The 288358-nt window shown below is 37.2% G+C and overlaps 2 long non-coding RNA genes across 6 annotated transcripts in view; both read left to right on the top strand.

Moving 5' to 3' along the window:
- Positions 1 to 52120: 52120 nt before the first annotated feature.
- LOC133645338 (uncharacterized) lies at positions 52121 to 275001 on the top strand. Of its 4 annotated transcripts, XR_009825017.1 has the most exons (6): positions 52121 to 52869; positions 52944 to 53014; positions 57228 to 57352; positions 60079 to 60159; positions 60247 to 60370; positions 274549 to 275001. It is a non-coding gene; the product is annotated as an uncharacterized LOC133645338 (long non-coding RNA). The 4 variants fall into 4 exon arrangements; XR_009825016.1 differs by lacking the exon at positions 60079 to 60159 and having other exon boundaries at positions 52127 to 52869; XR_009825014.1 differs by having other exon boundaries at positions 52133 to 52869; positions 57228 to 60159.
- An 8142-nt stretch (positions 275002 to 283143) lies between these two features.
- LOC133645337 (uncharacterized) overlaps positions 283144 to 288358 on the top strand; it is an 8280-nt gene continuing 3065 nt past the window's right edge. The window contains exons 1-3 of one of the 2 annotated variants that reach the window (XR_009825012.1): positions 283144 to 283356; positions 283431 to 283501; positions 287782 to 288358. The exon at positions 287782 to 288358 is cut by the window's right edge and continues 3065 nt beyond it. This is a non-coding gene — a long non-coding RNA (uncharacterized LOC133645337). Of the gene's footprint in view, positions 283357 to 283430; positions 283506 to 287781 lie in introns of both variants that reach the window. The other variant, XR_009825013.1, reaches the window with a different exon arrangement.

Genomic DNA, 288358 nt, shown 5'->3' with positions numbered 1-288358 from the left:
CCGACTAAACCCGTAAATGTAAGAAAATGTAAGAAAATGCATTTTTTAAGAAAAACATTTTTTGCTAAAATGTCGTAAGGGGGGACCCTGTCGTAAAAATGCCAAAAAACGGACTTGCTTCAGCAGTAAATTCTGGTGCTGTAGTTGTAGGAGATGTCTCAAAACGTCATCAGGAGTCCCTACAAAACCTAAAAATGGCATAAAATGCTTTTTTTGGGCAAACTTTTTTTTTACAAAAAAAAATTCAAAAAACAGACTTGTTTGAGCAGCACAATTCTGGTGCTGTAGTTGTAGGAGATGTCTCAAAACGTCATCAGGAGTCCCGACTAAACCCGTAAATGTAAGAAAATGCATTTTTTACGAAAAACATTTTTTACTAAAATGTCGTAAGGGCCTGTCGTGAAAATGCCAAAAAACGGACTTGCTTCAGCAGCACAATTCTGGTGCTGTAGTTGTAGGAGATGTCTCAAAACGTCATCAGGAGTCCCGACTAAACCCGTAAATGTAAGAAAATGCATTTTTTAAGAAAAAAATTTTTTGCTAAAATGTTGTAAAATGCCAAAAAACGCACTTGCTTCAGCAGTACAATTATGGTGCTGTAGTTGCAGGAGATGTCTCAAAACATCATCAGGAGTCCCTACAAAACCTAAAAATGGCATAAAATGCTTTTTTTGGGCAAACTTTTTTTTTACAAAAAAAAATTCAAAAAACAGACTTGCTTCAGCAGCACAATTCTGGTGCTGTAGTTGTAGGAGATGTCTCAAAACGTCATCAGGAGTCCCGACTAAACCCGTAAATGTAAGAAAATGTAAGAAAATGCATTTTTTACGAAAAACATTTTTTGCTAAAATGTCGTAAGGGGGGACTCTGTCGTAAAAATTCTAAAAAACGGACTTGCTTCAGCAGCACAATTCTGGTGCTGTAGTTGTAGGAGATGTCTCAAAACGTCATCAGGAGTCCCGACTAAACCCGTAAATGTAAGAAAATGTAAGAAAATGCATTTTTTAAGAAAAACATTTTTTGCTAAAATGTCGTAAGGGGGGACCCTGTCGTAAAAATGCCAAAAAACGGACTTGCTTCAGCAGCACAATTCTGGTGCTGTAGTTGTAGGAGATGTCTCAAAACGTCATCAGGAGTCCCGACTAAACCCGAAAATGGAAGAAATTAGAAGAAAATGCATATTTTACGGAAAAAAAATATTTTGCAAAATGTCGTAAAAAAAAAACAAAAAAACGGACTTGCTTCAGCAGCACAATTCTGGTGCTGTAGTTGTAGGAGATGTCTCAAAACGTCATCAGGAGTCCCGACTAAACCCGTAAATGTAAGAAAATGTAAGAAAATGCATTTTTTAAGAAAAACATTTTTTGCTAAAATGTCGTAAGGGGGGACCCTGTCGTAAAAATGCCAAAAAACGGACTTGCTTCAGCAGTAAATTCTGGTGCTGTAGTTGTAGGAGATGTCTCAAAACGTCATCAGGAGTCCCTACAAAACCTAAAAATGGCATAAAATGCTTTTTTTGGGCAAACTTTTTTTTTACAAAAAAAAATTCAAAAAACAGACTTGCTTCAGCAGCACAATTCTGGTGCTGTAGTTGTAGGAGATGTCTCAAAACGTCATCAGGAGTCCCTACAAAACCTAAAAATGGCATAAAATGCTTTTTTTGGGAAAACTTTTTTTTTACAAAAAAAAATTCAAAAAACGGACTTGTTTGAGCAGCACAATTCTGGTGCTGTAGTTGTAGGAGATGTCTCAAAACGTCATCAGGAGTCCCGACTAAACCCGTAAATGTAAGAAAATGCATTTTTTACGAAAAACATTTTTTGCTAAAATGTCGTAAGGGCCTGTCGTGAAAATGCCAAAAAACGGACTTGCTTCAGCAGCACAATTCTGGTGCTGTAGTTGTAGGAGATGTCTCAAAACGTCATCAGGAGTCCCGACTAAACCCGTAAATGTAAGAAAATGCATTTTTTAAGAAAAAATTTTTTTGCTAAAATGTTGTAAAATGCCAAAAAACGCACTTGCTTCAGCAGTACAATTATGGTGCTGTAGTTGCAGGAGATGTCTCAAAACATCATCAGGAGTCCCTACAAAACCTAAAAATGGCATAAAATGCTTTTTTTGGGCAAACTTTTTTTTTACAAAAAAAAATTCAAAAAACAGACTTGCTTCAGCAGCACAATTCTGGTGCTGTAGTTGTAGGAGATGTCTCAAAACGTCATCAGGAGTCCCGACTAAACCCGTAAATGTAAGAAAATGTAAGAAAATGCATTTTTTACGAAAAACATTTTTTGCTAAAATGTCGTAAGGGGGGACCCCTTCGTAAAAATTCCAAAAAACGGACTTGCTTCAGCAGCACAATTCTGGTGCTGTAGTTGTAGGAGATGTCTCAAAACGTCATCAGGAGTCCCGACTAAACCCGTAAATGTAAGAAAATGTAAGAAAATGCATTTTTTAAGAAAAACTTTTTTTGCTAAAATGTCGTAAAAATGCCAAAAAACGGACTTGCTTCAGCAGCACAATTCTGGTGCTGTAGTTGTAGGAGATGTCTCAAAACGTCATCAGGAGTCCCGACTAAACCCGAAAATGGAAGAAATTAGAAGAAAATGCATATTTTACGGAAAAAAAATATTTTGCAAAATGTCGTAAAAAAAAATCAAAAAAACGGACTTGCTTCAGCAGCACAATTCTGGTGCTGTAGTTGTAGGAGATGTCTCAAAACGTCATCAGGAGTCCCGACTAAACCCGTAAATGTAAGAAAATGTAAGAAAATGCATTTTTTAAGAAAAAAATGTTTTGCTAAAATGTCGTAAGGGGGGACCCTGTCGTAAAAATGCCAAAAAACGGACTTGCTTCAGCAGTACAATTCTGGTGCTGTAGTTGTAGGAGATGTCTCAAAACGTCATCAGGAGTCCCTACAAAACCTAAAAATGGCATAAAATGCTTTTTTTGGGAAATCTTTTTTTTTACAAAATTTTTTTCCAAAAAACGGACTTGCTTCAGCAGCACAATTCTGGTGCTGTAGTTGTAGGAGATGTCTCAAAACGTCATCAGGAGTCCCTACAAAACCTAAAAATGGCATAAAATGCTTTTTTTGGGAAAACTTTTTTTTTACAAAAAAAAATTCAAAAAACGGACTTGTTTGAGCAGCACAATTCTGGTGCTGTAGTTGTAGGAGATATCTCAAAACGTCATCAGGAGTCCTTACTAAACCCGTAAATGTAAGAAAATGTAAGAAAATGCATTTTTTACGAAAAACATTTTTTGCTAAAATGTCGTAAAGGGGGACCCTGTCGTAAAAATTCCAAAAAACGGACTTGCTTCAGCAGCACAATTTTGGTGCTGTAGTTGTAGGAGATGTCTCAAAACGTCATCAGGAGTCCCGACTAAACCCGAAAATGGAAGAAATTAGAAGAAAATGCATATTTTAAGAAAAATCATTTTTTGCTAAAATGTCGTAAAGGGGGACCCTGTCGTAAAAATTCCAAAAAACGGACTTGCTTCAGCAGCACAATTTTGGTGCTGTAGTTGTAGGAGATGTCTCAAAACGTCATCAGGAGTCCCGACTAAACCCGAAAATGGAAGAAATTAGAAGAAAATGCATATTTTACGGAAAAAAAATATTTTGCAAAATGTCGTAAAAAAAATTCAAAAAAACGGACTTGCTTCAGCAGCACAATTCTGGTGCTGTAGTTGTAGGAGATGTCTCAAAACGTCATCAGGAGTCCCGACTAAACCCGTAAATGTAAGAAAATGTAAGAAAATGCATTTTTTAAGAAAAACATTTTTTGCTAAAATGTCGTAAGGGGGGACCCTGTCGTAAAAATTCCAAAAAACGGACTTGCTTCAGCAGCACAATTCTGGTGCTGTAGTTGTAGGAGATGTCTCAAAACGTCATCAGGAGTCCCGACTAAACCCGAAAATGGAAGAAATTAGAAGAAAATGCATATTTTACGGGAAAAAAATATTTTGCAAAATGTCGTAAAAAAAATTTAAAAAAAACGGACTTGCTTCAGCAGCACAATTCTGGTGCTGTAGTTGTAGGAGATGTCTCAAAACGTCATCAGGAGTCCCGACTAAACCCGTAAATGTAAGAAAATGTAAGAAAATGCATTTTTTAAGAAAAACATTTTTTGCTAAAATGTCGTAAGGGGGGACCCTGTCGTAAAAATGCCAAAAAACGGACTTGCTTCAGCAGTACAATTCTGGTGCTGTAGTTGTAGGAGATGTCTCAAAACGTCATCAGGAGTCCCTACAAAACCTAAAAATGGCATAAAATGCTTTTTTTGGGAAAACTTTTTTTTTACAAAAAAAAATTCCAAAAAACGGACTTGCTTCAGCAGCACAATTCTGGTGCTGTAGTTGTAGGAGATGTCTCAAAACGTCATCAGGAGTCCCGACTAAACCCGTAAATGTAAGAAAATGTAAGAAAATGCATTTTTTAAGAAAAACATTTTTTGCTAAAATGTCGTAAGGGGGGACCCTGTCGTAAAAATGCCAAAAAACGGACTTGCTTCAGCAGCACAATTCTGGTGCTGTAGTTGTAGGAGATGTCTCAAAACGTCATCAGGAGTCCCGACTAAACCCGTAAATGTAAGAAAATGTAAGAAAATGCATTTTTTAAGAAAAAATTTTTTTTGCTAAAATGTCGTAAGGGGGGACCCTGTCGTAAAAATGCCAAAAAACGGACTTGCTTCAGCAGTACAATTCTGGTGCTGTAGTTGTAGGAGATGTCTCAAAACGTCATCAGGAGTCCCGACTAAACCCGAAAATGGAAGAAATTAGAAGAAAATGCATATTTTACGGAAAAAAAATATTTTGCAAAATGTCGTAAAAAAAATTCAAAAAAACGGACTTGCTTCAGCAGCACAATTCTGGTGCTGTAGTTGTAGGAGATGTCTCAAAACGTCATCAGGAGTCCCGACTAAACCCGTAAATGTAAGAAAATGCATTTTTTAAGAAAACATTTTTTTGCTAAAATGTCGTAAGGGGGGACCCTGTCGTAAAAATGCCAAAAAACGGACTTGCTTCAGCAGTACAATTCTGGTGCTGTAGTTGTAGGAGATGTCTCAAAACGTCATCAGGAGTCCCTACAAAACCGAAAAATGGCATAAAATGCTTTTTTTGGGCAAACTTTTTTTTTACAAAAAAAAATTCAAAAAACAGACTTGCTTCAGCAGCACAATTCTGGTGCTGTAGTTGTAGGAGATGTCTCAAAACGTCATCAGGAGTCCCGACTAAACCCGTAAATGTAAGAAAATGTAAGAAAATGCATTTTTTACGATAAACATTTTTTGCTAAAATGTCGTAAGGGGGGACTCTGTCGTAAAAATTCCAAAAAACGGACTTGCTTCAGCAGCACAATTCTGGTGCTGTAGTTGTAGGAGATGTCTCAAAACGTCATCAGGAGTCCCGACTAAACCCATAAATGTAAGAAAATGTAAGAAAATGCATTTTTTAAGAAAAATTTTTTTTTCTAAAATGTAAGGGGGGCCCTGTCGTAAAAATGCCAAAAAACGGACTTGCTTCAGCAGCACAATTCTGGTGCTGTAGTTGTAGGAGATGTCTCAAAACGTCATCAGGAGTCCCGACTAAACCCGAAAATGGAAGAAATTAGAAGAAAATGCATATTTTACGGAAAAAAAATATTTTGCAAAATGTCGAAAAAAAAATTCAAAAAAACGGACTTGCTTCAGCAGCACAATTCTGGTGCTGTAGTTGTAGGAGATGTCTCAAAACGTCATCAGGAGTCCCGACTAAACCCGTAAATGTAAGAAAATGTAAGAAAATGCATTTTTTAAGAAAAACATTTTTTGCTAAAATGTCGTAAAGGGGGGACCCTGTCGTAAAAATGCCAAAAAACGGACTTGCTTCAGCAGCACAATTCTGGTGCTGTAGTTGTAGGAGATGTCTCAAAACGTCATCAGGAGTCCCTACAAAACCTAAAAATTGCATAAAATGCTTTTTTTGGGAAAACTTTTTTTTTACAAAAAAAAATTCAAAAAACGGACTTGTTTGAGCAGCACAATTCTGGTGCTGTAGTTGTAGGAGATGTCTCAAAACGTCATCAGGAGTCCCGACTAAACCCGTAAATGTAAGAAAATGCATTTTTTAAGAACATTTTTTTTTTCTAAAATGTAAGGGGGGCCCTGTCGTAAAAATGCCAAAAAACGGACTTGCTTCAGCAGCACAATTCTGGTGCTGTAGTTGTAGGAGATGTCTCAAAACGTCATCAGGAGTCCCGACTAAACCCGAAAATGGAAGAAATTAGAAGAAAATGCATATTTTACGGAAAAAAAATATTTTGCAAAATGTCGAAAAAAAAATTCAAAAAAACGAACTTGCTTCAGCAGCACAATTCTGGTGCTGTAGTTGTAGGAGATGTCTCAAAACGTCATCAGGAGTCCCGACTAAACCCGTAAATGTAAGAAAATGTAAGAAAATGCATTTTTTAAGAAAAACATTTTTTGCTAAAATGTCGTAAAGGGGGGACCCTGTCGTAAAAATGCCAAACAACGGACTTGCTTCAGCAGCACCATTCTGGTGCTGTAGTTGTAGGAGATGTCTCAAAACGTCATCAGGAGTCCCTACAAAACCTAAAAATTGCATAAAATGCTTTTTTTGGGAAAACTTTTTTTTTACAAAAAAAAATTAGAAAAACGGACTTGTTTGAGCAGCACAATTCTGGTGCTGTAGTTGTAGGAGATGTCTCAAAACGTCATCAGGAGTCCCGACTAAACCCGTAAATGTAAGAAAATGCATTTTTTTAGAAAAACATTTTTTGCTAAAATGTCGTAAGGGGGGACCCTGTCGTAAAAATGCCAAAAAACGGACTTGCTTCAGCAGTACAATTCTGGTGCTGTAGTTGTAGGAGATGTCTCAAAACGTCATCAGGAGTCCCTACAAAACCTAAAAATGACATAAAATGCTTTTTTTGGGAAAACTTTTTTTTTTACAAAAAAAAAATTCCAAAAAACGGACTTGCTTCAGCAGCACAATTCTGGTGCTGTAGTTGTAGGAGATGTCTCAAAACGTCATCAGGAGTCCCGACTAAACCCGTAAATGTAAGAAAATGTAAGAAAATGCATTTTTTAAGAAAAACATTTTTTGCTAAAATGTCGTAAGGGGGGACCCTGTCGTAAAAATGCCAAAAAACGGACTTGCTTCAGCAGCACAATTCTGGTGCTGTAGTTGTAGGAGATGTCTCAAAACGTCATCAGGAGTCCCTACAAAACCTAAAAATTGCATAAAATGCTTTTTTTGGGAAAACTTTTATTTAACAAAAAAAAATTCAAAAAACGGACTTGTTTGAGCAGCACAATTCTGGTGCTGTAGTTGTAGGAGATGTCTCAAAACGTCATCAGGAGTCCCGACTAAACCCGTAAATGTAAGAAAATGTAAGAAAATGCATTTTTTACGAAAAACATTTTTTGCTAAAATGTCGTAAGGGGGGACCCTGTCGTAAAAATTCCAAAAAACGGACTTGCTTCAGCAGCACAATTCTGGTGCTGTAGTTGTAGGAGATGTCTCAAAACGTCATCAGGAGTCCCGACTAAACCCGTAAATGTAAGAAAATGCATTTTTTTAGAAAAACATTTTTTGCTAAAATGTCGTAAGGGGGGACCCTGTCGTAAAAATTCCAAAAAACGGACTTGCTTCAGCAGCACAATTCTGGTGCTGTAGTTGTAGGAGATGTCTCAAAACGTCATCAGGAGTCCCGACTAAACCCGTAAATGTAAGAAAATGTAAGAAAATGCTTTTTTTAAGAAAAAAAATGTTTGCTAAAATGTCGTAAGGGGGGACCCTGTCGTAAAAATGCCAAAAAACGGACTTGCTTCAGCAGTGCAATTCTGGTGCTGTAGTTGTAGGAGATGTCTCAAAACGTCATCAGGAGTCCCTACAAAACCTAAAAATGGCATAAAATGCTTTTTTTGGGCAAACTTTTTTTTTACAAAAAAAAATTCAAAAAACAGACTTGCTTCAGCAGCACAATTCTGGTGCTGTAGTTGTAGGAGATGTCTCAAAACGTCATCAGGAGTCCCGACTAAACCCGTAAATGTAAGAAAATGTAAGAAAATGCATTTTTTAAGAAAAACATTTTTTGCTAAAATGATGTAAGGGGGGACCCTGTCGTAAAAATGCCAAAAAACGGACTTGCTTCAGCAGTACAATTCTGGTGCTGTAGTTGTAGGAGATGTCTCAAAACGTCATCAGGAGTCCCGACTAAACCCGTAAATGTAAGAAAATGTAAGAAAATGCATTTTTTAAGAAAAACATTTTTTGCTAAAATGTCGTAAGGGGGGACCCTCTCGTAAAAATGCCAAAAAACGGACTTGCTTCAGCAGCACAATTCTGGTGCTGTAGTTGTAGGAGATGTCTCAAAACGTCATCAGGAGTCCCGACTAAACCCGTAAATGTAAGAAAATGTAAGAAAATGCATTTTTTAAGAAAAAAATGTTTTGCTAAAATGTCGTAAGGGGGGACCCTGTCGTAAAAATGCCAAAAAACGGACTTACTTCAGCAGTACAATTCTGGTGCTGTAGTTGTAGGAGATGTCTCAAAACGTCATCAGGAGTCCCTAAAAAAAACTAAAAATGGCATAAAATGCTTTTTTTGGGAAAACTTTTTTTTTACAAAAAAAATTTCCAAAAAACGGACTTGCTTCAGCAGCACAATTCTGGTGCTGTAGTTGTAGGAGATGTCTCAAAACGTCATCAGGAGTCCCTACAAAACCTAAAAATGGCATAAAATGCTTTTTTTGGGAAAACTTTTTTTTTACAAAAAAAAATTCCAAAAAACGGACTTGCTTCAGCAGCACAATTCTGGTGCTGTAGTTGTAGGAGATGTCTCAAAACGTCATCAGGAGTCCTGACTAAACCCGTAAATGTAAGAAAATGTAAGAAAATGCATTTTTTAAGAAAAACATTTTTTGCTAAAATGTCGTAAGGGGGGACCCTGTCGTAAAAATGGCAAAAAACGGACTTGCTTCAGCAGCACAATTCTGGTGCTGTAGTTGTAGGAGATGTCTCAAAACGTCATCAGGAGTCCCTACAAAACCTAAAAATTGCATAAAATGCTTTTTTTGGGAAAACTTTTTTTTTACAAAAAAAAATTCAAAAAACGGACTTGTTTGAGCAGCACAATTCTGGTGCTGTAGTTGTAGGAGATGTCTCAAAACGTCATCAGGAGTCCCGACTAAACCCGTAAATGTAAGAAAATGTAAGAAAATGCATTTTTTACGAAAAACATTTTTTGCTAAAATGTCGTAAGGGGGGACCCTGTCGTAAAAATTCCAAAAAACGGACTTGCTTCAGCAGCACAATTCTGGTGCTGTAGTTGTAGGAAATGTCTCAAAACGTCATCAGGAGTCCCGACTAAACCCGTAAATGTAAGAAAATGCATTTTATTAGAAAAACATTTTTTGCTAAAATGTCGTAAGGGGGGACCCTGTCGTAAAAATTCCAAAAAACGGACTTGCTTCAGCAGCACAATTCTGGTGCTGTAGTTGTAGGAGATGTCTCAAAACGTCATCAGGAGTCCCGACTAAACCCGTAAATGTAAGAAAATGTAAGAAAATGCATTTTTTAAGAAAAACATTTTTTGCTAAAATGTCGTAAGGGGGGACCCTGTCGTAAAAATTCCAAAAAACGGACTTGCTTCAGCAGCACAATTCTGGTGCTGTAGTTGTAGGAGATGTCTCAAAACGTCATCAGGAGTCCCGACTAAACCCGAAAATGGAAGAAATTAGAAGAAAATGCATATTTTACGGAAAAAAAATATTTTGCAAAATGTCGTAAAAAAAAATCAAAAAAACGGACTTGCTTCAGCAGCACAATTCTGGTGCTGTAGTTGTAGGAGATGTCCCAAAACGTCATCAGGAGTCCCGACTAAACCCGTAAATGTAAGAAAATGTAAGAAAATGCATTTTTTAAGAAAAAAATGTTTTGCTAAAATGTCGTAAGGGGGGACCCTGTCGTAAAAATGCCAAAAAACGGACTTACTTCAGCAGTACAATTCTGGTGCTGTAGTTGTAGGAGATGTCTCAAAAAGTCATCAAGAGTCCCTAAAAAACCTAAAAATGGCATAAAATGCTTTTTTTGGGAAACTTTTTTTTTACAAAAAAAAATTCCAAAAAACGGACTTGCTTCAGCAGCACAATTCTGGTGCTGTAGTTGTAGGAGATGTCTCAAAACGTCATCAGGAGTCCCTACAAAACCTAAAAATGGCATAAAATGCTTTTTTTGGGAAAACTTTTTTTTTACAAAAAAAAATTCCAAAAAACGGACTTGCTTCAGCAGCACAATTCTGGTGCTGTAGTTGTAGGAGATGTCTCAAAACGTCATCAGGAGTCCTGACTAAACCCGTAAATGTAAGAAAATGTAAGAAAATGCATTTTTTACCAAAAACATTTTTTGCTAAAATGTCGTAAGGGGGGACCCTGTCGTAAAAATTCAAAAAAACGGACTTGCTTCAGCAGCACAATTCTGGTGCTGTAGTTGTAGGAGATGTCTCAAAACGTCATCAGGAGTCCCTACAAAACCTAAAAATGGCATAAAATGCTTTTTTTGGGAAAACTTTTTTTTACAAAAAAAAATTCAAAAAACGGACTTGCTTCAGCAGCACAATTCTGGTGCTGTAGTTGTAGGAGATGTCTCAAAACGTCATCAGGAGTCCCGACTAAACCCGTAAATGTAAGAAAATGTAAGAAAATGCATTTTTTAAGAAAAACATTTTTTGCTAAAATGTCGTAAGGGGGGACCCTGTCGTAAAAATTCCAAAAAACGGACTTGCTTCAGCAGCACAATTCTGGTGCTGTAGTTGTAGGAGATGTCTCAAAACGTCATCAGGAGTCCCGACTAAACCCGTAAATGTAAGAAAATGCATTTTTTACGAAAAACATTTTTTGCTAAAATGTCGTAAGGGGGGACACTGTCGTGAAAATGCCAAAAAACGGACTTGCTTCAGCAGCACAATTCTGGTGCTGTAGTTGTAGGAGATGTCTCAAAACGTCATCAGGAGTCCCGACTAAACCCGTAAATGTAAGAAAATGCATTTTTTAAGAAAAAAATTTTTTGCTAAAATGTTGTAAGGGGGGACCCTGTCGTAAAAATGCCAAAAAACGCACTTGCTTCAGCAGTACAATTATGGTGCTGTAGTTGCAGGAGATGTCTCAAAACATCATCAGGAGTCCCTACAAAACCTAAAAATGGCATAAAATGCTTTTTTTGGGCAAACTTTTTTTTTACAAAAAAAAATTCAAAAAACAGACTTGCTTCAGCAGCACAATTCTGGTGCTGTAGTTGTAGGAGATGTCTCAAAACGTCATCAGGAGTCCCGACTAAACCCGTAAATGTAAGAAAATGTAAGAAAATGCATTTTTTACGAAAAACATTTTTTGCTAAAATGTCGTAAGGGGGGACTCTGTCGTAAAAATTCCAAAAAACAGACTTGCTTCAGCAGCACAATTCTGGTGCTGTAGTTGTAGGAGATGTCTCAAAACGTCATCAGGAGTCCCGACTAAACCCGAAAATGGAAGAAATTAGAAGAAAATGCATATTTTACGGAAAAAAAATATTTTGCAAAATGTCGTAAAAAAAAATCAAAAAAACGGACTTGCTTCAGCAGCACAATTCTGGTGCTGTAGTTGTAGGAGATGTCTCAAAACGTCATCAGGAGTCCCGACTAAACCCGTAAATGTAAGAAAATGTAAGAAAATGCATTTTTTAAGAAAAAAAATTTTTGCTAAAATGTCGTAAGGGGGGACCCTGTCGTAAAAATGCCAAAAAACGGACTTGCTTCAGCAGTACAATTCTGGTGCTGTAGTTGTAGGAGATGTCTCAAAACGTCATCAGGAGTCCCTACAAAACCTAAAAATGGCATAAAATGCTTTTTTTGGGAAAACTTTTTTTTTACAAAATTTTTTTCCAAAAAACGGACTTGCTTCAGCAGCACAATTCTGGTGCTGTAGTTGTAGGAGATGTCTCAAAACGTCATCAGGAGTCCCTACAAAACCTAAAAATGGCATAAAATGCTTTTTTTGGGAAAACTTTTTTTTTACAAAAAAAAATTCAAAAAACGGACTTGTTTGAGCAGCACAATTCTGGTGCTGTAGTTGTAGGAGATGTCTCAAAACGTCATCAGGAGTCCTTACTAAACCCGTAAATGTAAGAAAATGTAAGAAAATGCATTTTTTACGAAAAACATTTTTTGCTAAAATGATGTAAGGGGGGACCCTGTCGTAAAAATGCCAAAAAACGGACTTGCTTCAGCAGCACAATTCTGGTGCTGTAGTTGTAGGAGATGTCTCAAAACGTCATCAGGAGTCCCGACTAAACCCGTAAATGTAAGAAAATGTAAGAAAATGCATTTTTTAAGAAAAACATTTTTTGCTAAAATGTCGTAAGGGGGGCAGCACGGTGGCAGAGGGGTTAGTGCGTCTGCCTCACAATACGAAGGTGCTGAGTAGTCTGGGGTTCAATTCCGGGCTCTGGATCTTTCGGTGTGGAGTTTGCATGTTCTCCCCGTGACTGCGTGGGTTCTCTCCGGGTACTCCGGCTTCCTCCCACCTCCAAAGACATGCACCTGGGGATAAGTTGATTGGCAACACTAAAATTGGCCCTAGTGTGTGACTGTGAGTGTGAATGTTGTCTGTCTATCTGTGTTGGCCTTGCGATGAGGTGGCGACTTGTCCAGGGTGTACCCCGCCTTCCGCCCGATTGTAGCTGAGATAGGCTCCAGCGCCCCCCGCGACCCCGAAGGGAATAAGCGGTAGAAAATGGATGGATGGATGTCGTAAGGGGGGACCCTGTCGTAAAAATTCCAAAAAACGGACTTGCTTCAGCAGCACAATTCTGGTGCTGTAGTTGTAGGAGATGTCTCAAAACGTCATCAGGAGTCCCGACTAAACCCGAAAATGGAAGAAATTAGAAGAAAATGCATATTTTACGGGAAAAAAATATTTTGCAAAATGTCGTAAAAAAAATTAAAAAAAAACGGACTTGCTTCAGCAGCACAATTCTGGTGCTGTAGTTGTAGGAGATGTCTCAAAACGTCATCAGGAGTCCCGACTAAACCCGTAAATGTAAGAAAATGTAAGAAAATGCATTTTTTAAGAAAAACAATTTTTGCTAAAATGTCGTAAGGGGGGACCCTGTCGTAAAAATGCCAAAAAACGGACTTGCTTCAGCAGTACAATTCTGGTGCTGTAGTTGTAGGAGATGTCTCAAAACGTCATCAGGAGTCCCTACAAAACCTAAAAATGGCATAAAATGCTTTTTTTGGGAAAACTTTTTTTTTACAAAAAAAAATTCCAAAAAACGGACTTGCTTCAGCAGCACAATTCTGGTGCTGTAGTTGTAGGAGATGTCTCAAAACGTCATCAGGAGTCCCGACTAAACCCGTAAATGTAAGAAAATGCATTTTTTACGAAAAACATTTTTTGCTAAAATGTCGTAAGGGGGGACCCTGTCGTAAAAATTCCAAAAAACGGACTTGCTTCAGCAGCACAATTCTGGTGCTGTAGTTGTAGGAAATGTCTCAAAACGTCATCAGGAGTCCCGACTAAACCCGTAAATGTAAGAAAATGCATTTTATTAGAAAAACATTTTTTGCTAAAATGTCGTAAGGGGGGACCCTGTCGTAAAAATTCCAAAAAACGGACTTGCTTCAGCAGCACAATTCTGGTGCTGTAGTTGTAGGAGATGTCTCAAAACGTCATCAGGAGTCCCGACTAAACCCGTAAATGTAAGAAAATGTAAGAAAATGCATTTTTTAAGAAAAACATTTTTTGCTAAAATGTCGTAAGGGGGGACCCTGTCGTAAAAATGCCAAAAAACGGACTTGCTTCAGCAGTACAATTCTGGTGCTGTAGTTGTAGGAGATGTCTCAAAACGTCATCAGGAGTCCCGACTAAACCCGTAAATGTAAGAAAATGTAAGAAAATGCATTTTTTAAGAAAAACATTTTTTGCTAAAATGTCGTAAGGGGGGACCCTCTCGTAAAAATGCCAAAAAACGGACTTGCTTCAGCAGCACAATTCTGGTGCTGTAGTTGTAGGAGATGTCTCAAAACGTCATCAGGAGTCCCGACTAAACCCGAAAATGGAAGAAATTAGAAGAAAATGCATATTTTACGGAAAAAAAATATTTTGCAAAATGTCGTAAAAAAAAATCAAAAAAACGGACTTGCTTCAGCAGCACAATTCTGGTGCTGTAGTTGTAGGAGATGTCCCAAAGCGTCATCAGGAGTCCCGACTAAACCCGTAAATGTAAGAAAATGTAAGAAAATGCATTTTTTAAGAAAAAAATGTTTTGCTAAAATGTCGTAAGGGGGGACCCTGTCGTAAAAATGCCAAAAAACGGACTTACTTCAGCAGTACAATTCTGGTGCTGTAGTTGTAGGAGATGTCTCAAAAAGTCATCAAGAGTCCCTAAAAAACCTAAAAATGGCATAAAATGCTTTTTTTGGGAAACTTTTTTTTTACAAAAAAAAATTCCAAAAAACGGACTTGCTTCAGCAGCACAATTCTGGTGCTGTAGTTGTAGGAGATGTCTCAAAACGTCACCAGGAGTCCCTACAAAACCTAAAAATGGCATAAAATGCTTTTTTTGGGAAAACTTTTTTTTTACAAAAAAAAATTCCAAAAAACGGACTTGCTTCAGCAGCACAATTCTGGTGCTGTAGTTGTAGGAGATGTCTCAAAACGTCATCAGGAGTCCTGACTAAACCCGTAAATGTAAGAAAATGTAAGAAAATGCATTTTTTACCAAAAACATTTTTTGCTAAAATGTCGTAAGGGGGGACCCTGTCGTAAAAATTCAAAAAAACGGACTTGCTTCAGCAGCACAATTCTGGTGCTGTAGTTGTAGGAGATGTCTCAAAACGTCATCAGGAGTCCCGACTAAACCCGTAAATGTAAGAAAATGTAAGAAAATGCATTTTTTAAGAAAAACATTTTTTTCTAAAATGTCGTAAGGGGGGACCCTGTCGTAAAAATGCCAAAAAACGCACTTGCTTCAGCAGTACAATTCTGGTGCTGTAGTTGTAGGAGATGTCTCAAAACGTCATCAGGAGTCCCTACAAAACCTAAAAATGGCATAAAATGCTTTTTTTGGGAAAACTTTTTTTTTACAAAAAAAAATTCAAAAAACGGACTTGCTTCAGCAGCACAATTCTGGTGCTGTAGTTGTAGGAGATGTCTCAAAACGTCATCAGGAGTCCCGACTAAACCCGTAAATGTAAGAAAATGTAAGAAAATGCATTTTTTAAGAAAAACATTTTTTGCTAAAATGTCGTAAGGGGGGACCCTGTCGTAAAAATTCCAAAAAACGGACTTGCTTCAGCAGCACAATTCTGGTGCTGTAGTTGTAGGAGATGTCTCAAAACGTCATCAGGAGTCCCGACTAAACCCGTAAATGTAAGAAAATGCATTTTTTACGAAAAACATTTTTTGCTAAAATGTCGTAAGGGGGGACACTGTCGTGAAAATGCCAAAAAACGGACTTGCTTCAGCAGCACAATTCTGGTGCTGTAGTTGTAGGAGATGTCTCAAAACGTCATCAGGAGTCCCGACTAAACCCGTAAATGTAAGAAAATGCATTTTTTAAGAAAAAAATTTTTTGCTAAAATGTTGTAAGGGGGGACCCTGTCGTAAAAATGCCAAAAAACGCACTTGCTTCAGCAGTACAATTATGGTGCTGTAGTTGCAGGAGATGTCTCAAAACATCATCAGGAGTCCCTACAAAACCTAAAAATGGCATAAAATGCTTTTTTTGGGCAAACTTTTTTTTTACAAAAAAAAATTCAAAAAACAGACTTGCTTCAGCAGCACAATTCTGGTGCTGTAGTTGTAGGAGATGTCTCAAAACGTCATCAGGAGTCCCGACTAAACCCGAAAATGGAAGAAATTAGAAGAAAATGCATATTTTACGGAAAAAAAATATTTTGCAAAATGTCGTAAAAAAAAATCAAAAAAACGGACTTGCTTCAGCAGCACAATTCTGGTGCTGTAGTTGTAGGAGATGTCTCAAAACGTCATCAGGAGTCCCGACTAAACCCGTAAATGTAAGAAAATGTAAGAAAATGCATTTTTTAAGAAAAAAATTTTTTGCTAAAATGTCGTAAGGGGGGACCCTGTCGTAAAAATGCCAAAAAACGGACTTGCTTCAGCAGTACAATTCTGGTGCTGTAGTTGTAGGAGATGTCTCAAAACGTCATCAGGAGTCCCTACAAAACCTAAAAATGGCATAAAATGCTTTTTTTGGGAAAACTTTTTTTTTACAAATTTTTTTTCCAAAAAACGGACTTGCTTCAGCAGCACAATTCTGGTGCTGTAGTTGTAGGAGATGTCTCAAAACGTCATCAGGAGTCCCTACAAAACCTAAAAATGGCATAAAATGCTTTTTTTGGGAAAACTTTTTTTTTACAAAAAAAAATTCAAAAAACGGACTTGTTTGAGCAGCACAATTCTGGTGCTGTAGTTGTAGGAGATGTCTCAAAACGTCATCAGGAGTCCTTACTAAACCCGTAAATGTAATAAAATGTAAGAAAATGCATTTTTTACGAAAAACATTTTTTGCTAAAATGATGTAAGGGGGGACCCTGTCGTAAAAATGCCAAAAAACTGACTTGCTTCAGCAGCACAATTCTGGTGCTGTAGTTGTAGGAGATGTCTCAAAACGTCATCAGGAGTCCCGACTAAACCCGTAAATGTAAGAAAATGTAAGAAAATGCATTTTTTAAGAAAAACATTTTTTGCTAAAATGTCGTAAGGGGGGACCCTGTCGTAAAAATTCCAAAAAACGGACTTGCTTCAGCAGCACAATTCTGGTGCTGTAGTTGTAGGAGATGTCTCAAAACGTCATCAGGAGTCCCGACTAAACCCGAAAATGGAAGAAATTAGAAGAAAATGCATATTTTACGGGAAAAAAATATTTTGCAAAATGTCGTAAAAAAAATTAAAAAAAAACGGACTTGCTTCAGCAGCACAATTCTGGTGCTGTAGTTGTAGGAGATGTCTCAAAACGTCATCAGGAGTCCCGACTAAACCCGTAAATGTAAGAAAATGTAAGAAAATGCATTTTTTAAGAAAAACAATTTTTGCTAAAATGTCGTAAGGGGGGACCCTGTCGTAAAAATGCCAAAAAACGGACTTGCTTCAGCAGTACAATTCTGGTGCTGTAGTTGTAGGAGATGTCTCAAAACGTCATCAGGAGTCCCTACAAAACCTAAAAATGGCATAAAATGCTTTTTTTGGGAAAACTTTTTTTTTACAAAAAAAAATTCCAAAAAACGGACTTCCTTCAGCAGCACAATTCTGGTGCTGTAGTTGTAGGAGATGTCTCAAAACGTCATCAGGAGTCCCGACTAAACCCGTAAATGTAAGAAAATGTAAGAAAATGCATTTTTTAAGAAAAACATTTTTTGCTAAAATGTCGTAAGGGGGGACCCTGTCGTAAAAATGCCAAAAAACGGACTTGCTTCAGCAGCACAATTCTGGTGCTGTAGTTGTAGGAGATGTCTCAAAACGTCATCAGGAGTCCCGACTAAACCCGAAAATGGAAGAAATTAGAAGAAAATGCATATTTTACGGAAAAAAAATATTTTGCAAAATGTCGAAAAAAAAATTCAAAAAAACGGACTTGCTTCAGCAGCACAATTCTGGTGCTGTAGTTGTAGGAGATGTCTCAAAACGTCATCAGGAGTCCCGACTAAACCCGTAAATGTAAGAAAATGTAAGAAAATGCATTTTTTAAGAAAAACATTTTTTGCTAAAATGTCGTAAAGGGGGGACCCTGTCGTAAAAATGCCAAAAAACGGACTTGCTTCAGCAGCACAATTCTGGTGCTGTAGTTGTAGGAGATGTCTCAAAACGTCATCAGGAGTCCCTACAAAACCTAAAAATTGCATAAAATGCTTTTTTTGGGAAAACTTTTTTTTTACAAAAAAAAATTCAAAAAACGGACTTGTTTGAGCAGCACAATTCTGGTGCTGTAGTTGTAGGAGATGTCTCAAAACGTCATCAGGAGTCCCGACTAAACCCGTAAATGTAAGAAAATGCATTTTTTAAGAAAAAAATTTTTTGCTAAAATGTTGTAAGGGGGGACCCTGTCGTAAAAATGCCAAAAAACGCACTTGCTTCAGCAGTACAATTATGGTGCTGTAGTTGCAGGAGATGTCTCAAAACATCATCAGGAGTCCCTACAAAACCTAAAAATGGCATAAAATGCTTTTTTTGGGCAAACTTTTTTTTTACAAAAAAAAATTCAAAAAACAGACTTGCTTCAGCAGCACAATTCTGGTGCTGTAGTTGTAGGAGATGTCTCAAAACGTCATCAGGAGTCCCGACTAAACCCGTAAATGTAAGAAAATGTAAGAAAATGCATTTTTTACGAAAAACATTTTTTGCTAAAATGTCGTAAGGGGGGACTCTGTCGTAAAAATTCCAAAAAACGGACTTGCTTCAGCAGCACAATTCTGGTGCTGTAGTTGTAGGAGATGTCTCAAAACGTCATCAGGAGTCCCGACTAAACCCGTAAATGTAAGAAAATGTAAGAAAATGCATTTTTTAAGAAAAACATTTTTTGCTAAAATGTCGTAAGGGGGGACCCTGTTGTAAAAATGCCAAAAAACGGACTTGCTTCAGCAGCACAATTCTGGTGCTGTAGTTGTAGGAGATGTCTCAAAACGTCATCAGGAGTCCCGACTAAACCCGAAAATGGAAGAAATTAGAAGAAAATGCATATTTTACGGAAAAAAAATATTTTGCAAAATGTCGTAAAAAAAATCAAAAAAACGGACTTGCTTCAGCAGCACAATTCTGGTGCTGTAGTTGTAGGAGATGTCTCAAAACGTCATCAGGAGTCCCGACTAAACCCGTAAATGTAAGAAAATGTAAGAAAATGCATTTTTTAAGAAAAAAATTTTTTGCTAAAATGTCGTAAGGGGGGACCCTGTCGTAAAAATGCCAAAAAACGGACTTGCTTCAGCAGTACAATTCTGGTGCTGTAGTTGTAGGAGATGTCTCAAAACGTCATCAGGAGTCCCTACAAAACCTAAAAATGGCATAAAATGCTTTTTTTGGGAAAACTTTTTTTTTACAAAAAATTTTTCCAAAAAACGGACTTGCTTCAGCAGCACAATTCTGGTGCTGTAGTTGTAGGAGATGTCTCAAAACGTCATCAGGAGTCCCGACTAAACCCGAAAATGGAAGAAATTAGAAGAAAATGCATATTTTACGGGAAAAAAATATTTTGCAAAATGTCGTAAAAAAAATTCAAAAAAAACGGACTTGCTTCAGCAGCACAATTCTGGTGCTGTAGTTGTAGGAGATGTCTCAAAACGTCATCAGGAGTCCCGACTAAACCCGTAAATGTAAGAAAATGTAAGAAAATGCATTTTTTAAGAAAAACAATTTTTGCTAAAATGTCGTAAGGGGGGACCCTGTCGTAAAAATGCCAAAAAACGGACTTGCTTCAGCAGTACAATTCTGGTGCTGTAGTTGTAGGAGATGTCTCAAAACGTCATCAGGAGTCCCTACAAAACCTAAAAATGGCATAAAATGCTTTTTTTGGGAAAACTTTTTTTTTACAAAAAAAAATTCCAAAAAACGGACTTCCTTCAGCAGCACAATTCTGGTGCTGTAGTTGTAGGAGATGTCTCAAAACGTCATCAGGAGTCCCGACTAAACCCGTAAATGTAAGAAAATGTAAGAAAATGCATTTTTTAAGAAAAACATTTTTTGCTAAAATGTCGTAAGGGGGGACCCTGTCGTAAAAATGCCAAAAAACGGACTTGCTTCAGCAGCACAATTCTGGTGCTGTAGTTGTAGGAGATGTCTCAAAACGTCATCAGGAGTCCCGACTAAACCCGTAAATGTAAGAAAATGTAAGAAAATGCATTTTTTAAGAAAAACATTTTTTGCTAAAATTTTTTCCTGATGTCGTAAAAATGCCAAAAAACTGACTTGCTTCAGCAGTACAATTCTGGTGCTGTAGTTGTAGGAGATGTCTCAAAACGTCATCAGGAGTCCCGACTAAACCCGAAAATGGAAGAAATTAGAAGAAAATGCATATTTTACGGAAAAAAAATATTTTGCAAAATGTCGTAAAAAAAATTCAAAAAAACGGACTTGCTTCAGCAGCACAATTCTGGTGCTGTAGTTGTAGGAGATGTCTCAAAACGTCATCAGGAGTCCCGACTAAACCCGTAAATGTAAGAAAATGCATTTTTTAAGAAAACATTTTTTTGCTAAAATGTCGTAAGGGGGGACCCTGTCGTAAAAATGCCAAAAAACGGACTTGCTTCAGCAGTACAATTCTGGTGCTGTAGTTGTAGGAGATGTCTCAAAACGTCATCAGGAGTCCCTACAAAACCGAAAAATGGCATAAAATGCTTTTTTTGGGCAAACTTTTTTTTTACAAAAAAAAATTCAAAAAACAGACTTGCTTCAGCAGCACAATTCTGGTGCTGTAGTTGTAGGAGATGTCTCAAAACGTCATCAGGAGTCCCGACTAAACCCGTAAATGTAAGAAAATGTAAGAAAATGCATTTTTTACGATAAACATTTTTTGCTAAAATGTCGTAAGGGGGGACTCTGTCGTAAAAATTCCAAAAAACGGACTTGCTTCAGCAGCACAATTCTGGTGCTGTAGTTGTAGGAGATGTCTCAAAACGTCATCAGGAGTCCCGACTAAACCCGTAAATGTAAGAAAATGTAAGAAAATGCATTTTTTAAGAAAATTTTTTTTTTCTAAAATGTAAGGGGGGCCCTGTCGTAAAAATGCCAAAAAACGGACTTGCTTCAGCAGCACAATTCTGGTGCTGTAGTTGTAGGAGATGTCTCAAAACGTCATCAGGAGTCCCGACTAAACCCGAAAATGGAAGAAATTAGAAGAAAATGCATATTTTACGGAAAAAAAATATTTTGCAAAATGTCGAAAAAAAAATTCAAAAAAACGGACTTGCTTCAGCAGCACAATTCTGGTGCTGTAGTTGTAGGAGATGTCTCAAAACGTCATCAGGAGTCCCGACTAAACCCGTAAATGTAAGAAAATGTAAGAAAATGCATTTTTTAAGAAAAACATTTTTTGCTAAAATGTCGTAAAGGGGGGACCCTGTCGTAAAAATGCCAAAAAACGGACTTGCTTCAGCAGCACAATTCTGGTGCTGTAGTTGTAGGAGATGTCTCAAAACGTCATCAGGAGTCCCTACAAAACCTAAAAATTGCATAAAATGCTTTTTTTGGGAAAACTTTTTTTTTACAAAAAAAAATTCAAAAAACGGACTTGTTTGAGCAGCACAATTCTGGTGCTGTAGTTGTAGGAGATGTCTCAAAACGTCATCAGGAGTCCCGACTAAACCCGTAAATGTAAGAAAATGCATTTTTTAAGAAAAAAATTTTTTGCTAAAATGTTGTAAGGGGGGACCCTGTCGTAAAAATGCCAAAAAACGCACTTGCTTCAGCAGTACAATTATGGTGCTGTAGTTGCAGGAGATGTCTCAAAACATCATCAGGAGTCCCTACAAAACCTAAAAATGGCATAAAATGCTTTTTTTGGGCAAACTTTTTTTTTACAAAAAAAAATTCAAAAAACAGACTTGCTTCAGCAGCACAATTCTGGTGCTGTAGTTGTAGGAGATGTCTCAAAACGTCATCAGGAGTCCCGACTAAACCCGTAAATGTAAGAAAATGTAAGAAAATGCATTTTTTACGAAAAACATTTTTTGCTAAAATGTCGTAAGGGGGGACTCTGTCGTAAAAATTCCAAAAAACGGACTTGCTTCAGCAGCACAATTCTGGTGCTGTAGTTGTAGGAGATGTCTCAAAACGTCATCAGGAGTCCCGACTAAACCCGTAAATGTAAGAAAATGTAAGAAAATGCATTTTTTAAGAAAAACATTTTTTGCTAAAATGTCGTAAGGGGGGACCCTGTTGTAAAAATGCCAAAAAACGGACTTGCTTCAGCAGCACAATTCTGGTGCTGTAGTTGTAGGAGATGTCTCAAAACGTCATCAGGAGTCCCGACTAAACCCGAAAATGGAAGAAATTAGAAGAAAATGCATATTTTACGGAAAAAAAATATTTTGCAAAATGTCGTAAAAAAAATCAAAAAAACGGACTTGCTTCAGCAGCACAATTCTGGTGCTGTAGTTGTAGGAGATGTCTCAAAACGTCATCAGGAGTCCCGACTAAACCCGTAAATGTAAGAAAATGTAAGAAAATGCATTTTTTAAGAAAAAAATTTTTTGCTAAAATGTCGTAACGGGGGACCCTGTCGTAAAAATGCCAAAAAACGGACTTGCTTCAGCAGTACAATTCTGGTGCTGTAGTTGTAGGAGATGTCTCAAAACGTCATCAGGAGTCCCTACAAAACCTAAAAATGGCATAAAATGCTTTTTTTGGGAAAACTTTTTTTTTACAAAAAATTTTTCCAAAAAACGGACTTGCTTCAGCAGCACAATTCTGGTGCTGTAGTTGTAGGAGATGTCTCAAAACGTCATCAGGAGTCCCTACAAAACCTAAAAATGGCATAAAATGCTTTTTTTGGGAAAACTTTTTTTTTACAAAAAAAAATTCAAAAAACGGACTTGTTTGAGCAGCACAATTCTGGTGCTGTAGTTGTAGGAGATGTCTCAAAACGTCATCAGGAGTCCTTACTAAACCCGTAAATGTAAGAAAATGTAAGAAAATGCATTTTTTACGAAAAACATTTTTTGCTAAAATGATGTAAGGGGGGACCCTGTCGTAAAAATGCCAAAAAACGGACTTGCTTCAGCAGCACAATTCTGGTGCTGTAGTTGTAGGAGATGTCTCAAAACGTCATCAGGAGTCCCGACTAAACCCGTAAATGTAAGAAAATGTAAGAAAATGCATTTTTTAAGAAAAATCATTTTTTGCTAAAATGTCGTAAAAATTCCAAAAAACGGACTTGCTTCAGCAGCACAATTTTGGTGCTGTAGTTGTAGGAGATGTCTCAAAACGTCATCAGGAGTCCCGACTAAACCCGAAAATGGAAGAAATTAGAAGAAAATTCATATTTTACGGAAAAAAAATATTTTGCAAAATGTCGTAAAAAAAATTCAAAAAAACGGACTTGCTTCAGCAGCACAATTCTGGTGCTGTAGTTGTAGGAGATGTCTCAAAACGTCATCAGGAGTCCCGACTAAACCCGTAAATGTAAGAAAATGTAAGAAAATGCATTTTTTACGAAAAACATTTTTTGCTAAAATGTCATAAGGGGGGACCCTGTCGTAAAAATTCCAAAAAACGGACTTGCTTCAGCAGCACAATTCTGGTGCTGTAGTTGTAGGAGATGTCTCAAAACGTCATCAGGAGTCCCGACTAAACCCGAAAATGGAAGAAATTAGAAGAAAATGCATATTTTACGGGAAAAAAATATTTTGCAAAATGTCGTAAAAAAAATTCAAAAAAAACGGACTTGCTTCAGCAGCACAATTCTGGTGCTGTAGTTGTAGGAGATGTCTCAAAACGTCATCAGGAGTCCCGACTAAACCCGTAAATGTAAGAAAATGCATTTTTTAAGAAAAACAATTTTTGCTAAAATGTCGTAAGGGGGGACCCTGTCGTAAAAATGCCAAAAAACGGACTTGCTTCAGCAGCACAATTCTGGTGCTGTAGTTGTAGGAGATGTCTCAAAACGTCATCAGGAGTCCCTACAAAACCTAAAAATGGCATAAAATGCTTTTTTTGGGAAAACTTTTTTTTTACAAAAAAAAATTCCAAAAAACGGACTTGCTTCAGCAGCACAATTCTGGTGCTGTAGTTGTAGGAGATGTCTCAAAACGTCATCAGGAGTCCCGACTAAACCCGTAAATGTAAGAAAATGCATTTTTTAAGAAAACATTTTTTTGCTAAAATGTCGTAAGGGGGGACCCTGTCGTAAAAATGCCAAAAAACGGACTTGCTTCAGCAGTACAATTCTGGTGCTGTAGTTGTAGGAGATGTCTCAAAACGTCATCAGGAGTCCCTACAAAACCGAAAAATGGCATAAAATGCTTTTTTTGGGCAAACTTTTTTTTTACAAAAAAAAATTCAAAAAACAGACTTGCTTCAGCAGCACAATTCTGGTGCTGTAGTTGTAGGAGATGTCTCAAAACGTCATCAGGAGTCCCGACTAAACCCGTAAATGTAAGAAAATGTAAGAAAATGCATTTTTTACGATAAACATTTTTTGCTAAAATGTCGTAAGGGGGGACTCTGTCGTAAAAATTCCAAAAAACGGACTTGCTTCAGCAGCACAATTCTGGTGCTGTAGTTGTAGGAGATGTCTCAAAACGTCATCAGGAGTCCCGACTAAACCCGTAAATGTAAGAAAATGTAAGAAAATGCATTTTTTAAGAAAATTTTTTTTTTCTAAAATGTAAGGGGGGCCCTGTCGTAAAAATGCCAAAAAACGGACTTGCTTCAGCAGCACAATTCTGGTGCTGTAGTTGTAGGAGATGTCTCAAAACGTCATCAGGAGTCCCGACTAAACCCGAAAATGGAAGAAATTAGAAGAAAATGCATATTTTACGGAAAAAAAATATTTTGCAAAATGTCGAAAAAAAAATTCAAAAAAACGGACTTGCTTCAGCAGCACAATTCTGGTGCTGTAGTTGTAGGAGATGTCTCAAAACGTCATCAGGAGTCCCGACTAAACCCGTAAATGTAAGAAAATGTAAGAAAATGCATTTTTTAAGAAAAACATTTTTTGCTAAAATGTCGTAAAGGGGGGACCCTGTCGTAAAAATGCCAAAAAACGGACTTGCTTCAGCAGCACAATTCTGGTGCTGTAGTTGTAGGAGATGTCTCAAAACGTCATCAGGAGTCCCTACAAAACCTAAAAATTGCATAAAATGCTTTTTTTGGGAAAACTTTTTTTTTACAAAAAAAAATTCGAAAAACGGACTTGTTTGAGCAGCACAATTCTGGTGCTGTAGTTGTAGGAGATGTCTCAAAACGTCATCAGGAGTCCCGACTAAACCCGTAAATGTAAGAAAATGCATTTTTTAAGAAAAAATTTTTTTGCTAAAATGTTGTAAGGGGGGACCCTGTCGTAAAAATGCCAAAAAACGCACTTGCTTCAGCAGTACAATTATGGTGCTGTAGTTGCAGGAGATGTCTCAAAACATCATCAGGAGTCCCTACAAAACCTAAAAATGGCATAAAATGCTTTTTTTGGGCAAACTTTTTTTTTACAAAAAAAAATTCAAAAAACAGACTTGCTTCAGCAGCACAATTCTGGTGCTGTAGTTGTAGGAGATGTCTCAAAACGTCATCAGGAGTCCCGACTAAACCCGTAAATGTAAGAAAATGTAAGAAAATGCATTTTTTACGAAAAACATTTTTTGCTAAAATGTCGTAAGGGGGGACTCTGTCGTAAAAATTCCAAAAAACGGACTTGCTTCAGCAGCACAATTCTGGTGCTGTAGTTGTAGGAGATGTCTCAAAACGTCATCAGGAGTCCCGACTAAACCCGTAAATGTAAGAAAATGTAAGAAAATGCATTTTTTAAGAAAAACATTTTTTGCTAAAATGTCGTAAGGGGGGACCCTGTTGTAAAAATGCCAAAAAACGGACTTGCTTCAGCAGCACAATTCTGGTGCTGTAGTTGTAGGAGATGTCTCAAAACGTCATCAGGAGTCCCGACTAAACCCGAAAATGGAAGAAATTAGAAGAAAATGCATATTTTACGGAAAAAAAATATTTTGCAAAATGTCGTAAAAAAAAATCAAAAAAACGGACTTGCTTCAGCAGCACAATTCTGGTGCTGTAGTTGTAGGAGATGTCTCAAAACGTCATCAGGAGTCCCGACTAAACCCGTAAATGTAAGAAAATGTAAGAAGATGCATTTTTTAAGAAAAAAATTTTTTGCTAAAATGTCGTAAGGGGGGACCCTGTCGTAAAAATGCCAAAAAACGGACTTGCTTCAGCAGTACAATTCTGGTGCTGTAGTTGTAGGAGATGTCTCAAAACGTCATCAGGAGTCCCTACAAAACCTAAAAATGGCATAAAATGCTTTTTTTGGGAAAACTTTTTTTTTACAAAAATGTTTTCCAAAAAACGGACTTGCTTCAGCAGCACAATTCTGGTGCTGTAGTTGTAGGAGATGTCTCAAAACGTCATCAGGAGTCCCTACAAAACCTAAAAATGGCATAAAATGCTTTTTTTGGGAAAACTTTTTTTTTACAAAAAAAAATTCAAAAAACGGACTTGTTTGAGCAGCACAATTCTGGTGCTGTAGTTGTAGGAGATGTCTCAAAACGTCATCAGGAGTCCTTACTAAACCCGTAAATGTAAGAAAATGTAAGAAAATGCATTTTTTACGAAAAACATTTTTTGCTAAAATGATGTAAGGGGGGACCCTGTCGTAAAAATGCCAAAAAACGGACTTGCTTCAGCAGCACAATTCTGGTGCTGTAGTTGTAGGAGATGTCTCAAAACGTCATCAGGAGTCCCGACTAAACCCGTAAATGTAAGAAAATGTAAGAAAATGCATTTTTTAAGAAAAATCATTTTTTGCTAAAATGTCGTAAAAATTCCAAAAAACGGACTTGCTTCAGCAGCACAATTTTGGTGCTGTAGTTGTAGGAGATGTCTCAAAACGTCATCAGGAGTCCCGACTAAACCCGAAAATGGAAGAAATTAGAAGAAAATTCATATTTTACGGAAAAAAAATATTTTGCAAAATGTCGTAAAAAAAATTCAAAAAAACGGACTTGCTTCAGCAGCACAATTCTGGTGCTGTAGTTGTAGGAGATGTCTCAAAACGTCATCAGGAGTCCCGACTAAACCCGTAAATGTAAGAAAATGTAAGAAAATGCATTTTTTACGAAAAACATTTTTTGCTAAAATGTCATAAGGGGGGACCCTGTCGTAAAAATTCCAAAAAACGGACTTGCTTCAGCAGCACAATTCTGGTGCTGTAGTTGTAGGAGATGTCTCAAAACGTCATCAGGAGTCCCGACTAAACCCGAAAATGTAAGAAAATGTAAGAAAATGCATTTTTTAAGAAAAACATTTTTTGCTAAAATGTCGTAAGGGGGGACCCTGTCGTAAAAATGCCAAAAAACGGACTTGCTTCAGCAGTACAATTCTGGTGCTGTAGTTGTAGGAGATGTCTCAAAACGTCATCAGGAGTCCCGACTAAACCCGTAAATGTAAGAAAATGTAAGAAAATGCATTTTTTAAGAAAAACATTTTTTGCTAAAATGTCGTAAGGGGGGACCCTCTCGTAAAAATGCCAAAAAACGGACTTGCTTCAGCAGCACAATTCTGGTGCTGTAGTTGTAGGAGATGTCTCAAAACGTCATCAGGAGTCCCGACTAAACCCGAAAATGGAAGAAATTAGAAGAAAATGCATATTTTACGGAAAAAAAATATTTTGCAAAATGTCGTAAAAAAAAATCAAAAAAACGGACTTGCTTCAGCAGCACAATTCTGGTGCTGTAGTTGTAGGAGATGTCCCAAAGCGTCATCAGGAGTCCCGACTAAACCCGTAAATGTAAGAAAATGTAAGAAAATGCATTTTTTAAGAAAAAAATGTTTTGCTAAAATGTCGTAAGGGGGGACCCTGTCGTAAAAATGCCAAAAAACGGACTTACTTCAGCAGTACAATTCTGGTGCTGTAGTTGTAGGAGATGTCTCAAAAAGTCATCAAGAGTCCCTAAAAAACCTAAAAATGGCATAAAATGCTTTTTTTGGGAAACTTTTTTTTTACAAAAAAAAATTCCAAAAAACGGACTTGCTTCAGCAGCACAATTCTGGTGCTGTAGTTGTAGGAGATGTCTCAAAACGTCATCAGGAGTCCCTACAAAACCTAAAAATGGCATAAAATGCTTTTTTTGGGAAAACTTTTTTTTTACAAAAAAAAATTCCAAAAAACGGACTTGCTTCAGCAGCACAATTCTGGTGCTGTAGTTGTAGGAGATGTCTCAAAACGTCATCAGGAGTCCTGACTAAACCCGTAAATGTAAGAAAATGTAAGAAAATGCATTTTTTACCAAAAACATTTTTTGCTAAAATGTCGTAAGGGGGGACCCTGTCGTAAAAATTCAAAAAAACGGACTTGCTTCAGCAGCACAATTCTGGTGCTGTAGTTGTAGGAGATGTCTCAAAACGTCATCAGGAGTCCCGACTAAACCCGTAAATGTAAGAAAATGTAAGAAAATGCATTTTTTAAGAAAAACATTTTTTTCTAAAATGTCGTAAGGGGGGACCCTGTCGTAAAAATGCCAAAAAACGCACTTGCTTCAGCAGTACAATTCTGGTGCTGTAGTTGTAGGAGATGTCTCAAAACGTCATCAGGAGTCCCTACAAAACCTAAAAATGGCATAAAATGCTTTTTTTGGGAAAACTTTTTTTTTACAAAAAAAAATTCAAAAAACGGACTTGCTTCAGCAGCACAATTCTGGTGCTGTAGTTGTAGGAGATGTCTCAAAACGTCATCAGGAGTCCCGACTAAACCCGTAAATGTAAGAAAATGTAAGAAAATGCATTTTTTAAGAAAAACATTTTTTGCTAAAATGTCGTAAGGGGGGACCCTGTCGTAAAAATTCCAAAAAACGGACTTGCTTCAGCAGCACAATTCTGGTGCTGTAGTTGTAGGAGATGTCTCAAAACGTCATCAGGAGTCCCGACTAAACCCGTAAATGTAAGAAAATGCATTTTTTACGAAAAACATTTTTTGCTAAAATGTCGTAAGGGGGGACACTGTCGTGAAAATGCCAAAAAACGGACTTGCTTCAGCAGCACAATTCTGGTGCTGTAGTTGTAGGAGATGTCTCAAAACGTCATCAGGAGTCCCGACTAAACCCGTAAATGTAAGAAAATGCATTTTTTAAGAAAAAAATTTTTTGCTAAAATGTTGTAAGGGGGGACCCTGTCGTAAAAATGCCAAAAAACGCACTTGCTTCAGCAGTACAATTATGGTGCTGTAGTTGCAGGAGATGTCTCAAAACATCATCAGGAGTCCCTACAAAACCTAAAAATGGCATAAAATGCTTTTTTTGGGCAAACTTTTTTTTTACAAAAAAAAATTCAAAAAACAGACTTGCTTCAGCAGCACAATTCTGGTGCTGTAGTTGTAGGAGATGTCTCAAAACGTCATCAGGAGTCCCGACTAAACCCGAAAATGGAAGAAATTAGAAGAAAATGCATATTTTACGGAAAAAAAATATTTTGCAAAATGTCGTAAAAAAAAATCAAAAAAACGGACTTGCTTCAGCAGCACAATTCTGGTGCTGTAGTTGTAGGAGATGTCTCAAAACGTCATCAGGAGTCCCGACTAAACCCGTAAATGTAAGAAAATGTAAGAAAATGCATTTTTTAAGAAAAAAATTTTTTGCTAAAATGTCGTAAGGGGGGACCCTGTCGTAAAAATGCCAAAAAACGGACTTGCTTCAGCAGTACAATTCTGGTGCTGTAGTTGTAGGAGATGTCTCAAAACGTCATCAGGAGTCCCTACAAAACCTAAAAATGGCATAAAATGCTTTTTTTGGGAAAACTTTTTTTTTACAAAAAAAAATTCAAAAAACGGACTTGTTTGAGCAGCACAATTCTGGTGCTGTAGTTGTAGGAGATGTCTCAAAACGTCATCAGGAGTCCTTACTAAACCCGTAAATGTAATAAAATGTAAGAAAATGCATTTTTTACGAAAAACATTTTTTGCTAAAATGATGTAAGGGGGGACCCTGTCGTAAAAATGCCAAAAAACTGACTTGCTTCAGCAGCACAATTCTGGTGCTGTAGTTGTAGGAGATGTCTCAAAACGTCATCAGGAGTCCCGACTAAACCCGTAAATGTAAGAAAATGTAAGAAAATGCATTTTTTAAGAAAAACATTTTTTGCTAAAATGTCGTAAGGGGGGACCCTGTCGTAAAAATTCCAAAAAACGGACTTGCTTCAGCAGCACAATTCTGGTGCTGTAGTTGTAGGAGATGTCTCAAAACGTCATCAGGAGTCCCGACTAAACCCGAAAATGGAAGAAATTAGAAGAAAATGCATATTTTACGGGAAAAAAATATTTTGCAAAATGTCGTAAAAAAAATTTAAAAAAAACGGACTTGCTTCAGCAGCACAATTCTGGTGCTGTAGTTGTAGGAGATGTCTCAAAACGTCATCAGGAGTCCCGACTAAACCCGTAAATGTAAGAAAATGTAAGAAAATGCATTTTTTAAGAAAAACAATTTTTGCTAAAATGTCGTAAGGGGGGACCCTGTCGTAAAAATGCCAAAAAACGGACTTGCTTCAGCAGTACAATTCTGGTGCTGTAGTTGTAGGAGATGTCTCAAAACGTCATCAGGAGTCCCTACAAAACCTAAAAATGGCATAAAATGCTTTTTTTGGGAAAACTTTTTTTTTACAAAAAAAAATTCCAAAAAACGGACTTCCTTCAGCAGCACAATTCTGGTGCTGTAGTTGTAGGAGATGTCTCAAAACGTCATCAGGAGTCCCGACTAAACCCGTAAATGTAAGAAAATGTAAGAAAATGCATTTTTTAAGAAAAACATTTTTTGCTAAAATGTCGTAAGGGGGGACCCTGTCGTAAAAATGCCAAAAAACGGACTTGCTTCAGCAGCACAATTCTGGTGCTGTAGTTGTAGGAGATGTCTCAAAACGTCATCAGGAGTCCCGACTAAACCCGAAAATGGAAGAAATTAGAAGAAAATGCATATTTTACGGAAAAAAAATATTTTGCAAAATGTCGAAAAAAAAATTCAAAAAAACGGACTTGCTTCAGCAGCACAATTCTGGTGCTGTAGTTGTAGGAGATGTCTCAAAACGTCATCAGGAGTCCCGACTAAACCCGTAAATGTAAGAAAATGTAAGAAAATGCATTTTTTAAGAAAAACATTTTTTGCTAAAATGTCGTAAAGGGGGGACCCTGTCGTAAAAATGCCAAAAAACGGACTTGCTTCAGCAGCACAATTCTGGTGCTGTAGTTGTAGGAGATGTCTCAAAACGTCATCAGGAGTCCCTACAAAACCTAAAAATTGCATAAAATGCTTTTTTTGGGAAAACTTTTTTTTTACAAAAAAAAATTCAAAAAACGGACTTGTTTGAGCAGCACAATTCTGGTGCTGTAGTTGTAGGAGATGTCTCAAAACGTCATCAGGAGTCCCGACTAAACCCGTAAATGTAAGAAAATGCATTTTTTAAGAAAAAAATTTTTTGCTAAAATGTTGTAAGGGGGGACCCTGTCGTAAAAATGCCAAAAAACGCACTTGCTTCAGCAGTACAATTATGGTGCTGTAGTTGCAGGAGATGTCTCAAAACATCATCAGGAGTCCCTACAAAACCTAAAAATGGCATAAAATGCTTTTTTTGGGCAAACTTTTTTTTTACAAAAAAAAATTCAAAAAACAGACTTGCTTCAGCAGCACAATTCTGGTGCTGTAGTTGTAGGAGATGTCTCAAAACGTCATCAGGAGTCCCGACTAAACCCGTAAATGTAAGAAAATGTAAGAAAATGCATTTTTTACGAAAAACATTTTTTGCTAAAATGTCGTAAGGGGGGACTCTGTCGTAAAAATTCCAAAAAACGGACTTGCTTCAGCAGCACAATTCTGGTGCTGTAGTTGTAGGAGATGTCTCAAAACGTCATCAGGAGTCCCGACTAAACCCGTAAATGTAAGAAAATGTAAGAAAATGCATTTTTTAAGAAAAACATTTTTTGCTAAAATGTCGTAAGGGGGGACCCTGTTGTAAAAATGCCAAAAAACGGACTTGCTTCAGCAGCACAATTCTGGTGCTGTAGTTGTAGGAGATGTCTCAAAACGTCATCAGGAGTCCCGACTAAACCCGAAAATGGAAGAAATTAGAAGAAAATGCATATTTTACGGAAAAAAAATATTTTGCAAAATGTCGTAAAAAAAATCAAAAAAACGGACTTGCTTCAGCAGCACAATTCTGGTGCTGTAGTTGTAGGAGATGTCTCAAAACGTCATCAGGAGTCCCGACTAAACCCGTAAATGTAAGAAAATGTAAGAAAATGCATTTTTTAAGAAAAAAATTTTTTGCTAAAATGTCGTAAGGGGGGACCCTGTCGTAAAAATGCCAAAAAACGGACTTGCTTCAGCAGTACAATTCTGGTGCTGTAGTTGTAGGAGATGTCTCAAAACGTCATCAGGAGTCCCTACAAAACCTAAAAATGGCATAAAATGCTTTTTTTGGGAAAACTTTTTTTTTACAAAAAATTTTTCCAAAAAACGGACTTGCTTCAGCAGCACAATTCTGGTGCTGTAGTTGTAGGAGATGTCTCAAAACGTCATCAGGAGTCCCGACTAAACCCGAAAATGGAAGAAATTAGAAGAAAATGCATATTTTACGGGAAAAAAATATTTTGCAAAATGTCGTAAAAAAAATTCAAAAAAAACGGACTTGCTTCAGCAGCACAATTCTGGTGCTGTAGTTGTAGGAGATGTCTCAAAACGTCATCAGGAGTCCCGACTAAACCCGTAAATGTAAGAAAATGTAAGAAAATGCATTTTTTAAGAAAAACAATTTTTGCTAAAATGTCGTAAGGGGGGACCCTGTCGTAAAAATGCCAAAAAACGGACTTGCTTCAGCAGTACAATTCTGGTGCTGTAGTTGTAGGAGATGTCTCAAAACGTCATCAGGAGTCCCTACAAAACCTAAAAATGGCATAAAATGCTTTTTTTGGGAAAACTTTTTTTTTACAAAAAAAAATTCCAAAAAACGGACTTCCTTCAGCAGCACAATTCTGGTGCTGTAGTTGTAGGAGATGTCTCAAAACGTCATCAGGAGTCCCGACTAAACCCGTAAATGTAAGAAAATGTAAGAAAATGCATTTTTTAAGAAAAACATTTTTTGCTAAAATGTCGTAAGGGGGGACCCTGTCGTAAAAATGCCAAAAAACGGACTTGCTTCAGCAGCACAATTCTGGTGCTGTAGTTGTAGGAGATGTCTCAAAACGTCATCAGGAGTCCCGACTAAACCCGTAAATGTAAGAAAATGTAAGAAAATGCATTTTTTAAGAAAAACATTTTTTGCTAAAATTTTTTCCTGATGTCGTAAAAATGCCAAAAAACTGACTTGCTTCAGCAGTACAATTCTGGTGCTGTAGTTGTAGGAGATGTCTCAAAACGTCATCAGGAGTCCCGACTAAACCCGAAAATGGAAGAAATTAGAAGAAAATGCATATTTTACGGAAAAAAAATATTTTGCAAAATGTCGTAAAAAAAATTCAAAAAAACGGACTTGCTTCAGCAGCACAATTCTGGTGCTGTAGTTGTAGGAGATGTCTCAAAACGTCATCAGGAGTCCCGACTAAACCCGTAAATGTAAGAAAATGCATTTTTTAAGAAAACATTTTTTTGCTAAAATGTCGTAAGGGGGGACCCTGTCGTAAAAATGCCAAAAAACGGACTTGCTTCAGCAGTACAATTCTGGTGCTGTAGTTGTAGGAGATGTCTCAAAACGTCATCAGGAGTCCCTACAAAACCGAAAAATGGCATAAAATGCTTTTTTTGGGCAAACTTTTTTTTTACAAAAAAAAATTCAAAAAACAGACTTGCTTCAGCAGCACAATTCTGGTGCTGTAGTTGTAGGAGATGTCTCAAAACGTCATCAGGAGTCCCGACTAAACCCGTAAATGTAAGAAAATGTAAGAAAATGCATTTTTTACGATAAACATTTTTTGCTAAAATGTCGTAAGGGGGGACTCTGTCGTAAAAATTCCAAAAAACGGACTTGCTTCAGCAGCACAATTCTGGTGCTGTAGTTGTAGGAGATGTCTCAAAACGTCATCAGGAGTCCCGACTAAACCCGTAAATGTAAGAAAATGTAAGAAAATGCATTTTTTAAGAAAATTTTTTTTTTCTAAAATGTAAGGGGGGCCCTGTCGTAAAAATGCCAAAAAACGGACTTGCTTCAGCAGCACAATTCTGGTGCTGTAGTTGTAGGAGATGTCTCAAAACGTCATCAGGAGTCCCGACTAAACCCGAAAATGGAAGAAATTAGAAGAAAATGCATATTTTACGGAAAAAAAATATTTTGCAAAATGTCGAAAAAAAAATTCAAAAAAACGGACTTGCTTCAGCAGCACAATTCTGGTGCTGTAGTTGTAGGAGATGTCTCAAAACGTCATCAGGAGTCCCGACTAAACCCGTAAATGTAAGAAAATGTAAGAAAATGCATTTTTTAAGAAAAACATTTTTTGCTAAAATGTCGTAAAGGGGGGACCCTGTCGTAAAAATGCCAAAAAACGGACTTGCTTCAGCAGCACAATTCTGGTGCTGTAGTTGTAGGAGATGTCTCAAAACGTCATCAGGAGTCCCTACAAAACCTAAAAATTGCATAAAATGCTTTTTTTGGGAAAACTTTTTTTTTACAAAAAAAAATTCAAAAAACGGACTTGTTTGAGCAGCACAATTCTGGTGCTGTAGTTGTAGGAGATGTCTCAAAACGTCATCAGGAGTCCCGACTAAACCCGTAAATGTAAGAAAATGCATTTTTTAAGAAAAAATTTTTTTGCTAAAATGTTGTAAGGGGGGACCCTGTCGTAAAAATGCCAAAAAACGCACTTGCTTCAGCAGTACAATTATGGTGCTGTAGTTGCAGGAGATGTCTCAAAACATCATCAGGAGTCCCTACAAAACCTAAAAATGGCATAAAATGCTTTTTTTGGGCAAACTTTTTTTTTACAAAAAAAAATTCAAAAAACAGACTTGCTTCAGCAGCACAATTCTGGTGCTGTAGTTGTAGGAGATGTCTCAAAACGTCATCAGGAGTCCCGACTAAACCCGTAAATGTAAGAAAATGTAAGAAAATGCATTTTTTACGAAAAACATTTTTTGCTAAAATGTCGTAAGGGGGGACTCTGTCGTAAAAATTCCAAAAAACGGACTTGCTTCAGCAGCACAATTCTGGTGCTGTAGTTGTAGGAGATGTCTCAAAACGTCATCAGGAGTCCCGACTAAACCCGTAAATGTAAGAAAATGTAAGAAAATGCATTTTTTAAGAAAAACATTTTTTGCTAAAATGTCGTAAGGGGGGACCCTGTTGTAAAAATGCCAAAAAACGGACTTGCTTCAGCAGCACAATTCTGGTGCTGTAGTTGTAGGAGATGTCTCAAAACGTCATCAGGAGTCCCGACTAAACCCGAAAATGGAAGAAATTAGAAGAAAATGCATATTTTACGGAAAAAAAATATTTTGCAAAATGTCGTAAAAAAAATCAAAAAAACGGACTTGCTTCAGCAGCACAATTCTGGTGCTGTAGTTGTAGGAGATGTCTCAAAACGTCATCAGGAGTCCCGACTAAACCCGTAAATGTAAGAAAATGTAAGAAAATGCATTTTTTAAGAAAAAAATTTTTTGCTAAAATGTCGTAACGGGGGACCCTGTCGTAAAAATGCCAAAAAACGGACTTGCTTCAGCAGTACAATTCTGGTGCTGTAGTTGTAGGAGATGTCTCAAAACGTCATCAGGAGTCCCTACAAAACCTAAAAATGGCATAAAATGCTTTTTTTGGGAAAACTTTTTTTTTACAAAAATTTTTTCCAAAAAACGGACTTGCTTCAGCAGCACAATTCTGGTGCTGTAGTTGTAGGAGATGTCTCAAAACGTCATCAGGAGTCCCTACAAAACCTAAAAATGGCATAAAATGCTTTTTTTGGGAAAACTTTTTTTTTACAAAAAAAAATTCAAAAAACGGACTTGTTTGAGCAGCACAATTCTGGTGCTGTAGTTGTAGGAGATGTCTCAAAACGTCATCAGGAGTCCTTACTAAACCCGTAAATGTAAGAAAATGTAAGAAAATGCATTTTTTACGAAAAACATTTTTTGCTAAAATGATGTAAGGGGGGACCCTGTCGTAAAAATGCCAAAAAACGGACTTGCTTCAGCAGCACAATTCTGGTGCTGTAGTTGTAGGAGATGTCTCAAAACGTCATCAGGAGTCCCGACTAAACCCGTAAATGTAAGAAAATGTAAGAAAATGCATTTTTTAAGAAAAATCATTTTTTGCTAAAATGTCGTAAAAATTCCAAAAAACGGACTTGCTTCAGCAGCACAATTTTGGTGCTGTAGTTGTAGGAGATGTCTCAAAACGTCATCAGGAGTCCCGACTAAACCCGAAAATGGAAGAAATTAGAAGAAAATTCATATTTTACGGAAAAAAAATATTTTGCAAAATGTCGTAAAAAAAATTCAAAAAAACGGACTTGCTTCAGCAGCACAATTCTGGTGCTGTAGTTGTAGGAGATGTCTCAAAACGTCATCAGGAGTCCCGACTAAACCCGTAAATGTAAGAAAATGTAAGAAAATGCATTTTTTACGAAAAACATTTTTTGCTAAAATGTCATAAGGGGGGACCCTGTCGTAAAAATTCCAAAAAACGGACTTGCTTCAGCAGCACAATTCTGGTGCTGTAGTTGTAGGAGATGTCTCAAAACGTCATCAGGAGTCCCGACTAAACCCGAAAATGGAAGAAATTAGAAGAAAATGCATATTTTACGGGAAAAAAATATTTTGCAAAATGTCGTAAAAAAAATTCAAAAAAAACGGACTTGCTTCAGCAGCACAATTCTGGTGCTGTAGTTGTAGGAGATGTCTCAAAACGTCATCAGGAGTCCCGACTAAACCCGTAAATGTAAGAAAATGCATTTTTTAAGAAAAACAATTTTTGCTAAAATGTCGTAAGGGGGGACCCTGTCGTAAAAATGCCAAAAAACGGACTTGCTTCAGCAGCACAATTCTGGTGCTGTAGTTGTAGGAGATGTCTCAAAACGTCATCAGGAGTCCCTACAAAACCTAAAAATGGCATAAAATGCTTTTTTTGGGAAAACTTTTTTTTTACAAAAAAAAATTCCAAAAAACGGACTTGCTTCAGCAGCACAATTCTGGTGCTGTAGTTGTAGGAGATGTCTCAAAACGTCATCAGGAGTCCCGACTAAACCCGTAAATGTAAGAAAATGCATTTTTTAAGAAAACATTTTTTTGCTAAAATGTCGTAAGGGGGGACCCTGTCGTAAAAATGCCAAAAAACGGACTTGCTTCAGCAGTACAATTCTGGTGCTGTAGTTGTAGGAGATGTCTCAAAACGTCATCAGGAGTCCCTACAAAACCGAAAAATGGCATAAAATGCTTTTTTTGGGCAAACTTTTTTTTTACAAAAAAAAATTCAAAAAACAGACTTGCTTCAGCAGCACAATTCTGGTGCTGTAGTTGTAGGAGATGTCTCAAAACGTCATCAGGAGTCCCGACTAAACCCGTAAATGTAAGAAAATGTAAGAAAATGCATTTTTTACGATAAACATTTTTTGCTAAAATGTCGTAAGGGGGGACTCTGTCGTAAAAATTCCAAAAAACGGACTTGCTTCAGCAGCACAATTCTGGTGCTGTAGTTGTAGGAGATGTCTCAAAACGTCATCAGGAGTCCCGACTAAACCCGTAAATGTAAGAAAATGTAAGAAAATGCATTTTTTTAAGAAAATTTTTTTTTTCTAAAATGTAAGGGGGGCCCTGTCGTAAAAATGCCAAAAAACGGACTTGCTTCAGCAGCACAATTCTGGTGCTGTAGTTGTAGGAGATGTCTCAAAACGTCATCAGGAGTCCCGACTAAACCCGAAAATGGAAGAAATTAGAAGAAAATGCATATTTTACGGAAAAAAAATATTTTGCAAAATGTCGAAAAAAAAATTCAAAAAAACGGACTTGCTTCAGCAGCACAATTCTGGTGCTGTAGTTGTAGGAGATGTCTCAAAACGTCATCAGGAGTCCCGACTAAACCCGTAAATGTAAGAAAATGTAAGAAAATGCATTTTTTAAGAAAAACATTTTTTGCTAAAATGTCGTAAAGGGGGGACCCTGTCGTAAAAATGCCAAAAAACGGACTTGCTTCAGCAGCACAATTCTGGTGCTGTAGTTGTAGGAGATGTCTCAAAACGTCATCAGGAGTCCCTACAAAACCTAAAAATTGCATAAAATGCTTTTTTTGGGAAAACTTTTTTTTTACAAAAAAAAATTCGAAAAACGGACTTGTTTGAGCAGCACAATTCTGGTGCTGTAGTTGTAGGAGATGTCTCAAAACGTCATCAGGAGTCCCGACTAAACCCGTAAATGTAAGAAAATGCATTTTTTAAGAAAAAATTTTTTTGCTAAAATGTTGTAAGGGGGGACCCTGTCGTAAAAATGCCAAAAAACGCACTTGCTTCAGCAGTACAATTATGGTGCTGTAGTTGCAGGAGATGTCTCAAAACATCATCAGGAGTCCCTACAAAACCTAAAAATGGCATAAAATGCTTTTTTTGGGCAAACTTTTTTTTTACAAAAAAAAATTCAAAAAACAGACTTGCTTCAGCAGCACAATTCTGGTGCTGTAGTTGTAGGAGATGTCTCAAAACGTCATCAGGAGTCCCGACTAAACCCGTAAATGTAAGAAAATGTAAGAAAATGCATTTTTTACGAAAAACATTTTTTGCTAAAATGTCGTAAGGGGGGACTCTGTCGTAAAAATTCCAAAAAACGGACTTGCTTCAGCAGCACAATTCTGGTGCTGTAGTTGTAGGAGATGTCTCAAAACGTCATCAGGAGTCCCGACTAAACCCGTAAATGTAAGAAAATGTAAGAAAATGCATTTTTTAAGAAAAACATTTTTTGCTAAAATGTCGTAAGGGGGGACCCTGTTGTAAAAATGCCAAAAAACGGACTTGCTTCAGCAGCACAATTCTGGTGCTGTAGTTGTAGGAGATGTCTCAAAACGTCATCAGGAGTCCCGACTAAACCCGAAAATGGAAGAAATTAGAAGAAAATGCATATTTTACGGAAAAAAAATATTTTGCAAAATGTCGTAAAAAAAAATCAAAAAAACGGACTTGCTTCAGCAGCACAATTCTGGTGCTGTAGTTGTAGGAGATGTCTCAAAACGTCATCAGGAGTCCCGACTAAACCCGTAAATGTAAGAAAATGTAAGAAAATGCATTTTTTAAGAAAAAAATTTTTTGCTAAAATGTCGTAAGGGGGGACCCTGTCGTAAAAATGCCAAAAAACGGACTTGCTTCAGCAGTACAATTCTGGTGCTGTAGTTGTAGGAGATGTCTCAAAACGTCATCAGGAGTCCCTACAAAACCTAAAAATGGCATAAAATGCTTTTTTTGGGAAAACTTTTTTTTTACAAAAATGTTTTCCAAAAAACGGACTTGCTTCAGCAGCACAATTCTGGTGCTGTAGTTGTAGGAGATGTCTCAAAACGTCATCAGGAGTCCCTACAAAACCTAAAAATGGCATAAAATGCTTTTTTTGGGAAAACTTTTTTTTTACAAAAAAAAATTCAAAAAACGGACTTGTTTGAGCAGCACAATTCTGGTGCTGTAGTTGTAGGAGATGTCTCAAAACGTCATCAGGAGTCCTTACTAAACCCGTAAATGTAAGAAAATGTAAGAAAATGCATTTTTTACGAAAAACATTTTTTGCTAAAATGATGTAAGGGGGGACCCTGTCGTAAAAATGCCAAAAAACGGACTTGCTTCAGCAGCACAATTCTGGTGCTGTAGTTGTAGGAGATGTCTCAAAACGTCATCAGGAGTCCCGACTAAACCCGTAAATGTAAGAAAATGTAAGAAAATGCATTTTTTAAGAAAAATCATTTTTTGCTAAAATGTCGTAAAAATTCCAAAAAACGGACTTGCTTCAGCAGCACAATTTTGGTGCTGTAGTTGTAGGAGATGTCTCAAAACGTCATCAGGAGTCCCGACTAAACCCGAAAATGGAAGAAATTAGAAGAAAATTCATATTTTACGGAAAAAAAATATTTTGCAAAATGTCGTAAAAAAAATTCAAAAAAACGGACTTGCTTCAGCAGCACAATTCTGGTGCTGTAGTTGTAGGAGATGTCTCAAAACGTCATCAGGAGTCCCGACTAAACCCGTAAATGTAAGAAAATGTAAGAAAATGCATTTTTTACGAAAAACATTTTTTGCTAAAATGTCATAAGGGGGGACCCTGTCGTAAAAATTCCAAAAAACGGACTTGCTTCAGCAGCACAATTCTGGTGCTGTAGTTGTAGGAGATGTCTCAAAACGTCATCAGGAGTCCCGACTAAACCCGAAAATGGAAGAAATTAGAAGAAAATGCATATTTTACGGGAAAAAAATATTTTGCAAAATGTCGTAAAAAAAATTCAAAAAAAACGGACTTGCTTCAGCAGCACAATTCTGGTGCTGTAGTTGTAGGAGATGTCTCAAAACGTCATCAGGAGTCCCGACTAAACCCGTAAATGTAAGAAAATGTAAGAAAATGCATTTTTTAAGAAAAACAATTTTTGCTAAAATGTCGTAAGGGGGGGACCTGTCGTAAAAATGCCAAAAAACGGACTTGCTTCAGCAGTACAATTCTGGTGCTGTAGTTGTAGGAGATGTCTCAAAACGTCATCAGGAGTCCCTACAAAACCTAAAAATGGCATAAAATTCTTTTTTTGGGAAAACTTTTTTTTTACAAAAAAAAATTCCAAAAAACGGACTTGCTTCAGCAGCACAATTCTGGTGCTGTAGTTGTAGGAGATGTCTCAAAACGTCATCAGGAGTCCCGACTAAACCCGTAAATGTAAGAAAATGTAAGAAAATGCATTTTTTAAGAAAAACATTTTTTGCTAAAATGTCGTAAGGGGGGACCCTGTCGTAAAAATGCCAAAAAACGGACTTGCTTCAGCAGTACAATTCTGGTGCTGTAGTTGTAGGAGATGTCTCAAAACGTCATCAGGAGTCCCGACTAAACCCGAAAATGGAAGAAATTAGAAGAAAATGCATATTTTACGGAAAAAAAATATTTTGCAAAATGTCGTAAAAAAAATTCAAAAAAACGGACTTGCTTCAGCAGCACAATTCTGGTGCTGTAGTTGTAGGAGATGTCTCAAAACGTCATCAGGAGTCCCTACAAAACCTAAAAATGGCATAAAATTCTTTTTTTGGGAAAACTTTTTTTTTACAAAAAAAAATTCCAAAAAACGGACTTGCTTCAGCAGCACAATTCTGGTGCTGTAGTTGTAGGAGATGTCTCAAAACGTCATCAGGAGTCCCGACTAAACCCGTAAATGTAAGAAAACGTAAGAAAATGCATTTTTTAAGAAAAACATTTTTTGCTAAAATGTCGTAAGGGGGGACCCTGTCGTAAAAATGCCAAAAAACGGACTTGCTTCAGCAGTACAATTCTGGTGCTGTAGTTGTAGGAGATGTCTCAAAACGTCATCAGGAGTCCCGACTAAACCCGAAAATGGAAGAAATTAGAAGAAAATGCATATTTTACGGAAAAAAAATATTTTGCAAAATGTCGTAAAAAAAATTCAAAAAAACGGACTTGCTTCAGCAGCACAATTCTGGTGCTGTAGTTGTAGGAGATGTCTCAAAACGTCATCAGGAGTCCCGACTAAACACGTAAATGTAAGAAAATGCATTTTTTAAGAAAACATTTTTTTGCTAAAATGTCGTAAAAATGCCAAAAAACGGACTTGCTTCAGCAGTACAATTCTGGTGCTGTAGTTGTAGGAGATGTCTCAAAACGTCATCAGGAGTCCCTACAAAACCGAAAAATGGCATAAAATGCTTTTTTGGGCAAACTTTTTTTTTACAAAAAAAAATTCAAAAAACAGACTTGCTTCAGCAGCACAATTCTGGTGCTGTAGTTGTAGGAGATGTCTCAAAACGTCATCAGGAGTCCCGACTAAACCCGTAAATGTAAGAAAATGTAAGAAAATGCATTTTTTACGATAAACATTTTTTGCTAAAATGTCGTAAGGGGGGACTCTGTCGTAAAAATTCCAAAAAACGGACTTGCTTCAGCAGCACAATTCTGGTGCTGTAGTTGTAGGAGATGTCTCAAAACGTCATCAGGAGTCCCGACTAAACCCGTAAATGTAAGAAAATGTAAGAAAATGCATTTTTTAAGAAAAACTTTTTTTTCTAAAATGTAAGGGGGGCCCTGTCGTAAAAATGCCAAAAAACGGACTTGCTTCAGCAGCACAATTCTGGTGCTGTAGTTGTAGGAGATGTCTCAAAACGTCATCAGGAGTCCCGACTAAACCCGAAAATGGAAGAAATTAGAAGAAAATGCATATTTTACGAAAAAAAAATATTTTGCAAAATGTCGAAAAAAAAAATCAAAAAAACGGACTTGCTTCAGCAGCACAATTCTGGTGCTGTAGTTGTAGGAGATGTCTCAAAACGTCATCAGGAGTCCCGACTAAACCCGTAAATGTAAGAAAATGTAAGAAAATGCATTTTTTAAGAAAAACATTTTTTGCTAAAATGTCGTAAAGGGGGGACCCTGTCGTAAAAATGCAAAAAAACGGACTTGCTTCAGCAGCACAATTCTGGTGCTGTAGTTGTAGGAGATGTCTCAAAACGTCATCAGGAGTCCCTACAAAACCTAAAAATTGCATAAAATGCTTTTTTTGGGAAAACTTTTTTTTTACAAAAAAAAATTCAAAAAACGGACTTGTTTGAGCAGCACAATTCTGGTGCTGTAGTTGTAGGAGATGTCTCAAAACGTCATCAGGAGTCCCGACTAAACCCGTAAATGTAAGAAAATGCATTTTTTTAGAAAAACATTTTTTGCTAAAATGTCGTAAGGGGGGACCCTGTCGTAAAAATGCCAAAAAACGGACTTGCTTCAGCAGTACAATTCTGGTGCTGTAGTTGTAGGAGATGTCTCAAAACGTCATCAGGAGTCCCTACAAAACCTAAAAATGACATAAAATGCTTTTTTTGGGAAAACTTTTTTTTTTACAAAAAAAAAATTCCAAAAAACGGACTTGCTTCAGCAGCACAATTCTGGTGCTGTAGTTGTAGGAGATGTCTCAAAACGTCATCAGGAGTCCCGACTAAACCCGTAAATGTAAGAAAATGTAAGAAAATGCATTTTTTAAGAAAAACATTTTTTGCTAAAATGTCGTAAGGGGGGACCCTGTCGTAAAAATGCCAAAAAACGGACTTGCTTCAGCAGCACAATTCTGGTGCTGTAGTTGTAGGAGATGTCTCAAAACGTCATCAGGAGTCCCTACAAAACCTAAAAATTGCATAAAATGCTTTTTTTGGGAAAACTTTTTTTTTACAAAAAAAAATTCAAAAAACGGACTTGTTTGAGCAGCACAATTCTGGTGCTGTAGTTGTAGGAGATGTCTCAAAACGTCATCAGGAGTCCCGACTAAACCCGTAAATGTAAGAAAATGTAAGAAAATGCATTTTTTACGAAAAACATTTTTTGCTAAAATGTCGTAAGGGGGGACCCTGTCGTAAAAATTCCAAAAAACGGACTTGCTTCAGCAGCACAATTCTGGTGCTGTAGTTGTAGGAGATGTCTCAAAACGTCATCAGGAGTCCCGACTAAACCCGTAAATGTAAGAAAATGCATTTTTTTAGAAAAACATTTTTTGCTAAAATGTCGTAAGGGGGGACCCTGTCGTAAAAATTCCAAAAAACGGACTTGCTTCAGCAGCACAATTCTGGTGCTGTAGTTGTAGGAGATGTCTCAAAACGTCATCAGGAGTCCCGACTAAACCCGTAAATGTAAGAAAATGTAAGAAAATGCTTTTTTTAAGAAAAAAAATGTTTGCTAAAATGTCGTAAGGGGGGACCCTGTCGTAAAAATGCCAAAAAACGGACTTGCTTCAGCAGTACAATTCTGGTGCTGTAGTTGTAGGAGATGTCTCAAAACGTCATCAGGAGTCCCTACAAAACCTAAAAATGGCATAAAATGCTTTTTTTGGGCAAACTTTTTTTTTACAAAAAAAAATTCAAAAAACAGACTTGCTTCAGCAGCACAATTCTGGTGCTGTAGTTGTAGGAGATGTCTCAAAACGTCATCAGGAGTCCCGACTAAACCCGTAAATGTAAGAAAATGTAAGAAAATGCATTTTTTAAGAAAAACATTTTTTGCTAAAATGTCGTAAGGGGGGACCCTGTCGTAAAAATGCCAAAAAACGGACTTGCTTCAGCAGTACAATTCTGGTGCTGTAGTTGTAGGAGATGTCTCAAAACGTCATCAGGAGTCCCGACTAAACCCGTAAATGTAAGAAAATGTAAGAAAATGCATTTTTTAAGAAAAACATTTTTTGCTAAAATGTCGTAAGGGGGGACCCTCTCGTAAAAATGCCAAAAAACGGACTTGCTTCAGCAGCACAATTCTGGTGCTGTAGTTGTAGGAGATGTCTCAAAACGTCATCAGGAGTCCCGACTAAACCCGTAAATGTAAGAAAATGTAAGAAAATGCATTTTTTAAGAAAAAAATGTTTTGCTAAAATGTCGTAAGGGGGGACCCTGTCGTAAAAATGCCAAAAAACGGACTTACTTCAGCAGTACAATTCTGGTGCTGTAGTTGTAGGAGATGTCTCAAAACGTCATCAGGAGTCCCTAAAAAACCTAAAAATGGCATAAAATGCTTTTTTTGGGAAAACTTTTTTTTTACAAAAAAAATTTCCAAAAAACGGACTTGCTTCAGCAGCACAATTCTGGTGCTGTAGTTGTAGGAGATGTCTCAAAACGTCATCAGGAGTCCCTACAAAACCTAAAAATGGCATAAAATGCTTTTTTTGGGAAAACTTTTTTTTTACAAAAAAAAATTCCAAAAAACGGACTTGCTTCAGCAGCACAATTCTGGTGCTGTAGTTGTAGGAGATGTCTCAAAACGTCATCAGGAGTCCTGACTAAACCCGTATATGTAAGAAAATGTAAGAAAATGCATTTTTTAAGAAATTTTTTTTTTCCTAAAATGTAAGGGGGGCCCTGTCGTAAAAATGCCAAAAAACGGACTTGCTTCAGCAGCACAATTCTGGTGCTGTAGTTGTAGGAGATGTCTCAAAACGTCATCAGGAGTCCCGACTAAACCCGTAAATGTAAGAAAATGTAAGAAAATGCATTTTTTAAGAAAAACATTTTTTGCTAAAATGTCGTAAGGGGGGACCCTGTCGTAAAAATGCCAAAAAACGGACTTGCTTCAGCAGTACAATTCTGGTGCTGTAGTTGTAGGAGATGTCTCAAAACGTCATCAGGAGTCCCTACAAAACCTAAAAATGGCATAAAATGCTTTTTTTGGGAAAACTTTTTTTTTACAAAAAAAAATTCCAAAAAACGGACTTGCTTCAGCAGCACAATTCTGGTGCTGTAGTTGTAGGAGATGTCTCAAAACGTCATCAGGAGTCCCGACTAAACCCGTAAATGTAAGAAAATGTAAGAAAATGCATTTTTTAAGAAAAACATTTTTTGCTAAAATGTCGTAAGGGGGGACCCTGTCGTAAAAATTCCAAAAAACGGACTTGCTTCAGCAGTACAATTCTGGTGCTGTAGTTGTAGGAGATGTCTCAAAACGTCATCAGGAGTCCCGACTAAACCCGAAAATGGAAGAAATTAGAAGAAAATGCATATTTTACGGGAAAAAAATATTTAGCAAAATGTCGTAAAAAAAATCCAAAAAAACGGACTTACTTCAGCAGCACAATTCTGGTGCTGTAGTTGTAGGAGATGTCTCAAAACGTCATCAGGAGTCCCGACTAAACCCGTAAATGTAAGAAAATGTAAGAAAATGCATTTTTTAAGAAAAAAAATTTTTGCTAAAATGTCGTAAGGGGGGACCCTGTCGTAAAAATGCCAAAAAACGGACTTGCTTCAGCAGTACAATTCTGGTGCTGTAGTTGTAGGAGATGTCTCAAAACGTCATCAGGAGTCCCTACAAAACCTAAAAATGGCATAAAATGCTTTTTTTGGGAAAACTTTTTTTTTACAAAAAAAATTTCCAAAAAACGGACTTGCTTCAGCAGCACAATTCTGGTGCTGTAGTTGTAGGAGATGTCTCAAAACGTCATCAGGAGTCCCGACTAAACCCGTAAATGTAAGAAAATGTAAGAAAATGCATTTTTTAAGAAAAACATTTTTTGCTAAAATGTCGTAAGGGGGGACCCTGTCGTAAAAATGCCAAAAAACGGACTTGCTTCAGCAGCACAATTCTGGTGCTGTAGTTGTAGGAGATGTCTCAAAACGTCATCAGGAGTCCCGACTAAACCCGTAAATGTAAGAAAATGTAAGAAAATGCATTTTTTACGAAAAACATTTTTTGCTAAAATGTCGTAAGGGGGGACCCTGTCGTAAAAATGCCAAAAAACGGACTTGCTTCAGCAGTAAATTCTGGTGCTGTAGTTGTAGGAGATGTCTCAAAACGTCATCAGGAGTCCCTACAAAACCTAAAAATGGCATAAAATGCTTTTTTTGGGCAAACTTTTTTTTTACAAAAAAAAATTCAAAAAACAGACTTGCTTCAGCAGCACAATTCTGGTGCTGTAGTTGTAGGAGATGTCTCAAAACGTCATCAGGAGTCCCGACTAAACCCGTAAATGTAAGAAAATGCATTTTTTAAGAAAAACATTTTTTGCTAAAATGTCGTAAGGGGGGACCCTGTCGTAAAAATTCCAAAAAACGGACTTGCTTCAGCGGCACAATTCTGGTGCTGTAGTTGTAGGAGATGTCTCAAAACGTCACCAGGAGTCCCGACTAAACCCAAAAATGGAAGAAATTAGAAGAAAATGCATATTTTACGGAAAAAAAATATTTTGCAAAATGTCGTAAAAAAAATTCAAAAAAACGGACTTGCTTCAGCAGCACAATTCTGGTGCTGTAGTTGTAGGAGATGTCTCAAAACGTCATCAGGAGTCCCGACTAAACCCGTAAATGTAAGAAAATGCATTTTTTAAGAAAAAATTTTTTTGCTAAAATGTCGTAAGGGGGGACCCTGTCGTAAAAATGCCAAAAAACGCACTTGCTTCAGCAGTACAATTCTGGTGCTGTAGTTGTAGGAGATGTCTCAAAACATCATCAGGAGTCCCTACAAAACCTACAAATGGCATAAAATGCTTTTTTGGGAAAACTTTTTTTTTACAAAAAAAAATTCAAAAAACGGACTTGCTTCAGCAGCACAATTCTGGTGCTGTAGTTGTAGGAGATGTCTCAAAACGTCATCAGGAGTCCCGACTAAACCCGTAAATGTAAGAAAATGCATTTTTTAAGAAAAAAATTTTTTGCTAAAATGTCGTAAGGGGGGACCCTGTCGTAAAAATGCCAAAAAACGGACTTGCTTCAGCAGCACAATTCTGGTGCTGTAGTTGTAGGAGATGTCTCAAAACGTCATCAGGAGTCCCGACTAAACCTGTAAATGTAAGAAAATGTAAGAAAATGCATTTTTTACGAAAAACATTTTTTGCTAAAATGTCGTAAGGGGGGACCCTGTCGTAAAAATGCCAAAAAACGGACTTGCTTCAGCAGTACAATTCTGGTGCTGTAGTTGTAGGAGATGTCTCAAAACGTCATCAGGAGTCCCTACAAAACCTAAAAATGGCATCTCCTCCCACAGTACCTCCGTGTCTCCGCAGTGAGCCGTGCGCCTCACCTGCCGATCTTCCCCCTGGACTCTGACTGCCTTCCTCGACCCCCGCACTCGGACCTGGACTTCTGGACGCCTCTCTCCTGCCCCCACGGACCTCGCTCGGATCACGAACCTCTTTTGCTTCGCCCCTCTGGACTTCTTTGCTGCCACAACCAACACACACTTACAATAACCTCTGGTAACTTATATTTGGTTAACTTCTACACATAGCCCTGCATCCACACACATAGTAGCATACACACCCGACGTAATCATCAAGCTCAAATAAAACCCGTTGAGCTAGACCTCCTGCTGTCGTACCGTCTCCTTCCCCCTTCGTCTTACGTAACAGTACCGGTACCAAAATGTATTTTGATACTTTTCTAAAAAAAGGGTACCACAAAAAATTGCATTATTAGCTTTATTTGAACAAAACATCTTAGTGTACATGAAACATATGTTTATTATTGTCATTTAGTCCTCAAATAAAATAGTGAACATACTAGACAACTTGTCTTTTAGTAATAAGTAAACAAACAAAGACTCCTATTTAGTCTGCTGACGTATGCATTAACATATTGTCATTTATCTACCTATTATTTTATACACATTATGAGGGACAAACTGCAAAAATTTATTATTAATCTACTTGTTCATTTGCTGTTAAAATCTGCTTATTTTCCGTTTCAACATTTCCTATCTACACTTTTGTTCAAATGTAATAATCACTTATTCTTCTCTTCTTTGATACTTTACATTAGTTTTGGATGATACCACACATTTAGGTATCGATCTGATACCAAGTAGTTACAGGATCATACATTGGTCATTTTCAAAGTCCTCATGTGTCCAGGGACGTATTTACTGACTTTATAAACATAATATACATTTACAAAAAAAAGGAAAAAAGATTTTGTGACGATAAAAAATATCGATGTAATCATAGTAGTATCGACTAGATACGCTCTTGTACTTGGTGTCATTACAGTAGATGTCAGGTGTAGATCCACCCATGTCATTTGTTTACATTGTGACGGCGGTGAGATATTGTATCCTCCTACGGTGTGTAGTGAAGCATGTTTAGGTATTCCTCATCCTCCAGTGATAATGCTACTTGTAAAAAACGTACTTTATTTGTCGCCATGGAGGCCAGGATTAGTGATTTAGAAGTAGCTGAAACACTGTGGATGTGTGTTAGCTGCGAGCTAGTTAGCCATGTCTTAAAGCAGCTCTTCCTGAGGGTGTTTCAGTGTTATAACTTCACCTTTATCTTTACTTTTTACACCAAAATGCGTCCATTCTCCCTTTTCTGTCCACACACTGTGTCTGCTTGTAAGTACTCTGTGTGTGTGTGCTGCCCAACAGCAGTAAAACCAGCAATGTCATGATTGACTATTTGCTTGATCAGTAACTTAACAAAGCTCCAAAGTTTTGGTTCACCTCCATCGTAGTTCACTAAGACGGGTCCTCGATTATATTTGTCATTAGGGCCTGGAATCTAGCTCTGCAAGACCTGGGACAGCTGAGTGGTTAACACTGTCGGCCACCAAGCAAGGGGTACTGGGTTCAAATCCCAGTAGGGAGTTAGTGTTTTGTTTCACTATCATTGTGGTTTAGTGAGACAGGTTCTCAATTAAATATGTCATTGGGGCCCGAAATCTAGCTTCAAGAAGACCAAGAATAGCTTAGTGGTCAAAGCAGCTAGTACCCAATCAAATGGGACTGGGTTCAAATCCCAGTCAGATTGTTTGGTGACTAGGAAAGATCCAGTCAGAGAAATTACTCTTTTATATCATAGTTTACTGAGACAGGTTCTCAACTAAATATGTCATTGGGGACGGAAATCTCCTTTCAAGAATACCACAGATAGCTGAATGGTTAAAGCAGCTAGCTCCCAATCAAAGGGTTCTGGGTTCAAATCCCAGTCAGGTCACTCTGAAGGTAGTAAAGATCTAGTCAGAGGAATAAATCTTTTGTATGATAGTTTAAAGGGTTGAACGAGAGTTCCCACCAGAATCCTCAAGGTGCTTTTGTTGACCAGAGAGGAGATTCTATAGAGAAATCTCTCTTTCTTAAGGTTGATGTGGGACCCAAACAGGATGGATTCCGTTTTACCCAAGTGTATGGATAGCTTGTTGTCAGCGAGCCAGGTGCAAGTTCTACAGAGTTCAGCACTGAGGATTTTCTCCACCTGTGACTTGTCCTTGCCGGATACCAGCAAGGCAGAGTCATCCGCAAACAAAAACAATTCACAGTCGCATGCCGATGACATGTCGTTTATGTATACCAGGAACAGTAAAGGCCCTAATATACTGCCTTGGGGGACTCCACAGCTCACTGAGAGGGGGGGGGGGGACACGGTGCCGTTCACCTCTACCACCTGTTTCCTCCCCTCCAAGTAGGATTGCATCCAGCTCCATGAGGTTTTGTTAAATCCGATTGCTCTGAGCTTATCCAACAGTATCTGTTAGTCTGTCTCTACCCCCCTCGGTGAAGCGACATCCGGTGGTCCATGTATCCCAGAGTAAGCCTGTCTCCAGTTCTCCACTCTCTTCCCCTGACCCTACCCCTCTGGATAACGGTGACCCAGTTTGGACCGTCAAGGAGATCCTTGGGGTCCGTCGGCAAGGTAGGGGCCTGGTATTTTTGGTACATTGGGAGGGTTATGGTCCAGAGGATAGATCCTGGGTGTCGGCCTCCTACCTTGCTGACCCCACCCTTCTGGAGGACTTCTATCAGGTCAACCCTGGAGCTCTCCGGCGCTCGTTGAGAGCCTCGCATAAGAGGGGGGGCACTGTTACGGCGCTCGCGCAGTCTGCTTCTCCCTCCTCGGCAGGAGCTCCTCGAAGCTACGCTGCAAGCACCGCAGGACACGCCCCCGCACGCGCCACGCAGACCACGGCCACGCGCCTCCACAGCCGGCGGCAATCATCAATCAACGCACCTGGTCTTGACGAGAAGCAGCAGCATAAAGGCTCACTCCACTGACTACTCCACGCCGGAACAAAGCCCTGATTCAGTAAGCTTCACGTCTCTGGCTCCTCACCTGTGTCTCTCTCTTTTGCTCGCTTTGTCTCCCTCGTGTCTAGTCCTTATTTGTCCTTGTCATCTCCTGTTCCCACAGTACATCCGTGTCTCCGCAGTGAGCCGTGCGCCTCACCTGCCGATCTTCCCCCTGGACTCTGACTGCCTTCCTCGACCTCCGCAGTGGATGGAAAGAGTGGATGACTAAGAGTGTATGAATAAGAGTGGATGACTAAGAGTGTATGAATAACAGTGTATGAATAAGAGTATATGAATAAGAGTATATGAATAAGAGTGTATGAATAAGAATGTATGAATAAGAGTATATGAATAACAGTGTATGAATAAGAGTATATGAATAAGAGTATATGAATAAGAGTGTATGAATAAGAGTATATGAATAAGATTATATGAATAACAGTGTATGAATAAGAATGCATGAATAAGAGTGTATGAATAAGAGTGGATGACTAAGAGTGGATGACTAAGAGTGTATGAATAAGAGTGTATGAATAAGAGTATATGAATAAGAGTGGATGACTAAGAGTGTATGAATAAGAGTATATGAATAAGAGTGTATGAATAAGAGTGTATGAATAAGAGTATATGAATAAGAGTGGATGACTAAGAGTGTATGAATAAGAGTATATGAATAAGATTATATGAATAACAGTGTATGAATAAGAATGCATGAATAAGAGTGTATGAATAAGAGTGGATGACTAAGAGTGTATGAATAAGAGTGTATGAATAAGAGTGTATGAATAAGAGTATATGAATAAGAGTGGATGACTAAGAGTGTATGAATAAGAGTATATGAATAAGATTATATGAATAACAGTGTATGAATAAGAATGCATGAATAAGAGTGTATGAATAAGAGTGTATGAATAAGAGTGTATGAATAAGAGTATATGAATAAGATTATATGAATAACAGTGTATGAATAAGAATGCATGAATAAGAGTGTATGAATAAGAGTGTATGAATAAGAGTGTATGAATAAGAGTATATGAATAAGATTATATGAATAACAGTGTATGAATAAGAATGCATGAATAAGAGTGTATGAATAAGAGTGTATGAATAACAGTGGATGACTAAGAGTGTATGAATAAGAGTGTATGAATAAGAGTATATGAATAAGAGTATATGAATAAGAGTGGATGACTAAGAGTGGATGAATAAGGGTATATGAATAAGATTATATGAATAACAGTGTATGAATAAGAATGCATGAATAAGAGTGTATGAATAAGAGTGTATGAATAAGAGTGTATGAATAAGAGTGGATGACTAAGAGTGTATGAATAAGAGTGTATGAATAAGAGTGTATGAATAACAGTATATGAATAAGAGTGTATGAATAACAGTGTATGAATAAGAGTGTATGAATAAGAGTGTATGAATAAGAGTGGATGACTAAGAGTGTATGAATAAGAGTGGATGACTAAGAGTGTATGAATAAGAGTGGATGACTAAGAGTATATGAATAAGAGTGGATGACTAAGAGTGTATGAATAAGAGTATATGAATAAGAGTGTATGAATAACAGTGTATGAATAAGAGTGTATGAATAAGAGTGTATGAATAAGAGTGGATGACTAAGAGTGTATGAATAAGAGTGGATGACTAAGAGTGTATGAATAAGAGTGGATGACTAAGAGTATATGAATAAGAGTGGATGACTAAGAGTGTATGAATAAGAGTATATGAATAAGAGTGGATGAATAAGAGTGTATGAATAAGAGTGTATGAATAAGAGTGGATGACTAAGAGTGTATGAATAAGATTTATTCATGTATTTTATTATATAAAAATGGGAGCCATTACCTCCCTGCTTGGCACTCAGCATCAAGGGTTGGAATTGGGGGTTGAATCACCAAAATGATTCCCGGGCGCGGCCACCGCTGCTGCTCACTGCTCCCCTCACCTCCCTGGGGGTGATCAAGGGTGATGGTTCAAATGCAGAGAATAATTTCGCCACACCTAGTGTGTGTGTGTGTGTGACAATCATTGGCACTTTAACTGAACTTTTAATGATGTTATTCATATTATTCAGATTGAAAAGCTTAAGGGGCCGCATGTGGCCCCCGGACGTTCATTTGCCCAGGTCTGTGCTAAGGTGATCTCTAGAAGTGGTCCACACTCCATGTCAGTAGGTGGCGGTAATGCACACCAGAAGGTTGCTTGCCAACCTGCTATAAAAACAAAAGAAGAAGAAGAAGAAGATCCACACTTCCGGGTGGTGATGACGTCGCGTCGTGACGTCATATTTCAAAATGGCAGAGCCCGCGGAAAGACCCCCTGGAGTCGACTCCATTTCCCAAGAAAAGATGTCAACAGCGCGACTTGTAACAATTATAAGGCCGAGGAGGGTTATTTGAACACACACCATTCAATTATTATAAATGAAAGTCACGTTTTTTAACCGCTCCGGTCTCGTCCCAGCGGAAGTGACGCTAGCACGTCATCAGAATACAACAGGTTGCTAACTAACACGCCTCCTATCATGTCAGCGCTGTTATTTGTTCCAATGTCATTCATTCCTTCTCATTTAGATCAACACGACGAGAGAGACATTCTGCCGCTGGACAAAGGTCACCGAGCAGCGACGAAGTTTGCATTTTCGGTAGGTGAGTGTTCAATTGTCCTCCGAGAAAAGTTGCATGAAGTCATTCTATTACACAGGTGAAAGTCATACACACATAATATGCTGGAAAAGTCCATTCATGTCAGCAATTAACTTCAAATGTCAAACTCATTTGTGATGTTAAAGGGAAAACAATACTTAACTGTGCTTAAATGTATTTATATTAATCAAATGTGAATTATGCTGTATAATAGACTGTATTTATGTTATTGACATGTGAATAATGCTGTATAATCAGTGTTGGGACTAACGCGTTACAAAGTAACTAGTAGTCTAACGCGTTATTTTTTATATTCAGTAACTCAGTTACCGTTACTACATGATGCGTTACTGCGTTATTTTATGTCATTTCTTATGTAGTATCGGCTAAAAACAGAAGATCTGAGTGTGTTTTATTGGAGAGTTGCAGTGTCGTCCTTCTGAATGATTCCCGGGCGCGGCGCCGCTGCTGCCCACTGCTCCCCAAGGGGATGGGTCAAATAAAGAGGACAAATTTCACCACGCCTAGTGTGTGTGTGTGACAATCATTGGTACTTTAACTTTAACTTAACTTAATTCTTCCTGTGTCACAACGGGGACAAGAGAAGAGGCGCTGTGTGTGTGTGTGTGTGTGTGTGTGTGTGTGTGTGTGTGTGTGGGTGTGTGTGTGACAATCATTGGTACTTTAACTTTAACTTAACTTAATTCTTCCTGTGTCACAACGGGGACAAGAGAAGAGGCGCTGTGTGTGTGTGTGTGTGTGTGTGTGTGTGTGTGTGTGTGTGTGTGTGTGTGTGTGTGTGTGTGTGTGTGTGTGTGTGTGTGTGTGTGTGTGTGTGGGTGTGGAGAGGGGTTGGGGGGGGGCGTGTCTGTGTTTACTTACAAGACATCATGGTGGAGCTGAAGCCGAGTTTCTTAACATGGAGATATTCTAGACTGACCATGTGTCTTCTTTTGCGGGGCTGTCCGGGCGGAGTTTCTTAAATGCCTCAAATGTCCGGCAGGGTTGCGTATATTTTCAATGTACGTTCAGGGTTAAGATGGGGTTAAAAACAAAACTAATTGTGCACACGCAGCAGCATTCGTGAGGGAGGGACAGAGAGAGCGAGGGAGTGGATTGATTGATTGAGACTTTTATTAATAGATTGCACAGTACAGTACATATTCCGTACAATTGACCACTAAATGGTAACACCCGAATAAGTTTTTCAACTTGTTTAAATCGGGGTCCACATTAATCAATTTATTTCAAACTGTCATTGCTCAAAACATAATATTGAATCAAAATCAATGTTATTATGAATTATTGACCTATCCAAGGTTCCCATTACTTCACATCAAATATTCCACTTTGAAAAATATTTTTGGTGGAAGATTTTGCATATTTTGTGTGTTTGCCATTAAAAACATAGTTTTGTTTGACAAAAAAGGCGGAAAACAAACAGACAAAAAAACAACATAACTAAAACATTTTGAAATGAGGGATAGATCTGAAGTTGATGTAGACTCCAGAGATTTAAGCGTTAAATATAAAATGTTTGTATGCCCTGGCACACCATTATCATAATTTCATGACCCAAGCAAAACACTTTTATACTGAAATAAATACACCTACAACTTATTCAATAAAAACATAGAAAAAACTACCAGCAGCGGTAAAGTTTAGATCCATGAAGGAAAGAAGAAAGTGAATGAATGTTTATAACTGAATACATTTACATATGTATACAAATTTGTTTTCTTTCTTTATTATTTTTTTTTATGAATTAAGTAACGTTTATGACAACCTTTTTCCAAAACACAATATATAATGTGAGATATAACAGGATAATGCATACGTTTATCTTTTTTGTTGTCAAAATGCTTACCAAAAAGTGGGACCCCAAAAATTTACTGTAGGACCCCATTTTTATGACTTGATGGGGTCCCTGGGACCCCATTTTGAAAATTCCTAGCGCTGATCAACAGATTGTATTATTCTCCAGTGCAATAACAGTACTTAAATGAAGGCTTAAAGGGCATTAATGGTAGCTTTAAAAAAAGAAGAAGAAAAAAACAAGTAACTAAATAGTTACTTTTCACAATAACGCATTACTTTTTGGTGTAAGTAACTGAGTTAGTAACTGAGTTGCTTTTGAAATAAAGTAACTAGTAACTGTAACTAGTTACTGGTTTTCAGTAACTAACCCAACACTGTGTATAATAGACTGTATTTATATTATTCACAAGTGAATAATGCTGTATAATAGACTGTATTTATATTATTCACATGTAAAAAATACCTTAGTGTTTATTTTTATTGTGAGCGAACTGTGGTGCTGAATTTCCCCGAGGGATCAATAAAGTACTTTCTATTCTATTCTATTCTAAAAACATCCAAATCCATTGCTATTCTTTATATAAGTAAGACACATGCTGAATAAGAAATATCTGCACATGATTCCTTGAGTAATTCGATTACAAAATACATTCGAGGAATTGTTGCTGCCTCGAGGTGTCGTACATATTTTTTTTTACTGGTTCACTAAACAGTAGTCAAAGCTCACGTTTCGCACAGACTGTTTAGGTGTTGCACAGCGTGTTTACGTCACAGATCATCCCCCCCTTGCACTGCACGACACCGCTCTTTTAAGTACGCTCGAGTTTAGAAAACGTTTAAACGGCACCGTATGATAATCATCAAAAACGCACGAGAGACAAGAACTTTGTTTATGCGGTCACACCACACAGCACATAGGGCTGTGAGCGCACCTGTTTTTATTAGCACATACACATTTTTAGCTGTGCGTGTCAGCCTTCAATAATGAAAACAGGCGTTTAGGAAATAAGACGATTAGGCCAACCACAATAATTGAGGGCACATCTTAACGTGTATAATTAAACAAAATTATGATTTATTCGATTAATCGATCGGGATATTCGATAGAATACTCGATTACTAAAATATTCGATAGCTGCAGCTGTAGTTATATTATTCTTTTATTTTTCCATATCTAACATACTGTGTTGAACTTTGGGGAAATGTTTATAGAACAAACACAGGCTCAATAATTCAACTTGAAAAAAGGGTCATTAGAATAATACACAAGGCTGGCTACGATGAACCTACCAATCCATTATTCGTAAGTTCTAATGTAGAGGTGTCAAACTCATTTGTCCACATGGACAAAAATCTACTCCCAAGTGGGCCGGACTGGTAAAATCAAGGCACGATAACTTAAAAATAAAGACAACTTCAGATTGTTAGTTTTTTTCTTTGTTAAAAATAGAGCAAGCACATTCTGAAAATGTACAAATCATAATGTTGTTGTTTTTTTTTTTACACTTACATGTTGCGGTTAATAGTATTCTACCTTTATTTGTCGATATGTATACTTTCTGATTAAATGATGTGATAATGTTCATCAGTCAACTCATTGGTGTTCATTTTTAATCTATTAAGATCAAATAATATGTTATTTAAATGGAGGCTTCTCACATGATGAGATAACTTCTGGAAATGACTGGCCCATAAGGGTCAAAGGTATAAATGTGTGTGTCCAAGTTAAAGGAAAAGGCAGGCTGTCTTCTTCTAATGGATTTATTACAATCTTTACAAGCTGGGTAACGTTTGCTGTGGTCTGGAACAACATGGCGCACAAACAACTATCAGAAATGCAGCCAATATTACGTACAGATAATGTGTCATGAGACATGCAAATATAAATGAAATGCACAGAGGACATAAGTAAAGGAAATTAAATGAGCTCAAATATTCCTACAAACGAGTCATAATGATGCAATATGTACATACAGCTAGCTTAAATAGCATGTTAGCATTGATTAGCTTGCAGTCATGCTCTGACCAAATATGCCTGATTAGCACTCCAACAAGTCAATAACATCAACAAAGCTCACCTTTTGTGCATTCGCGCACAGCGTAGAACGTTTGGTGGACAAAATGAGACAAAGAAGAAGTGGCATAAAACACGTCTTTCTGTGGCAGCGTCGGAGAAAGTTGTACATGTAAACAAACAACAATGAGTTCAAGGATCGCTGAAATTAGTAGGACAAAACAGTGCTTGCTAAATCCTCTCATCAGTGAAGCATGTTTAACATAAACAGTGGGACTTCTAACAATTAGGAAGGTTTGTGTCATGTTTGTTCTCCTACAGAAAATATATTCAAATAAAAATGTTCTTCATCTTTTTCCATTTTCACACATCTCTGAAAGAGGTCCAGGGAGCCACGAGGGCGGTGCTAAAGAGACGCGGGTTGCTGACCCCCGGCCTACACCCTAGACTGGCCGCCAGTTCATCGCAGGACACATGAAAAAGCCTTCGCCCTCAAATCAGAGAAGTATTCATTTACTCTAACATGATTTTTATTCAGTTCAATGCATTTATTGTCATTGTCATAGTGAATAACACACACACTGCATAGTAACCATGTATCAAAAATGCATTAGGTGGTGCAATCCTGACCCATGAAACGCGTAAACACAAAGGGTGCCACGAACGATGCACAAAATTCACAGTCTGGTATGGATCGGTACTTGAGCGGCGCCGTTCGATACATTTTTTCAATACCCAAAAGAGGGAAATGTTCATGCCTTTTTTTTAACTTGTAGTTTATTGAAATTGTCGTTGTCCACGACAGAAAACGGTCGGCAAGGCGAGTTTATTTACAGAGCACAGTTCGTACTACAGGCAGGCCAGTCTAGTACCCGCACTCTTTTACTACGAAGCCACGCTGTTGTAACACGTGCAGAATGTGGCTCGGCGATATCTTACTGAAATAAGCAGGGGCGGCCATGAAAAAGACGTCGCTTGGATGGCAACTTTTGTTGCTCCAAAACCTGTATGTACCTTTCAGCATTAATGGTGCCTTCACAAACGTGTAAGTTACCCACTAATACACCCCCATATCATCAATCTTTATTGCAGACCTTAAGATCCATTTAAACATATAAAAACAGAATATAATACATTAAAAAACAAAACAATAAAAACATACATTAAAAACAAAACAAAACAAGTTTTCCATACAATTACAGACGCTGGGTTTTCAACTTTGCGCCTAGAACAATCCGGATGGTTCTTTTCCTCTTTGGTCCGGAGAACACGACGTCCACAGTTTCCAAAAACAATTTGAAATGTGGACTTGTCAGACCACAGAACACTTTTCCAGTTTGCATCAGTACATCTTAGATGAGCTCGGGCCGAGCGAAGCCGGCGGCGTTTCTGGGTGTTGTTGATAAATGGCATTCGCTTTGCATTGTAGAGTTTTAACTTGCACTTACAGATGTAGCGACCAACTGTAGTTACTGACAGTGGTTTTCTGAAGTGTTCCTGAGTCCATGTGGTGATATCCTTTACACGCTGATGTCGCTTTTTGATGCAGTACCAACACAAATACAACTTTGAAACTACGTGCTTTCTGAGAAGATTACCGTAGTAACTAGTATATCATGCAAAAGCGCAGATTCCAACCAATCAGTCCATCTTAGATGAGCTCAGGCCGAGCGAAGCCAGCGGCGTTTCTGGGTGTTGTTGCATTTATCAACAACACCCAGAAACGCAGAGTTTTGAGGACGAAAATGAATTGATACCATTTTAGAATAAGGCTGTAACATAGCAAAATGTGGCAAAAAATGAAGCGCTGTGAATACTTTCCGGATGCAGTGTACAGTATAAAGGGCAGATCAATAGAAGTGATAATTAGACGTTGCAGTTCATGGGTGGGATGTGAGAGAGGGTCACTGCCTGAGGATACAGACGAGCTGTTGGCAAGTTGTCCTGGCACGTATAGACCTGTTCCTTCTACCTGAGGGCCGCAGGTGAGGAGCAGGGTGTTGTTGGTCACGCAGGATGCTGTGCACTTGCCTCAGACAGCAGGTAGTGTAGACTGTGCCCATCTCTGGAAGACTTGATTTTTTTTCAGCTGTTTTAATCACCGATTAGAGAGTCTGCTGTCATGGCACACTTATAAAAGCTCACTCTTACACTAGGAAGTGGAGTCATTCATTGCGCTTTACCTGACACATGAAACGTGACAAATACGATCGCTGAGATGAAACGGATCAGGCCCGTGAACAGGTTCTATCCGGATGAATTTGCTAAGTATACAAATGAGCTGAAATTTTTCTATGAAAGAAACTGCTGTTTTAAATGTGTCCACTAGATGTGGCAATGGCAATTCTTTGTATCTTTGTAGATGATACTACATACAGTATGTACAAAAAAAATAAAACACATGATGTTAGTGCAACAGTCGAAGAAAATTAGCAAACTACATAAATAACATCCTGTAATTTGATTTTGATTTTTTTTTTTTATCTTGTTAGATTGAAAATGAACACCAATGAGTTGACTGATGAACATTATCACGTCATTTATTCAGAAAGTATAAATAACGACAATTAAAGGTAGAACACTATTAACTGCAACATGTAAGTGTAAAAAAACAACATGATTTGTTTATTTTTGAGAAATTCTATTTTTAAACAAAGAAAACAATCTGAAGTTGTCTTTATTTTTAAGTTATCGTGCCGTGATTTTACCAGTCCGGCCCACTTGGGAGTAGATTTTTCTCAATGTGGCCCCCGATCTAAAATGAGTTTGACACCTCTGGCCTAGATAAATTGGTAAACATCCTCACAAATATTGATATAAAGCATTACCGTATTTTCCGGACTAGAGGGCACACCGGATTATAAGGAGCACTGCCGATGAATGGTCTATTTTTGATCTTTTTTTCATATATAAGGCGCACCGGATTATAAGGCGCATTAAAGGAGTCATAATATATATATTTTTTTCTAAATGTAAAAGACTTCCTTGGGGTCTACATAACATGTAATGGTGGTTCTTTGCTCAAAATGTTGCATAGATGATGTTTTACACATCATCTTCAAGCCGCTTCCGGGTGCGCCGTTTTGTGGGCGGTCTTATTTACGTGGCTCACCTTCGGCAGCGTCTTCTCCCCGTCATCTTTGTTGTGAAGTGTCAAAAGATGGAGCTAACTGTTTTAATGACATTCAGACTTTACTTCAATCAATAACGGAGCAGCATCTCCTCATCCAGAAACAACAACACCAGAAATGTGTCCCGTGAAAAATCGTCCGACCAGAACTCTAGTAACTAAAGTTCCTTGGGTGAATAATGGTAACTCACTACACCGGTATGTTTTAGGGCTTTCATGGCGAGTTTACTGACTGAAATAAGTAATAACTTTACACTGCTTTTTATTAGAAATGGCAACAGCAGAAGATGGATGTCCCATAACAAGAAGGTGGAGAAAAAGAAGAAGCTTATCGACTACGGTGTCGGCACGGACTACAAAGGCGGACCTGCACAAATTTTCAGGTACCAGAAGGTAAGAAAAGTTTCTTTTGCATAATATTGCGAAACAAAACACCAGAAAATATGTCTTACCTTATACACACACCATAATAATACTCCTATGTTGAAGCACAGTACAATCCATCAAGCGGTGCAGTTTCATAGCTGACCAAAGTCCTACTAAAACATTTTGATAGATTTTTGAGCGCCGTGTGTAATGTTCTATATTTTCAAGGGAGCATATACAATGTTGGTGTTGTTTACTTGAGTCATATTGCGGTCTACACGAAATCAAATCAAATCAATAATGGAGCAGCATCTCCTCATCCGGAAACAACCACACCGGAAATGTGTCCCGTGAAAAACGGACTTGCTTCAGCAGCACAATTCTGGTGCTGTAGTTGTAGGAGATGTCTCAAAACGTCATCAGGAGTCCCGACTAAACCCGTAAATGTAAGAAAATGCATTTTTTAAGAAAAACATTTTTTGCTAAAATGTCGTAAGGGGGGACCCTGTCGTAAAAATTCCAAAAAACGGACTTGCTTCAGCAGCACAATTCTGGTGCTGTAGTTGTAGGAGATGTCTCAAAACGTCATCAGGAGTCCCGACTAAACCCGAAAATGGAAGAAATTAGAAGAAAATGCATATTTTACGTAAAAAAAATATTTTGCAAAATGTCGTAAAAAAAATTCAAAAAAACGGACTTGCTTCAGCAGCACAATTCTGGTGCTGTAGTTGTAGGAGATGTCTCAAAACGTCATCAGGAGTCCCGACTAAACCCGTAAATGTAAGAAAATGTAAGAAAATGCATTTTTTACGAAAAACATTTTTTCCTAAAATGTCGTAAAGGGGGGACCCTGTCGTAAAAATGCCAAAAAACGGACTTGCTTCAGCAGTACAATTCTGGTGCTATAGTTGTAGGAGATGTCTCAAAACGTCATCAGGAGTCCCTACAAAACCTAAAAATGGCATGAAATGCTTTTTTTGGGAAAACTTTTTTTTTACAAAAAAAAATTCAAAAAACAGACGTGCTGTAGTTGTAGGAGATGTCTCAAAACCTCATCAGGAGTCCCGACTAAACCCGTAAATGTAAGAAAATGCATTTTTTACGAAAAACATTTTTTGCTAAAATGTCGTAAGGGGGGACCCTGTCGTAAAAATTCCAAAAAACGGACTTGCTTCAGCGGCACAATTCTGGTGCTGTAGTTGTAGGAGATGTCTCAAAACGTCATCAGGAGTCCCGACTAAACCCGTAAATGTAAGAAAATGTAAGAAAATGCATTTTTTAAGAACATTTTTTTTTGCTAAAATGTCGTAAGAGGGGACCCTGTCGTAAAAATTCCAAAAAACGGACTTGCTTCAGCAGCACAATTCTGGTGCTGTAGTTGTAGGAGATGTCTCAAAACGTCATCAGGAGTCCCGACTAAACCCGAAAATGGAAGAAATTAGAAGAAAATGCATATTTTACGGAAAAAATTTTTTTTGCAAAATGTCGTAAAAAAAATTCAAAAAAACGGACTTGCTTCAGCAGCACAATTCTGCTGCTGTAGTTGTAGGAGATGTCTCAAAACGTCATCAGGAGTCCCGACTAAACCCGTAAATGTAAGAAAATGTAAGAAAATGCATTTTTTACGAAAAACATTTTTTGCTAAAATGTCGTAAGGGGGGACCCTGTCGTAAAAATTCCAAAAAACTGACTTGCTTCAGCAGTACAATTCTGGTGCTGTAGTTGTAGGAGATGTCTCAAAACGTCATCAGGAGTCCCTACAAAACCTAAAAATGGCATAAAATGCTTTTTTTGGGAAAACTTTTTTTTTACAAAAAAAAATTCAAAAAACAGACTTGCTTCAGCAGCACAATTCTGGTGCTGTAGTTGTAGGAGATGTCTCAAAACGTCATCAGGAGTCCCGACTAAACCCGTAAATGTAAGAAAATGTAAGAAAATGCATTTTTTACGAAAAACATTTTTTACTAAAATGTCGTAAGGGGGACCCTGTCGTAAAAATGCCAAAAAACGGACTTGCTTCAGCAGTACAATTCTGGTGCTGTAGTTGTAGGAGATGTCTCAAAACGTCATCAGGAGTCCCTACAAAACCTAAAAATGGCATAAAATGCTTTTTTTGGGAAAACTTTTTTTTTACAAAAAAAAATTCAAAAAACAGACTTGCTTCAGCAGCACAATTCTGGTGCTGTAGTTGTAGGAGATGTCTCAAAACGTCATCAGGAGTCCCGGCTAAACCCGTAAATGTAAGAAAATGTAAGAAAATGCATTTTTTACGAAAAACATTTTTTACTAAAATGTCGTAAGGGGGGACCCTGTCGTAAAAATGCCAAAAAACGGACTTGCTTCAGCAGTACAATTCTGGTGCTGTAGTTGTAGGAGATGTCTCAAAACGTCATCAGGAGTCCCTACAAAACCTAAAAATGGCATAAAATGCTTTTTTTGGGAAAACTTTTTTTTTACAAAATTTTTTTCCAAAAAACGGACTTGCTTCAGGAGCACAATTCTGGTGCTGTAGTTGTAGGAGATGTCTCAAAACGTCATCAGGAGTCCCTACAAAACCTAAAAATGGCATAAAATGCTTTTTTTGGGCAAACTTTTTTTTTACAAAAAAAAATTCAAAAAACAGACTTGCTTCAGCAGCCCAATTCTGGTGCTGTAGTTGTAGGAGATGTCTCAAAACGTCATCAGGAGTCCCGACTAAACCCGTGAATGTAAGAAAATGTAAGAAAATGCATTTTTTACGAAAAACATTTTTTGCTAAAATGTCGTAAGGGGGGACCCTGTCGTAAAAATGCCAAAAAACCGACTTGCTTCAGCAGCACAATTCTGGTGCTGTAGTTGTAGGAGATGTTTCAAAACGTCATCAGGAGTCCCGACTAAACCCGTAAATGTAAGAAAATGCATTTTTTACGAAAAACATTTTTTGCTAAAATGTCGTAAGGGGGGACCCTGTCGTAAAAATGCCAAAAAACCGACTTGCTTCAGCAGTACAATTCTGGTGCTGTAGTTGTAGGAGATGTCTCAAAACGTCATCAGGAGTCCCTACAAAACCTAAAAATGGCATAAAATGCTTTTTTTGGGAAAACTTTTTTTTTATAAAAAAAAATTCAAAAAACAGACTTGCTTCAGCAGCACAATTCTGGTGCTGTAGTTGTAGGAGATGTCTCAAAACGTCATCAGGAGTCCCGACTAAACCCGTAAATGTAAGAAAATGCATTTTTGAAGAAAAATTTTTTTTGCTAAAATGTCGTAAGAGGGGACCCTGTCGTAAAAATTCCAAAAAACGGACTTGCTTCAGCAGCACAATTCTGGTGCTGTAGTTGTAGGAGATGTCTCAAAACGTCATCAGGAGTCCCGACTAAACCCGAAAATGGAAGAAATTAGAAGAAAATGCATATTTTACGGGAAAAAAATATTTTGCAAAATGTCGTAAAAAAAATTCAAAAAAACGGACTTGCTTCAGCAGCACAATTCTGCTGCTGTAGTTGTAGGAGATGTCTCAAAACGTCATCAGGAGTCCCGACTAAACCCGTAAATGTAAGAAAATGTAAGAAAATGCATTTTTTACGAAAAACATTTTTTGCTAAAATGTCGTAAGGGGGGACCCTGTCGTAAAAATTCCAAAAAACTGACTTGCTTCAGCAGCACAATTCTGGTGCTGTAGTTGTAGGAGATGTCTCAAAACGTCATCAGGAGTCCCTACAAAACCTAAAAATGGCATAAAATGCTTTTTTTGGGAAAACTTTTTTTTTACAAAAAAAAATTCCAAAAAACGGACATGCTTCAGCAGCACAATTCTGGTGCTGTAGTTGTAGGAGATGTCTCAAAACGTCATCAGGAGTCCCGACTAAACCTGTAAATGTAAGAAAATGTAAGGAAATGCATTTTTTACGAAAAACATTTTTTGCTAAAATGTCGTAAGGGGGGACCCTGTCGTAAAAATGCCAAAAAACGGACTTGCTTCAGCAGCACAATTCTGGTGCTGTAGTTGTAGGAGATGTCTCAAAACGTCATCCGGAGTCCCTACAAAACCTAAAAATGGCACAAAATGCTTTTTTTGGGAAAACTTTTTTTTTACAAAAAAAATTTCAAAAAACAGACTTACTTCAGCAGCACAATTCTGGTGCTGTAGTTGTAGGAGATGTCTCAAAACGTCATCAGGAGTCCCGACTAAACCCGTAAATGTAAGAAAAGGTAAGAAAATGCATTTTTTACGAAAAACATTTTTTGCTAAAATGTCGTAAGGGGGGACCCTGTCGTAAAAATGCCAAAAAACGGACTTGCTTCAGCAGTACAATTCTGGTGCTGTAGTTGTAGGAGATGTCTCAAAACGTCATCAGGAGTCCCTACAAAACCTAAAAATGGCATAAAATGCTTTTTTTGGGAAAAAAAAATTTTTACAAAAAAAATTTCCAAAAAACTGACTTGCTTCAGCAGCACAATTCTGGTGCTGTAGTTGTAGGAGATGTCTTAAAACGTCATCAGGAGTCCCTACAAAACCTAAAAATGGTATAAAATGCTTTTTTTGGGAAAACTTTTTTTTTACAAAAAAAATTTCAAAAAACAGACTTGCTTCAGCAGCACAATTCTGGTGCTGTAGTTGTAGGAGATGTCTCAAAACGTCATCAGGAGTCCCGACTAAACCCGTAAATGTAAGAAAATGTAAGAAAATGCATTTTTTACGAAAAACATTTTTTGCTAAAATGTCGTAAAAATGCCAAAAAACCGACTTGCTTCAGCAGTACAATTCTGGTGCTGTAGTTGTAGGAGATGTCTCAAAACGTCATCAGGAGTCCCTACAAAACCTAAAAATGGCATAAAATGCTTTTTTTGGGAAAACTTTTTTTTTATAAAAATTTTTTCAAAAAACAGACTTGCTTCAGCAGCACAATTCTGGTGCTGTAGTTGTAGGAGATGTCTCAAAACGTCATCAGGAGTCCCGACTAAACCCGTAACTGTAAGAAAATGCATTTTTTAAGAAAAACATTTTTTGCTAAAATGTCGTAAGGGGGGACCCTGTCGTAAAAATGCCAAAAAACGGACTTGCTTCAGCAGTACAATTCTGGTGCTGTAGTTGTAGGAGATGTCTCAAAACGTCATCAGGAGTCCCTACAAAACCTAAAAATGGCATAAAATGCTTTTTTTGGGGAAAAAAAATTTTTACAAAAAAAAATTCCAAAAAACGGACTTGCTTCAGCAGCACAATTCTGGTGCTGTAGTTGTAGGAGATGTCTCAAAACGTCATCAGGAGTCCCGACTAAACCCGTAAATGTAAGAAAATGTAAGAAAATGCATTTTTTATGAAAAACATTTTTTGCTAAAATGTCGTAAGGGGGGACCCTGTCGTAAAAATGCCAAAAAACGGACTTGCTTCAGCAGTACAATTCTGGTGCTGTAGTTGTAGGAGATGTCTCAAAACGTCATCAGGAGTCCCTACAAAACCTAAAAATGGCATAAAATGCTTTTTTTGGGAAAAAAAAATTTTTACAAAAAAAATTTCCAAAAAACTGACTTGCTTCAGCAGCACAATTCTGGTGCTGTAGTTGTAGGAGATGTCTTAAAACGTCATCAGGAGTCCCTACAAAACCTAAAAATGGTATAAAATGCTTTTTTTGGGAAAACTTTTTTTTTACAAAAAATTTTTCAAAAAACAGACTTGCTTCAGCAGCACAATTCTGGTGCTGTAGTTGTAGGAGATGTCTTAAAACGTCATCAGGAGTCCCTACAAAACCTAAAAATGGTATAAAATGCTTTTTTTGGGAAAACTTTTTTTTTACAAAAAAAATTTCAAAAAACAGACTTGCTTCAGCAGCACAATTCTGGTGCTGTAGTTGTAGGAGATGTCTCAAAACGTCATCAGGAGTCCCGACTAAACCCGTAAATGTAAGAAAATGTAAGAAAATGCATTTTTTACGAAAAACATTTTTTGCTAAAATGTCGTAAAAATGCCAAAAAACCGACTTGCTTCAGCAGTACAATTCTGGTGCTGTAGTTGTAGGAGATGTCTCAAAACGTCATCAGGAGTCCCTACAAAACCTAAAAATGGCATAAAATGCTTTTTTTGGGAAAACTTTTTTTTTATAAAAATTTTTTCAAAAAACAGACTTGCTTCAGCAGCACAATTCTGGTGCTGTAGTTGTAGGAGATGTCTCAAAACGTCATCAGGAGTCCCGACTAAACCCGTAACTGTAAGAAAATGCATTTTTTAAGAAAAAATTTTTTTGCTAAAATGTCGTAAGGGGGGACCCTGTCGTAAAAATGCCAAAAAACGGACTTGCTTCAGCAGTACAATTCTGGTGCTGTAGTTGTAGGAGATGTCTCAAAACGTCATCAGGAGTCCCTACAAAACCTAAAAATGGCATAAAATGCTTTTTTTGGGAAAAAAAAATTTTTACAAAAAAAAATTCCAAAAAACGGACTTGCTTCAGCAGCACAATTCTGGTGCTGTAGTTGTAGGAGATGTCTCAAAACGTCATCAGGAGTCCCGACCAAACCCGTAAATGTAAGAAAATGTAAGAAAATGCATTTTTTATGAAAAACATTTTTTGCTAAAATGTCGTAAGGGGGGACCCTGTCGTAAAAATGCCAAAAAACGGACTTGCTTCAGCAGTACAATTCTGGTGCTGTAGTTGTAGGAGATGTCTCAAAACGTCATCAGGAGTCCCTACAAAACCTAAAAATGGCATAAAATGCTTTTTTTGGGAAAAAAAATTTTTTACAAAAAAATTTTCCAAAAAACTGACTTGCTTCAGCAGCACAATTCTGGTGCTGTAGTTGTAGGAGATGTCTTAAAACGTCATCAGGAGTCCCTACAAAACCTAAAAATGGTATAAAATGCTTTTTTTGGGAAAACTTTTTTTTTACAAAAAAAATTTCAAAAAACAGACTTGCTTCAGCAGCACAATTCTGGTGCTGTAGTTGTAGGAGATGTCTCAAAACGTCATCAGGAGTCCCGACTAAACCCGTAAATGTAAGAAAATGTAAGAAAATGCATTTTTTACGAAAAACATTTTTTGCTAAAATGTCGTAAAAATGCCAAAAAACCGACTTGCTTCAGCAGTACAATTCTGGTGCTGTAGTTGTAGGAGATGTCTCAAAACGTCATCAGGAGTCCCTACAAAACCTAAAAATGGCATAAAATGCTTTTTTTGGGAAAACTTTTTTTTCATAAAAATTTTTTCAAAAAACAGACTTGCTTCAGCAGCACAATTCTGGTGCTGTAGTTGTAGGAGATGTCTCAAAACGTCATCAGGAGTCCCGACTAAACCCGTAACTGTAAGAAAATGCATTTTTTAAGAAAAACATTTTTTGCTAAAATGTCGTAAAAATGCCAAAAAACGGACTTGCTTCAGCAGTACAATTCTGGTGCTGTAGTTGTAGGAGATGTCTCAAAACATCATCAGGAGTCCCTACAAAACCTAAAAATGGCATAAAATGCTTTTTTGGGGAAAACTTTTTTTTTACAAAAAAAATTTCAAAAAACAGACTTGCTTCAGCAGCACAATTCTGGTGCTGTAGTTGTAGGAGATGTCTCAAAACGTCATCAGGAGTCCCGACTAAACCCGTAAATGTAAGAAAATGTAAGAAAATGCATTTTTTAAGAAAAACATTTTTTGCTAAAATGTCGTAAGGGACCCTGTCGTAAAAATTCCAAAAAACTGACTTGCTTCAGCAGCACAATTCTGGTGCTGTAGTTGTAGGAGATGTCTTAAAACGTCATCAGGAGTCCCTACAAAACCTAAAAATGGCATAAAATGCTTTTTTTGGGAAAACTTTTTTTTTACAAAAAAAAATTCAAAAAACAGACTGGCTTCAGCAGCACAATTCTGGTGCTGTAGTTGTAGGAGATGTCTCAAAACGTCATCAGGAGTCCCGACTAAACCCGTAAATGTAAGAAAATGTAAGAAAATGCATTTTTTATGAAAAACATTTTTTGCTAAAATGTCGTAAGGGGGGACCCTGTCGTAAAAATGCCAAAAAACGGACTTGCTTCAGCAGTACAATTCTGGTGCTGTAGTTGTAGGAGATGTCTCAAAACGTCATCAGGAGTCCCTACAAAACCTAAAAATGGCATAAAATGCTTTTTTTGGGAAAAAAAAATTTTTACAAAAAATTTTTCCAAAAAACTGACTTGCTTCAGCAGCACAATTCTGGTGCTGTAGTTGTAGGAGATGTCTTAAAACGTCATCAGGAGTCCCTACAAAACCTAAAAATGGTATAAAATGCTTTTTTTGGGAAAACTTTTTTTTTACAAAAAAAATTTCAAAAAACAGACTTGCTTCAGCAGCACAATTCTGGTGCTGTAGTTGTAGGAGATGTCTCAAAACGTCATCAGGAGTCCCGACTAAACCCGTAAATGTAAGAAAATGTAAGAAAATGCATTTTTTACGAAAAACATTTTTTGCTAAAATGTCGTAAAAATGCCAAAAAACCGACTTGCTTCAGCAGTACAATTCTGGTGCTGTAGTTGTAGGAGATGTCTCAAAACGTCATCAGGAGTCCCTACAAAACCTAAAAATGGCATAAAATGCTTTTTTTGGGAAAACTTTTTTTTTATATAAATTTTTTCAAAAAACAGACTTGCTTCAGCAGCACAATTCTGGTGCTGTAGTTGTAGGAGATGTCTCAAAACGTCATCAGGAGTCCCGACTAAACCCGTAACTGTAAGAAAATGCATTTTTTAAGAAAAACATTTTTTGCTAAAATGTCGTAAGGGGGGACCCTGTCGTAAAAATGCCAAAAAACGGACTTGCTTCAGCAGTACAATTCTGGTGCTGTAGTTGTAGGAGATGTCTCAAAACGTCATCAGGAGTCCCTACAAAACCTAAAAATGGCATAAAATGCTTTTTTTGGGAAAAAAAAATTTTTACAAAAAAAAATTCCAAAAAACGGACTTGCTTCAGCAGCACAATTCTGGTGCTGTAGTTGTAGGAGATGTCTCAAAACGTCATCAGGAGTCCCGACTAAACCCGTAAATGTAAGAAAATGTAAGAAAATGCATTTTTTATGAAAAACATTTTTTGCTAAAATGTCGTAAGGGGGGACCCTGTCGTAAAAATGCCAAAAAACGGACTTGCTTCAGCAGTACAATTCTGGTGCTGTAGTTGTAGGAGATGTCTCAAAACGTCATCAGGAGTCCCTACAAAACCTAAAAATGGCATAAAATGCTTTTTTTGGGAAAAAAAATTTTTTACAAAAGAAATTTCCAAAAAACTGACTTGCTTCAGCAGCACAATTCTGGTGCTGTAGTTGTAGGAGATGTCTTAAAACGTCATCAGGAGTCCCTACAAAACCTAAAAATGGTATAAAATGCTTTTTTTGGGAAAACTTTTTTTTTACAAAAATTTTTTCAAAAAACAGACTTGCTTCAGCAGCACAATTCTGGTGCTGTAGTTGTAGGAGATGTCTCAAAACGTCATCAGGAGTCCCGACTAAACCCGTAAATGTAAGAAAATGTAAGAAAATGCATTTTTTACGAAAAACATTTTTTGCTAAAATGTCGTAAAAATGCCAAAAAACCGACTTGCTTCAGCAGTACAATTCTGGTGCTGTAGTTGTAGGAGATGTCTCAAAACGTCATCAGGAGTCCCTACAAAACCTAAAAATGGCATAAAATGCTTTTTTTGGGAAAACTTTTTTTTTATAAAATTTTTTTCAAAAAACAGACTTGCTTCAGCAGCACAATTCTGGTGCTGTAGTTGTAGGAGATGTCTCAAAACGTCATCAGGAGTCCCGACTAAACCCGTAACTGTAAGAAAATGCATTTTTTAAGAAAAACATTTTTTGCTAAAATGTCGTAAGGGGGGACCCTGTCGTAAAAATGCCAAAAAACGGACTTGCTTCAGCAGTACAATTCTGGTGCTGTAGTTGTAGGAGATGTCTCAAAACATCATCAGGAGTCCCTACAAAACCTAAAAATGGCATAAAATGCTTTTTTGGGGAAAACTTTTTTTTTACAAAAAAAATTTCAAAAAACAGACTTGCTTCAGCAGCACAATTCTGGTGCTGTAGTTGTAGGAGATGTCTCAAAACGTCATCAGGAGTCCCGACTAAACCCGTAAATGTAAGAAAATGTAAGAAAATGCATTTTTTAAGAAAAACATTTTTTGCTAAAATGTCGTAAGGGGGGACCCTGTCGTAAAAATTCCAAAAAACTGACTTGCTTCAGCAGCACAATTCTGGTGCTGTAGTTGTAGGAGATGTCTTAAAACGTCATCAGGAGTCCCTACAAAACCTAAAAATGGCATAAAATGCTTTTTTTGGGAAAACTTTTTTTTTACAAAAAAAAATTCAAAAAACAGACTGGCTTCAGCAGCACAATTCTGGTGCTGTAGTTGTAGGAGATGTCTCAAAACGTCATCAGGAGTCCCGGCTAAACCCGTAAATGTAAGAAAATGTAAGAAAATCCATTTTTTACGAAAAACATTTTTTGCTAAAATGTCGTAAGGGGGGACCCTGTCGTAAAAATTCCAAAAAACTGACTTGCTTCAGCAGCACAATTCTGGTGCTGTAGTTGTAGGAGATGTCTTAAAACGTCATCAGGAGACCCTACAAAACCTAAAAATGGCATAAAATGCTTTTTTTGGGAAAACTTTTTTTTTACAAAATTTTTTTCAAAAAACAGACTTGCTTCAGCAGCACAATTCTGGTGCTGTAGTTGTAGGAGATGTCTCAAAACGTCATCAGGAGTCCCGACTAAACCCGTAAATGTAAGAAAATGCATTTTTTACGAAAAACATTTTTTGCTAAAATGTCGTAAGGGGGGACCCTGTCGTAAAAATGCCAAAAAACGGACTTGCTTCAGCAGTACAATTCTGGTGCTGTAGTTGTAGGAGATGTCTCAAAACGTCATCAGGAGTCCCGACTAAACCCCTAAATGTAAGAAAATGTAAGAAAATGCATTTTTTACGAAAAACATTTTTTGCTAAAATGTCGTAAGGGGGGATCTCCCCTGTCGTAAAAATGCCAAAAAACGGACTTGCTTCAGCAGTACAATTCTGGTGCTGTAGTTGTAGGAGATGTCTCAAAACATCATCAGGAGTCCCTACAAAACCTAAAAATGGCATAAAATGCTTTTTTTGGGAAAACTTTTTTTTTACAAAATTTTTTTCAAAAAACAGACTTGCTTCAGCAGCACAATTCTGGTGCTGTAGTTGTAGGAGATGTCTCAAAACGTCATCAGGAGTCCCGACTAAACCCGTAAATGTAAGAAAATGTAAGAAAATGCATTTTTTACGAAAAACATTTTTTGCTAAAATGTCGTAAGGGGGGACCCTGTCGTAAAAATGCCAAAAAACGGACTTGCTTCAGCAGTACAATTCTGGGGCTGTAGTTGTAGGAGATGTCTCAAAACGTCATCAGGAGTCCCTACAAAACCTAAAAATGGCATAAAATGCTTTTTTTGGGAAAACTTTTTTTTTACAAAAAAAAATTCAAAAATCAGACTTGCTTCAGCAGCACAATTCTGGTGCTGTAGTTGTAGGAGATGTCTCAAAACGTCATCAGGAGTCCCGACTAAACCCGTAAATGTAAGAAAATGTAAGAAAATGCATTTTTTACGAAAAACATTTTTGGCTAAAATGTCGTAAAAATGCCAAAAAACGGACTTGCTTCAGCAGCACAATTCTGGTGCTGTAGTTGTAGGAGATGTCTCAAAACGTCATCAGGAGTCCCGACTAAACACGTAAATGTAAGAAAATGCATTTTTTACGAAAAACATTTTTTGCTAAAATGTCGTAAGGGGGGACCCTGTCGTAAAAATTCCAAAAAACTGACTTGCTTCAGCAGCACAATTCTGGTGCTGTAGTTGTAGGAGATGTCTCAAAACGTCATCAGGAGTCCCGACTAAACCCGTAAATGTAAGAAAATGTAAGAAAATGCATTTTTTACGAAAAACATTTTTTGCTAAAATGTCGTAAAAATGCCAAAAAAACGACTTGCTTCAGCAGTACAATTCTGGTGCTGTAGTTGTAGGAGATGTCTCAAAACGTCATCAGGAGTCCCTACAAAACCTAAAAATGGCATAAAATGCTTTTTTTGGGAAAACTTTTTTTTTACAAAAAAAAATTCAAAAAACAGACTTGCTTCAGCAGCACATTTCTGGTGCTGTAGTTGTAGGAGATGTCTCAAAACGTCATCAGGAGTCCCGACTAAACCCGTAAATGTAAGAAAATGTAAGAAAATGCATTTTTTACGAAAAACATTTTTTGCTAAAATGTCGTAAGGGGGGACCTTGTCGTAAAAATGCCAAAAAACGGACTTGCTTCAGCAGTACAATTCTGGTGCTGTAGTTGTAGGAGATGTCTCAAAACGTCATCAGGAGTCCCTACAAAACCTAAAAATGGCATAAAATGCTTTTTTTGGGAAAACTTTTTTTTTACAAAAAAAAATTCAAAAATCAGACTTGCTTCAGCAGCACAATTCTGGTGCTGTAGTTGTAGGATATGTCTCAAAACGTCATCAGGAGTCCCGACTAAACCCGTAAATGTAAGAAAATGTAAGAAAATGCATTTTTTACGAAAAACATTTTTTGCTAAAATGTCGTAAGGGGGGACCCTGTCGTAAAAATGCCAAAAAACGGACTTGCTTCAGCAGTACAATTCTGGTGCTGTAGTTGTAGGAGATGTCTCCAAACGTCATCAGGAGTCCCTACAAAACATAAAAATGGCATAAAATGCTTTTTTTGGGAAAACTTTTTTTTTACAAAAAAAATTGCCAAAAAACGGACTTGCTTCAGCAGCACAATTCTGGTGCTGTAGATGTAGGAGATGTCTCAAAACGTCATCAGGAGTCCCGACTAAACCCGTAAATGTAAGAAAATGTAAGAAAATGCATTTTTTACGAAAAACATTTTTTGCTAAAATGTCGTAAGGGGGGACCCTGTCGTAAAAATTCCAAAAAACTGACTTGCTTCAGCAGCACAATTCTGGTGCTGTAGTTGTAGGAGATGTCTTAAAACGTCATCAGCTGACCCTACAAAACCTAAAAATGGCATAAAATGCTTTTTTTGGGAAAACTTTTTTTTTACAAAATTTTTTTCAAAAAACAGACTTGCTTCAGCAGCACAATTCTGGTGCTGTAGTTGTAGGAGATGTCTCAAAACGTCATCAGGAGTCCCGACTAAACCCGTAAATGTAAGAAAATGTAAGAAAATGCATTTTTTATGAAAAACATTTTTTGCTAAAATGTCGTAAGGGGGGACCCTGTCGTAAAAATGCCAAAAAACGGACTTGCTTCAGCAGTACAATTCTGGTGCTGTAGTTGTAGGAGATGTCTCAAAACGTCATCAGGAGTCCCTACAAAACCTAAAAATGGCATAAAATGCTTTTTTTGGGGAAACTTTTTTTTTACAAAAAAAATTCAAAAATCAGACTTGCTTCAGCAGCACAATTCTGGTGCTGTAGTTGTAGGAGATGTCTCAAAACGTCATCAGGAGTCCCGACTAAACCCGTAAATGTAAGAAAATGTAAGAAAATCCATTTTTTACGAAAAACATTTTTTGCTAAAATGTCGTAAGGGGGGACCCTGTCGTAAAAATGCCAAAAAAACGACTTGCTTCAGCAGTACAATTCTGGTGCTGTAGTTGTAGGAGATGTCTCAAAACGTCATCAGGAGTCCCTACAAAACCTAAAATTGGCATAAAATGTTTTTTTTGGGAAAACTTTTTTTTTACAAAAAAAAATTCCAAAAAACGGACTTGCTTCAGCAGCACAATTCTGGTGCTGTAGTTGTAGGAGATGTCTCAAAACGTCATCAGGAGTCCCAAATAAACCCGTAAATGTAAGAAAATGTAAGAAAATGCATTTTTTACGAAAAACATATTTTGCTAAAATGTCGTAAGGGGGGACCCTGTCGTAAAAATGCCAAAAAACTGACTTGCTTCAGCAGTACAATTCTGGTGCTGTAGTTGTAGGAGATGTCTCAAAACGTCATCAGGAGTCCCTACAAAACCTAAAAATGGCATGAAATGCTTTTTTTGGGAAAACTTATTTTTTACAAAAAAAAATTCAAAAAACAGACTTGCTTCAGCAGCACAATTCTGGTGCTGTAGTTGTAGGAGATGTCTCAAAACGTCATCAGGAGTCCCGACTAAACCCGTAAATGTAAGAAAATGTAAGAAAATGCATTTTTTACGAAAAACATTTTTTGCTAAAATTGTCGTAAAAATGCCAAAAAACCGACTTGCTTCAGCAGTACAATTCTGGTGCTGTAGTTGTAGGAGATGTCTCAAAACGTCATCAGGAGTCCCTACAAAACCTAAAAATGGCATAAAATGCTTTTTTTGGGAAAACTTTTTTTTTCAAAATTTTTTTTCCAAAAAACGGACATGCTTCAGCAGCACAATTCTGGTGCTGTAGTTGTAGGAGATGTCTCAAAACGTCATCAGGAGTCCCGACTAAACCCGTAAATGTAAGAAAATGTAAGAAAATGCATTTTTTACGAAAAACATTTTTTGCTAAAATGTCGTAAGGGGGGACCCTGTCGTAAAAATGCCAAAAAACGGACTTGCTTCAGCAGTACAATTCTGGTGCTGTAGTTGTAGGAGATGTCTCAAAACGTCATCAGGAGTCCCTACAAAACCTAAAAATGGCATAAAATGCTTTTTTTGGGAAAACTTTTTTTTTACAAATTTTTTTTCCAAAAAACGGACTTGCTTCAGCAGCACAATTCTGGTGCTGTAGTTGTAGGAGATGTCTCAAAACGTCATCAGGAGTCCCGACTAAACCCGTAAATGTAAGAAAATGTAAGAAAATGCATTTTTTACGAAAAACATATTTTGCTAAAATGTCGTAAGGGGGGACCCTGTCGTAAAAATGCCAAAAAACTGACTTGCTTCAGCAGTACAATTCTGGTGCTGTAGTTGTAGGAGATGTCTCAAAACGTCATCAGGAGTCCCTACAAAACCTAAAAATGGCATGAAATGCTTTTTTTGGGAAAACTTATTTTTTACAAAAAAAAATTCAAAAAACAGACTTGCTTCAGCAGCACAATTCTGGTGCTGTAGTTGTAGGAGATGTCTCAAAACGTCATCAGGAGTCCCGACTAAACCCGTAAATGTAAGAAAATGTAAGAAAATGCATTTTTTACGAAAAACATTTTTTGCTAAAATGTCGTAAGGGGACCCTCTCGTAAAAATGCCAAAAAACCGACTTGCTTCAGCAGTACAATTCTGGTGCTGTAGTTGTAGGAGATGTCTCAAAACGTCATCAGGAGTCCCTACAAAACCTAAAAATGGCATAAAATGCTTTTTTTGGGAAAACTTTTTTTTTACAAAAAAAAATTCCAAAAAACGGACTTACTTCAGCAGCACAATTCTGGTGCTGTAGTTGTAGGAGATGTCTCAAAACGTCATCAGGAGTCCCGACTAAACCCGTAAATGTAAGAAAATGTAAGAAAATGCATTTTTTACGAAAAACATTTTTTGCTAAAATGTCGTAAGGGGACCCTCTCGTAAAAATGCCAAAAAACCGACTTGCTTCAGCAGTACAATTCTGGTGCTGTAGTTGTAGGAGATGTCTCAAAACGTCATCAGGAGTCCCTACAAAACCTAAAAATGGCATAAAATGTTTTTTTTGGAAAACTTTTTTTTTACAAAAAAAATTTCCAAAAAACGGATTTGCTTCAGCAGCACAATTCTGGTGCTGTAGTTGTAGGAGATGTCTCAAAACGTCATCAGGAGTCCCGACTAAACCCGTAAATGTAAGAAAATGTAAGAAAATGTAAGAAAATGCATTTTTTACGAAAAACATTTTTTGCTAAAATGTCGTAAGGGGGGACCCTGTCGTAAAAATGCCAAAAAACGGACTTGCTTCAGCAGTACAATTCTGGTGCTGTAGTTGTAGGAGATGTCTCAAAACGTCATCAGGAGTCCCTACAAAACCTAAAAATGGCATAAAATGCTTTTTTTGGGAAAACTTTTTTTTTCCAAAAAAAATTTCAAAAATCAGACTTGCTTCAGCAGCACAATTCTGGTGCTGTAGTTGTAGGAGATGTCTCAAAACGTCATCAGGAGTCCCGACTAAACCCCTAAATGTAAGAAAATGTAAGAAAATGCATTTTTTACGAAAGAGATTTTTTGCTAAAATGTCGTAAGGGGGGACCCTGTCGTAAAAAATCCAAAAAACTGACTTGCTTCAGCAGCACAATTCTGGTGCTGTAGTTGTAGGAGATGTCTTAAAACGTCATCAGGAGTCCCTACAAAACCTAAAAATGGCATAAAATGCTTTTTTTGGGAAAACTTTTTTTTTCAAAATTTTTTTTCCAAAAAACGGACATGCTTCAGCAGCACAATTCTGGTGCTGTAGTTGTAGGAGATGTCTCAAAACGTCATCAGGAGTCCCTACAAAACCTAAAAATGGCATAAAATGCTTTTTTTGGGAAAACTTTTTTTTTACAAATTTTTTTTCCAAAAAACGGACTTGCTTCAGCAGCACAATTCTGGTGCTGTAGTTGTAGGAGATGTCTCAAAACGTCATCAGGAGTCCCGACTAAACCCGTAAATGTAAGAAAATGTAAGAAAATGCATTTTTTACGAAAAACATATTTTGCTAAAATGTCGTAAGGGGGGACCCTGTCGTAAAAATGCCAAAAAACTGACTTGCTTCAGCAGTACAATTCTGGTGCTGTAGTTGTAGGAGATGTCTCAAAACGTCATCAGGAGTCCCTACAAAACCTAAAAATGGCATGAAATGCTTTTTTTGGGAAAACTTATTTTTTACAAAAAAAAATTCAAAAAACAGACTTGCTTCAGCAGCACAATTCTGGTGCTGTAGTTGTAGGAGATGTCTCAAAACGTCATCAGGAGTCCCGACTAAACCCGTAAATGTAAGAAAATGTAAGAAAATGCATTTTTTACGAAAAACATTTTTTGCTAAAATGTCGTAAGGGGACCCTCTCGTAAAAATGCCAAAAAACCGACTTGCTTCAGCAGTACAATTCTGGTGCTGTAGTTGTAGGAGATGTCTCAAAACGTCATCAGGAGTCCCTACAAAACCTAAAAATGGCATAAAATGCTTTTTTTGGGAAAACTTTTTTTTTACAAAAAAAATTTCCAAAAAACGGACTTACTTCAGCAGCACAATTCTGGTGCTGTAGTTGTAGGAGATGTCTCAAAACGTCATCAGGAGTCCCGACTAAACCCGTAAATGTAAGAAAATGTAAGAAAATGCATTTTTTACGAAAAACATTTTTTGCTAAAATGTCGTAAGGGGACCCTCTCGTAAAAATGCCAAAAAACCGACTTGCTTCAGCAGTACAATTCTGGTGCTGTAGTTGTAGGAGATGTCTCAAAACGTCATCAGGAGTCCCTACAAAACCTAAAAATGGCATAAAATGTTTTTTTTGGAAAACTTTTTTTTTACAAAAAAAATTTCCAAAAAACGGACTTGCTTCAGCAGCACAATTCTGGTGCTGTAGTTGTAGGAGATGTCTCAAAACGTCATCAGGAGTCCCGACTAAACCCGTAAATGTAAGAAAATGTAAGAAAATGTAAGAAAATGCATTTTTTACGAAAAACATTTTTTGCTAAAATGTCGTAAGGGGGGACCCTGTCGTAAAAATGCCAAAAAACGGACTTGCTTCAGCAGTACAATTCTGGTGCTGTAGTTGTAGGAGATGTCTCAAAACGTCATCAGGAGTCCCTACAAAACCTAAAAATGGCATAAAATGCTTTTTTTGGGAAAACTTTTTTTTTCCAAAAAAAATTTCAAAAATCAGACTTGCTTCAGCAGCACAATTCTGGTGCTGTAGTTGTAGGAGATGTCTCAAAACGTCATCAGGAGTCCCGACTAAACCCCTAAATGTAAGAAAATGTAAGAAAATGCATTTTTTACGAAAGAGATTTTTTGCTAAAATGTCGTAAGGGGGGACCCTGTCGTAAAAAATCCAAAAAACTGACTTGCTTCAGCAGCACAATTCTGGTGCTGTAGTTGTAGGAGATGTCTTAAAACGTCATCAGGAGTCCCTACAAAACCTAAAAATGGCATAAAATGCTTTTTTTGGGAAAACTTTTTTTTTACAAAAAAAAATTCAAAAAACAGACTTGCTTCAGCAGCACAATTCTGGTGCTGTAGTTGTAGGAGATGTCTCAAAACGTCATCAGGAGTCCCGACTAAACCCGTAAATGTAAGAAAATGTAAGAAAATGCATTTTTTAAGAAAAACATTTTTTGCTAAAATGTCGTAAAAATGCCAAAAAACGGACTTGCTTCAGCAGTACAATTCTGGTGCTCTAGTTGTAGGAAATGTCTCAAAACGTCATCAGGAGTCCCTACAAAACCTAAAAATGGCATAAAATGCTTTTTTTGGGAAAACTTTTTTTTTACAAAAAAAAATTCCAAAAAACGGACTTGCTTCAGCAGCACAATTCTGGTGCTGTAGTTGTAGGAGATGTCTCAAAACGTCATCAGGAGTCCCGACTAAACCCGTAAATGTAAGAAAATGTAAGAAAATGCATTTTTTAAGAAAAACATGTTTTGCTAAAATGTCGTAAGGGGGGACCCTGTCGTAAAAATGCCAAAAAACTGACTTGCTTCAGCAGTACAATTCTGGTGCTGTAGTTGTAGGAGATGTCTCAAAACGTCATCAGGAGTCCCTACAAAACCTAAAAATGGCATGAAATGCTTTTTTTGGGAAAACTTTTTTTTTACAAAAAAAATTTCAAAAAACAGACTTGCTTCAGCAGCACAATTCTGGTGCCGTAGTTGTAGGAGATGTCTCAAAACGTCATCAGGAGTCCCGACTAAACCCGTAAATGTAAGAAAATGTAAGAAAATGCATTTTTTACGAAAAACATTTTTTGCTAAAATGTCGTAAGGGGGGACCCTGTCGTAAAAATGCCAAAAAAACGACTTGCTTCAGCAGTACAATTCTGGTGCTGTAGTTGTAGGAGATGTCTCAAAACGTCATCAGGAGTCCCTACAAAACCTAAAAATGGCATAAAATGTTTTTTTTGGGAAAACTTTTTTTTTACAAAAAAAAATTCCAAAAAACGGACTTGCTTCAGCAGCACAATTCTGGTGCTGTAGTTGTAGGAGATGTCTCAAAACGTCATCAGGAGTCCCAAATAAACCCGTAAATGTAAGAAAATGCATTTTTTACGAAAAACATATTTTGCTAAAATGTCGTAAGGGGGGACCCTGTCGTAAAAATGCCAAAAAACTGACTTGCTTCAGCAGTACAATTCTGGTGCTGTAGTTGTAGGAGATGTCTCAAAACGTCATCAGGAGTCCCTACAAAACCTAAAAATGGCATGAAATGCTTTTTTTGGGAAAACTTATTTTTTACAAAAAAAAATTCAAAAAACAGACTTGCTTCAGCAGCACAATTCTGGTGCTGTAGTTGTAGGAGATGTCTCAAAACGTCATCAGGAGTCCCGACTAAACCCGTAAATGTAAGAAAATGTAAGAAAATGCATTTTTTACGAAAAACATTTTTTGCTAAAATTGTCGTAAAAATGCCAAAAAACCGACTTGCTTCAGCAGTACAATTCTGGTGCTGTAGTTGTAGGAGATGTCTCAAAACGTCATCAGGAGTCCCTACAAAACCTAAAAATGGCATAAAATGCTTTTTTTGGGAAAACTTTTTTTTTCAAAATTTTTTTTCCAAAAAACGGACATGCTTCAGCAGCACAATTCTGGTGCTGTAGTTGTAGGAGATGTCTCAAAACGTCATCAGGAGTCCCGACTAAACCCGTAAATGTAAGAAAATGTAAGAAAATGCATTTTTTACGAAAAACATTTTTTGCTAAAATGTCGTAAGGGGGGACCCTGTCGTAAAAATGCCAAAAAACGGACTTGCTTCAGCAGTACAATTCTGGTGCTGTAGTTGTAGGAGATGTCTCAAAACGTCATCAGGAGTCCCTACAAAACCTAAAAATGGCATAAAATGCTTTTTTTGGGAAAACTTTTTTTTTACAAATTTTTTTTCCAAAAAACGGACTTGCTTCAGCAGCACAATTCTGGTGCTGTAGTTGTAGGAGATGTCTCAAAACGTCATCAGGAGTCCCGACTAAACCCGTAAATGTAAGAAAATGTAAGAAAATGCATTTTTTACGAAAAACATATTTTGCTAAAATGTCGTAAGGGGGGACCCTGTCGTAAAAATGCCAAAAAACTGACTTGCTTCAGCAGTACAATTCTGGTGCTGTAGTTGTAGGAGATGTCTCAAAACGTCATCAGGAGTCCCTACAAAACCTAAAAATGGCATGAAATGCTTTTTTTGGGAAAACTTATTTTTTACAAAAAAAAATTCAAAAAACAGACTTGCTTCAGCAGCACAATTCTGGTGCTGTAGTTGTAGGAGATGTCTCAAAACGTCATCAGGAGTCCCGACTAAACCCGTAAATGTAAGAAAATGTAAGAAAATGCATTTTTTACGAAAAACATTTTTTGCTAAAATGTCGTAAGGGGACCCTCTCGTAAAAATGCCAAAAAACCGACTTGCTTCAGCAGTACAATTCTGGTGCTGTAGTTGTAGGAGATGTCTCAAAACGTCATCAGGAGTCCCTACAAAACCTAAAAATGGCATAAAATGCTTTTTTTGGGAAAACTTTTTTTTTACAAAAAAAAATTCCAAAAAACGGACTTACTTCAGCAGCACAATTCTGGTGCTGTAGTTGTAGGAGATGTCTCAAAACGTCATCAGGAGTCCCGACTAAACCCGTAAATGTAAGAAAATGTAAGAAAATGCATTTTTTACGAAAAACATTTTTTGCTAAAATGTCGTAAGGGGACCCTCTCGTAAAAATGCCAAAAAACCGACTTGCTTCAGCAGTACAATTCTGGTGCTGTAGTTGTAGGAGATGTCTCAAAACGTCATCAGGAGTCCCTACAAAACCTAAAAATGGCATAAAATGTTTTTTTTGGAAAACTTTTTTTTTACAAAAAAAATTTCCAAAAAACGGACTTGCTTCAGCAGCACAATTCTGGTGCTGTAGTTGTAGGAGATGTCTCAAAACGTCATCAGGAGTCCCGACTAAACCCGTAAATGTAAGAAAATGTAAGAAAATGTAAGAAAATGCATTTTTTACGAAAAACATTTTTTGCTAAAATGTCGTAAGGGGGGACCCTGTCGTAAAAATGCCAAAAAACGGACTTGCTTCAGCAGTACAATTCTGGTGCTGTAGTTGTAGGAGATGTCTCAAAACGTCATCAGGAGTCCCTACAAAACCTAAAAATGGCATAAAATGCTTTTTTTGGGAAAACTTTTTTTTTCCAAAAAAAATTTCAAAAATCAGACTTGCTTCAGCAGCACAATTCTGGTGCTGTAGTTGTAGGAGATGTCTCAAAACGTCATCAGGAGTCCCGACTAAACCCCTAAATGTAAGAAAATGTAAGAAAATGCATTTTTTACGAAAGAGATTTTTTGCTAAAATGTCGTAAGGGGGGACCCTGTCGTAAAAAATCCAAAAAACTGACTTGCTTCAGCAGCACAATTCTGGTGCTGTAGTTGTAGGAGATGTCTTAAAACGTCATCAGGAGTCCCTACAAAACCTAAAAATGGCATAAAATGCTTTTTTTGGGAAAACTTTTTTTTTACAAAAAAAAATTCAAAAAACAGACTTGCTTCAGCAGCACAATTCTGGTGCTGTAGTTGTAGGAGATGTCTCAAAACGTCATCAGGAGTCCCGACTAAACCCGTAAATGTAAGAAAATGTAAGAAAATGCATTTTTTAAGAAAAACATTTTTTGCTAAAATGTCGTAAAAATGCCAAAAAACGGACTTGCTTCAGCAGTACAATTCTGGTGCTGTAGTTGTAGGAAATGTCTCAAAACGTCATCAGGAGTCCCTACAAAACCTAAAAATGGCATAAAATGCTTTTTTGGGAAAACTTTTTTTTTACAAAAAAAAATTCCAAAAAACGGACTTGCTTCAGCAGCACAATTCTGGTGCTGTAGTTGTAGGAGATGTCTCAAAACGTCATCAGGAGTCCCGACTAAACCCGTAAATGTAAGAAAATGTAAGAAAATGCATTTTTTAAGAAAAACATGTTTTGCTAAAATGTCGTAAGGGGGGACCCTGTCGTAAAAATGCCAAAAAACTGACTTGCTTCAGCAGTACAATTCTGGTGCTGTAGTTGTAGGAGATGTCTCAAAACGTCATCAGGAGTCCCTACAAAACCTAAAAATGGCATGAAATGCTTTTTTTGGGAAAACTTTTTTTTTACAAGAAAAAATTCAAAAAACAGACTGGCTTCAGCAGCACAATTCTGGTGCTGTAGTTGTAGGAGATGTCTCAAAACGTCATCAGGAGTCCCGACTAAACCCGTAAATGTAAGAAAATGTAAGAAAATGCATTTTTTACGAAAAACATGTTTTGCTAAAATGTCGTAAGGGGGGAACCCTGTCGTAAAAATGCCAAAAAACTGACTTGCTTCAGCAGTACAATTCTGGTGCTGTAGTTGTAGGAGATGTCTCAAAACGTCATCAGGAGTCCCTACAAAACCTAAAAATGGCATGAAATGCTTTTTTTGGGAAAACTTTTTTTTTACAAGAAAAAATTCAAAAAACAGACTGGCTTCAGCAGCACAATTCTGGTGCTGTAGTTGTAGGAGATGTCTCAAAACGTCATCAGGAGTCCCGACTAAACCCGTAAATGTAAGAAAATGTAAGAAAATGCATTTTTTACGAAAAACATTTTTTGCTAAAATGTCGTAAGGGGGGACCCTGTCGTAAAAATGCCAAAAAACCGACTTGCTTCAGCAGTACAATTCTGGTGCTGTAGTTGTAGGAGATGTCTCAAAACGTCATCAGGAGTCCCTACAAAACCTAAAAATGGCATAAAATGCTTTTTTTGGGAAAACTTTTTTTTTACAAATTTTTTTTCCAAAAAACGGACATGCTTCAGCAGCACAATTCTGGTGCTGTAGTTGTAGGAGATGTCTCAAAACGTCATCAGGAGTCCCGACTAAACCCGTAAATGTAAGAAAATGCATTTTTTACGAAAAACATTTTTTGCTAAAATGTCGTAAGGGGGGACCCTGTCGTAAAAATGCCAAAAAACGGACTTGCTTCAGCAGTACAATTCTGGTGCTGTAGTTGTAGGAGATGTCTCAAAACGTCATCAGGAGTCCCTACAAAACCTAAAAATGGCATAAAATGCTTTTTTTGGGAAAACTTTTTTTTTACAAATTTTTTTTCCAAAAAACGGACTTGCTTCAGCAGCACAATTCTGGTGCTGTAGTTGTAGGAGATGTCTCAAAACGTCATCAGGAGTCCCGACTAAACCCGTAAATGTAAGAAAATGTAAGAAAATGCATTTTTTACGAAAAACATATTTTGCTAAAATGTCGTAAGGGGGGACCCTGTCGTAAAAATGCCAAAAAACTGACTTGCTTCAGCAGTACAATTCTGGTGCTGTAGTTGTAGGAGATGTCTCAAAACGTCATCAGGAGTCCCTACAAAACCTAAAAATGGCATGAAATGCTTTTTTTGGGAAAACTTATTTTTTACAAAAAAAAATTCAAAAAACAGACTTGCTTCAGCAGCACAATTCTGGTGCTGTAGTTGTAGGAGATGTCTCAAAACGTCATCAGGAGTCCCGACTAAACCCGTAAATGTAAGAAAATGTAAGAAAATGCATTTTTTACGAAAAACATTTTTTGCTAAAATGTCGTAAGGGGACCCTCTCGTAAAAATGCCAAAAAACCGACTTGCTTCAGCAGTACAATTCTGGTGCTGTAGTTGTAGGAGATGTCTCAAAACGTCATCAGGAGTCCCTACAAAACCTAAAAATGGCATAAAATGCTTTTTTTGGGAAAACTTTTTTTTTACAAAAAAAAATTCCAAAAAACGGACTTACTTCAGCAGCACAATTCTGGTGCTGTAGTTGTAGGAGATGTCTCAAAACGTCATCAGGAGTCCCGACTAAACCCGTAAATGTAAGAAAATGTAAGAAAATGCATTTTTTACGAAAAACATTTTTTGCTAAAATGTCGTAAGGGGACCCTCTCGTAAAAATGCCAAAAAACCGACTTGCTTCAGCAGTACAATTCTGGTGCTGTAGTTGTAGGAGATGTCTCAAAACGTCATCAGGAGTCCCTACAAAACCTAAAAATGGCATAAAATGTTTTTTTTGGAAAACTTTTTTTTTACAAAAAAAATTTCCAAAAAACGGACTTGCTTCAGCAGCACAATTCTGGTGCTGTAGTTGTAGGAGATGTCTCAAAACGTCATCAGGAGTCCCGACTAAACCCGTAAATGTAAGAAAATGTAAGAAAATGTAAGAAAATGCATTTTTTACGAAAAACATTTTTTGCTAAAATGTCGTAAGGGGGGACCCTGTCGTAAAAATGCCAAAAAACGGACTTGCTTCAGCAGTACAATTCTGGTGCTGTAGTTGTAGGAGATGTCTCAAAACGTCATCAGGAGTCCCTACAAAACCTAAAAATGGCATAAAATGCTTTTTTTGGGAAAACTTTTTTTTTCCAAAAAAAATTTCAAAAATCAGACTTGCTTCAGCAGCACAATTCTGGTGCTGTAGTTGTAGGAGATGTCTCAAAACGTCATCAGGAGTCCCGACTAAACCCCTAAATGTAAGAAAATGTAAGAAAATGCATTTTTTACGAAAGAGATTTTTTGCTAAAATGTCGTAAGGGGGGACCCTGTCGTAAAAAATCCAAAAAACTGACTTGCTTCAGCAGCACAATTCTGGTGCTGTAGTTGTAGGAGATGTCTTAAAACGTCATCAGGAGTCCCTACAAAACCTAAAAATGGCATAAAATGCTTTTTTTGGGAAAACTTTTTTTTTACAAAAAAAAATTCAAAAAACAGACTTGCTTCAGCAGCACAATTCTGGTGCTGTAGTTGTAGGAGATGTCTCAAAACGTCATCAGGAGTCCCGACTAAACCCGTAAATGTAAGAAAATGTAAGAAAATGCATTTTTTAAGAAAAACATTTTTTGCTAAAATGTCGTAAAAATGCCAAAAAACGGACTTGCTTCAGCAGTACAATTCTGGTGCTGTAGTTGTAGGAAATGTCTCAAAACGTCATCAGGAGTCCCTACAAAACCTAAAAATGGCATAAAATGCTTTTTTTGGGAAAACTTTTTTTTTACAAAAAAAAATTCCAAAAAACGGACTTGCTTCAGCAGCACAATTCTGGTGCTGTAGTTGTAGGAGATGTCTCAAAACGTCATCAGGAGTCCCGACTAAACCCGTAAATGTAAGAAAATGTAAGAAAATGCATTTTTTAAGAAAAACATGTTTTGCTAAAATGTCGTAAGGGGGGACCCTGTCGTAAAAATGCCAAAAAACTGACTTGCTTCAGCAGTACAATTCTGGTGCTGTAGTTGTAGGAGATGTCTCAAAACGTCATCAGGAGTCCCTACAAAACCTAAAAATGGCATGAAATGCTTTTTTTGGGAAAACTTTTTTTTTACAAGAAAAAATTCAAAAAACAGACTGGCTTCAGCAGCACAATTCTGGTGCTGTAGTTGTAGGAGATGTCTCAAAACGTCATCAGGAGTCCCGACTAAACCCGTAAATGTAAGAAAATGTAAGAAAATGCATTTTTTACGAAAAACATGTTTTGCTAAAATGTCGTAAGGGGGGAACCCTGTCGTAAAAATGCCAAAAAACTGACTTGCTTCAGCAGTACAATTCTGGTGCTGTAGTTGTAGGAGATGTCTCAAAACGTCATCAGGAGTCCCTACAAAACCTAAAAATGGCATGAAATGCTTTTTTTGGGAAAACTTTTTTTTTACAAGAAAAAATTCAAAAAACAGACTGGCTTCAGCAGCACAATTCTGGTGCTGTAGTTGTAGGAGATGTCTCAAAACGTCATCAGGAGTCCCGACTAAACCCGTAAATGTAAGAAAATGTAAGAAAATGCATTTTTTACGAAAAACATTTTTTGCTAAAATGTCGTAAGGGGGGACCCTGTCGTAAAAATGCCAAAAAACCGACTTGCTTCAGCAGTACAATTCTGGTGCTGTAGTTGTAGGAGATGTCTCAAAACGTCATCAGGAGTCCCTACAAAACCTAAAAATGGCATAAAATGCTTTTTTTGGGAAAACTTTTTTTTTACAAATTTTTTTTCCAAAAAACGGACATGCTTCAGCAGCACAATTCTGGTGCTGTAGTTGTAGGAGATGTCTCAAAACGTCATCAGGAGTCCCGACTAAACCCGTAAATGTAAGAAAATGCATTTTTTACGAAAAACATTTTTTGCTAAAATGTCGTAAGGGGGGACCCTGTCGTAAAAATGCCAAAAAACGGACTTGCTTCAGCAGTACAATTCTGACGCTGTAGTTGTAGGAGATGTCTCAAAACGTCATCAGGAGTCCCTACAAAACCTAAAAATGGCATAAAATGCTTTTTTTGGGAAAACTTTTTTTTTACAAAAAAAAATTCAAAAATCAGACTTGCTTCAGCAGCACAATTCTGGTGCTGTAGTTGTAGGAGATGTCTTAAAACGTCATCAGGAGTCCCTACAAAACCTAAAAATGGCATAAAATGCTTTTTTTGGGAAAACTTTTTTTTACAAAAAAAAATTCAAAAAACAGACTTGATTCAGCAGCACAATTCTGGTGCTGTAGTTGTAGGAGATGTCTCAAAACGTCATCAGGAGTCCCGACTAAACCCGTAAATGTAAGAAAATGTAAGAAAATGCATTTTTTACGAAAAACATTTTTTGCTAAAATGTCGTAAGGGCCCTGTCGTAAAAATGCCAAAAAACGGACTTGCTTCAGCAGTACAATTCTGGTGCTGTAGTTGTAGGAGATGTCTCAAAACGTCATCAGGAGTCCCTACAAAACCTAAAAATGGCATAAAATGCTTTTTTTGGGAAAACTTTTTTTTTACAAATTTTTTTTCCAAAAAACGGACATGCTTCAGCAGCACAATTCTGGTGCTGTAGTTGTAGGAGATGTCTCAAAACGTCATCAGGAGTCCCGACTAAACCCGTAAATGTAAGAAAATGTAAGAAAATGCATTTTTTACGAAAAACATTTTTTGCTAAAATGTCGTAAGGGGGGACCCTGTCGTAAAAATGCCAAAAAACGGACTTGCTTCAGCAGTACAATTCTGGTGCTGTAGTTGTAGGAGATGTCTCAAAACGTCATCAGGAGTCCCTACAAAACCTAAAAATGGCATGAAATGCTTTTTTTGGGAAAACTTATTTTTTACAAAAAAAAATTCAAAAAACAGACTTGCTTCAGCAGCACAATTCTGGTGCTGTAGTTGTAGGAGATGTCTCAAAACGTCATCAGGAGTCCCGACTAAACCCGTAAATGTAAGAAAATGTAAGAAAATGCATTTTTTACGAAAAACATTTTTTGCTAAAATGTCGTAAGGGGACCCTGTCGTAAAAATGCCAAAAAACCGACTTGCTTCAGCAGTACAATTCTGGTGCTGTAGTTGTAGGAGATGTCTCAAAACGTCATCAGGAGTCCCTACAAAACCTAAAAATGGCATAAAATGCTTTTTTTGGGAAAAGTTTTTTTTTCAAAATTTTTTTTCCAAAAAACGGACATGCTTCAGCAGCACAATTCTGGTGCTGTAGTTGTAGGAGATGTCTCAAAACGTCATCAGGAGTCCCGACTAAACCCGTAAATGTAAGAAAATGTAAGAAAATGCATTTTTTACGAAAAACATTTTTTGCTAAAATGTCGTAAGGGGGGACCCTGTCGTAAAAATGCCAAAAAACGGACTTGCTTCAGCAGTACAATTCTGGTGCTGTAGTTGTAGGAGATGTCTCAAAACGTCATCAGGAGTCCCTACAAAACCTAAAAATGGCATAAAATGCTTTTTTTGGGAAAACTTTTTTTTTACAAAATTTTTTTCCAAAAAACGGACTTGCTTCAGCAGCACAATTCTGGTGCTGTAGTTGTAGGAGATGTCTCAAAACGTCATCAGGAGTCCCGACTAAACCCGTAAATGTAAGAAAATGTAAGAAAATGCATTTTTTACGAAAAACATATTTTGCTAAAATGTCGTAAGGGGGGACCCTGTCGTAAAAATGCCAAAAAACTGACTTGCTTCAGCAGTACAATTCTGGTGCTGTAGTTGTAGGAGATGTCTCAAAACGTCATCAGGAGTCCCTACAAAACCTAAAAATGGCATGAAATGCTTTTTTTGGGAAAACTTATTTTTTACAAAAAAAAATTCAAAAAACAGACTTGCTTCAGCAGCACAATTCTGGTGCTGTAGTTGTAGGAGATGTCTCAAAACGTCATCAGGAGTCCCGACTAAACCCGTAAATGTAAGAAAATGTAAGAAAATGCATTTTTTACGAAAAACATTTTTTGCTAAAATGTCGTAAGGGGACCCTCTCGTAAAAATGCCAAAAAACCGACTTGCTTCAGCAGTACAATTCTGGTGCTGTAGTTGTAGGAGATGTCTCAAAACGTCATCAGGAGTCCCTACAAAACCTAAAAATTGCATAAAATGCTTTTTTTGGGAAAACTTTTTTTTTACAAAAAAAAATTCCAAAAAACGGACTTACTTCAGCAGCACAATTCTGGTGCTGTAGTTGTAGGAGATGTCTCAAAACGTCATCAGGAGTCCCGACTAAACCCGTAAATGTAAGAAAATGTAAGAAAATGCATTTTTTACGAAAAACTTATTTTGCTAAAATGTCGTAAGGGGGGACCCTGTCGTAAAAATGCCAAAAAACTGACTTGCTTCAGCAGTACAATTCTGGTGCTGTAGTTGTAGGAGATGTCTCAAAACGTCATCAGGAGTCCCTACAAAACCTAAAAATGGCATAAAATGTTTTTTTTGGAAAACTTTTTTTTTACAAAAAAAATTTCCAAAAAACGGACTTGCTTCAGCAGCACAATTCTGGTGCTGTAGTTGTAGGAGATGTCTCAAAACGTCATCAGGAGTCCCGACTAAACCCGTAAATGTAAGAAAATGTAAGAAAATGTAAGAAAATGCATTTTTTACGAAAAACATTTTTTGCTAAAATGTCGTAAGGGGGGACCCTGTCGTAAAAATGCCAAAAAACGGACTTGCTTCAGCAGTACAATTTTGGTGCTGTAGTTGTAGGAGATGTCTCATAACGTCATCAGGAGTCCCTACAAAACCTAAAAATGGCATAAAATGCTTTTTTTGGGAAAACTTTTTTTTTACAAAAAAAATTTCAAAAATCAGACTTGCTTCAGCAGCACAATTCTGGTGCTGTAGTTGTAGGAGATGTCTCAAAACGTCATCAGGAGTCCCGACTAAACCCCTAAATGTAAGAAAATGTAAGAAAATGCATTTTTTACGAAAAAGATTTTTTGCTAAAATGTCGTAAGGGGGGACCCTGTCGTAAAAAATCCAAAAAACTGACTTGCTTCAGCAGCACAATTCTGGTGCTGTAGTTGTAGGAGATGTCTTAAAACGTCATCAGGAGTCCCTACAAAACCTAAAAATGGCATAAAATGCTTTTTTTGGGAAAACTTTTTTTTTACAAAAAAAAATTCAAAAAACAGACTTGCTTCAGCAGCACAATTCTGGTGCTGTAGTTGTAGGAGATGTCTCAAAACGTCATCAGGAGTCCCGACTAAACCCGTAAATGTAAGAAAATGTAAGAAAATGCATTTTTTAAGAAAAACATTTTTTGCTAAAATGTCGTAAAAATGCCAAAAAACGGACTTGCTTCAGCAGTACAATTCTGGTGCTGTAGTTGTAGGAAATGTCTCAAAACGTCATCAGGAGTCCCTACAAAACCTAAAAATGGCATAAAATGCTTTTTTTGGGAAAACTTTTTTTTTACAAAAAAAAAATTCCAAAAAACGGACTTGCTTCAGCAGCACAATTCTGGTGCTGTAGTTGTAGGAGATGTCTCAAAACGTCATCAGGAGTCCCGACTAAACCCGTAAATGTAAGAAAATGTAAGAAAATGCATTTTTTAAGAAAAACATGTTTTGCTAAAATGTCGTAAGGGGGGACCCTGTCGTAAAAATGCCAGAAAACTGACTTGCTTCAGCAGTACAATTCTGGTGCTGTAGTTGTAGGAGATGTCTCAAAACGTCATCAGGAGTCCCTACAAAACCTAAAAATGGCATGAAATGCTTTTTTTGGGAAAACTTTTTTTTTACAAAAAAAAATTCAAAAAACAGACTTGCTTCAGCAGCACAATTCTGGTGCCGTAGTTGTAGGAGATGTCTCAAAACGTCATCAGGAGTCCCGACTAAACCCGTAAATGTAAGAAAATGTAAGAAAATGCATTTTTTACGAAAAACATTTTTTGCTAAAATGTCGTAAGGGGGGACCCTGTCGTAAAAATGCCAAAAAACTGACTTGCTTCAGCAGTACAATTCTGGTGCTGTAGTTGTAGGAGATGTCTCAAAACGTCATCAGGAGTCCCTACAAAACCTAAAAATGGCATGAAATGCTTTTTTTGGGAAAACTTTTTTTTTACAAGAAAAAATTCAAAAAACAGACTGGCTTCAGCAGCACAATTCTGGTGCTGTAGTTGTAGGAGATGTCTCAAAACGTCATCAGGAGTCCCGACTAAACCCGTAAATGTAAGAAAATGTAAGAAAATGCATTTTTTACGAAAAACATTTTTTGCTAAAATGTCGTAAGGGGGGACCCTGTCGTAAAAATTCCAAAAAACTGACTTGCTTCAGCAGCACAATTCTGGTGCTGTAGTTGTAGGAGATGTCTTAAAACGTCATCAGGAGTCCCTACAAAACCTAAAAATGGCATAAAATGCTTTTTTTGGGAAAACTTTTTTTTTACAAAAAAAAATTCAAAAAACAGACTTGCTTCAGCAGCACAATTCTGGTGCTGTAGTTGTAGGAGATGTCTCAAAACGTCATCAGGAGTCCCGACTAAACCCGTAAATGTAAGAAAATGTAAGAAAATGCATTTTTTAAGAAAAACATGTTTTGCTAAAATGTCGTAAGGGGGGACCCTGTCGTAAAAATGCCAAAAAACTGACTTGCTTCAGCAGTACAATTCTGGTGCTGTAGTTGTAGGAGATGTCTCAAAACGTCATCAGGAGTCCCTACAAAACCTAAAAATGGCATGAAATGCTTTTTTTGGGAAAACTTTTTTTTTACAAAAAAAAAATTCAAAAAACAGACTTGCTTCAGCAGCACAATTCTGGTGCTGTAGTTGTAGGAGATGTCTTAAAACGTCATCAGGAGTCCCTACAAAACCTAAAAATGGCATAAAATGCTTTTTTTGGGAAAACTTTTTTTTTACAAAAAAAAATTCAAAAAACAGACTTGCTTCAGCAGCACAATTCTGGTGCTGTAGTTATAGGAGATGTCTCAAAACGTCATCAGGAGTCCCGACTAAACCCGTAAATGTAAGAAAATGTAAGAAAATGCATTTTTTAAGAAAAACATGTTTTGCTAAAACGTCGTAAGGGGGGACCCTGTCGTAAAAATGCCAAAAAACTGACTTTCTTCAGCAGTACAATTCTGGTGCTGTAGTTGTAGGAGATGTCTCAAAACGTCATCAGGAGTCCCTACAAAACCTAAAAATGGCATGAAATGCTTTTTTTGGGAAAACTTTTTTTTTACAAAAAAAATTTCAAAAAACAGACTTGCTTCAGCAGCACAATTCTGGTGCTGTAGTTGTAGGAGATGTCTCAAAACGTCATCAGGAGTCCCGACTAAACCCCTAAATGTAAGAAAATGTAAGAAAATGCATTTTTTACGAAAAACATTTTTTGCTAAAATGTCGTAAGGGGGGACCCTGTCGTAAAAATTCCAAAAAACTGACTTGCTTCAGCAGTACAATTCTGGTGCTGTAGTTGTAGGAGATGTCTCAAAACGTCATCAGGAGTCCCTACAAAACCTAAAAATGGCATAAAATGCTTTTTTTGGGAAAACTTTTTTTTTATAAAAAAAATTTCAAAAAACAGACTTACTTCAGCAGCACAATTCTGGTGCTGTAGTTGTAGGAGATGTCTCAAGACGTCATCAGGAGTCCCGACTAAACCCGTAAATGTAAGAAAATGTAAGAAAATGCATTTTTTACGAAAAACATTTTTTGCTAAAATGTCGTAAAAATGCCAAAAAACGGACTTGCTTCAGCAGTACAATTCTGGTGCTGTAGTTGTAGGAGATGTCTCAAAACGTCATCAGGAGTCCCTACAAAACCTAAAAATGGCATAAAATGTTTTTTTTGGAAAACTTTTTTTTTACAAAAAAAAATTCCAAAAAACGGACTTGCTTCAGCAGCACAATTCTGGTGCTGTAGTTGTAGGAGATGTCTCAAAACGTCATCAGGAGTCCCGACTAAACCCGTAAATGTAAGAAAATGTAAGAAAATGCATTTTTTAAGAAAAACATGTTTTGCTAAAATGTCGTAAGGGGGGACCCTGTCGTAAAAATGCCAAAAAACTGACTTGCTTCAGCAGTACAATTCTGGTGCTGTAGTTGTAGGAGATGTCTCAAAACGTCATCAGGAGTCCCTACAAAACCTAAAAATGGCATGAAATGCTTTTTTTGGGAAAACTTTTTTTTTACAAAAAAAAAATTCAAAAAACAGACTTGCTTCAGCAGCACAATTCTGGTGCTGTAGTTGTAGGAGATGTCTTAAAACGTCATCAGGAGTCCCTACAAAACCTAAAAATGGCATAAAATGCTTTTTTTGGGAAAACTTTTTTTTTACAAAAAAAAATTCAAAAAACAGACTTGCTTCAGCAGCACAATTCTGGTGCTGTAGTTATAGGAGATGTCTCAAAACGTCATCAGGAGTCCCGACTAAACCCGTAAATGTAAGAAAATGTAAGAAAATGCATTTTTTAAGAAAAACATGTTTTGCTAAAACGTCGTAAGGGGGGACCCTGTCGTAAAAATGCCAAAAAACTGACTTTCTTCAGCAGTACAATTCTGGTGCTGTAGTTGTAGGAGATGTCTCAAAACGTCATCAGGAGTCCCTACAAAACCTAAAAATGGCATAAAATGTTTTTTTTGGAAAACTTTTTTTTTACAAAAAAAAATTCCAAAAAACGGACTTGCTTCAGCAGCACAATTCTGGTGCTGTAGTTGTAGGAGATGTCTCAAAACGTCATCAGGAGTCCCTACAAAACCTAAAAATGGCATGAAATGCTTTTTTTGGGAAAACTTTTTTTTTACAAAAAATTTTTCAAAAAACAGACTTGCTTCAGCAGCACAATTCTGGTGCTGTAGTTGTAGGAGATGTCTCAAAACGTCATCAGGAGTCCCGACTAAACCCCTAAATGTAAGAAAATGTAAGAAAATGCATTTTTTACGAAAAACGTTTTTTGCTAAAACATCGTAAGGGGGGACCCTGTCGTAAAAATGCCAAAAAACCGACTTGCTTCAGCAGTACAATTCTGGTGCTGTAGTTGTAGGAGATGTCTTAAAACGTCATCAGGAGTCCCTACAAAACCTAAAAATGGCATAAAATGCTTTTTTTGGGAAAACTTTTTTTTTACAAAAAAAAATTCAAATCAGACTTGCTTCAGCAGCACAATTCTGCTGCTGTAGTTGTAGGAGATGTCTCAAAACGTCATCAGGAGTCCCGACTAAACCCGTAAATGTAAGAAAATGTAAGAAAATGCATTTTTTACGAAAAACATTTTTTGCTAAAATGTCGTAAGGGGGGACCCTGTCGTAAAAATGCCAAAAAACCGACTTGCTTCAGCAGTACAATTCTGGTGCTGTAGTTGTAGGAGATGTCTCAAAACGTCATCAGGAGTCCCTACAAAACTTAAAAATGGCATAAAATGCTTTTTTTGGGAAAACTTTTTTTTTACAAAAAAAAATTCCAAAAAACGGACTTGCTTCAGCAGCACAATTCTGGTGCTGTAGTTGTAGGAGATGTCTCAAAACGTCATCAGGAGTCCCGACTAAACCCGTAAATGTAAGAAAATGTAAGAAAATGCATTTTTTACGAAAAACATTTTTTGCTAAAACGTCGTAAGGGGGGACCCTGTCGTAAAAATGCCAAAAAACCGACTTGCTTCAGCAGTACAATTCTGGTGCTGTAGTTGTAGGAGATGTCTCAAAACGTCATCAGGAGTCCCTACAAAACCTAAAAATGGCATAAAGTGCTTTTTTTGGGAAAACTTTTTTTTATAAAAAAAAATTCAAAAAACAGACTTACTTCAGCAGCACAATTCTGGTGCTGTAGTTGTAGGAGATGTCTCAAAACGTCATCAGGAGTCCCGACTAAACCCGTAAATGTAAGAAAATGTAAGAAAATGCATTTTTTACGAAAAACATTTTTTGCTAAAATGTCGTAAGGGGGGACCCTGTCGTAAAAATGCCAAAAAACTGACTTGCTTCAGCAGTACAATTCTGGTGCTGTAGTTGTAGGAGATGTCTCAAAACGTCATCAGGAGTCCCTACAAAACCTAAAAATGGCATGAAATGCTTTTTTTGGGAAAACTTTTTTTTTACAAAAAAAATTTCAAAAAACAGACTTGCTTCAGCAGCACAATTCTGGTGCTGTAGTTGTAGGAGATGTCTCAAAACGTCATCAGGAGTCCCGACTAAACCCGTAAATGTAAGAAAATGTAAGAAAATGCATTTTTTAAGAAAAACATTTTTTGCTAAAATGTCGTAAGGGGGGACCCTGTCGTAAAAATGCCAAAAAACGGACTTGCTTCAGCAGTACAATTCTGGTGCTGTAGTTGTAGGAAATGTCTCAAAACGTCATCAGGAGTCCCTACAAAACCTAAAAATGGCATAAAATGCTTTTTTTGGGAAACCTTTTTTTTTACAAAAAAAAATTCCAAAAAACGGACTTGCTTCAGCAGCACAATTCTGGTGCTGTAGTTGTAGGAGATGTCTCAAAACGTCATCAGGAGTCCCGACTAAACCCGTAAATGTAAGAAAATGCATTTTTTAAGAAAAACATTTTTTGCTAAAATGTCGTAAGGGGGGACCCTGTCGTAAAAATTCCAAAAAACTGACTTGCTTCAGCAGCACAATTCTGGTGCTGTAGTTGTAGGAGATGTCTCAAAACGTCATCAGGAGTCCCTACAAAACCTAAAAATGGCATAAAATGCTTTTTTTGGGAAAACTTTTTTTTTACAAAAAAAATTTCAAAAAACAGACTTGCTTCAGCAGCACAATTCTGGTGCTGTAGTTGTAGGAGATGTCTCAAAACGTCATCAGGAGTCCCGACTAAACCCGTAAATGTAAGAAAATGTAAGAAAATGCATTTTTTACGAAAAACATTTTTTGCTAAAATGTCGTAAGGGGGGACCCTGTCGTAAAAATTCCAAAAAACTGACTTGCTTCAGCAGCACAATTCTGGTGCTGTAGTTGTAGGAGATGTCTTAAAACGTCATCAGGAGTCCCTACAAAACCTAAAAATGGCATAAAATGCTTTTTTTGGGAAAACTTTTTTTTTACAAAAAAAAATTCAAAAAACAGACTTGCTTCAGCAGCACAATTCTGGTGCTGTAGTTGTAGGAGATGTCTCAAAACGTCATCAGGAGTCCCGACTAAACCCGTAAATGTAAGAAAATGCATTTTTTACGGAAAACATTTTTTGCTAAAATGTCGTAAGGGGGGACCCTGTCGTAAAAATTACAAAAAACTGACTTGCTTCAGCAGCACAATTCTGGTGCTGTAGTTGTAGGAGATGTCTTAAAACGTCATCAGGAGTCCCTACAAAACCTAAAAATGGCATAAAATGCTTTTTTTGGGAAAACTTTTTTTTTACAAAAAAAATTTCAAAAAACAGACTTGCTTCAGCAGCACAATTCTGGTGCTGTAGTTGTAGGAGATGTCTCAAAACGTCATCAGGAGTCCCGACTAAACCCGTAAATGTAAGAAAATGTAAGAAAATGCATTTTTTAAGAAAAACATGTTTTGCTAAAATGTCGTAAGGGGGGACCCTGTCGTAAAAATGCCAAAAAACTGACTTGCTTCAGCAGTACAATTCTGGTGCTGTAGTTGTAGGAGATGTCTCAAAACGTCATCAGGAGTCCCTACAAAACCTAAAAATGGCATGAAATGCTTTTTTTGGGAAAACTTTTTTTTTACAAAAAAAAAATTCAAAAAACAGACTTGCTTCAGCAGCACAATTCTGGTGCTGTAGTTGTAGGAGATGTCTTAAAACGTCATCAGGAGTCCCTACAAAACCTAAAAATGGCATAAAATGCTTTTTTTGGGAAAACTTTTTTTTTACAAAAAAAAATTCAAAAAACAGACTTGCTTCAGCAGCACAATTCTGGTGCTGTAGTTATAGGAGATGTCTCAAAACGTCATCAGGAGTCCCGACTAAACCCGTAAATGTAAGAAAATGTAAGAAAATGCATTTTTTAAGAAAAACATGTTTTGCTAAAACGTCGTAAGGGGGGACCCTGTCGTAAAAATGCCAAAAAACTGACTTTCTTCAGCAGTACAATTCTGGTGCTGTAGTTGTAGGAGATGTCTCAAAACGTCATCAGGAGTCCCTACAAAACCTAAAAATGGCATAAAATGCTTTTTTTGGGAAAACTTTTTTTTTACAAAAAAAATTCCAAAAAACGGACTTGCTTCAGCAGCACAATTCTGGTGCTGTAGTTGTAGGAGATGTCTCAAAACATCATCAGGAGTCCCGACTAAACCCGTAAATGTAAGAAAATGTAAGAAAATGCATTTTTTACGAAAAACATTTTTTGCTAAAACGTCGTAAGGGGGGACCCTGTCGTAAAAATGCCAAAAAACCGACTTGCTTCAGCAGTACAATTCTGGTGCTGTAGTTGTAGGAGATGTCTCAAAACGTCATCAGGAGTCCCTACAAAACCTAAAAATGGCATAAAATGCTTTTTTTGGGAAAACTTTTTTTTTATAAAAAAAATTTCAAAAAACAGACTTACTTCAGCAGCACAATTCTGGTGCTGTAGTTGTAGGAGATGTCTCAAAACGTCATCAAGAGTCCCGACTAAACCCGTAAATGTAAGAAAATGTAAGAAAATGCATTTTTTACGAAAAACATTTTTTGCTAAAATGTCGTAAGGGGGGACCCTGTCGTAAAAATGCCAAAAAACGGACTTGCTTCAGCAGTACAATTCTGGTGCTGTAGTTGTAGGAGATGTCTCAAAACGTCATCAGGAGTCCCTACAAAACCTAAAAATGGCATAAAATGTTTTTTTTGGAAAACTTTTTTTTTACAAAAAAAAATTCCAAAAAACGGACTTGCTTCAGCAGCACAATTCTGGTGCTGTAGTTGTAGGAGATGTCTCAAAACGTCATCAGGAGTCCCGACTAAACCCGTAAATGTAAGAAAATGTAAGAAAATGCATTTTTTAAGAAAAACATGTTTTGCTAAAATGTCGTAAGGGGGGACCCTGTCGTAAAAATGCCAAAAAACTGACTTGCTTCAGCAGTACAATTCTGGTGCTGTAGTTGTAGGAGATGTCTCAAAACGTCATCAGGAGTCCCTACAAAACCTAAAAATGGCATGAAATGCTTTTTTTGGGAAAACTTTTTTTTTACAAAAAAAAAATTCAAAAAACAGACTTGCTTCAGCAGCACAATTCTGGTGCTGTAGTTGTAGGAGATGTCTTAAAACGTCATCAGGAGTCCCTACAAAACCTAAAAATGGCATAAAATGCTTTTTTTGGGAAAACTTTTTTTTTACAAAAAAAAATTCAAAAAACAGACTTGCTTCAGCAGCACAATTCTGGTGCTGTAGTTATAGGAGATGTCTCAAAACGTCATCAGGAGTCCCGACTAAACCCGTAAATGTAAGAAAATGTAAGAAAATGCATTTTTTAAGAAAAACATGTTTTGCTAAAACGTCGTAAGGGGGGACCCTGTCGTAAAAATGCCAAAAAACTGACTTTCTTCAGCAGTACAATTCTGGTGCTGTAGTTGTAGGAGATGTCTCAAAACGTCATCAGGAGTCCCTACAAAACCTAAAAATGGCATGAAATGCTTTTTTTGGGAAAACTTTTTTTTTACAAAAAAAATTTCAAAAAACAGACTTGCTTCAGCAGCACAATTCTGGTGCTGTAGTTGTAGGAGATGTCTCAAAACGTCATCAGGAGTCCCGACTAAACCCGTAAATGTAAGAAAATGTAAGAAAATGCATTTTTTACGAAAAACATTTTTTGCTAAAATGTCGTAAGGGGGGACCCTGTCGTAAAAATTCCAAAAAACTGACTTGCTTCAGCAGCACAATTCTGGTGCTGTAGTTGTAGGAGATGTCTTAAAACGTCATCAGGAGTCCCTACAAAACCTAAAAATGGCATAAAATGCTTTTTTTGGGAAAACTCTTTTTTTACAAAAAAAAATTCAAAAAACAGACTTGCTTCAGCAGCACAATTCTGGTGCTGTAGTTGTAGGAGATGTCTCAAAACGTCATCAGGAGTCCCGACTAAACCCGTAAATGTAAGAAAATGCATTTTTTACGGAAAACATTTTTTGCTAAAATGTCGTAAGGGGGGACCCTGTCGTAAAAATTACAAAAAACTGACTTGCTTCAGCAGCACAATTCTGGTGCTGTAGTTGTAGGAGATGTCTTAAAACGTCATCAGGAGTCCCTACAAAACCTAAAAATGGCATAAAATGCTTTTTTTGGGAAAACTTTTTTTTTACAAAAAAAAATTCAAAAAACAGACTTGCTTCAGCAGCACAATTCTGGTGCTGTAGTTGTAGGAGATGTCTCAAAACGTCATCAGGAGTCCCGACTAAACCCGTAAATGTAAGAAAATGTAAGAAAATGCATTTTTTAAGAAAAACATGTTTTGCTAAAATGTCGTAAGGGGGGACCCTGTCGTAAAAATGCCAAAAAACTGACTTGCTTCAGCAGTACAATTCTGGTGCTGTAGTTGTAGGAGATGTCTCAAAACGTCATCAGGAGTCCCTACAAAACCTAAAAATGGCATGAAATGCTTTTTTTGGGAAAACTTTTTTTTTACAAAAAAAAAATTCAAAAAACAGACTTGCTTCAGCAGCACAATTCTGGTGCTGTAGTTGTAGGAGATGTCTTAAAACGTCATCAGGAGTCCCTACAAAACCTAAAAATGGCATAAAATGCTTTTTTTGGGAAAACTTTTTTTTAACAAAAAAAAATTCAAAAAACAGACTTGCTTCAGCAGCACAATTCTGGTGCTGTAGTTATAGGAGATGTCTCAAAACGTCATCAGGAGTCCCGACTAAACCCGTAAATGTAAGAAAATGTAAGAAAATGCATTTTTTACGAAAAACATTTTTTGCTAAAATGTCGTAAAAATGCCAAAAAACGGACTTGCTTCAGCAGTACAATTCTGGTGCTGTAGTTGTAGGAGATGTCTCAAAACGTCATCAGGAGTCCCTACAAAACCTAAAAATGGCATAAAATGTTTTTTTTGGAAAACTTTTTTTTTACAAAAAAAAATTCCAAAAAACGGACTTGCTTCAGCAGCACAATTCTGGTGCTGTAGTTGTAGGAGATGTCTCAAAACGTCATCAGGAGTCCCGACTAAACCCGTAAATGTAAGAAAATGCATTTTTTAAGAAAAACATGTTTTGCTAAAATGTCGTAAGGGGGGACCCTGTCGTAAAAATGCCAAAAAACTGACTTGCTTCAGCAGTACAATTCTGGTGCTGTAGTTGTAGGAGATGTCTCAAAACGTCATCAGGAGTCCCTACAAAACCTAAAAATGGCATGAAATGCTTTTTTTGGGAAAACTTTTTTTTTACAAAAAAAAAATTCAAAAAACAGACTTGCTTCAGCAGCACAATTCTGGTGCTGTAGTTGTAGGAGATGTCTTAAAACGTCATCAGGAGTCCCTACAAAACCTAAAAATGGCATAAAATGCTTTTTTTGGGAAAACTTTTTTTTTACAAAAAAAAATTCAAAAAACAGACTTGCTTCAGCAGCACAATTCTGGTGCTGTAGTTATAGGAGATGTCTCAAAACGTCATCAGGAGTCCCGACTAAACCCGTAAATGTAAGAAAATGTAAGAAAATGCATTTTTTAAGAAAAACATGTTTTGCTAAAACGTCGTAAGGGGGGACCCTGTCGTAAAAATGCCAAAAAACTGACTTTCTTCAGCAGTACAATTCTGGTGCTGTAGTTGTAGGAGATGTCTCAAAACGTCATCAGGAGTCCCTACAAAACCTAAAAATGGCATGAAATGCTTTTTTTGGGAAAACTTTTTTTTTACAAAAATTTTTTCAAAAAACAGACTTGCTTCAGCAGCACAATTCTGGTGCTGTAGTTGTAGGAGATGTCTCAAAACGTCATCAGGAGTCCCGACTAAACCCCTAAATGTAAGAAAATGTAAGAAAATGCATTTTTTACGAAAAACGTTTTTTGCTAAAACATCGTAAGGGGGGACCCTGTCGTAAAAATGCCAAAAAACCGACTTGCTTCAGCAGTACAATTCTGGTGCTGTAGTTGTAGGAGATGTCTTAAAACGTCATCAGGAGTCCCTACAAAACCTAAAAATGGCATAAAATGCTTTTTTTGGGAAAACTTTTTTTTTACAAAAAAAAATTCAAATCAGACTTGCTTCAGCAGCACAATTCTGCTGCTGTAGTTGTAGGAGATGTCTCAAAACGTCATCAGGAGTCCCGACTAAACCCGTATATGTAAGAAAATGTAAGAAAATGCATTTTTTACGAAAAACATTTTTTGCTAAAATGTCGTAAGGGGGGACCCTGTCGTAAAAATGCCAAAAAACCGACTTGCTTCAGCAGTACAATTCTGGTGCTGTAGTTGTAGGAGATGTCTCAAAACGTCATCAGGAGTCCCTACAAAACCTAAAAATGGCATAAAATGCTTTTTTTGGGAAAACTTTTTTTTTACAAAAAAAAATTCCAAAAAACGGACTTGCTTCAGCAGCACAATTCTGGTGCTGTAGTTGTAGGAGATGTCTCAAAACGTCATCAGGAGTCCCGACTAAACCCGTAAATGTAAGAAAATGTAAGAAAATGCATTTTTTACGAAAAACATTTTTTGCTAAAACGTCGTAAGGGGGGACCCTGTCGTAAAAATGCCAAAAAACCGACTTGCTTCAGCAGTACAATTCTGGTGCTGTAGTTGTAGGAGATGTCTCAAAACGTCATCAGGAGTCCCTACAAAACCTAAAAATGGCATAAAATGCTTTTTTTGGGAAAACTTTTTTTTATAAAAAAAAATTCAAAAAACAGACTTACTTCAGCAGCACAATTCTGGTGCTGTAGTTGTAGGAGATGTCTCAAAACGTCATCAGGAGTCCCGACTAAACCCGTAAATGTAAGAAAATGTAAGAAAATGCATTTTTTACGAAAAACATTTTTTGCTAAAATGTCGTAAGGGGGTACCCTGTCGTAAAAATGCCAAAAAACGGACTTGCTTCAGCAGTACAATTCTGGTGCTGTAGTTGTAGGAGATGTCTCAAAACGTCATCAGGAGTCCCTACAAAACCTAAAAATGGCATAAAATGTTTTTTTTGGAAAACTTTTTTTTTTACAAAAAAAAATTCCAAAAAACGGACTTGCTTCAGCAGCACAATTCTGGTGCTGTAGTTGTAGGAGATGTCTCAAAACGTCATCAGGAGTCCCGACTAAACCCGTAAATGTAAGAAAATGTAAGAAAATGCATTTTTTAAGAAAAACATTTTTTGCTAAAATGTCGTAAGGGGGGACCCTGTCGTAAAAATGCCAAAAAACGGACTTGCTTTAGCAGTACAATTCTGGTGCTGTAGTTGTAGGAGATGTCTCAAAACGTCATCAGGAGTCCCTACAAAACCTAAAAATGGCATAAAATGCTTTTTTTGGGAAACCTTTTTTTTTACAAAAAAAAATTCCAAAAAACGGACTTGCTTCAGCAGCACAATTCTGGTGCTGTAGTTGTAGGAGATGTCTCAAAACGTCATCAGGAGTCCCGACTAAACCCGTAAATGTAAGAAAATGTAAGAAAATGCATTTTTTACGAAAAAGATTTTTTGCTAAAATGTCGTAAGGGGGGACCCTGTCGTAAAAATTCCAAAAAACTGACTTGCTTCAGCAGCACAATTCTGGTGCTGTAGTTGTAGGAGATGTCTTAAAACGTCATCAGGAGTCCCTACAAAACTTAAAAATGGCATAAAATGCTTTTTTTGGGAAAACTCTTTTTTTACAAAAAAAAATTCAAAAAACAGACTTGCTTCAGCAGCACAATTCTGGTGCTGTAGTTGTAGGAGATGTCTTAAAACGTCATCAGGAGTCCCTACAAAACCTAAAAATGGCATAAAATGCTTTTTTTGGGAAAACTCTTTTTTTACAAAAAAAAATTCAAAAAACAGACTTGCTTCAGCAGCACAATTCTGGTGCTGTAGTTATAGGAGATGTCTCAAAACGTCATCAGGAGTCCCGACTAAACCCGTAAATGTAAGAAAATGCATTTTTTACGAAAAACATTTTTTGCTAAAATGTCGTAAGGGGGGACCCTGTCGTAAAAATGCCAAAAAAACGACTTGCTTCAGCAGTACAATTCTGGTGCTGTAGTTGTAGGAGATGTCTCAAAACGTCATCAGGAGTCCCTACAAAACCTAAAAATGGCATAAAATGCTTTTTTTGGGAAAACTTTTTTTTTACAAAATTTTTTTCCAAAAAACGGACATGCTTCAGCAGCACAATTCTGGTGCTGTAGTTGTAGGAGATGTCTCAAAACGTCATCAGGAGTCCCGACTAAACCCGTAAATGTAAGAAAATGTAAGAAAATGCATTTTTTACGAAAAACATTTTTTGCTAAAATGTCGTAAGGGGGGACCCTGTCGTAAAAATGCCAAAAAACGGACTTGCTTCAGCAGTACAATTCTGGCGCTGTAGTTGTAGGAGATGTCTCAAAACGTCATCAGGAGTCCCTACAAAACCTAAAAATGGCATAAAATGCTTTTTTTGGGAAAACTTTTTTTTTACAAAAAAAAATTCAAAAATCAGACTTGCTTCAGCAGCACAATTCTGGTGCTGTAGTTGTAGGAGATGTCTCAAAACGTCATCAGGAGTCCCGACTAAACCCCTAAATGTAAGAAAATTTAAGAAAATGCATTTTTTACGAAAAACATTTTTTGCTAAAACGTCGTAAGGGGGGACCCTGTCGTAAAAATGCCAAAAAACCGACTTGCTTCAGCAGTACAATTCTGGTGCTGTAGTTGTAGGAGATGTCTCAAAACGTCATCAGGAGTCCCTACAAAACCTAAAAATGGCATAAAATGCTTTTTTTGGGAAAACTTTTTTTTTACAAAAAAAAATTCAAAAATCAGACTTGCTTCAGCAGCACAATTCTGGTGCTGTAGTTGTAGGAGATGTCTCAAAACGTCATCAGGAGTCCCGACTAAACCCGTAAATGTAAGAAAATGCATTTTTTACGAAAAAGATTTTTTCCTAAAATGTCGTAAGGGGGGACCCTGTCGTAAAAATGCCAAAAAACGGACTTGCTTCAGCAGCACAATTCTGGTGCTGTAGTTGTAGGAGATGTCTTAAAACGTCATCAGGAGTCCCTACAAAACCTAAAAATGGCATAAAATGCTTTTTTTGGGAAAACTTTTTTTTTACAAAAAAAAATTCAAAAAACAGACTTGCTTCAGCAGCACAATTCTGGTGCTGTAGTTGTAGGAGATGTCTCAAAACGTCATCAGGAGTCCAGACTAAACCCGTAAATGTAAGAAAATGTAAGAAAATGCATTTTATACGAAAAACATTTTTTGCTAAAATGTCGTAAGGGGGGACCCTGTCGTAAAAATGCCAAAAAACGGACTTGCTTCAGCAGTACAATTCTGGTGCTGTAGTTGTAGGAGATGTCTCAAAACGTCATCAGGAGTCCCTACAAAACCTAAAAATGGCATAAAATGCTTTTTTTGGGAAAACTTTTTTTTTACAAAAAAAAATTCAAAAATCAGACTTGCTTCAGCAGCACAATTCTGGTGCTGTAGTTGTAGGAGATGTCTCAAAACGTCATCAGGAGTCCCAACTAAACCCGTAAATGTAAGAAAATGCATTTTTTACGAAAAACATTTTTTGCTAAAATGTCGTAAGGGGGGACCCTGTCGTAAAAATGCCAAAAAACCGACTTGCTTCAGCAGTACAATTCTGGTGCTGTAGTTGTAGGAGATGTCTCAAAACGTCATCAGGAGTCCCTACAAAACCTAAAAATGGCATAAAATGCTTTTTTGGGAAAACTTTTTTTTTACAAAAAAAAATTCCAAAAAACGGACTTGCTTCAGCAGCACAATTCTGGTGCTGTAGTTGTAGGAGATGTCTCAAAACGTCATCAGGAGTCCCGACTAAACCCGTAAATGTAAGAAAATGTAAGAAAATGCATTTTTTACGAAAAACATTTTTTGCTAAAACGTCGTAAGGGGGGACCCTGTCGTAAAAATGCCAAAAAACCGACTTGCTTCAGCAGTACAATTCTGGTGCTGTAGTTGTAGGAGATGTCTCAAAACGTCATCAGGAGTCCCGACTAAACCCGTAAATGTAAGAAAATGCATTTTTTACGAAAAAGATTTTTTGCTAAAATGTCGTAAGGGGGGACCCTGTCGTAAAAATGCCAAAAAACGGACTTGCTTCAGCAGTACAATTCTGGTGCTGTAGTTGTAGGAAATGTCTCAAAACGTCATCAGGAGTCCCTACAAAACCTAAAAATGGCATAAAATGCTTTTTTTGGGAAAACTTTTTTTTTACAAAAAAAAATTCCAAAAAACGGATTTGCTTCAGCAGCACAATTCTGGTGCTGTAGTTGTAGGAGATGTCTCAAAACGTCATCAGGAGTCCCGACTAAACCCGTAAATGTAAGAAAATGCATTTTTTAAGAAAAACATTTTTTGCTAAAATGTCGTAAGGGGGGACCCTGTCGTAAAAATTCCAAAAAACTGACTTGCTTCAGCAGCACAATTCTGGTGCTGTAGTTGTAGGAGATGTCTCAAAACGTCATCAGGAGTCCCTACAAAACCTAAAAATGGCATAAAATGCTTTTTTTGGGAAAACTTTTTTTTTACAAAAAAAAATTCAAAAAACAGACTTGCTTCAGCAGCACAATTCTGGTGCTGTAGTTGTAGGAGATGTCTCAAAACGTCATCAGGAGTCCCGACTAAACCCGTAAATGTAAGAAAATGTAAGAAAATGCATTTTTTACGAAAAACATTTTTTGCTAAAATGTCGTAAGGGGGGACCCTGTCGTAAAAATTCCAAAAAACTGACTTGCTTCAGCAGCACAATTCTGGTGCTGTAGTTGTAGGAGATGTCTTAAAACGTCATCAGGAGTCCCTACAAAACCTAAAAATGGCATAAAATGCTTTTTTTGGGAAAACTTTTTTTTTACAAAAAAAAATTCAAAAAACAGACTTGCTTCAGCAGCACAATTCTGGTGCTGTAGTTGTAGGAGATGTCTCAAAACGTCATCAGGAGTCCCGACTAAACCCGTAAATGTAAGAAAATGCATTTTTTACGAAAAACATTTTTTGCTAAAATGTCGTAAGGGGGGACCCTGTCGTAAAAATGCCAAAAAACGGACTTGCTTCAGCAGTACAATTCTGGTGCTGTAGTTGTAGGAGATGTCTCAAAACATCATCAGGAGTCCCTACAAAACCTAAAAATGGCATAAAATGCTTTTTTTGGGAAAACTTTTTTTTTACAAAAAATTTTTCCAAAAAACGGACTTGCTTCAGCAGCACAATTCTGGTGCTGTAGTTGTAGGAGATGTCTCAAAACGTCATCAGGAGTCCCGACTAAACCCGTAAATGTAAGAAAATGTAAGAAAATGCATTTTTTACGAAAAACATTTTTTGCTAAAATGTCGTAAGGGGGGACCCTGTCGTAAAAATTCCAAAAAACTGACTTGCTTCAGCAGCACAATTCTGGTGCTGTAGTTGTAGGAGATGTCTTAAAACGTCATCAGGAGTCCCTACAAAACCTAAAAATGGCATAAAATGCTTTTTTTGGGAAAACTCTTTTTTTACAAAAAAAAATTCAAAAAACAGACTTGCTTCAGCAGCACAATTCTGGTGCTGTAGTTATAGGAGATGTCTCAAAACGTCATCAGGAGTCCCGACTAAACCCGTAAATGTAAGAAAATGTAAGAAAATGCATTTTTTACGAAAAAGATTTTTTGCTAAAATGTCGTAAGGGGGGACCCTGTCGTAAAAATTCCAAAAAACTGACTTGCTTCAGCAGCACAATTCTGGTGCTGTAGTTGTAGGAGATGTCTTAAAACGTCATCAGGAGTCCCTACAAAACCTAAAAATGGCATAAAATGCTTTTTTTGGGAAAACTCTTTTTTTACAAAAAAAAATTCAAAAAACAGACTTGCTTCAGCAGCACAATTCTGGTGCTGTAGTTGTAGGAGATGTCTTAAAACGTCATCAGGAGTCCCTACAAAACCTAAAAATGGCATAAAATGCTTTTTTTGGGAAAACTCTTTTTTTACAAAAAAAAATTCAAAAAACAGACTTGCTTCAGCAGCACAATTCTGGTGCTGTAGTTGTAGGAGATGTCTCAAAACGTCATCAGGAGTCCAGACTAAACCCGTAAATGTAAGAAAATGTAAGAAAATGCATTTTTTACGAAAAACATTTTTTGCTAAAATGTCGTAAGGGGGGACCCTGTCGTAAAAATGCCAAAAAACGGACTTGCTTCAGCAGTACAATTCTGGTGCTGTAGTTGTAGGAGATGTCTCAAAACGTCATCAGGAGTCCCTACAAAACCTAAAAATGGCATAAAATGCTTTTTTTGGGAAAACTTTTTTTTTACAAAAAAAAATTCAAAAATCAGACTTGCTTCAGCAGCACAATTCTGGTGCTGTAGTTGTAGGAGATGTCTCAAAACGTCATCAGGAGTCCCGACTAAACCCGTAAATGTAAGAAAATGTAAGAAAATGCATTTTTTACGAAAAACATTTTTTGCTAAAATGTCGTAAGGGGGGACCCTGTCGTAAAAATGCCAAAAAACCGACTTGCTTCAGCAGTACAATTCTGGTGCTGTAGTTGTAGGAGATGTCTCAAAACGTCATCAGGAGTCCCTACAAAACCTAAAAATGGCATAAAATGCTTTTTTGGGAAAACTTTTTTTTTACAAAAAAAAATTCCAAAAAACGGACTTGCTTCAGCAGCACAATTCTGGTGCTGTAGTTGTAGGAGATGTCTCAAAACGTCATCAGGAGTCCCGACTAAACCCGTAAATGTAAGAAAATGTAAGAAAATGCATTTTTTACGAAAAACATTTTTTGCTAAAACGTCGTAAGGGGGGACCCTGTCGTAAAAATTCCAAAAAACTGACTTGCTTCAGCAGCACAATTCTGGTGCTGTAGTTGTAGGAGATGTCTTAAAACGTCATCAGGAGTCCCTACAAAACCTAAAAATGGCATAAAATGCTTTTTTTGGGAAAACTTTTTTTTTACAAAAAAAAATTCAAAAAACAGACTTGCTTCAGCAGCACAATTCTGGTGCTGTAGTTGTAGGAGATGTCTCAAAACGTCATCAGGAGTCCCGACTAAACCCGTAAATGTAAGAAAATGCATTTTTTACGAAAAACATTTTTTGCTAAAATGTTGTAAGGGGGGACCCTGTCGTAAAAATGCCAAAAAACCGACTTGCTTCAGCAGTACAATTCTGGTGCTGTAGTTGTAGGAGATGTCTCAAAACGTCATCAGGAGTCCCTACAAAACCTAAAAATGGCATGAAATGCTTTTTTTGGGAAAACTTTTTTTTTACAAAAAATTTTTCAAAAAACAGACTTGCTTCAGCAGCACAATTCTGGTGCTGTAGTTGTAGGAGATGTCTCAAAACGTCATCAGGAGTCCCGACTAAACCCGTAAATGTAAGAAAATGTAAGAAAATGCATTTTTTACGAAAAAGATTTTTTGCTAAAATGTCGTAAGGGGGGACCCTGTCGTAAAAATGCCAAAAAACGGACTTGCTTCAGCAGTACAATTCTGGTGCTGTAGTTGTAGGAAATGTCTCAAAACGTCATCAGGAGTCCCTACAAAACCTAAAAATGGCATAAAATGCTTTTTTTGGGAAAACTTTTTTTTTACAAAAATTTTTCCAAAAAACGGATTTGCTTCAGCAGCACAATTCTGGTGCTGTAGTTGTAGGAGATGTCTCAAAACGTCATCAGGAGTCCCGACTAAACCCGTAAATGTAAGAAAATGTAAGAAAATGCATTTTTTACGAAAAACATTTTTTGCTAAAATGTCGTAAGGGGGGACCCTGTCGTAAAAATTCCAAAAAACTGACTTGCTTCAGCAGCACAATTCTGGTGCTGTAGTTGTAGGAGATGTCTTAAAACGTCATCAGGAGTCCCTACAAAACCTAAAAATGGCATAAAATGCTTTTTTTGGGAAAACTCTTTTTTTACAAAAAAAAATTCAAAAAACAGACTTGCTTCAGCAGCACAATTCTGGTGCTGTAGTTATAGGAGATGTCTCAAAACGTCATCAGGAGTCCCGACTAAACCCGTAAATGTAAGAAAATGTAAGAAAATGCATTTTTTACGAAAAAGATTTTTTGCTAAAATGTCGTAAGGGGGGACCCTGTCGTAAAAATTCCAAAAAACTGACTTGCTTCAGCAGCACAATTCTGGTGCTGTAGTTGTAGGAGATGTCTTAAAACGTCATCAGGAGTCCCTACAAAACCTAAAAATGGCATAAAATGCTTTTTTTGGGAAAACTCTTTTTTTACAAAAAAAAATTCAAAAAACAGACTTGCTTCAGCAGCACAATTCTGGTGCTGTAGTTGTAGGAGATGTCTTAAAACGTCATCAGGAGTCCCTACAAAACCTAAAAATGGCATAAAATGCTTTTTTTGGGAAAACTCTTTTTTTACAAAAAAAAATTCAAAAAACAGACTTGCTTCAGCAGCACAATTCTGGTGCTGTAGTTGTAGGAGATGTCTCAAAACGTCATCAGGAGTCCAGACTAAACCCGTAAATGTAAGAAAATGTAAGAAAATGCATTTTTTACGAAAAACATTTTTTGCTAAAATGTCGTAAGGGGGGACCCTGTCGTAAAAATGCCAAAAAACGGACTTGCTTCAGCAGTACAATTCTGGTGCTGTAGTTGTAGGAGATGTCTCAAAACGTCATCAGGAGTCCCTACAAAACCTAAAAATGGCATAAAATGCTTTTTTTGGGAAAACTTTTTTTTTACAAAAAAAAATTCAAAAATCAGACTTGCTTCAGCAGCACAATTCTGGTGCTGTAGTTGTAGGAGATGTCTCAAAACGTCATCAGGAGTCCCGACTAAACCCGTAAATGTAAGAAAATGTAAGAAAATGCATTTTTTACGAAAAACATTTTTTGCTAAAATGTCGTAAGGGGGGACCCTGTCGTAAAAATGCCAAAAAACCGACTTGCTTCAGCAGTACAATTCTGGTGCTGTAGTTGTAGGAGATGTCTCAAAACGTCATCAGGAGTCCCTACAAAACCTAAAAATGGCATAAAATGCTTTTTTGGGAAAACTTTTTTTTTACAAAAAAAAATTCCAAAAAACGGACTTGCTTCAGCAGCACAATTCTGGTGCTGTAGTTGTAGGAGATGTCTCAAAACGTCATCAGGAGTCCCGACTAAACCCGTAAATGTAAGAAAATGTAAGAAAATGCATTTTTTACGAAAAACATTTTTTGCTAAAACGTCGTAAGGGGGGACCCTGTCGTAAAAATTCCAAAAAACTGACTTGCTTCAGCAGCACAATTCTGGTGCTGTAGTTGTAGGAGATGTCTTAAAACGTCATCAGGAGTCCCTACAAAACCTAAAAATGGCATAAAATGCTTTTTTTGGGAAAACTTTTTTTTTACAAAAAAAAATTCAAAAAACAGACTTGCTTCAGCAGCACAATTCTGGTGCTGTAGTTGTAGGAGATGTCTCAAAACGTCATCAGGAGTCCCGACTAAACCCGTAAATGTAAGAAAATGCATTTTTTACGAAAAACATTTTTTGCTAAAATGTTGTAAGGGGGGACCCTGTCGTAAAAATGCCAAAAAACCGACTTGCTTCAGCAGTACAATTCTGGTGCTGTAGTTGTAGGAGATGTCTCAAAACGTCATCAGGAGTCCCTACAAAACCTAAAAATGGCATGAAATGCTTTTTTTGGGAAAACTTTTTTTTTACAAAAATTTTTTCAAAAAACAGACTTGCTTCAGCAGCACAATTCTGGTGCTGTAGTTGTAGGAGATGTCTCAAAACGTCATCAGGAGTCCCGACTAAACCCGTAAATGTAAGAAAATGTAAGAAAATGCATTTTTTACGAAAAAGATTTTTTGCTAAAATGTCGTAAGGGGGGACCCTGTCGTAAAAATGCCAAAAAACGGACTTGCTTCAGCAGTACAATTCTGGTGCTGTAGTTGTAGGAAATGTCTCAAAACGTCATCAGGAGTCCCTACAAAACCTAAAAATGGCATAAAATGCTTTTTTTGGGAAAACTTTTTTTTTACAAAAATTTTTCCAAAAAACGGATTTGCTTCAGCAGCACAATTCTGGTGCTGTAGTTGTAGGAGATGTCTCAAAACGTCATCAGGAGTCCCGACTAAACCCGTAAATGTAAGAAAATGCATTTTTTAAGAAAAACATTTTTTGCTAAAATGTCGTAAGGGGGGACCCTGTCGTAAAAATTCCAAAAAACTGACTTGCTTCAGCAGCACAATTCTGGTGCTGTAGTTGTAGGAGATGTCTCAAAACGTCATCAGGAGTCCCTACAAAACCTAAAAATGGCATAAAATGCTTTTTTTGGGAAAACTTTTTTTTTACAAAAAAAAATTCAAAAAACAGACTTGCTTCAGCAGCACAATTCTGGTGCTGTAGTTGTAGGAGATGTCTCAAAACGTCATCAGGAGTCCCGACTAAACCCGTAAATGTAAGAAAATGTAAGAAAATGCATTTTTTACGAAAAACATTTTTTGCTAAAATGTCGTAAGGGGGGACCCTGTCGTAAAAATTCCAAAAAACTGACTTGCTTCAGCAGCACAATTCTGGTGCTGTAGTTGTAGGAGATGTCTTAAAACGTCATCAGGAGTCCCTACAAAACCTAAAAATGGCATAAAATGCTTTTTTTGGGAAAACTTTTTTTTTACAAAAAAAAATTCAAAAAACAGACTTGCTTCAGCAGCACAATTCTGGTGCTGTAGTTGTAGGAGATGTCTCAAAACGTCATCAGGAGTCCCGACTAAACCCGTAAATGTAAGAAAATGCATTTTTTACGAAAAACATTTTTTGCTAAAATGTCGTAAGGGGGGACCCTGTCGTAAAAATGCCAAAAAACGGACTTGCTTCAGCAGTACAATTCTGGTGCTGTAGTTGTAGGAGATGTCTCAAAACATCATCAGGAGTCCCTACAAAACCTAAAAATGGCATAAAATGCTTTTTTTGGGAAAACTTTTTTTTTACAAAAAAATTTTCCAAAAAACGGACTTGCTTCAGCAGCACAATTCTGGTGCTGTAGTTGTAGGAGATGTCTCAAAACGTCATCAGGAGTCCCGACTAAACCCGTAAATGTAAGAAAATGCATTTTTTACGAAAAACATTTTTTGCTAAAATGTCGTAAGGGGGGACCCTGTCGTAAAAATTCCAAAAAACTGACTTGCTTCAGCAGCACAATTCTGGTGCTGTAGTTGTAGGAGATGTCTTAAAACGTCATCAGGAGTCCCTACAAAACCTAAAAATGGCATAAAATGCTTTTTTTGGGAAAACTCTTTTTTTACAAAAAAAAATTCAAAAAACAGACTTGCTTCAGCAGCACAATTCTGGTGCTGTAGTTATAGGAGATGTCTCAAAACGTCATCAGGAGTCCCGACTAAACCCGTAAATGTAAGAAAATGTAAGAAAATGCATTTTTTAAGGAAAACATGTTTTGCTAAAATGTCGTAAGGGGGGACCCTGTCGTAAAAATGCCAAAAAACTGACTGTCTTCAGCAGTACAACTCTGGTGCTGTAGTTGTAGGAGATGTCTCAAAACGTCATCAGGAGTCCCTACAAAACCTAAAAATGGCATGAAATGCTTTTTTTGGGAAAACTTTTTTTTTACAAAAATGTTTTCAAAAAACAGACTTGCTTCAGCAGCACAATTCTGGTGCTGTAGTTGTAGGAGATGTCTTAAAACGTCATCAGGAGTCCCTACAAAACCTAAAAATGGCATAAAATGCTTTTTTTGGGAAAACTTTTTTTTTACAAAAAAAAATTCAAAAAACAGACTTGCTTCAGCAGCACAATTCTGGTGCTGTAGTTGTAGGAGATGTCTCAAAACGTCATCAGGAGTCCCTACAAAACCTAAAAATGGCATGAAATGCTTTTTTTGGGAAAACTTTTTTTTTACAAAAAAAAATTCAAAAAACAGACTTGCTTCAGCAGCACAATTCTGGTGCTGTAGTTGTAGGAGATGTCTTAAAACGTCATCAGGAGTCCCTACAAAACCTAAAAATGGCATAAAATGCTTTTTTTGGGAAAACTCTTTTTTTACAAAAAAAAATTCAAAAAACAGACTTGCTTCAGCAGCACAATTCTGGTGCTGTAGTTATAGGAGATGTCTCAAAACGTCATCAGGAGTCCCGACTAAACCCGTAAATGTAAGAAAATGCATTTTTTAAGGAAAACATGTTTTGCTAAAATGTCGTAAGGGGGGACCCTGTCGTAAAAATGCCAAAAAACTGACTTGCTTCAGCAGTACAATTCTGGTGCTGTAGTTGTAGGAGATGTCTCAAAACGTCATCAGGAGTCCCGACTAAACCCGTAAATGTAAGAAAATGTAAGAAAATGCATTTTTTACGAAAAACATTTTTTGCTAAAATGTCGTAAGGGGGGACCCTGTCGTAAAAATGCCAAAAAACGGACTTGCTTCAGCAGTACAATTCTGGTGCTGTAGTTGTAGGAGATGTCTCAAAACGTCATCAGGAGTCCCTACAAAACCTAAAAATGGCATAAAATGTTTTTTTTGGAAAACTTTTTTTTTTACAAAAAAAAATTCCAAAAAACGGACTTGCTTCAGCAGCACAATTCTGGTGCTGTAGTTGTAGGAGATGTCTCAAAACGTCATCAGGAGTCCCGACTAAACCCGTAAATGTAAGAAAATGCATTTTTTAAGAAAAACATTTTTTGCTAAAATGTCGTAAGGGGGGACCCTGTCGTAAAAATGCCAAAAAACGGACTTGCTTCAGCAGTACAATTCTGGTGCTGTAGTTGTAGGAAATGTCTCAAAACGTCATCAGGAGTCCCTACAAAACCTAAAAATGGCATAAAATGCTTTTTTTGGGAAAACTTTTTTTTTACAAAAATTTTTCCAAAAAACGGATTTGCTTCAGCAGCACAATTCTGGTGCTGTAGTTGTAGGAGATGTCTCAAAACGTCATCAGGAGTCCCGACTAAACCCGTAAATGTAAGAAAATGCATTTTTTAAGAAAAACATTTTTTGCTAAAATGTCGTAAGGGGGGACCCTGTCGTAAAAATTCCAAAAAACTGACTTGCTTCAGCAGCACAATTCTGGTGCTGTAGTTGTAGGAGATGTCTCAAAACGTCATCAGGAGTCCCTACAAAACCTAAAAATGGCATAAAATGCTTTTTTTGGGAAAACTTTTTTTTTACAAAAAAAAATTCAAAAAACAGACTTGCTTCAGCAGCACAATTCTGGTGCTGTAGTTGTAGGAGATGTCTCAAAACGTCATCAGGAGTCCCGACTAAACCCGTAAATGTAAGAAAATGTAAGAAAATGCATTTTTTACGAAAAACATTTTTTGCTAAAATGTCGTAAGGGGGGACCCTGTCGTAAAAATTCCAAAAAACTGACTTGCTTCAGCAGCACAATTCTGGTGCTGTAGTTGTAGGAGATGTCTTAAAACGTCATCAGGAGTCCCTACAAAACCTAAAAATGGCATAAAATGCTTTTTTTGGGAAAACTTTTTTTTTACAAAAAAAAATTCAAAAAACAGACTTGCTTCAGCAGCACAATTCTGGTGCTGTAGTTGTAGGAGATGTCTCAAAACGTCATCAGGAGTCCCGACTAAACCCGTAAATGTAAGAAAATGCATTTTTTACGAAAAACATTTTTTGCTAAAATGTCGTAAGGGGGGACCCTGTCGTAAAAATGCCAAAAAACGGACTTGCTTCAGCAGTACAATTCTGGTGCTGTAGTTGTAGGAGATGTCTCAAAACATCATCAGGAGTCCCTACAAAACCTAAAAATGGCATAAAATGCTTTTTTTGGGAAAACTTTTTTTTTACAAAATTTTTTCCAAAAAACGGACTTGCTTCAGCAGCACAATTCTGGTGCTGTAGTTGTAGGAGATGTCTCAAAACGTCATCAGGAGTCCCGACTAAACCCGTAAATGTAAGAAAATGTAAGAAAATGCATTTTTTACGAAAAACATTTTTTGCTAAAATGTCGTAAGGGGGGACCCTGTCGTAAAAATTCCAAAAAATTGACTTGCTTCAGCAGCACAATTCTGGTGCTGTAGTTGTAGGAGATGTCTTAAAACGTCATCAGGAGTCCCTACAAAACCTAAAAATGGCATAAAATGCTTTTTTTGGGAAAACTCTTTTTTTACAAAAAAAAATTCAAAAAACAGACTTGCTTCAGCAGCACAATTCTGGTGCTGTAGTTATAGGAGATGTCTCAAAACGTCATCAGGAGTCCCGACTAAACCCGTAAATGTAAGAAAATGTAAGAAAATGCATTTTTTAAGGAAAACATGTTTTGCTAAAATGTCGTAAGGGGGGACCCTGTCGTAAAAATGCCAAAAAACTGACTGTCTTCAGCAGTACAATTCTGGTGCTGTAGTTGTAGGAGATGTCTCAAAACGTCATCAGGAGTCCCTACAAAACCTAAAAATGGCATGAAATGCTTTTTTTGGGAAAACTTTTTTTTTACAAAAATGTTTTCAAAAAACAGACTTGCTTCAGCAGCACAATTCTGGTGCTGTAGTTGTAGGAGATGTCTTAAAACGTCATCAGGAGTCCCTACAAAACCTAAAAATGGCATAAAATGCTTTTTTTGGGAAAACTTTTTTTTTACAAAAAAAAATTCAAAAAACAGACTTGCTTCAGCAGCACAATTCTGGTGCTGTAGTTGTAGGAGATGTCTCAAAACGTCATCAGGAGTCCCTACAAAACCTAAAAATGGCATGAAATGCTTTTTTTGGGAAAACTTTTTTTTTACAAAAAAAAATTCAAAAAACAGACTTGCTTCAGCAGCACAATTCTGGTGCTGTAGTTGTAGGAGATGTCTTAAAACGTCATCAGGAGTCCCTACAAAACCTAAAAATGGCATAAAATGCTTTTTTTGGGAAAACTCTTTTTTTACAAAAAAAAATTCAAAAAACAGACTTGCTTCAGCAGCACAATTCTGGTGCTGTAGTTATAGGAGATGTCTCAAAACGTCATCAGGAGTCCCGACTAAACCCGTAAATGTAAGAAAATGCATTTTTTAAGGAAAACATGTTTTGCTAAAATGTCGTAAGGGGGGACCCTGTCGTAAAAATGCCAAAAAACTGACTTTCTTCAGCAGTACAATTCTGGTGCTGTAGTTGTAGGAGATGTCTCAAAACGTCATCAGGAGTCCCTACAAAACCTAAAAATGGCATGAAATGCTTTTTTTGGGAAAACTTTTTTTTTACAAAAAAAATTTCAAAAAACAGACTTGCTTCAGCAGCACAATTCTGGTGCTGTAGTTGTAGGAGATGTCTCAAAACGTCATCAGGAGTCCCGACTAAACCCGTAAATGTAAGAAAATGCATTTTTTAAGAAAAACATTTTTTGCTAAAATGTCGTAAGGGGGGACCCTGTCGTAAAAATGCCAAAAAACGGACTTGCTTCAGCAGTACAATTCTGGTGCTGTAGTTGTAGGAGATGTCTCAAAACGTCATCAGGAGTCCCTACAAAACCTAAAAATGGCATAAAATGCTTTTTTTGGGAAACCTTTTTTTTTACAAAAAAAAATTCCAAAAAACGGACTTGCTTCAGCAGCACAATTCTGGTGCTGTAGTTGTAGGAGATGTCTCAAAACGTCATCAGGAGTCCCGACTAAACCCGTAAATGTAAGAAAATGTAAGAAAATGCATTTTTTACGAAAAAGATTTTTTGCTAAAATGTCGTAAGGGGGGACCCTGTCGTAAAAATGCCAAAAAACGGACTTGCTTCAGCAGTACAATTCTGGTGCTGTAGTTGTAGGAAATGTCTCAAAACGTCATCAGGAGTCCCTACAAAACCTAAAAATGGCATAAAATGCTTTTTTTGGGAAAACTTTTTTTTTACAAAAAATTTTCCAAAAAACGGACTTTGCTTCAGCAGCACAATTCTGGTGCTGTAGTTGTAGGAGATGTCTCAAAACGTCATCAGGAGTCCCGACTAAACCCGTAAATGTAAGAAAATGCATTTTTTAAGAAAAACATTTTTTGCTAAAATGTCGTAAGGGGGGACCCTGTCGTAAAAATTCCAAAAAACTGACTTGCTTCAGCAGCACAATTCTGGTGCTGTAGTTGTAGGAGATGTCTCAAAACGTCATCAGGAGTCCCTACAAAACCTAAAAATGGCATAAAATGCTTTTTTTGGGAAAACTTTTTTTTTACAAAAAAAAATTCAAAAAACAGACTTGCTTCAGCAGCACAATTCTGGTGCTGTAGTTGTAGGAGATGTCTCAAAACGTCATCAGGAGTCCCGACTAAACCCGTAAATGTAAGAAAATGTAAGAAAATGCATTTTTTACGAAAAACATTTTTTGCTAAAATGTCGTAAGGGGGGACCCTGTCGTAAAAATTCCAAAAAACTGACTTGCTTCAGCAGCACAATTCTGGTGCTGTAGTTGTAGGAGATGTCTTAAAACGTCATCAGGAGTCCCTACAAAACCTAAAAATGGCATAAAATGCTTTTTTTGGGAAAACTTTTTTTTTACAAAAAAAAATTCAAAAAACAGACTTGCTTCAGCAGCACAATTCTGGTGCTGTAGTTGTAGGAGATGTCTCAAAACGTCATCAGGAGTCCCGACTAAACCCGTAAATGTAAGAAAATGCATTTTTTACGAAAAACATTTTTTGCTAAAATGTCGTAAGGGGGGACCCTGTCGTAAAAATGCCAAAAAACGGACTTGCTTCAGCAGTACAATTCTGGTGCTGTAGTTGTAGGAGATGTCTCAAAACATCATCAGGAGTCCCTACAAAACCTAAAAATGGCATAAAATGCTTTTTTTGGGAAAACTTTTTTTTTACAAAAAAATTTTCCAAAAAACGGACTTGCTTCAGCAGCACAATTCTGGTGCTGTAGTTGTAGGAGATGTCTCAAAACGTCATCAGGAGTCCCGACTAAACCCGTAAATGTAAGAAAATGTAAGAAAATGCATTTTTTACGAAAAACATTTTTTGCTAAAATGTCGTAAGGGGGGACCCTGTCGTAAAAATTCCAAAAAACTGACTTGCTTCAGCAGCACAATTCTGGTGCTGTAGTTGTAGGAGATGTCTTAAAACGTCATCAGGAGTCCCTACAAAACCTAAAAATGGCATAAAATGCTTTTTTTGGGAAAACTCTTTTTTTACAAAAAAAAATTCAAAAAACAGACTTGCTTCAGCAGCACAATTCTGGTGCTGTAGTTATAGGAGATGTCTCAAAACGTCATCAGGAGTCCCGACTAAACCCGTAAATGTAAGAAAATGTAAGAAAATGCATTTTTTAAGGAAAACATGTTTTGCTAAAATGTCGTAAGGGGGGACCCTGTCGTAAAAATGCCAAAAAACTGACTGTCTTCAGCAGTACAATTCTGGTGCTGTAGTTGTAGGAGATGTCTCAAAACGTCATCAGGAGTCCCTACAAAACCTAAAAATGGCATGAAATGCTTTTTTTGGGAAAACTTTTTTTTTACAAAAAAAAATTCAAAAAACAGACTTGCTTCAGCAGCACAATTCTGGTGCTGTAGTTGTAGGAGATGTCTCAAAACGTCATCAGGAGTCCCTACAAAACCTAAAAATGGCATGAAATGCTTTTTTTGGGAAAACTTTTTTTTTACAAAAAAAAATTCAAAAAACAGACTTGCTTCAGCAGCACAATTCTGGTGCTGTAGTTGTAGGAGATGTCTTAAAACGTCATCAGGAGTCCCTACAAAACCTAAAAATGGCATAAAATGCTTTTTTTGGGAAAACTCTTTTTTTACAAAAAAAAATTCAAAAAACAGACTTGCTTCAGCAGCACAATTCTGGTGCTGTAGTTATAGGAGATGTCTCAAAACGTCATCAGGAGTCCCGACTAAACCCGTAAATGTAAGAAAATGCATTTTTTAAGGAAAACATGTTTTGCTAAAATGTCGTAAGGGGGGACCCTGTCGTAAAAATGCCAAAAAACTGACTTTCTTCAGCAGTACAATTCTGGTGCTGTAGTTGTAGGAGATGTCTCAAAACGTCATCAGGAGTCCCTACAAAACCTAAAAATGGCATGAAATGCTTTTTTTGGGAAAACTTTTTTTTTACAAAAAAAATTTCAAAAAACAGACTTGCTTCAGCAGCACAATTCTGGTGCTGTAGTTGTAGGAGATGTCTCAAAACGTCATCAGGAGTCCCGACTAAACCCGTAAATGTAAGAAAATGTAAGAAAATGCATTTTTTACGAAAAACATTTTTTGCTAAAATGTCGTAAGGGGGGACCCTGTCGTAAAAATGCCAAAAAACGGACTTGCTTCAGCAGTACAATTCTGGTGCTGTAGTTGTAGGAGATGTCTCAAAACGTCATCAGGAGTCCCTACAAAACCTAAAAATGGCATAAAATGTTTTTTTTGGAAAACTTTTTTTTTTACAAAAAAAAATTCCAAAAAACGGACTTGCTTCAGCAGCACAATTCTGGTGCTGTAGTTGTAGGAGATGTCTCAAAACGTCATCAGGAGTCCCGACTAAACCCGTAAATGTAAGAAAATGCATTTTTTAAGAAAAAGATTTTTTGCTAAAATGTCGTAAGGGGGGACCCTGTCGTAAAAATGCCAAAAAACGGACTTGCTTCAGCAGTACAATTCTGGTGCTGTAGTTGTAGGAGATGTCTCAAAACGTCATCAGGAGTCCCTACAAAACCTAAAAATGGCATAAAATGCTTTTTTTGGGAAACCTTTTTTTTTACAAAAAAAAATTCCAAAAAACGGACTTGCTTCAGCAGCACAATTCTGGTGCTGTAGTTGTAGGAGATGTCTCAAAACGTCATCAGGAGTCCCGACTAAACCCGTAAATGTAAGAAAATGTAAGAAAATGCATTTTTTACGAAAAAGATTTTTTGCTAAAATGTCGTAAGGGGGGACCCTGTCGTAAAAATTCCAAAAAACTGACTTGCTTCAGCAGCACAATTCTGGTGCTGTAGTTGTAGGAGATGTCTTAAAACGTCATCAGGAGTCCCTACAAAACCTAAAAATGGCATAAAATGCTTTTTTTGGGAAAACTCTTTTTTTACAAAAAAAAATTCAAAAAACAGACTTGCTTCAGCAGCACAATTCTGGTGCTGTAGTTGTAGGAGATGTCTCAAAACGTCATCAGGAGTCCCTACAAAACCTAAAAATGGCATAAAATGCTTTTTTTGGGAAAACTTTTTTTTTACAAAAATTTTTTCCAAAAAACGGACATGCTTCAGCAGCACAATTCTGGTGCTGTAGTTGTAGGAGATGTCTCAAAACGTCATCAGGAGTCCCGACTAAACCCGTAAATGTAAGAAAATGCATTTTTTACGAAAAAGATTTTTTCCTAAAATGTCGTAAGGGGGGACCCTGTCGTAAAAATGCCAAAAAACGGACTTGCTTCAGCAGCACAATTCTGGTGCTGTAGTTGTAGGAGATGTCTTAAAACGTCATCAGGAGTCCCTACAAAACCTAAAAATGGCATAAAATGCTTTTTTTGGGAAAACTTTTTTTTTACAAAAAAAAATTCAAAAAACAGACTTGCTTCAGCAGCACAATTCTGGTGCTGTAGTTGTAGGAGATGTCTCAAAACGTCATCAGGAGTCCCGACTAAACCCGTAAATGTAAGAAAATGTAAGAAAATGCATTTTTTACGAAAAACATTTTTTGCTAAAATGTCGTAAGGGGGGACCCTGTCGTAAAAATGCCAAAAAACGGACTTGCTTCAGCAGTACAATTCTGGTGCTGTAGTTGTAGGATATGTCTCAAAACGTCATCAGGAGTCCCTACAAAACCTAAAAATGGCATAAAATGCTTTTTTTGGGAAAACTTTTTTTTTACAAAAAAAAATTCAAAAATCAGACTTGCTTCAGCAGCACAATTCTGCTGCTGTAGTTGTAGGAGATGTCTCAAAACGTCATCAGGAGTCCCGACTAAACCCGTAAATGTAAGAAAATGTAAGAAAATGCATTTTTTACGAAAAACATTTTTTGCTAAAATGTCGTAAGGGGGGACCCTGTCGTAAAAATGCCAAAAAACGGACTTGCTTCAGCAGTACAATTCTGGTGCTGTAGTTGTAGGAGATGTCTCAAAACGTCATCAGGAGTCCCTACAAAACCTAAAAATGGCATAAAATGTTTTTTTTGGAAAACTTTTTTTTTACAAAAAAAATTTCCAAAAAACGGACTTGCTTCAGCAGTACAATTCTGGTGCTGTAGTTGTAGGAGATGTCTCAAAACGTCATCAGGAGTCCCTACAAAACCTAAAAATGGCATAAAATGCTTTTTTTGGGAAAACTTTTTTTTATAAAAAAAATTTCAAAAAACAGACTTACTTCAGCAGCACAATTCTGGTGCTGTAGTTGTAGGAGATGTCTCAAAACGTCATCAGGAGTCCCGACTAAACCCGTAAATGTAAGAAAATGTAAGAAAATGCATTTTTTACGAAAAACATTTTTTGCTAAAATGTCGTAAGGGGGGACCCTGTCGTAAAAATGCCAAAAAACTGACTTTCTTCAGCAGTACAATTCTGGTGCTGTAGTTGTAGGAGATGTCTCAAAACGTCATCAGGAGTCCCTACAAAACCTAAAAATGGCATGAAATGCTTTTTTTGGGAAAACTTTTTTTTTACAAAAAATTTTTCAAAAAACAGACTTGCTTCAGCAGCACAATTCTGGTGCTGTAGTTGTAGGAGATGTCTCAAAACGTCATCAGGAGTCCCGACTAAACCCCTAAATGTAAGAAAATGTAAGAAAATGCATTTTTTACGAAAAACGTTTTTTGCTAAAACATCGTAAGGGGGGACCCTGTCGTAAAAATGCCAAAAAACCGACTTGCTTCAGCAGTACAATTCTGGTGCTGTAGTTGTAGGAGATGTCTTAAAACGTCATCAGGAGTCCCTACAAAACCTAAAAATGGCATAAAATGCTTTTTTTGGGAAAACTTTTTTTTTACAAAAAAAAATTCAAATCAGACTTGCTTCAGCAGCACAATTCTGCTGCTGTAGTTGTAGGAGATGTCTCAAAACGTCATCAGGAGTCCCGACTAAACCCGTAAATGTAAGAAAATGTAAGAAAATGCATTTTTTACGAAAAACATTTTTTGCTAAAATGTCGTAAGGGGGGACCCTGTCGTAAAAATGCCAAAAAACCGACTTGCTTCAGCAGTACAATTCTGGTGCTGTAGTTGTAGGAGATGTCTCAAAACGTCATCAGGAGTCCCTACAAAACTTAAAAATGGCATAAAATGCTTTTTTTGGGAAAACTTTTTTTTTACAAAAAAAAATTCCAAAAAACGGACTTGCTTCAGCAGCACAATTCTGGTGCTGTAGTTGTAGGAGATGTCTCAAAACGTCATCAGGAGTCCCGACTAAACCCGTAAATGTAAGAAAATGTAAGAAAATGCATTTTTTACGAAAAACATTTTTTGCTAAAACGTCGTAAGGGGGGACCCTGTCGTAAAAATGCCAAAAAACCGACTTGCTTCAGCAGTACAATTCTGGTGCTGTAGTTGTAGGAGATGTCTCAAAACGTCATCAGGAGTCCCTACAAAACCTAAAAATGGCATAAAGTGCTTTTTTTGGGAAAACTTTTTTTTATAAAAAAAAATTCAAAAAACAGACTTACTTCAGCAGCACAATTCTGGTGCTGTAGTTGTAGGAGATGTCTCAAAACGTCATCAGGAGTCCCGACTAAACCCGTAAATGTAAGAAAATGTAAGAAAATGCATTTTTTACGAAAAACATTTTTTGCTAAAATGTCGTAAGGGGGTACCCTGTCGTAAAAATGCCAAAAAACGGACTTGCTTCAGCAGTACAATTCTGGTGCTGTAGTTGTAGGAGATGTCTCAAAACGTCATCAGGAGTCCCTACAAAACCTAAAAATGGCATAAAATGTTTTTTTTGGAAAACTTTTTTTTTTACAAAAAAAAATTCCAAAAAACGGACTTGCTTCAGCAGCACAATTCTGGTGCTGTAGTTGTAGGAGATGTCTCAAAACGTCATCAGGAGTCCCGACTAAACCCGTAAATGTAAGAAAATGTAAGAAAATGCATTTTTTAAGAAAAACATTTTTTGCTAAAATGTCGTAAGGGGGGACCCTGTCGTAAAAATGCCAAAAAACGGACTTGCTTCAGCAGTACAATTCTGGTGCTGTAGTTGTAGGAGATGTCTCAAAACGTCATCAGGAGTCCCTACAAAACCTAAAAATGGCATAAAATGCTTTTTTTGGGAAACCTTTTTTTTTACAAAAATTTTTTCCAAAAAACGGACTTGCTTCAGCAGCACAATTCTGGTGCTGTAGTTGTAGGAGATGTCTCAAAACGTCATCAGGAGTCCCGACTAAACCCGTAAATGTAAGAAAATGTAAGAAAATGCATTTTTTACGAAAAAGATTTTTTGCTAAAATGTCGTAAGGGGGGACCCTGTCGTAAAAATTCCAAAAAACTGACTTGCTTCAGCAGCACAATTCTGGTGCTGTAGTTGTAGGAGATGTCTTAAAACGTCATCAGGAGTCCCTACAAAACTTAAAAATGGCATAAAATGCTTTTTTTGGGAAAACTCTTTTTTTACAAAAAAAAATTCAAAAAACAGACTTGCTTCAGCAGCACAATTCTGGTGCTGTAGTTGTAGGAGATGTCTTAAAACGTCATCAGGAGTCCCTACAAAACCTAAAAATGGCATAAAATGCTTTTTTTGGGAAAACTTTTTTTTTACAAAAAAAAATTCAAAAAACAGACTTGCTTCAGCAGCACAATTCTGGTGCTGTAGTTGTAGGAGATGTCTCAAAACGTCATCAGGAGTCCCGACTAAACCCGTAAATGTAAGAAAATGCATTTTTTACGAAAAACATTTTTTGCTAAAATGTCGTAAGGGGGGACCCTGTCGTAAAAATGCCAAAAAACGGACTTGCTTCAGCAGTACAATTCTGGTGCTGTAGTTGTAGGAGATGTCTCAAAACATCATCAGGAGTCCCTACAAAACCTAAAAATGGCATAAAATGCTTTTTTTGGGAAAACTTTTTTTTTACAAAAAAATTTTCCAAAAAACGGACTTGCTTCAGCAGCACAATTCTGGTGCTGTAGTTGTAGGAGATGTCTCAAAACGTCATCAGGAGTCCCGACTAAACCCGTAAATGTAAGAAAATGTAAGAAAATGCATTTTTTACGAAAAACATTTTTTGCTAAAATGTCGTAAGGGGGGACCCTGTCGTAAAAATTCCAAAAAACTGACTTGCTTCAGCAGCACAATTCTGGTGCTGTAGTTGTAGGAGATGTCTTAAAACGTCATCAGGAGTCCCTACAAAACCTAAAAATGGCATAAAATGCTTTTTTTGGGAAAACTCTTTTTTTACAAAAAAAAATTCAAAAAACAGACTTGCTTCAGCAGCACAATTCTGGTGCTGTAGTTATAGGAGATGTCTCAAAACGTCATCAGGAGTCCCGACTAAACCCGTAAATGTAAGAAAATGTAAGAAAATGCATTTTTTAAGGAAAACATGTTTTGCTAAAATGTCGTAAGGGGGGACCCTGTCGTAAAAATGCCAAAAAACTGACTGTCTTCAGCAGTACAATTCTGGTGCTGTAGTTGTAGGAGATGTCTCAAAACGTCATCAGGAGTCCCTACAAAACCTAAAAATGGCATGAAATGCTTTTTTTGGGAAAACTTTTTTTTTACAAAAAAAAATTCAAAAAACAGACTTGCTTCAGCAGCACAATTCTGGTGCTGTAGTTGTAGGAGATGTCTCAAAACGTCATCAGGAGTCCCTACAAAACCTAAAAATGGCATGAAATGCTTTTTTTGGGAAAACTTTTTTTTTACAAAAAAAAATTCAAAAAACAGACTTGCTTCAGCAGCACAATTCTGGTGCTGTAGTTGTAGGAGATGTCTTAAAACGTCATCAGGAGTCCCTACAAAACCTAAAAATGGCATAAAATGCTTTTTTTGGGAAAACTCTTTTTTTACAAAAAAAAATTCAAAAAACAGACTTGCTTCAGCAGCACAATTCTGGTGCTGTAGTTATAGGAGATGTCTCAAAACGTCATCAGGAGTCCCGACTAAACCCGTAAATGTAAGAAAATGCATTTTTTAAGGAAAACATGTTTTGCTAAAATGTCGTAAGGGGGGACCCTGTCGTAAAAATGCCAAAAAACTGACTTTCTTCAGCAGTACAATTCTGGTGCTGTAGTTGTAGGAGATGTCTCAAAACGTCATCAGGAGTCCCTACAAAACCTAAAAATGGCATGAAATGCTTTTTTTGGGAAAACTTTTTTTTTACAAAAAAAATTTCAAAAAACAGACTTGCTTCAGCAGCACAATTCTGGTGCTGTAGTTGTAGGAGATGTCTCAAAACGTCATCAGGAGTCCCGACTAAACCCGTAAATGTAAGAAAATGTAAGAAAATGCATTTTTTACGAAAAACATTTTTTGCTAAAATGTCGTAAGGGGGGACCCTGTCGTAAAAATGCCAAAAAACGGACTTGCTTCAGCAGTACAATTCTGGTGCTGTAGTTGTAGGAGATGTCTCAAAACGTCATCAGGAGTCCCTACAAAACCTAAAAATGGCATAAAATGTTTTTTTTGGAAAACTTTTTTTTTTACAAAAAAAAATTCCAAAAAACGGACTTGCTTCAGCAGCACAATTCTGGTGCTGTAGTTGTAGGAGATGTCTCAAAACGTCATCAGGAGTCCCGACTAAACCCGTAAATGTAAGAAAATGCATTTTTTAAGAAAAAGATTTTTTGCTAAAATGTCGTAAGGGGGGACCCTGTCGTAAAAATGCCAAAAAACGGACTTGCTTCAGCAGTACAATTCTGGTGCTGTAGTTGTAGGAGATGTCTCAAAACGTCATCAGGAGTCCCTACAAAACCTAAAAATGGCATAAAATGCTTTTTTTGGGAAACCTTTTTTTTTACAAAAAAAAATTCCAAAAAACGGACTTGCTTCAGCAGCACAATTCTGGTGCTGTAGTTGTAGGAGATGTCTCAAAACGTCATCAGGAGTCCCGACTAAACCCGTAAATGTAAGAAAATGTAAGAAAATGCATTTTTTACGAAAAAGATTTTTTGCTAAAATGTCGTAAGGGGGGACCCTGTCGTAAAAATTCCAAAAAACTGACTTGCTTCAGCAGCACAATTCTGGTGCTGTAGTTGTAGGAGATGTCTTAAAACGTCATCAGGAGTCCCTACAAAACCTAAAAATGGCATAAAATGCTTTTTTTGGGAAAACTCTTTTTTTACAAAAAAAAATTCAAAAAACAGACTTGCTTCAGCAGCACAATTCTGGTGCTGTAGTTGTAGGAGATGTCTCAAAACGTCATCAGGAGTCCCTACAAAACCTAAAAATGGCATAAAATGCTTTTTTTGGGAAAACTTTTTTTTTACAAAAATTTTTTCCAAAAAACGGACATGCTTCAGCAGCACAATTCTGGTGCTGTAGTTGTAGGAGATGTCTCAAAACGTCATCAGGAGTCCCGACTAAACCCGTAAATGTAAGAAAATGCATTTTTTACGAAAAAGATTTTTTCCTAAAATGTCGTAAGGGGGGACCCTGTCGTAAAAATGCCAAAAAACGGACTTGCTTCAGCAGCACAATTCTGGTGCTGTAGTTGTAGGAGATGTCTTAAAACGTCATCAGGAGTCCCTACAAAACCTAAAAATGGCATAAAATGCTTTTTTTGGGAAAACTTTTTTTTTACAAAAAAAAATTCAAAAAACAGACTTGCTTCAGCAGCACAATTCTGGTGCTGTAGTTGTAGGAGATGTCTCAAAACGTCATCAGGAGTCCCGACTAAACCCGTAAATGTAAGAAAATGTAAGAAAATGCATTTTTTACGAAAAACATTTTTTGCTAAAATGTCGTAAGGGGGGACCCTGTCGTAAAAATGCCAAAAAACGGACTTGCTTCAGCAGTACAATTCTGGTGCTGTAGTTGTAGGATATGTCTCAAAACGTCATCAGGAGTCCCTACAAAACCTAAAAATGGCATAAAATGCTTTTTTTGGGAAAACTTTTTTTTTACAAAAAAAAATTCAAAAATCAGACTTGCTTCAGCAGCACAATTCTGCTGCTGTAGTTGTAGGAGATGTCTCAAAACGTCATCAGGAGTCCCGACTAAACCCGTAAATGTAAGAAAATGTAAGAAAATGCATTTTTTACGAAAAACATTTTTTGCTAAAATGTCGTAAGGGGGGACCCTGTCGTAAAAATGCCAAAAAACGGACTTGCTTCAGCAGTACAATTCTGGTGCTGTAGTTGTAGGAGATGTCTCAAAACGTCATCAGGAGTCCCTACAAAACCTAAAAATGGCATAAAATGTTTTTTTTGGAAAACTTTTTTTTTACAAAAAAAATTTCCAAAAAACGGACTTGCTTCAGCAGTACAATTCTGGTGCTGTAGTTGTAGGAGATGTCTCAAAACGTCATCAGGAGTCCCTACAAAACCTAAAAATGGCATAAAATGCTTTTTTTGGGAAAACTTTTTTTTATAAAAAAAATTTCAAAAAACAGACTTACTTCAGCAGCACAATTCTGGTGCTGTAGTTGTAGGAGATGTCTCAAAACGTCATCAGGAGTCCCGACTAAACCCGTAAATGTAAGAAAATGTAAGAAAATGCATTTTTTACGAAAAACATTTTTTGCTAAAATGTCGTAAGGGGGGACCCTGTCGTAAAAATGCCAAAAAACTGACTTTCTTCAGCAGTACAATTCTGGTGCTGTAGTTGTAGGAGATGTCTCAAAACGTCATCAGGAGTCCCTACAAAACCTAAAAATGGCATGAAATGCTTTTTTTGGGAAAACTTTTTTTTTACAAAAAATTTTTCAAAAAACAGACTTGCTTCAGCAGCACAATTCTGGTGCTGTAGTTGTAGGAGATGTCTCAAAACGTCATCAGGAGTCCCGACTAAACCCCTAAATGTAAGAAAATGTAAGAAAATGCATTTTTTACGAAAAACGTTTTTTGCTAAAACATCGTAAGGGGGGACCCTGTCGTAAAAATGCCAAAAAACCGACTTGCTTCAGCAGTACAATTCTGGTGCTGTAGTTGTAGGAGATGTCTTAAAACGTCATCAGGAGTCCCTACAAAACCTAAAAATGGCATAAAATGCTTTTTTTGGGAAAACTTTTTTTTTACAAAAAAAAATTCAAATCAGACTTGCTTCAGCAGCACAATTCTGCTGCTGTAGTTGTAGGAGATGTCTCAAAACGTCATCAGGAGTCCCGACTAAACCCGTAAATGTAAGAAAATGTAAGAAAATGCATTTTTTACGAAAAACATTTTTTGCTAAAATGTCGTAAGGGGGGACCCTGTCGTAAAAATGCCAAAAAACCGACTTGCTTCAGCAGTACAATTCTGGTGCTGTAGTTGTAGGAGATGTCTCAAAACGTCATCAGGAGTCCCTACAAAACTTAAAAATGGCATAAAATGCTTTTTTTGGGAAAACTTTTTTTTTACAAAAAAAAATTCCAAAAAACGGACTTGCTTCAGCAGCACAATTCTGGTGCTGTAGTTGTAGGAGATGTCTCAAAACGTCATCAGGAGTCCCGACTAAACCCGTAAATGTAAGAAAATGTAAGAAAATGCATTTTTTACGAAAAACATTTTTTGCTAAAACGTCGTAAGGGGGGACCCTGTCGTAAAAATGCCAAAAAACCGACTTGCTTCAGCAGTACAATTCTGGTGCTGTAGTTGTAGGAGATGTCTCAAAACGTCATCAGGAGTCCCTACAAAACCTAAAAATGGCATAAAGTGCTTTTTTTGGGAAAACTTTTTTTTATAAAAAAAAATTCAAAAAACAGACTTACTTCAGCAGCACAATTCTGGTGCTGTAGTTGTAGGAGATGTCTCAAAACGTCATCAGGAGTCCCGACTAAACCCGTAAATGTAAGAAAATGTAAGAAAATGCATTTTTTACGAAAAACATTTTTTGCTAAAATGTCGTAAGGGGGTACCCTGTCGTAAAAATGCCAAAAAACGGACTTGCTTCAGCAGTACAATTCTGGTGCTGTAGTTGTAGGAGATGTCTCAAAACGTCATCAGGAGTCCCTACAAAACCTAAAAATGGCATAAAATGTTTTTTTTGGAAAACTTTTTTTTTTACAAAAAAAAATTCCAAAAAACGGACTTGCTTCAGCAGCACAATTCTGGTGCTGTAGTTGTAGGAGATGTCTCAAAACGTCATCAGGAGTCCCGACTAAACCCGTAAATGTAAGAAAATGTAAGAAAATGCATTTTTTAAGAAAAACATTTTTTGCTAAAATGTCGTAAGGGGGGACCCTGTCGTAAAAATGCCAAAAAACGGACTTGCTTCAGCAGTACAATTCTGGTGCTGTAGTTGTAGGAGATGTCTCAAAACGTCATCAGGAGTCCCTACAAAACCTAAAAATGGCATAAAATGCTTTTTTTGGGAAACCTTTTTTTTTACAAAAATTTTTTCCAAAAAACGGACTTGCTTCAGCAGCACAATTCTGGTGCTGTAGTTGTAGGAGATGTCTCAAAACGTCATCAGGAGTCCCGACTAAACCCGTAAATGTAAGAAAATGTAAGAAAATGCATTTTTTACGAAAAAGATTTTTTGCTAAAATGTCGTAAGGGGGGACCCTGTCGTAAAAATTCCAAAAAACTGACTTGCTTCAGCAGCACAATTCTGGTGCTGTAGTTGTAGGAGATGTCTTAAAACGTCATCAGGAGTCCCTACAAAACTTAAAAATGGCATAAAATGCTTTTTTTGGGAAAACTCTTTTTTTACAAAAAAAAATTCAAAAAACAGACTTGCTTCAGCAGCACAATTCTGGTGCTGTAGTTGTAGGAGATGTCTTAAAACGTCATCAGGAGTCCCTACAAAACCTAAAAATGGCATAAAATGCTTTTTTTGGGAAAACTCTTTTTTTACAAAAAAATTTCAAAAAACAGACTTGCTTCAGCAGCACAATTCTGGTGCTCTAGTTATAGGAGATGTCTCAAAACGTCATCAGGAGTCCCGACTAAACCCGTAAATGTAAGAAAATGTAAGAAAATGCATTTTTTAAGAAAAACATTTTTTGCTAAAATGTCGTAAGGGGGGACCCTGTCGTAAAAATGCCAAAAAACGGACTTGCTTCAGCAGTACAATTCTGGTGCTGTAGTTGTAGGAGATGTCTCAAAACGTCATCAGGAGTCCCTACAAAACCTAAAAATGGCATAAAATGCTTTTTTTGGGAAACCTTTTTTTTTACAAAAAAAAATTCCAAAAAACGGACTTGCTTCAGCAGCACAATTCTGGTGCTGTAGTTGTAGGAGATGTCTCAAAACGTCATCAGGAGTCCCGACTAAACCCGTAAATGTAAGAAAATGTAAGAAAATGCATTTTTTACGAAAAAGATTTTTTGCTAAAATGTCGTAAGGGGGGACCCTGTCGTAAAAATGCCAAAAAACGGACTTGCTTCAGCAGTACAATTCTGGTGCTGTAGTTGTAGGAAATGTCTCAAAACGTCATCAGGAGTCCCTACAAAACCTAAAAATGGCATAAAATGCTTTTTTTGGGAAAACTTTTTTTTTACAAAAAATTTTCCAAAAAACGGATTTGCTTCAGCAGCACAATTCTGGTGCTGTAGTTGTAGGAGATGTCTCAAAACGTCATCAGGAGTCCCGACTAAACCCGTAAATGTAAGAAAATGCATTTTTTAAGAAAAACATTTTTTGCTAAAATGTCGTAAGGGGGGACCCTGTCGTAAAAATTCCAAAAAACTGACTTGCTTCAGCAGCACAATTCTGGTGCTGTAGTTGTAGGAGATGTCTCAAAACGTCATCAGGAGTCCCTACAAAACCTAAAAATGGCATAAAATGCTTTTTTTGGGAAAACTTTTTTTTTACAAAAAAAAATTCAAAAAACAGACTTGCTTCAGCAGCACAATTCTGGTGCTGTAGTTGTAGGAGATGTCTCAAAACGTCATCAGGAGTCCCGACTAAACCCGTAAATGTAAGAAAATGTAAGAAAATGCATTTTTTACGAAAAACATTTTTTGCTAAAATGTCGTAAGGGGGGACCCTGTCGTAAAAATTCCAAAAAACTGACTTGCTTCAGCAGCACAATTCTGGTGCTGTAGTTGTAGGAGATGTCTTAAAACGTCATCAGGAGTCCCTACAAAACCTAAAAATGGCATAAAATGCTTTTTTTGGGAAAACTTTTTTTTTACAAAAAAAAATTCAAAAAACAGACTTGCTTCAGCAGCACAATTCTGGTGCTGTAGTTGTAGGAGATGTCTCAAAACGTCATCAGGAGTCCCGACTAAACCCGTAAATGTAAGAAAATGCATTTTTTACGAAAAACATTTTTTGCTAAAATGTCGTAAGGGGGGACCCTGTCGTAAAAATGCCAAAAAACGGACTTGCTTCAGCAGTACAATTCTGGTGCTGTAGTTGTAGGAGATGTCTCAAAACATCATCAGGAGTCCCTACAAAACCTAAAAATGGCATAAAATGCTTTTTTTGGGAAAACTTTTTTTTTACAAAAAAAATTTCCAAAAAACGGACTTGCTTCAGCAGCACAATTCTGGTGCTGTAGTTGTAGGAGATGTCTCAAAACGTCATCAGGAGTCCCGACTAAACCCGTAAATGTAAGAAAATGTAAGAAAATGCATTTTTTACGAAAAACATTTTTTGCTAAAATGTCGTAAGGGGGGACCCTGTCGTAAAAATTCCAAAAAACTGACTTGCTTCAGCAGCACAATTCTGGTGCTGTAGTTGTAGGAGATGTCTTAAAACGTCATCAGGAGTCCCTACAAAACCTAAAAATGGCATAAAATGCTTTTTTTGGGAAAACTCTTTTTTTACAAAAAAAAATTCAAAAAACAGACTTGCTTCAGCAGCACAATTCTGGTGCTGTAGTTATAGGAGATGTCTCAAAACGTCATCAGGAGTCCCGACTAAACCCGTAAATGTAAGAAAATGTAAGAAAATGCATTTTTTAAGGAAAACATGTTTTGCTAAAATGTCGTAAGGGGGGACCCTGTCGTAAAAATGCCAAAAAACTGACTGTCTTCAGCAGTACAATTCTGGTGCTGTAGTTGTAGGAGATGTCTCAAAACGTCATCAGGAGTCCCTACAAAACCTAAAAATGGCATGAAATGCTTTTTTTGGGAAAACTTTTTTTTTACAAAAAAAAATTCAAAAAACAGACTTGCTTCAGCAGCACAATTCTGGTGCTGTAGTTGTAGGAGATGTCTCAAAACGTCATCAGGAGTCCCTACAAAACCTAAAAATGGCATGAAATGCTTTTTTTGGGAAAACTTTTTTTTTACAAAAAAAAATTCAAAAAACAGACTTGCTTCAGCAGCACAATTCTGGTGCTGTAGTTGTAGGAGATGTCTTAAAACGTCATCAGGAGTCCCTACAAAACCTAAAAATGGCATAAAATGCTTTTTTTGGGAAAACTCTTTTTTTACAAAAAAAAATTCAAAAAACAGACTTGCTTCAGCAGCACAATTCTGGTGCTGTAGTTATAGGAGATGTCTCAAAACGTCATCAGGAGTCCCGACTAAACCCGTAAATGTAAGAAAATGCATTTTTTAAGGAAAACATGTTTTGCTAAAATGTCGTAAGGGGGGACCCTGTCGTAAAAATGCCAAAAAACTGACTTTCTTCAGCAGTACAATTCTGGTGCTGTAGTTGTAGGAGATGTCTCAAAACGTCATCAGGAGTCCCTACAAAACCTAAAAATGGCATGAAATGCTTTTTTTGGGAAAACTTTTTTTTTACAAAAAAAATTTCAAAAAACAGACTTGCTTCAGCAGCACAATTCTGGTGCTGTAGTTGTAGGAGATGTCTCAAAACGTCATCAGGAGTCCCGACTAAACCCGTAAATGTAAGAAAATGTAAGAAAATGCATTTTTTACGAAAAACATTTTTTGCTAAAATGTCGTAAGGGGGGACCCTGTCGTAAAAATGCCAAAAAACGGACTTGCTTCAGCAGTACAATTCTGGTGCTGTAGTTGTAGGAGATGTCTCAAAACGTCATCAGGAGTCCCTACAAAACCTAAAAATGGCATAAAATGTTTTTTTTTGGAAAACTTTTTTTTTTACAAAAAAAAATTCCAAAAAACGGACTTGCTTCAGCAGCACAATTCTGGTGCTGTAGTTGTAGGAGATGTCTCAAAACGTCATCAGGAGTCCCGACTAAACCCGTAAATGTAAGAAAATGCATTTTTTAAGAAAAAGATTTTTTGCTAAAATGTCGTAAGGGGGGACCCTGTCGTAAAAATGCCAAAAAACGGACTTGCTTCAGCAGTACAATTCTGGTGCTGTAGTTGTAGGAGATGTCTCAAAACGTCATCAGGAGTCCCTACAAAACCTAAAAATGGCATAAAATGCTTTTTTTGGGAAACCTTTTTTTTTACAAAAAAAAATTCCAAAAAACGGACTTGCTTCAGCAGCACAATTCTGGTGCTGTAGTTGTAGGAGATGTCTCAAAACGTCATCAGGAGTCCCGACTAAACCCGTAAATGTAAGAAAATGTAAGAAAATGCATTTTTTACGAAAAAGATTTTTTGCTAAAATGTCGTAAGGGGGGACCCTGTCGTAAAAATTCCAAAAAACTGACTTGCTTCAGCAGCACAATTCTGGTGCTGTAGTTGTAGGAGATGTCTTAAAACGTCATCAGGAGTCCCTACAAAACCTAAAAATGGCATAAAATGCTTTTTTTGGGAAAACTCTTTTTTTACAAAAAAAAATTCAAAAAACAGACTTGCTTCAGCAGCACAATTCTGGTGCTGTAGTTGTAGGAGATGTCTCAAAACGTCATCAGGAGTCCCTACAAAACCTAAAAATGGCATAAAATGCTTTTTTTGGGAAAACTTTTTTTTTACAAAAATTTTTTCCAAAAAACGGACATGCTTCAGCAGCACAATTCTGGTGCTGTAGTTGTAGGAGATGTCTCAAAACGTCATCAGGAGTCCCGACTAAACCCGTAAATGTAAGAAAATGTAAGAAAATGCATTTTTTACGAAAAACATTTTTTGCTAAAATGTCGTAAGGGGGGACCCTGTCGTAAAAATGCCAAAAAACGGACTTGCTTCAGCAGTACAATTCTGGCGCTGTAGTTGTAGGAGATGTCTCAAAACGTCATCAGGAGTCCCTACAAAACCTAAAAATGGCATAAAATGCTTTTTTTGGGAAAACTTTTTTTTTACAAAAAAAATTTCAAAAATCAGACTTGCTTCAGCAGCACAATTATGGTGCTGTAGTTGTAGGAGATGTCTCAAAACGTCATCAGGAGTCCCGACTAAACCCCTAAATGTAAGAAAATTTAAGAAAATGCATTTTTTACGAAAAACATTTTTTGCTTAAACGTCGTAAGGGGGGACCCTGTCGTAAAAATGCCAAAAAACCGACTTGCTTCAGCAGTACAATTCTGGTGCTGTAGTTGTAGGAGATGTCTCAAAACGTCATCAGGAGTCCCTACAAAACCTAAAAATGGCATAAAATGCTTTTTTTGGGAAAACTTTTTTTTTATAAAAAAAATTTCAAAAAACAGACTTGCTTCAGCAGCACAATTCTGGTGCTGTAGTTGTAGGAGATGTCTCAAAACGTCATCAGGAGTCCCGACTAAACCCGTAAATGTAAGAAAATGCATTTTTTACGAAAAAGATTTTTTCCTAAAATGTCGTAAGGGGGGACCCTGTCGTAAAAATGCCAAAAAACGGACTTGCTTCAGCAGCACAATTCTGGTGCTGTAGTTGTAGGAGATGTCTTAAAACGTCATCAGGAGTCCCTACAAAACCTAAAAATGGCATAAAATGCTTTTTTTGGGAAAACTTTTTTTTTACAAAAAAAAATTCAAAAAACAGACTTGCTTCAGCAGCACAATTCTGGTGCTGTAGTTGTAGGAGATGTCTCAAAACGTCATCAGGAGTCCCGACTAAACCCGTAAATGTAAGAAAATGTAAGAAAATGCATTTTTTACGAAAAACATTTTTTGCTAAAATGTCGTAAGGGGGGACCCTGTCGTAAAAATGCCAAAAAACGGACTTGCTTCAGCAGTACAATTCTGGTGCTGTAGTTGTAGGATATGTCTCAAAACGTCATCAGGAGTCCCTACAAAACCTAAAAATGGCACAAAATGCTTTTTTTGGGAAAACTTTTTTTTTACAAAAAAAAATTCAAAAATCAGACTTGCTTCAGCAGCACAATTCTGCTGCTGTAGTTGTAGGAGATGTCTCAAAACGTCATCAGGAGTCCCGACTAAACCCGTAAATGTAAGAAAATGTAAGAAAATGCATTTTTTACGAAAAACATTTTTTGCTAAAATGTCGTAAGGGGGGACCCTGTCGTAAAAATGCCAAAAAACGGACTTGCTTCAGCAGTACAATTCTGGTGCTGTAGTTGTAGGAGATGTCTCAAAACGTCATCAGGAGTCCCTACAAAACCTAAAAATGGCATAAAATGTTTTTTTTGGAAAACTTTTTTTTTACAAAAAAAAATTCCAAAAAACGGACTTGCTTCAGCAGTACAATTCTGGTGCTGTAGTTGTAGGAGATGTCTCAAAACGTCATCAGGAGTCCCTACAAAACCTAAAAATGGCATAAAATGCTTTTTTTGGGAAAACTTTTTTTTATAAAAAAATTTTCAAAAAACAGACTTACTTCAGCAGCACAATTCTGGTGCTGTAGTTGTAGGAGATGTCTCAAAACGTCATCAGGAGTCCCGACTAAACCCGTAAATGTAAGAAAATGTAAGAAAATGCATTTTTTACGAAAAACATTTTTTGCTAAAATGTCGTAAGGGGGGACCCTGTCGTAAAAATGCCAAAAAACTGACTTTCTTCAGCAGTACAATTCTGGTGCTGTAGTTGTAGGAGATGTCTCAAAACGTCATCAGGAGTCCCTACAAAACCTAAAAATGGCATGAAATGCTTTTTTTGGGAAAACTTTTTTTTTACAAAAAATTTTTCAAAAAACAGACTTGCTTCAGCAGCACAATTCTGGTGCTGTAGTTGTAGGAGATGTCTCAAAACGTCATCAGGAGTCCCGACTAAACCCCTAAATGTAAGAAAATGTAAGAAAATGCATTTTTTACGAAAAACGTTTTTTGCTAAAACATCGTAAGGGGGGACCCTGTCGTAAAAATGCCAAAAAACCGACTTGCTTCAGCAGTACAATTCTGGTGCTGTAGTTGTAGGAGATGTCTTAAAACGTCATCAGGAGTCCCTACAAAACCTAAAAATGGCATAAAATGCTTTTTTTGGGAAAACTTTTTTTTTACAAAAAAAAATTCAAATCAGACTTGCTTCAGCAGCACAATTCTGCTGCTGTAGTTGTAGGAGATGTCTCAAAACGTCATCAGGAGTCCCGACTAAACCCGTAAATGTAAGAAAATGTAAGAAAATGCATTTTTTACGAAAAACATTTTTTGCTAAAATGTCGTAAGGGGGGACCCTGTCGTAAAAATGCCAAAAAACCGACTTGCTTCAGCAGTACAATTCTGGTGCTGTAGTTGTAGGAGATGTCTCAAAACGTCATCAGGAGTCCCTACAAAACTTAAAAATGGCATAAAATGCTTTTTTTGGGAAAACTTTTTTTTTACAAAAAAAAATTCCAAAAAACGGACTTGCTTCAGCAGCACAATTCTGGTGCTGTAGTTGTAGGAGATGTCTCAAAACGTCATCAGGAGTCCCGACTAAACCCGTAAATGTAAGAAAATGTAAGAAAATGCATTTTTTACGAAAAACATTTTTTGCTAAAACGTCGTAAGGGGGGACCCTGTCGTAAAAATGCCAAAAAACCGACTTGCTTCAGCAGTACAATTCTGGTGCTGTAGTTGTAGGAGATGTCTCAAAACGTCATCAGGAGTCCCTACAAAACCTAAAAATGGCATAAAGTGCTTTTTTTGGGAAAACTTTTTTTTATAAAAAAAAATTCAAAAAACAGACTTACTTCAGCAGCACAATTCTGGTGCTGTAGTTGTAGGAGATGTCTCAAAACGTCATCAGGAGTCCCGACTAAACCCGTAAATGTAAGAAAATGTAAGAAAATGCATTTTTTACGAAAAACATTTTTTGCTAAAATGTCGTAAGGGGGTACCCTGTCGTAAAAATGCCAAAAAACGGACTTGCTTCAGCAGTACAATTCTGGTGCTGTAGTTGTAGGAGATGTCTCAAAACGTCATCAGGAGTCCCTACAAAACCTAAAAATGGCATAAAATGTTTTTTTTGGAAAACTTTTTTTTTTACAAAAAAAAATTCCAAAAAACGGACTTGCTTCAGCAGCACAATTCTGGTGCTGTAGTTGTAGGAGATGTCTCAAAACGTCATCAGGAGTCCCGACTAAACCCGTAAATGTAAGAAAATGTAAGAAAATGCATTTTTTAAGAAAAACATTTTTTGCTAAAATGTCGTAAGGGGGGACCCTGTCGTAAAAATGCCAAAAAACGGACTTGCTTCAGCAGTACAATTCTGGTGCTGTAGTTGTAGGAGATGTCTCAAAACGTCATCAGGAGTCCCTACAAAACCTAAAAATGGCATAAAATGCTTTTTTTGGGAAACCTTTTTTTTTACAAAAATTTTTTCCAAAAAACGGACTTGCTTCAGCAGCACAATTCTGGTGCTGTAGTTGTAGGAGATGTCTCAAAACGTCATCAGGAGTCCCGACTAAACCCGTAAATGTAAGAAAATGTAAGAAAATGCATTTTTTACGAAAAAGATTTTTTGCTAAAATGTCGTAAGGGGGGACCCTGTCGTAAAAATTCCAAAAAACTGACTTGCTTCAGCAGCACAATTCTGGTGCTGTAGTTGTAGGAGATGTCTTAAAACGTCATCAGGAGTCCCTACAAAACTTAAAAATGGCATAAAATGCTTTTTTTGGGAAAACTCTTTTTTTACAAAAAAAAATTCAAAAAACAGACTTGCTTCAGCAGCACAATTCTGGTGCTGTAGTTGTAGGAGATGTCTTAAAACGTCATCAGGAGTCCCTACAAAACCTAAAAATGGCATAAAATGCTTTTTTTGGGAAAACTCTTTTTTTACAAAAAAAATTTCAAAAAACAGACTTGCTTCAGCAGCACAATTCTGGTGCTCTAGTTATAGGAGATGTCTCAAAACGTCATCAGGAGTCCCGACTAAACCCGTAAATGTAAGAAAATGTAAGAAAATGCATTTTTTACGAAAAAGATTTTTTGCTAAAATTTCGTAAGGGGGGACCCTGTCGTAAAAATGCCAAAAAAACGACTTGCTTCAGCAGTACAATTCTGGTGCTGTAGTTGTAGGAGATGTCTCAAAACGTCATCAGGAGTCCCTACAAAACCTAAAAATGGCATAAAATGCTTTTTTTGGGAAAACTTTTTTTTTACAAATTTTTTTTCCAAAAAACGGACATGCTTCAGCAGCACAATTCTGGTGCTGTAGTTGTAGGAGATGTCTCAAAACGTCATCAGGAGTCCCGACTAAACCCGTAAATGTAAGAAAATGTAAGAAAATGCATTTTTTACGAAAAACATTTTTTGCTTAAACGTCGTAAGGGGGGACCCTGTCGTAAAAATGCCAAAAAACCGACTTGCTTCAGCAGTACAATTCTGGTGCTGTAGTTGTAGGAGATGTCTCAAAACGTCATCAGGAGTCCCTACAAAACCTAAAAATGGCATAAAATGCTTTTTTTGGGAAAACTTTTTTTTTATAAAAAATTTTTCAAAAAACAGACTTGCTTCAGCAGCACAATTCTGGTGCTGTAGTTGTAGGAGATGTCTCAAAACGTCATCAGGAGTCCCGACTAAACCCGTAAATGTAAGAAAATGCATTTTTTACGAAAAAGATTTTTTCCTAAAATGTCGTAAGGGGGGACCCTGTCGTAAAAATGCCAAAAAACGGACTTGCTTCAGCAGCACAATTCTGGTGCTGTAGTTGTAGGAGATGTCTCAAAACGTCATCAGGAGTCCCGACTAAACCCGTAAATGTAAGAAAATGTAAGAAAATGCATTTTTTACGAAAAACATTTTTTGCTAAAATGTCGTAAGGGGGGACCCTGTCGTAAAAATGCCAAAAAACGGACTTGCTTCAGTAGTACAATTCTGGTGCTGTAGTTGTAGGAGATGTCTCAAAACGTCATCAGGAGTCCCTACAAAACCTAAAAATGGCATAAAATGCTTTTTTTGGGAAAACTTTTTTTTTACAAAAAAAATTTCAAAAATCAGACTTGCTTCAGCAGCACAATTCTGGTGCTGTAGTTGTAGGAGATGTCTCAAAACGTCATCAGGAGTCCCGACTAAACCCGTAAATGTAAGAAAATGCATTTTTTACGAAAAACATTTTTTGCTAAAATGTCGTAAGGGGGGACCCTGTCGTAAAAATGCCAAAAAACCGACTTGCTTCAGCAGTACAATTCTGGTGCTGTAGTTGTAGGAGATGTCTCAAAACGTCATCAGGAGTCCCTACAAAACCTAAAAATGGCATAAAATGCTTTTTTGGGAAAACTTTTTTTTTACAAAAAAAAATTCCAAAAAACGGACTTGCTTCAGCAGCACAATTCTGGTGCTGTAGTTGTAGGAGATGTCTCAAAACGTCATCAGGAGTCCCGACTAAACCCGTAAATGTAAGAAAATGTAAGAAAATGCATTTTTTACGAAAAACATTTTTTGCTAAAACGTCGTAAGGGGGGACCCTGTCGTAAAAATGCCAAAAAACCGACTTGCTTCAGCAGTACAATTCTGGTGCTGTAGTTGTAGGAGATGTCTCAAAACGTCATCAGGAGTCCCTACAAAACCTAAAAATGGCATAAAATGCTTTTTTTAGGAAAACTTTTTTTTATAAAAATTTTTTCAAAAAACAGACTTACTTCAGCAGCACAATTCTGGTGCTGTAGTTGTAGGAGATGTCTCAAAACGTCATCAGGAGTCCCGACTAAACCCGTAAATGTAAGAAAATGTAAGAAAATGCATTTTTTACGAAAAACATTTTTTGCTAAAATGTCGTAAGGGGGGAGACCCTGTCGTAAAAATGCCAAAAAACGGACTTGCTTCAGCAGTACAATTCTGGTGCTGTAGTTGTAGGAGATGTCTCAAAACGTCATCAGGAGTCCCTACAAAACCTAAAAATGGCATAAAATGTTTTTTTTGGAAAACTTTTTTTTTTACAAAAAAAAATTCCAAAAAACGGACTTGCTTCAGCAGCACAATTCTGGTGCTGTAGTTGTAGGAGATGTCTCAAAACGTCATCAGGAGTCCCGACTAAACCCGTAAATGTAAGAAAATGTAAGAAAATGCATTTTTTACGAAAAACATTTTTTGCTAAAATGTCGTAAGGGGGGACCCTGTCGTAAAAATGCCAAAAAACCGACTTGCTTCAGCAGTACAATTCTGGTGCTGTAGTTGTAGGAGATGTCTCAAAACGTCATCAGGAGTCCCTACAAAACCTAAAAATGGCATAAAATGCTTTTTTTGGGAAAACTTTTTTTTTACAAAAAAAAATTCCAAAAAACGGACTTGCTTCAGCAGCACAATTCTGGTGCTGTAGTTGTAGGAGATGTCTCAAAACGTCATCAGGAGTCCCGACTAAACCCGTAAATGTAAGAAAATGTAAGAAAATGCATTTTTTACGAAAAACATTTTTTGCTAAAATGTCGTAAGGGGGTACCCTGTCGTAAAAATGCCAAAAAACGGACTTGCTTCAGCAGTACAATTCTGGTGCTGTAGTTGTAGGAGATGTCTCAAAACGTCATCAGGAGTCCCTACAAAACCTAAAAATGGCATAAAATGTTTTTTTTGGAAAACTTTTTTTTTTACAAAAAAAAATTCCAAAAAACGGACTTGCTTCAGCAGCACAATTCTGGTGCTGTAGTTGTAGGAGATGTCTCAAAACGTCATCAGGAGTCCCGACTAAACCCGTAAATGTAAGAAAATGTAAGAAAATGCATTTTTTAAGAAAAACATTTTTTGCTAAAATGTCGTAAGGGGGGACCCTGTCGTAAAAATGCCAAAAAACGGACTTGCTTCAGCAGTACAATTCTGGTGCTGTAGTTGTAGGAGATGTCTCAAAACGTCATCAGGAGTCCCTACAAAACCTAAAAATGGCATAAAATGCTTTTTTTGGGAAACCTTTTTTTTTACAAAAAATTTTTCCAAAAAACGGACTTGCTTCAGCAGCACAATTCTGGTGCTGTAGTTGTAGGAGATGTCTCAAAACGTCATCAGGAGTCCCGACTAAACCCGTAAATGTAAGAAAATGTAAGAAAATGCATTTTTTACGAAAAAGATTTTTTGCTAAAATGTCGTAAGGGGGGACCCTGTCGTAAAAATTCCAAAAAACTGACTTGCTTCAGCAGCACAATTCTGGTGCTGTAGTTGTAGGAGATGTCTTAAAACGTCATCAGGAGTCCCTACAAAACTTAAAAATGGCATAAAATGCTTTTTTTGGGAAAACTCTTTTTTTACAAAAAAAAATTCAAAAAACAGACTTGCTTCAGCAGCACAATTCTGGTGCTGTAGTTATAGGAGATGTCTCAAAACGTCATCAGGAGTCCCGACTAAACCCGTAAATGTAAGAAAATGTAAGAAAATGCATTTTTTACGAAAAAGATTTTTTGCTAAAATTTCGTAAGGGGGGACCCTGTCGTAAAAATTCCAAAAAACTGACTTGCTTCAGCAGCACAATTCTGGTGCTGTAGTTGTAGGAGATGTCTTAAAACGTCATCAGGAGTCCCTACAAAACCTAAAAATGGCATAAAATGCTTTTTTTGGGAAAACTTTTTTTTTACAAAAAAAAATTCAAAAAACAGACTTGCTTCAGCAGCACAATTCTGGTGCTGTAGTTGTAGGAGATGTCTCAAAACGTCATCAGGAGTCCCGACTAAACCCGTAAATGTAAGAAAATGCATTTTTTACGAAAAACATTTTTTGCTAAAATGTTGTAAGGGGGGACCCTGTCGTAAAAATGCCAAAAAACTGACTTGCTTCAGCAGTACAATTCTGGTGCTGTAGTTCTAGGAGATGTCTCAAAACGTCATCAGGAGTCCCTACAAAACCTAAAAATGGCATGAAATGCTTTTTTTGGGAAAACTTTTTTTTTTACAAAAAAAAATTCAAAAAACAGACTTGCTTCAGCAGCACAATTCTGGTGCTGTAGTTGTAGGAGATGTCTTAAAACGTCATCAGGAGTTCCTACAAAACCTAAAAATGGCATAAAATGCTTTTTTTGGGAAAACTCTTTTTTTACAAAAAAAAATTCAAAAAACAGACTTGCTTCAGCAGCACAATTCTGGTGCTGTAGTTATAGGAGATGTCTCAAAACGTCATCAGGAGTCCCGACTAAACCCGTAAATGTAAGAAAATGTAAGAAAATGCATTTTTTAAGGAAAACATGTTTTGCTAAAATGTCGTAAGGGGGGACCCTGTCGTAAAAATGCCAAAAAACTGACTTTCTTCAGCAGTACAATTCTGGTGCTGTAGTTGTAGGAGATGTCTCAAAACGTCATCAGGAGTCCCTACAAAACCTAAAAATGGCATGAAATGCTTTTTTTGGGAAAACTTTTTTTTTACAAAAAAAATTTCAAAAAACAGACTTGCTTCAGCAGCACAATTCTGGTGCTGTAGTTGTAGGAGATGTCTCAAAACGTCATCAGGAGTCCCGACTAAACCCCTAAATGTAAGAAAATGTAAGAAAATGCATTTTTTACGAAAAACATTTTTTGCTAAAACATCGTAAGGGGGGACCCTGTCGTAAAAATGCCAAAAAACCGACTTGCTTCAGCAGTACAATTCTGGTGCTGTAGTTGTAGGAGATGTCTCAAAACGTCATCAGGAGTCCCTACAAAACCTAAAAATGGCATAAAATGCTTTTTTTGGGAAAACTTTTTTTTTACAAAAAAAAATTCAAAAATCAGACTTGCTTCAGCAGCACAATTCTGGTGCTGTAGTTGTAGGAGATGTCTCAAAACGTCATCAGGAGTCCCGACTAAACCCGTAAATGTAAGAAAATGTAAGAAAATGCATTTTTTACGAAAAACATTTTTTGCTAAAATGTCGTAAGGGGGGACCCTGTCGTAAAAATGCCAAAAAACGGACTTGCTTCAGCAGTACAATTCTGGTGCTGTAGTTGTAGGAGATGTCTCAAAACGTCATCAGGAGTCCCTACAAAACCGAAAAATGGCATAAAATGTTTTTTTTGGAAAACTTTTTTTTTTACAAAAAAAAATTCCAAAAAACGGACTTGCTTCAGCAGCACAATTCTGGTGCTGTAGTTGTAGGAGATGTCTCAAAACGTCATCAGGAGTCCCGACTAAACCCGTAAATGTAAGAAAATGCATTTTTTAAGAAAAACATTTTTTGCTAAAATGTCGTAAGGGGGGACCCTGTCGTAAAAATGCCAAAAAACGGACTTGCTTCAGCAGTACAATTCTGGTGCTGTAGTTGTAGGAGATGTCTCAAAACGTCATCAGGAGTCCCTACAAAACCTAAAAATGGCATAAAATGCTTTTTTTGGGAAACCTTTTTTTTTACAAAAAAAATTTCCAAAAAACGGACTTGCTTCAGCAGCACAATTCTGGTGCTGTAGTTGTAGGAGATGTCTCAAAACGTCATCAGGAGTCCCGACTAAACCCGTAAATGTAAGAAAATGCATTTTTTACGAAAAAGATTTTTTGCTAAAATGTCGTAAGGGGGGACCCTGTCGTAAAAATTCCAAAAAACTGACTTGCTTCAGCAGCACAATTCTGGTGCTGTAGTTGTAGGAGATGTCTTAAAACGTCATCAGGAGTCCCTACAAAACCTAAAAATGGCATAAAATGCTTTTTTTGGGAAAACTCTTTTTTTACAAAAAAAAATTCAAAAAACAGACTTGCTTCAGCAGCACAATTCTGGTGCTGTAGTTGTAGGAGATGTCTCAAAACGTCATCAGGAGTCCCTACAAAACCTAAAAATGGCATAAAATGCTTTTTTTGGGAAAACTTTTTTTTTACAAAATTTTTTTCCAAAAAACGGACATGCTTCAGCAGCACAATTCTGGTGCTGTAGTTGTAGGAGATGTCTCAAAACGTCATCAGGAGTCCCGACTAAACCCGTAAATGTAAGAAAATGTAAGAAAATGCATTTTTTACGAAAAACATTTTTTGCTAAAATGTCGTAAGGGGGGACCCTGTCGTAAAAATGCCAAAAAACGGACTTGCTTCAGCAGTACAATTCTGGCGCTGTAGTTGTAGGAGATGTCTCAAAACGTCATCAGGAGTCCCTACAAAACCTAAAAATGGCATAAAATGCTTTTTTTGGGAAAACTTTTTTTTTACAAAAAAAAATTCAAAAATCAGACTTGCTTCAGCAGCACAATTCTGGTGCTGTAGTTGTAGGAGATGTCTCAAAACGTCATCAGGAGTCCCGACTAAACCCCTAAATGTAAGAAAATTTAAGAAAATGCATTTTTTACGAAAAACATTTTTTGCTTAAACGTCGTAAGGGGGGACCCTGTCGTAAAAATGCCAAAAAACCGACTTGCTTCAGCAGTACAATTCTGGTGCTGTAGTTGTAGGAGATGTCTCAAAACGTCATCAGGAGTCCCTACAAAACCTAAAAATGGCATAAAATGCTTTTTTTGGGAAAACTTTTTTTTTATAAAAAAAATTTCAAAAAACAGACTTGCTTCAGCAGCACAATTCTGGTGCTGTAGTTGTAGGAGATGTCTCAAAACGTCATCAGGAGTCCCGACTAAACCCGTAAATGTAAGAAAATGCATTTTTTACGAAAAAGATTTTTTCCTAAAATGTCGTAAGGGGGGACCCTGTCGTAAAAATGCCAAAAAACGGACTTGCTTCAGCAGCACAATTCTGGTGCTGTAGTTGTAGGAGATGTCTTAAAACGTCATCAGGAGTCCCTACAAAACCCAAAAAATGGCATAAAATGCTTTTTTTGGGAAAACTTTTTTTTTACAAAAAAAAATTCAAAAAACAGACTTGCTTCAGCAGCACAATTCTGGTGCTGTAGTTGTAGGAGATGTCTCAAAACGTCATCAGGAGTCCCGACTAAACCCGTAAATGTAAGAAAATGTAAGAAAATGCATTTTTTACGAAAAACATTTTTTGCTAAAATGTCGTAAGGGGGGACCCTGTCGTAAAAATGCCAAAAAACGGACTTGCTTCAGCAGTACAATTCTGGTGCTGTAGTTGTAGGAGATGTCTCAAAACGTCATCAGGAGTCCCTACAAAACCTAAAAATGGCATAAAATGCTTTTTTTGGGAAAACTTTTTTTTTACAAAAAAAAATTCAAAAATCAGACTTGCTTCAGCAGCACAATTCTGGTGCTGTAGTTGTAGGAGATGTCTCAAAACGTCATCAGGAGTCCCGACTAAACCCGTAAATGTAAGAAAATGTAAGAAAATGCATTTTTTACGAAAAACATTTTTTGCTAAAATGTCGTAAGGGACCCTGTCGTAAAAATGCCAAAAAACCGACTTGCTTCAGCAGTACAATTCTGGTGCTGTAGTTGTAGGAGATGTCTCAAAACGTCATCAGGAGTCCCTACAAAACCTAAAAATGGCATAAAATGCTTTTTTGGGAAAACTTTTTTTTTACAAAAAAAATTTCCAAAAAACGGACTTGCTTCAGCAGCACAATTTTGGTGCTGTAGTTGTAGGAGATGTCTCAAAACGTCATCAGGAGTCCCGACTAAACCCGTAAATGTAAGAAAATGTAAGAAAATGCATTTTTAACGAAAAACATTTTTTGCTAAAACGTCGTAAGGGGGGACCCTGTCGTAAAAATGCCAAAAAACCGACTTGCTTCAGCAGTACAATTCTGGTGCTGTAGTTGTAGGAGATGTCTCAAAACGTCATCAGGAGTCCCTACAAAACCTAAAAATGGCATAAAATGCTTTTTTTGGGAAAACTTTTTTTTATAAAAAAAATTTCAAAAAACAGACTTACTTCAGCAGCACAATTCTGGTGCTGTAGTTGTAGGAGATGTCTCAAAACGTCATCAGGAGTCCCGACTAAACCCGTAAATGTAAGAAAATGTAAGAAAATGCATTTTTTACGAAAAACATTTTTTGCTAAAATGTCGTAAGGGGGGACCCTGTCGTAAAAATGCCAAAAAACGGACTTGCTTCAGCAGTACAATTCTGGTGCTGTAGTTGTAGGAGATGTCTCAAAACGTCATCAGGAGTCCCTACAAAACCTAAAAATGGCATAAAATGTTTTTTTTGGAAAACTTTTTTTTTACAAAAAAAAATTCCAAAAAACGGACTTGCTTCAGCAGCACAATTCTGGTGCTGTAGTTGTAGGAGATGTCTCAAAACGTCATCAGGAGTCCCGACTAAACCCGTAAATGTAAGAAAATGTAAGAAAATGCATTTTTTAAGAAAAACATTTTTTGCTAAAATGTCGTAAGGGGGGACCCTGTCGTAAAAATGCCAAAAAACGGACTTGCTTCAGCAGTACAATTCTGGTGCTGTAGTTGTAGGAGATGTCTCAAAACGTCATCAGGAGTCCCTACAAAACCTAAAAATGGCATAAAATGCTTTTTTTAGGAAAACTTTTTTTTATAAAAAAAATTTCAAAAAACAGACTTACTTCAGCAGCACAATTCTGGTGCTGTAGTTGTAGGAGATGTCTCAAAACGTCATCAGGAGTCCCGACTAAACCCGTAAATGTAAGAAAATGTAAGAAAATGCATTTTTTACGAAAAACGTTTTTTGCTAAAATGTCGTAAGGGGGGACCCTGTCGTAAAAATGCCAAAAAACGGACTTGCTTCAGCAGTACAATTCTGGTGCTGTAGTTGTAGGAGATGTCTCAAAACGTCATCAGGAGTCCCTACAAAACCTAAAAATGGCATAAAATGCTTTTTTTGGGAAAACTTTTTTTTTACAAAAAAAAAATTCAAAAATCAGACTTGCTTCAGCAGCACAATTCTGGTGCTGTAGTTGTAGGAGATGTCTCAAAACGTCATCAGGAGTCCCGACTAAACCCCTAAATGTAAGAAAATTTAAGAAAATGCATTTTTTACGAAAAAAATTTTTTGCTTAAACGTCGTAAGGGGGGACCCTGTCGTAAAAATGCCAAAAAACCGACTTGCTTCAGCAGTACAATTCTGGTGCTGTAGTTGTAGGAGATGTCTCAAAACGTCATCAGGAGTCCCTACAAAACCTAAAAATGGCATAAAATGCTTTTTTTGGGAAAACTTTTTTTTTATAAAATTTTTTTCAAAAAACAGACTTGCTTCAGCAGCACAATTCTGGTGCTGTAGTTGTAGGAGATGTCTCAAAACGTCATCAGGAGTCCCGACTAAACCCGTAAATGTAAGAAAATGCATTTTTTACGAAAAAGATTTTTTCCTAAAATGTCGTAAGGGGGGACCCTGTCGTAAAAATGCCAAAAAACGGACTTGCTTCAGCAGCACAATTCTGGTGCTGTAGTTGTAGGAGATGTCTTAAAACGTCATCAGGAGTCCCTACAAAACCTAAAAATGGCATGAAATGCTTTTTTTGGGAAAACTTTTTTTTTACAAAAAAAAATTCAAAAAACAGACTTGCTTCAGCAGCACAATTCTGGTGCTGTAGTTGTAGGAGATGTCTCAAAACGTCATCAGGAGTCCCTACAAAACCTAAAAATGGCATGAAATGCTTTTTTTGGGAAAACTTTTTTTTTACAAAAAAAAATTCAAAAAACAGACTTGCTTCAGCAGCACAATTCTGGTGCTGTAGTTGTAGGAGATGTCTTAAAACGTCATCAGGAGTCCCTACAAAACCTAAAAATGGCATAAAATGCTTTTTTTGGGAAAACTCTTTTTTTACAAAAAAAAATTCAAAAAACAGACTTGCTTCAGCAGCACAATTCTGGTGCTGTAGTTATAGGAGATGTCTCAAAACGTCATCAGGAGTCCCGACTAAACCCGTAAATGTAAGAAAATGCATTTTTTAAGGAAAACATGTTTTGCTAAAATGTCGTAAGGGGGGACCCTGTCGTAAAAATGCCAAAAAACTGACTTTCTTCAGCAGTACAATTCTGGTGCTGTAGTTGTAGGAGATGTCTCAAAACGTCATCAGGAGTCCCTACAAAACCTAAAAATGGCATGAAATGCTTTTTTTGGGAAAACTTTTTTTTTACAAAAAAATTTTCAAAAAACAGACTTGCTTCAGCAGCACAATTCTGGTGCTGTAGTTGTAGGAGATGTCTCAAAACGTCATCAGGAGTCCCGACTAAACCCCTAAATGTAAGAAAATGTAAGAAAATGCATTTTTTACGAAAAACATTTTTTGCTAAAACATCGTAAGGGGGGACCCTGTCGTAAAAATGCCAAAAAACCGACTTGCTTCAGCAGTACAATTCTGGTGCTGTAGTTGTAGGAGATGTCTCAAAACGTCATCAGGAGTCCCTACAAAACCTAAAAATGGCATAAAATGCTTTTTTTGGGAAAACTTTTTTTTTACAAAAAAAAATTCAAAAATCAGACTTGCTTCAGCAGCACAATTCTGGTGCTGTAGTTGTAGGAGATGTCTCAAAACGTCATCAGGAGTCCCGACTAAACCCGTAAATGTAAGAAAATGTAAGAAAATGCATTTTTTACGAAAAACATTTTTTGCTAAAATGTCGTAAGGGGGGACCCTGTCGTAAAAATGCCAAAAAACGGACTTGCTTCAGCAGTACAATTCTGGTGCTGTAGTTGTAGGAGATGTCTCAAAACGTCATCAGGAGTCCCTACAAAACCTAAAAATGGCATAAAATGTTTTTTTTGGAAAACTTTTTTTTTACAAAAAAAAATTCCAAAAAACGGACTTGCTTCAGCAGCACAATTCTGGTGCTGTAGTTGTAGGAGATGTCTCAAAACGTCATCAGGAGTCCCGACTAAACCCGTAAATGTAAGAAAATGTAAGAAAATGCATTTTTTAAGAAAAACATTTATTGCTAAAATGTCGTAAGGGGGGACCCTGTCGTAAAAATGCCAAAAAACGGACTTGCTTCAGCAGTACAATTCTGGTGCTGTAGTTGTAGGAGATGTCTCAAAACGTCATCAGGAGTCCCTACAAAACCTAAAAATGGCATAAAATGCTTTTTTTGGGAAAACTTTTTTTTTACAAAAAAAATTTCCAAAAAACGGACTTGCTTCAGCAGCACAATTCTGGTGCTGTAGTTGTAGGAGATGTCTCAAAACGTCATCAGGAGTCCCGACTAAACCCGTAAATGTAAGAAAATGTAAGAAAATGCATTTTTTACGAAAACATTTTTTGCTAAAATGTCGTAAGGGGGGACCCTGTCGTAAAAATGCCAAAAAACTGACTTGCTTCAGCAGTACAATTCTGGTGCTGTAGTTGTAGGAGATGTCTCAAAACGTCATCAGGAGTCCCTACAAAACCTAAAAATGGCATGAAATGCTTTTTTTGGGAAAACTTTTTTTTTACAAAAAAAATTTCAAAAAACAGACTTGCTTCAGCAGCACAATTCTGGTGCTGTAGTTGTAGGAGATGTCTCAAAACGTCATCAGGAGTCCCGACTAAACCCGTAAATGTAAGAAAATGTAAGAAAATGCATTTTTTACGAAAAACATTTTTTGCTAAAATGTCGTAAGGGGGGACCCTGTCGTAAAAATGCCAAAAAACCGACTTGCTTCAGCAGTACAATTCTGGTGCTGTAGTTGTAGGAGATGTCTCAAAACGTCATCAGGAGTCCCTACAAAACCTAAAAATGGCATAAAATGCTTTTTTTGGGAAAACTTTTTTTTTATAAAAATTTTTTCAAAAAACAGACTTGCTTCAGCAGCACAATTCTGGTGCTGTAGTTGTAGGAGATGTCTCAAAACGTCATCAGGAGTCCCGACTAAACCCGTAAATGTAAGAAAATGCATTTTTTACGAAAAAGATTTTTTCCTAAAATGTCGTAAGGGGGAACCCTGTCGTAAAAATGCCAAAAAACGGACTTGCTTCAGCAGCACAATTCTGGTGCTGTAGTTGTAGGAGATGTCTTAAAACGTCATCAGGAGTCCCTACAAAACCTAAAAATGGCATAAAATGCTTTTTTTGGGAAAACTTTTTTTTTACAAAAAAAAATTCAAAAAACAGACTTGCTTCAGCAGCACAATTCTGGTGCTGTAGTTGTAGGAGATGTCTCAAAACGTCATCAGGAGTCCCGACTAAACCCGTAAATGTAAGAAAATGTAAGAAAATGCATTTTTTACGAAAAACATTTTTTGCTAAAATGTCGTAAGGGGGGACCCTGTCGTAAAAATGCCAAAAAACCGACTTGCTTCAGCAGTACAATTCTGGTGCTGTAGTTGTAGGAGATGTCTCAAAACGTCATCAGGAGTCCCTACAAAACCTAAAAATGGCATAAAATGCTTTTTTGGGAAAACTTTTTTTTTACAAAAAAAAATTCCAAAAAACGGACTTGCTTCAGCAGCACAATTCTGGTGCTGTAGTTGTAGGAGATGTCTCAAAACGTCATCAGGAGTCCCGACTAAACCCGTAAATGTAAGAAAATGTAAGAAAATGCATTTTTTACGAAAAACATTTTTTGCTAAAACGTCGTAAGGGGGGACCCTGTCGTAAAAATGCCAAAAAACCGACTTGCTTCAGCAGTACAATTCTGGTGCTGTAGTTGTAGGAGATGTCTCAAAACGTCATCAGGAGTCCCTACAAAACCTAAAAATGGCATAAAATGCTTTTTTTAGGAAAACTTTTTTTTATAAAAAAAATTTCAAAAAACAGACTTACTTCAGCAGCACAATTCTGGTGCTGTAGTTGTAGGAGATGTCTCAAAACGTCATCAGGAGTCCCGACTAAACCCGTAAATGTAAGAAAATGTAAGAAAATGCATTTTTTACGAAAAACATTTTTTGCTAAAATGTCGTAAGGGGGGACCCTGTCGTAAAAATGCCAAAAAACGGACTTGCTTCAGCAGTACAATTCTGGTGCTGTAGTTGTAGGAGATGTCTCAAAACGTCATCAGGAGTCCCTACAAAACCTAAAAATGGCATAAAATGCTTTTTTTGGGAAAACTTTTTTTTTACAAAAAAAAATTCAAAAAACAGACTTGCTTCAGCAGCACAATTCTGGTGCCGTAGTTGTAGGAGATGTCTCAAAACGTCATCAGGAGTCCCGACTAAACCCGTAAATGTAAGAAAATGCATTTTTTACGAAAAACATTTTTTGCTAAAATGTTGTAAGGGGGGACCCTGTCGTAAAAATGCCAAAAAACTGACTTGCTTCAGCAGTACAATTCTGGTGCTGTAGTTGTAGGAGATGTCTCAAAACGTCATCAGGAGTCCCTACAAAACCTAAAAATGGCATGAAATGCTTTTTTTGGGAAAACTTTTTTTTTACAAAAAAAATTTCAAAAAACAGACTTGCTTCAGCAGCACAATTCTGGTGCTGTAGTTGTAGGAGATGTCTCAAAACGTCATCAGGAGTCCCGACTAAACCCGTAAATGTAAGAAAATGTAAGAAAATGCATTTTGTAAGAAAAACATTTTTTGCTAAAATGTCGTAAGGGGGGACCCTGTCGTAAAAATGCCAAAAAACGGACTTGCTTCAGCAGTACAATTCTGCTGCTGTAGTTGTAGGAAATGTCTCAAAACGTCATCAGGAGTCCCTACAAAACCTAAAAATGGCATAAAATGCTTTTTTTGGGAAAACTTTTTTTTTACAAAAAAAAATTCCAAAAAACGGATTTGCTTCAGCAGCACAATTCTGGTGCTGTAGTTGTAGGAGATGTCTCAAAACGTCATCAGGAGTCCCGACTAAACCCGTAAATGTAAGAAAATGCATTTTTTAAGAAAAACATTTTTTGCTAAAATGTCGTAAGGGGGGACCCTGTCGTAAAAATTCCAAAAAACTGACTTGCTTCAGCAGCACAATTCTGGTGCTGTAGTTGTAGGAGATGTCTCAAAACGTCATCAGGAGTCCCTACAAAACCTAAAAATGGCATAAAATGCTTTTTTTGGGAAAACTTTTTTTTTATAAAATTTTTTTCAAAAAACAGACTTGCTTCAGCAGCACAATTCTGGTGCTGTAGTTGTAGGAGATGTCTCAAAACGTCATCAGGAGTCCCGACTAAACCCGTAAATGTAAGAAAATGCATTTTTTACGAAAAAGATTTTTTCCTAAAATGTCGTAAGGGGGGACCCTGTCGTAAAAATGCCAAAAAACGGACTTGCTTCAGCAGCACAATTCTGGTGCTGTAGTTGTAGGAGATGTCTTAAAACGTCATCAGGAGTCCCTACAAAACCTAAAAATGGCATAAAATGCTTTTTTTGGGAAAACTTTTTTTTTACAAAAAAAAATTCAAAAAACAGACTTGCTTCAGCAGCACAATTCTGGTGCTGTAGTTGTAGGAGATGTCTCAAAACGTCATCAGGAGTCCCGACTAAACCCGTAAATGTAAGAAAATGTAAGAAAATGCATTTTTTACGAAAAACATTTTTTGCTAAAATGTCGTAAGGGGGGACCCTGTCGTAAAAATGCCAAAAAACCGACTTGCTTCAGCAGTACAATTCTGGTGCTGTAGTTGTAGGAGATGTCTCAAAACGTCATCAGGAGTCCCTACAAAACCTAAAAATGGCATAAAATGCTTTTTTGGGAAAACTTTTTTTTTACAAAAAAAAATTCCAAAAAACGGACTTGCTTCAGCAGCACAATTCTGGTGCTGTAGTTGTAGGAGATGTCTCAAAACGTCATCAGGAGTCCCGACTAAACCCGTAAATGTAAGAAAATGTAAGAAAATGCATTTTTTACGGAAAACATTTTTTGCTAAAACGTCGTAAGGGGGGACCCTGTCGTAAAAATGCCAAAAAACCGACTTGCTTCAGCAGTACAATTCTGGTGCTGTAGTTGTAGGAGATGTCTCAAAACGTCATCAGGAGTCCCTACAAAACCTAAAAATGGCATAAAATGCTTTTTTTAGGAAAACTTTTTTTTATAAAAAAAATTTCAAAAAACAGACTTACTTCAGCAGCACAATTCTGGTGCTGTAGTTGTAGGAGATGTCTCAAAACGTCATCAGGAGTCCCGACTAAACCCGTAAATGTAAGAAAATGTAAGAAAATGCATTTTTTACGAAAAACATTTTTTGCTAAAATGTCGTAAGGGGGGACCCTGTCGTAAAAATGCCAAAAAACGGACTTGCTTCAGCAGTACAATTCTGGTGCTGTAGTTGTAGGAGATGTCTCAAAACGTCATCAGGAGTCCCTACAAAACCTAAAAATGGCATAAAATGTTTTTTTTGGAAAACTTTTTTTTTACAAAAAAAAATTCCAAAAAACGGACTTGCTTCAGCAGCACAATTCTGGTGCTGTAGTTGTAGGAGATGTCTCAAAACGTCATCAGGAGTCCCGACTAAACCCGTAAATGTAAGAAAATGTAAGAAAATGCATTTTTTAAGAAAAACATTTTTTGCTAAAATGTCGTAAGGGGGGACCCTGTCGTAAAAATGCCAAAAAACGGACTTGCTTCAGCAGTACAATTCTGGTGCTGTAGTTGTAGGAGATGTCTCAAAACGTCATCAGGAGTCCCTACAAAACCTAAAAATGGCATAAAATGCTTTTTTTGGGAAAACTTTTTTTTTACAAAAAATTTTTCCAAAAAACGGACTTGCTTCAGCAGCACAATTCTGGTGCTGTAGTTGTAGGAGATGTCTCAAAACGTCATCAGGAGTCCCGACTAAACCCGTAAATGTAAGAAAATGCATTTTTTACGAAAAATATTTTTTGCTAAAATGTCGTAAGGGGGGACCCTGTCGTAAAAATTCCAAAAAACTGACTTGCTTCAGCAGCACAATTCTGGTGCTCTAGTTGTAGGAGATGTCTTAAAACGTCATCAGGAGTCCCTACAAAACCTAAAAATGGCATAAAATGCTTTTTTTGGGAAAACTTTTTTTTTACAAAAAAAAATTCAAAAAACAGACTTGCTTCAGCAGCACAATTCTGGTGCCGTAGTTGTAGGAGATGTCTCAAAACGTCATCAGGAGTCCCGACTAAACCCGTAAATGTAAGAAAATGTAAGAAAATGCATTTTTTAAGAAAAACATTTTTTGCTAAAATGTCGTAAGGGGGGACCCTGTCGTAAAAATGCCAAAAAACGGACTTGCTTCAGCAGTACAATTCTGGTGCTGTAGTTGTAGGAGATGTCTCAAAACGTCATCAGGAGTCCCTACAAAACCTAAAAATGGCATAAAATGCTTTTTTTGGGAAAACTTTTTTTTTACAAAAAATTTTTCCAAAAAACGGACTTGCTTCAGCAGCACAATTCTGGTGCTGTAGTTGTAGGAGATGTCTCAAAACGTCATCAGGAGTCCCGACTAAACCCGTAAATGTAAGAAAATGCATTTTTTACGAAAAATATTTTTTGCTAAAATGTCGTAAGGGGGGACCCTGTCGTAAAAATTCCAAAAAACTGACTTGCTTCAGCAGCACAATTCTGGTGCTCTAGTTGTAGGAGATGTCTTAAAACGTCATCAGGAGTCCCTACAAAACCTAAAAATGGCATAAAATGCTTTTTTTGGGAAAACTTTTTTTTTACAAAAAAAAATTCAAAAAACAGACTTGCTTCAGCAGCACAATTCTGGTGCCGTAGTTGTAGGAGATGTCTCAAAACGTCATCAGGAGTCCCGACTAAACCCGTAAATGTAAGAAAATGCATTTTTTACGAAAAACATTTTTTGCTAAAATGTTGTAAGGGGGGACCCTGTCGTAAAAATGCCAAAAAACTGACTTGCTTCAGCAGTACAATTCTGGTGCTGTAGTTGTAGGAGATGTCTCCAAACGTCATCAGGAGTCCCTACAAAACCTAAAAATGGCATGAAATGCTTTTTTTGGGAAAACTTTTTTTTTACAAAAAAAATTTCAAAAAACAGACTTGCTTCAGCAGCACAATTCTGGTGCTGTAGTTGTAGGAGATGTCTCAAAACGTCATCAGGAGTCCCGACTAAACCCGTAAATGTAAGAAAATGCATTTTTTAAGAAAAACATTTTTTGCTAAAATGTCGTAAGGGGGGACCCTGTCGTAAAAATTCCAAAAAACTGACTTGCTTCAGCAGCACAATTCTGGTGCTGTAGTTGTAGGAGATGTCTCAAAACGTCATCAGGAGTCCCTACAAAACCTAAAAATGGCATAAAATGCTTTTTTTGGGAAAACTTTTTTTTTACAAAAAAAAATTCAAAAAACAGACTTGCTTCAGCAGCACAATTCTGGTGCTGTAGTTGTAGGAGATGTCTCAAAACGTCATCAGGAGTCCCGACTAAACCCGTAAATGTAAGAAAATGTAAGAAAATGCATTTTTTAAGAAAAACATGTTTTGCTAAAATGTCGTAAGGGGGGACCCTGTCGTAAAAATGCCAAAAAACTGACTTGCTTCAGCAGTACAATTCTGGTGCTGTAGTTGTAGGAGATGTCTCAAAACGTCATCAGGAGTCCCTACAAAACCTAAAAATGGCATGAAATGCTTTTTTTGGGAAAACTTTTTTTTTACAAAAAAAAATTCAAAAAACAGACTTGCTTCAGCAGCACAATTCTGGTGCTGTAGTTGTAGGAGATGTCTTAAAACGTCATCAGGAGTCCCTACAAAACCTAAAAATGGCATAAAATGCTTTTTTTGGGAAAACTCTTTTTTTACAAAAAAAAATTCAAAAAACAGACTTGCTTCAGCAGCACAATTCTGGTGCTGTAGTTATAGGAGATGTCTCAAAACGTCATCAGGAGTCCCGACTAAACCCGTAAATGTAAGAAAATGTAAGAAAATGCATTTTTTACGAAAAAGATTTTTTGCTAAAATGTCGTAAGGGGGGACCCTGTCGTAAAAATTCCAAAAAACCGACTTGCTTCAGCAGCACAATTCTGGTGCTGTAGTTGTAGGAGATGTCTTAAAACGTCATCAGGAGTCCCTACAAAACCTAAAAATGGCATAAAATGCTTTTTTTGGGAAAACTCTTTTTTTACAAAAAAAAATTCAAAAAACAGACTTGCTTCAGCAGCACAATTCTGGTGCTGTAGTTGTAGGAGATGTCTCAAAACGTCATCAGGAGTCCCTACAAAACCTAAAAATGGCATAAAATGCTTTTTTTGGGAAAACTTTTTTTTTACAAAATTTTTTTCCAAAAAACGGACATGCTTCAGCAGCACAATTCTGGTGCTCTAGTTGTAGGAGATGTCTCAAAACGTCATCAGGAGTCCCGACTAAACCCGTAAATGTAAGAAAATGTAAGAAAATGCATTTTTTACGAAAAACATTTTTTGCTAAAATGTCGTAAGGGGGGACCCTGTCGTAAAAATGCCAAAAAACGGACTTGCTTCAGCAGTACAATTCTGGCGCTGTAGTTGTAGGAGATGTCTCAAAACGTCATCAGGAGTCCCTACAAAACCTAAAAATGGCATAAAATGCTTTTTTTGGGAAAACTTTTTTTTTACAAAAAAAAATTCAAAAATCAGACTTGCTTCAGCAGCACAATTCTGGTGCTGTAGTTGTAGGAGATGTCTCAAAACGTCATCAGGAGTCCCGACTAAACCCCTAAATGTAAGAAAATTTAAGAAAATGCATTTTTTACGAAAAACATTTTTTGCTTAAACGTCGTAAGGGGGGACCCTGTCGCAAAAATGCCAAAAAACCGACTTGCTTCAGCAGTACAATTCTGGTGCTGTAGTTGTAGGAGATGTCTCAAAACGTCATCAGGAGTCCCTACAAAACCTAAAAATGGCATAAAATGCTTTTTTTGGGAAAACTTTTTTTTTATAAAATTTTTTTCAAAAAACAGACTTGCTTCAGCAGCACAATTCTGGTGCTGTAGTTGTAGGAGATGTCTCAAAACGTCATCAGGAGTCCCGACTAAACCCGTAAATGTAAGAAAATGCATTTTTTACGAAAAAGATTTTTTCCTAAAATGTCGTAAGGGGGGACCCTGTCGTAAAAATGCCAAAAAACGGACTTGCTTCAGCAGCACAATTCTGGTGCTGTAGTTGTAGGAGATGTCTTAAAACGTCATCAGGAGTCCCTACAAAACCTAAAAATGGCATAAAATGCTTTTTTTGGGAAAACTTTTTTTTTTACAAAAAAAAATTCAAAAAACAGACTTGCTTCAGCAGCACAATTCTGGTGCTGTAGTTGTAGGAGATGTCTCAAAACGTCATCAGGAGTCCCGACTAAACCCGTAAATGTAAGAAAATGTAAGAAAATGCATTTTTTACGAAAAACATTTTTTGCTAAAATGTCGTAAGGGGGGACCCTGTCGTAAAAATGCCAAAAAACGGACTTGCTTCAGCAGTACAATTCTGGTGCTGTAGTTGTAGGAGATGTCTCAAAACGTCATCAGGAGTCCCTACAAAACCTAAAAATGGCATAAAATGCTTTTTTTGGGAAACCTTTTTTTTTACAAAAAAAATTTCAAAAATCAGACTTGCTTCAGCAGCACAATTCTGGTGCTGTAGTTGTAGGAGATGTCTCAAAACGTCATCAGGAGTCCCGACTAAACCCGTAAATGTAAGAAAATGTAAGAAAATGCATTTTTTACGAAAAACATTTTTTGCTAAAATGTCGTAAGGGGGGACCCTGTCGTAAAAATGCCAAAAAACCAACTTGCTTCAGCAGTACAATTCTGGTGCTGTAGTTGTAGGAGATGTCTCAAAACGTCATCAGGAGTCCCTACAAAACCTAAAAATGGCATAAAATGCTTTTTTGGGAAAACTTTTTTTTTACAAAAAAAAATTCCAAAAAACGGACTTGCTTCAGCAGCACAATTCTGGTGCTGTAGTTGTAGGAGATGTCTCAAAACGTCATCAGGAGTCCCGACTAAACCCCTAAATGTAAGAAAATTTAAGAAAATGCATTTTTTACGAAAAAAATTTTTTGCTTAAACGTCGTAAGGGGGGACCCTGTCGTAAAAATGCCAAAAAACCGACTTGCTTCAGCAGTACAATTCTGGTGCTGTAGTTGTAGGAGATGTCTCAAAACGTCATCAGGAGTCCCTACAAAACCTAAAAATGGCATGAAATGCTTTTTTTGGGAAAACTTTTTTTTTACAAAAAAATTTTCAAAAAAAAGACTTGCTTCAGCAGCACAATTCTGGTGCTGTAGTTGTAGGAGATGTCTCAAAACGTCATCAGGAGTCCCGACTAAACCCGTAAATGTAAGAAAATGTAAGAAAATGCATTTTTTAAGAAAAACATTTTTTGCTAAAATGTCGTAAGGGGGGACCCTGTCGTAAAAATGCCAAAAAACGGACTTGCTTCAGCAGTACAATTCTGGTGCTGTAGTTGTAGGAAATGTCTCAAAACGTCATCAGGAGTCCCTACAAAACCTAAAAATGGCATAAAATGCTTTTTTTGGGAAAACTTTTTTTTTACAAAAAAAAATTCCAAAAAACGGATTTGCTTCAGCAGCACAATTCTGGTGCTGTAGTTGTAGGAGATGTCTCAAAACGTCATCAGGAGTCCCGACTAAACCCGTAAATGTAAGAAAATGCATTTTTTAAGAAAAACATTTTTTGCTAAAATGTCGTAAGGGGGGACCCTGTCGTAAAAATTCCAAAAAACTGACTTGCTTCAGCAGCACAATTCTGGTGCTGTAGTTGTAGGAGATGTCTCAAAACGTCATCAGGAGTCCCTACAAAACCTAAAAATGGCATAAAATGCTTTTTTTGGGAAAACTTTTTTTTTACAAAAAAAAATTCAAAAAACAGACTTGCTTCAGCAGCACAATTCTGGTGCTGTAGTTGTAGGAGATGTCTCAAAACGTCATCAGGAGTCCCGACTAAACCCGTAAATGTAAGAAAATGCATTTTTTACGAAAAACATTTTTTGCTAAAATGTCGTAAGGGGGGACCCTGTCGTAAAAATTCCAAAAAACTGACTTGCTTCAGCAGCACAATTCTGGTGCTGTAGTTGTAGGAGATGTCTTAAAACGTCATCAGGAGTCCCTACAAAACCTAAAAATGGCATAAAATGCTTTTTTTGGGAAAACTTTTTTTTTACCAAAAAAAATTCAAAAAACAGACTTGCTTCAGCAGCACAATTCTGGTGCTGTAGTTGTAGGAGATGTCTCAAAACGTCATCAGGAGTCCCGACTAAACCCGTAAATGTAAGAAAATGCATTTTTTACGAAAAACATTTTTTGCTAAAATGTCGTAAGGGGGGACCCTGTCGTAAAAATGCCAAAAAACGGACTTGCTTCAGCAGTACAATTCTGGTGCTGTAGTTGTAGGAGATGTCTCAAAACGTCATCAGGAGTCCCTACAAAACCTAAAAATGGCATGAAATGCTTTTTTTGGGAAAACTTTTTTTTTACAAAAAAAAATTCAAAAAACAGACTTGCTTCAGCAGCACAATTCTGGTGCTGTAGTTGTAGGAGATGTCTTAAAACGTCATCAGGAGTCCCTACAAAACCTAAAAATGGCATAAAATGCTTTTTTTGGGAAAACTCTTTTTTTACAAAAAAAAATCCAAAAAACAGACTTGCTTCAGCAGCACAATTCTGGTGCTGTAGTTATAGGAGATGTCTCAAAACGTCATCAGGAGTCCCGACTAAACCCGTAAATGTAAGAAAATGTAAGAAAATGCATTTTTTAAGGAAAACATGTTTTGCTAAAATGTCGTAAAAATGCCAAAAAACTGACTTTCTTCAGCAGTACAATTCTGGTGCTGTAGTTGTAGGAGATGTCTCAAAACGTCATCAGGAGTCCCTACAAAACCTAAAAATGGCATGAAATGCTTTTTTTGGGAAAACTTTTTTTTTACAAAAAAAATTTCAAAAAACAGACTTGCTTCAGCAGCACAATTCTGGTGCTGTAGTTGTAGGAGATGTCTCAAAACGTCATCAGGAGTCCCGACTAAACCCCTAAATGTAAGAAAATGTAAGAAAATGCATTTTTTACGAAAAACATTTTTTGCTAAAACATCGTAAGGGGGGACCCTGTCGTAAAAATGCCAAAAAACCGACTTGCTTCAGCAGTACAATTCTGGTGCTGTAGTTGTAGGAGATGTCTCAAAACGTCATCAGGAGTCCCTACAAAACCTAAAAATGGCATAAAATGCTTTTTTTGGGAAAACTTTTTTTTTACAAAAAAAAATTCAAAAATCAGACTTTCTTCAGCAGCACAATTCTGGTGCTGTAGTTGTAGGAGATGTCTCAAAACGTCATCAGGAGTCCCGACTAAACCCGTAAATGTAAGAAAATGTAAGAAAATGCATTTTTTACGAAAAACATTTTTTGCTAAAATGTCGTAAGGGGGGACCCTGTCGTAAAAATGCCAAAAAACGGACTTGCTTCAGCAGTACAATTCTGGTGCTGTAGTTGTAGGAGATGTCTCAAAACGTCATCAGGAGTCCCTACAAAACCTAAAAATGGCATAAAATGTTTTTTTTGGAAAACTTTTTTTTTACAAAAAAAAATTCCAAAAAACGGACTTGCTTCAGCAGCACAATTCTGGTGCTGTAGTTGTAGGAGATGTCTCAAAACGTCATCAGGAGTCCCGACTAAACCCGTAAATGTAAGAAAATGTAAGAAAATGCATTTTTTACGAAAAACATTTATTGCTAAAATGTCGTAAGGGGGGACCCTGTCGTAAAAATGCCAAAAAACTGACTTGCTTCAGCAGTACAATTCTGGTGCTGTAGTTGTAGGAGATGTCTCAAAACGTCATCAGGAGTCCCTACAAAACCTAAAAATGGCATAAAATGCTTTTTTTGGGAAAACTTTTTTTTTACAAAAAAAAATTCCAAAAAACGGACTTGCTTCAGCAGCACAATTCTGGTGCTGTAGTTGTAGGAGATGTCTCAAAACGTCATCAGGAGTCCCGACTAAACCCGTAAATGTAAGAAAATGTAAGAAAATGCATTTTTTACGAAAAACATTTTTTGCTAAAATGTCGTAAGGAGGGACCCTGTCGTAAAAATTCCAAAAAACTGACTTGCTTCAGCAGCACAATTCTGGTGCTGTAGTTGTAGGAGATGTCTCAAAACGTCATCAGGAGTCCCTACAAAACCTAAAAATGGCATAAAATGCTTTTTTTGGGAAAACTTTTTTTTTACAAAAAAAAATTCAAAAAACAGACTTGCTTCAGCAGCACAATTCTGGTGCTGTAGTTGTAGGAGATGTCTCAAAACGTCATCAGGAGTCCCGACTAAACCCGTAAATGTAAGAAAATGTAAGAAAATGCATTTTTTACGAAAAACATTTTTTGCTAAAATGTCGTAAGGGGGGACCCTGTCGTAAAAATTCCAAAAAACTGACTTGCTTCAGCAGCACAATTCTGGTGCTGTAGTTGTAGGAGATGTCTTAAAACGTCATCAGGAGTCCCTACAAAACCTAAAAATGGCATAAAATGCTTTTTTTGGGAAAACTTTTTTTTTACAAAAAAAAATTCAAAAAACAGACTTGCTTCAGCAGCACAATTCTGGTGCTGTAGTTGTAGGAGATGTCTCAAAACGTCATCAGGAGTCCCGACTAAACCCGTAAATGTAAGAAAATGTAAGAAAATGCATTTTTTACGAAAAACATTTTTTGCTAAAATGTCGTAAGGGGGGACCCTGTCGTAAAAATGCCAAAAAACGGACTTGCTTCAGCAGTACAATTCTGGTGCTGTAGTTGTAGGAGATGTCTCAAAACGTCATCAGGAGTCCCTACAAAACCTAAAAATGGCATAAAATGTTTTTTTTGGAAAACTTTTTTTTTACAAAAAAAAATTCCAAAAAACGGACTTGCTTCAGCAGCACAATTCTGGTGCTGTAGTTGTAGGAGATGTCTCAAAACGTCATCAGGAGTCCCGACTAAACCCGTAAATGTAAGAAAATGTAAGAAAATGCATTTTTTACGAAAAACATTTATTGCTAAAATGTCGTAAGGGGGGACCCTGTCGTAAAAATGCCAAAAAACTGACTTGCTTCAGCAGTACAATTCTGGTGCTGTAGTTGTAGGAGATGTCTCAAAACGTCATCAGGAGTCCCTACAAAACCTAAAAATGGCATAAAATGCTTTTTTTGGGAAAACTTTTTTTTTACAAAAAAAAATTCCAAAAAACGGACTTGCTTCAGCAGCACAATTCTGGTGCTGTAGTTGTAGGAGATGTCTCAAAACGTCATCAGGAGTCCCGACTAAACCCGTAAATGTAAGAAAATGCATTTTTTACGAAAAACATTTTTTGCTAAAATGTCGTAAGGAGGGACCCTGTCGTAAAAATTCCAAAAAACTGACTTGCTTCAGCAGCACAATTCTGGTGCTGTAGTTGTAGGAGATGTCTTAAAACGTCATCAGGAGTCCCTACAAAACCTAAAAATGGCATAAAATGCTTTTTTGGGGAAAACTTTTTTTTTACAAAAAAAAATTCAAAAAACAGACTTGCTTCAGCAGCACAATTCTGGTGCTGTAGTTGTAGGAGATGTCTCAAAACGTCATCAGGAGTCCCGACTAAACCCGTAAATGTAAGAAAATGCATTTTTTACGAAAAACATTTTTTGCTAAAATGTCGTAAGGGGGGACCCTGTCGTAAAAATGCCAAAAAACTGACTTGCTTCAGCAGTACAATTCTGGTGCTGTAGTTGTAGGAGATGTCTCAAAACGTCATCAGGAGTCCCTACAAAACCTAAAAATGGCATGAAATGCTTTTTTTGGGAAAACTTTTTTTTTACAAAAAAATTTTCAAAAAACAGACTTGCTTCAGCAGCACAATTCTGGTGCTGTAGTTGTAGGAGATGTCTCAAAACGTCATCAGGAGTCCCGACTAAACCCGTAAATGTAAGTAAGAAAATGTAAGAAAATGCATTTTTACGAAAAACATTTTTTGCTAAAATGTCGTAAGGGGGGACCCTGTCGTAAAAATGCCAAAAAACGGACTTGCTTCAGCAGTACAATTCTGGTGCTGTAGTTGTAGGAAATGTCTCAAAACGTCATCAGGAGTCCCTACAAAACCTAAAAATGGCATAAAATGCTTTTTTTGGGAAAACTTTTTTTTTACAAAAAAAATTCCAAAAAACGGACTTGCTTCAGCAGCACAATTCTGGTGCTGTAGTTGTAGGAGATGTCTCAAAACGTCATCAGGAGTCCCGACTAAACCCGTAAATGTAAGAAAATGCATTTTTTAAGAAAAACATTTTTTGCTAAAATGTCGTAAGGGGGGACCCTGTCGTAAAAATGCCAAAAAACGGACTTGCTTCAGCAGCACAATTCTGGTGCTGTAGTTGTAGGAGATGTCTCAAAACGTCATCAGGAGTCCCTACAAAACCTAAAAATGGCATAAAATGCTTTTTTTGGGAAAACTTTTTTTTTACAAAAAAAAATTCAAAAAACAGACTTGCTTCAGCAGCACAATTCTGGTGCTGTAGTTGTAGGAGATGTCTCAAAACGTCATCAGGAGTCCCGACTAAACCCGTAAATGTAAGAAAATGTAAGAAAATGCATTTTTTACGAAAAACATTTTTTGCTAAAATGTCGTAAGGGGGGACCCTGTCGTAAAAATTCCAAAAAACTGACTTGCTTCAGCAGCACAATTCTGGTGCTGTAGTTGTAGGAGATGTCTTAAACGTCATCAGGAGTCCCTACAAAACCTAAAAATGGCATAAAATGCTTTTTTTGGGAAAACTTTTTTTTTACAAAAAAAAATTCAAAAAACAGACTTGCTTCAGCAGCACAATTCTGGTGCTGTAGTTGTAGGAGATGTCTCAAAACGTCATCAGGAGTCCCGACTAACCCGTAAATGTAAGAAAATGTAAGAAAATGCATTTTTTACGAAAAACATTTTTTGCTAAAATGTCGTAAGGGGGGACCCTGTCGTAAAAATGCCAAAAAACGGACTTGCTTCAGCAGTACAATTCTGGTGCTGTAGTTGTAGGAGATGTCTCAAAACGTCATCAGGAGTCCCTACAAAACCTAAAAATGGCATAAAATGCTTTTTTTGGGAAAACTTTTTTTTTTTACAAAAAAAAATTCAAAAATCAGACTTGCTTCAGCAGCACAATTCTGGTGCTGTAGTTGTAGGAGATGTCTCAAAACGTCATCAGGAGTCCCGACTAAACCCGTAAATGTAAGAAAATGTAAGAAAATGCATTTTTTACGAAAAACATTTTTTGCTAAAAGTCGTAAAAATGCCAAAAAACCGACTTGCTTCAGCAGTACAATTCTGGTGCTGTAGTTGTAGGAGATGTCTCAAAACGTCATCAGGAGTCCCTACAAAACCTAAAAATGGCATAAAATGCTTTTTTGGGAAAACTTTTGTTTTACAAAAAAAATTCCAAAAAACGGACTTGCTTCAGCAGCACAATTCTGGTGCTGTAGTTGTAGGAGATGTCTCAAAACGTCATCAGGAGTCCCGACTAAACCCGTAAATGTAAGAAAATGTAAGAAAATGCATTTTTTACGAAAAACATTTTTTGCTAAAACGTCGTAAGGGGGGACCCTGTCGTAAAAATGCCAAAAAACCGACTTGCTTCAGCAGTACAATTCTGGTGCTGTAGTTGTAGGAGATGTCTCAAAACGTCATCAGGAGTCCCTACAAAACCTAAAAATGGCATAAAATGCTTTTTTTGGGAAAACTTTTTTTTATAAAATTTTTTCAAAAAACAGACTTACTTCAGCAGCACAATTCTGGTGCTGTAGTTGTAGGAGATGTCTCAAAACGTCATCAGGAGTCCCGACTAAACCCGTAAATGTAAGAAAATGTAAGAAAATGCATTTTTTACGAAAAACATTTTTTGCTAAAATGTCGTAAGGGGGGACCCTGTCGTAAAAATGCCAAAAAACGGACTTGCTTCAGCAGTACAATTCTGGTGCTGTAGTTGTAGGAGATGTCTCAAAACGTCATCAGGAGTCCCTACAAAACCTAAAAATGGCATAAAATGTTTTTTTTGGAAAACTTTTTTTTTACAAAAAAAAAATTCCAAAAAACGGACTTGCTTCAGCAGCACAATTCTGGTGCTGTAGTTGTAGGAGATGTCTCAAAACGTCATCAGGAGTCCCGACTAAACCCGTAAATGTAAGAAAATGTAAGAAAATGCATTTTTTAAGAAAAACATTTTTTGCTAAAATGTCGTAAGGGGGGACCCTGTCGTAAAAATGCCAAAAAACGGACTTGCTTCAGCAGTACAATTCTGGTGCTGTAGTTGTAGGAGATGTCTCAAAATGTCATCAGGAGTCCCTACAAAACCTAAAAATGGCATAAAATGCTTTTTTTGGGAAAACTTTTTTTTTACAAAAAAAAATTCAAAAAACAGACTTGCTTCAGCAGCACAATTCTGGTGCTGTAGTTGTAGGAGATGTCTCAAAACGTCATCAGGAGTCCCGACTAAACCCGTAAATGTAAGAAAATGTAAGAAAATGCATTTTTTAAGAAAAACATTTTTTGCTAAAATGTCGTAAGGGGGGACCCTGTCGTAAAAATGCCAAAAAACGGACTTACTTCAGCAGTACAATTCTGGTGCTGTAGTTGTAGGAAATGTCTCAAAACGTCATCAGGAGTCCCTACAAAACCTAAAAATGGCATAAAATGCTTTTTTTGGGAAAACTTTTTTTTTACAAAAAAAATTTCCAAAAAACGGACTTGCTTCAGCAGCACAATTCTGGTGCTGTAGTTGTAGGAGATGTCTCAAAACGTCATCAGGAATCCCGACTAAACCCGTAAATGTAATAAAATGCATTTTTTAAGAAAAACATTTTTTGCTAAAATGTCGTAAGGGGGGGACCCTGTCGTAAAAATGCCAAAAAACGGACTTGCTTCAGCAGCACAATTCTGGTGCTGTAGTTGTAGGAGATGTCTCAAAACGTCATCAGGAGTCCCTACAAAACCTAAAAATGGCATAAAATGCTTTTTTTGGGAAAACTTTTTTTTTACAAAAAAAAATTCAAAAAACAGACTTGCTTCAGCAGCACAATTCTGGTGCTGTAGTTGTAGGAGATGTCTCAAAACGTCATCAGGAGTCCCGACTAAACCCGTAAATGTAAGAAAATGTAAGAAAATGCATTTTTTACGAAAAACATTTTTTGCTAAAATGTCGTAAGGGGGGACCCTGTCGTAAAAATGCCAAAAAACGGACTTGCTTCAGCAGTACAATTCTGGTGCTGTAGTTGTAGGAGATGTCTCAAAACGTCATCAGGAGTCCCTACAAAACCTAAAAATGGCATAAAATGCTTTTTTTGGGAAAACTTTTTTTTTACAAAAAAAAATTCAAAAATCAGACTTGCTTCAGCAGCACAATTCTGGTGCTGTAGTTGTAGGAGATGTCTCAAAACGTCATCAGGAGTCCCGACTAAACCCGAAAATGTAAGTAAATGTATTTTTTACGAAAAACATTTTTTGCTAAAATGTCGTAAGGGGGGACCCTGTCGTAAAAATGCCAAAAAAACGACTTGCTTCAGCAGTACAATTCTGGTGCTGTAGTTGTAGGAGATGTCTCAAAACGTCATCAGGAGTCCCGATTAAACCCGTAAATGTAAGAAAATGTAAGAAAATGCATTTTTTTACGAAAAACATTTTTTGCTAAAATGTCGTAAGGGGGGACCCTGTCGTAAAAATTCCAAAAAACTGACTTGCTTCAGCAGCACAATTCTGGTGCTGTAGTTGTAGGAGATGTCTTAAAACGTCATCAGGAGTCCCTACAAAACCTAAAAATGGCATAAAATGCTTTTTTTGGGAAAACTTTTTTTTTACAAAAAAAAATTCAAAAAACAGACTTGCTTCAGCAGCACAATTCTGGTGCTGTAGTTGTAGGAGATGTCTCAAAACGTCATCAGGAGTCCCGACTAAACCCGTAAATGTAAGAAAATGTAAGAAAATGCATTTTTTACGAAAAACATTTTTTGCTAAAATGTCGTAAGGGGGGACCCTGTCGTAAAAATGCCAAAAAACTGACTTGCTTCAGCAGCACAATTCTGGTGCTGTAGTTGTAGGAGATGTCTTAAAACGTCATCAGGAGTCCCTACAAAACCTAAAAATGGCATAAAATGCTTTTTTTGGGAAAACTTTTTTTTTACAAAAAAAAATTCAAAAAACAGACTTGCTTCAGCAGCACAATTCTGGTGCTGTAGTTGTAGGAGATGTCTCAAAACGTCATCAGGAGTCCCGACTAAACCCGTAAATGTAAGAAAATGCATTTTTTACGAAAAACATTTTTTGCTAAAATGTCGTAAGGGGGGACCCTGTCGTAAAAATGCCAAAAAACGGACTTGCTTCAGCAGTACAATTCTGGTGCTGTAGTTGTAGGAGATGTCTCAAAACGTCATCAGGAGTCCCTACAAAACCTAAAAATGGCATGAAATGCTTTTTTTGGGAAAACTTTTTTTTTACAAAAAAAAATTCAAAAAACAGACTTGCTTCAGCAGCACAATTCTGGTGCTGTAGTTGTAGGAGATGTCTCAAAACGTCATCAGGAGTCCCGACTAAACCCGTAAATGTAAGAAAATGCATTTTTTACGAAAAACATTTTTTGCTAAAATGTCGTAAGGGGGGACCCTGTCGTAAAAATGCCAAAAAACGGACTTGCTTCAGCAGTACAATTCTGGTGCTGTAGTTGTAGGAGATGTCTCAAAACATCATCAGGAGTCCCTACAAAACCTAAAAATGGCATAAAATGCTTTTTTTGGGAAAACTTTTTTTTTACAAAAAAAAATTCCAAAAAACGGACTTGCTTCAGCAGCACAATTCTGGTGCTGTAGTTGTAGGAGATGTCTCAAAACGTCATCAGGAGTCCCGACTAAACCCGTAAATGTAAGAAAATGTAAGAAAATGCATTTTTTACGAAAAACATTTTTTGCTAAAATGTCGTAAGGGGGGACCCTGTCGTAAAAATTCCAAAAAACTGACTTGCTTCAGCAGCACAATTCTGGTGCTGTAGTTGTAGGAGATGTCTTAAAACGTCATCAGGAGTCCCTACAAAACCTAAAAATGGCATAAAATGCTTTTTTTGGGAAAACTTTTTTTTTACAAAAAAAAATTCAAAAAACAGACTTGCTTCAGCAGCACAATTCTGGTGCTGTAGTTGTAGGAGATGTCTTAAAACGTCATCAGGAGTCCCTACAAAACCTAAAAATGGCATGAAATGCTTTTTTTGGGAAAACTTTTTTTTTACAAAAAAAAATCCAAAAAACAGACTTGCTTCAGCAGCACAATTCTGGTGCTGTAGTTATAGGAGATGTCTCAAAACGTCATCAGGAGTCCCGACTAAACCCGTAAATGTAAGAAAATGTAAGAAAATGCATTTTTTAAGGAAAACATGTTTTGCTAAAATGTCGTAAGGGGGGACCCTGTCGTAAAAATGCCAAAAAACTGACTTTCTTCAGCAGTACAATTCTGGTGCTGTAGTTGTAGGAGATGTCTCAAAACGTCATCAGGAGTCCCTACAAAACCTAAAAATGGCATGAAATGCTTTTTTTGGGAAAACTTTTTTTTTACAAAAAAAATTTCAAAAAACAGACTTGCTTCAGCAGCACAATTCTGGTGCTGTAGTTGTAGGAGATGTCTCAAAACGTCATCAGGAGTCCCGACTAAACCCGTAAATGTAAGAAAATGTAAGAAAATGCATTTTTTACGAAAAACATTTTTTGCTAAAATGTCGTAAGGGGGGACCCTGTCGTAAAAATGCCAAAAAACGGACTTGCTTCAGCAGTACAATTCTGGTGCTGTAGTTGTAGGAAATGTCTCAAAACGTCATCAGGAGTCCCTACAAAACCTAAAAATGGCATAAAATGCTTTTTTTGGGAAAACTTTTTTTTTACAAAAAAAATTTCCAAAAAACGGACTTGCTTCAGCAGCACAATTCTGGTGCTGTAGTTGTAGGAGATGTCTCAAAACGTCATCAGGAGTCCCGACTAAACCCGTAAATGTAAGAAAATGCATTTTTTAAGAAAAACATTTTTTGCTAAAATGTCGTAAGGGGGGACCCTGTCGTAAAAATGCCAAAAAACGGACTTGCTTCAGCAGCACAATTCTGGTGCTGTAGTTGTAGGAGATGTCTCAAAACGTCATCAGGAGTCCCTACAAAACCTAAAAATGGCATAAAATGCTTTTTTTGGGAAAACTTTTTTTTTACAAAAAAAATTCAAAAAACAGACTTGCTTCAGCAGCACAATTCTGGTGCTGTAGTTGTAGGAGATGTCTCAAAACGTCATCAGGAGTCCCGACTAAACCCGTAAATGTAAGAAAATGTAAGAAAATGCATTTTTTACGAAAAACATTTTTTGCTAAAATGTCGTAAGGGGGGACCCTGTCGTAAAAATTCCAAAAAACTGACTTGCTTCAGCAGCACAATTCTGGTGCTGTAGTTGTAGGAGATGTCTTAAAACGTCATCAGGAGTCCCTACAAAACCTAAAAATGGCATAAAATGCTTTTTTTGGGAAAACTTTTTTTTTACAAAAAAAAATTCAAAAAACAGACTTGCTTCAGCAGCACAATTCTGGTGCTGTAGTTGTAGGAGATGTCTCAAAACGTCATCAGGAGTCCCGACTAAACCCGTAAATGTAAGAAAATGTAAGAAAATGCATTTTTTACGAAAAACATTTTTTGCTAAAATGTCGTAAGGGGGGACCCTGTCGTAAAAATGCCAAAAAACTGACTTGCTTCAGCAGTACAATTCTGGTGCTGTAGTTGTAGGAGATGTCTCAAAACGTCATCAGGAGTCCCTACAAAACCTAAAAATGGCATAAAATGCTTTTTTTGGGAAAACTTTTTTTTTACAAAAAAAAATTCAAAAATCGGACTTGCTTCAGCAGTACAATTCTGGTGCTGTAGTTGTAGGAGATGTCTCAAAACGTCATCAGGAGTCCCTACAAAACCTAAAAATGGCATAAAATGCTTTTTTTGGGAAAACTTTTTTTTTACAAAAAAAAATTCAAAAATCAGACTTGCTTCAGCAGCACAATTCTGGTGCTGTAGTTGTAGGAGATGTCTCAAAACGTCATCAGGAGTCCCGACTAAACCCGTAAATGTAAGAAAATGTAAGAAAATGCATTTTTTACGAAAAACATTTTTTGCTAAAATGTCGTAAAAATGCCAAAAAACCGACTTGCTTCAGCAGTACAATTCTGGTGCTGTAGTTGTAGGAGATGTCTCAAAACGTCATCAGGAGTCCCTACAAAACCTAAAAATGGCATAAAATGCTTTTTTGGGAAAACTTTTTTTTTACAAAAAAAAATTCCAAAAAACGGACTTGCTTCAGCAGCACAATTCTGGTGCTGTAGTTGTAGGAGATGTCTCAAAACGTCATCAGGAGTCCCGACTAAACCCGTAAATGTAAGAAAATGTAAGAAAATGCATTTTTTACGAAAAACATTTTTTGCTAAAACGTCGTAAGGGGGGACCCTGTCGTAAAAATGCCAAAAAACCGACTTGCTTCAGCAGTACAATTCTGGTGCTGTAGTTGTAGGAGATGTCTCAAAACGTCATCAGGAGTCCCTACAAAACCTAAAAATGGCATAAAATGCTTTTTTTGGGAAAACTTTTTTTTATAAAAATTTTTTCAAAAAACAGACTTACTTCAGCAGCACAATTCTGGTGCTGTAGTTGTAGGAGATGTCTCAAAACGTCATCAGGAGTCCCGACTAAACCCGTAAATGTAAGAAAATGTAAGAAAATGCATTTTTTACGAAAAACATTTTTTGCTAAAATGTCGTAAGGGGGGACCCTGTCGTAAAAATGCCAAAAAACGGACTTGCTTCAGCAGTACAATTCTGGTGCTGTAGTTGTAGGAGATGTCTCAAAACGTCATCAGGAGTCCCTACAAAACCTAAAAATGGCATAAAATGTTTTTTTTGGAAAACTTTTTTTTTACAAAAAAAAATTCCAAAAAACGGACTTGCTTCAGCAGCACAATTCTGGTGCTGTAGTTGTAGGAGATGTCTCAAAACGTCATCAGGAGTCCCGACTAAACCCGTAAATGTAAGAAAATGTAAGAAAATGCATTTTTTAAGAAAAACATTTTTTGCTAAAATGTCGTAAGGGGGGACCCTGTCGTAAAAATGCCAAAAAACGGACTTGCTTCAGCAGTACAATTCTGGTGTTGTAGTTGTAGGAGATGTCTCAAAATGTCATCAGGAGTCCCTACAAAACCTAAAAATGGCATAAAATGCTTTTTTTGGGAAAACTTTTTTTTTACAAAAAAAAATTCAAAAAACAGACTTGCTTCAGCAGCACAATTCTGGTGCTGTAGTTGTAGGAGATGTCTCAAAACGTCATCAGGAGTCCCGACTAAACCCGTAAATGTAAGAAAATGTAAGAAATCATTTTTTAAGAAAAACATTTTTTGCTAAAATGTCGTAAGGGGGGACCCTGTCGTAAAAATGCCAAAAAACGGACTTACTTCAGCAGTACAATTCTGGTGCTGTAGTTGTAGGAAATGTCTCAAAACGTCATCAGGAGTCCCTACAAAACCTAAAAATGGCATAAAATGCTTTTTTTGGGAAAACTTTTTTTTTACAAAAAAAAATTCAAAAAACAGACTTGCTTCAGCAGCACAATTCTGGTGCTGTAGTTGTAGGAGATGTCTTAAAACGTCATCAGGAGTCCCTACAAAACCTAAAAATGGCATGAAATGCTTTTTTTGGGAAAACTTTTTTTTTACAAAAAAAAAATTCAAAAAACAGACTTGCTTCAGCAGCACAATTCTGGTGCTGTAGTTATAGGAGATGTCTCAAAACGTCATCAGGAGTCCCGACTAAACCCGTAAATGTAAGAAAATGTAAGAAAATGCATTTTTTAAGGAAAACATGTTTTGCTAAAATGTCGTAAGGGGGGACCCTGTCGTAAAAATGCCAAAAACTGACTTTCTTCAGCAGTACAATTCTGGTGCTGTAGTTGTAGGAGATGTCTCAAAACGTCATCAGGAGTCCCTACAAAACCTAAAAATGGCATGAAATGCTTTTTTTGGGAAAACTTTTTTTTTACAAAAAAAATTTCAAAAAACAGACTTGCTTCAGCAGCACAATTCTGGTGCTGTAGTTGTAGGAGATGTCTCAAAACGTCATCAGGAGTCCCGACTAAACCCGTAAATGTAAGAAAATGTAAGAAAATGCATTTTTTACGAAAAACATTTTTTGCTAAAATGTCGTAAGGGGGGACCCTGTCGTAAAAATGCCAAAAAACGGACTTGCTTCAGCAGTACAATTCTGGTGCTGTAGTTGTAGGAAATGTCTCAAAACGTCATCAGGAGTCCCTACAAAACCTAAAAATGGCATAAAATGCTTTTTTTGGGAAAACTTTTTTTTTACAAAAAAAAATTCCAAAAAACGGACTTGCTTCAGCAGCACAATTCTGGTGCTGTAGTTGTAGGAGATGTCTCAAAACGTCATCAGGAGTCCCGACTAAACCCGTAAATGTAAGAAAATGCATTTTTTAAGAAAAACATTTTTTGCTAAAATGTCGTAAGGGGGGACCCTGTCGTAAAAATGCCAAAAAACGGACTTGCTTCAGCAGCACAATTCTGGTGCTGTAGTTGTAGGAGATGTCTCAAAACGTCATCAGGAGTCCCTACAAAACCTAAAAATGGCATAAAATGCTTTTTTTGGGAAAACTTTTTTTTTACAAAAAAAAATTCAAAAAACAGACTTGCTTCAGCAGCACAATTCTGGTGCTGTAGTTGTAGGAGATGTCTCAAAACGTCATCAGGAGTCCCGACTAAACCCGTAAATGTAAGAAAATGTAAGAAAAATGCATTTTTTACGAAAAACATTTTTTGCTAAAATGTCGTAAGGGGGGACCCTGTCGTAAAAATTCCAAAAAACTGACTTGCTTCAGCAGCACAATTCTGGTGCTGTAGTTGTAGGAGATGTCTTAAAACGTCATCAGGAGTCCCTACAAAACCTAAAAATGGCATAAAATGCTTTTTTTGGGAAAACTTTTTTTTTACAAAAAAAAATTCAAAAAACAGACTTGCTTCAGCAGCACAATTCTGGTGCTGTAGTTGTAGGAGATGTCTCAAAACGTCATCAGGAGTCCCGACTAAACCCGTAAATGTAAGAAAATGTAAGAAAATGCATTTTTTACGAAAAACATTTTTTGCTAAAATGTCGTAAGGGGGGACCCTGTCGTAAAAATGCCAAAAAACGGACTTGCTTCAGCAGTACAATTCTGGTGCTGTAGTTGTAGGAGATGTCTCAAAACGTCATCAGGAGTCCCTACAAAACCTAAAAATGGCATAAAATGCTTTTTTTGGGAAAACTTTTTTTTTACAAAAAAAATTCAAAAATCGGACTTGCTTCAGCAGTACAATTCTGGTGCTGTAGTTGTAGGAGATGTCTCAAAACGTCATCAGGAGTCCCTACAAAACCTAAAAATGGCATAAAATGCTTTTTTTGGGAAAACTTTTTTTTTACAAAAAAAATTCAAAAATCAGACTTGCTTCAGCAGCACAATTCTGGTGCTGTAGTTGTAGGAGATGTCTCAAAACGTCATCAGGAGTCCCGACTAAACCCGTAAATGTAAGAAAATGTAAGAAAATGCATTTTTTACGAAAAACATTTTTTGCTAAAATGTCGTAAAAATGCCAAAAAACCGACTTGCTTCAGCAGTACAATTCTGGTGCTGTAGTTGTAGGAGATGTCTCAAAACGTCATCAGGAGTCCCTACAAAACCTAAAAATGGCATAAAATGCTTTTTTGGGAAAACTTTTTTTTTACAAAAAAAATTTCCAAAAAACGGACTTGCTTCAGCAGCACAATTCTGGTGCTGTAGTTGTAGGAGATGTCTCAAAACGTCATCAGGAGTCCCGACTAAACCCGTAAATGTAAGAAAATGTAAGAAAATGCATTTTTTACGAAAAACATTTTTTGCTAAAACGTCGTAAGGGGGGACCCTGTCGTAAAAATGCCAAAAAACCGACTTGCTTCAGCAGTACAATTCTGGTGCTGTAGTTGTAGGAGATGTCTCAAAACGTCATCAGGAGTCCCTACAAAACCTAAAAATGGCATAAAATGCTTTTTTTGGGAAAACTTTTTTTTATAAAATTTTTTTCAAAAAACAGACTTACTTCAGCAGCACAATTCTGGTGCTGTAGTTGTAGGAGATGTCTCAAAACGTCATCAGGAGTCCCGACTAAACCCGTAAATGTAAGAAAATGTAAGAAAATGCATTTTTTACGAAAAACATTTTTTGCTAAAATGTCGTAAGGGGGGACCCTGTCGTAAAAATGCCAAAAAACGGACTTGCTTCAGCAGTACAATTCTGGTGCTGTAGTTGTAGGAAATGTCTCAAAACGTCATCAGGAGTCCCTACAAAACCTAAAAATGGCATAAAATGCTTTTTTTGGGAAAACTTTTTTTTTACAAAAAAAAATTCCAAAAAACGGACTTGCTTCAGCAGCACAATTCTGGTGCTGTAGTTGTAGGAGATGTCTCAAAACGTCATCAGGAGTCCCGACTAAACCCGTAAATGTAAGAAAATGCATTTTTTAAGAAAAACATTTTTTGCTAAAATGTCGTAAGGGGGGACCCTGTCGTAAAAATGCCAAAAAACGGACTTGCTTCAGCAGCACAATTCTGGTGCTGTAGTTGTAGGAGATGTCTCAAAACGTCATCAGGAGTCCCTACAAAACCTAAAAATGGCATAAAATGCTTTTTTTGGGAAAACTTTTTTTTTACAAAAAAAAATTCAAAAAACAGACTTGCTTCAGCAGCACAATTCTGGTGCTGTAGTTGTAGGAGATGTCTCAAAACGTCATCAGGAGTCCCGACTAAACCCGTAAATGTAAGAAAATGTAAGAAAATGCATTTTTTACGAAAAACATTTTTTGCTAAAATGTCGTAAGGGGGGACCCTGTCGTAAAAATTCCAAAAAACTGACTTGCTTCAGCAGCACAATTCTGGTGCTGTAGTTGTAGGAGATGTCTTAAAACGTCATCAGGAGTCCCTACAAAACCTAAAAATGGCATAAAATGCTTTTTTTGGGAAAACTTTTTTTTTACAAAAAAAAATTCAAAAAACAGACTTGCTTCAGCAGCACAATTCTGGTGCTGTAGTTGTAGGAGATGTCTCAAAACGTCATCAGGAGTCCCGACTAAACCCGTAAATGTAAGAAAATGTAAGAAAATGCATTTTTTACGAAAAACATTTTTTGCTAAAATGTCGTAAGGGGGGACCCTGTCGTAAAAATGCCAAAAAACGGACTTGCTTCAGCAGTACAATTCTGGTGCTGTAGTTGTAGGAGATGTCTCAAAACGTCATCAGGAGTCCCTACAAAACCTAAAAATGGCATAAAATGCTTTTTTTGGGAAAACTTTTTTTTTTACAAAAAAAAATTCAAAAATCGGACTTGCTTCAGCAGTACAATTCTGGTGCTGTAGTTGTAGGAGATGTCTCAAAACGTCATCAGGAGTCCCTACAAAACCTAAAAATGGCATAAAATGCTTTTTTTGGGAAAACTTTTTTTTTACAAAAAAAAATTCAAAAATCAGACTTGCTTCAGCAGCACAATTCTGGTGCTGTAGTTGTAGGAGATGTCTCAAAACGTCATCAGGAGTCCCGACTAAACCCGTAAATGTAAGAAAATGTAAGAAAATGCATTTTTTACGAAAAACATTTTTTGCTAAAATGTCGTAAAAATGCCAAAAAACCGACTTGCTTCAGCAGTACAATTCTGGTGCTGTAGTTGTAGGAGATGTCTCAAAACGTCATCAGGAGTCCCTACAAAACCTAAAAATGGCATAAAATGCTTTTTTGGGAAAACTTTTTTTTTACAAAAAAAATTTCCAAAAAACGGACTTGCTTCAGCAGCACAATTCTGGTGCTGTAGTTGTAGGAGATGTCTCAAAACGTCATCAGGAGTCCCGACTAAACCCGTAAATGTAAGAAAATGTAAGAAAATGCATTTTTTACGAAAAACATTTTTTGCTAAAACGTCGTAAGGGGGGACCCTGTCGTAAAAATGCCAAAAAACCGACTTGCTTCAGCAGTACAATTCTGGTGCTGTAGTTGTAGGAGATGTCTCAAAACGTCATCAGGAGTCCCTACAAAACCTAAAAATGGCATAAAATGCTTTTTTTGGGAAAACTTTTTTTTATAAAATTTTTTTCAAAAAACAGACTTACTTCAGCAGCACAATTCTGGTGCTGTAGTTGTAGGAGATGTCTCAAAACGTCATCAGGAGTCCCGACTAAACCCGTAAATGTAAGAAAATGTAAGAAAATGCATTTTTTACGAAAAACATTTTTTGCTAAAATGTCGTAAGGGGGGACCCTGTCGTAAAAATGCCAAAAAACGGACTTGCTTCAGCAGTACAATTCTGGTGCTGTAGTTGTAGGAGATGTCTCAAAACGTCATCAGGAGTCCCTACAAAACCTAAAAATGGCATAAAATGTTTTTTTTGGAAAACTTTTTTTTTACAAAAAAAAATTCCAAAAAACGGACTTGCTTCAGCAGCACAATTCTGGTGCTGTAGTTGTAGGAGATGTCTCAAAACGTCATCAGGAGTCCCGACTAAACCCGTAAATGTAAGAAAATGTAAGAAAATGCATTTTTTACGAAAAACATTTTTTGCTAAAATGTCGTAAGGGGGGACCCTGTCGTAAAAATGCCAAAAAACCAACTTGCTTCAGCAGTACAATTCTGGTGCTGTAGTTGTAGGAGATGTCTCAAAACGTCATCAGGAGTCCCTACAAAACCTAAAAATGGCATAAAATGCTTTTTTTGGGAAAACTTTTTTTTTACCAAAAAAAATTCAAAAAACAGACTTGCTTCAGCAGCACAATTCTGGTGCTGTAGTTGTAGGAGATGTCTCAAAACGTCATCAGGAGTCCCGACTAAACCCGTAAATGTAAGAAAATGCATTTTTTAAGAAAAACATTTTTTGCTAAAATGTCGTAAGGGGGGACCCTGTCGTAAAAATTCCAAAAAACTGACTTGCTTCAGCAGCACAATTCTGGTGCTGTAGTTGTAGGAGATGTCTCAAAACGTCATCAGGAGTCCCTACAAAACCTAAAAATGGCATAAAATGCTTTTTTTGGGAAAACTTTTTTTTTACAAAAAAAAATTCAAAAAACAGACTTGCTTCAGCAGCACAATTCTGGTGCTGTAGTTGTAGGAGATGTCTCAAAACGTCATCAGGAGTCCCGACTAAACCCGTAAATGTAAGAAAATGCATTTTTTACGAAAAACATTTTTTGCTAAAATGTCGTAAGGGGGGACCCTGTCGTAAAAATTCCAAAAAACTGACTTGCTTCAGCAGCACAATTCTGGTGCTGTAGTTGTAGGAGATGTCTTAAAACGTCATCAGGAGTCCCTACAAAACCTAAAAATGGCATAAAATGCTTTTTTTGGGAAAACTTTTTTTTTACCAAAAAAAATTCAAAAAACAGACTTGCTTCAGCAGCACAATTCTGGTGCTGTAGTTGTAGGAGATGTCTCAAAACGTCATCAGGAGTCCCGACTAAACCCGTAAATGTAAGAAAATGCATTTTTTACGAAAAACATTTTTTGCTAAAATGTCGTAAGGGGGGACCCTGTCGTAAAAATGCCAAAAAACGGACTTGCTTCAGCAGTACAATTCTGGTGCTGTAGTTGTAGGAGATGTCTCAAAACGTCATCAGGAGTCCCTACAAAACCTAAAAATGGCATGAAATGCTTTTTTTGGGAAAACTTTTTTTTTACAAAAAAAAATTCAAAAAACAGACTTGCTTCAGCAGCACAATTCTGGTGCTGTAGTTGTAGGAGATGTCTTAAAACGTCATCAGGAGTCCCTACAAAACCTAAAAATGGCATAAAATGCTTTTTTTGGGAAAACTCTTTTTTTACAAAAAAAAATCCAAAAAACAGACTTGCTTCAGCAGCACAATTCTGGTGCTGTAGTTATAGGAGATGTCTCAAAACGTCATCAGGAGTCCCGACTAAACCCGTAAATGTAAGAAAATGTAAGAAAATGCATTTTTTAAGGAAAACATGTTTTGCTAAAATGTCGTAAAAATGCCAAAAAACTGACTTTCTTCAGCAGTACAATTCTGGTGCTGTAGTTGTAGGAGATGTCTCAAAACGTCATCAGGAGTCCCTACAAAACCTAAAAATGGCATGAAATGCTTTTTTTGGGAAAACTTTTTTTTTACAAAAAAAATTTCAAAAAACAGACTTGCTTCAGCAGCACAATTCTGGTGCTGTAGTTGTAGGAGATGTCTCAAAACGTCATCAGGAGTCCCGACTAAACCCCTAAATGTAAGAAAATGTAAGAAAATGCATTTTTTACGAAAAACATTTTTTGCTAAAACATCGTAAGGGGGGACCCTGTCGTAAAAATGCCAAAAAACCGACTTGCTTCAGCAGTACAATTCTGGTGCTGTAGTTGTAGGAGATGTCTCAAAACGTCATCAGGAGTCCCTACAAAACCTAAAAATGGCATAAAATGTTTTTTTTGGAAAACTTTTTTTTTACAAAAAAAAATTCCAAAAAACGGACTTGCTTCAGCAGCACAATTCTGGTGCTGTAGTTGTAGGAGATGTCTCAAAACGTCATCAGGAGTCCCGAATAAACCCGTAAATGTAAGAAAATGCATTTTTTACGAAAAACATTTTTTGCTAAAATGTCGTAAGGGGGGACCCTGTCGTAAAAATTCCAAAAAACTGACTTGCTTCAGCAGCACAATTCTGGTGCTGTAGTTGTAGGAGATGTCTTAAAACGTCATCAGGAGTCCCTACAAAACCTAAAAATGGCATAAAATGCTTTTTTTGGGAAAACTTTTTTTTTACAAAAAAAAATTCAAAAATCGGACTTGCTTCAGCAGTACAATTCTGGTGCTGTAGTTGTAGGAGATGTCTCAAAACGTCATCAGGAGTCCCTACAAAACCTAAAAATGGCATAAAATGCTTTTTTTGGGAAAACTTTTTTTTTACAAAAAAAATTTCAAAAATCAGACTTGCTTCAGCAGCACAATTCTGGTGCTGTAGTTGTAGGAGATGTCTCAAAACGTCATCAGGAGTCCCGACTAAACCCGTAAATGTAAGAAAATGTAAGAAAATGCATTTTTTACGAAAAACATTTTTTGCTAAAATGTCGTAAAAATGCCAAAAAACCGACTTGCTTCAGCAGTACAATTCTGGTGCTGTAGTTGTAGGAGATGTCTCAAAACGTCATCAGGAGTCCCTACAAAACCTAAAAATGGCATAAAATGCTTTTTTGGGAAAACTTTTTTTTTACAAAAAAAAATTCCAAAAAACGGACTTGCTTCAGCAGCACAATTCTGGTGCTGTAGTTGTAGGAGATGTCTCAAAACGTCATCAGGAGTCCCGACTAAACCCGTAAATGTAAGAAAATGTAAGAAAATGCATTTTTTACGAAAAACATTTTTTGCTAAAACGTCGTAAGGGGGGACCCTGTCGTAAAAATGCCAAAAAACCGACTTGCTTCAGCAGTACAATTCTGGTGCTGTAGTTGTAGGAGATGTCTCAAAACGTCATCAGGAGTCCCTACAAAACCTAAAAATGGCATAAAATGCTTTTTTTGGGAAAACTTTTTTTTATAAAAACATTTTCAAAAAACAGACTTACTTCAGCAGCACAATTCTGGTGCTGTAGTTGTAGGAGATGTCTCAAAACGTCATCAGGAGTCCCGACTAAACCCGTAAATGTAAGAAAATGTAAGAAAATGCATTTTTTACGAAAAACATTTTTTGCTAAAATGTCGTAAGGGGGGACCCTGTCGTAAAAATGCCAAAAAACGGACTTGCTTCAGCAGTACAATTCTGGTGCTGTAGTTGTAGGAGATGTCTCAAAACGTCATCAGGAGTCCCTACAAAACCTAAAAATGGCATAAAATGTTTTTTTTGGAAAACTTTTTTTTTACAAAAAAAAATTCCAAAAAACGGACTTGCTTCAGCAGCACAATTCTGGTGCTGTAGTTGTAGGAGATGTCTCAAAACGTCATCAGGAGTCCCGACTAAACCCGTAAATGTAAGAAAATGTAAGAAAATGCATTTTTTAAGAAAAACATTTTTTGCTAAAATGTCGTAAGGGGGGACCCTGTCGTAAAAATGCCAAAAAACGGACTTGCTTCAGCAGTACAATTCTGGTGCTGTAGTTGTAGGAGATGTCTCAAAATGTCATCAGGAGTCCCTACAAAACCTAAAAATGGCATAAAATGCTTTTTTTGGGAAAACTTTTTTTTTACAAAAAAAAATTCAAAAAACAGACTTGCTTCAGCAGCACAATTCTGGTGCTGTAGTTGTAGGAGATGTCTCAAAACGTCATCAGGAGTCCCGACTAAACCCGTAAATGTAAGAAAATGTAAGAAAATGCATTTTTTAAGAAAAACATTTTTTGCTAAAATGTCGTAAGGGGGGACCCTGTCGTAAAAATGCCAAAAAACGGACTTACTTCAGCAGTACAATTCTGGTGCTGTAGTTGTAGGAAATGTCTCAAAACGTCATCAGGAGTCCCTACAAAACCTAAAAATGGCATAAAATGCTTTTTTTGGGAAAACTTTTTTTTTACAAAAAAAATTTCCAAAAAACGGACTTGCTTCAGCAGCACAATTCTGGTGCTGTAGTTGTAGGAGATGTCTCAAAACGTCATCAGGAATCCCGACTAAACCCGTAAATGTAATAAAATGCATTTTTTAAGAAAAACATTTTTTGCTAAAATGTCGTAAGGGGGGACCCTGTCGTAAAAATGCCAAAAAACGGACTTGCTTCAGCAGCACAATTCTGGTGCTGTAGTTGTAGGAGATGTCTCAAAACGTCATCAGGAGTCCCTACAAAACCTAAAAATGGCATAAAATGCTTTTTTTGGGAAAACTTTTTTTTTACAAAAAAAAATTCAAAAAACAGACTTGCTTCAGCAGCACAATTCTGGTGCTGTAGTTGTAGGAGATGTCTCAAAACGTCATCAGGAGTCCCGACTAAACCCGTAAATGTAAGAAAATGTAAGAAAATGCATTTTTTACGAAAAACATTTTTTGCTAAAATGTCGTAAGGGGGGACCCTGTCGTAAAAATGCCAAAAAACGGACTTGCTTCAGCAGTACAATTCTGGTGCTGTAGTTGTAGGAGATGTCTCAAAACGTCATCAGGAGTCCCTACAAAACCTAAAAATGGCATAAAATGCTTTTTTTGGGAAAACTTTTTTTTTACAAAAAAAAATTCAAAAATCAGACTTGCTTCAGCAGCACAATTCTGGTGCTGTAGTTGTAGGAGATGTCTCAAAACGTCATCAGGAGTCCCGACTAAACCCGAAAATGTAAGTAAATGTATTTTTTACGAAAAACATTTTTTGCTAAAATGTCGTAAGGGGGGACCCTGTCGTAAAAATGCCAAAAAAACGACTTGCTTCAGCAGTACAATTCTGGTGCTGTAGTTGTAGGAGATGTCTCAAAACGTCATCAGGAGTCCCGACTAAACCCGTAAATGTAAGAAAATGTAAGAAAATGCATTTTTTACGAAAAACATTTTTTGCTAAAATGTCGTAAGGGGGGACCCTGTCGTAAAAATTCCAAAAAACTGACTTGCTTCAGCAGCACAATTCTGGTGCTGTAGTTGTAGGAGATGTCTTAAAACGTCATCAGGAGTCCCTACAAAACCTAAAAATGGCATAAAATGCTTTTTTTGGGAAAACTTTTTTTTTACAAAAAAAAATTCAAAAAACAGACTTGCTTCAGCAGCACAATTCTGGTGCTGTAGTTGTAGGAGATGTCTCAAAACGTCATCAGGAGTCCCGACTAAACCCGTAAATGTAAGAAAATGTAAGAAAATGCATTTTTTACGAAAAACATTTTTTGCTAAAATGTCGTAAGGGGGTACCCTGTCGTAAAAATGCCAAAAAAAGGACTTGCTTCAGCAGTACAATTCTGGCGCTGTAGTTGTAGGAGATGTCTTAAAACGTCATCAGGAGTCCCTACAAAACCTAAAAATGGCATAAAATGCTTTTTTTGGGAAAACTTTTTTTTTACAAAAAAAAATTCAAAAAACAGACTTGCTTCAGCAGCACAATTCTGGTGCTGTAGTTGTAGGAGATGTCTCAAAACGTCATCAGGAGTCCCGACTAAACCCGTAAATGTAAGAAAATGCATTTTTTACGAAAAACATTTTTTGCTAAAATGTCGTAAGGGGGGACCCTGTCGTAAAAATGCCAAAAAACGGACTTGCTTCAGCAGTACAATTCTGGTGCTGTAGTTGTAGGAGATGTCTCAAAACGTCATCAGGAGTCCCTACAAAACCTAAAAATGGCATGAAATGCTTTTTTTGGGAAAACTTTTTTTTTACAAAAAAAAATTCAAAAAACAGACTTGCTTCAGCAGCACAATTCTGGTGCTGTAGTTGTAGGAGATGTCTCAAAACGTCATCAGGAGTCCCGACTAAACCCGTAAATGTAAGAAAATGCATTTTTTACGAAAAACATTTTTTGCTAAAATGTCGTAAGGGGGGACCCTGTCGTAAAAATGCCAAAAAACGGACTTGCTTCAGCAGTACAATTCTGGTGCTGTAGTTGTAGGAGATGTCTCAAAACATCATCAGGAGTCCCTACAAAACCTAAAAATGGCATAAAATGCTTTTTTTGGGAAAACTTTTTTTTTACAAAAAAAAATTCCAAAAAACGGACTTGCTTCAGCAGCACAATTCTGGTGCTGTAGTTGTAGGAGATGTCTCAAAACGTCATCAGGAGTCCCGACTAAACCCGTAAATGTAAGAAAATGTAAGAAAATGCATTTTTTACGAAAAACATTTTTTGCTAAAATGTCGTAAGGGGGGACCCTGTCGTAAAAATTCCAAAAAACTGACTTGCTTCAGCAGCACAATTCTGGTGCTGTAGTTGTAGGAGATGTCTTAAAACGTCATCAGGAGTCCCTACAAAACCTAAAAATGGCATAAAATGCTTTTTTTGGGAAAACTTTTTTTTTACAAAAAAAAATTCAAAAAACAGACTTGCTTCAGCAGCACAATTCTGGTGCTGTAGTTGTAGGAGATGTCTTAAAACGTCATCAGGAGTCCCTACAAAACCTAAAAATGGCATGAAATGCTTTTTTTGGGAAAACTTTTTTTTTACAAAAAAAAATTCAAAAAACAGACTTGCTTCAGCAGCACAATTCTGGTGCTGTAGTTATAGGAGATGTCTCAAAACGTCATCAGGAGTCCCGACTAAACCCGTAAATGTAAGAAAATGTAAGAAAATGCATTTTTTAAGGAAAACATGTTTTGCTAAAATGTCGTAAGGGGGGACCCTGTCGTAAAAATGCCAAAAAACTGACTTTCTTCAGCAGTACAATTCTGGTGCTGTAGTTGTAGGAGATGTCTCAAAACGTCATCAGGAGTCCCTACAAAACCTAAAAATGGCATGAAATGCTTTTTTTGGGAAAACTTTTTTTTTACAAAAAAAATTTCAAAAAACAGACTTGCTTCAGCAGCACAATTCTGGTGCTGTAGTTGTAGGAGATGTCTCAAAACGTCATCAGGAGTCCCGACTAAACCCGTAAATGTAAGAAAATGTAAGAAAATGCATTTTTTACGAAAAACATTTTTGCTAAAATGTCGTAAGGGGGGACCCTGTCGTAAAAATGCCAAAAAACGGACTTGCTTCAGCAGTACAATTCTGGTGCTGTAGTTGTAGGAAATGTCTCAAAACGTCATCAGGAGTCCCTACAAAACCTAAAAATGGCATAAAATGCTTTTTTTGGGAAAACTTTTTTTTTACAAAAAAAAATTCCAAAAAACGGACTTGCTTCAGCAGCACAATTCTGGTGCTGTAGTTGTAGGAGATGTCTCAAAACGTCATCAGGAGTCCCGACTAAACCCGTAAATGTAAGAAAATGCATTTTTTAAGAAAAACATTTTTTGCTAAAATGTCGTAAGGGGGGACCCTGTCGTAAAAATGCCAAAAAACGGACTTGCTTCAGCAGCACAATTCTGGTGCTGTAGTTGTAGGAGATGTCTCAAAACGTCATCAGGAGTCCCTACAAAACCTAAAAATGGCATAAAATGCTTTTTTTGGGAAAACTTTTTTTTTACAAAAAAAAATTCAAAAAACAGACTTGCTTCAGCAGCACAATTCTGGTGCTGTAGTTGTAGGAGATGTCTCAAAACGTCATCAGGAGTCCCGACTAAACCCGTAAATGTAAGAAAATGTAAGAAAATGCATTTTTTACGAAAAACATTTTTTGCTAAAATGTCGTAAGGGGGGACCCTGTCGTAAAAATGCCAAAAAACGGACTTGCTTCAGCAGTACAATTCTGGTGCTGTAGTTGTAGGAGATGTCTCAAAACGTCATCAGGAGTCCCTACAAAACCTAAAAATGGCATAAAATGCTTTTTTTGGGAAAACTTTTTTTTTACAAAAAAAAATTCAAAAATCGGACTTGCTTCAGCAGTACAATTCTGGTGCTGTAGTTGTAGGAGATGTCTCAAAACGTCATCAGGAGTCCCTACAAAACCTAAAAATGGCATAAAATGCTTTTTTTGGGAAAACTTTTTTTTTTACAAAAAAAAATTCAAAAATCAGACTTGCTTCAGCAGCACAATTCTGGTGCTGTAGTTGTAGGAGATGTCTCAAAACGTCATCAGGAGTCCCGACTAAACCCGTAAATGTAAGAAAATGTAAGAAAATGCATTTTTTACGAAAAACATTTTTTGCTAAAATGTCGTAAAAATGCCAAAAAACCGACTTGCTTCAGCAGTACAATTCTGGTGCTGTAGTTGTAGGAGATGTCTCAAAACGTCATCAGGAGTCCCTACAAAATCTAAAAATGGCATAAAATGCTTTTTTGGGAAAACTTTTTTTTTACAAAAAAAAATTCCAAAAAACGGACTTGCTTCAGCAGCACAATTCTGGTGCTGTAGTTGTAGGAGATGTCTCAAAACGTCATCAGGAGTCCCGACTAAACCCGTAAATGTAAGAAAATGTAAGAAAATGCATTTTTTACGAAAAACATTTTTTGCTAAAACGTCGTAAGGGGGGACCCTGTCGTAAAAATGCCAAAAAACCGACTTGCTTCAGCAGTACAATTCTGGTGCTGTAGTTGTAGGAGATGTCTCAAAACGTCATCAGGAGTCCCTACAAAACCTAAAAATGGCATAAAATGCTTTTTTTGGGAAAACTTTTTTTTATAAAAAATTTTTCAAAAAACAGACTTACTTCAGCAGCACAATTCTGGTGCTGTAGTTGTAGGAGATGTCTCAAAACGTCATCAGGAGTCCCGACTAAACCCGTAAATGTAAGAAAATGTAAGAAAATGCATTTTTTACGAAAAACATTTTTTGCTAAAATGTCGTAAGGGGGGACCCTGTCGTAAAAATGCCAAAAAACGGACTTGCTTCAGCAGCACAATTCCGGTGCTGTAGTTGTAGGAGATGTCTCAAAACGTCATCAGGAGTCCCTACAAAACCTAAAAATGGCATAAAATGCTTTTTTTGGGAAAACTTTTTTTTTACAAAAAAAAATTCAAAAAACAGACTTGCTTCAGCAGCACAATTCTGGTGCTGTAGTTGTAGGAGATGTCTCAAAACGTCATCAGGAGTCCCGACTAAACCCGTAAATGTAAGAAAATGTAAGAAAATGCATTTTTTACGAAAAACATTTTTTGCTAAAATGTCGTAAGGGGGGACCCTGTCGTAAAAATTCCAAAAAACTGACTTGCTTCAGCAGCACAATTCTGGTGCTGTAGTTGTAGGAGATGTCTTAAAACGTCATCAGGAGTCCCTACAAAACCTAAAAATGGCATAAAATGCTTTTTTTGGGAAAACTTTTTTTTTACAAAAAAAAATTCAAAAAACAGACTTGCTTCAGCAGCACAATTCTGGTGCTGTAGTTGTAGGAGATGTCTCAAAACGTCATCAGGAGTCCCGACTAAACCCGTAAATGTAAGAAAATGTAAGAAAATGCATTTTTTACGAAAAACATTTTTTGCTAAAATGTCGTAAGGGGGGACCCTGTCGTAAAAATGCCAAAAAACGGACTTGCTTCAGCAGTACAATTCTGGTGCTGTAGTTGTAGGAGATGTCTCAAAACGTCATCAGGAGTCCCTACAAAACCTAAAAATGGCATAAAATGCTTTTTTTGGGAAAACTTTTTTTTTACAAAAAAAAATTCAAAAATCGGACTTGCTTCAGCAGTACAATTCTGGTGCTGTAGTTGTAGGAGATGTCTCAAAACGTCATCAGGAGTCCCTACAAAACCTAAAAATGGCATAAAATGCTTTTTTTGGGAAAACTTTTTTTTTACAAAAAAAAATTCAAAAATCAGACTTGCTTCAGCAGCACAATTCTGGTGCTGTAGTTGTAGGAGATGTCTCAAAACGTCATCAGGAGTCCCGACTAAACCCGTAAATGTAAGAAAATGTAAGAAAATGCATTTTTTACGAAAAACATTTTTTGCTAAAATGTCGTAAAAATGCCAAAAAACCGACTTGCTTCAGCAGTACAATTCTGGTGCTGTAGTTGTAGGAGATGTCTCAAAACGTCATCAGGAGTCCCTACAAAACCTAAAAATGGCATAAAATGCTTTTTTGGGAAAACTTTTTTTTTACAAAAAAAAATTCCAAAAAACGGACTTGCTTCAGCAGCACAATTCTGGTGCTGTAGTTGTAGGAGATGTCTCAAAACGTCATCAGGAGTCCCGACTAAACCCGTAAATGTAAGAAAATGTAAGAAAATGCATTTTTTACGAAAAACATTTTTTGCTAAAACGTCGTAAGGGGGGACCCTGTCGTAAAAATGCCAAAAAACCGACTTGCTTCAGCAGTACAATTCTGGTGCTGTAGTTGTAGGAGATGTCTCAAAACGTCATCAGGAGTCCCTACAAAACCTAAAAATGGCATAAAATGCTTTTTTTGGGAAAACTTTTTTTTATAAAATTTTTTTCAAAAAACAGACTTACTTCAGCAGCACAATTCTGGTGCTGTAGTTGTAGGAGATGTCTCAAAACGTCATCAGGAGTCCCGACTAAACCCGTAAATGTAAGAAAATGCATTTTTTACGAAAAACATTTTTTGCTAAAATGTCGTAAGGGGGGACCCTGTCGTAAAAATGCCAAAAAACGGACTTGCTTCAGCAGTACAATTCTGGTGCTGTAGTTGTAGGAGATGTCTCAAAACGTCATCAGGAGTCCCTACAAAACCTAAAAATGGCATAAAATGTTTTTTTTGGAAAACTTTTTTTTTACAAAAAAAAATTCCAAAAAACGGACTTGCTTCAGCAGCACAATTCTGGTGCTGTAGTTGTAGGAGATGTCTCAAAACGTCATCAGGAGTCCCGACTAAACCCGTAAATGTAATAAAATGCATTTTTTAAGAAAAACATTTTTTGCTAAAATGTCGTAAGGGGGGACCCTGTCGTAAAAATGCCAAAAAACGGACTTGCTTCAGCAGCACAATTCTGGTGCTGTAGTTGTAGGAGATGTCTCAAAACGTCATCAGGAGTCCCTACAAAACCTAAAAATGGCATAAAATGCTTTTTTTGGGAAAACTTTTTTTTTACAAAAAAAAATTCAAAAAACAGACTTGCTTCAGCAGCACAATTCTGGTGCTGTAGTTGTAGGAGATGTCTCAAAACGTCATCAGGAGTCCCGACTAAACCCGTAAATGTAAGAAAATGTAAGAAAATGCATTTTTTACGAAAAACATTTTTTGCTAAAATGTCGTAAGGGGGGACCCTGTCGTAAAAATGCCAAAAAACGGACTTGCTTCAGCAGTACAATTCTGGTGCTGTAGTTGTAGGAGATGTCTCAAAACGTCATCAGGAGTCCTTACAAAACCTAAAAATGGCATAAAATGCTTTTTTTGGGAAAACTTTTTTTTTACAAAAAAAAATTCAAAAATCAGACTTGCTTCAGCAGCACAATTCTGGTGCTGTAGTTGTAGGAGATGTCTCAAAACGTCATCAGGAGTCCCGACTAAACCCGAAAATGTAAGTAAATGTATTTTTTACGAAAAACATTTTTTGCTAAAATGTCGTAAGGGGGGACCCTGTCGTAAAAATGCCAAAAAAACGACTTGCTTCAGCAGTACAATTCTGGTGCTGTAGTTGTAGGAGATGTCTCAAAACGTCATCAGGAGTCCCGACTAAACCCGTAAATGTAAGAAAATGTAAGAAAATGCATTTTTTACGAAAAACATTTTTTGCTAAAATGTCGTAAGGGGGGACCCTGTCGTAAAAATTCCAAAAAACTGACTTGCTTCAGCAGCACAATTCTGGTGCTGTAGTTGTAGGAGATGTCTTAAAACGTCATCAGGAGTCCCTACAAAACCTAAAAATGGCATAAAATGCTTTTTTTGGGAAAACTTTTTTTTTACAAAAAAAAATTCAAAAAACAGACTTGCTTCAGCAGCACAATTCTGGTGCTGTAGTTGTAGGAGATGTCTCAAAACGTCATCAGGAGTCCCGACTAAACCCGTAAATGTAAGAAAATGTAAGAAAATGCATTTTTTACGAAAAACATTTTTTGCTAAAATGTCGTAAGGGGGTACCCTGTCGTAAAAATGCCAAAAAAAGGACTTGCTTCAGCAGTACAATTCTGGCGCTGTAGTTGTAGGAGATGTCTTAAAACGTCATCAGGAGTCCCTACAAAACCTAAAAATGGCATAAAATGCTTTTTTTGGGAAAACTTTTTTTTTACAAAAAAAAATTCAAAAAACAGACTTGCTTCAGCAGCACAATTCTGGTGCTGTAGTTGTAGGAGATGTCTCAAAACGTCATCAGGAGTCCCGACTAAACCCGTAAATGTAAGAAAATGCATTTTTTACGAAAAACATTTTTTGCTAAAATGTCGTAAGGGGGGACCCTGTCGTAAAAATGCCAAAAAACGGACTTGCTTCAGCAGTACAATTCTGGTGCTGTAGTTGTAGGAGATGTCTCAAAACGTCATCAGGAGTCCCTACAAAACCTAAAAATGGCATGAAATGCTTTTTTTGGGAAAACTTTTTTTTTACAAAAAAAAATTCAAAAAACAGACTTGCTTCAGCAGCACAATTCTGGTGCTGTAGTTGTAGGAGATGTCTCAAAACGTCATCAGGAGTCCCGACTAAACCCGTAAATGTAAGAAAATGCATTTTTTACGAAAAACATTTTTTGCTAAAATGTCGTAAGGGGGGACCCTGTCGTAAAAATGCCAAAAAACGGACTTGCTTCAGCAGTACAATTCTGGTGCTGTAGTTGTAGGAGATGTCTCAAAACATCATCAGGAGTCCCTACAAAACCTAAAAATAGCATAAAATGCTTTTTTTGGGAAAACTTTTTTTTTACAAAAAAAAATTCCAAAAAACGGACTTGCTTCAGCAGCACAATTCTGGTGCTGTAGTTGTAGGAGATGTCTCAAAACGTCATCAGGAGTCCCGACTAAACCCGTAAATGTAAGAAAATGTAAGAAAATGCATTTTTTACGAAAAACATTTTTTGCTAAAATGTCGTAAGGGGGGACCCTGTCGTAAAAATTCCAAAAAACTGACTTGCTTCAGCAGCACAATTCTGGTGCTGTAGTTGTAGGAGATGTCTTAAAACGTCATCAGGAGTCCCTACAAAACCTAAAAATGGCATAAAATGCTTTTTTTGGGAAAACTTTTTTTTTACAAAAAAAAATTCAAAAAACAGACTTGCTTCAGCAGCACAATTCTGGTGCTGTAGTTGTAGGAGATGTCTTAAAACGTCATCAGGAGTCCCTACAAAACCTAAAAATGGCATGAAATGCTTTTTTTGGGAAAACTTTTTTTTTACAAAAAAAAATTCAAAAAACAGACTTGCTTCAGCAGCACAATTCTGGTGCTGTAGTTATAGGAGATGTCTCAAAACGTCATCAGGAGTCCCGACTAAACCCGTAAATGTAAGAAAATGTAAGAAAATGCATTTTTTAAGGAAAACATGTTTTGCTAAAATGTCGTAAGGGGGGACCCTGTCGTAAAAATGCCAAAAAACTGACTTTCTTCAGCAGTACAATTCTGGTGCTGTAGTTGTAGGAGATGTCTCAAAACGTCATCAGGAGTCCCTACAAAACCTAAAAATGGCATGAAATGCTTTTTTAGGGAAAACTTTTTTTTTACAAAAAAAATTTCAAAAAACAGACTTGCTTCAGCAGCACAATTCTGGTGCTGTAGTTGTAGGAGATGTCTCAAAACGTCATCAGGAGTCCCGACTAAACCCCTAAATGTAAGAAAATGCATTTTTTACGAAAAACATTTTTTGCTAAAATGTCGTAAGGGGGGACCCTGTCGTAAAAATGCCAAAAAACGGACTTGCTTCAGCAGTACAATTCTGGTGCTGTAGTTGTAGGAGATGTCTCAAAACGTCATCAGGAGTCCCTACAAAACCTAAAAATGGCATAAAATGTTTTTTTTGGAAAACTTTTTTTTTACAAAAAAATTTTCCAAAAAACGGACTTGCTTCAGCAGTACAATTCTGGTGCTGTAGTTGTAGGAGATGTCTCAAAACGTCATCAGGAGTCCCTACAAAACCTAAAAATGGCATAAAATGCTTTTTTTGGGAAAACTTTTTTTTTACAAAAAAAAATTCCAAAAAACGGACTTGCTTCAGCAGCACAATTCTGGTGCTGTAGTTGTAGGAGATGTCTTAAAACGTCATCAGGAGTCCCGACTAAACCCGTAAATGTAAGAAAATGTAAGAAAATGCATTTTTTACGAAAAACATTTTTTGCTAAAATGTCGTAAGGAGGGACCCTGTCGTAAAAATTCCAAAAAACTGACTTGCTTCAGCAGCACAATTCTGGTGCTGTAGTTGTAGGAGATGTCTTAAAACGTCATCAGGAGTCCCTACAAAACCTAAAAATGGCATAAAATGCTTTTTTTGGGAAAACTTTTTTTTTACAAAAAAAAATTCAAAAAACAGACTTGCTTCAGCAGCACAATTCTGGTGCTGTAGTTGTAGGAGATGTCTCAAAACGTCATCAGGAGTCCCGACTAAACCCGTAAATGTAAGAAAATGCATTTTTTACGAAAAACATTTTTTGCTAAAATGTCGTAAGGGGGGACCCTGTCGTAAAAATGCCAAAAAACGGACTTGCTTCAGCAGTACAATTCTGGTGCTGTAGTTGTAGGAGATGTCTCAAAACGTCATCAGGAGTCCCTACAAAACCTAAAAATGGCATGAAATGCTTTTTTTGGGAAAACTTTTTTTTTACAAAAAAAAATTCAAAAAACAGACTTGCTTCAGCAGCACAATTCTGGTGCTGTAGTTGTAGGAGATGTCTCAAAACGTCATCAGGAGTCCCGACTAAACCCGTAAATGTAAGAAAATGCATTTTTTACGAAAAACATTTTTTGCTAAAATGTCGTAAGGGGGGACCCTGTCGTAAAAATGCCAAAAAACGGACTTGCTTCAGCAGTACAATTCTGGTGCTGTAGTTGTAGGAGATGTCTCAAAACATCATCAGGAGTCCCTACAAAACCTAAAAATAGCATAAAATGCTTTTTTTGGGAAAACTTTTTTTTTACAAAAAAAATTTCAAAAAACAGACTTGCTTCAGCAGCACAATTCTGGTGCTGTAGTTGTAGGAGATGTCTCAAAACGTCATCAGGAGTCCCGACTAAACCCGTAAATGTAAGAAAATGTAAGAAAATGCATTTTTTACGAAAAACATTTTTTGCTAAAATGTCGTAAGGGGGGACCCTGTCGTAAAAATGCCAAAAAACGGACTTGCTTCAGCAGCACAATTCTGGTGCTGTAGTTGTAGGAGATGTCTCAAAACGTCATCAGGAGTCCCTACAAAACCTAAAAATGGCATAAAATGCTTTTTTTGGGAAAACTTTTTTTTTACAAAAAAAAATTCAAAAAACAGACTTGCTTCAGCAGCACAATTCTGGTGCTGTAGTTGTAGGAGATGTCTCAAAACGTCATCAGGAGTCCCGACTAAACCCGTAAATGTAAGAAAATGCATTTTTTACGAAAAACATTTTTTGCTAAAATGTCGTAAGGGGGGACCCTGTCGTAAAAATGCCAAAAAACGGACTTGCTTCAGCAGTACAATTCTGGTGCTGTAGTTGTAGGAGATGTCTCAAAACGTCATCAGGAGTCCCTACAAAACCTAAAAATGGCATGAAATGCTTTTTTTGGGAAAACTTTTTTTTTACAAAAAAAAATTCAAAAAACAGACTTGCTTCAGCAGCACAATTCTGGTGCTGTAGTTGTAGGAGATGTCTCAAAACGTCATCAGGAGTCCCGACTAAACCCGTAAATGTAAGAAAATGCATTTTTTACGAAAAACATTTTTTGCTAAAATGTCGTAAGGGGGGACCCTGTTGTAAAAATGCCAAAAAACGGACTTGCTTCAGCAGTACAATTCTGGTGCTGTAGTTGTAGGAGATGTCTCAAAACATCATCAGGAGTCCCTACAAAACCTAAAAATAGCATAAAATGCTTTTTTTGGGAAAACTTTTTTTTTACAAAAAAAAATTCCAAAAAACGGACTTGCTTCAGCAGCACAATTCTGGTGCTGTAGTTGTAGGAGATGTCTCAAAACGTCATCAGGAGTCCCGACTAAACCCGTAAATGTAAGAAAATGTAAGAAAATGCATTTTTTACGAAAAACATTTTTTGCTAAAATGTCGTAAGGGGGGACCCTGTCGTAAAAATTCCAAAAAACTGACTTGCTTCAGCAGCACAATTCTGGTGCTGTAGTTGTAGGAGATGTCTTAAAACGTCATCAGGAGTCCCTACAAAACCTAAAAATGGCATAAAATGCTTTTTTTGGGAAAACTCTTTTTTTACAAAAAAAAATTCCAAAAAACGGACTTGCTTCAGCAGCACAATTCTGGTGCTGTAGTTGTAGGAGATGTCTCAAAACGTCATCAGGAGTCCCGACTAAACCCGTAAATGTAATAAAATGCATTTTTTAAGAAAAACATTTTTTGCTAAAATGTCGTAAGGGGGGACCCTGTCGTAAAAATGCCAAAAAACGGACTTGCTTCAGCAGCACAATTCTGGTGCTGTAGTTGTAGGAGATGTCTCAAAACGTCATCAGGAGTCCCTACAAAACCTAAAAATGGCATAAAATGCTTTTTTTGGGAAAACTTTTTTTTTACAAAAAAAAATTCAAAAAACAGACTTGCTTCAGCAGCACAATTCTGGTGCTGTAGTTGTAGGAGATGTCTCAAAACGTCATCAGGAGTCCCGACTAAACCCGTAAATGTAAGAAAATGTAAGAAAATGCATTTTTTACGAAAAACATTTTTTGCTAAAATGTCGTAAGGGGGGACCCTGTCGTAAAAATGCCAAAAAACGGACTTGCTTCAGCAGTACAATTCTGGTGCTGTAGTTGTAGGAGATGTCTCAAAACGTCATCAGGAGTCCTTACAAAACCTAAAAATGGCATAAAATGCTTTTTTTGGGAAAACTTTTTTTTTACAAAAAAAAATTCAAAAATCAGACTTGCTTCAGCAGCACAATTCTGGTGCTGTAGTTGTAGGAGATGTCTCAAAACGTCATCAGGAGTCCCGACTAAACCCGAAAATGTAAGTAAATGTATTTTTTACGAAAAACATTTTTTGCTAAAATGTCGTAAGGGGGGACCCTGTCGTAAAAATGCCAAAAAAACGACTTGCTTCAGCAGTACAATTCTGGTGCTGTAGTTGTAGGAGATGTCTCAAAACGTCATCAGGAGTCCCGACTAAACCCGTAAATGTAAGAAAATGTAAGAAAATGCATTTTTTACGAAAAACATTTTTTGCTAAAATGTCGTAAGGGGGGACCCTGTCGTAAAAATTCCAAAAAACTGACTTGCTTCAGCAGCACAATTCTGGTGCTGTAGTTGTAGGAGATGTCTTAAAACGTCATCAGGAGTCCCTACAAAACCTAAAAATGGCATAAAATGCTTTTTTTGGGAAAACTTTTTTTTTACAAAAAAAAATTCAAAAAACAGACTTGCTTCAGCAGCACAATTCTGGTGCTGTAGTTGTAGGAGATGTCTCAAAACGTCATCAGGAGTCCCGACTAAACCCGTAAATGTAAGAAAATGCATTTTTTACGAAAAACATTTTTTGCTAAAATGTCGTAAGGGGGGACCCTGTCGTAAAAATGCCAAAAAACGGACTTGCTTCAGCAGTACAATTCTGGTGCTGTAGTTGTAGGAGATGTCTCAAAACGTCATCAGGAGTCCCTACAAAACCTAAAAATGGCATGAAATGCTTTTTTTGGGAAAACTTTTTTTTTACAAAAAAAAATTCAAAAAACAGACTTGCTTCAGCAGCACAATTCTGGTGCTGTAGTTGTAGGAGATGTCTCAAAACGTCATCAGGAGTCCCGACTAAACCCGTAAATGTAAGAAAATGCATTTTTTACGAAAAACATTTTTTGCTAAAATGTCGTAAGGGGGGACCCTGTCGTAAAAATGCCAAAAAACGGACTTGCTTCAGCAGTACAATTCTGGTGCTGTAGTTGTAGGAGATGTCTCAAAACATCATCAGGAGTCCCTACAAAACCTAAAAATAGCATAAAATGCTTTTTTTGGGAAAACTTTTTTTTTACAAAAAAAAATTCCAAAAAACGGACTTGCTTCAGCAGCACAATTCTGGTGCTGTAGTTGTAGGAGATGTCTCAAAACGTCATCAGGAGTCCCGACTAAACCCGTAAATGTAAGAAAATGTAAGAAAATGCATTTTTTACGAAAAACATTTTTTGCTAAAATGTCGTAAGGGGGGACCCTGTCGTAAAAATTCCAAAAAACTGACTTGCTTCAGCAGCACAATTCTGGTGCTGTAGTTGTAGGAGATGTCTTAAAACGTCATCAGGAGTCCCTACAAAACCTAAAAATGGCATAAAATGCTTTTTTTGGGAAAACTTTTTTTTTACAAAAAAAAATTCAAAAAACAGACTTGCTTCAGCAGCACAATTCTGGTGCTGTAGTTGTAGGAGATGTCTTAAAACGTCATCAGGAGTCCCTACAAAACCTAAAAATGGCATGAAATGCTTTTTTTGGGAAAACTTTTTTTTTACAAAAAAAAATTCAAAAAACAGACTTGCTTCAGCAGCACAATTCTGGTGCTGTAGTTATAGGAGATGTCTCAAAACGTCATCAGGAGTCCCGACTAAACCCGTAAATGTAAGAAAATGTAAGAAAATGCATTTTTTAAGGAAAACATGTTTTGCTAAAATGTCGTAAGGGGGGACCCTGTCGTAAAAATGCCAAAAAACTGACTTTCTTCAGCAGTACAATTCTGGTGCTGTAGTTGTAGGAGATGTCTCAAAACGTCATCAGGAGTCCCTACAAAACCTAAAAATGGCATAAAATGCTTTTTTTGGGAAAACTTTTTTTTTACAAAAAAAAATTCAAAAAACAGACTTGCTTCAGCAGCACAATTCTGGTGCTGTAGTTGTAGGAGATGTCTCAAAACGTCATCAGGAGTCCCGACTAAACCCGTAAATGTAAGAAAATGTAAGAAAATGCATTTTTTACGAAAAACATTTTTTGCTAAAATGTCGTAAGGGGGGACCCTGTCGTAAAAATGCCAAAAAACGGACTTGCTTCAGCAGTACAATTCTGGTGCTGTAGTTGTAGGAGATGTCTCAAAACGTCATCAGGAGTCCTTACAAAACCTAAAAATGGCATAAAATGCTTTTTTTGGGAAAACTTTTTTTTTACAAAAAAAAATTCAAAAATCAGACTTGCTTCAGCAGCACAATTCTGGTGCTGTAGTTGTAGGAGATGTCTCAAAACGTCATCAGGAGTCCCGACTAAACCCGAAAATGTAAGTAAATGTATTTTTTACGAAAAACATTTTTTGCTAAAATGTCGTAAGGGGGGACCCTGTCGTAAAAATGCCAAAAAAACGACTTGCTTCAGCAGTACAATTCTGGTGCTGTAGTTGTAGGAGATGTCTCAAAACGTCATCAGGAGTCCCGACTAAACCCGTAAATGTAAGAAAATGTAAGAAAATGCATTTTTTACGAAAAACATTTTTTGCTAAAATGTCGTAAGGGGGGACCCTGTCGTAAAAATTCCAAAAAACTGACTTGCTTCAGCAGCACAATTCTGGTGCTGTAGTTGTAGGAGATGTCTTAAAACGTCATCAGGAGTCCCTACAAAACCTAAAAATGGCATAAAATGCTTTTTTTGGGAAAACTTTTTTTTTACAAAAAAAAATTCAAAAAACAGACTTGCTTCAGCAGCACAATTCTGGTGCTGTAGTTGTAGGAGATGTCTCAAAACGTCATCAGGAGTCCCGACTAAACCCGTAAATGTAAGAAAATGCATTTTTTACGAAAAACATTTTTTGCTAAAATGTCGTAAGGGGGGACCCTGTCGTAAAAATGCCAAAAAACGGACTTGCTTCAGCAGTACAATTCTGGTGCTGTAGTTGTAGGAGATGTCTCAAAACGTCATCAGGAGTCCCTACAAAACCTAAAAATGGCATGAAATGCTTTTTTTGGGAAAACTTTTTTTTTACAAAAAAAAATTCAAAAAACAGACTTGCTTCAGCAGCACAATTCTGGTGCTGTAGTTGTAGGAGATGTCTCAAAACGTCATCAGGAGTCCCGACTAAACCCGTAAATGTAAGAAAATGCATTTTTTACGAAAAACATTTTTTGCTAAAATGTCGTAAGGGGGGACCCTGTCGTAAAAATGCCAAAAAACGGACTTGCTTCAGCAGTACAATTCTGGTGCTGTAGTTGTAGGAGATGTCTCAAAACATCATCAGGAGTCCCTACAAAACCTAAAAATAGCATAAAATGCTTTTTTTGGGAAAACTTTTTTTTTACAAAAAAAAATTCCAAAAAACGGACTTGCTTCAGCAGCACAATTCTGGTGCTGTAGTTGTAGGAGATGTCTCAAAACGTCATCAGGAGTCCCGACTAAACCCGTAAATGTAAGAAAATGTAAGAAAATGCATTTTTTACGAAAAACATTTTTTGCTAAAATGTCGTAAGGGGGGACCCTGTCGTAAAAATTCCAAAAAACTGACTTGCTTCAGCAGCACAATTCTGGTGCTGTAGTTGTAGGAGATGTCTTAAAACGTCATCAGGAGTCCCTACAAAACCTAAAAATGGCATAAAATGCTTTTTTTGGGAAAACTTTTTTTTTACAAAAAAAAATTCAAAAAACAGACTTGCTTCAGCAGCACAATTCTGGTGCTGTAGTTGTAGGAGATGTCTTAAAACGTCATCAGGAGTCCCTACAAAACCTAAAAATGGCATGAAATGCTTTTTTTGGGAAAACTTTTTTTTTACAAAAAAAAATTCAAAAAACAGACTTGCTTCAGCAGCACAATTCTGGTGCTGTAGTTATAGGAGATGTCTCAAAACGTCATCAGGAGTCCCGACTAAACCCGTAAATGTAAGAAAATGTAAGAAAATGCATTTTTTAAGGAAAACATGTTTTGCTAAAATGTCGTAAGGGGGGACCCTGTCGTAAAAATGCCAAAAAACTGACTTTCTTCAGCAGTACAATTCTGGTGCTGTAGTTGTAGAAGATGTCTCAAAACGTCATCAGGAGTCCCTACAAAACCTAAAAATGGCATGAAATGCTTTTTTAGGGAAAACTTTTTTTTTACAAAAAAAATTTCAAAAAACAGACTTGCTTCAGCAGCACAATTCTGGTGCTGTAGTTGTAGGAGATGTCTCAAAACGTCATCAGGAGTCCCGACTAAACCCCTAAATGTAAGAAAATGCATTTTTTACGAAAAACATTTTTTGCTAAAATGTCGTAAGGGGGGACCCTGTCGTAAAAATGCCAAAAAACGGACTTGCTTCAGCAGTACAATTCTGGTGCTGTAGTTGTAGGAGATGTCTCAAAACGTCATCAGGAGTCCCTACAAAACCTAAAAATGGCATAAAATGTTTTTTTTGGAAAACTTTTTTTTTACAAAAAAATTTTCCAAAAAACGGACTTGCTTCAGCAGTACAATTCTGGTGCTGTAGTTGTAGGAGATGTCTCAAAACGTCATCAGGAGTCCCTACAAAACCTAAAAATGGCATAAAATGCTTTTTTTGGGAAAACTTTTTTTTTACAAAAAAAAATTCCAAAAAACGGACTTGCTTCAGCAGCACAATTCTGGTGCTGTAGTTGTAGGAGATGTCTCAAAACGTCATCAGGAGTCCCGACTAAACCCGTAAATGTAAGAAAATGTAAGAAAATGCATTTTTTACGAAAAACATTTTTTGCTAAAATGTCGTAAGGAGGGACCCTGTCGTAAAAATTCCAAAAAACTGACTTGCTTCAGCAGCACAATTCTGGTGCTGTAGTTGTAGGAGATGTCTTAAAACGTCATCAGGAGTCCCTACAAAACCTAAAAATGGCATAAAATGCTTTTTTTGGGAAAACTTTTTTTTTACAAAAAAAAATTCAAAAAACAGACTTGCTTCAGCAGCACAATTCTGGTGCTGTAGTTGTAGGAGATGTCTCAAAACGTCATCAGGAGTCCCGACTAAACCCGTAAATGTAAGAAAATGCATTTTTTACGAAAAACATTTTTTGCTAAAATGTCGTAAGGGGGGACCCTGTCGTAAAAATGCCAAAAAACGGACTTGCTTCAGCAGCACAATTCTGGTGCTGTAGTTGTAGGAGATGTCTCAAAACGTCATCAGGAGTCCCTACAAAACCTAAAAATGGCATAAAATGCTTTTTTTGGGAAAACTTTTTTTTTACAAAAAAAAATTCAAAAAACAGACTTGCTTCAGCAGCACAATTCTGGTGCTGTAGTTGTAGGAGATGTCTCAAAACGTCATCAGGAGTCCCGACTAAACCCGTAAATGTAAGAAAATGCATTTTTTACGAAAAACATTTTTTGCTAAAATGTCGTAAGGGGGGACCCTGTCGTAAAAATGCCAAAAAACGGACTTGCTTCAGCAGTACAATTCTGGTGCTGTAGTTGTAGGAGATGTCTCAAAACGTCATCAGGAGTCCCTACAAAACCTAAAAATGGCATGAAATGCTTTTTTTGGGAAAACTTTTTTTTTACAAAAAAAAATTCAAAAAACAGACTTGCTTCAGCAGCACAATTCTGGTGCTGTAGTTGTAGGAGATGTCTCAAAACGTCATCAGGAGTCCCGACTAAACCCGTAAATGTAAGAAAATGCATTTTTTACGAAAAACATTTTTTGCTAAAATGTCGTAAGGGGGGACCCTGTTGTAAAACTGCCAAAAAACGGACTTGCTTCAGCAGTACAATTCTGGTGCTGTAGTTGTAGGAGATGTCTCAAAACATCATCAGGAGTCCCTACAAAACCTAAAAATAGCATAAAATGCTTTTTTTGGGAAAACTTTTTTTTTACAAAAAAAAATTCCAAAAAACGGACTTGCTTCAGCAGCACAATTCTGGTGCTGTAGTTGTAGGAGATGTCTCAAAACGTCATCAGGAGTCCCGACTAAACCCGTAAATGTAAGAAAATGTAAGAAAATGCATTTTTTACGAAAAACATTTTTTGCTAAAATGTCGTAAGGGGGGACCCTGTCGTAAAAATTCCAAAAAACTGACTTGCTTCAGCAGCACAATTCTGGTGCTGTAGTTGTAGGAGATGTCTTAAAACGTCATCAGGAGTCCCTACAAAACCTAAAAATGGCATAAAATGCTTTTTTTGGGAAAACTTTTTTTTTACAAAAAAAAATTCAAAAAACAGACTTGCTTCAGCAGCACAATTCTGGTGCTGTAGTTGTAGGAGATGTCTTAAAACGTCATCAGGAGTCCCTACAAAACCTAAAAATGGCATGAAATGCTTTTTTTGGGAAAACTTTTTTTTTACAAAAAAAAATTCAAAAAACAGACTTGCTTCAGCAGCACAATTCTGGTGCTGTAGTTATAGGAGATGTCTCAAAACGTCATCAGGAGTCCCGACTAAACCCGTAAATGTAAGAAAATGTAAGAAAATGCATTTTTTAAGGAAAACATGTTTTGCTAAAATGTCGTAAGGGGGGACCCTGTCGTAAAAATGCCAAAAAACTGACTTTCTTCAGCAGTACAATTCTGGTGCTGTAGTTGTAGGAGATGTCTCAAAACGTCATCAGGAGTCCCTACAAAACCTAAAAATGGCATGAAATGCTTTTTTAGGGAAAACTTTTTTTTTACAAAAAAAATTTCAAAAAACAGACTTGCTTCAGCAGCACAATTCTGGTGCTGTAGTTGTAGGAGATGTCTCAAAACGTCATCAGGAGTCCCGACTAAACCCCTAAATGTAAGAAAATGCATTTTTTACGAAAAACATTTTTTGCTAAAATGTCGTAAGGGGGGACCCTGTCGTAAAAATGCCAAAAAACGGACTTGCTTCAGCAGTACAATTCTGGTGCTGTAGTTGTAGGAGATGTCTCAAAACGTCATCAGGAGTCCCTACAAAACCTAAAAATGGCATAAAATGTTTTTTTTGGAAAACTTTTTTTTTACAAAAAAAATTTCCAAAAAACGGACTTGCTTCAGCAGTACAATTCTGGTGCTGTAGTTGTAGGAGATGTCTCAAAACGTCATCAGGAGTCCCTACAAAACCTAAAAATGGCATAAAATGCTTTTTTTGGGAAAACTTTTTTTTTACAAAAAAAAATTCCAAAAAACGGACTTGCTTCAGCAGCACAATTCTGGTGCTGTAGTTGTAGGAGATGTCTCAAAACGTCATCAGGAGTCCCGACTAAACCCGTAAATGTAAGAAAATGTAAGAAAATGCATTTTTTACGAAAAACATTTTTTGCTAAAATGTCGTAAGGAGGGACCCTGTCGTAAAAATTCCAAAAAACTGACTTGCTTCAGCAGCACAATTCTGGTGCTGTAGTTGTAGGAGATGTCTTAAAACGTCATCAGGAGTCCCTACAAAACCTAAAAATGGCATAAAATGCTTTTTTTGGGAAAACTTTTTTTTTACAAAAAAAAATTCAAAAAACAGACTTGCTTCAGCAGCACAATTCTGGTGCTGTAGTTGTAGGAGATGTCTCAAAACGTCATCAGGAGTCCCGACTAAACCCGTAAATGTAAGAAAATGCATTTTTTACGAAAAACATTTTTTGCTAAAATGTCGTAAGGGGGGACCCTGTCGTAAAAATGCCAAAAAACTGACTTGCTTCAGCAGTACAATTCTGGTGCTGTAGTTGTAGGAGATGTCTCAAAACGTCATCAGGAGTCCCGACTAAACCTAAAAATGGCATGAAATGCTTTTTTTGGGAAAACTTTTTTTTTACAAAAAAAATTTCAAAAAACAGACTTGCTTCAGCAGCACAATTCTGGTGCTGTAGTTGTAGGAGATGTCTCAAAACGTCATCAGGAGTCCCGACTAAACCCGTAAATGTAAGAAAATGTAAGAAAATGCATTTTTTACGAAAAACATTTTTTGCTAAAATGTCGTAAGGGGGGACCCTGTCGTAAAAATGCCAAAAAATGGACTTGCTTCAGCAGCACAATTCTGGTGCTGTAGTTGTAGGAGATGTCTCAAAACGTCATCAGGAGTCCCTACAAAACCTAAAAATGGCATAAAATGCTTTTTTTGGGAAAACTTTTTTTTTACAAAAAAAAATTCAAAAAACAGACTTGCTTCAGCAGCACAATTCTGGTGCTGTAGTTGTAGGAGATGTCTCAAAACGTCATCAGGAGTCCCGACTAAACCCGTAAATGTAAGAAAATGTAAGAAAATGCATTTTTTAAGGAAAACATGTTTTGCTAAAATGTCGTAAGGGGGGACCCTGTCGTAAAAATGCCAAAAAACTGACTTTCTTCAGCAGTACAATTCTGGTGCTGTAGTTGTAGGAGATGTCTCAAAACGTCATCAGGAGTCCCTACAAAACCTAAAAATGGCATGAAATGCTTTTTTTGGGAAAACTTTTTTTTTACAAAAAATTTTTCAAAAAACAGACTTGCTTCAGCAGCACAATTCTGGTGCTGTAGTTGTAGGAGATGTCTCAAAACGTCATCAGGAGTCCCGACTAAACCCCTAAATGTAAGAAAATGCATTTTTTACGAAAAACATTTTTTGCTAAAATGTCGTAAGGGGGGACCCTGTCGTAAAAATGCCAAAAAACGGACTTGCTTCAGCAGTACAATTCTGGTGCTGTAGTTGTAGGAGATGTCTCAAAACGTCATCAGGAGTCCCTACAAAACCTAAAAATGGCATAAAATGTTTTTTTTGGAAAACTTTTTTTTACAAAAAAAATTTCCAAAAAACGGACTTGCTTCAGCAGTACAATTCTGGTGCTGTAGTTGTAGGAGATGTCTCAAAACGTCATCAGGAGTCCCTACAAAACCTAAAAATGGCATAAAATGCTTTTTTTGGGAAAACTTTTTTTTTACAAAAAAAAATTCCAAAAAACGGACTTGCTTCAGCAGCACAATTCTGGTGCTGTAGTTGTAGGAGATGTCTCAAAACGTCATCAGGAGTCCCGACTAAACCCGTAAATGTAAGAAAATGTAAGAAAATGCATTTTTTACGAAAAACATTTTTTGCTAAAATGTCGTAAGGAGGGACCCTGTCGTAAAAATTCCAAAAAACTGACTTGCTTCAGCAGCACAATTCTGGTGCTGTAGTTGTAGGAGATGTCTTAAAACGTCATCAGGAGTCCCTACAAAACCTAAAAATGGCATAAAATGCTTTTTTTGGGAAAACTTTTTTTTTACAAAAAAAAATTCAAAAAACAGACTTGCTTCAGCAGCACAATTCTGGTGCTGTAGTTGTAGGAGATGTCTCAAAACGTCATCAGGAGTCCCGACTAAACCCGTAAATGTAAGAAAATGCATTTTTTACGAAAAACATTTTTTGCTAAAATGTCGTAAGGGGGGACCCTGTCGTAAAAATGCCAAAAAACTGACTTGCTTCAGCAGTACAATTCTGGTGCTGTAGTTGTAGGAGATGTCTCAAAACGTCATCAGGAGTCCCTACAAAACCTAAAAATGGCATGAAATGCTTTTTTTGGGAAAACTTTTTTTTTACAAAAAAAATTTCAAAAAACAGACTTGCTTCAGCAGCACAATTCTGGTGCTGTAGTTGTAGGAGATGTCTCAAAACGTCATCAGGAGTCCCGACTAAACCCGTAAATGTAAGAAAATGTAAGAAAATGCATTTTTTACGAAAAACATTTTTTGCTAAAATGTCGTAAGGGGGGACCCTGTCGTAAAAATGCCAAAAAATGGACTTGCTTCAGCAGCACAATTCTGGTGCTGTAGTTGTAGGAGATGTCTCAAAACGTCATCAGGAGTCCCTACAAAACCTAAAAATGGCATAAAATGCTTTTTTTGGGAAAACTTTTTTTTTACAAAAAAAAATTCAAAAAACAGACTTGCTTCAGCAGCACAATTCTGGTGCTGTAGTTGTAGGAGATGTCTCAAAACGTCATCAGGAGTCCCGACTAAACCCGTAAATGTAAGAAAATGTAAGAAAATGCATTTTTTAAGGAAAACATGTTTTGCTAAAATGTCGTAAGGGGGGACCCTGTCGTAAAAATGCCAAAAAACTGACTTTCTTCAGCAGTACAATTCTGGTGCTGTAGTTGTAGGAGATGTCTCAAAACGTCATCAGGAGTCCCTACAAAACCTAAAAATGGCATGAAATGCTTTTTTTGGGAAAACTTTTTTTTTACAAAAAATTTTTCAAAAAACAGACTTGCTTCAGCAGCACAATTCTGGTGCTGTAGTTGTAGGAGATGTCTCAAAACGTCATCAGGAGTCCCGACTAAACCCCTAAATGTAAGAAAATGCATTTTTTACGAAAAACATTTTTTGCTAAAATGTCGTAAGGGGGGACCCTGTCGTAAAAATGCCAAAAAACGGACTTGCTTCAGCAGTACAATTCTGGTGCTGTAGTTGTAGGAGATGTCTCAAAACGTCATCAGGAGTCCCTACAAAACCTAAAAATGGCATAAAATGTTTTTTTTGGAAAACTTTTTTTTTACAAAAAAAATTTCCAAAAAACGGACTTGCTTCAGCAGTACAATTCTGGTGCTGTAGTTGTAGGAGATGTCTCAAAACGTCATCAGGAGTCCCTACAAAACCTAAAAATGGCATAAAATGCTTTTTTTGGGAAAACTTTTTTTTTACAAAAAAAAATTCCAAAAAACGGACTTGCTTCAGCAGCACAATTCTGGTGCTGTAGTTGTAGGAGATGTCTCAAAACGTCATCAGGAGTCCCGACTAAACCCGTAAATGTAAGAAAATGTAAGAAAATGCATTTTTTACGAAAAACATTTTTTGCTAAAATGTCGTAAGGAGGGACCCTGTCGTAAAAATTCCAAAAAACTGACTTGCTTCAGCAGCACAATTCTGGTGCTGTAGTTGTAGGAGATGTCTTAAAACGTCATCAGGAGTCCCTACAAAACCTAAAAATGGCATAAAATGCTTTTTTTGGGAAAACTTTTTTTTTACAAAAAAAAATTCAAAAAACAGACTTGCTTCAGCAGCACAATTCTGGTGCTGTAGTTGTAGGAGATGTCTCAAAACGTCATCAGGAGTCCCGACTAAACCCGTAAATGTAAGAAAATGCATTTTTTACGAAAAACATTTTTTGCTAAAATGTCGTAAGGGGGGACCCTGTCGTAAAAATGCCAAAAAACTGACTTGCTTCAGCAGTACAATTCTGGTGCTGTAGTTGTAGGAGATGTCTCAAAACGTCATCAGGAGTCCCTACAAAACCTAAAAATGGCATGAAATGCTTTTTTTGGGAAAACTTTTTTTTTACAAAAAAAATTTCAAAAAACAGACTTGCTTCAGCAGCACAATTCTGGTGCTGTAGTTGTAGGAGATGTCTCAAAACGTCATCAGGAGTCCCGACTAAACCCGTAAATGTAAGAAAATGTAAGAAAATGCATTTTTTACGAAAAACATTTTTTGCTAAAATGTCGTAAGGGGGGACCCTGTCGTAAAAATGCCAAAAAACGGACTTGCTTCAGCAGCACAATTCTGGTGCTGTAGTTGTAGGAGATGTCTCAAAACGTCATCAGGAGTCCCTACAAAACCTAAAAATGGCATAAAATGCTTTTTTTGGGAAAACTTTTTTTTTACAAAAAAAAATTCAAAAAACAGACTTGCTTCAGCAGCACAATTCTGGTGCTGTAGTTGTAGGAGATGTCTCAAAACGTCATCAGGAGTCCCGACTAAACCCGTAAATGTAAGAAAATGTAAGAAAATGCATTTTTTAAGGAAAACATGTTTTGCTAAAATGTCGTAAGGGGGGACCCTGTCGTAAAAATGCCAAAAAACTGACTTTCTTCAGCAGTACAATTCTGGTGCTGTAGTTGTAGGAGATGTCTCAAAACGTCATCAGGAGTCACTACAAAACCTAAAAATGGCATGAAATGCTTTTTTTGGGAAAACTTTTTTTTTACAAAAAATTTTTCAAAAAACAGACTTGCTTCAGCAGCACAATTCTGGTGCTGTAGTTGTAGGAGATGTCTCAAAACGTCATCAGGAGTCCCGACTAAACCCCTAAATGTAAGAAAATGCATTTTTTACGAAAAACATTTTTTGCTAAAATGTCGTAAGGGGGGACCCTGTCGTAAAAATGCCAAAAAACGGACTTGCTTCAGCAGTACAATTCTGGTGCTGTAGTTGTAGGAGATGTCTCAAAACGTCATCAGGAGTCCCGACTAAACCCGTAAATGTAAGAAAATGTAAGAAAATGCATTTTTTACGAAAAACATTTTTTGCTAAAACGTCGTAAGGGGGGACCCTGTCGTAAAAATGCCAAAAAACCGACTTGCTTCAGCAGTACAATTCTGGTGCTGTAGTTGTAGGAGATGTCTCAAAACGTCATCAGGAGTCCCTACAAAACCTAAAAATGGCAGAAAATGCTTTTTTTGGGAAAACTTTTTTTTATAAAAAATTTTTCAAAAAACAGACTTACTTCAGCAGCACAATTCTGGTGCTGTAGTTGTAGGAGATGTCTCAAAACGTCATCAGGAGTCCCGACTAAACCCGTAAATGTAAGAAAATGTAAGAAAATGCATTTTTTACGAAAAACATTTTTTGCTAAAATGTCGTAAGGGGGGACCCTGTCGTAAAAATGCCAAAAAACGGACTTGCTTCAGCAGTACAATTCTGGTGCTGTAGTTGTAGGAGATGTCTCAAAACGTCATCAGGAGTCCCTACAAAACCTAAAAATGGCATAAAATGTTTTTTTTGGAAAACTTTTTTTTTACAAAAAAAAATTCCAAAAAACGGACTTGCTTCAGCAGCACAATTCTGGTGCTGTAGTTGTAGGAGATGTCTCAAAACGTCATCAGGAGTCCCGACTAAACCCGTAAATGTAAGAAAATGTAAGAAAATGCATTTTTTAAGAAAAACATTTTTTGCTAAAATGTCGTAAGGGGGGACCCTGTCGTAAAAATGCCAAAAAACGGACTTGCTTCAGCAGTACAATTCTGGTGCTGTAGTTGTAGGAGATGTCTCAAAATGTCATCAGGAGTCCCTACAAAACCTAAAAATGGCATAAAATGCTTTTTTTGGGAAAACTTTTTTTTTACAAAAAAAAATTCAAAAAACAGACTTGCTTCAGCAGCACAATTCTGGTGCTGTAGTTGTAGGAGATGTCTCAAAACGTCATCAGGAGTCCCGACTAAACCCGTAAATGTAAGAAAATGTAAGAAAATGCATTTTTTAAGAAAAACATTTTTTGCTAAAATGTCGTAAGGGGGGACCCTGTCGTAAAAATGCCAAAAAACGGACTTACTTCAGCAGTACAATTCTGGTGCTGTAGTTGTAGGAAATGTCTCAAAACGTCATCAGGAGTCCCTACAAAACCTAAAAATGGCATAAAATGCTTTTTTTGGGAAAACTTTTTTTTTACAAAAAAAATTTCCAAAAAACGGACTTGCTTCAGCAGCACAATTCTGGTGCTGTAGTTGTAGGAGATGTCTCAAAACGTCATCAGGAATCCCGACTAAACCCGTAAATGTAATAAAATGCATTTTTTAAGAAAAACATTTTTTGCTAAAATGTCGTAAGGGGGGACCCTGTCGTAAAAATGCCAAAAAACGGACTTGCTTCAGCAGCACAATTCTGGTGCTGTAGTTGTAGGAGATGTCTCAAAACGTCATCAGGAGTCCCTACAAAACCTAAAAATGGCATAAAATGCTTTTTTTGGGAAAACTTTTTTTTTACAAAAAAAAATTCAAAAAACAGACTTGCTTCAGCAGCACAATTCTGGTGCTGTAGTTGTAGGAGATGTCTCAAAACGTCATCAGGAGTCCCGACTAAACCCGTAAATGTAAGAAAATGTAAGAAAATGCATTTTTTACGAAAAACATTTTTTGCTAAAATGTCGTAAGGGGGGACCCTGTCGTAAAAATGCCAAAAAACGGACTTGCTTCAGCAGTACAATTCTGGTGCTGTAGTTGTAGGAGATGTCTCAAAACGTCATCAGGAGTCCCTACAAAACCTAAAAATGGCATAAAATGCTTTTTTTGGGAAAACTTTTTTTTTACAAAAAAAAATTCAAAAATCAGACTTGCTTCAGCAGCACAATTCTGGTGCTGTAGTTGTAGGAGATGTCTCAAAACGTCATCAGGAGTCCCGACTAAACCCGAAAATGTAAGTAAATGTATTTTTTACGAAAAACATTTTTTGCTAAAATGTCGTAAGGGGGGACCCTGTCGTAAAAATGCCAAAAAAACGACTTGCTTCAGCAGTACAATTCTGGTGCTGTAGTTGTAGGAGATGTCTCAAAACGTCATCAGGAGTCCCGACTAAACCCGTAAATGTAAGAAAATGTAAGAAAATGCATTTTTTACGAAAAACATTTTTTGCTAAAATGTCGTAAGGGGGGACCCTGTCGTAAAAATTCCAAAAAACTGACTTGCTTCAGCAGCACAATTCTGGTGCTGTAGTTGTAGGAGATGTCTTAAAACGTCATCAGGAGTCCCTACAAAACCTAAAAATGGCATAAAATGCTTTTTTTGGGAAAACTTTTTTTTTACAAAAAAAAATTCAAAAAACAGACTTGCTTCAGCAGCACAATTCTGGTGCTGTAGTTGTAGGAGATGTCTCAAAACGTCATCAGGAGTCCCGACTAAACCCGTAAATGTAAGAAAATGCATTTTTTACGAAAAACATTTTTTGCTAAAATGTCGTAAGGGGGGACCCTGTCGTAAAAATGCCAAAAAACGGACTTGCTTCAGCAGTACAATTCTGGTGCTGTAGTTGTAGGAGATGTCTCAAAACGTCATCAGGAGTCCCTACAAAACCTAAAAATGGCATGAAATGCTTTTTTTGGGAAAACTTTTTTTTTACAAAAAAAAATTCAAAAAACAGACTTGCTTCAGCAGCACAATTCTGGTGCTGTAGTTGTAGGAGATGTCTCAAAACGTCATCAGGAGTCCCGACTAAACCCGTAAATGTAAGAAAATGCATTTTTTACGAAAAACATTTTTTGCTAAAATGTCGTAAGGGGGGACCCTGTCGTAAAAATGCCAAAAAACGGACTTGCTTCAGCAGTACAATTCTGGTGCTGTAGTTGTAGGAGATGTCTCAAAACATCATCAGGAGTCCCTACAAAACCTAAAAATGGCATAAAATGCTTTTTTTGGGAAAACTTTTTTTTTACAAAAAAAAATTCCAAAAAACGGACTTGCTTCAGCAGCACAATTCTGGTGCTGTAGTTGTAGGAGATGTCTCAAAACGTCATCAGGAGTCCCGACTAAACCCGTAAATGTAAGAAAATGTAAGAAAATGCATTTTTTACGAAAAACATTTTTTGCTAAAATGTCGTAAGGGGGGACCCTGTCGTAAAAATTCCAAAAAACTGACTTGCTTCAGCAGCACAATTCTGGTGCTGTAGTTGTAGGAGATGTCTCAAAACATCATCAGGAGTCCCTACAAAACCTAAAAATGGCATAAAATGCTTTTTTTGGGAAAACTTTTTTTTTACAAAAAAAAATTCAAAAAACAGACTTGCTTCAGCAGCACAATTCTGGTGCTGTAGTTGTAGGAGATGTCTCAAAACGTCATCAGGAGTCCCGACTAAACCCGTAAATGTAAGAAAATGTAAGAAAATGCATTTTTTAAGGAAAACATGTTTTGCTAAAATGTCGTAAGGGGGGACCCTGTCGTAAAAATGCCAAAAAACTGACTTTCTTCAGCAGTACAATTCTGGTGCTGTAGTTGTAGGAGATGTCTCAAAACGTCATCAGGAGTCCCTACAAAACCTAAAAATGGCATGAAATGCTTTTTTTGGGAAAACTTTTTTTTTACAAAAAATTTTTCAAAAAACAGACTTGCTTCAGCAGCACAATTCTGGTGCTGTAGTTGTAGGAGATGTCTCAAAACGTCATCAGGAGTCCCGACTAAACCCCTAAATGTAAGAAAATGCATTTTTTACGAAAAACATTTTTTGCTAAAATGTCGTAAGGGGGGACCCTGTCGTAAAAATGCCAAAAAACGGACTTGCTTCAGCAGTACAATTCTGGTGCTGTAGTTGTAGGAGATGTCTCAAAACGTCATCAGGAGTCCCTACAAAACCTAAAAATGGCATAAAATGTTTTTTTTGGAAAACTTTTTTTTTACAAAAAAAATTTCCAAAAAACGGACTTGCTTCAGCAGTACAATTCTGGTGCTGTAGTTGTAGGAGATGTCTCAAAACGTCATCAGGAGTCCCTACAAAACCTAAAAATGGCATAAAATGTTTTTTTTGGAAAACTTTTTTTTTACAAAAAAAAATTTCCAAAAAACGGACTTGCTTCAGCAGTACAATTCTGGTGCTGTAGTTGTAGGAGATGTCTCAAAACGTCATCAGGAGTCCCTACAAAACCTAAAAATGGCATAAAATGCTTTTTTTGGGAAAACTTTTTTTTTACAAAAAAAAATTCCAAAAAACGGACTTGCTTCAGCAGCACAATTCTGGTGCTGTAGTTGTAGGAGATGTCTCAAAACGTCATCAGGAGTCCCGACTAAACCCGTAAATGTAAGAAAATGTAAGAAAATGCATTTTTTACGAAAAACATTTTTTGCTAAAATGTCGTAAGGAGGGACCCTGTCGTAAAAATTCCAAAAAACTGACTTGCTTCAGCAGCACAATTCTGGTGCTGTAGTTGTAGGAGATGTCTTAAAACGTCATCAGGAGTCCCTACAAAACCTAAAAATGGCATAAAATGCTTTTTTTGGGAAAACTTTTTTTTTACAAAAAAAAATTCAAAAAACAGACTTGCTTCAGCAGCACAATTCTGGTGCTGTAGTTGTAGGAGATGTCTCAAAACGTCATCAGGAGTCCCGACTAAACCCGTAAATGTAAGAAAATGCATTTTTTACGAAAAACATTTTTTGCTAAAATGTCGTAAGGGGGGACCCTGTCGTAAAAATGCCAAAAAACTGACTTGCTTCAGCAGTACAATTCTGGTGCTGTAGTTGTAGGAGATGTCTCAAAACGTCATCAGGAGTCCCTACAAAACCTAAAAATGGCATGAAATGCTTTTTTTGGGAAAACTTTTTTTTTACAAAAAAAATTTCAAAAAACAGACTTGCTTCAGCAGCACAATTCTGGTGCTGTAGTTGTAGGAGATGTCTCAAAACGTCATCAGGAGTCCCGACTAAACCCGTAAATGTAAGAAAATGTAAGAAAATGCATTTTTTACGAAAAACATTTTTTGCTAAAATGTCGTAAGGGGGCCCCTGTCGTAAAAATGCCAAAAAACGGACTTGCTTCAGCAGCACAATTCTGGTGCTGTAGTTGTAGGAGATGTCTCAAAACGTCATCAGGAGTCCCTACAAAACCTAAAAATGGCATAAAATGCTTTTTTTGGGAAAACTTTTTTTTTACAAAAAAAAATTCAAAAAACAGACTTGCTTCAGCAGCACAATTCTGGTGCTGTAGTTGTAGGAGATGTCTCAAAACGTCATCAGGAGTCCCGACTAAACCCGTAAATGTAAGAAAATGTAAGAAAATGCATTTTTTAAGGAAAACATGTTTTGCTAAAATGTCGTAAGGGGGGACCCTGTCGTAAAAATGCCAAAAAACTGACTTTCTTCAGCAGTACAATTCTGGTGCTGTAGTTGTAGGAGATGTCTCAAAACGTCATCAGGAGTCCCTACAAAACCTAAAAATGGCATGAAATGCTTTTTTTGGGAAAACTTTTTTTTTACAAAAAAATTTTCAAAAAACAGACTTGCTTCAGCAGCACAATTCTGGTGCTGTAGTTGTAGGAGATGTCTCAAAACGTCATCAGGAGTCCCGACTAAACCCCTAAATGTAAGAAAATGCATTTTTTACGAAAAACATTTTTTGCTAAAATGTCGTAAGGGGGGACCCTGTCGTAAAAATGCCAAAAAACGGACTTGCTTCAGCAGTACAATTCTGGTGCTGTAGTTGTAGGAGATGTCTCAAAACGTCATCAGGAGTCCCTACAAAACCTAAAAATGGCATAAAATGTTTTTTTTGGAAAACTTTTTTTTTACAAAAAAAATTTCCAAAAAACGGACTTGCTTCAGCAGTACAATTCTGGTGCTGTAGTTGTAGGAGATGTCTCAAAACGTCATCAGGAGTCCCTACAAAACCTAAAAATGGCATAAAATGCTTTTTTTGGGAAAACTTTTTTTTTACAAAAAAAAATTCCAAAAAACGGACTTGCTTCAGCAGCACAATTCTGGTGCTGTAGTTGTAGGAGATGTCTCAAAACGTCATCAGGAGTCCCGACTAAACCCGTAAATGTAAGAAAATGTAAGAAAATGCATTTTTTACGAAAAACATTTTTTGCTAAAATGTCGTAAGGAGGGACCCTGTCGTAAAAATTCCAAAAAACTGACTTGCTTCAGCAGCACAATTCTGGTGCTGTAGTTGTAGGAGATGTCTTAAAACGTCATCAGGAGTCCCTACAAAACCTAAAAATGGCATAAAATGCTTTTTTTGGGAAAACTTTTTTTTTACAAAAAAAAATTCAAAAAACGGACTTGTTTGAGCAGCACAATTCTGGTGCTGTAGTTGTAGGAGATGTCTCAAAACGTCATCAGGAGTCCCGACTAAACCCGTAAATGTAAGAAAATGCATTTTTAACGAAAAACATTTTTTGCTAAAATGTCGTAAGGGGGGACCCTGTCGTAAAAATTCCAAAAAACGGACTTGCTTCAGCAGCACAATTCTGGTGCTGTAGTTGTAGGAGATGTCTCAAAACGTCATCAGGAGTCCCGACTAAACCCGTAAATGTAAGAAAATGCATTTTTTAAGAAAAAAATTTTTTGCTAAAATGTCGTAAGGTGGGACCCTGTCGTTAAAATTCCAAAAAAACGGACTTGCTTCAGCAGCACAATTCTGGTGCTGTAGTTGTAGGAGATGTCTCAAAACGTCATCAGGAGTCCCGACTAAACCCGAAAATGGAAGAAATTAGAAGAAAATGCATATTTCACGGAAAAAAAATATTTTGCAAAATGTCGTAAAAAATGTTTTAAAAAACGGACTTGCTTCAGCAGCACAATTCTGGTGCTGTAGTTGTAGGAGATGTCTCAAAACGTCATCAGGAGTCCCGACTAAACCCGTAAATGTAAGAAAATGTAAGAAAATGCATTTTTTAAGAAAAACATTTTTTGCTAAAATGTCGTAAGGGGGGACCCTGTCGTAAAAATGCCAAAAAACGGACTTGCTTCAGCAGTACAATTTTGGTGCTGTAGTTGTAGGAGATGTCTCAAAACGTCATCAGGAGTCCCTACAAAACCTAAAAATGGCATAAAATGCTTTTTTTGGGAAAACTTTTTTTTTACAAAAAAAAATTCCAAAAAACGGACTTGCTTCAGCAGCACAATTCTGGTGCTGTAGTTGTAGGAGATGTCTCAAAACGTCATCAGGAGTCCCGACTAAACCCGTAAATGTAAGAAAATGTAAGAAAATGCATTTTTTAAGAAAAACATTTTTTGCTAAAATGTCGTAAGGGGGGACCCTGTCGTAAAAATGCCAAAAAACGGACTTGCTTCAGCAGTACAATTTTGGTGCTGTAGTTGTAGGAGATGTCTCAAAACGTCATCAGGAGTCCCTACAAAACCTAAAAATGGCATAAAATGCTTTTTTTGGGAAAACTTTTTTTTTACAAAAAAAAATTCCAAAAAACGGACTTGCTTCAGCAGCACAATTCTGGTGCTGTAGTTGTAGGAGATGTCTCAAAACATCATCAGGAGTCCCGACTGAACCCGTAATTGTAAGAAAATGCATTTTTTAAGAAAAACATTTTTTGCTAAAATGTCGTAAGGGGGGGACCCTGTCGTAAAAATGCCAAAAAACGGACTTGCTTCAGCAGCACAATTCTGGTGCTGTAGTTGTAGGAGATGTCTCAAAACGTCATCAGGAGTCCCGACTAAACCCGAAAATGGAAGAAATTAGAAGAAAATGCATATTTTACGGAAAAAAAATATTTAGCAAAATGTCGTAAAAAAAATTCAAAAAAACGGACTTGCTTCAGCAGCACAATTCTGGTGCTGTAGTTGTAGGAGATGTCTCAAAACGTCATCAGGAGTCCCGACTAAACCCGTAAATGTAAGAAAATGTAAGAAAATGCATTTTTTAAGAAAAAATTTTTTTGCTAAAATGTCGTAAGGGGGGACCCTGTCGTAAAAATGCCAAAAAACGGACTTGCTTCAGCAGTACAATTCTGGTGCTGTAGTTGTAGGAGATGTCTCAAAACGTCATCAGGAGTCCCTACAAAACCTAAAAATGGCATAAAATGCTTTTTTTGGGAAAACTTTTTTTTTACAAAAAAAAATTCCAAAAAACGGACTTGCTTCAGCAGCACAATTCTGGTGCTGTAGTTGTAGGAGATGTCTCAAAACGTCATCAGGAGTCCCGACTAAACCCGTAAATGTAAGAAAATGTAAGAAAATGCATTTTTTAAGAAAAACATTTTTTGCTAAAATGTCGTAAGGGGGGACCCTGTCGTAAAAATGCCAAAAAACGGATTTGCTTCAGCAGCACAATTCTGGTGCTGTAGTTGTAGGAGATGTCTCAAAACGTCATCAGGAGTCCCGACTAAACCCGAAAATGGAAGAAATTAGAAGAAAATGCATATTTTACGGAAAAAAAATATTTTGCAAAATGTCGTTAAAAAATTCAAAAAAACGGACTTGCTTCAGCAGCACAATTCTGGTGCTGTAGTTGTAGGAGATGTCTCAAAACGTCATCAGGAGTCCCGACTAAACCCGTAAATGTAAGAAAATGCATTTTTTACGAAAAACATTTTTTGCTAAAATGTCGTAAGGGGGGACCCTGTCGTAAAAATGCCAAAAAACGGACTTGCTTCAGCAGTACAATTCTGGTGCTGTAGTTGTAGGAGATGTCTTAAAACGTCATCAGGAGTCCCTACAAAACCTAAAAATGGCATAAAATGCTTTTTTTGGGAAAACTTTTTTTTTACAAAAAAAAATTCCAAAAAAATGACTTGTTTGAATAGCACACTTCTGGTGCTGTAGTTGTAGGAGATGTCTCAAAACGTCATCAGGAGTCCCGACTAAACCCGTAAATGTAAGAAAATGTAAGAAAATGCATTTTTTACGAAAAACATTTTTTGCTAAAATGTCGTAAGGGGGGACCCTGTCGTAAAAATTCCAAAAAACGGACTTGCTTCAGCAGCACAATTCTGGTGCTGTAGTTGTAGGAGATGTCTCAAAACGTCATCAGGAGTCCCGACTAAACCCGTAAATGTAAGAAAATGCATTTTTTTAGAAAAACATTTTTTGCTAAAATGTCGTAAGGGGGGACCCTGTCGTAAAAATTCCAAAAAACGGACTTGCTTCAGCAGCACAATTCTGGTGCTGTAGTTGTAGGAGATGTCTCAAAACGTCATCAGGAGTCCCGACTAAACCCGTAAATGTAAGAAAATGTAAGAAAATGCATTTTTTAAGAAAAACATTTTTTGCTAAAATGTCGTAAGGGGGGACCCTGTCGTAAAAATGCCAAAAAACGGACTTGCTTCAGCAGTACAATTCTGGTGCTGTAGTTGTAGGAGATGTCTCAAAACGTCATCAGGAGTCCCTACAAAACCTAAAAATGGCATAAAATGCTTTTTTTGAGAAAACTTTTTTTTTACAAAAAAAAATTCCAAAAAACGGACTTGCTTCAGCAGCACAATTCTGGTGCTGTAGTTGTAGGAGATGTCTCAAAACGTCATCAGGAGTCCCGACTAAACCCGAAAATGGAAGAAATTAGAAGAAAATGCATATTTTACGGAAAAAAAATATTTTGCAAAATGTCGTAAAAAAAATTCAAAAAAACGGACTTGCTTCAGCAGTACAATTCTGGTGCTGTAGTTGTAGGAGATGTCTCAAAACGTCATCAGGAGTCCCTACAAAACCTAAAAATGGCATAAAATGCTTTTTTTGGGCAAACTTTTTTTTTACAAAAAAAAATTCAAAAAACAGACTTGCTTCAGCAGCACAATTCTGGTGCTGTAGTTGTAGGAGATGTCTCAAAACGTCACCAGGAGTCCCGACTAAACCCGTAAATGTAAGAAAATGTAAGAAAATGCATTTTTTAAGAAAAACATTTTTTGCTAAAATGTCGTAAGGGGGGACCCTGTCGTAAAAATGCCAAAAAACGGACTTGCTTCAGCAGTACAATTCTGGTGCTGTAGTTGTAGGAGATGTCTCAAAACGTCATCAGGAGTCCCTACAAAACCTAAAAATGGCATAAAATGCTTTTTTTGAGAAAACTTTTTTTTTACAAAAAAAAATTCCAAAAAACGGACTTGCTTCAGCAGCACAATTCTGGTGCTGTAGTTGTAGGAGATGTCTCAAAACGTCATCAGGAGTCCCGACTAAACCCGAAAATGGAAGAAATTAGAAGAAAATGCATATTTTACGGAAAAAAAATATTTTGCAAAATGTCGTAAAAAAAATTCAAAAAAACGGACTTGCTTCAGCAGTACAATTCTGGTGCTGTAGTTGTAGGAGATGTCTCAAAACGTCATCAGGAGTCCCTACAAAACCTAAAAATGGCATAAAATGCTTTTTTTGGGCAAACTTTTTTTTTACAAAAAAAAATTCAAAAAACAGACTTGCTTCAGCAGCACAATTCTGGTGCTGTAGTTGTAGGAGATGTCTCAAAACGTCACCAGGAGTCCCGACTAAACCCGTAAATGTAAGAAAATGTAAGAAAATGCATTTTTTAAGAAAAACATTTTTTGCTAAAATGTCGTAAGGGGGGACCCTGTCGTAAAAATGCCAAAAAACGGACTTGCTTCAGCAGTACAATTCTGGTGCTGTAGTTGTAGGAGATGTCTCAAAACGTCATCAGGAGTCCCTACAAAACCTAAAAATGGCATAAAATGCTTTTTTTGGGAAAACTTTTTTTTTACAAAAAAAAATTCCAAAAAACGGACTTGCTTCAGCAGCACAATTCTGGTGCTGTAGTTGTAGGAGATGTCTCAAAACGTCATCAGGAGTCCCGACTGAACCCGTAATTGTAAGAAAATGCATTTTTTAAGAAAAACATTTTTTGCTAAAATGTCGTAAGGGGGGGACCCTGTCGTAAAAATGCCAAAAAACGGACTTGCTTCAGCAGCACAATTCTGGTGCTGTAGTTGTAGGAGATGTCTCAAAACGTCATCAGGAGTCCCGACTAAACCCGAAAATGGAAGAAATTAGAAGAAAATGCATATTTTACGGAAAAAAAATATTTAGCAAAATGTCGTAAAAAAAATTCAAAAAAACGGACTTGCTTCAGCAGCACAATTCTGGTGCTGTAGTTGTAGGAGATGTCTCAAAACGTCATCAGGAGTCCCGACTAAACCCGTAAATGTAAGAAAATGTAAGAAAATGCATTTTTTAAGAAAAATTTTTTTTGCTAAAATGTCGTAAGGGGGGACCCTGTCGTAAAAATGCCAAAAAACGGACTTGCTTCAGCAGTACAATTCTGGTGCTGTAGTTGTAGGAGATGTCTCAAAACGTCATCAGGAGTCCCTACAAAACCTAAAAATGGCATAAAATGCTTTTTTTGGGAAAACTTTTTTTTTACAAAAAAAAATTCCAAAAAACGGACTTGCTTCAGCAGCACAATTCTGGTGCTGTAGTTGTAGGAGATGTCTCAAAACGTCATCAGGAGTCCCGACTAAACCCGTAAATGTAAGAAAATGTAAGAAAATGCATTTTTTAAGAAAAACATTTTTTGCTAAAATGTCGTAAGGGGGGACCCTGTCGTAAAAATGCCAAAAAACGGATTTGCTTCAGCAGCACAATTCTGGTGCTGTAGTTGTAGGAGATGTCTCAAAACGTCATCAGGAGTCCCGACTAAACCCGAAAATGGAAGAAATTAGAAGAAAATGCATATTTTACGGAAAAAAAATATTTAGCAAAATGTCGTAAAAAAAATTCAAAAAAACGGACTTGCTTCAGCAGCACAATTCTGGTGCTGTAGTTGTAGGAGATGTCTCAAAACGTCATCAGGAGTCCCGACTAAACCCGTAAATGTAAGAAAATGTAAGAAAATGCATTTTTTAAGAAAAAATTTTTTTGCTAAAATGTCGTAAGGGGGGACCCTGTCGTAAAAATGCCAAAAAACGGACTTGCTTCAGCAGTACAATTCTGGTGCTGTAGTTGTAGGAGATGTCTCAAAACGTCATCAGGAGTCCCTACAAAACCTAAAAATGGCATAAAATGCTTTTTTTGGGAAAACTTTTTTTTTACAAAAAAAAATTCCAAAAAACGGACTTGCTTCAGCAGCACAATTCTGGTGCTGTAGTTGTAGGAGATGTCTCAAAACGTCATCAGGAGTCCCGACTAAACCCGTAAATGTAAGAAAATGTAAGAAAATGCATTTTTTAAGAAAAACATTTTTTGCTAAAATGTCGTAAGGGGGGACCCTGTCGTAAAAATGCCAAAAAACGGATTTGCTTCAGCAGCACAATTCTGGTGCTGTAGTTGTAGGAGATGTCTCAAAACGTCATCAGGAGTCCCGACTAAACCCGAAAATGGAAGAAATTAGAAGAAAATGCATATTTTACGGAAAAAAAATATTTTGCAAAATGTCGTAAAAAAAATTCAAAAAAACGGACTTGCTTCAGCAGCACAATTCTGGTGCTGTAGTTGTAGGAGATGTCTCAAAACGTCATCAGGAGTCCCGACTAAACCCGTAAATGTAAGAAAATGCATTTTTTACGAAAAACATTTTTTGCTAAAATGTCGTAAGGGGGGACCCTGTCGTAAAAATGCCAAAAAACGGACTTGCTTCAGCAGTACAATTCTGGTGCTGTAGTTGTAGGAGATGTCTTAAAACGTCATCAGGAGTCCCTACAAAACCTAAAAATGGCATAAAATGCTTTTTTTGGGAAAACTTTTTTTTTACAAAAAAAAATTCCAAAAAAATGACTTGTTTGAATAGCACACTTCTGGTGCTGTAGTTGTAGGAGATGTCTCAAAACGTCATCAGGAGTCCCGACTAAACCCGTAAATGTAAGAAAATGTAAGAAAATGCATTTTTTACGAAAAACATTTTTTGCTAAAATGTCGTAAGGGGGGACCCTGTCGTAAAAATTCCAAAAAACGGACTTGCTTCAGCAGCACAATTCTGGTGCTGTAGTTGTAGGAGATGTCTCAAAACGTCATCAGGAGTCCCGACTAAACCCGTAAATGTAAGAAAATGCATTTTTTTAGAAAAACATTTTTTGCTAAAATGTCGTAAGGGGGGACCCTGTCGTAAAAATTCCAAAAAACGGACTTGCTTCAGCAGCACAATTCTGGTGCTGTAGTTGTAGGAGATGTCTCAAAACGTCATCAGGAGTCCCGACTAAACCCGTAAATGTAAGAAAATGTAAGAAAATGCATTTTTTAAGAAAAACATTTTTTGCTAAAATGTCGTAAGGGGGGACCCTGTCGTAAAAATGCCAAAAAACGGACTTGCTTCAGCAGTACAATTCTGGTGCTGTAGTTGTAGGAGATGTCTCAAAACGTCATCAGGAGTCCCTACAAAACCTAAAAATGGCATAAAATGCTTTTTTTGAGAAAACTTTTTTTTTACAAAAAAAAATTCCAAAAAACGGACTTGCTTCAGCAGCACAATTCTGGTGCTGTAGTTGTAGGAGATGTCTCAAAACGTCATCAGGAGTCCCGACTAAACCCGAAAATGGAAGAAATTAGAAGAAAATGCATATTTTACGGAAAAAAAATATTTAGCAAAATGTCGTAAAAAAAATTCAAAAAAACGGACTTGCTTCAGCAGCACAATTCTGGTGCTGTAGTTGTAGGAGATGTCTCAAAACGTCATCAGGAGTCCCGACTAAACCCGTAAATGTAAGAAAATGTAAGAAAATGCATTTTTTAAGAAAAATTTTTTTTGCTAAAATGTCGTAAGGGGGGACCCTGTCGTAAAAATGCCAAAAAACGGACTTGCTTCAGCAGTACAATTCTGGTGCTGTAGTTGTAGGAGATGTCTCAAAACGTCATCAGGAGTCCCTACAAAACCTAAAAATGGCATAAAATGCTTTTTTTGGGAAAACTTTTTTTTTACAAAAAAAAATTCCAAAAAACGGACTTGCTTCAGCAGCACAATTCTGGTGCTGTAGTTGTAGGAGATGTCTCAAAACGTCATCAGGAGTCCCGACTAAACCCGTAAATGTAAGAAAATGTAAGAAAATGCATTTTTTAAGAAAAACATTTTTTGCTAAAATGTCGTAAGGGGGGACCCTGTCGTAAAAATGCCAAAAAACGGATTTGCTTCAGCAGCACAATTCTGGTGCTGTAGTTGTAGGAGATGTCTCAAAACGTCATCAGGAGTCCCGACTAAACCCGAAAATGGAAGAAATTAGAAGAAAATGCATATTTTACGGAAAAAAAATATTTTGCAAAATGTCGTAAAAAAAATTCAAAAAAACGGACTTGCTTCAGCAGCACAATTCTGGTGCTGTAGTTGTAGGAGATGTCTCAAAACGTCATCGGGAGTCCCGACTAAACCCGTAAATGTAAGAAAATGCATTTTTTACGAAAAACATTTTTTGCTAAAATGTCGTAAGGGGGGACCCTGTCGTAAAAATGCCAAAAAACGGACTTGCTTCAGCAGTACAATTCTGGTGCTGTAGTTGTAGGAGATGTCTTAAAACGTCATCAGGAGTCCCTACAAAACCTAAAAATGGCATAAAATGCTTTTTTTGGGAAAACTTTTTTTTTACAAAAAAAAATTCCAAAAAAATGACTTGTTTGAATAGCACACTTCTGGTGCTGTAGTTGTAGGAGATGTCTCAAAACGTCATCAGGAGTCCCGACTAAACCCGTAAATGTAAGAAAATGTAAGAAAATGCATTTTTTACGAAAAACATTTTTTGCTAAAATGTCGTAAGGGGGGACCCTGTCGTAAAAATTCCAAAAAACGGACTTGCTTCAGCAGCACAATTCTGGTGCTGTAGTTGTAGGAGATGTCTCAAAACGTCATCAGGAGTCCCGACTAAACCCGTAAATGTAAGAAAATGCATTTTTTTAGAAAAACATTTTTTGCTAAAATGTCGTAAGGGGGGACCCTGTCGTAAAAATGCCAAAAAACGGACTTGCTTCAGCAGCACAATTCTGGTGCTGTAGTTGTAGGAGATGTCTCAAAACGTCATCAGGAGTCCCGACTAAACCCGTAAATGTAAGAAAATGTAAGAAAATGCATTTTTTAAGAAAAACATTTTTTGCTAAAATGTCGTAAGGGGGGACCCTGTCGTAAAAATGCCAAAAAACGGACTTGCTTCAGCAGTACAATTCTGGTGCTGTAGTTGTAGGAGATGTCTCAAAACGTCATCAGGAGTCCCTACAAAACCTAAAAATGGCATAAAATGCTTTTTTTGAGAAAACTTTTTTTTTACAAAAAAAAATTCCAAAAAACGGACTTGCTTCAGCAGCACAATTCTGGTGCTGTAGTTGTAGGAGATGTCTCAAAACGTCATCAGGAGTCCCGACTAAACCCGAAAATGGAAGAAATTAGAAGAAAATGCATATTTTACGGAAAAAAAATATTTTGCCAAATGTCGTAAAAAAAATTTAAAAAAACGGACTTGCTTCAGCAGCACAATTCTGGTGCTGTAGTTGTAGGAGATGTCTCAAAACGTCATCAGGAGTCCCGACTAAACCCGTAAATGTAAGAAAATGCATTTTTTAAGAAAACATTTTTTTGCTAAAATGTCGTAAGGGGAGACCCTGTCGTAAAAATGCCAAAAAACGGACTTGCTTCAGCAGTACAATTCTGGTGCTGTAGTTGTAGGAGATGTCTCAAAACGTCATCAGGAGTCCCTACAAAACCTAAAAATGGCATAAAATGCTTTTTTTGGGCAAACTTTTTTTTTACAAAAAAAAATTCAAAAAACAGACTTGCTTCAGCAGCACAATTCTGGTGCTGTAGTTGTAGGAGATGTCTCAAAACGTCATCAGGAGTCCCGACTAAACCCGTAAATGTAAGAAAATGTAAGAAAATGCATTTTTTAAGAAAAAATTTTTTTGCTAAAATGTCGTAAGGGGGGACCCTGTCGTAAAAATGCCAAAAAACGGACTTGCTTCAGCAGTACAATTCTGGTGCTGTAGTTGTAGGAGATGTCTCAAAACGTCATCAGGAGTCCCTACAAAACCTAAAAATGGCATAAAATGCTTTTTTTGGGAAAACTTTTTTTTTACAAAAAAAATTTCCAAAAAACGGACTTGCTTCAGCAGCACAATTCTGGTGCTGTAGTTGTAGGAGATGTCTCAAAACGTCATCCGGAGTCCCGACTAAACCCGTAAATGTAAGAAAATGTAAGAAAATGCATTTTTTAAGAAAAACATTTTTTGCTAAAATGTCGTAAGGGGGGACCCTGTCGTAAAAATGCCAAAAAACGGACTTGCTTCAGCAGCACAATTCTGGTGCTGTAGTTGTAGGAGATGTCTCAAAACGTCATCAGGAGTCCCGACTAAACCCGAAAATGGAAGAAATTAGAAGAAAATGCATATTTTACGGAAAAAAAATATTTTGCAAAATGTCGTAAAAAAAATTCAAAAAGACGGACTTGCTTCAGCAGCACAATTCTGGTGCTGTAGTTGTAGGAGATGTCTCAAAACGTCATCAGGAGTCCCGACTAAACCCGTAAATGTAAGAAAATGTAAGAAAATGCATTTTTTAAGAAAAACATTTTTTGCTAAAATGTCGTAAGGGGGGACCCTGTCGTAAAAATTCCAAAAAACGGACTTGCTTCAGCAGCACAATTCTGGTGCTGTAGTTGTAGGAGATGTCTCAAAACGTCATCTGGAGTCCCGACTAAACCCGTAAATGTAAGAAAATGTAAGAAAATGCATTTTTTAAGAAAAATTTTTTTTGCTAAAATGTCGTAAGGGGGGACCCTGTCGTAAAAATGCCAAAAAACGGACTTGCTTCAGCAGCACAATTCTGGTGCTGTAGTTGTAGGAGATGTCTTAAAACGTCATCAGGAGTCCCTACAAAACCTAAAAATGGCATAAAATGCTTTTTTTGGGAAAACTTTTTTTTTACAAAAAAAAATTCAAAAAACGGACTTGCTTCAGCAGCACAATTCTGGTGCTGTAGTTGTAGGAGATGTCTCAAAACGTCATCAGGAGTCCCGACTAAACCCGTAAATGTAAGAAAATGTAAGAAAATGCATTTTTTAAGAAAAACATTTTTTGCTAAAATGTCGTAAGGGGGGACCCTGTCGTAAAAATGCCAAAAAACGGACTTGCTTCAGCAGCACAATTCTGGTGCTGTAGTTGTAGGAGATGTCTCAAAACGTCATCAGGAGTCCCGACTAAACCCGTAAATGTAAGAAAATGCATTTTTTAAGAAAACATTTTTTTGCTAAAATGTCGTAAGGGGGGACCCTGTCGTAAAAATGCCAAAAAATGCACTTGCTTCAGCAGTACAATTATGGTGCTGTAGTTGTAGGAGATGTCTCAAAACGTCATCAGGAGTCCCTACAAAACCTAAAAATGGCATAAAATGCTTTTTTTGGGCAAACTTTTTTTTTACAAAAAAAAATTCAAAAAACAGACTTGCTTCAGCAGCACAATTCTGGTGCTGTAGTTGTAGGAGATGTCTCAAAACGTCATCAGGAGTCCCGACTAAACCCGTAAATGTAAGAAAATGTAAGAAAATGCATTTTTTACGAAAAACATTTTTTGCTAAAATGTCGTAAGGGAGGACCCTGTCGTACAAATTCCAAAAAAAGGACTTGCTTCAGCAGCACAATTCTGGTGCTGTAGTTGTAGGAGATGTCTCAAAACGTCATTAGGAGTCCCGACTAAACCCGTAAATGTAAGAAAATGTAAGAAAATGCATTTTTTACGAAAAACATTTTTTGCTAAAATGTCGTAAGGGGGGACTCTGTCGTAAAAATTCCAAAAAACGGACTTGCTTCAGCAGCACAATTCTGGTGCTGTAGTTGTAGGAGATGTCTCAAAACGTCATCAGGAGTCCCGACTAAACCCGTAAATGTAAGAAAATGTAAGAAAATGCATTTTTTACGAAAAACATTTTTTGCTAAAATGTCGTAAGGGGGGACTCTGTCGTAAAAATTCCAAAAAACGGACTTGCTTCAGCAGCACATTTCTGGTGCTGTAGTTGTAGGAGATGTCTCAAAACGTCATCAGGAGTCCCGACTAAACCCGTAAATGTAAGAAAATGTAAGAAAATGCATTTTTTACGAAAAACATTTTTTGCTAAAATGTCGTAAGGGGGGACCCTGTCGTAAAAATGCCAAAAAACGGACTTGCTTCAGCAGCACAATCCTGGTGCTGTAGTTGTAGGAGATGTCTCAAAACGTCATCAGGAGTCCCGACTAAACCCGTAAATGTAAGAAAATGCATTTTTTTAGAAAAACATTTTTTGCTAAAATGTCGTAAGGGGGGACCCTGTCGTAAAAATTCCAAAAAACGGACTTGCTTCAGCAGCACAATTCTGGTGCTGTAGTTGTAGGAGATGTCTCAAAACGTCATCAGGAGTCCCGACTAAACCCGTAAATGTAAGAAAATGTAAGAAAATGCATTTTTTTAAGAAAAAATTTTTTTGCTAAAATGTCGTAAGGGGGGACCCTGTCGTAAAAATGCCAAAAAACGGACTTGCTTCAGCAGTACAATTCTGGTGCTGTAGTTGTAGGAGATGTCTCAAAACGTCATCAGGAGTCCCTACAAAACCTAAAAATGACATAAAATGCTTTTTTTGGGAAAACTTTTTTTTTACAAAAAAAAATTCCAAAAAACGGACTTGCTTCAGCAGCACAATTCTGGTGCTGTAGTTGTAGGAGATGTCTCAAAACGTCATCAGGAGTCCCGACTAAACCCGTAAATGTAAGAAAATGTAAGAAAATGCATTTTTTAAGAAAAACATTTTTTGCTAAAATGTCGTAAGGGGGGACCCTGTCGTAAAAATGCCAAAAAACGGACTTGCTTCAGCAGTACAATTCTGGTGCTGTAGTTGTAGGAGATGTCTCAAAACGTCATCAGGAGTCCCTACAAAACCTAAAAATGGCATAAAATGCTTTTTTTGGGCAAACTTTTTTTTTACAAAAAAAAAATTCAAAAAACAGACTTGCTTCAGCAGCACAATTCTGGTGCTGTAGTTGTAGGAGATGTCTCAAAACGTCATCAGGAGTCCCGACTAAACCCGAAAATGGAAGAAATTAGAAGAAAATGCATATTTCACGGAAAAAAAATATTTTGCAAAATGTCGTAAAAAAAATTCAAAAAAACGGACTTGCTTCAGCAGCACAATTCTGGTGCTGTAGTTGTAGGAGATGTCTCAAAACGTCATCAGGAGTCCCGACTAAACCCGTAAATGTAAGAAAATGTAAGAAAATGCATTTTTTAAGAAAAACATTTTTTGCTAAAATGTCGTAAGGGGGGACCCTGTCGTAAAAATGCCAAAAAACTGACTTGCTTCAGCAGTACAATTCTGGTGCTGTAGTTGTAAGAGATGTCTCAAAACGTCATCAGGAGTCCCTACAAAACCTAAAAATGGCATAAAATGCTTTTTTTGGGAAAACTTTTTTTTTACAAAAAAAAATTCCAGAAAACGGACTTGCTTCAGCAGCACAATTCTGGTGCTGTAGTTGTAGGAGATGTCTCAAAACGTCATCAGGAGTCCCGACTAAACCCGTAAATGTAAGAAAATGTAAGAAAATGCATTTTTTACGAAAAACATTTTTTGCTAAAATGTCGTAAGGGGGGACCCTGTCGTCAAAATGCCAAAAAACGGACTTGCTTCAGCAGCACAATTCTGGTGCTGTAGTTGTAGGAGATGTCTCAAAACGTCATCAGGAGTCCCGACTAAACCCGTAAATGTAAGAAAATGTAAGAAAATGCATTTTTTAAGAAAAAAATTTTTTGCTAAAATGTCGTAAGGGGGGACCCTGTCGTAAAAATGCCAAAAAACGGACTTGCTTCAGCAGTACAATTCTGGTGCTGTAGTTGTAGGAGATGTCTCAAAACGTCATCAGGAGTCCCTACAAAACCTAAAAATGGCATAAAATGCTTTTTTTGGGCAAACTTTTTTTTTACAAAAAAAAATTCAAAAAACAGACTTGCTTCAGCAGCACAATTCTGGGGCTGTACTTGTAGGAGATGTCTCAAAACGTCATCAGGAGTCCCGACTAAACCCGTAAATGTAAGAAAATGTAAGAAAATGCATTTTTTAAGAAAAACATTTTTTGCTAAAATGTCGTAAGGGGGGACCCTGTCGTAAAAATGCCAAAAAACGGACTTGCTTCAGCAGTACAATTCTGGTGCTGTAGTTGTAGGAGATGTCTCAAAACGTCATCAGGAGTACCTACAAAACCTAAAAATGGCATAAAATGCTTTTTTTGGGAAAACTTTTTTTTTACAAAAATTTTTTCCAAAAAACGGACTTGCTTCAGCAGCACAATTCTGGTGCTGTAGTTGTAGGAGATGTCTCAAAACGTCATCAGGAGTCCCTACAAAACCTAAAAATGCCATAAAATGCTTTTTTTGGGAAAACTTTTTTTTTACAAAAAAAAATTCCAAAAAACGGACTTGCTTCAGCAGCACAATTCTGGTGCTGTAGTTGTAGGAGATGTCTCAAAACGTCATCCGGAGTCCCGACTAAACCCGTAAATGTAAGAAAATGTAAGAAAATGCATTTTTTACGAAAAACATTTTTTGCTAAAATGTCGTAAGGGGGGACCCTGTCGAAAAAATGCCAAAAAACGGACTTGCTTCAGCAGCACAATTCTGGTGCTGTAGTTGTAGGAGATGTCTCAAAACGTCATCAGGAGTCCCGACTAAACCCGAAAATGGAAGAAATTAGAAGAAAATGCATATTTTACGGAAAAAAAATATTTTGCAAAATGTCGTAAAAAAAATTCAAAAAGACGGACTTGCTTCAGCAGCACAATTCTGGTGCTGTAGTTGTAGGAGATGTCTCAAAACGTCATCAGGAGTCCCGACTAAACCCGTAAATGTAAGAAAATGTAAGAAAATGCATTTTTTACGATAAACATTTTTTGCTAAAATGTCGTAAGGGGGGACTCTGTCGTAAAAATGCCAAAAAACGGACTTGCTTCAGCAGTACAATTCTGGTGCTGTAGTTGTAGGAGATGTCTCAAAACGTCATCAGGAGTCCCTACAAAACCTAAAAATGGCATTAAATGCTTTTTTTGGGAAAACTTTTTTTTTACAAAAAAAAATTCCAAAAAACGGACTTGCTTCAGCAGCACAATTCTGGTGCTGTAGTTGTAGGAGATGTCTCAAAACGTCATCAGGAGTCCCGACTAAACCCGTAAATGTAAGAAAATGTAAGAAAATGCATTTTTTACGAAAAACATTTTTTGCTAAAATGTCGTAAGGGGGGACCCTGTCGTACAAATTCCAAAAAAAGGACTTGCTTCAGCAGCACAATTCTGGTGCTGTAGTTGTAGGAGATGTCTCAAAACGTCATCAGGAGTCCCGACTAAACCCGTAAATGTAAGAAAATGTAAGAAAATGCATTTTTTACGATAAACATTTTTTGCTAAAATGTCGTAAGGGGGGACTGTCGTAAAAATTCCAAAAAACGGACTTGCTTCAGCAGCACAATTCTGGTGCTGTAGTTGTAGGAGATGTCTCAAAACGTCATCAGGAGTCCCGACTAAACCCGTAAATGTAAGAAAATGTAAGAAAATGCATTTTTTAAGAAAAATTTTTTTTGCTAAAATGTAAGGGGGGCCCTGTCGTAAAAATGCCAAAAAACGGACTTGCTTCAGCAGCACAATTCTGGTGCTGTAGTTGTAGGAGATGTCTCAAAACGTCATCAGGAGTCCCGACTAAACCCGTAAATGTAAGAAAATGTAAGAAAATGCATTTTTTAAGAAAAACATTTTTTGCTAAAATGTCGTAAGGGGGGACCCTGTCGTAAAAATTCCAAAAAACGGACTTGCTTCAGCAGCACAATTCTGGTGCTGTAGTTGTAGGAGATGTCTCAAAACGTCATCTGGAGTCCCGACTAAACCCGTAAATGTAAGAAAATGTAAGAAAATGCATTTTTTAAGAAAAAATTTTTTTGCTAAAATGTCGTAAGGGGGGACCCTGTCGTAAAAATGCCAAAAAACGGACTTGCTTCAGCAGCACAATTCTGGTGCTGTAGTTGTAGGAGATGTCTTAAAACGTCATCAGGAGTCCCTACAAAACCTAAAAATGGCATAAAATGCTTTTTTTGGGAAAACTTTTTTTTTACAAAAAAAAATTCAAAAAACGGACTTGCTTCAGCAGCACAATTCTGGTGCTGTAGTTGTAGGAGATGTCTCAAAACGTCATCAGGAGTCCCGACTAAACCCGTAAATGTAAGAAAATGTAAGAAAATGCATTTTTTAAGAAAAACATTTTTTGCTAAAATGTCGTAAGGGGGGACCCTGTCGTAAAAATGCCAAAAAACGGACTTGCTTCAGCAGCACAATTCTGGTGCTGTAGTTGTAGGAGATGTCTCAAAACGTCATCAGGAGTCCCGACTAAACCCGTAAATGTAAGAAAATGCATTTTTTAAGAAAATTTTTTTTTGCTAAAATGTCGTAAGGGGGGGGACCCTGTCGTAAAAATGCCAAAAAATGCACTTGCTTCAGCAGTACAATTATGGTGCTGTAGTTGTAGGAGATGTCTCAAAACGTCATCAGGAGTCCCTACAAAACCTAAAAATGGCATAAAATGCTTTTTTTGGGCAAACTTTTTTTTTACAAAAAAAAATTCAAAAAACAGACTTGCTTCAGCAGCACAATTCTGGTGCTGTAGTTGTAGGAGATGTCTCAAAACGTCATCAAGAGTCCCGACTAAACCCGTAAATGTAAGAAAATGTAAGAAAATGCATTTTTTACGAAAAACATTTTTTGCTAAAATGTCGTAAGGGGGGACCCTGTCGTACAAATTCCAAAAAAAGGACTTGCTTCAGCAGCACAATTCTGGTGCTGTAGTTGTAGGAGATGTCTCAAAACGTCATCAGGAGTCCCGACTAAACCCGTAAATGTAAGAAAATGTAAGAAAATGCATTTTTTACGAAAAACATTTTTTGCTAAAATGTCGTAAGGGGGGACTCTGTCGTAAAAATTCCAAAAAACGGACTTGCTTCAGCAGCACAATTCTGGTGCTGTAGTTGTAGGAGATGTCTCAAAACGTCATCAGGAGTCCCGACTAAACCCGTAAATGTAAGAAAATGCATTTTTTACGAAAAACATTTTTTGCTAAAATGTCGTAAGGGAAGAAATTAGAAGAAAATGCATATTTTACGGAAAAAAAATATTTTGCAAAATGTCGTAAAAAAAATTCAAAAAAACGGACTTGCTTCAGCAGCACAATTCTGGTGCTGTAGTTGTAGGAGATGTCTCAAAACGTCATCAGGAGTCCCGACTAAACCCGTAAATGTAAGAAAATGCATTTTTTAAGAAAAACATTTTTTGCTAAAAATGTCGTAAAAATGCCAAAAAACGGACTTGCTTCAGCAGTACAATTCTGGTGCTGTAGTTGTAGGAGATGTCTCAAAACGTCATCAGGAGTCCCTACAAAACCTAAAAATGGCATAAAATAATTTTTTTGGGAAAACTTTTTTTTTACAAAAAAAAATTCAAAAAACAGACATGCTTCAGCAGCACAGTTCTGGTGCTGTAGTTGTAGGAGATGTCTCAAAACGTCATCAGGAGTCCCGACTAAACCCGTAAATGTAAGAAAATGTAAGAAAATGCATTTTTTACGGAAAACATTTTTTGCTAAAATGTCGTAAGGGGGGACCCTATCGTACAAATTCCAAAAAACGGACTTGCTTCAGCAGCACAATTCTGGTGCTGTAGTTGTAGGAGATGTCTTAAAACGTCATCAGGAGTCCCTACAAAACCTAAAAATGGCATAAAATGCTTTTTTTGGGAAAACTTTTTTTTTACAAAAAAAAATTCAAAAAACGGAATTGTTTGAGCAGCACAATTCTGGTGCTGTAGTTGTAGGAGATGTCTCAAAACGTCATCAGGAGTCCCGACTAAACCCGTAAATGTAAGAAAATGCATTTTTAACGAAAAACATTTTTTGCTAAAATGTCGTAAGGGGGGACCCTGTCGTAAAAATTCCAAAAAACGGACTTGCTTCAGCAGCACAATTCTGGTGCTGTAGTTGTAGGAGATGTCTCAAAACGTCATCAGGAGTCCCGACTAAACCCGTAAATGTAAGAAAATGCATTTTTTAAGAAAAACATTTTTTGCTAAAATGTCGTAAGGTGGGACCCTGTCGTTAAAATTCCAAAAAACGGACTTGCTTCAGCAGCACAATTCTGGTGCTGTAGTTGTAGGAGATGTCTCAAAACGTCATCAGGAGTCCCGACTAAACCCGAAAATGGAAGAAATTAGAAGAAAATGCATATTTCACGGAAAAAAAATATTTTGCAAAATGTCGTAAAAAATGTTTTAAAGAACGGACTTGCTTCAGCAGCACAATTCTGGTGCTGTAGTTGTAGGAGATGTCTCAAAACGTCATCAGGAGTCCCGACTAAACCCGTAAATGTAAGAAAATGTAAGAAAATGCATTTTTTAAGAAAAACATTTTTTGCTAAAATGTCGTAAGGGGGGACCCTGTCGTAAAAATGCCAAAAAACGGACTTGCTTCAGCAGTACAATTTTGGTGCTGTAGTTGTAGGAGATGTCTCAAAACGTCATCAGGAGTCCCTACAAAACCTAAAAATGGCATAAAATGTTTTTTTTGGGAAAACTTTTTTTTTACAAAAAAAAATTCCAAAAAACGGACTTGCTTCAGCAGCACAATTCTGGTGCTGTAGTTGTAGGAGATGTCTCAAAACGTCATCAGGAGTCCCGACTAAACCCGAAAATGTAAGAAAATGCATTTTTTAAGAAAAACATTTTTTGCTAAAATGTCGTAAGGGGGGACCCTGTCGTAAAAATTCCAAAAAACGGACTTGCTTCAGCAGCACAATTCTGGTGCTGTAGTTGTAGGAGATGTCTCAAAACGTCATCTGGAGTCCCGACTAAACCCGTAAATGTAAGAAAATGTAAGAAAATGCATTTTTTAAGAAAACATTTTTTTGCTAAAATGTCGTAAGGGGGGACCCTGTCGTAAAAATGCCAAAAAACGGACTTGCTTCAGCAGCACAATTCTGGTGCTGTAGTTGTAGGAGATGTCTTAAAACGTCATCAGGAGTCCCTACAAAACCTAAAAATGGCATAAAATGCTTTTTTTGGGAAAACTTTTTTTTTACAAAAAAAAATTCAAAAAACGGACTTGCTTCAGCAGCACAATTCTGGTGCTGTAGTTGTAGGAGATGTCTCAAAACGTCATCAGGAGTCCCGACTAAACCCGTAAATGTAAGAAAATGTAAGAAAATGCATTTTTTAAGAAAAACATTTTTTGCTAAAATGTCGTAAGGGGGGACCCTGTCGTAAAAATGCCAAAAAACGGACTTGCTTCAGCAGCACAATTCTGGTGCTGTAGTTGTAGGAGATGTCTCAAAACGTCATCAGGAGTCCCGACTAAACCCGAAAATGGAAGAAATTAGAAGAAAATGCATATTTCACGGAAAAAAAATATTTTGCAAAATGTCGTAAAAAATGTTTTAAAAAACGGACTTGCTTCAGCAGCACAATTCTGGTGCTGTAGTTGTAGGAGATGTCTCAAAACGTCATCAGGAGTCCCGACTAAACCCGTAAATGTAAGAAAATGTAAGAAAATGCATTTTTTAAGAAAAACATTTTTTGCTAAAATGTCGTAAGGGGGGACCCTGTCGTAAAAATGCCAAAAAACGGACTTGCTTCAGCAGTACAATTTTGGTGCTGTAGTTGTAGGAGATGTCTCAAAACGTCATCAGGAGTCCCTACAAAACCTAAAAATGGCATAAAATGCTTTTTTTGGGAAAACTTTTTTTTTACAAAAAAATTTTCCAAAAAACGGACTTGCTTCAGCAGCACAATTCTGGTGCTGTAGTTGTAGGAGATGTCTCAAAACGTCATCAGGAGTCCCGACTAAACCCGTAAATGTAAGAAAATGTAAGAAAATGCATTTTTTAAGAAAAACATGTTTTGCTAAAATGTCGTAAGGGGGGACCCTGTCGTAAAAATGCCAAAAAACTGACTTGCTTCAGCAGCACAATTCTGGTGCTGTAGTTGTAGGAGATGTCTTAAAACGTCATCAGGAGTCCCTACAAAACCTAAAAATGGCATAAAATGCTTTTTTTGGGAAAACTTTTTTTTTACAAAAAAAAATTCAAAAAACAGACTTGCTTCAGCAGCACAATTCTGGTGCTGTAGTTGTAGGAGATGTCTCAAAACGTCATCAGGAGTCCTGACTAAACCCGTAAATGTAAGAAAATGTAAGAAAATGCATTTTTTAAGAAAAACATGTTTTGCTAAAATGTCGTAAGGGGGGACCCTGTCGTAAAAATGCCAAAAAACTGACTTGCTTCAGCAGTACAATTATGGTGCTGTAGTTGTAGGAGATGTCTCAAAACGTCATCAGGAGTCCCTACAAAACCTAAAAATGGCATGAAATGCTTTTTTTGGGAAAACTTTTTTTTTACAAAAAAAAATTCAAAAAACAGAGTTGCTTCAGCAGCACAATTCTGGTGCTGTAGTTGTAGGAGATGTCTCAAAACGTCATCAGGAGTCCCGACTAAACCCGTAAATGTAAGAAAATGTAAGAAAATACATTTTTTGCTAAAATGTCGTAAGGGGGGACCCTGTCGTAAAAATGCCAAAAAACCGACTTGCTTCAGCAGTACAATTCTGGTGCTGTAGTTGTAGGAGATGTCTCAAAACGTCATCAGGAGTCCCTACAAAACCTAAAAATGGCATAAAATGCTTTTTTTGGGAAAACTTTTTTTTTACAAAAAAATTTTCAAAAATCAGACTTGCTTCAGCAGCACAATTCTGGTGCTGTAGTTGTAGGAGATGTCTCAAAACGTCATCAGGAGTCCCGACTAAACCCCTAAATGTAAGAAAATGTAAGAAAATGCATTTTTTACGAAAAACATTTTTTGCTAAAACGTCGTAAGGGGGGACCCTGTCGTAAAAATGCCAAAAAACCGACTTGCTTCAGCAGTACAATTCTGGTGCTGTAGTTGTAGGAGATGTCTCAAAACGTCATCAGGAGTCCCTACAAAACCTAAAAATGGCATAAAATGCTTTTTTTGGGAAAACTTTTTTTTTACAAATTTTTTTTCCAAAAAACGGACATGCTTCAGCAGCACAATTCTGGTGCTGTAGTTGTAGGAGATGTCTCAAAACGTCATCAGGAGTCCCGACTAAACCCGTAAATGTAAGAAAATGTAAGAAAATGCATTTTTTAAGAAAAACATTTTTTGCTAAAATGTCGTAAGGGGGGACCCTGTCGTACAAATGCCAAAAAACGGACTTGCTTCAGCAGTACAATTCTGGTGCTGTAGTTGTAGGAAATGTCTCAAAATGTCATCAGGAGTCCCTACAAAACCTAAAAATGGCATAAAATGCTTTTTTTGGGAAAACTTTTTTTTTACAAAAAAAAATTCCAAAAAACGGACTTGCTTCAGCAGCACAATTCTGGTGCTGTAGTTGTAGGAGATGTCTCAAAACGTCATCAGGAGTCCCGACTAAACCCGTAAATGTAAGAAAATGCATTTTTTAAGAAAAACATTTTTTGCTAAAATGTCGTAAGGGGGGACCCTGTCGTAAAAATTCCAAAAAACTGACTTGCTTCAGCAGCACAATTCTGGTGCTGTAGTTGTAGGAGATGTCTCAAAACGTCATCAGGAGTCCCTACAAAACCTAAAAATGGCATAAAATGCTTTTTTTGGGAAAACTTTTTTTTTACAAATTTTTTTTCCAAAAAACGGACATGCTTCAGCAGCACAATTCTGGTGCTGTAGTTGTAGGAGATGTCTCAAAACGTCATCAGGAGTCCCGACTAAACCCGTAAATGTAAGAAAATGTAAGAAAATGCATTTTTTAAGAAAAACATTTTTTGCTAAAATGTCGTAAGGGGGGACCCTGTCGTAAAAATGCCAAAAAACGGACTTGCTTCAGCAGTACAATTCTGGTGCTGTAGTTGTAGGAGATGTCTCAAAACGTCATCAGGAGTCCCTACAAAACCTAAAAATGGCATAAAATGCTTTTTTTGGGGAAAGTTTTTTTTTACAAAAAAATTTTCAAAAAACAGACTTGCTTCAGCAGCACAATTCTGGTGCTGTAGTTGTAGGAGATGTCTCAAAACGTCATCAGGAGTCCCGACTAAACCCGTAAATGTAAGAAAATGTAAGAAAATGCATTTTTTACGAAAAACATTTTTTGCTAAAATGTCGTAAGGGGGGACCCTGTCGTAAAAATTCCAAAAAACTGACTTGCTTCAGCAGCACAATTCTGGTGCTGTAGTTGTAGGAGATGTCTTAAAGGCCTACTGAAAGCCACTACTACCGACCACGCAGTCTGATAGTTTATATATCAATGATGAAATCTTAACATTATAACACATGCCAATACGGCCGGGTTAACTTATAAAGTGACATTTTAAATTTGCCGCTAAACTTCCGGTTCGAAACGCCTCTGAGGATGACGTATGCGCGTGACGTAGCCCGGCGAACACGGGTATGCCTTCCACATTGAAGTCGATACGAAAAAGCTCTGTTTTCATTTCATAATTCCACAGTATTCTGGACATCTGTGTTCGTGAATCTGTTTCAATCATGTTCATTGCATTATGGAGAAGGAAGCCAAGCAAGCAAAGAAGAAAGTTGTCGGTGCGAAATGGACGTATTTTTCGAACGTAGTCAGCCACAACAGTACACAGCCGGCGCTTCTTTGTTTACATTCCCGAAAGATGCAGTCAAGATGGAAGAACTCGGATAACAGAGACTCTAACCAGGAGGACTTTTGATTTGGATACACAGACGCCTGTAGAGAACTGGGACAACACAGACTCTTACCAGGATTACTTTGATTTGGATGACAAAGACGCAGACGTGCTACTGTGAGTATGCAGCTTTGGCTTTTTTTTGCGTATGTACGTAACTTTTTTAAAATATATAAGCTTTATGAACCTTGGGTTAGGTGAACGGTCTTTTGGGCCGAGTGATTGTGTGTGTTGATCATGTGTTTGAATTGTATTGGCGTGTTCTATGGAGCTAGGAGCTAGCAGAGGAGCTAGCATAACACATACCGTACCTACGTGCGCGTCACGTACGTAACTTTTTAAAAATATATAAGCTTTATGAACCTTGGGTTAGGTGAACGGTCTTTTGGGCTGAGTGATTGTGTGTGTTGATCAGGTGTTTGAATTGTATTGGCGTGTTCTATGGAGCTAGGAGCTAGCAGAGGAGCTAGGAGCTAGCATAACAAACACGCAGGTGTTATTATGCAGGATTAATTTGTGGCATATTAAATATAAGCCTGGTTGTGTTGTGGCTAATAGAGTATATATATGTCTTGTGTTTATTTACTGTTGTAGTCATTCCCAGCTGAATATCAGGTACCGTGAGTATGCAGCCTTGGCTGCTAAACATTCGATAACTTGACCGTATGTGCGCGTCACGTACGTAACTTTTTAAAAATATATAAGCTTTATGAACCTTGGGTTAAGGAAACGGTCTTTTGGGCTGAGTGATGGTGTGTGTTGATCAGGTGTTTGAATTGTATTGGCGTGTTCTATGGAGCTAGGAGCTAGCAGAGGAGCTAGGAGCTAGCATAACAAACACGCAGGTGTTTTTATGCAGGATTAATTTGTGGCATATTAAATATAAGCCTGGTTGTGTTGTGGCTAATAGAGTATATATATGTCTTGTGTTTATTTACTGTTGTAGTCATTCCCAGCTGAATATCAGGTCACCCCCGGCTCTCACAGCATCTTCCCTATCTGAATAGCTTCAACTCCCCACTAGTCCTTCACTTGCACTTTACTCATCCACAAATCTTTCATCCTCGCTCAAATTAATGGGGAAATTGTCGCTTTCTCGGTCCGAATCTCTCTCACTTCATGCGGCCATCATTGTAAACAATAGGGAACTTTGCGTATATGTTCAACTGACTACGTCACGCTACTTCCGGTAGGGGCAAGCCTTTTTTTTATCAGATACCAAAAGTTGCAATCTTTATCGTCGTTGTTCTATACTAAATCCTTTCAGCAAAAATATGGCAATATCGCGAAATGATCAAGTATGACACATAGAATAGATCTGCTATCCCCGTTTAAATAAAAAAAATTCATTTCAGTAGGCCTTTAAAACGTCATCAGGAGACCCTACAAAACCTAAAAATGGCATAAAATGCTTTTTTTGGGAAAACTTTTTTTTTACAAAATTTTTTTCAAAAAACAGACTTGCTTCAGCAGCACAATTCTGGTGCTGTAGTTGTAGGAGATGTCTCAAAACGTCATCAGGAGTCCCGACTAAACCCGTAAATGTAAGAAAATGCATTTTTTACGAAAAACATTTTTTGCTAAAATGTCGTAAGGGGGGACCCTGTCGTAAAAATGCCAAAAAACCGACTTGCTTCAGCAGTACAATTCTGGTGCTGTAGTTGTAGGAGATGTCTCAAAACGTCATCAGGAGTCCCTACAAAACCTAAAAATGGCATAAAATGCTTTTTTTGGGAAAACTTTTTTTTTACAAAAAAATTTTCAAAAATCAGACTTGCTTCAGCAGCACAATTCTGGTGCTGTAGTTGTAGGAGATGTCTCAAAACGTCATCAGGAGTCCCGACTAAACCCCTAAATGTAAGAAAATGTAAGAAAATGCATTTTTTACGAAAAACATTTTTTGCTAAAACGTCGTAAGGGGGGACCCTGTCGTAAAAATGCCAAAAAACCGACTTGCTTCAGCAGTACAATTCTGGTGCTGTAGTTGTAGGAGATGTCTCAAAACGTCATCTGGAGTCCCTACAAAACCTAAAAATGGCATAAAATGCTTTTTTTGGGAAAACTTTTTTTTTACAAATTTTTTTTCCAAAAAACGGACATGCTTCAGCAGCACAATTCTGGTGCTGTAGTTGTAGGAGATGTCTCAAAACGTCATCAGGAGTCCCGACTAAACCCGTAAATGTAAGAAAATGTAAGAAAATGCATTTTTTAAGAAAAACATTTTTTGCTAAAATGTCGTAAGGGGGGACCCTGTCGTATAAATGCCAAAAAACGGACTTGCTTCAGCAGTACAATTCTGGTGCTGTAGTTGTAGGAAATGTCTCAAAATGTCATCAGGAGTCCCTACAAAACCTAAAAATGGCATAAAATGCTTTTTTTGGGAAAACTTTTTTTTTACAAAAAAAAATTCCAAAAAACGGACTTGCTTCAGCAGCACAATTCTGGTGCTGTAGTTGTAGGAGATGTCTCAAAACGTCATCAGGAGTCCCGACTAAACCTGTAAATGTAAGAAAATGCATTTTTTAAGAAAAACATTTTTTGCTAAAATGTCGTAAGGGGGGACCCTGTCGTAAAAATTCCAAAAAACTGACTTGCTTCAGCAGCACAATTCTGGTGCTGTAGTTGTAGGAGATGTCTCAAAACGTCATCAGGAGTCCCTACAAAACCTAAAAATGGCATAAAATGCTTTTTTTGGGAAAACTTTTTTTTTACAAATTTTTTTTCCAAAAAACGGACATGCTTCAGCAGCACAATTCTGGTGCTGTAGTTGTAGGAGATGTCTCAAAACGTCATCAGGAGTCCCGACTAAACCCGTAAATGTAAGAAAATGCATTTTTTAAGAAAAACATTTTTTGCTAAAATGTCGTAAAAATGCCAAAAAACGGACTTGCTTCAGCAGTACAATTCTGGTGCTATAGTTGTAGGAGATGTCTCAAAACATCATCAGGAGTCCCTACAAAACCTAAAAATGGCATAAAATGCTTTGTTTGGGAAAACTTTTTTTTTACAAAATTTTTTTCAAAAAACAGACTTGCTTCAGCAGCACAATTCTGGTGCTGTAGTTGTAGGAGATGTCTCAAAACGTCATCAGGAGTCCCGACTAAACCCGTAAATGTAAGAAAATGTAAGAAAATGCATTTTTTAAGAAAAACATTTTTTGCTAAAATGTCGTAAGGGGGGACCCTGTCGTAAAAATGCCAAAAAACGGACTTGCTTCAGCAGTACAATTCTGGTGCTGTAGTTGTAGGAGATGTCTCAAAACGTCATCAGGAGTCCCTACAAAACCTAAAAATGGCATAAAATGCTTTTTTTGGGGAAACTTTTTTTTTACAAAAAAAATTTCAAAAAACAGACTTGCTTCAGCAGCACAATTCTGGTGCTGTAGTTGTAGGAGATGTCTCAAAACGTCATCAGGAGTCCCGACTAAACCCGTAAATGTAAGAAAATGTAAGAAAATGCATTTTTTACGAAAAACATTTTTTGCTAAAATGTCGTAAGGGGGGACCCTGTCGTAAAAATTCCAAAAAACTGACTTGCTTCAGCAGCACAATTCTGGTGCTGTAGTTGTAGGAGATGTCTTAAAACGTCATCAGGAGACCCTACAAAACCTAAAAATGGCATAAAATGCTTTTTTTGGGAAAACTTTTTTTTTACAAAATTTTTTTCAAAAAACAGACTTGCTTCAGCAGCACAATTCTGGTGCTGTAGTTGTAGGAGATGTCTCAAAACGTCATCAGGAGTCCCGACTAAACCCGTAAATGTAAGAAAATGCATTTTTTACGAAAAACATTTTTTGCTAAAATGTCGTAAGGGGGGACCCTGTCGTAAAAATGCCAAAAAACGGACTTGCTTCAGCAGCACAATTCTGGTGCTGTAGTTGTAGGAGATGTCTCAAAACGTCATCAGGAGTCCCGACTAAACCCGTAAATGTAAGAAAATGTAAGAAAATGCATTTTTTACGAAAAACATTTTTTGCTAAAATGTCGTAAGGGGGGACCCTGTCGTAAAAATTCCAAAAAACTGACTTGCTTCAGCAGTACAATTCTGGTGCTGTAGTTGTAGGAGATGTCTTAAAACGTCATCAGGAGTCCCTACAAAACCTAAAAATGGCATAAAATGCTTTTTTTGGGAAAACTTTTTTTTTACAAAAAAAAATTCAAAAAACAGACTTGCTTCAGCAGCACAATTCTGGTGCTGTAGTTGTAGGAGATGTCTCAAAACGTCATCAGGAGTCCCGACTAAACCCGTAAATGTAAGAAAATGTAAGAAAATGCATTTTTTAAGAAAAACATGTTTTGCTAAAATGTCGTAAGGGGGGACCCTGTCGTAAAAATGCCAAAAAACTGACTTGCTTCAGCAGCACAATTCTGGTGCTGTAGTTGTAGGAGATGTCTTAAAACGTCATCAGGAGTCCCTACAAAACCTAAAAATGGCATAAAATGCTTTTTTTGGGAAAACTTTTTTTTTACAAAAAAAAATTCAAAAAACAGACTTGCTTCAGCAGCACAATTCTGGTGCTGTAGTTGTAGGAGATGTCTCAAAACGTCATCAGGAGTCCCGACTAAACCCGTAAATGTAAGAAAATGTAAGAAAATGCATTTTTTAAGAAAAACATGTTTTGCTAAAATGTCGTAAGGGGGGACCCTGTCGTAAAAATGCCAAAAAACTGACTTGCTTCAGCAGTACAATTCTGGTGCTGTAGTTGTAGGAGATGTCTCAAAACGTCATCAGGAGTCCCTACAAAACCTAAAAATGGCATGAAATGCTTTTTTTGGGAAAACTTTTTTTTTACAAAAAAAAATTCAAAAAACAGACTTGCTTCAGCAGCACAATTCTGGTGCTGTAGTTGTAGGAGATGTCTCAAAACGTCATCAGTAGTCCCGACTAAACCCGTAAATGTAAGAAAATGTAAGAAAATGCATTTTTTACGAAAAACATTTTTTGCTAAAATGTCGTAAGGGGGGACCCTGTCGTAAAAATGCCAAAAAACCGACTTGCTTCAGCAGTACAATTCTGGTGCTGTAGTTGTAGGAGATGTCTCAAAACGTCATCAGGAGTCCCTACAAAACCTAAAAATGGCATAAAATGCTTTTTTTGGGAAAACTTTTTTTTTACAAAAAAAAATTCCAAAAAACGGACTTGCTTCAGCAGCACAATTCTGGTGCTGTAGTTGTAGGAGATGTCTCAAAACGTCATCAGGAGTCCCGACTAAACCCGTAAATGTAAGAAAATGTAAGAAAATGCATTTTTTAAGAAAAACATTTTTTGCTAAAATGTCGTAAGGGGGGACCCTGTCGTAAAAATGCCAAAAAACCGACTTGCTTCAGCAGTACAATTTTGGTGCTGTAGTTGTAGGAGATGTCTCAAAACGTCATCAGGAGTCCCTACAAAACCTAAAAATGGCATAAAATGCTTTTTTTGGGAAAACTTTTTTTTTACAAAAATTTTTTCCAAAAAACGGACTTGCTTCAGCAGCACAATTCTGGTGCTGTAGTTGTAGGAGATGTCTCAAAATGTCATCAGGAGTCCCTACAAAACCTAAAAATGGCATAAAATGCTTTTTTTGGGCAAACTTTTTTTTTACAAAAAACAATTCAAAAAACAGACTTGCTTCAGCAGCACAATTCTGGTGCTGTAGTTGTAGGAGATGTCTCAAAACGTCATCAGGAGTCCCGACTAAACCCGTAAATGTAAGAAAATGCATTTTTTACGAAAAACATTTTTTGCTAAAATGTCGTAAGGGGGGACCCTGTCGTAAAAATGCCAAAAAACGGACTTGCTTCAGCAGTACAATTCTGGTGCTGTAGTTGTAGGAGATGTCTCAAAACGTCATCAGGAGTCCCTACAAAACCTAAAAATGGCATAAAATGCTTTTTTTGGGAAAACTTTTTTTTTACAAAAAAAAATTCAAAAAACAGACTTGCTTCAGCAGCACAATTCTGGTGCTGTAGTTGTAGGAGATGTCTCAAAACGTCATCAGGAGTCCCGACTAAACCCGTAAATGTAAGAAAATGTAAGAAAATGCATTTTTTAAGAAAAACATGTTTTGCTAAAATGTCGTAAGGGGGGACCCTGTCGTAAAAATGCCAAAAAACTGACTTGCTTCAGCAGCACAATTCTGGTGCTGTAGTTGTAGGAGATGTCTTAAAACGTCATCAGGAGTCCCTACAAAACCTAAAAATGGCATAAAATGCTTTTTTTGGGAAAACTTTTTTTTTACAAAAAAAAATTCAAAAAACAGACTTGCTTCAGCAGCACAATTCTGGTGCTGTAGTTGTAGGAGATGTCTCAAAACGTCATCAGGAGTCCCGACTAAACCCGTAAATGTAAGAAAATGCATTTTTTACGAAAAACATTTTTTGCTAAAATGTCGTAAGGGGGGACCCTGTCGTAAAAATGCCAAAAAACGGACTTGCTTCAGCAGTACAATTCTGGTGCTGTAGTTGTAGGAGATGTCTCAAAACGTCATCAGGAGTCCCTACAAAACCTAAAAATGGCATAAAATGCTTTTTTTGGGAAAACTTTTTTTTTACAAAAAAAAATTCAAAAAACAGACTTGCTTCAGCAGCACAATTCTGGTGCTGTAGTTGTAGGAGATGTCTCAAAACGTCATCAGGAGTCCCGACTAAACCCGTAAATGTAAGAAAATGTAAGAAAATGCATTTTTTAAGAAAAACATGTTTTGCTAAAATGTCGTAAGGGGGGACCCTGTCGTAAAAATGCCAAAAAACTGACTTGCTTCAGCAGCACAATTCTGGTGCTGTAGTTGTAGGAGATGTCTTAAAACGTCATCAGGAGTCCCTACAAAACCTAAAAATGGCATAAAATGCTTTTTTTGGGAAAACTTTTTTTTTACAAAAAAAAATTCAAAAAACAGACTTGCTTCAGCAGCACAATTCTGGTGCTGTAGTTGTAGGAGATGTCTCAAAACGTCACCAGGAGTCCCTACAAAACCTAAAAATGGCATAAAATGCTTTTTTTGGGAAAACTTTTTTTTTACAAATTTTTTTTCCAAAAAACGGACATGCTTCAGCAGCACAATTCTGGTGCTGTAGTTGTAGGAGATGTCTCAAAACGTCATCAGGAGTCCCGACTAAACCCGTAAATGTAAGAAAATGTAAGAAAATGCATTTTTTACGAAAAACATTTTTTGCTAAAATGTCGTAAGGGAGGACCCTGTCGTAAAAATGCCAAAAAACGGACTTGCTTCAGCAGTACAATTCTGGTGCTGTAGTTGTAGGAGATGTCTCAAAACGTCATCAGGAGTCCCTACAAAACCTAAAAATGGCATAAAATGCTTTTTTTGGGAAAACTTTTTTTTTACAAAAAAAATTTCAAAAATCAGACTTGCTTCAGCAGCACAATTCTGGTGCTGTAGTTGTAGGAGATGTCTCAAAACGTCATCAGGAGTCCCGACTAAACCCCTAAATGTAAGAAAATGTAAGAAAATGCATTTTTTACGAAAAACATTTTTTGCTAAAACGTCGTAAGGGGGGACCCTGTCGTAAAAATGCCAAAAAACCGACTTGCTTCAGCAGTACAATTCTGGTGCTGTAGTTGTAGGAGATGTCTCAAAACGTCATCAGGAGTCCCTACAAAACCTAAAAATGGCATGAAATGCTTTTTTTGGGAAAACTTTTTTTTTACAAAAAAAAATTCAAAAAACAGACTTGCTTCAGCAGCACAATTCTGGTGCTGTAGTTGTAGGAGATGTCTCAAAACGTCATCAGGAGTCCCGACTAAACCCGTAAATGTAAGAAAATGCATTTTTTACGAAAAACATTTTTTGCTAAAATGTCGTAAGGGGGGACCCTGTCGTAAAAATGCCAAAAAAACGACTTGCTTCAGCATTACAATTCTGGTGCTGTAGTTGTAGGAGATGTCTCAAAACGTCATCAGGAGTCCCTACAAAACCTAAAAATGGCATAAAATGCTTTTTTTGGGAAAACTTTTTTTTTACAAATTTTTTTTCCAAAAAACGGACATGCTTCAGCAGCACAATTCTGGTGCTGTAGTTGTAGGAGATGTCTCAAAACGTCATCAGGAGTCCCGACTAAACCCGTAAATGTAAGAAAATGCATTTTTTACGAAAAACGTTTTTTGCTAAAATGTCGTAAGGGGGGACCCTGTCGTAAAAATGCCAAAAAACGGACTTGCTTCAGCAGTACAATTCTGGTGCTGTAGTTGTAGGAGATGTCTCAAAACGTCATCAGGAGTCCCTACAAAACCTAAAAATGGCATAAAATGCTTTTTTTGGGAAAACTTTTTTTTTACAAAAAAAAATTCAAAAATCAGACTTGCTTCAGCAGCACAATTCTGGTGCTGTAGTTGTAGGAGATGTCTCAAAACGTCATCAGGAGTCCCGACTAAACCCGTAAATGTAAGAAAATGTAAGAAAAGGCATTTTTTACGAAAAACATTTTTTGCTAAAACGTCGTAAGGGGGGACCCTGTCGTAAAAATGCCAAAAAACCGACTTGCTTCAGCAGTACAATTCTGGTGCTGTAGTTGTAGGAGATGTCTCAAAACGTCATCAGGAGTCCCTACAAAACCTAAAAATGGCATGAAATGCTTTTTTTGGGAAAACTTTTTTTTTACAAAAAAAAATTCAAAAAACAGACTTGCTTCAGCAGCACAATTCTGGTGCTGTAGTTGTAGGAGATGTCTCAAAACGTCATCAGGAGTCCCGACTAAACCCGTAAATGTAAGAAAATGCATTTTTTACGAAAAACATTTTTTGCTAAAATGTCGTAAGGGGGGACCCTGTCGTAAAAATGCCAAAAAAACGACTTGCTTCAGCAGTACAATTCTGGTGCTGTAGTTGTAGGAGATGTCTCAAAACGTCATCAGGAGTCCCTACAAAACCTAAAAATGGCATAAAATGCTTTTTTTGGGAAAACTTTTTTTACAAATTTTTTTTCCAAAAAACGGACATGCTTCAGCAGCACAATTCTGGTGCTGTAGTTGTAGGAGATGTCTCAAAACGTCATCAGGAGTCCCGACTAAACCCGTAAATGTAAGAAAATGTAAGAAAATGCATTTTTTACGAAAAACATTTTTTGCTAAAATGTCGTAAGGGGGGACCCTGTCGTAAAAATGCCAAAAAACGGACTTGCTTCAGCAGTACAATTCTGGTGCTGTAGTTGTAGGAGATGTCTCAAAACGTCATCAGGAGTCCTTACAAAACCTAAAAATGGCATAAAATGCTTTTTTTGGGAAAACTTTTTTTTTACAAAAAAAAATACAAAAATCAGACTTGCTTCAGCAGCACAATTCTGGTGCTGTAGTTGTAGGAGATGTCTCAAAACGTCATCAGGAGTCCCGACTAAACCCCTAAATGTAAGAAAATGTAAGAAAATGCATTTTTTACGAAAAACATTTTTTGCTAAAACGTCGTAAGGGGGGACCCTGTCGTAAAAATTCCAAAAAACTGACTTGCTTCAGCAGCACAATTCTGGTGCTGTAGTTGTAGGAGATGTCTCAAAACGTCATCAGGAGTCCCTACAAAACCTAAAAATGGCATAAAATGCTTTTTTTGGGAAAACTTTTTTTTTACAAAAAAAAATTCAAAAAACAGACTTGCTTCAGCAGCACAATTCTGGTGCTGTAGTTGTAGGAGATGTCTCAAAACGTCATCAGGAGTCCCGACTAAACCCGTAAATGTATTTTTTACGTAAAACATTTTTTGCTAAAATGTCGTAAGGGGGGACCCTGTCGTAAAAATGCCAAAAAACGGACTTGCTTCAGCAGTACAATTCTGGTGCTGTAGTTGTAGGAGATGTCTCAAAACGTCATCAGGAGTCCCTACAAAACCTAAAAATGGCATAAAATGCTTTTTTTGGGAAAACTTTTTTTTTACAAAAAAAAATTCAAAAATCAGACTTGCTTCAGCAGCACAATTCTGGTGCTGTAGTTGTAGGAGATGTCTCAAAACGTCATCAGGAGTCCCGACTAAACCCGTAAATGTAAGAAAATGTAAGAAAATGCATTTTTTACGAAAAACATTTTTTGCTAAAATGTCGTAAGGGAGGACCCTGTCGTAAAAATGCCAAAAAACGGACTTGCTTCAGCAGTACAATTCTGGTGCTGTAGTTGTAGGAGATGTCTCAAAACGTCATCAGGAGTCCCTACAAAACCTAAAAATGGCATAAAATGCTTTTTTTGGGAAAACTTTTTTTTTACAAAAAAAATTTCAAAAATCAGACTTGCTTCAGCAGCACAATTCTGGTGCTGTAGTTGTAGGAGATGTCTCAAAACGTCATCAGGAGTCCCGACTAAACCCCTAAATGTAAGAAAATGTAAGAAAATGCATTTTTTACGAAAAACATTTTTTGCTAAAACGTCGTAAGGGGGGACCCTGTCGTAAAAATGCCAAAAAACCGACTTGCTTCAGCAGTACAATTCTGGTGCTGTAGTTGTAGGAGATGTCTCAAAACGTCATCAGGAGTCCCTACAAAACCTAAAAATGGCATGAAATGCTTTTTTTGGGAAAACTTTTTTTTTACAAAAAAAAATTCAAAAAACAGACTTGCTTCAGCAGCACAATTCTGGTGCTGTAGTTGTAGGAGATGTCTCAAAACGTCATCAGGAGTCCCGACTAAACCCGTAAATGTAAGAAAATGCATTTTTTACGAAAAACATTTTTTGCTAAAATGTCGTAAGGGGGGACCCTGTCGTAAAAATGCCAAAAAAACGACTTGCTTCAGCAGTACAATTCTGGTGCTGTAGTTGTAGGAGATGTCTCAAAACGTCATCAGGAGTCCCTACAAAACCTAAAAATGGCATAAAATGCTTTTTTTGGGAAAACTTTTTTTTTACAAATTTTTTTTCCAAAAAACGGACATGCTTCAGCAGCACAATTCTGGTGCTGTAGTTGTAGGAGATGTCTCAAAACGTCATCAGGAGTCCCGACTAAACCCGTAAATGTAAGAAAATGTAAGAAAATGCATTTTTTACGAAAAACATTTTTTGCTAAAACGTCGTAAAAATGCCAAAAAACCGACTTGCTTCAGCAGTACAATTCTGGTGCTGTAGTTGTAGGAGATGTCTCAAAACGTCATCAGGAGTCCCTACAAAACCTAAAAATGGCATGAAATGCTTTTTTTGGGAAAACTTTTTTTTTACAAAAAAAAATTCAAAAAACAGACTTGCTTCAGCAGCACAATTCTGGTGCTGTAGTTGTAGGAGATGTCTCAAAACGTCATCAGGAGTCCCGACTAAACCCGTAAATGTAAGAAAATGCATTTTTTACGAAAAACATTTTTTGCTAAAATGTCGTAAGGGGGGACCCTGTCGTAAAAATGCCAAAAAAACGACTTGCTTCAGCAGTACAATTCTGGTGCTGTAGTTGTAGGAGATGTCTCAAAACGTCATCAGGAGTCCCTACAAAACCTAAAAATGGCATAAAATGCTTTTTTTGGGAAAACTTTTTTTACAAATTTTTTTTCCAAAAAACGGACATGCTTCAGCAGCACAATTCTGGTGCTGTAGTTGTAGGAGATGTCTCAAAACGTCATCAGGAGTCCCGACTAAACCCGTAAATGTAAGAAAATGTAAGAAAATGCATTTTTTACGAAAAACATTTTTTGCTAAAATGTCGTAAGGGGGGACCCTGTCGTAAAAATTCCAAAAAACGGACTTGCTTCAGCAGTACAATTCTGGTGCTGTAGTTGTAGGAGATGTCTCAAAACGTCATCAGGAGTCCTTACAAAACCTAAAAATGGCATAAAATGCTTTTTTTGGGAAAACTTTTTTTTTACAAAAAAAAATTCAAAAATCAGACTTGCTTCAGCAGCACAATTCTGGTGCTGTAGTTGTAGGAGATGTCTCAAAACGTCATCAGGAGTCCCGACTAAACCCGTAAATGTAAGAAAATGCATATTTTACGAAAAACATTTTTTGCTAAAATGTCGTAAGGGGGGACCCTGTCGTAAAAAATCCAAAAAACGGACTTGCTTCAGCAGTACAATTCTGGTGCTGTAGTTGTAGGAGATGTCTCAAAACGTCATCAGGAGTCCCTACAAAACCTAAAAATGGCATAAAATGCTTTTTTTGGGAAAACTTTTTTTACAAATTTTTTTTCCAAAAAACGGACATGCTTCAGCAGCACAATTCTGGTGCTGTAGTTGTAGGAGATGTCTCAAAACGTCATCAGGAGTCCCGACTAAACCCGTAAATGTAAGAAAATGTAAGAAAATGCATTTTTTACGAAAAACATTTTTTGCTAAAATGTCGTAAGGGGGGACCCTGTCGTAAAAATGCCAAAAAACGGACTTGCTTCAGCAGTACAATTCTGGTGCTGTAGTTGTAGGAGATGTCTCAAAACGTCATCAGGAGTCCTTACAAAACCTAAAAATGGCATAAAATGCTTTTTTTGGGAAAACTTTTTTTTTACAAAAAAAAATACAAAAATCAGACTTGCTTCAGCAGCACAATTCTGGTGCTGTAGTTGTAGGAGATGTCTCAAAACGTCATCAGGAGTCCCGACTAAACCCCTAAATGTAAGAAAATGTAAGAAAATGCATTTTTTACGAAAAACATTTTTTGCTAAAACGTCGTAAGGGGGGACCCTGTCGTAAAAATGCCAAAAAACCGACTTGCTTCAGCAGTACAATTCTGGTGCTGTAGTTGTAGGAGATGTCTCAAAACGTCATCAGGAGTCCCTACAAAACCTAAAAATGGCATGAAATGCTTTTTTTGGGAAAACTTTTTTTTTACAAAAAAAATTTCAAAAAACAGACTTGCTTCAGCAGCACAATTCTGGTGCTGTAGTTGTAGGAGATGTCTCAAAACGTCATCAGGAGTCCCGACTAAACCCGTAAATGTAAGAAAATGCATTTTTTACGAAAAACATTTTTTGCTAAAATGTCGTAAGGGGGGACCCTGTCGTAAAAATGCCAAAAAAACGACTTGCTTCAGCAGTACAATTCTGGTGCTGTAGTTGTAGGAGATGTCTCAAAACGTCATCAGGAGTCCCGACTAAACCCGTAAATGTAAGAAAATGCATTTTTTAAGAAAAACATTTTTTGATAAAATGTCGTAAGGGGGGACCCTGTCGTAAAAATTCCAAAAAACTGACTTGCTTCAGCAGCACAATTCTGGTGCTGTAGTTGTAGGAGATGTCTCAAAACGTCATCAGGAGTCCCTACAAAACCTAAAAATGGCATAAAATGCTTTTTTTGGGAAAACTTTTTTTTTACAAAAAAAAATTCAAAAAACAGACTTGCTTCAGCAGCACAATTCTGGTGCTGTAGTTGTAGGAGATGTCTCAAAACGTCATCAGGAGTCCCGACTAAACCCGTAAATGTAAGAAAATGTAAGAAAATGCGTTTTTTACGAAAAACATTTTTTGCTAAAATGTCGTAAGGGGGGACCCTGTCGTAAAAATGCCAAAAAACGGACTTGCTTCAGCAGTACAATTCTGGTGCTGTAGTTGTAGGAGATGTCTCAAAACGTCATCAGGAGTCCCGACTAAACCCGTAAATGTAAGAAAATGCATTTTTTACGAAAAACATTTTTTGCTAAAATGTTGTAAGGGGGGACCCTGTCGTAAAAATGCCAAAAAAACGACTTGCTTCAGCAGCACAATTCTGGTGCTGTAGTTGTAGGAGATGTCTCAAAACGTCATCAGGAGTCCCGACTAAACCCGTAAATGTAAGAAAATGCATTTTTTAAGAAAAACATTTTTTGCTAAAATGTCGTAAGGGGGGACCCTGTCGTAAAAATTCCAAAAAACGGACTTGCTTCAGCAGCACAATTCTGGTGCTGTAGTTGTAGGAGATGTCTCAAAACGTCATCAGGAGTCCCTACAAAACCTAAAAATGGCATAAAATGCTTTTTTTGGGAAAACTTTTTTTTTACAAAAAATATTCAAAAAACAGACTTGCTTCAGCAGCACAATTCTGGTGCTGTAGTTGTAGGAGATGTCTCAAAACGTCATCAGGAGTCCCGACTAAACCCGTAAATGTAAGAAAATGTAAGAAAATGCATTTTTTACGAAAAACATTTTTTGCTAAAATGTCGTAAGGGGGGACCCTGTCGTAAAAATGCCAAAAAACCGACTTGCTTCAGCAGTACAATTCTGGTGCTGTAGTTGTAGGAGATGTCTCAAAACGTCATCAGGAGTCCCTACAAAACCTAAAAATGGCATAAAATGCTTTTTTTGGGAAAACTTTTTTTTTACAAAAAAAAACTCAAAAATCAGACTTGCTTCAGCAGCACAATTCTGGTGCTGTAGTTGTAGGAGATGTCTCAAAACGTCATCAGGAGTCCCGACTAAACCCCTAAATGTAAGAAAATGTAAGAAAATGCATTTTTTACGAAAAATTTTATTTGCTAAAACGTCGTAAGGGGGGACCCTGTCGTAAAAATGCCAAAAAACGGACTTGCTTCAGCAGTACAATTCTGGTGCTGTAGTTGTAGGAGATGTCTCAAAACGTCATCAGGAGTCCCTACAAAACCTAAAAATGGCATAAAATGCTTTTTTTGGGAAAACTTTTTTTTTACAAATTTTTTTTCCAAAAAACGGACATGCTTCAGCAGCACAATTCTGGTGCTGTAGTTGTAGGAGATGTCTCAAAACGTCATCAGGAGTCCCTACAAAACCTAAAAATGGCATAAAATGCTTTTTTTGGGAAAACTTTTTTTTTACAAAAAAAAATTCCAAAAAACGGACTTGCTTCAGCAGCACAATTCTGGTGCTGTAATTGTAGGAGATGTCTCAAAACGTCATCAGGAGTCCCGACTAAACCCGTAAATGTAAGAAAATGCATTTTTTAAGAAAAACATTTTTTGCTAAAATGTCGTAAGGGGGGACCCTGTCGTAAAAATTCCAAAAAACTGACTTGCTTCAGCAGCACAATTCTGGTGCTGTAGTTGTAGGAGATGTCTCAAAACGTCATCAGGAGTCCCTACAAAACCTAAAAATGGCATAAAATGCTTTTTTCGGGAAAACTTTTTTTTTACAAAAAAAAATTCAAAAAACAGACTTGCTTCAGCAGCACAATTCTGGTGCTGTAGTTGTAGGAGATGTCTCAAAACGTCATCAGGAGTCCCGACTAAACCCGTAAATGTAAGAAAATGTAAGAAAATGCATTTTTTAAGAAAAACATGTTTTGCTAAAATGTCGTAGGGGGGGACCCTGTCGTAAAAATGCCAAAAAACTGACTTGCTTCAGCAGTACAATTCTGGTGCTGTAGTTGTAGGAGATGTCTCAAAACGTCATCAGGAGTCCCTACAAAACCTAAAAATGGCATGAAATGCTTTTTTTGGGAAAACTTTTTTTTTACAAAAAAAAATTCAAAAAACAGACTTGCTTCAGCAGCACAATTCTGGTGCTGTAGTTGTAGGAGATGTCTCAAAACGTCATCAGGAGTCCCGACTAAACCCGTAAATGTAAGAAAATGTAAGAAAATGCATTTTTTACGAAAAACATTTTTTGCTCAAATGTCGTAAGGGGGGACCCTGTCGTAAAAATGCCAAAAAACCGACTTGCTTCAGCAGTACAATTCTGGTGCTGTAGTTGTAGGAGATGTCTCAAAACGTCATCAGGAGTCCCTACAAAACCTAAAAATGGCATAAAATGCTTTTTTTGGGAAAACTTTTTTTTTACAAATTTTTTTTCCAAAAAACGGACATGCTTCAGCAGCACAATTCTGGTGCTGTAGTTGTAGGAGATGTCTCAAAACGTCATCAGGAGTCCCGACTAAACCCGTAAATGTAAGAAAATGTAAGAAAATGCATTTTTTACGAAAAACATTTTTTGCTAAAATGTCGTAAGGGGGGACCCTGTCGTAAAAATGCCAAAAAACCGACTTGCTTCAGCAGTACAATTCTGGTGCTGTAGTTGTAGGAGATGTCTCAAAACGTCATCAGGAGTCCCTACAAAACCTAAAAATGGCATAAAATGCTTTTTTTGGGAAAACTTTTTTTTTACAAAAAAAATTTCAAAAAACAGACTTGCTTCAGCAGCACAATTCTGGTGCTGTAGTTGTAGGAGATGTCTCAAAACGTCATCAGGAGTCCCGACTAAACCCGTAAATGTAAGAAAATGTAAGAAAATGCATTTTTTAAGAAAAACATGTTTTGCTAAAATGTCGTAAGGGGGGACCCTGTCGTAAAAATGCCAAAAAACTGACTTGCTTCAGCAGCACAATTCTGGTGCTGTAGTTGTAGGAGATGTCTTAAAACGTCATCAGGAGTCCCTACAAAACCTAAAAATGGCATAAAATGCTTTTTTTGGGAAAACTTTTTTTTTACAAAAAAAAATTCAAAAAACAGACTTGCTTCAGCAGCACAATTCTGGTGCTGTAGTTGTAGGAGATGTCTCAAAACGTCATCAGGAGTCCCGACTAAACCCGTAAATGTAAGAAAATGTAAGAAAATGCATTTTTTAAGAAAAACATGTTTTGCTAAAATGTCGTAAGGGGGGACCCTGTCGTAAAAATGCCAAAAAACTGACTTGCTTCAGCAGTACAATTCTGGTGCTGTAGTTGTAGGAGATGTCTCAAAACGTCATCAGGAGTCCCTACAAAACCTAAAAATGGCATGAAATGCTTTTTTTGGGAAAACTTTTTTTTTACAAAAAAAAATTCAAAAAACAGACTTGCTTCAGCAGCACAATTCTGGTGCTGTAGTTGTAGGAGATGTCTCAAAACGTCATCAGGAGTCCCGACTAAACCCGAAAATGTAAGAAAATGCATTTTTTAAGAAAAACATGTTTTGCTAAAATGTCGTAAGGGGGGACCCTGTCGTAAAAATGCCAAAAAACGGACTTGCTTCAGCAGTACAATTCTGGAACTGTAGTTGTAGGAGATGTCTCAAAACGTCATCAGGAGTCCCTACAAAACCTAAAAATGGCATGAAATGCTTTTTTTGGGAAAACTTTTTTTTTACAAAAAAAAATTCAAAAAACGGACTTGCTTCAGCAGCACAATTCTGGTGCTGTAGTTGTAGGAGATGTCTCAAAACGTCATCAGGAGTCCCGACTAAACCCGTAAATGTAAGAAAATGCATTTTTTAAGAAAAACATTTTTTGATAAAATGTCGTAAGGGGGGACCCTGTCGTAAAAATTCCAAAAAACTGACTTGCTTCAGCAGCACAATTCTGGTGCTGTAGTTGTAGGAGATGTCTCAAAACGTCATCAGGAGTCCCGACTAAACCCCTAAATGTAAGAAAATGTAAGAAAATGCATTTTTTACGAAAAACATTTTTTGCTAAAACGTCGTCAGGGGGGACCCTGTCGTAAAAATGCCAAAAAACCGACTTGCTTCAGCAGTACAATTCTGGTGCTGTAGTTGTAGGAGATGTCTCAAAACGTCATCAGGAGTCCCTACAAAACCTAAAAATGGCATGAAATGCTTTTTTTGGGAAAACTTTTTTTTTACAAAAAAAAATTCAAAAAACAGACTTGCTTCAGCAGCACAATTCTGGTGCTGTAGTTGTAGGAGATGTCTCAAAACGTCATCAGGAGTCCCGACTAAACCCGTAAATGTAAGAAAATGCATTTTTTAAGAAAAACATTTTTTGCTAAAATGTCGTAAGGGGGGACCCTGTCGTAAAAATTCCAAAAAACTGACTTGCTTCAGCAGCACAATTCTGGTGCTGTAGTTGTAGGAGATGTCTCAAAACGTCATCAGGAGTCCCGACTAAACCCCTAAATGTAAGAAAATGTAAGAAAATGCATTTTTTACGAAAAACATTTTTTGCTAAAACGTCGTCAGGGGGGACCCTGTCGTAAAAATGCCAAAAAACCGACTTGCTTCAGCAGTACAATTCTGGTGCTGTAGTTGTAGGAGATGTCTCAAAACGTCATCAGGAGTCCCTACAAAACCTAAAAATGGCATGAAATGCTTTTTTTGGGAAAACTTTTTTTTTACAAAAAAAAATTCAAAAAACAGACTTGCTTCAGCAGCACAATTCTGGTGCTGTAGTTGTAGGAGATGTCTCAAAACGTCATCAGGAGTCCCGACTAAACCCGTAAATGTAAGAAAATGCATTTTTTAAGAAAAACATTTTTTGCTAAAATGTCGTAAGGGGGGACCCTGTCGTAAAAATTCCAAAAAACTGACTTGCTTCAGCAGCACAATTCTGGTGCTGTAGTTGTAGGAGATGTCTCAAAACGTCATCAGGAGTCCCTACAAAACCTAAAAATGGCATAAAATGCTTTTTTTGGGAAAACTTTTTTTTTACGAAAAAAAATTCAAAAAGCAGACTTGCTTCAGCAGCACAATTCTGGTGCTGTAGTTGTAGGAGATGTCTCAAAACGTCATCAGGAGTCCCGACTAAACCCGTAAATGTAAGAAAATGTAAGAAAATGCATTTTTTAAGAAAAACATTTTTTGCTAAAATGTCGTAAAAATGCCAAAAAACGGACTTGCTTCAGCAGTACAATTCTGGTGCTGTAGTTGTAGGAAATGTCTCAAAACGTCATCAGGAGTCCCTACAAAACCTAAAAATGGCATAAAATGCTTTTTTTGGGAAAACTTTTTTTTTACAAATTTTTTTTCCAAAAAACGGACATGCTTCAGCAGCACAATTCTGGTGCTGTAGTTGTAGGAGATGTCTCAAAACGTCATCAGGAGTCCCGACTAAACCCGTAAATGTAAGAAAATGTAAGAAAATGTAAGAAAATGCATTTTTTAAGAAAAACATTTTTTGCTAAAATGTCGTAAGGGGGGACCCTGTCGTAAAAATGCCAAAAAACGGACTTGCTTCAGCAGCACAATTCTGGTGCTGTAGTTGTAGGAGATGTCTTAAAACGTCATCAGGAGTCCCGACTAAACCCGTAAATGTAAGAAAATGTAAGAAAATGCATTTTTTAAGAAAAACATTTTTTGCTAAAATGTCGTAAGGGGGGACCCTGTCGTAAAAATGCCAAAAAACGGACTTGCTTCAGCAGTACAATTCTGGTGCTGTAGTTGTAGGAGATGTCTCAAAACGTCATCAGGAGTCCCTACAAAACCTAAAAATGGCATAAAATGCTTTGTTTGGGAAAACTTTTTTTTTACAAAAATTTTTTCAAAAAACAGACTTGCTTCAGCAGCACAATTCTGGTGCTGTAGTTGTAGGAGATGTCTTAAAACGTCATCAGGAGTCCCGACTAAACCCGTAAATGTAAGAAAATGTAAGAAAATGCATTTTTTAAGAAAAACATGTTTTGCTAAAATGTCGTAAGGGGGGACCCTGTCGTAAAAATGCCAAAAAACTGACTTGCTTCAGCAGCACAATTCTGGTGCTGTAGTTGTAGGAGATGTCTTAAAACGTCATCAGGAGTCCCTACAAAACCTAAAAATGGCATAAAATGCTTTTTTTTGGAAAACTTTTTTTTTACAAAAAAAAATTCAAAAAACAGACTTGCTTCAGCAGCACAATTCTGGTGCTGTAGTTGTAGGAGATGTCTCAAAACGTCATCAGGAGTCCCGACTAAACCCGTAAATGTAAGAAAATGTAAGAAAATGCATTTTTTACGAAAAACATTTTTTGCTAAAATGTCGTAAGGGGGGACCCTGTCGTAAAAATGCCAAAAAACCGACTTGCTTCAGCAGTACAATTCTGGTGCTGTAGTTGTAGGAGATGTCTCAAAACGTCATCAGGAGTCCCTACAAAACCTAAAAATGGCATAAAATGCTTTTTTTGGGAAAACTTTTTTTTTACAAATTTTTTTTCCAAAAAACGGACTTGCTTCAGCAGCACAATTCTGGTGCTGTAGTTGTAGGAGATGTCTCAAAACGTCATCAGGAGTCCCGACTAAACCCGTAAATGTAAGAAAATGTAAGAAAATGCATTTTTTACGAAAAACATTTTTTGCTAAAATGTCGTAAGGGGGGACCCTGTCGTAAAAATGCCAAAAAACGGACTTGCTTCAGCAGTACAATTCTGGTGCTGTAGTTGTAGGAAATGTCTCAAAACGTCATCAGGAGTCCCTACAAAACCTAAAAATGGCATAAAATGCTTTTTTTGGGAAAACTTTTTTTTTACAAATTTTTTTTCCAAAAAACGGACATGCTTCAGCAGCACAATTCTGGTGCTGTAGTTGTAGGAGATGTCTCAAAACGTCATCAGGAGTCCCGACTAAACCCGTAAATGTAAGAAAATGTAAGAAAATGTAAGAAAATGCATTTTTTAAGAAAAACATTTTTTGCTAAAATGTCGTAAGGGGGGACCCTGTCGTAAAAATGCCAAAAAACGGACTTGCTTCAGCAGCACAATTCTGGTGCTGTAGTTGTAGGAGATGTCTTAAAACGTCATCAGGAGTCCCGACTAAACCCGTAAATGTAAGAAAATGTAAGAAAATGCATTTTTTAAGAAAAACATTTTTTGCTAAAATGTCGTAAGGGGGGACCCTGTCGTAAAAATGCCAAAAAACGGACTTGCTTCAGCAGTACAATTCTGGTGCTGTAGTTGTAGGAGATGTCTCAAAACGTCATCAGGAGTCCCTACAAAACCTAAAAATGGCATAAAATGCTTTTTTTTTGGAAAACTTTTTTTTTATAAAAATTTTTTCAAAAAACAGACTTGCTTCAGCAGCACAATTCTGGTGCTGTAGTTGTAGGAGATGTCTCAAAACGTCATCAGGAGTCCCGACTAAACCCGTAAATGTAAGAAAATGTAAGAAAATGCATTTTTTACGAAAAACATTTTTTGCTAAAATGTCGTAAGGGGGGACCCTGTCGTAAAAATGCCAAAAAACGGACTTGCTTCAGCAGTACAATTCTGGTGCTATAGTTGTAGGAGATGTCTCAAAACATCATCAGGAGTCCCTACAAAACCTAAAAATGGCATAAAATGCTTTGTTTGGGAAAACTTTTTTTTTACAAAATTTTTTTCAAAAAACAGACTTGCTTCAGCAGCACAATTCTGGTGCTGTAGTTGTAGGAGATGTCTCAAAACGTCATCAGGAGTCCCGACTAAACCCGTAAATGTAAGAAAATGTAAGAAAATGCATTTTTTAAGAAAAACATTTTTTGCTAAAATGTCGTAAGGGGGGACCCTGTCGTAAAAATTCCAAAAAACTGACTTGCTTCAGCAGCACAATTCTGGTGCTGTAGTTGTAGGAGATGTCTTAAAACGTCATCAGGAGTCCCGACTAAACCCGTAAATGTAAGAAAATGCATTTTTTAAGAAAAACATGTTTTGCTAAAATGTCGTAAGGGGGGACCCTGTCGTAAAAATGCCAAAAAACTGACTTGCTTCAGCAGCACAATTCTGGTGCTGTAGTTGTAGGAGATGTCTTAAAACGTCATCAGGAGTCCCTACAAAACCTAAAAATGGCATAAAATGCTTTTTTTTGGAAAACTTTTTTTTTACAAAAAAAAATTCAAAAAACAGACTTGCTTCAGCAGGACAATTCTGGTGCTGTAGTTGTAGGAGATGTCTCAAAACGTCATCAGGAGTCCCGACTAAACCCGTAAATGTAAGAAAATGTAAGAAAATGCATTTTTTACGAAAAACATTTTTTGCTAAAATGTCGTAAGGGGGGACCCTGTCGTAAAAATGCCAAAAAACCGACTTGCTTCAGCAGTACAATTCTGGTGCTGTAGTTGTAGGAGATGTCTCAAAACGTCATCAGGAGTCCCTACAAAACCTAAAAATGGCATAAAATGCTTTTTTTGGGAAAACTTTTTTTTTACAAATTTTTTTTCCAAAAAACGGACATGCTTCAGCAGCACAATTCTGGTGCTGTAGTTGTAGGAGATGTCTCAAAACGTCATCAGGAGTCCCGACTAAACCCGTAAATGTAAGAAAATGTAAGAAAATGCATTTTTTACGAAAAACATTTTTTGCTAAAATGTCGTAAGGGAAGAAATTAGAAGAAAATGCATATTTTACGGAAAAAAAATATTTTGCAAAATGTCGTAAAAAAAATTCAAAAAAACGGACTTGCTTCAGCAGCACAATTCTGGTGCTGTAGTTGTAGGAGATGTCTCAAAACGTCATCAGGAGTCCCGACTAAACCCGTAAATGTAAGAAAATGCATTTTTTAAGAAAAACATTTTTTGCTAAAAATGTCGTAAAAATGCCAAAAAACGGACTTGCTTCAGCAGTACAATTCTGGTGCTGTAGTTGTAGGAGATGTCTCAAAACGTCATCAGGAGTCCCTACAAAACCTAAAAATGGCATAAAATAATTTTTTTGGGAAAACTTTTTTTTTACAAAAAAAAATTCAAAAAACAGACATGCTTCAGCAGCACAGTTCTGGTGCTGTAGTTGTAGGAGATGTCTCAAAACGTCATCAGGAGTCCCGACTAAACCCGTAAATGTAAGAAAATGTAAGAAAATGCATTTTTTACGGAAAACATTTTTTGCTAAAATGTCGTAAGGGGGGACCCTATCGTACAAATTCCAAAAAACGGACTTGCTTCAGCAGCACAATTCTGGTGCTGTAGTTGTAGGAGATGTCTTAAAACGTCATCAGGAGTCCCTACAAAACCTAAAAATGGCATAAAATGCTTTTTTTGGGAAAACTTTTTTTTTACAAAAAAAAATTCAAAAAACGGACTTGTTTGAGCAGCACAATTCTGGTGCTGTAGTTGTAGGAGATGTCTCAAAACGTCATCAGGAGTCCCGACTAAACCCGTAAATGTAAGAAAATGCATTTTTAACGAAAAACATTTTTTGCTAAAATGTCGTAAGGGGGGACCCTGTCGTAAAAATTCCAAAAAACGGACTTGCTTCAGCAGCACAATTCTGGTGCTGTAGTTGTAGGAGATGTCTCAAAACGTCATCAGGAGTCCCGACTAAACCCGTAAATGTAAGAAAATGCATTTTTTAAGAAAAACATTTTTTGCTAAAATGTCGTAAGGTGGGACCCTGTCGTTAAAATTCCAAAAAACGGACTTGCTTCAGCAGCACAATTCTGGTGCTGTAGTTGTAGGAGATGTCTCAAAACGTCATCAGGAGTCCCGACTAAACCCGAAAATGGAAGAAATTAGAAGAAAATGCATATTTCACGGAAAAAAAATATTTTGCAAAATGTCGTAAAAAATGTTTTAAAGAACGGACTTGCTTCAGCAGCACAATTCTGGTGCTGTAGTTGTAGGAGATGTCTCAAAACGTCATCAGGAGTCCCGACTAAACCCGTAAATGTAAGAAAATGTAAGAAAATGCATTTTTTAAGAAAAACATTTTTTGCTAAAATGTCGTAAGGGGGGACCCTGTCGTAAAAATGCCAAAAAACGGACTTGCTTCAGCAGTACAATTTTGGTGCTGTAGTTGTAGGAGATGTCTCAAAACGTCATCAGGAGTCCCTACAAAACCTAAAAATGGCATAAAATGTTTTTTTTGGGAAAACTTTTTTTTTACAAAAAAAAATTCCAAAAAACGGACTTGCTTCAGCAGCACAATTCTGGTGCTGTAGTTGTAGGAGATGTCTCAAAACGTCATCAGGAGTCCCGACTAAACCCGAAAATGTAAGAAAATGCATTTTTTAAGAAAAACATTTTTTGCTAAAATGTCGTAAGGGGGGACCCTGTCGTAAAAATTCCAAAAAACGGACTTGCTTCAGCAGCACAATTCTGGTGCTGTAGTTGTAGGAGATGTCTCAAAACGTCATCTGGAGTCCCGACTAAACCCGTAAATGTAAGAAAATGTAAGAAAATGCATTTTTTAAGAAAACATTTTTTTGCTAAAATGTCGTAAGGGGGGACCCTGTCGTAAAAATGCCAAAAAACGGACTTGCTTCAGCAGCACAATTCTGGTGCTGTAGTTGTAGGAGATGTCTTAAAACGTCATCAGGAGTCCCTACAAAACCTAAAAATGGCATAAAATGCTTTTTTTGGGAAAACTTTTTTTTTACAAAAAAAAATTCAAAAAACGGACTTGCTTCAGCAGCACAATTCTGGTGCTGTAGTTGTAGGAGATGTCTCAAAACGTCATCAGGAGTCCCGACTAAACCCGTAAATGTAAGAAAATGTAAGAAAATGCATTTTTTAAGAAAAACATTTTTTGCTAAAATGTCGTAAGGGGGGACCCTGTCGTAAAAATGCCAAAAAACGGACTTGCTTCAGCAGCACAATTCTGGTGCTGTAGTTGTAGGAGATGTCTCAAAACGTCATCAGGAGTCCCGACTAAACCCGAAAATGGAAGAAATTAGAAGAAAATGCATATTTCACGGAAAAAAAATATTTTGCAAAATGTCGTAAAAAATGTTTTAAAAAACGGACTTGCTTCAGCAGCACAATTCTGGTGCTGTAGTTGTAGGAGATGTCTCAAAACGTCATCAGGAGTCCCGACTAAACCCGTAAATGTAAGAAAATGTAAGAAAATGCATTTTTTAAGAAAAACATTTTTTGCTAAAATGTCGTAAGGGGGGACCCTGTCGTAAAAATGCCAAAAAACGGACTTGCTTCAGCAGTACAATTTTGGTGCTGTAGTTGTAGGAGATGTCTCAAAACGTCATCAGGAGTCCCTACAAAACCTAAAAATGGCATAAAATGCTTTTTTTGGGAAAACTTTTTTTTTACAAAAAAATTTTCCAAAAAACGGACTTGCTTCAGCAGCACAATTCTGGTGCTGTAGTTGTAGGAGATGTCTCAAAACGTCATCAGGAGTCCCGACTAAACCCGTAAATGTAAGAAAATGTAAGAAAATGCATTTTTTAAGAAAAACATTTTTTGCTAAAATGTCGTAAGGGGGGACCCTGTCGTAAAAATTCCAAAAAACGGACTTGCTTCAGCAGCACAATTCTGGTGCTGTAGTTGTAGGAGATGTCTCAAAACGTCATCTGGAGTCCCGACTAAACCCGTAAATGTAAGAAAATGTAAGAAAATGCATTTTTTAAGAAAAATTTTTTTTGCTAAAATGTCGTAAGGGGGGACCCTGTCGTAAAAATGCCAAAAAACGGACTTGCTTCAGCAGCACAATTCTGGTGCTGTAGTTGTAGGAGATGTCTTAAAACGTCATCAGGAGTCCCTACAAAACCTAAAAATGGCATAAAATGCTTTTTTTGGGAAAACTTTTTTTTTACAAAAAAAAATTCAAAAAACGGACTTGCTTCAGCAGCACAATTCTGGTGCTGTAGTTGTAGGAGATGTCTCAAAACGTCATCAGGAGTCCCGACTAAACCCGTAAATGTAAGAAAATGTAAGAAAATGCATTTTTTAAGAAAAACATTTTTTGCTAAAATGTCGTAAGGGGGGACCCTGTCGTAAAAATGCCAAAAAACGGACTTGCTTCAGCAGCACAATTCTGGTGCTGTAGTTGTAGGAGATGTCTCAAAACGTCATCAGGAGTCCCGACTAAACCCGTAAATGTAAGAAAATGCATTTTTTAAGAAAAATTTTTTTTGCTAAAATGTCGTAAGGGGGGACCCTCTCGTAAAAATGCCAAAAAATGCACTTGCTTCAGCAGTACAATTATGGTGCTGTAGTTGTAGGAGATGTCTCAAAACGTCATCAGGAGTCCCTACAAAACCTAAAAATGGCATAAAATGCTTTTTTTGGGCAAACTTTTTTTTTACAAAAAAAAATTCAAAAAACAGACTTGCTTCAGCAGCACAATTCTGGTGCTGTAGTTGTAGGAGATGTCTCAAAACGTCATCAGGAGTCCCGACTAAACCCGTAAATGTAAGAAAATGTAAGAAAATGCATTTTTTACGAAAAACATTTTTTGCTAAAATGTCGTAAGGGGGGACCCTGTCGTACAAATTCCAAAAAAAGGACTTGCTTCAGCAGCACAATTCTGGTGCTGTAGTTGTAGGAGATGTCTCAAAACGTCATCAGGAGTCCCGACTAAACCCGTAAATGTAAGAAAATGTAAGAAAATGCATTTTTTACGAAAAACATTTTTTGCTAAAATGTCGTAAGGGGGGACTCTGTCGTAAAAATTCCAAAAAACGGACTTGCTTCAGCAGCACAATTCTGGTGCTGTAGTTGTAGGAGATGTCTCAAAACGTCATCAGGAGTCCCGACTAAACCCGTAAATGTAAGAAAATGTAAGAAAATGCATTTTTTACGAAAAACATTTTTTGCTAAAATGTCGTAAGGGAAGAAATTAGAAGAAAATGCATATTTTACGGAAAAAAAATATTTTGCAAAATGTCGTAAAAAAAATTCAAAAAAACGGACTTGCTTCAGCAGCACAATTCTGGTGCTGTAGTTGTAGGAGATGTCTCAAAACGTCATCAGGAGTCCCGACTAAACCCGTAAATGTAAGAAAATGCATTTTTTAAGAAAAACATTTTTTGCTAAAAATGTCGTAAAAATGCCAAAAAACGGACTTGCTTCAGCAGTACAATTCTGGTGCTGTAGTTGTAGGAGATGTCTCAAAACGTCATCAGGAGTCCCTACAAAACCTAAAAATGGCATAAAATGCTTTTTTTGGGAAAACTTTTTTTTTACAAAAAAAAATTCAAAAAACGGACTTGTTTGAGCAGCACAATTCTGGTGCTGTAGTTGTAGGAGATGTCTCAAAACGTCATCAGGAGTCCCGACTAAACCCGTAAATGTAAGAAAATGCATTTTTAACGAAAAACATTTTTTGCTAAAATGTCGTAAGGGGGGACCCTGTCGTAAAAATTCCAAAAAACGGACTTGCTTCAGCAGCACAATTCTGGTGCTGTAGTTGTAGGAGATGTCTCAAAACGTCATCAGGAGTCCCGACTAAACCCGTAAATGTAAGAAAATGCATTCTTTAAGAAAAACATTTTTTGCTAAAATGTCGTAAGGTGGGACCCTGTCGTTAAAATTCCAAAAAAACGGACTTGCTTCAGCAGCACAATTCTGGTGCTGTAGTTGTAGGAGATGTCTCAAAACGTCATCAGGAGTCCCGACTAAACCCGAAAATGGAAGAAATTAGAAGAAAATGCATATTTCACGGAAAAAAAATATTTTGCAAAATGTCGTAAAAAATGTTTTAAAAAACGGACTTGCTTCAGCAGCACAATTCTGGTGCTGTAGTTGTAGGAGATGTCTCAAAACGTCATCAGGAGTCCCGACTAAACCCGTAAATGTAAGAAAATGTAAGAAAATGCATTTTTTAAGAAAAACATTTTTTGCTAAAATGTCGTAAAAATGCCAAAAAACGGACTTGCTTCAGCAGTACAATTTTGGTGCTGTAGTTGTAGGAGATGTCTCAAAACGTCATCAGGAGTCCCTACAAAACCTAAAAATGGCATAAAATGCTTTTTTTGGGAAAACTTTTTTTTTACAAAAAAAAATTCCAAAAAACGGACTTGCTTCAGCAGCACAATTCTGGTGCTGTAGTTGTAGGAGATGTCTCAAAACGTCATCAGGAGTCCCGACTAAACCCGTAAATGTAAGAAAATGTAAGAAAATGCATTTTTTAAGAAAAACATTTTTTGCTAAAATGTCGTAAGGGGGGAGGGACCCTGTCGTAAAAATGCCAAAAAACGGACTTGCTTCAGCAGTACAATTTTGGTGCTGTAGTTGTAGGAGATGTCTCAAAACGTCATCAGGAGTCCCTACAAAACCTAAAAATGGCATAAAATGCTTTTTTTGGGAAAACTTTTTTTTTACAAAAAAAAATTCCAAAAAACGGACTTGCTTCAGCAGCACAATTCTGGTGCTGTAGTTGTAGGAGATGTCTCAAAACGTCATCAGGAGTCCCGACTGAACCCGTAATTGTAAGAAAATGCATTTTTTAAGAAAAACATTTTTTGCTAAAATGTCGTAAGGGGGGGACCCTGTCGTAAAAATGCCAAAAAACGGACTTGCTTCAGCAGCACAATTCTGGTGCTGTAGTTGTAGGAGATGTCTCAAAACGTCATCAGGAGTCCCGACTAAACCCGAAAATGGAAGAAATTAGAAGAAAATGCATATTTTACGGAAAAAAAATATTTAGCAAAATGTCGTAAAAAAAATTCAAAAAAACGGACTTGCTTCAGCAGCACAATTCTGGTGCTGTAGTTGTAGGAGATGTCTCAAAACGTCATCAGGAGTCCCGACTAAACCCGTAAATGTAAGAAAATGTAAGAAAATGCATTTTTTAAGAAAAAAATTTTTTGCTAAAATGTCGTAAGGGGGGACCCTGTCGTAAAAATGCCAAAAAACGGACTTGCTTCAGCAGTACAATTCTGGTGCTGTAGTTGTAGGAGATGTCTCAAAACGTCATCAGGAGTCCCTACAAAACCTAAAAATGGCATAAAATGCTTTTTTTGGGAAAACTTTTTTTTTACAAAAAAAAATTCCAAAAAACGGACTTGCTTCAGCAGCACAATTCTGGTGCTGTAGTTGTAGGAGATGTCTCAAAACGTCATCAGGAGTCCCGACTAAACCCGTAAATGTAAGAAAATGTAAGAAAATGCATTTTTTAAGAAAAACATTTTTTGCTAAAATGTCGTAAGGGGGGACCCTGTCGTAAAAATGCCAAAAAACGGATTTGCTTCAGCAGCACAATTCTGGTGCTGTAGTTGTAGGAGATGTCTCAAAACGTCATCAGGAGTCCCGACTAAACCCGAAAATGGAAGAAATTAGAAGAAAATGCATATTTTACGGAAAAAAAATATTTTGCAAAATGTCGTTAAAAAATTCAAAAAAACGGACTTGCTTCAGCAGCACAATTCTGGTGCTGTAGTTGTAGGAGATGTCTCAAAACGTCATCAGGAGTCCCGACTAAACCCGTAAATGTAAGAAAATGCATTTTTTACGAAAAACATTTTTTGCTAAAATGTCGTAAGGGGGGACCCTGTCGTAAAAATGCCAAAAAACGGACTTGCTTCAGCAGTACAATTCTGGTGCTGTAGTTGTAGGAGATGTCTTAAAACGTCATCAGGAGTCCCTACAAAACCTAAAAATGGCATAAAATGCTTTTTTTGGGAAAACTTTTTTTTTACAAAAAAAAATTCCAAAAAAATGACTTGTTTGAATAGCACACTTCTGGTGCTGTAGTTGTAGGAGATGTCTCAAAACGTCATCAGGAGTCCCGACTAAACCCGTAAATGTAAGAAAATGTAAGAAAATGCATTTTTTACGAAAAACATTTTTTGCTAAAATGTCGTAAGGGGGGACCCTGTCGTAAAAATTCCAAAAAACGGACTTGCTTCAGCAGCACAATTCTGGTGCTGTAGTTGTAGGAGATGTCTCAAAACGTCATCAGGAGTCCCGACTAAACCCGTAAATGTAAGAAAATGCATTTTTTTAGAAAAACATTTTTTGCTAAAATGTCGTAAGGGGGGACCCTGTCGTAAAAATTCCAAAAAACGGACTTGCTTCAGCAGCACAATTCTGGTGCTGTAGTTGTAGGAGATGTCTCAAAACGTCATCAGGAGTCCCGACTAAACCCGTAAATGTAAGAAAATGTAAGAAAATGCATTTTTTAAGAAAAACATTTTTTGCTAAAATGTCGTAAGGGGGGACCCTGTCGTAAAAATGCCAAAAAACGGACTTGCTTCAGCAGTACAATTCTGGTGCTGTAGTTGTAGGAGATGTCTCAAAACGTCATCAGGAGTCCCTACAAAACCTAAAAATGGCATAAAATGCTTTTTTTGAGAAAACTTTTTTTTTACAAAAAAAAATTCCAAAAAACGGACTTGCTTCAGCAGCACAATTCTGGTGCTGTAGTTGTAGGAGATGTCTCAAAACGTCATCAGGAGTCCCGACTAAACCCGAAAATGGAAGAAATTAGAAGAAAATGCATATTTTACGGAAAAAAAATATTTTGCAAAATGTCGTAAAAAAAATTCAAAAAAACGGACTTGCTTCAGCAGCACAATTCTGGTGCTGTAGTTGTAGGAGATGTCTCAAAACGTCATCAGGAGTCCCGACTAAACCCGTAAATGTAAGAAAATGCATTTTTTAAGAAAACATTTTTTTGCTAAAATGTCGTAAGGGGGGACCCTGTCGTAAAAATGCCAAAAAACGGACTTGCTTCAGCAGTACAATTCTGGTGCTGTAGTTGTAGGAGATGTCTCAAAACGTCATCAGGAGTCCCTACAAAACCTAAAAATGGCATAAAATGCTTTTTTTGGGAAAACTTTTTTTTTACAAAAAAAAATTCCAAAAAACGGACTTGCTTCAGCAGCACAATTCTGGTGCTGTAGTTGTAGGAGATGTCTCAAAACGTCATCAGGAGTCCCGACTGAACCCGTAATTGTAAGAAAATGCATTTTTTAAGAAAAACATTTTTTGCTAAAATGTCGTAAGGGGGGGACCCTGTCGTAAAAATGCCAAAAAACGGACTTGCTTCAGCAGCACAATTCTGGTGCTGTAGTTGTAGGAGATGTCTCAAAACGTCATCAGGAGTCCCGACTAAACCCGAAAATGGAAGAAATTAGAAGAAAATGCATATTTTACGGAAAAAAAATATTTAGCAAAATGTCGTAAAAAAAATTCAAAAAAACGGACTTGCTTCAGCAGCACAATTCTGGTGCTGTAGTTGTAGGAGATGTCTCAAAACGTCATCAGGAGTCCCGACTAAACCCGTAAATGTAAGAAAATGTAAGAAAATGCATTTTTTAAGAAAAATTTTTTTTGCTAAAATGTCGTAAGGGGGGACCCTGTCGTAAAAATGCCAAAAAACGGACTTGCTTCAGCAGTACAATTCTGGTGCTGTAGTTGTAGGAGATGTCTCAAAACGTCATCAGGAGTCCCTACAAAACCTAAAAATGGCATAAAATGCTTTTTTTGGGAAAACTTTTTTTTTACAAAAAAAAATTCCAAAAAACGGACTTGCTTCAGCAGCACAATTCTGGTGCTGTAGTTGTAGGAGATGTCTCAAAACGTCATCAGGAGTCCCGACTAAACCCGTAAATGTAAGAAAATGTAAGAAAATGCATTTTTTAAGAAAAACATTTTTTGCTAAAATGTCGTAAGGGGGGACCCTGTCGTAAAAATGCCAAAAAACGGATTTGCTTCAGCAGCACAATTCTGGTGCTGTAGTTGTAGGAGATGTCTCAAAACGTCATCAGGAGTCCCGACTAAACCCGAAAATGGAAGAAATTAGAAGAAAATGCATATTTTACGGAAAAAAAATATTTAGCAAAATGTCGTAAAAAAAATTCAAAAAAACGGACTTGCTTCAGCAGCACAATTCTGGTGCTGTAGTTGTAGGAGATGTCTCAAAACGTCATCAGGAGTCCCGACTAAACCCGTAAATGTAAGAAAATGTAAGAAAATGCATTTTTTAAGAAAAAATTTTTTTGCTAAAATGTCGTAAGGGGGGACCCTGTCGTAAAAATGCCAAAAAACGGACTTGCTTCAGCAGTACAATTCTGGTGCTGTAGTTGTAGGAGATGTCTCAAAACGTCATCAGGAGTCCCTACAAAACCTAAAAATGGCATAAAATGCTTTTTTTGGGAAAACTTTTTTTTTACAAAAAAAAATTCCAAAAAACGGACTTGCTTCAGCAGCACAATTCTGGTGCTGTAGTTGTAGGAGATGTCTCAAAACGTCATCAGGAGTCCCGACTAAACCCGTAAATGTAAGAAAATGTAAGAAAATGCATTTTTTAAGAAAAACATTTTTTGCTAAAATGTCGTAAGGGGGGACCCTGTCGTAAAAATGCCAAAAAACGGATTTGCTTCAGCAGCACAATTCTGGTGCTGTAGTTGTAGGAGATGTCTCAAAACGTCATCAGGAGTCCCGACTAAACCCGAAAATGGAAGAAATTAGAAGAAAATGCATATTTTACGGAAAAAAAATATTTTGCAAAATGTCGTAAAAAAAATTCAAAAAAACGGACTTGCTTCAGCAGCACAATTCTGGTGCTGTAGTTGTAGGAGATGTCTCAAAACGTCATCAGGAGTCCCGACTAAACCCGTAAATGTAAGAAAATGCATTTTTTACGAAAAACATTTTTTGCTAAAATGTCGTAAGGGGGAACCCTGTCGTAAAAATGCCAAAAAACGGACTTGCTTCAGCAGTACAATTCTGGTGCTGTAGTTGTAGGAGATGTCTTAAAACGTCATCAGGAGTCCCTACAAAACCTAAAAATGGCATAAAATGCTTTTTTTGGGAAAACTTTTTTTTTACAAAAAAAAATTCCAAAAAAATGACTTGTTTGAATAGCACACTTCTGGTGCTGTAGTTGTAGGAGATGTCTCAAAACGTCATCAGGAGTCCCGACTAAACCCGTAAATGTAAGAAAATGTAAGAAAATGCATTTTTTACGAAAAACATTTTTTGCTAAAATGTCGTAAGGGGGGACCCTGTCGTAAAAATTCCAAAAAACGGACTTGCTTCAGCAGCACAATTCTGGTGCTGTAGTTGTAGGAGATGTCTCAAAACGTCATCAGGAGTCCCGACTAAACCCGTAAATGTAAGAAAATGCATTTTTTTAGAAAAACATTTTTTGCTAAAATGTCGTAAGGGGGGACCCTGTCGTAAAAATTCCAAAAAACGGACTTGCTTCAGCAGCACAATTCTGGTGCTGTAGTTGTAGGAGATGTCTCAAAACGTCATCAGGAGTCCCGACTAAACCCGTAAATGTAAGAAAATGTAAGAAAATGCATTTTTTAAGAAAAACATTTTTTGCTAAAATGTCGTAAGGGGGGACCCTGTCGTAAAAATGCCAAAAAACGGACTTGCTTCAGCAGTACAATTCTGGTGCTGTAGTTGTAGGAGATGTCTCAAAACGTCATCAGGAGTCCCTACAAAACCTAAAAATGGCATAAAATGCTTTTTTTGAGAAAACTTTTTTTTTACAAAAAAAAATTCCAAAAAACGGACTTGCTTCAGCAGCACAATTCTGGTGCTGTAGTTGTAGGAGATGTCTCAAAACGTCATCAGGAGTCCCGACTAAACCCGAAAATGGAAGAAATTAGAAGAAAATGCATATTTTACGGAAAAAAAATATTTTGCAAAATGTCGTAAAAAAAATTCAAAAAAACGGACTTGCTTCAGCAGCACAATTCTGGTGCTGTAGTTGTAGGAGATGTCTCAAAACGTCATCAGGAGTCCCGACTAAACCCGTAAATGTAAGAAAATGCATTTTTTAAGAAAACATTTTTTTGCTAAAATGTCGTAAGGGGGGACCCTGTCGTAAAAATGCCAAAAAACGGACTTGCTTCAGCAGTACAATTCTGGTGCTGTAGTTGTAGGAGATGTCTCAAAACGTCATCAGGAGTCCCGACTAAACCCGTAAATGTAAGAAAATGTAAGAAAATGCATTTTTTACGAAAAACATTTTTTGCTAAAATGTCGTAAGGGGGGACCCTGTCGTAAAAATGCCAAAAAACGGACTTGCTTCAGCAGTACAATTCTGGTGCTGTAGTTGTAGGAGATGTCTCAAAACGTCATCAGGAGTCCCTACAAAACCTAAAAATGGCATAAAATGCTTTTTTTGGGCAAACTTTTTTTTTACAAAAAAAAATTCAAAAAACAGACTTGCTTCAGCAGCACAATTCTGGTGCTGTAGTTGTAGGAGATGTCTCAAAACGTCACCAGGAGTCCCGACTAAACCCGTAAATGTAAGAAAATGTAAGAAAATGCATTTTTTAAGAAAAACATTTTTTGCTAAAATGTCGTAAGGGGGGACCCTGTCGTAAAAATGCCAAAAAACGGATTTGCTTCAGCAGCACAATTCTGGTGCTGTAGTTGTAGGAGATGTCTCAAAACGTCATCAGGAGTCCCGACTAAACCCGAAAATGGAAGAAATTAGAAGAAAATGCATATTTTACGGAAAAAAAATATTTTGCCAAATGTCGTAAAAAAAATTTAAAAAAACGGACTTGCTTCAGCAGCACAATTCTGGTGCTGTAGTTGTAGGAGATGTCTCAAAACGTCATCAGGAGTCCCGACTAAACCCGTAAATGTAAGAAAATGCATTTTTTAAGAAAACATTTTTTTGCTAAAATGTCGTAAGGGGAGACCCTGTCGTAAAAATGCCAAAAAACGGACTTGCTTCAGCAGTACAATTCTGGTGCTGTAGTTGTAGGAGATGTCTCAAAACGTCATCAGGAGTCCCTACAAAACCTAAAAATGGCATAAAATGCTTTTTTTGGGCAAACTTTTTTTTTACAAAAAAAAATTCAAAAAACGGACTTGCTTCAGCAGCACAATTCTGGTGCTGTAGTTGTAGGAGATGTCTCAAAACGTCATCAGGAGTCCCGACTAAACCCGTAAATGTAAGAAAATGTAAGAAAATGCATTTTTTAAGAAAAAATTTTTTTGCTAAAATGTCGTAAGGGGGGACCCTGTCGTAAAAATGCCAAAAAACGGACTTGCTTCAGCAGTACAATTCTGGTGCTGTAGTTGTAGGAGATGTCTCAAAACGTCATCAGGAGTCCCTACAAAACCTAAAAATGGCATAAAATGCTTTTTTTGGGAAAACTTTTTTTTTACAAAAAAAATTTCCAAAAAACGGACTTGCTTCAGCAGCACAATTCTGGTGCTGTAGTTGTAGGAGATGTCTCAAAACGTCATCCGGAGTCCCGACTAAACCCGTAAATGTAAGAAAATGTAAGAAAATGCATTTTTTAAGAAAAACATTTTTTGCTAAAATGTCGTAAGGGGGGACCCTGTCGTAAAAATGCCAAAAAACGGACTTGCTTCAGCAGCACAATTCTGGTGCTGTAGTTGTAGGAGATGTCTCAAAACGTCATCAGGAGTCCCGACTAAACCCGAAAATGGAAGAAATTAGAAGAAAATGCATATTTTACGGAAAAAAAATATTTTGCAAAATGTCGTAAAAAAAATTCAAAAAGACGGACTTGCTTCAGCAGCACAATTCTGGTGCTGTAGTTGTAGGAGATGTCTCAAAACGTCATCAGGAGTCCCGACTAAACCCGTAAATGTAAGAAAATGTAAGAAAATGCATTTTTTAAGAAAAACATTTTTTGCTAAAATGTCGTAAGGGGGGACCCTGTCGTAAAAATTCCAAAAAACGGACTTGCTTCAGCAGCACAATTCTGGTGCTGTAGTTGTAGGAGATGTCTCAAAACGTCATCTGGAGTCCCGACTAAACCCGTAAATGTAAGAAAATGTAAGAAAATGCATTTTTTAAGAAAAATTTTTTTTGCTAAAATGTCGTAAGGGGGGACCCTGTCGTAAAAATGCCAAAAAACGGACTTGCTTCAGCAGCACAATTCTGGTGCTGTAGTTGTAGGAGATGTCTTAAAACGTCATCAGGAGTCCCTACAAAACCTAAAAATGGCATAAAATGCTTTTTTTGGGAAAACTTTTTTTTTACAAAAAAAAATTCAAAAAACGGACTTGCTTCAGCAGCACAATTCTGGTGCTGTAGTTGTAGGAGATGTCTCAAAACGTCATCAGGAGTCCCGACTAAACCCGTAAATGTAAGAAAATGTAAGAAAATGCATTTTTTAAGAAAAACATTTTTTGCTAAAATGTCGTAAGGGGGGACCCTGTCGTAAAAATGCCAAAAAACGGACTTGCTTCAGCAGCACAATTCTGGTGCTGTAGTTGTAGGAGATGTCTCAAAACGTCATCAGGAGTCCCGACTAAACCCGTAAATGTAAGAAAATGCATTTTTTAAGAAAACATTTTTTTGCTAAAATGTCGTAAGGGGGGACCCTGTCGTAAAAATGCCAAAAAATGCACTTGCTTCAGCAGTACAATTATGGTGCTGTAGTTGTAGGAGATGTCTCAAAACGTCATCAGGAGTCCCTACAAAACCTAAAAATGGCATAAAATGCTTTTTTTTGGCAAACTTTTTTTTTACAAAAAAAAATTCAAAAAACAGACTTGCTTCAGCAGCACAATTCTGGTGCTGTAGTTGTAGGAGATGTCTCAAAACGTCATCAGGAGTCCCGACTAAACCCGTAAATGTAAGAAAATGTAAGAAAATGCATTTTTTACGAAAAACATTTTTTGCTAAAATGTCGTAAGGGAGGACCCTGTCGTACAAATTCCAAAAAAAGGACTTGCTTCAGCAGCACAATTCTGGTGCTGTAGTTGTAGGAGATGTCTCAAAACGTCATTAGGAGTCCCGACTAAACCCGTAAATGTAAGAAAATGTAAGAAAATGCATTTTTTACGAAAAACATTTTTTGCTAAAATGTCGTAAGGGGGGACTCTGTCGTAAAAATTCCAAAAAACGGACTTGCTTCAGCAGCACAATTCTGGTGCTGTAGTTGTAGGAGATGTCTCAAAACGTCATCAGGAGTCCCGACTAAACCCGTAAATGTAAGAAAATGTAAGAAAATGCATTTTTTACGAAAAACATTTTTTGCTAAAATGTCGTAAGGGGGGACTCTGTCGTAAAAATTCCAAAAAACGGACTTGCTTCAGCAGCACATTTCTGGTGCTGTAGTTGTAGGAGATGTCTCAAAACGTCATCAGGAGTCCCGACTAAACCCGTAAATGTAAGAAAATGTAAGAAAATGCATTTTTTACGAAAAACATTTTTTGCTAAAATGTCGTAAGGGGGGACCCTGTCGTAAAAATGCCAAAAAACGGACTTGCTTCAGCAGCACAATCCTGGTGCTGTAGTTGTAGGAGATGTCTCAAAACGTCATCAGGAGTCCCGACTAAACCCGTAAATGTAAGAAAATGCATTTTTTTAGAAAAACATTTTTTGCTAAAATGTCGTAAGGGGGGACCCTGTCGTAAAAATTCCAAAAAACGGACTTGCTTCAGCAGCACAATTCTGGTGCTGTAGTTGTAGGAGATGTCTCAAAACGTCATCAGGAGTCCCGACTAAACCCGTAAATGTAAGAAAATGTAAGAAAATGCATTTTTTTAAGAAAAAATTTTTTTGCTAAAATGTCGTAAGGGGGGACCCTGTCGTAAAAATGCCAAAAAACGGACTTGCTTCAGCAGTACAATTCTGGTGCTGTAGTTGTAGGAGATGTCTCAAAACGTCATCAGGAGTCCCTACAAAACCTAAAAATGACATAAAATGCTTTTTTTGGGAAAACTTTTTTTTTACAAAAAAAAATTCCAAAAAACGGACTTGCTTCAGCAGCACAATTCTGGTGCTGTAGTTGTAGGAGATGTCTCAAAACGTCATCAGGAGTCCCGACTAAACCCGTAAATGTAAGAAAATGTAAGAAAATGCATTTTTTAAGAAAAACATTTTTTGCTAAAATGTCGTAAGGGGGGACCCTGTCGTAAAAATGCCAAAAAACGGACTTGCTTCAGCAGTACAATTCTGGTGCTGTAGTTGTAGGAGATGTCTCAAAACGTCATCAGGAGTCCCTACAAAACCTAAAAATGGCATAAAATGCTTTTTTTGGGCAAACTTTTTTTTTACAAAAAAAAAATTCAAAAAACAGACTTGCTTCAGCAGCACAATTCTGGTGCTGTAGTTGTAGGAGATGTCTCAAAACGTCATCAGGAGTCCCGACTAAACCCGAAAATGGAAGAAATTAGAAGAAAATGCATATTTCACGGAAAAAAAATATTTTGCAAAATGTCGTAAAAAAAATTCAAAAAAACGGACTTGCTTCAGCAGCACAATTCTGGTGCTGTAGTTGTAGGAGATGTCTCAAAACGTCATCAGGAGTCCCGACTAAACCCGTAAATGTAAGAAAATGTAAGAAAATGCATTTTTTAAGAAAAACATTTTTTGCTAAAATGTCGTAAGGGGGGACCCTGTCGTAAAAATGCCAAAAAACTGACTTGCTTCAGCAGTACAATTCTGGTGCTGTAGTTGTAGGAGATGTCTCAAAACGTCATCAGGAGTCCCTACAAAACCTAAAAATGGCATAAAATGCTTTTTTTGGGAAAACTTTTTTTTTACAAAAAAAATTCCAGAAAACGGACTTGCTTCAGCAGCACAATTCTGGTGCTGTAGTTGTAGGAGATGTCTCAAAACGTCATCAGGAGTCCCGACTAAACCCGTAAATGTAAGAAAATGTAAGAAAATGCATTTTTTACGAAAAACATTTTTTGCTAAAATGTCGTAAGGGGGGACCCTGTCGTCAAAATGCCAAAAAACGGACTTGCTTCAGCAGCACAATTCTGGTGCTGTAGTTGTAGGAGATGTCTCAAAACGTCATCAGGAGTCCCGACTAAACCCGTAAATGTAAGAAAATGTAAGAAAATGCATTTTTTAAGAAAAATTTTTTTTGCTAAAATGTCGTAAGGGGGGACCCTGTCGTAAAAATGCCAAAAAACGGACTTGCTTCAGCAGTACAATTCTGGTGCTGTAGTTGTAGGAGATGTCTCAAAACGTCATCAGGAGTCCCTACAAAACCTAAAAATGGCATAAAATGCTTTTTTTGGGCAAACTTTTTTTTTACAAAAAAAAATTCAAAAAACAGACTTGCTTCAGCAGCACAATTCTGGGGCTGTACTTGTAGGAGATGTCTCAAAACGTCATCAGGAGTCCCGACTAAACCCGTAAATGTAAGAAAATGTAAGAAAATGCATTTTTTAAGAAAAACATTTTTTGCTAAAATGTCGTAAGGGGGGACCCTGTCGTAAAAATGCCAAAAAACGGACTTGCTTCAGCAGTACAATTCTGGTGCTGTAGTTGTAGGAGATGTCTCAAAACGTCATCAGGAGTACCTACAAAACCTAAAAATGGCATAAAATGCTTTTTTTGGGAAAACTTTTTTTTTACAAAAAATTTTTCCAAAAAACGGACTTGCTTCAGCAGCACAATTCTGGTGCTGTAGTTGTAGGAGATGTCTCAAAACGTCATCAGGAGTCCCTACAAAACCTAAAAATGGCATAAAATGCTTTTTTTGGGAAAACTTTTTTTTTACAAAAAAAAATTCAAAAAACGGACTTGTTTGAGCAGCACAATTCTGGTGCTGTAGTTGTAGGAGATGTCTCAAAACGTCATCAGGAGTCCTGACTAAACCCGTAAATGTAAGAAAATGTAAGAAAATGCATTTTTTATGAAAAACATTTTTTGCTAAAATGTCGTAAGGGACCCTGTCGTAAAAATGCCAAAAAACGGACTTGCTTCAGCAGCACAATTCTGGTGCTGTAGTTGTAGGAGATGTCTCAAAACGTCATCAGGAGTCCCGACTAAACCCGTAAATGTAAGAAAATGTAAGAAAATGCATTTTTTAAGAAAAACATTTTTTGCTAAAATGTCGTAAAGGGGGACCCTGTCGTAAAAATTCCAAAAAACGGACTTGCTTCAGCAGCACAATTTTGGTGCTGTAGTTGTAGGAGATGTCTCAAAACGTCATCAGGAGTCCCGACTAAACCCGAAAATGGAAGAAATTAGAAGAAAATGCATATTTTACGGAAAAAAAATATTTTGCAAAATGTCGTAAAAAAAATTCAAAAAAACGGACTTGCTTCAGCAGCACAATTCTGGTGCTGTAGTTGTAGGAGATGTCTCAAAACGTCATCAGGAGTCCCGACTAAACCCGTAAATGTAAGAAAATGTAAGAAAATGCATTTTTTAAGAAAAACATTTTTTGCTAAAATGTCGTAAGGGGGGACCCTGTCGTAAAAATGCCAAAAAACGGACTTGCTTCAGCAGTACAATTCTGGTGCTGTAGTTGTAGGAGATGTCTCAAAACGTCATCAGGAGTCCCTACAAAACCTAAAAATGGCATAAAATGCTTTTTTTGGGAAAACTTTTTTTTTACAAAAAAAAATTCAAAAAACGGACTTGCTTCAGCAGCACAATTCTGGTGCTGTAGTTGTAGGAGATGTCTCAAAACGTCATCAGGAGTCCCGACTAAACCCGTAAATGTAAGAAAATGCATTTTTTACGAAAAACATTTTTTGCTAAAATGTCGTAAGGGGGGACCCTGTCGTAAAAATTCCAAAAAGCGGACTTGCTTCAGCAGCACAATTCTGGTGCTGTAGTTGTAGGAGATGTCTCAAAACGTCATCAGGAGTCCCGACTAAACCCGAAAATGGAAGAAATTAGAAGAAAATGCATATTTTACGGGAAAAAAATATTTTGCAAAATGTCGTAAAAATTTTTTAAAAAAAACGGACTTGCTTCAGCAGCACAATTCTGGTGCTGTAGTTGTAGGAGATGTCTCAAAACGTCATCAGGAGTCCCGACTAAACCCGTAAATGTAAGAAAATGTAAGAAAATGCATTTTTTAAGAAAAACATTTTTTGCTAAAATGTCGTAAGGGGGGACCCTGTCGTAAAAATGCCAAAAAACGGACTTGCTTCAGCAGTACAATTCTGGTGCTGTAGTTGTAGGAGATGTCTCAAAATGTCATCAGGAGTCCCTACAAAACCTAAAAATGGCATAAAATGCTTTTTTTGGGAAAACTTTTTTTTTACAAAAAAAAATTCCAAAAAACGGACTTGCTTCAGCAGCACAATTCTGGTGCTGTAGTTGTAGGAGATGTCTCAAAACGTCATCAGGAGTCCCGACTAAACCCGTAAATGTAAGAAAATGTAAGAAAATGCATTTTTTAAGAAAAACATTTTTTGCTAAAATGTCGTAAGGGGGGACCCTGTCGTAAAAATTCCAAAAAACGGACTTGCTTCAGCAGCACAATTCTGGTGCTGTAGTTGTAGGAGATGTCTCAAAACGTCATCAGGAGTCCCGACTAAACCCGAAAATGGAAGAAATTAGAAGAAAATGCATATTTTACGGGAAAAAAATATTTTGCAAAATGTCGTAAAAATTTTTTAAAAAAAACGGACTTGCTTCAGCAGCACAATTCTGGTGCTGTAGTTGTAGGAGATGTCTCAAAACGTCATCAGGAGTCCCGACTAAACCCGTAAATGTAAGAAAATGTAAGAAAATGCATTTTTTAAGAAAAACATTTTTTGCTAAAATGTCGTAAGGGGGGACCCTGTCGTAAAAATGCCAAAAAACGGACTTGCTTCAGCAGTACAATTCTGGTGCTGTAGTTGTAGGAGATGTCTCAAAATGTCATCAGGAGTCCCTACAAAACCTAAAAATGGCATAAAATGCTTTTTTTGGGAAAACTTTTTTTTTACAAAAAAAAATTCCAAAAAACGGACTTGCTTCAGCAGCACAATTCTGGTGCTGTAGTTGTAGGAGATGTCTCAAAACGTCATCAGGAGTCCCGACTAAACCCGTAAATGTAAGAAAATGTAAGAAAATGCATTTTTTAAGAAAAACATTTTTTGCTAAAATGTCGTAAGGGGGGACCCTGTCGTAAAAATTCCAAAAAACGGACTTGCTTCAGCAGCACAATTCTGGTGCTGTAGTTGTAGGAGATGTCTCAAAACGTCATCAGGAGTCCCGACTAAACCCGTAAATGTAAGAAAATGTAAGAAAAAGCATTTTTTACGAAAAACATTTTTTGCTAAAATGTCGTAAGGGGGGACCCTGTCGTAAAAATTCCAAAAAACGGACTTGCTTCAGCAGCACAATTCTGGTGCTGTAGTTGTAGGAGATGTCTCAAAACGTCATCAGGAGTCCCTACAAAACCTAAAAATGGCATCTCCTCCCACAGTACCTCCGTGTCTCCGCAGTGAGCCGTGCGCCTCACCTGCCGATCTTCCCCCTGGACTCTGACTGCCTTCCTCGACCCCCGCACTCGGACCTGGACTTCTGGACGCCTCTCTCCTGCCCCCACGGACCTCGCTCGGATCACGAACCTCTTTTGCTTCGCCCCTCTGGACTTCTTTGCTGCCACAACCAACACACACTTACAATAACCTCTGGTAACTTATATTTGGTTAACTTCTACACATAGCCCTGCATCCACACACATAGTAGCATACACACCCGACGTAATCATCAAGCTCAAATAAAACCCGTTGAGCTAGACCTCCTGCTGTCGTACCGTCTCCTTCCCCCTTCGTCTTACGTAACAGTACCGGTACCAAAATGTATTTTGATACTTTTCTAAAAAAAGGGTACCACAAAAAATTGCATTATTAGCTTTATTTGAACAAAACATCTTAGTGTACATGAAACATATGTTTATTATTGTCATTTAGTCCTCAAATAAAATAGTGAACATACTAGACAACTTGTCTTTTAGTAATAAGTAAACAAACAAAGACTCCTATTTAGTCTGCTGACGTATGCATTAACATATTGTCATTTATCTACCTATTATTTTATACACATTATGAGGGACAAACTGCAAAAATTGATTATTAATCTACTTGTTCATTTGCTGTTAAAATCTGCTTATTTTCCGTTTCAACATTTTCTATCTACACTTTTGTTCAAATGTAATAATCACTTATTCTTCTCTTCTTTGATACTTTACATTAGTTTTGGATGATACCACACATTTAGGTATCGATCTGATACCAAGTAGTTACAGGATCATACATTGGTCATTTTCAAAGTCCTCATGTGTCCAGGGACGTATTTACTGACTTTATAAACATAATATACATTTACAAAAAAAAGGAAAAAAGATTTTGTGACGATAAAAAATATCGATGTAATCATAGTAGTATCGACTAGATACGCTCTTGTACTTGGTGTCATTACAGTAGATGTCAGGTGTAGATCCACCCATGTCATTTGTTTACATTGTGACGGCGGTGAGATATTGTATCCTCCTACGGTGTGTAGTGAAGCATGTTTAGGTATTCCTCATCCTCCAGTGATAATGCTACTTGTAAAAAACGTACTTTATTTGTCGCCATGGAGGCCAGGATTAGTGATTTAGAAGTAGCTGAAACACTGTGGATGTGTGTTAGCTGCGAGCTAGTTAGCCATGTCTTAAAGCAGCTCTTCCTGAGGGTGTTTCAGTGTTATAACTTCACCTTTATCTTTACTTTTTACACCAAAATGCGTCCATTCTCCCTTTTCTGTCTACACACTGTGTCTGCTTGTAAGTACTCTGTGTGTGTGTGCTGCCCAACAGCAGTAAAACCAGCAATGTCATGATTGACTATTTGCTTGATCAGTAACTTAACAAAGCTCCAAAGTTTTGGTTCACCTCCATCGTAGTTCACTAAGACGGGTCCTCGATTATATTTGTCATTAGGGCCTGGAATCTAGCTCTGCAAGACCTGGGACAGCTGAGTGGTTAACACTGTCGGCCACCAAGCAAGGGGTACTGGGTTCAAATCCCAGTAGGGAGTTAGTGTTTTGTTTCACTATCATTGTGATTTAGTGAGACAGGTTCTCAATTAAATATGTCATTGGGGCCCGAAATCTAGCTTCAAGAAGACCAAGAATAGCTTAGTGGTCAAAGCAGCTAGTACCCAATCAAATGGGACTGGGTTCAAATCCCAGTCAGATCGTTTGGTGACTAGGAAAGATCCAGTCAGAGAAATTACTCTTTTATATCATAGTTTACTGAGACAGGTTCTCAACTAAATATGTCATTGGGGACGGAAATCTCCTTTCAAGAATACCACAGATAGCTGAATGGTTAAAGCAGCTAGCTCCCAATCAAAGGGTTCTGGGCTTAAATCCCAGTCAGGTCACTCTGAAGGTAGTAAAGATCTAGTCAGAGGAATAAATCTTTTGTGTGATAGTTTAAAGGTTCTCAATTGTATATGTTATTGGGGCCCAAAATCTAGTACCAAAAAGACTAAGGGTAGCTGAATGGTTAAACAGCTAGCTCCCAATCATAGGGTTATGGGTTCAATCCCAGTCAGATCAATGATCTTTGATTTGTGTTTTGTAACATGTATTTAAAACAACAGAGTTCTCCTCTCTTAGAAAGGATTTTTGACCTGCATTTTTCCACAGTACAGTGCTCCCGTCAAACAAGATCTTTGATTAGTGTTCTGTGACAGGAGCACTCCACTGTATAATCCTGAATCAGATGCACCTGTGTGAGGTCGTTAGCTGCATAAAGACACCTGTCCACCCCATACAATCAGTAAGAGCCAAACATTCAGCATGGCTAAGAGCAAAGAGCTGTCCAAAGACACCAGAGACAAAATTGTACAACTCCACAAGGATGGAAAGGGCTACGGAGAAATTGCCAAGCAGCTTGGTGAAAAAAGGTCCACTGTTGGAGCAATCATTAGAAAATGGAAGAAGCTAAACATGACGGTCAATGTCAATGGGAGTGGAGCCCCATGCAAGATATCACCTGGTGGGGTCTCAATGATGCTAAGAAAGGTGAGGAATCAGCCCAGGACTACACGGCAGGACTTGGTCAATGACCTGAAAAGAGCTGGGACCACTGTTTCCATGGTCACTGTTGGTAATAACGTCATGGTTTGAAATCATGCATGGCACGGAAGGTTCCCCTGCTTAAACCAGAACATGTTAAGGCCCGTCTTAAGTTTGCCAATGACCATTTGGATGATCCAGAGGAGTCATAGTAGAAAGTGTTGTGGACAGTGTTTTATCACATCTCCATCATAGTTTACAGACACAGGTTCACCATTAAATCTGGTCTTAAGAAAACCCAAGGTAGCTCAGTGGGTTACATCAATACTGTTAACCAAGGGGTACTGGGTTCAAGTCCCACTTACAGTTTTATATCATAGTTTACTGAGACAGGTTCTCAATTAAATGTTTCATTGGGGCCCGAAAACTTTGTTCTAGAAGACCAAAGATAGCTGAAGGGTTAAACAGCTACCTCCCAAACAAAGGGTTCTGGGTTCAATCCCAGTCAGGTCACTCTAAAACTAGTAAATATTGAGTCAGAGCAATTAATCTTTTAAATGAAAGTTTACTGAGACAGTTCTCAATTATATATGTCATTGGGGCCCGGAAATCTGGTAATAAAAAGAACAAGAATGGCTGAATGGTTAAACAGCTAGCTTACAATCAAGGGGTTCTGGGTTCAATCCCAGTCTGGTCACTCTACAACTACTAAATATCCACTCAGAGCAATTAATCTTTTAAATGAAAGTTTACTGAGACAGTTCTCAATTATATATGTCATTGGGGCCCGGAAATCTGGCAATTGTATGGCCGAGGATAGCTGAATGGTTAAACAGCTAGCTCCCAACAAAGGGTGCATGGGTTCAATCCCAGTCCAAGGTCCAAGCAAGGGAGGGGAGTAGCGTTATGTGGGGGTGTATCACCTCCCCCACACAGAGTAAAGTCAAGTGATAGCTGGTTAATTAACTTATAGTTAAAAAGGTAAGTATGAGTAATAATAATAACAAATAGTCTATAGTCCAAAAGTCAAGGGTAACCTCGGGGGTTAGCTCCTCCTCCTTGCCGAGGCTAAAGTTGGCTGAGATGGGCGGGAATAGAAAGATAGATAATTAATTCATTGTGAGTGTTGACCAATCAGCTCTCCTGGTCTGACTAATTGCAGTTGAAAAAAAAAAAAACTGCAATTTATACAATGAAAAATAATAATTGAATAATAAAAAAATGAGATTAATAAAAACATGTCTGTCATGCAATTGAGATAATTGTAATTGAGATAATTAATTATCTCAATTGAGATAATTAAGATAATTAATTATCTCAATTACAATTATCTCCAATTATCTCAATTGCATGACAGACATGTTTTTATTAATCTCATTTTTTTATTATTCAATTATTATTTTTTTTATTGTATCAATTGCAGTTTGTTTTTTTTATTATCTCAACTGTAATTAGTCAGACCAGGAGAGCTGATTGGTCAACACTCACAATGAATTAATTATCTATCTTTCTATTCCCGCCAACTTTAGCCTCGGCAAGGAGGAGGAGCTAACCCCCGACTTTTGGACTATTTGTTATTATTATTACTCATACTTACCTTTTTAACTATAAGTTAATTAACCAGCTACCACTTGACTTTACTCTGTGTGGGGGAGGTGATACACCCCCACATAACACTACTCCCCTCCCTTGCTTGGACCTTGGACTGGGATTGAACCCATGAACCCTTTGTTGGGAGCTAGCTGTTTAACCATTCAGCTATCCTCGGCCATACAATTGCCAGATTTCCGGGCCCCAATGACATATATAATTGAGAACTGTCTCAGTAAACTTTCATTTAAAAGATTAATTGCTCTGAGTGGATATTTAGTAGTTGTAGAGTGACCTGACTGGGATTGAACCCTTTGATTGGGAGGTAGCTGTTTAACCCTTCAGCTATCTCTTGTCTTCTAGAATAAAGTTTTAGGGCCCCAATGAAACATTTAATTGAGAACCTGTCTCAGTAAACTATGATATAAAACTGTAAGTGGGACTTGAACCCAGTACCCCTTGGTTAACAGCATTGATGTTACCCACTGAGCTACCTTGGGTTTCCTAAAGACCAGATTTAATGGTGAACCTGTGTCTGTAAACTATGATGGAGATGTGATAAAACACTGTCCACAACACTTTCTACTATGACTCCTCTGGATCATCCAAATGGTCATTGGCAAACTTAAGACGGGCCTTAACATGTTCTGGTTTAAGCAGGGGAACCTTCCGTGCCATGCATGATTTCAAACCATGACGTTATTACCAACAGTGACCATGGAAACAGTGGTCCCAGCTCTTTTCAGGTCATTGACCAAGTCCTGCCGTGTAGTCCTGGGCTGATTCCTCACCTTTCTTAGCATCATTGAGACCCCACCAGGTGATATCTTGCATGGGGCTCCACTCCCATTGACATTGACCGTCATGTTTAGCTTCTTCCATTTTCTAATGATTGCTCCAACAGTGGACCCTTTTTCTCCAAGCTGCTTGGCAATTTCTCCGTAGCCCTTTCCATCCTTGTGGAGTTATACAATTTTGTCTCTGGTGTCTTTGGACAGCTCTTTGCTCTTAGCCATGCTGAATGTTTGGCTCTTACTGATTGTATGGGGTGGACAGGTGTCTTTATGCAGCTAACGACCTCACACAGGTGCATCTGATTCAGGATTATACAGTGGAGTGCTCCTGTCACAGAACAAAGATCTTGTTTGACGGGAGCACTGTACTGTGGAAAAATGCAGGTCAAAGATCATTTCTGTGACAGGAGCACTCTGCTGTTTTTAAATACATGTTACAAAACACAAATCAAAGATCTTGTTTGACGGGAGCACTGTACTGTGGAAAAATGCAGGTCAAAGATCCTTTCTGTGACAGGAGCACTCTGTTGTTTTTAAATACATGTTACAAAACACAAAATCTAGCTTCAAGAAGACCAAGAATAGCTTAGTGGTCAAAGCAGCTAGTACCCAATCAAATGGGACTGGGTTCGAATCCCAGTCAGATCGTTTGGTGACTAGGAAAGATCCAGTCAGAGAAATTACTCTTTTATATCATAGTTTACTGAGACAGGTTCTCAACTAAATATGTCATTGGGGACAAAAACCGCCTTTCAAGCAGACCACAGATAGCTGAATGGTTAAAGCAGCTAGCTCCCAATCAAAGGGTTCAGGGTTCAAATCCCAGTCAGGTCACTCTGAAGGTAGTAAAGATCTAGTCAGAGGAATAAATCTTTTGTATGATAGTTTAAAGGGTTGAACGAGAGTTCCCACCAGAATCCTCAAGGTGCTTTTGTTGACCAGAGAGGAGATTCTATAGAGAAATCTCTCTTTCTTAAGGTTGATGTGGGACCCAAACAGGATGGATTCCGTTTTACCCAAGTGTATGGATAGCTTGTTGTCAGCGAGCCAGGTGCAAGTTCTACAGAGTTCAGCACTGAGGATTTTCTCCACCTGTGAATTGTCCTTGCCGGATACCAGCAAGGCCGAGTCATCCGCAAACAAAAACAATTCACAGTCGCATGCCGATGACATGTCGTTTATGTATACCAGGAACAGTAAAGGCCCTAATATACTGCCTTGGGGGACTCCACAGCTCACTGAGAGGGGGGGGGGGGGACACGGTGCCGTTCACCTCTACCACCTGTTTCCTCCCCTCCAAGTAGGATTGCATCCAGCTCCATGAGGTTTTGTTAAATCCGATTGCTCTGAGCTTATCCAACAGTATCTGTTAGTCTGTCTCTACCCCCCTCGGTGAAGCGACATCCGGTGGTCCATGTATCCCAGAGTAAGCCTGTCTCCAGTTCTCCACTCTCTTCCCCTGACCCTACCCCTCTGGATAACGGTGACCCAGTTTGGACCGTCAAGGAGATCCTTGGGGTCCGTCGGCGAGGTAGGGGCCTGGTATTTTTGGTACATTGGGAGGGTTATGGTCCAGAGGATAGATCCTGGGTGTCGGCCTCCTACCTTGCTGACCCCACCCTTCTGGAGGACTTCTATCAGGTCAACCCTGGAGCTCTCCGGCGCTCGTTGAGAGCCTCGCATAAGAGGGGGGGCACTGTTACGGCGCTCGCGCAGTCTGCTTCTCCCTCCTCGGCAGGAGCTCCTCGAAGCTACGCTGCAAGCACCGCAGGACACGCCCCCGCACGCGCCACGCAGACCACGGCCACGCGCCTCCACAGCCGGCGGCAATCATCAATCAACGCACCTGGTCTTGACGAGAAGCAGCAGCATAAAGGCTCACTCCACTGACTACTCCACGCCGGAACAAAGCCCTGATTCAGTAAGCTTCACGTCTCTGGCTCCTCACCTGTGTCTCTCTCTTTTGCTCGCTTTGTCTCCCTCGTGTCTAGTCCTTATTTGTCCTTGTCATCTCCTGTTCCCACAGTACATCCGTGTCTCCGCAGTGAGCCGTGCGCCTCACCTGCCGATCTTCCCCCTGGACTCTGACTGCCTTCCTCGACCTCCGCAGTGGATGGAAAGAGTGGATGACTAAGAGTGTATGAATAAGAGTGGATGACTAAGAGTGTATGAATAAGAGTATATGAATAAGAGTGTATGAATAAGAGTGTATGAATAAGAGTGTATGAATAAGAGTGGATGACTAAGAGTGTATGAATAAGAGTGTATGAATAACAGTGTATGAATAAGAGTATATGAATAAGAGTATATGAATAAGAGTGTATGAATAAGAATGTATGAATAAGAGTATATGAATAACAGTGTATGAATAAGAGTATATGAATAAGAGTATATGAATAAGAGTGTATGAATAAGAGTATATGAATAAGATTATATGAATAACAGTGTATGAATAAGAATGCATGAATAAGAGTGTATGAATAAGAGTGGATGACTAAGAGTGGATGACTAAGAGTGTATGAATAAGAGTGTATGAATAAGAGTGTATGAATAAGAGTATATGAATAAGAGTATATGAATAAGAGTGTATGAATAACAGTGTATGAATAAGAGTGTATGACTAAGAGTGGATGACTAAGAGTGTATGAATAAGAGTGTATGAATAAGAGTATATGAATAAGAGTATATGAATAAGAGTGTATGAATAACAGTGTATGAATAAGAGTGTATGAATAAGAGTGGATGACTAAGAGTGTATGAATAAGAGTGGATGACTAAGAGTATATGAATAAGAGTGGATGACTAAGTGTGTATGAATAAGAGTGAAGTGAAGTGAATTACATTTATATAGCGCTTTTTCTCAAGTGACTCAAAGCGCTTTACATTGTGAAACCCAATATCTAAGTTACATTTAAACCAGTGTGGGTGGCACTGGGAGCAGGTGGGTAAAGTGTCTTGCCCAAGGACACAACGGCAGTGACTAGGATGGCGGAAGCGGGGATCGAACCTGCAACCCTCAAGTTGCTGGCACGGCCGCTCTACCAACCGAGCTATACCGTCCCAGAGTATATGAATAAGAGTGGATGAATAAGAGTGTATGAATAAGAGTGTATGAATAAGAGTGGATGACTAAGAGTGTATGAATAAGATTTATTCATGTATTTTATTATATAAAAATGGGAGCCATTACCTCCCTGCTTGGCACTCAGCATCAAGGGTTGGAATTGGGGGTTGAATCACCAAAATGATTCCCGGGCGCGGCCACCGCTGCTGCTCACTGCTCCCCTCACCTCCCTGGGAGTGATCAAGGGTGATGGTTCAAATGCAGAGAATAATTCCGCCACACCTAGTGTGTGTGTGTGTGACAATCATTGGCACTTTAACTGAACTTTTAATGATGTTATTCATATTATTCAGATTGAAAAGCTTAAGGGGCCGCATGTGGCCCCCGGACGTTCATTTGCCCAGGTCTGTGCTAAGGTGATCTCTAGAAGTGGTCCACACTCCATGTCAGTAGGTGGCGGTAATGCACACCAGAAGGTTGCTTGCCAACCTGCTATAAAAACAAAAGAAGAAGAAGAAGATCCACACTTCCGGGTGGTGATGACGTCGGGTCGTGACGTCATATTTCAAAATGGCAGAGCCCGCGGAAAGACCCCCTGGAGTCGACTCCATTTCCCAAGAAAAGATGTCAACAGCGCGACTTGTAACAATTATAAGGCCGAGGAGGGTTATTTGAACACACACCATTCAATTATTATAAATGAAAGTCACGTTTTTTAACCGCTCCGGTCTCGTCCCAGCGGAAGTGACGCTAGCACGTCATCAGAATACAACAGGTTGCTAACTAACACGCCTCCTATCATGTCAGCGCTGTTATTTGTTCCAATGTCATTCATTCCTTCTCATTTAGATCAACACGACGAGAGAGACATTCTGCCGCTAGACAAAGGTCACCGAGCAGCGACGAAGTTTGCATTTTCGGTAGGTGAGTGTTCAATTGTCCTCCGAGAAAAGTTGCATGAAGTCATTCTATTACACAGGTGAAAGTCATACACACATAATATGCTGGAAAAGTCCATTCATGTCAGCAATTAACTTCAAATGTCAAACTCATTTGTGATGTTAAAGGGAAAACAATACTTAACTGTGCTTAAATGTATTTATATTAATCAAATGTGAATTATGCTGTATAATAGACTGTATTTATGTTATTGACATGTGAATAATGCTGTATAATCAGTGTTGGGACTAACGCGTTACAAAGTAACTAGTAGTCTAACGCGTTATTTTTTATATTCAGTAACTCAGTTACCGTTACTACATGATGCGTTACTGCGTTATTTTATGTCATTTCTTATGTAGTATCGGCTAAAAACAGAAGATCTGAGTGTGTTTTATTGGAGAGTTGCAGTGTCGTCCTTCTGAATGATTCCCGGGCGCGGCGCCGCTGCTGCCCACTGCTCCCCAAGGGGATGGGTCAAATAAAGAGGACAAATTTCACCACGCCTAGTGTGTGTGTGACAATCATTGGTACTTTAACTTTAACTTAACTTAATTCTTCCTGTGTCACAACGGGGACAAGAGAAGAGGCGCTGTGTGTGTGTGTGTGTGTGTGTGTGTGTGTGTGTGTGTGTGTGTGTGTGTGTGTGTGTGTGTGTGTGTGTGTGTGTGTGTGTGTGTGTGTGTGTGTGTGTGTGTGTGTGTGTGTGTGGGTGTGTGTGTGTGTGTGTGACAATCATTGGTACTTTAACTTTAACTTAACTTAATTCTTCCTGTGTCACAACGGGGACAAGAGAAGAGGCGCTGTGTGTGTGTGTGTGTGTGTGTGTGTGTGTGTGTGTGTGTGTGTGTGTGTGTGTGTGTGTGTGTGTGTGTGTGTGTGTGTGTGGAGAGGGGTTGGGGGGGGGGGCGTGTCTGTGTTTACTTACAAGACATCATGGTGGAGCTGAAGCCGAGTTTCTTAACATGGAGATATTCTAGACTGACCATGTGTCTTCTTTTGCGGGGCTGTCCGGGCGGAGTTTCTTAAATGCCTCAAATGTCCGGCAGGGTTGCGTATATTTTCAATGTACGTTCAGGGTTAAGATGGGGTTAAAAACAAAACTAATTGTGCACACGCAGCAGCATTCGTGAGGGAGGGACAGAGAGAGCGAGGGAGTGGATTGATTGATTGAGACTTTTATTAATAGATTGCACAGTACAGTACATATTCCGTACAATTGACCACTAAATGGTAACACCCGAATAAGTTTTTCAACTTGTTTAAATCGGGGTCCACATTAATCAATTTATTTCAAACTGTCATTGCTCAAAACATAATATTGAATCAAAATCAATGTTATTATGAATTATTGACCTATCCAAGGTTCCCATTACTTCACATCAAATATTCCACTTTGAAAAATATTTTTGGTGGAAGATTTTGCATATTTTGTGTGTTTGCCATTAAAAACATAGTTTTGTTTGACAAAAAAGGCGGAAAACAAACAGACAAAAAAACAACATAACTAAAACATTTTGAAATGAGGGATAGATCTGAAGTTGATGTAGACTCCAGAGATTTAAGCGTTAAATATAAAATGTTATCATAATTTCATGACCCAAGCAAAACACTTTTTACACTTTTATACTGAAATAAATACACCTACAACTTATTCAATAAAAACATAGAAAAAACTACCAGCAGCGGTAAAGTTTAGATCCATGAAGGAAAGAAGAAAGTGAATGAATGTTTATAACTGAATACATTTACATATGTATACAAATTTGTTTTCTTTCTTTATTATTTTTTTTTATGAATTAAGTAACGTTTATGACAACCTTTTTCCAAAACACAATATATAATGTGAGATATAACAGGATAATGCATACGTTTATCTTTTTTGTTGTCAAAACGCTTACCAAAAAGTGGGACCCCAAAAATTTACTGTAGGACCCCATTTTTATGACTTGATGGGGTCCCTGGGACCCCATTTTGAAAATTCCTAGCGCTGATCAACAGATTGTATTATTCTCCAGTGCAATAACAGTACTTAAATGAAGGGCATTAATGGTAGCTTTAAAAAAAGAAGAAGAAAAAAACAAGTACGGTAACTAAATAGTTACTTTTCACAATAACGCATTACTTTTTGGTGTAAGTAACTGAGTTAGTAACTGAGTTGCTTTTGAAATAAAGTAACTAGTAACTGTAACTAGTTACTGGTTTTCAGTAACTAACCCAACACTGTGTATAATAGACTGTATTTATATTATTCACAAGTGAATAATGCTGTATAATAGACTGTATTTATATTATTCACATGTAAAAAATACCTTAGTGTTTATTTTTATTGTGAGCGAACTGTGGTGCTGAATTTCCCCGAGGGATCAATAAAGTACTTTCTATTCTATTCTATTCTATTCTAAAAACATCCAAATCCATTGCTATTCTTTATATAAAGTAAGACACATGCTGAATAAGAAATATCTGCACATGATTCCTTGAGTAATTCGATTACAAAATACATTCGAGGAATTGTTGCTGCCTCGAGGTGTCGTACATATTTTTTTTTACTGGTTCACTAAACAGTAGTCAAAGCTCACGTTTCGCACAGACTGTTTAGGTGTTGCACAGCGTGTTTACGTCACAGATCATCCCCCCCTTGCACTGCACGACACCGCTCTTTTAAGTACGCTCGAGTTTAGAAAACGTTTAAACGGCACCGTATGATAATCATCAAAAACGCACGAGAGACAAGAACTTTGTTTATGCGGTCACACCACACAGCACATAGGGCTGTGAGCGCACCTGTTTTTATTAGCACATACACATTTTTAGCTGTGCGTGTCAGCCTTCAATAATGAAAACAGGCGTTTAGGAAATAAGACGATTAGGCCAACCACAATAATTGAGGGCACATCTTAACGTGTATAATTAAACAAAATTATGATTTATTCGATTAATCGATCGGGATATTCGATAGAATACTCGATTACTAAAATATTCGATAGCTGCAGCTGTAGTTATATTATTCTTTTATTTTTCCATATCTAACATACTGTGTTGAACTTTGGGGAAATGTTTATAGAACAAACACAGGCTCAATAATTCAACTTGAAAAAAGGGTCATTAGAATAATACACAAGGCTGGCTACGATGAACCTACCAATCCATTATTCGTAAGTTCTAATGTAGAGGTGTCAAACTCATTTTAGATCGGGGGCCACATGGACAAAAATCTACTCCCAAGTGGGCCGGACTGGTAAAATCAAGGCACGATAACTTAAAAATAAAGACAACTTCAGATTGTTAGTTTTTTTCTTTGTTAAAAATAGAGCAAGCACATTCTGAAAATGTACAAATCATAATGTTGTTGTTTTTTTTTTTACACTTACATGTTGCGGTTAATAGTATTCTACCTTTATTTGTCGATATGTATACTTTCTGATTAAATGATGTGATAATGTTCATCAGTCAACTCATTGGTGTTCATTTTTAATCTATTAAGATCAAATAATAATATGTTATTTAAATGGAGGCTTCTCACATGATGAGATAACTTCTGGAAATGACTGGCTCATAAGGGTCAAAGGTATAAATGTGTGTGTCCAAGTTAAAGGAAAAGGCAGGCTGTCTTCTTCTAATGGATTTATTACAATCTTTACAAGCTGGGTAACGTTTGCTGTGGTCTGGAACAACATGGCGCACAAACAACTATCAGAAATGCAGCCAATATTACGTACAGATAATGTGTCATGAGACATGCAAATATAAATGAAATGCACAGAGGACATAAGTAAAGGAAATTAAATGAGCTCAAATATTCCTACAAACGAGTCATAATGATGCAATATGTACATACAGCTAGCTTAAATAGCATGTTAGCATTGATTAGCTTGCAGTCATGCTCTGACCAAATATGCCTGATTAGCACTCCAACAAGTCAATAAAATCAACAAAGCTCACCTTTTGTGAATTCGCGCACAGCGTAGAACGTTTGGTGGACAAAATGAGACAAAGAAGAAGTGGCATAAAACACGTCTTTCTGTGGCAGCGTCGGAGAAAGTTGTACATGTAAACAAACAACAATGAGTTCAAGGATCGCTGAAATTAGTAGGACAAAACAGTGCTTGCTAAATCCTCTCATCAGTGAAGCATGTTTAACATAAACAGTGGGACTTCTAACAATTAGGAAGGTTTGTGTCATGTTTGTTCTCCTACAGAAAATATATTCAAATAAAAATGTTCTTCATCTTTTTCCATTTTCACACATCTCTGAAAGAGGTCCAGGGAGCCACGAGGGCGGTGCTAAAGAGACGCGGGTTGCTGACCCCCGGCCTACACCCTAGACTGGCCGCCAGTTCATCGCAGGACACATGAAAAAGCCTTCGCCCTCAAATCAGAGAAGTATTCATTTACTCTAACATGATTTTTATTCAGTTCAATGCATTTATTGTCATTGTCATAGTGAATAACACACACACTGCATAGTAACCATGTATCAAAAATGCGTTAGGTGGTGCAATCCTGACCCATGAAACGCGTAAACACAAAGGGTGCCACGAACGATGCACAAAATTCACAGTCTGGTATGGATCGGTACTTGAGCGGCGCCGTTCGATACATTTTTTCAATACCCAAAAGAGGGAAATGTTCATGCCTTTTTTTTAACTTGTAGTTTATTGAAATTGTCGTTGTCCACGACAGAAAACGGTCGGCAAGGCGAGTTTATTTACAGAGCACAGTTCGTACTACAGGCAGGCCAGTCTAGTACCCGCACTCTTTTACTACGAAGCCACGCTGTTGTAACACGTGCAGAATGTGGCTCGGCGATATCTTACTGAAATAAGCAGGGGCGG

Source organism: Entelurus aequoreus, unplaced genomic scaffold (assembly GCF_033978785.1).
Source record: "Entelurus aequoreus isolate RoL-2023_Sb unplaced genomic scaffold, RoL_Eaeq_v1.1 HiC_scaffold_43, whole genome shotgun sequence".
NCBI lineage: Eukaryota > Metazoa > Chordata > Actinopteri > Syngnathiformes > Syngnathidae > Entelurus > Entelurus aequoreus.
This window is presented reverse-complemented; position numbering and strand designations above follow the sequence as displayed.